Below are 288358 nucleotides of genomic sequence, written 5' to 3'. Positions count from 1 at the left end.
GATGGGATGGAACAGTGTCTTCTGAAGAACGAAAAAATGTTTAATAGACTGTTCTATATATTTAACGTGGATTTGCCCTTTACTTAAACTTGACCAGCAAACTCCACAAAAGCCCTAAGCAATAGTATTGCAATTGCTGGGTTGCAAAAAGGAAGGCAGATCACCATCAATGAGTACATATCTAGTGACTATAGCAGGAGAGCAAGTCTGTTCTGTGTTCAGACAGACACCACATAAAGCAAAATAGGGATTTGGACATAAAGTGAAATAGGGATTTAGTAATTATCCGGTCCAGTCAGTCAAAGCAGGAGGCAAATTGGAAAATAGAGAAACTGGATTAGGCTCTGTTTCTGTCTCTCTTTCTTATGTAAACTCTGTGCTCTATTATGCCTAGACATTGACAGACTTTCATGTTTCAATGTCTTTTACCCTTTTTTTTTTTTAAGATTTTATTTATTTATTTGAGAGAAAGAGAGTGAACGAGGGAGAATGAGAGGGAAGAAAGTCAGAGGGAGAAGCAGACTCCCTATGGAGCTGGGAGCCCTATGCAGGACTCAATCCCAGCACTCCGGGATCATGACCTGAGCTGAAGGCAGTTGCTTAACCAACTGAGCCACCCAGGCACCCTGTCTTTTACCTTTTATTGGGATCTAAAAATCAAAAATGACATAGACATCCTCCCCAGAGCATGTTAACTAGTAGAGCCTGTTATACGTTCTCCATGTAAATATGAGACAGAATGCTCAGTTTCAGAGGTGTGCCATTCCAATTGTATCATTTAATAACCCAGGGTGCTTGTGAACCCCTAGGTGGCAGAACCTCCCCTCCAGAGTTCCTGAATCAGCAGGTTGTGGGGTTGGAATTTGCATCTCCAATAAGAGCCCAGGCATTGTCACTGCTGTTGTACACTTTGAGAACCACTGTTTTAGAGGGCAGTGGAAAGTACTCTCAGCTGGGGCTCTCAGAGATAGCTTTACTAGGACAATTAACCATGAGTTGGATGTTGAGGGGTTGAAGAGTACAGCATGAGAAATGAAAGAAAGGGGTATTAAAAACAAAAGCAGTGTACTAATTCATACAGTAAAATTACAAGGACGTTTCCCCACCCCAACACTTCTGTGGTCCTTGAAGATCTAGGAATAAAAGACAATTGAGATACTTCCATTTTTATAATGCTTAAAAAATTCAAAACAAGCACAGTTTCAAAGGAGTTCCGCCGAATCCTAATTTTGCAATATCTTCTCTAATATTCATTCCTATTTCTTTTGCTGCTTCACCACAATGAAAACCAAGATGCGGAAAAGAAATAAGGCATCATTAATTAAAATACTAGAGCAGATTTGGGGCTCTTCTTGGCCAGGGCCTGGTTTTCTTCTTAGACACCCATAGTCACTATTTCTATTGCAGTTGTCTTCTGACTACATATTAATTGAAGTTTTTGTCTTTTTTTTTTTTTTTTTTTTTTGCTATTGTCCAGGATACTTACATTTAAGAAGAAAAAGAGAGATAAAAAATACTTTTTTAAATGAAGTATGAAAAAATTTAATTAAAGGGCTATAAAACAATGTTGATGAGGACTATACAGAATGTAATGAAGTGGTTCTTAAGTCAAGCACTAGAACAGCAATGAAAGAACCAGGACAAAAAAAAAAAAAAAGATATTAGTCAAATGTCATTCAGGGCATTGCATCGTAAAGAAAAAAAACAAACCTGGTCCTTAGGTCAACTTTGGAAAAAAGAGAAAAATAAATTTTAAAATATGCTACTTTTTAATTTGTGAAAGCATTGTTTACCCCAATTCTGATGACCAAGGGTCCTCCTACAAAACCCTGGAGAAGAACATATTTGGAGAATAGTGAGTGGTCATGTCTCCCTGGAGCCTAGATAGGACTCTGGGAACAATAGAAAATAAAGCTGAAAATGTCAGTTGAGATCAGATTATTTATAGGACCTAAAATGCCTAAAAAGAAGAATCAAACTATATTCCTACCAGGAGAAAATTATCTTCTCCCAGAATTGTAGCCACCTGAAAGAGAAAGAACCAGGACAATACCATAGTAGTTATCTGATATATTTGTCTACCCAGCACCCCTCTTTCTTTTTGGAAATGTCCCTTTCCTACTCCATGTTGTCCAGCAGAATTGTTAGCCACAATGCCTCACCTACCCATAGAAGCTATACAAATGGACACAGGACCTGACCTACGACTGCCTCCCATTCTTTAAACCACACCAGCACAGAGACTACCAATTTTCCCTCCAAGAAGATGTTATATAAAAATTGAGAATGGAGAACTTCTTTTTGACTCTGATGCTGTAGGCAATGAGCTTAGGGCCATCATCAGCCCATCCCCATGAAGGACACAAGGACAGGCAGAGTCTAGAGGTGGGAGCAGAGGTAGGGGGCTGACACCTTTGAGATCCTGAATCTAACAGAGGTAACCTCGAAGCTACCCTTGAACTTCCTGTTTCTACAAGACAAAACTTCCTCCTTTATCTTTCTTAAATCAGTTTGAGTTGGTTTGTGTTATTGACGGTTACAGGAAGCATTCGTCAATAATAAATGTATGTCTGTTTTGCAAAAAGAAAAAAAGTTACACTCCTTTGAATCTGTGGGAGTCTGTTTTTCAGGAAAGTCATTTCTCAGCCTGAGTTGTGGGAAGGGCATTAGGGTACCCTTAGAAAGCATCATTCCCTCTATCTCTGTAGGAAGATGCTGCTGAAGTCATAAGAGAATAAGGATAAAAGAGAGAAGGAAGGACTGAGGGAGAAAAGGAAAGAAAGAGGGAAGGCATATTAAATTGAAATCAAAATCCAAAGGATAATTTCAGGCAGCGTTTGCAGAAATAGCTTTTGTCTAAGGAGACTGAATTTCTTCAGAGATTAACAGTTACACTCAAAGAATATTAGATTAAGTGATACCAAATCTGTTCGCACATTTACCAACCTGTATTTCCATTTGAAAGTCTGCTATACCCATTATAATCAAACTAGACCCACCAGGCCCACAAATTAACCCCTTGTTCACAAATTACACTTCTTTCAACAAAGGGTCCCAGCGCCAACTTTGGAGCAGTATTGCCTTCCCTATCCAAAACCCATCTCACAACTCTGCTCCCTCCCACTATTCTGTGACTGACCTGATATCAATTACAGTTCGGATTAATGTCCCTTTCAACTGGTCTCCCAGTTCCCTTGCAAGTCCAGTAAACACCAGGTCCCCTCAGTCACAAAACATTTCAGCAAGAGAGTGTGGTTCCGTCAAGCCCTGAGAACCTTTCTTGCTGCAAAAATAATAGAACGGTGGCCTTCTTGGGTGGCTTCCATCAGTTACTATTAAACATATCCTTCTAAGCTGTCAAACCACTAATTCTTCCTTCCTCCAATAGAGATGCCAGTGGATTGGGAGCAGCGGGGAAGAGGTGAAAAGCACAGGGTAGAGGAGAGTTTGAAAGGGACTGCTGGTGTAGGCTGACTGGGGGGGAGGGCATCAAACCCTATGTGACCTGTGTGTAAGGACCACAATCACAGAAACTTCACTTAATCTCACCAAGGCTATTAGGAGCTACATTTCCTGGTTGCATCTAGCTGCTTGGAAAGATAAGTGCTTTGCGGACTTCAATATACCTTGAGAGAATTAGATTTCTCTAAGCCAGAGATTGAATTCCTTCCTGCTTCCCGCCTTCTTTGCTGTAACCAGGGCCTCATGCAAGCAATTTTATTTTCCTTGTGCACCAGGCAGATGACATCCTGCTAGGTATGCCTAGCAGATGCAGGGAAGACTGAAATACAAGATCTGTGATGTTACTTGCTAGCTTGTTTGCTTTGCTTACCTGTTCTACTGAAGGAGATGTTGCAGAAAGCCTCAATCAGGGAAAAAAAAAAAAAAAATTAACTGCTCTCTGTAGCTGTCAGGAGTCAACCCATGTCAGCAAAGAGTGGCTTTTATTTTGAACCCTACCCCATTTGCCTTGAGGCATTTCAGGTGATTGCAATTGTTCCCTGGGTTAAAGAGGGACAACAGATAAGGGAAAAGATTTGTTGTTGCTGAGCCCTTAAACAATCAAAGGTCATCTCAAGGTTGGAGATACAATGTGGAAATTAAGTATTACAACTTTACCATCTGCAGATAGCATGTTTTCCATAAAACCAGCTAATTTCCCAAGCAGAGCCTGCCCCTCCCTGCTTCTTGTTCCCATAATACTCTATTGCCACCCCTGCTATATCATTTGTGACATTGTATTACGATTACCTGTTTGCATACGTACCTCCTCTTCACTTTACTAGGAATTTCTTAAAACCAGAGGCTGCATTTTGTTTCTTTTTCTCCAACTCCTGCACAAAGCCTGCATGTGGCTGATGTTCCACGTACCTGGGGTGAATGAATGAAGAAACTTAAATCAATTTCTCATCTATTCCCAGCTGAAGGACAATAAATTTGTTCACAAAGATGTTTTTCCACCCTAGAAACTAAATCAAACATGCACACACAGAGACACACACATATAATCAATGAACGCATATGGGGTAAGAACTCTTTTTAATATATTAATCATTTACCAAATAAAAATAGTGAAATAGTGGATGACATTCAGATCGCTATTGGCAGCTCAGAGGTTTGAAAAGTTTCCTTTGGAAAATCCGGAAACATGCTTTAGGCTAGGTGTGCCTATGGCTTCCCCATCGGGCAGGGGGTCGTCTGTGTTGGGAACTTGCCTAAGTGCAGAGCCTTTGAAGGTCTGAGGACCCGCTGGGACAGTGGAGCTGCATCTCATGCAGGGGGCTAGTCCCCAAAGTCAAGAGCACCACTGACCAGAATGAAGGGCCCAGGCCAGGGAGGAGACCACAGGTGAAACAGTCCAGGCAGATAGGAGCTGTACTCTCCTTCCTTGGCCCTTTTGAACCTGTCTGCACAGAGCCTGGCTTGTCACTTTCCCAATTCAGATTCCCTTTTCTTAAACCTCCCAAACAAAAAGAAATAAATACCTAAATACCCTGACTGCATTGCTTTATAACTGAGGAAATGAGACCCAGAGGAGTGTGACTCTCATCTCCTTGTACCAGATCAGAACAAGGGTTCAGTTCCTCTGCCCTGCAACGGCCCCACCGTCCTTGACGTTGTCAGAGCCAGAGCTGCTTTAAAGTGGGTAAATTCTCCCAGAATGACCTCTCAGATGGATCAGCCTCCATTTTTCCTCACTCATCATCCCTCTTAGTCCCATGCATTCAGTGTCCTTATAGTTTTCTTTACTCCTCGGGGACAGGTTCTTGATCTTTCACTGACACAATGTACAAAAGCCTAATAGCATAGAATTGTAACCTAAAACTTGGTCTTGCGGCTCACCAATTCCCTAGAAACAGCAGAGGATTAAGGGTTAATGGGACTTTCTTGGAATCCCTGAAATAGCAGCTCAAGGCCTCCCAGGATGTCACTAGATTTGGCCTCAGTCCCCTAGGCAGACTACTGTTAAGACAAGAGGACAAGAATAAAAACTGAAAATGCAGAAAAACCACAAGGCATTTGCAATAATACACAGAGCAAAGAAAGGTACAGAAAAGCAGAAAGAATGTAGAGGTTTTAGGGACCCCCAAGGAAGCATCAGCTGCCTGAAAATGAGAGATATTCCTTCCACTGGACATCTCCCCTTTCTCTTGGTGTTGCAGAGAGATGCCTGCTTTCTTATCAGGGAAACGGGAGCCCTTTCATTCATCCATTTATACGCATATTCCACCGAATCTTTCTCCAGGGCCCACCATGCACCAAGCGTTGCACTATGTTTGACTTCTGGTTTTCACTTGGTAAGATATTTTTTTTTTTTTTCCTAGAGGCAAGATGCTTGGGAGAAGGAGCAAACGAGAATTCTCATTTGCAGAATGTATGCTGGGGTTAATGCACACACCCTGAAATGAGCCAGTCTCAGCTGGAGTCCAAGCTCTGAGACATTCTATTACTCAGTCTCATTCAGCCTCAGTCTCCTGGTCCAAAAAATGGAGATTATAATCATCATATCCTAACACCATTTTTGCATTAGTTAAAAGTGATTATGGAGGCAAGATACTCTGTGCACTTTGGGGCACAGAACAGACATGCAATACATGTTGACAATTACTATTTGAATAGAGGAAAGCAAAATTGAACCGAAGGCAACACTTTCCACTAAAAGGCAAGCCTGGTCTGGAAGTGTTAAATTTCAATATCATTTTATTTTCTAGCAGCTGGAAGGGAATGGAAAATTCAGTGCAAGAGAGAAAAGAGAGATGAGAAATCAACATATATAACGAATGCTTTGGATTATCTCTGGACTCAGAATCACTACACTTCTTCATTCCAGAAAACCAGGAATTGTTAGAACAGTGTTTCTCAAGTTTAATGCATATGAATCACCTGGGGATCCTATTAGACTCCAGGCTGCGATGCAGTAGATTTCGGGTACAGCCTGAGATTCCTCACCTCTAATAAGCTCCTGGTGCTGGCCATTCTTCAGGTCCGCAGACTACATTTTGAGTCATAAGGGATTAGAAAAAATTAGAATTCAAGCTACATACACACACTCATACACACACGCACATAAATGTGAATAGTTTATTGCTAAAATGTGGGAATATATATACACAGATATTATAGGCATACAGATACATATACTGAATGTACATTGTGTTAGCAACAAACTAGCAGCTGGGATTCCTGATGTCCTGCTCTGGTTCAGCCACAAATTAGTGGTACGACTTAGTTTCCTCTTCTGGCTTCGTCTCATGTTTGAAAATGAAGGGACTGAATTATATGTTTTTTAAGTTTCCTTCCAGCTTAAGTTTCTAGATGAACATCTTTTCCATGGGGTGGTGGAAAAGAAATTTATTTACAATTGTATGGGATTTAACTGACATAGAGAAAGTAACCTTTTATCCTCAGACATTTTGTCCACCTAGTCCTCGGGAAAATCTCATGGAGACCACTGATGCGGACTCATTTGAAACTGCGAAAATGTAGCAAATTGTTTCTCATAACCAAAATGTGAATGTTGGGGGCACCTGGGTGGCTCAGTGGGTTGGGCTGCTGCCTTCGGCTCAGGTCATGGTCTCGGGGTCCCGGGATCGAGTCCCGCATCGTGCTCTCTGCTCAGAAGGGAGCCTGCTTCCTCCTCTCTCTCTCTCTGCCTGCCTCTCTGCCTACTTGTGATCTCTCTCTGTGAAATAAATAAATAAAATCTTAAAAAAAAATGTGAATGTCAATGAAGGGACCATACATAGATATTATTTAGAAAAACAGCATTAGATTTTCATTTAAAAGAACTCAGTGTGACTCGCTGTCGTAAACAAAGCCTAGTATTCAGCCTCACATCTTTAACAATTCCGACTTTGGCGGGGGGGGGGGGGGGGGGGGGGGTAGGTGGAGGGAAAGGCAGCGAGAACCTTTAAAAGCACCCCTAGAGAAAAGTCACCTTAGCAAATACTCCATCTAGAAGCACCTCTTCAGTGAGCATAAACACTTAGACACACTTGTTCCTACAACACAAGCTATGCAAATTGTTCCCATTTTCTTCTTACAAACCCTGTCAAGTTTTTATTATTTATGAGCGAACCAACTTCATAGCTAGCCTTTCACCTTGTCATATTTTCCTACATTCTAAGAGTTAATCCAGTCTGCCTCGTGCCTTTCCTGGCAGCATTGTATAATATAAAAATGGACACATTAAAAGCATCGCCTCTGATAAGAAGGGAAACCATAACTAAGCAAGGGGATTAGACCAATGATGAGGGAATCAAGACCATTCTTAAATCCACTGACCCTTCCATTTTCTTCTTAAAAAAAAAATTATATATATATATATATATATATATATATAGCCACCAGAGAACCAAGGCTAGAACCACCATATATATATATATATATAAATCCACTGACCCTTCCATTTTCTTCTTAAAAACAAAATTTTATATATATATATATATATATATATATATATATATATATTCCTTTTTCAGATATTGTGCCAAGTATAGAAGCATCTAAAAAATTAAAAAAAAAATGGTTGAAGAATTAACCAGGTAAAAAAGACACCCTAGGTGACCTTGCCCAAGTGCCCAAGTTGTCTGTATAATCCTTTCTTTTAACTCTTAAGTACTCCACTTGGGCACACTGCTGGAACTGACCTAAGTTGTGAATGGCCAGCCAGGTGCATGGTGCTGGATAATTTTGCATAAAGACTATATATTTATCCATTTTAGAGGGTGTGTTAAGAGTCAATATTTTCTTAGTTGTGTTACAAGTCAGAGTGAGTAGACAAGGAAAAGATTTGATTTTTTTTTCTTTTCTACCCAAGAGCAGTGCCACATTAATGGTAGATACTTTTTATAAAATTTAGATGAGCTCCTCTTTAAGAAGATAATGCACCTCACACTACATCAACACTTGAGATTTGAGTCGTTGAAAGTCTAATGATAAATGGGACCAAATGTAAGGTATGGCTAAATTAGGCATCTATGCATGTGCTCATAATCACACAGAATATGTATGTATAATTTTCCTGTAAGGGTATTTCTGTCTATACCTGAAATTCCCAGGTGTCCTCAAACAAGGACAGCTTTGTGATGTCATGCCTTTAATGGAGCCCTGTTACCATGGGAATATCAGAGCTCCCTCTCAGAATAGCATTTAGTTCTGACAATTGATGAAGCTAGAGAATTTCAATTAGACCATAGTCTTAGCACCTTCCAGCACCTACAGATTTGAAAGTTACCGAGTTCTGAGGTATTGCCAGTGCCTGAGAAGATGCTGACTTTGGCCATGTTTCAAAGCAGTGCATGTATACAAGTAATTATTTTTCCAGTCCTTTATCTTCCAATAATCTATTACATGGAAGTATATATTGCAACTGAGTATAATACATTAATTCATTTACTGGTTCATTCATTCAGCATTGAGAGAGTGTGTGTGTCTGGTAGATATCTCCAGTGGCCAGTCTAACATGGAGTCTGTGAGGTCCCATGCATACAAGGCTAACCCTCAATGACATTGAAGTACAATGGAGAATTATTGTTAAGTGTTAAGTGATGGAAACACAGGGCATAATATGGGAGAAACAGGAATTGAAGGACCAAGTGGGTACAGAGAAAGGATCTTGGAAGGTCAAATGAGTTAGAAAATGTCTCCAGTAAGACTTTAGAAGCAAAAGGGAGAATATGGTCCATCATCAGGCAAAGCAATTAAACTCCCCTCCCTCTGGCCACACTACAGAGGACTTAGCATGCATGAGGGTCTCTGGTGAGGAAGATACTAAATATTCAACAGCTATGTGGCCTGTAGCCTCCCTCAAAGTGGGGCAGCTGCAGTCACAGCTTCAGCCACCAGAGAACCAAGGCTAGAACCACCAGAAGTGCAACCACGGAAGGCAGAGAATAACGGTTCACCAGGGACAAAGCTAACGAAGCTTCCTGCTTGTTTCCAATATTCAGTTTTACCGCAGAGGCCACGAAGCTGCACAGAAACCACTATCCCTCGACATACCACAACCCAGCTAACTGCCCTATGGAAGAAATGGAATGAATTTAGTGCACTGAAATCACCTTGGAATTCTCAGAGCCCATGTGCCCACTGACTGTTTCTTACGTGACATTTTCTGAGCCAAATTTCCCCATGTGCTTGGTGGTAAGGGTGTATTCCTCCTGCATTTTGGACATTTCCTAGGACTGCTGAAACAAACGAAAGCAAGTCAGGACAGTGTTGAGAAGGAAGAGAAATAATAAAAGACCCCTTCTCAGCCAAACATTCAAACTCTGGCAGTTTCAGCAAAATAAAGGGGTGTAGAAAAAGTCCCACCATAGCCCTGGCCCTGCCATGTAAGAAGGCAAGTCGCAAAATTGTTCTACTTAGAAAAAAGTTTTAACTGAATTTCTTGCTTGATGTCCTTTACTAGTGCCAGTGTAGTGTAAAGGTTAAGGACCTGGTTTCTGCACGTAATTTGATTCCAATAAGGATACATCCGCATTTAATAGCAGGGTGATCTGGAGAGAATTCATCTCCCCAGCTTGTGTCTTCATCCGAGAATTGAGGTAATAGAAATAGCTTATATATATTGTTTTCTCTGTGCTTGGCACTATACGACTTTTCAATACACTAATGCGTTTAACCCTCATCAATCCCAGTGGGGAAGATATGATTATTACCACCACCTTGTGGATGGAAAAGCATCACCCACAGAAAAATTGAGAACTTGCTCAGGATTATTTAAGTGATAAGTGGCAGATCTAGGACTTGAAATCACATGGTTGGGCTCTAAACATTTCATCACTATATTGGATTCCCAAAGTAATACCATTTGCCTGATTAAGAAGCTTATTTGAGCTAATTTTATGTATTAGTCAGCTATAGCTGCCATAACAAAATAGCACAGACTGAGTGGCTTAAACAACAGAAATTTATTTTCTCACAGTCCTAACGAACAGAAGTCCAAGATCCAGGTGCCATCAGAGTTGGTTTCTGGTGAGGTCTCTCATCCTGGGTTGCAAATGGCCATTTTCTCACTGTGTCCTAACATTACTTTCTTCCGTATGCATGCATAGGGAGAGATTGTTAGGGCCTCTTCCTTTAGAACACCAGTCCTTAAAGGACCCTCACACTTAAGACTTCACTGAACTTGACCTCCATGAAGGCCCTGTCTCAAAATACAGTCACCTTGGAGGTTAGGTCTTCACCATTTTAGGATACAATTCAGGCCACACAAAACTTTACATAGTAATTGATACAAATGCTCAGCATTTGTATTGGAAGCACACAATAAAATAATACTAATTCATATTCCATGGACTTATTTGTCCAATCTTAGGAATTATCAGGTTTAGTAGAAAGATAGAACTGGAAATTTTAAGATTGTTCATGCCATTCGAGCAAGTCTGTTTGCCTCCTTTTCCTCATCTGTGAATTAAAATACACCCATTATCAAACATTAGTGTGACCATATGTTAACATTTTTATTCTTACCAAAATGAAGAATGCCCAAGAGAGAACTTCTGTAGGAACCAGTCCCCTTTGTAGGAACTAGTTATATCCTGGGCACTCTAGAGCTTCCTTCAATCTTCATGGCCTATAGATCCCTGAAGTCCTGATTCAGGCCAATTGAAGGCTCTCTTCTCTGAACAGCTGTCTGAAGATTGGCCAGGTTGTATATCTACATCCCAGCACTTCCCTGTGATGTCCTCCACTTCCAATGGAGAGCTCATTATAAATGGGCCTTTCGTGAAGCTTGTTAAATCCACAAGCTCATAATCTAAGCAGTCCTGATTGTTGCTATTCTTTTCAGAGAGACCACTGCCCACCATGCAGTGCATTTCATTTGAGACCAAAGAGCTCTGCTCAAGTTCTACTTTTCGTGTATTTAATGTCTTTTAATCTATTTTCCCATCTGTTTTACGGTTGATCACACTAATTCAGATCCCACCTAAAAGTTACTAATAAAGGCAAGGCAGACAAATGATCCCACCACTTAGAAGGATGAATGTACAAGAAGGCCCTACTATAATTCAGGTTTTCCCATGATCTCTCTGACCTTTCTGTGCCAAGAGCTGCATAGTACCTAGGACTGACGTCCTAATGAATTATGCATAGATGTCAGTTCTTTCTGTGACCAATCACTGAGGATGTCACCCTTCGTATGCAGATGATTCTTATCCTAACCTCAAGGACTCCAGAATATTATTATGAGTAACTGATGGGGTTGTGAAAATAGCTTTCCAAGAGATCTTCAAAACGGACTCGTTTCTATTGTAGGATAGGAATAATGTTATACTTCTTAAATTGGGGGAAGTGGGCCAGATGACTCTGAAGGGTGTTGTTCTATCCCAAGATTGCCACAAAGAGCATTCAGGTGAGGGGATAGGTAAGTGAGGCTGAAATTAAGCCAGGGTTCTGCTCACCAAGCTATACACCCTGTCTTAGGGCTGTGTCCACCTGGAAGAAAGGTACTTTCCTAATTTGCACAAAGTAACACAGGAGTTAAAATACCCTGCTCCAACCTGTAAGTCTGTAAGTGAATCTAGATCCACTTTTCAAACTGTTAAAACTATTCTAGTCTACAACAATTTAATAAGCATCAATTATGTGCATAGCCAATGTCCCCTGTTCTTCCTGAAATATATGAAATCATTAGTGCTATTTAGGAACTCTGATTTCAGGGCATTATTCCAAACTAAATACAGAATAATGATTCCTATGCCTGTGATTTAAAGGAGTGAGAACAGTTCACATCATTAAATATTGTCAAGTCATTGGGAGCAATTTTTTTTAAGTCTGAACTAAGAAACATTACTAGATCTGAACCTTGATATAACATGACATGTGTGTCTTTATCATATATTTTGAATTTTCCCAGCTATTTCTTCCCCAAAATACTGTCCTCTTAAAGCAGTCCCTAGCTGAGAATTCAGAACACCTGATTTCAAACATTGGCTTTACAATTTGACTCACTTTTTGACTTTGAATACAAATCACTTAAATTCTCAGGGCATTACTTTCTCTCTGGACAGTAAAAGAAAAACTAGCGTCTGACTCCACAGGGATGTTGTGGAAATAAATGAGATGTAAGTCTACAGAGTCACTTTAAGCTCTTAGGAATGAAAGAGCTTAAAGAGATACAAGGTTTCAGTAGTTATTTTTTATTTTTTTGGCTTACAAGTTGAGAGAAAAAGGTTCCACCTTGGTAAGTCTAGAAGAATACAGCCTAGCTGACTACTTCCCCCAAAATGTAGCTTTTTCTCTTCTACATTCACAAAGTCTATTATAATTCTGGCTGTTGCCTCAGTGAAATTAATAAGGATCTGCCATACCCTCAGGCAACAAACAAGAGTGGTCACGCTCTGTGTGGGGTGAATTATCTGCTACGAGATGGGCATCATACAATGCATGCCCCTGCAGTGGCTGTGAGAAAAACTCTCTAATGAAACAAAGAAAGTGTTACATTAAGGAAAAGAAGTTGCTGAGACTGAGTTCCCAGCTAGGATATTGATCTGACAGAGTCTAGAAGTCCAGAGGTAGAAAACTTCCAGCACTTCCTTTTAAGATAACTAAAACCACATTTTGCCAGTGTCAGAGATACTCTCTCCTAATGCCAACAGAGGAGCCCTGAAGAGGATCACAAATAACCAGCTGAAACTCCTGATCTTCTCCTCTGCCCCAGGAATGAAGAGTCCCTGACAGGTGATCCAGATAAGTGCTGTAAAACCTGTCACTTTATCTTCCTTAAGAGAGCAGCATAATCCATGGAGCTCACAAAACCTCTTCTGTGACTTCGATCCCATTCTGACAGTCAAGAGAAAAGTTGACAGCCATAGATTAAAGGAAAACACTATAGTGAAGAGATACTTATGATAGGCGGCTATGACTAAAGATGTGTTTTGGCAAGAATTAGCTAGAAAGACATATTGGCATACTGACACGGGTCTGTAAGCTTGTGGATTAAGCTAACAACTTTGTCTTGGTCTCATTGGGGCCCATGTTTACTTATAGGCTTTGATTTTCTTCATTTGCTCATTCAATAGGTGTTCATTGAGCACTGTAACGGAAATTGATGGTAGTGTCCCCAAATCTATTCCTCTCTCCTTCCTGAGCAAGAAGCTGTCCAACAAGAACATTAATTTTCCAGCCCATCTTACAGAGAGATGTGGAGACCTGTTTGCGCTGATGGAAAGTGAATGGGAGTGATGGGGCAACTTTGACACTACCTGCTTTAAAGAAAATCCTTGACCTGGACGTCTGCTTTGTCCTGCCTACTTACTGAAAATGGTTGTCAAGCTTACCTTTCTGCCAGCGACTGTCATGTGAGAAAAAAACAACATCTGTGTTTTGAATCTTTTTGTTACATCGGCTTAGCCTTTGCTTTTACAAATATAAGTGCCTTCTGGGTATTAAATCCTGTGCAACATGTTGGGTATTCAGCTTAGCAAAATTAAATGCCACATGTCCCTGGGGAATGTATCATCTAATATCTAACCTACTCTTCTGTCTGGAAACCCAAATCCATGGGACAAATGTCTACCGTACTCAACAACCTCAACTCAACCTAGTAGGGCAGAGAGCAAGAGTGTAGGAGTGGATAAAACCAGGGCTTCAGTGCTCTGCAGATCTGAGTTCAAACACTTGCTCTGTGTCTTCACTAACCACATCCTAGGGGCAAAACAGTTAACTCCTCTAAACTCCCGTATTCTTCCTTGTGAATCAGGGATACTAGAAATAATAAGATATACTTAATATGATTGTGGTGACAATCAAAAGGATTAAGCATGTAAATAGCTTAGATAAGGATTTGTGTATCACCAAGTGTGATCATCAGAATTTGGTCCTTCCCCTGCTCTTGTTCTCTCTAAACTTCGTGGGGAGAGGCTTAAAGAAAAGGTACGAGCATTGTTATCTGACTCAACCACATTATGTGAGGCAAGAGTCATTACACCCGCTGTGTAGATGAAAAAACTGATTCTCAAAGGGAATACCACTTAGAAGGTGGCTCAGCCAGAATTTGTTTCCAGATCTGCCTGACTCCAAAGCCATTCTACTGCACCAAATGTATCATAAACATGGCCAGTAACTGCTGATCAGCTATTGGGGCAATTCTTCAAGGTCATATCCTAAGGTTTCCAGCTCTGGACCCAGTGGATAAATTGTTTCCCTTTCCCATACCTCCATGGTGCTTTGTACCCCATCATAAATCAGTTAACACTATCTCCTAATTATGTCTGTTCATCTGACATTGGGTACTAGAGCATGAATACTTGAAATAGGGACTATTTCTTAAACATCTCTGTCCCAGGATTTAGTGTAATGCCCAGTATGGACTAGGCACTCTATTAATATTGTCATGAATGATTGTCATGTGAATAAATGAGTAGATATTAAAAATGGAGTGTGAATAAAGAAAAACCTACTAAGGTGGTTATTGGTTTGATGCAAAGGAAATGGAGGCATTTAGTGTTGAAAATAAATGGATGGTGATGAACTATTTAATAAAATCCACCAAGCATAAGCAATTCATACAGAGATGCCCCCATGATGGAAATGAATATTTTCCAAAGGTTATATGCTGATTGCTTTGACATCAAAGACAAAATGAAATGATACACATCATTTATAAGGTCCAGTTCACAAAAACTTTTAAATTTCAGTGGAAACTGAAACATTGTACAATTGCTTTAGAAAAACATATATATGTTATATATAACATATATATATAACAAACTATAGTTGGAACACAAAAATTAAAAATAAAGAAAGAGGAAAAAACTGAAAAGACAGAGATTTTTTTCTTTGGTGAAAGTAAGTTTAGCTAGAGAAAGATAAGGAAGTAAATGTTGACTTTTAGAAACCCTGAATGCATTTACAGTGCATTTTTCAGTGAGTTTAGAGGTCCAATGCATTGGTTCTTTACTCTCCCTAATTCCACTTCAAAACTTTCTGCTTTCATTCCCTTTACTATAGAGATATTGCCATCAAAACTCATATACTGAATAGTCTGGATTAGCCTCTTTTTCTCACAAATGGGACAAAGAGATGGAAATAAATATTTCTAAGAAAGCTGGAGAAAAAATTGTGGAAAAAAAATGAGTTGCATAAGAAAAGTTAAATGGGAAATAAATAAGTAACCTGAAAGAAAGTGGCTGATGTGAATTTACTGACCTATGAGAAGTAAAATGTTAAGAAAAATGGAGAAATGAGGCAAAATCTTTATAATACTTAAAAAAATAAAAAACAGAAGGCAATGACTCATGATATTCTTCCATGCTGACCAATAAATAATATCATCGGCCTAAGGACTTTGGGTTGTTAGTAAGAATAGACAGGAGATCAGATACATTGTTGTAGAGGAAGAAATGAGGTATAACAGAATTTCAATTACATAAATAGATTAATTTCAACTTGATTTATTTTTAAATTCAGAGAAACTGAACTGATGTTCTCCTTATCTGTGAAAGGTGAACACAAAGAAATAATGTAAAATGGGTATTTAAATTTGCTGAAATACAATGGAGAAATTCCCCGACATGATATGCAAACAAAAGCTAAAATGGTAAACCAAGAAATCAATGTGGAAAATAAAACACTAACCGGGAATTACTTTGAATCTTTTATGTAACTTTTATGTAATCTTTTATGTTACTGTTAAAAAATATAAATTTCATTAATAAATGAAAAATCCCAGAAAAACGTTGAAGTTACATGAGCTTGGTAGAGTAAAAGTGATTTTACCAGTAAAAGGCGTGAGAATTTTTTTCTTCCTGTGTCAAAGATAATACTCAAACTACCTCTCCCCCACCTCAGTTCACTCTCACTCAAAAGAGCATCAACATAAACATCACTGTCAGCACCAAGGACAGCAGCCCTGCTTGCCATAGGCGTCAGAAACCATTAGAAACTGCATCTATTGATGATACCCATTTCAGGACCTCATTTGAATTCAGGTTAGAAATCCTTGGAGCCTAGCTCAAAGTTGTAATCATCTGCTATACAATACTACTTTTCCTATTCAGACTACGATTTTTTTTTAAAGATTTATTTATTTATTTGACAGAGAGAGATTACAAGTAGGCAGAGAGGCAGGCAGAGAGAGAGAGGAGGAAGCAGGTTCCCTGCCAAGCAGAGAGCCCGATGTGGGACTCGAGCCCAGGACCCTGAGATCATGACCCCAGCCGAAGGCAGCGGCTTAACCCACTGAGCCACTCAGGCGCTCCAGACTACGATTTTTAAAACAGTGAATATTTTACTATATTCTCAGCGGAAATCATTGGCAAAACTGGGGATCAGAGACTGCCAGGTCTGGAAAGACCCTTCATGAGCCTTCAACCTACCCTATTCTGGAAGACTTAGAGCTTTTAGTCAATCAGATTCCCAATAATCATTTGCCATATGAAAATGCTAAAATTAAAATTTTATAATCTAGTCCTTGACCTCAATATGTTATCATGTTTAATAATAATTTGGGCTACCCTATGACCTGGCAATTGCACTAGTGGGCATTTACCCCAAAGATACAGATGTAGTAAAAGGAAGGGCCACATGCACCCCAATGTTCATAGCAGCAATGTCCACAATAGCCAAACTGTGGAAAGAGCCGAGATGCCCTTCCACAGATGAATGGATAAAGAAGATGTGGTCCATATATACAATAGAATATTACTCAGCCATCAGAAATGATGAATACCCAACTTTTGCATCAACATGGTTGGGACTGGATGAGATAATGCTGAGTGAAGTAGAGAAAGTCAATTGTCATATGGTTTCACTTATTTGCAGAACATAAGGAATAGCATGGAGGATATTAGGAGAAGGAAGGGAACAATAAAGGTGGGGGAATCAGAGAGGGAGATGAACCATGAGAGACTGTGGACTCGAGAAAACAAACTGAGGGTTTTGGGGGGGGGGGGCAGGGTTGGCCCAGTGATGGGTATTTAAGAGGGCACATATTGCATGGAGCACTGGGTGTTATACATAGACAATGAAACTTGGAACACTTCATCAAAAACTAATGATGTACTATATGGTGATTAACATAACATAATAAAATAATAATTAAAAAACCAATAACTTGGCAATGTTACATCAGCTCATTGAACTGTTTGGGTTTTTTTTTTTTTTTAAGATTTTATTTATTTGACAGAGATCACCAGTAGGCAGAGAGGCAGGCAGAGAGAGAGGAGGAAGCAGGCTCCCTGCTGAGCAGAGAGCCCAATGTGGGGCTCGATCCCAGGACCCTGGGATCATGACCTGAGCCGAAGGCAGAGGCTTTAAACCACTGAGCCACCCAGGCACCCGGAACTGTTTGTTTGTTTGTTTGTTTGTTTTTAAACAAAAAATATGACTAATAGATTCACAGTCCATATGCCACATGACAAATATTTCAAAAATATGACTGGAGTTTATCCTTAATTTTTTGTCATGGAGAGAATTATATTACTTGAATTTCCCCTAGATACAATTTTAGTGGAAATAAGTTAGTTCATATTCAATCCAGGCATCACCTCTTTTAAGAAGACAAGAACTTGAAGTCTGGGCTATGAGCCCTTCTTCTTCACTCTCACAGCAACACATGCTTACCTATAATAGTGCATTTACCTCATTATACCAAAGCTACATTTTTAGATGTCTACTCTCTAGTTCCATGAGCAACTTAAGAGTGGAGCAAAGGCCTCCCCCTTCGGTGTTCTCAAAATGTGTTGCATGAAAGACATTGTACTTTGCATGGAGATGTAACTGTGATGAAAACATTACTCCTTGTCTCAAAAATCTTAAAGTTGAATAAGTGAGAGATTGGAAGAAGGAACTTATTATACTATATCATTAAAAAAGAGCAAAACAGGCTCTGATGTCTTACAAATGAGCATTTAAATCTTAATTCTGCCATTCCTAAAATGTCTAGGAAAATTAATTAAATGTAGGTAAAATTAATTAAGTGTAGGTAAAAATGAGAAGATGGCAATAATATCTACTACTTAAAGTTTTTTAAAGGATGAAATGACAAGTGGAAAATAATTCCTGGCCACAGTAAGTGCTAAGTGTTAGGATATGCGCACAGCTATAATATTGATGGTGAGAGCCCAAGATAACAAGAAAACAAAGAGAAAGTGCATAAGTTTGTTATATTCCCATCCAAGACTTAAGGCTTCAGAGAGATGTAAAGGTTGCAGTAGTACATAAGGAGCATTATGGAAATCTTCCCAAAGGAAGTGGCATTTCCATTAAGTCAGGAAAGATGAATAGGCACTGACCACATGAAGAGGGGTAGGAAGTAATCTGTGTTGAGGAAGCACCTTTTACAAAGAACTTGGGATAATAAAGCACATGGTACTTCTCAAGTAATTATAAGAAGTCCTGTTTAACTGTGACATCAAATCAGAGGCATGTCAAGGGGTGGTCAAAGATGAGGCTGGAAGGCAAGCAGTAGCAGGCTCATGAGAATCTCAGGTATTCTGCCAAGAAGCTAACACTGTAGCCTGAAAGCAACTGATAATCACTAAAGAATTTCATTCATGGAATAATGGCATAGAATTTGCATTTTAGAAAGATAACTCAATCCGTAATTTGAAGAACAAGTTGGGAGAAGATGTGATGGTGAAGTGGTGAGATCAGAGGCAAGATCTTAGGCTAAAAGACTGGAGCAGTAATCTGGGAAACAACTAAATGTAGCCTAAGTATTTTGTATCCCAAGGGTTTAGCACATAGTGCCTATACCAAATGAGTGTATAACAAACTTCTTGAACTGACTGAATAGTAAGAAAATGAATTAATATACCATAGTGTAAAAGCAACATGATTCCTGGCTACATGGAATCATCTATATATATTCCTCATTTCTGCATCTTACGAAGACCTATATAATTCAAAGTTTCAGGATATGTTGGTAACATATCCTCTATGAGAGGAAGGTAAACAGATAGGTAAGTATGATCACATGCTAGATGAATGGATAAAGAAGGTGTGGTATATATACACAAGGGAACATTACTCAGCCATCAAAAAATGAAATCCCACCATTTACAGTGACATGGATAGAACTAGAGGGAATTATGCTAAGCAAAATAAGTTAACCAGAGAAAGACAATTATCATATGATTTTACTCATGTGGAATTTAAGAAACAAAGCATAGGATCATAGGATAGGGGAAGGAAAAATAAAATAAGACAATCAGGGAGACAAAACATAAGAGACTCAACAATAGGAAACAAAATGAGGGTTGCTGGAGGGAAAGTGGGTAGGGTGATGGGGTAACTGGGTGATGAGCAGTAAGGAAGGCACTTAAAGTAATGAACACTGGGTGTTACATAAGACTGATGAATCACTAAACTCTACCTAACCTCTGAAACCAATAATATACTACATATTACACTACATGTTAATCAATTGAATTTAAATTTAAAAAAAGAAGTATGATCATAAAGTATAATCACTTCACATTACTGGTATTTCACAGTTAGAATTAATACTCACTTTTATCCTATTTGTGATGTCAGGTTTTATATGTGCATATAACTTATGTTTCTTGGTCCATTATTTGACTCACAGTCTGCCCAAATCCACGAAATAGTTGAAGATACTCATATCCATAAGCCTATTTATTTATATCAGTGCAAACATATATACACATTTCTATCTCCATATTTGTACATCACACCTAATTTGAAAAGAATAAGCTACCCTCTCTATATATAAAGAGAGAGTATATATATAATATATATAAACAACTTGTTGGTAACATATCCTCTATCCTTTTCCTAGTTTCTATTTTTGGCTCCTTAAATTTCTTTCTTTGCTGTTCAGTTTGTTCAAATTGGTGCTTGATGTGGGATTCTCAAACCTCGTGACCATGACCACAGCCAAATACATCTACATAGGGCATCCCCTCCCTGTCCAACCTATTACAATTTCAAAGGACTTTCAAAGGGCCCTGTGACTTCTGGTGGCTTCCCAGAGGCTCTGTGTGTCTAATTTCCTCCTGACCCCCCATATCTTGGCATCCGTGTTGGAACAGGTGTGAGCAGACACAGGCAGGTCCATGGAGTCCACGGTTCAGTGCTGGCACAAGATAAGGGTTATTTTTTTTTCGCAAGAGATGATTCCGACAATGTTTTCCAGGATGCCAGCTCCCAATTAGTGTCATCTTTTGCTCCATGTCCTAGGGCAAATGTCCAGTTTGTAATGAGTAGTCACAGGCGGTTCTGAGAGATGGGCATTAGTGCCAGAAAAGAGAAGCATTTCAGCTTCTTTCCCATGGTCAAGGAAGGCTGGTCTGTCAACCAAAGACACAGTCATTGCTGTCCAGTGCAAGGTCAGTCCCTCGTTTGTGAACAGGGATGCTAATTTATTTTCCAACAATGAAGCCAAATGTGCTTCCAGATGTTGAGCTATGAAGCAATTGCTATTGTTGAAAGCACATGAAGAAAAAGAAAGAAAGCAAATCCCACAGCTAAGACCTACAAATTGTCCTTGGGAGACTATTTGTACTGGAGGAGTGTGTTGATCTAGACAGCAAGGCAAAACCTTCTGTCACCCAGACTCAGAATGGTCTTTCAACAGTTACCCCATTATTAACAACAACAACAAAAAATATTCTTATAGTGAACTCCTGAAGACCATACATTTATCTATAGCTATTGTGTGAAAAAGAGCAGGGGGTGGGAAGTGGATTCTTTTCATAAGACTGTGTTCATGAGGTGCCATAATACTGTTGGTGGGGGCAAGTCAATGCCAAATATGTTAAAAGATAATTGGATAAAGTCAACCATTTTTCATTTTGCTTTTTGTTTTCATTGAAGAACGGGATAAGCAATTATCAAGGGGTGACTGGCAATCTGGAGTGCATGCCTGACACCGTTTGGTAGAAGAACTTTATCCAGGGACAAGCAAAGACACTGTTGACTGCTCCATTCTCTTGAATGGGCCTGGTCCTTACACGCAGAAGCTGTATGTTAGGCAACACTTCCTTGACTCCTTTTTAGTCCAGACAACTGGCCATCTTTGATCTACTCTTCTTTTCTGACTCAGAGGACACTTTGTTTATTATTAACCCTTAATGAACTCTCTCATGTATAAGTCTATGCTCACATTTTGGCCCAATATACTATCAGCTATAAATCAGACACATGTTTCAGTGTTCTTCCTCATTCCTAATTGACCAATAATAGCCGGGCTATCACTCTGCTTCACAGACTCCAATGTGGGGGCAGAAGGGTGGGGGTGGGGAAGGATAACAATCCACTCATATGCAAAAATTCATTTAGATATGGAGTCATTTCAGGTATTAAACTATTTGGCAACTTTCCTTTAAGTCCCACTTAAAAATATCATCTGAATTATACCCTCTTCCAGCCAAAAACAAACAAACAAAACAAAACAGAAACAAAGCTAAGACATGAGAACAAGAGTTTTATGAGTGAGACAGTGTCGGGAAACAGAAGAGGGACAGGATTTGGAACTAGACAGCCTTGATTCTGAAGTCCAACTTTCCACTGCACACTTGCCTGCTATAGGAGCTTATGTAAGTCACTTGAAGTCTCCTGCCTCAGTTTCCTCATCTGTAAAAATGAAGATTAAACGAGAAAATGCATATATTAAGCATAGACTTTGGGATGTAGAATCACACCAGGTTTTTTTTTTCTTTTTAAATTATTGATGATGGAGCTGAGTTCTCAATGATATCAGCACTTCTATAGACGTTCTATTCAAATGTAAATATTTGTCATAACCTGAATGTGGCAGATTATATTTCCCCAAAACAGCTACAGCAATATCTATGGTCCCATTTGCTCTTCCAGCATCTTCCCACACCACTACCAGAAGATGAAATCTAATTCCTACCACCTTGAACTGGGCAGGCTATTGTGACTTCCTTGGCAAACAGAACGTGGTAGATGGGATTCTGTATGACTTCCAAGATTAGCTCATAAAAGCAATACAGTTTCTCACTAGTTCTATCTAGATACTTGTCCTTGAAACCAAGCCATCATACTGTAAGGAAGCTTAGGACACATGGAAATGTCATATATAGATGTTCCAACGAGTAGTCTCAGCTAAGTTTCCAACCAACATTTAAACACCAACTGTCAAGTGTATGAGTGAACAAGCCTTCAGATGATTCCAGATTTTGGCCTTTGAGGTGCCTTAGCCAATGCTGAGATGACTATCCTCGCAGAATTTTGCCCAGTTTGTAGGTTTGTGAACAAAATATATGCTGCTGGGTTTTTTTAAGCCATAAAATTTCAGGGTGGTTTGTTACACAATAAATAACTAGAACACTGAAACCTAGTAAATTAAATGCACCTCTATTAAGTTTAAAGTCAAAAGAATTTTTAAATGCTGTCATCTGAGAATCTTGGAATATTAACCTGTAACACATCCTCAAAAATTCTCCAGTCCATCTTTCTCATTTTGTGAAGAACTGAGGACCTGAGAATTTTGTGACTTACTTGAGATCCTATACATAACTACTCTTAAGGGCATGGCCTCATCCAAGTCTGGTTCAATACTTCCCTTTTCCCTAATACTAGGAGTACCAAACCAGATTGTTGGGTTCAGGGTTCAAATGATTGATTTGGGACAAATATTCTCTAAGTCTTCTAGAGTTCCTGCAATGTTTCTGTGCCCTTTGGTGTTTCTTTCTTCTTTCCTGCTTAGCAGAGAAACTGATCTGAACTTGGCTGATTTAGTGTGTAATATTGGAAGGCAGAATGGGAATCAACAGGCTAAACCATGCTAACAAGAATAAAAAAAAAAGTGTCAGACCATGAAATCAGCAGATATGACTTGAAGCAAGGGAGAAAGAGGGAAACTGTGCTGAGTGTGAGGCTGCTGTTTTTCTACAGTCACTTTTCTGAGTGTAAATCCCTAGGAATTCTATACCATTGATCAAATGGTTTGACAGAAGTCTGCTTTTGGCGGGCAAAGGGTTTTCCACGTGATAGTTTATCTCAATAGAAGCTAATCTATTATAATGGACTCACATACACTTATAGCCCATCAATTAGACAATGCTATATCATGTAATTGATTGCAGACTCCTCAGTCATTGAAGGGACAGCAGGAAAGAGTGTTGACATGAAGATCTGTCTTTCTTCATTCTGCTAGACATGCAAACTGTTTAAATTGGCTAACAGACTTTGTTTCTTGAGGCTAAAGTGTTCTTTCACTCTCATCTTAATGAAAAACAAGCCAAGATTAAATGATAACTATCTATCAAAAGAGCCCAAGCATTCTTTTGGAATGGGTTTATGAATGGGACTTGTACACAGGCCTAAAAAATATGAGAAACAATAAAAGGTAAAATTGGGATGAGAAGGAAAAAGAAGAAAGGCTAAGAAGAGAAAAGAACAGAAGAAAAGACTAGAGAATTATGTTAACTGCATTCATTATAATTGTGATTCAGTGTCTTGCTTTTAATCCAAAAGACACTTCAGTTAGACACTAGAGCTATAGATTCTGTTGATTAGAATATTCACCATTTGAGGGGTGCCTGGGTGGCTGTCAGTTAAGCGTCTGCCTTCAGCTCAGGTCATGATCTCAGGGTCCTAGGACCGAGCCCCATGTCAGGCTTCCTGCTCGGTGGGGAGCCTGCTTCTCCTTCTCCCTCCACCTGCCGCTTGCCCTGTTTGTGTTCCCTCTCTCTCTTAAACAAATAAGTAAATAACCTAAAAAAATAAAAAAAAAATTAAAAGATGTCAACCATTTTCTCCTGGAGTTTTAAGTCAACACAGTAATTCTAAGATCTTTTCTCTCTATTCTCCCCAAATGCTTTATATTAAATCAGAAGTCAGCCTTCAAGTTATTTCTGTTTTGTAAATAAATTTTTATTGGAATACAGCCAAACTCATTTATTTAGTATGTCTATGGCTGCTTCTACACTACAATGGCAGAGTTGCAGCAGAAAACTTACCACCACAAAGCTGAGAAGATGTACTTAAGGAAACTTCAGTACTACCAAGTCTGTGGTAATCATTCTAGCTTCTAAAAGCTCTGTGGAATTTCTATGCTCAGTGTGGTTCTCTTTTTCTAATTACTGGTGGAGGGATCTGATTTTAAAGGCACAACTGAAAGAAGCACAACTGAAAGGACCAGTAATTCTACTATTTCAAATACCATTGAGAACTTTCTCTATGAAAACTCCACCAAAATTGACTTGAGAAACTGCTTATAGAGAACAGTTAATGTTTTTCCTAACTCTACTTGGTTGGTTTTGAAATATTTGCAACACTTTGTAAAGATGTTGTTGAACAAAAAATGGTGGGAATACCTTCTGTGAACCTATCTTCAGCCATTAGTCACAGACAACACAACTGCTTCTTAAATTCTGTTTCAGTAAGAAAGTCAGATCTCTTTCTCATTTAGCTACAAACCACTGATTTTCTTGTTCTAGGGAGAGATAAGTGAGAAAGGTGAAAGTCAAAACAGCATGTCTCTTCTGTAGTTTGGTGCTAGATCGTTTGAGCTATAAAGAGCCTAGGGAGAAACTTAGACCTACTTCACCCCCAAAAAAGTAAAAAGAGAAAAAGAATGGAGTATAAAAATCACAGAAGAGAGTAAAGCTGTTAATCATTTTTATTGTTCTTTCCTGAGTTCTTCTAAAGAGTTACATTAAATGGTTATCTAAGCAAAGTGGCTTATTTTTGATATTTAAAATGGAATGAAATGTAGAAACTGGCTAGTGTGATGGGACATCTGAAATTGCCCGAAGGGCAATAAAACACTTCTGAAGAAAGAACCAGGAGAAGTAGCACTAATGTTGGTATTTTACTCTTAGACCGACACACACACCAATGGCTTGAAAATGAAAATGAAGCCAGAAAATGAAAATAACAAGTTAAAACATGAAGGATAAAGAATGAGGAAGCTTAGGGAAGCTGACCTTTTTATTTGCTTTGTCTGAATTTATAGTGTGGATTTATATATTGCTCTGAAAGAAAAACAAATTGGAAAAACTTTGAAAAGCACCTCCATACATACCTCAGTGTTCTGATGCCTTTCCAACGCACACAAGCTGGGTGCTAATGGCTCATTACCACACGCAAGGCACATGTATGCTCTCACGATCCACAGGCAGTTACTCTGCACTTGTCTGCAGATAGTGAACTTCCACCACATTTAATCGCCAGTTTTGTCAACCCCAGCTGGTTACATTCCCAGATGTTGACTAACTGCGAAGATTGATTGTCTTCCAGATGTGTTAGGTTTTCACACATCTCTCTCAACTCCAAGAGTTGTGCAAATGCTTGTTTGCATCAGTGACCACTGATAGATCTCTCCCAGAGGTCTCCTTGGCAGAAGTGCCCCCTTTTCTGAGAAATCAAGTTGAGTAGTGGCTTCTATAAACATTAAAACACACTCACTACCATTCTCCCCAATGTCACCAGTTGGTTTTAGAAAAATGAAAAACAGATGCAAATTAGCATACCTGATATGAATGATGGCTTGGTGATGTTATAAACTAAAAAAAAATACATAGGCCTCAAACTTAAACCCAAAGGAAGTAATATCAGCAACACAAAGAGCTAAAGGGGAATACAATGTTTCCCAAAACTGTGCAACTACTGTAGTTTGAACCTGGAGATTTCATGAAATGTTGATCGTTTTTTGTTTAAAAATCACTTTTTGATTCCTATTTGCCTTTGATTTTTTTTTTTTTAACTTTAGTTTAAAGTACCAAATACCTTCATAGATGAGGCTTGCAACATCCCCAACCAGAGAAAAAGTCTGGACAAGTTTCAGTTAAGCATCCAAGTTTAACCATTCTGAACCTGGTTAAAACTCTGGGCTATTATAAATCCTCCTTTGTTGATAAATCTGAAAATGTCCCCACTGCGATAATATAAACAAAGGATAAACCAAAACTTGGAATAATTCCAAAGTAAGATTTCAAGTTTTTCTTTTCCAAAGCAGGAAGGCTTTTCTTTTATTCCCTCTGCCATACAGTCTTCATTTCAATCAATGATAAAAATGAAGACACCAAAATGTTATTTGATAATTATTATTACAGATCATTAACATGGAATCAATTATACTACAACCAGTTTGCCACTATAACAACTGAACTAATCTACTCTGTGATGCAGAATATCTAGATGGACAATGAACATCTCAATCAATTCTAAGACTTTCCTACCATTCTGGATATCTAGATAATTCATCATTTTCCCCATTTTTATTAGGGCATTAACCATCAAATACATACTACCTTACTGTGAACTAGTTTCAGGAAGCCATCAAAAAAGAGTTCCCAAACTCTATGTGTTTGACCCAAAGTATTTTTCTCACCCAGATATTAACACAGAGTTAAAACAGAGTTTTATTAACAAAGAATTATTAACAGAGTTTTTAACTCAGAGTCTACATTTACACAGAGTTAACACAGAGTCTTCAGAATAATTTATGATGGGATCTCATATAGAAATGCCATAACTTGACTGAATAAAACATCAAAAACCAAAGTTTTAAAGAAAGATGTCCAAGAACAGACTTAATCATCATACCACATTACAGGGTGGGGGTGAGGCAGAAATCAAAACACAAGTCTATGTATTCTTGGCCAAAACTTTTGCCCACCAATTTATATGTTCTTCTAAAATCACTTGACTGGCTTCTTCATCAAACAATTTAATTCAAGGCAAAGAGAGATAGAAAGAAAGGCACCCATAAAGAAAACTATAAAATTTTAGAACCAGATTTTCCTCTAGATTCATGATTTCCATGAAGATGTTTCAGGAGCAACCACTGAAAATGTCCAGTGGGGGGAGAGTACAGTACCTTAGAGCCATCTCCATTTTTGTCTGTTTTATATGTGAATTTTGTAGATAAGCCATCACATAAGAAAGGGGTGATGCTGCCTGCAACTAAAACCATTTTGAAAGTAGTCTTCAAATTATGGTCCCGGACCAAGAGCAGAGCATTACCTGGGAACTTGTTAGAAATGCAAATGCTCAGTCCCCATCTCAAATCAACAGAATCATAAACTCAGTAGGTAGGGCCCAGTAATCTGTGTTTTAACAAGTGCTCCAGACAACTGGATGCATGCTAAAGTTTGAGAGCCATTGTATCATATGATTCTCGGGTATCATCTCCCAGAAGGCTTTTGTAACTAAACACTTTACTTGCTTCTTCTGCCATATCCCACATGCACTCACTCTACATACTCACACAAATGCTAGGTTAGGGGTATATTTCAGTCTGTTTGAGCTGCTATAAAATACCATAGACTGGGTGGCTTACACAACAAACATTTGTCTTACAGTCCTATTGCCTGGGAAGTCCAAGTTCAAGGCACTGACAGATGTGGTGCCTGGTGAGAGACTGCTTCCAGGTTCATAGATGGCCATTTTTCTCTTGTACCCTCACATGGCAGAAAGAGAGTTCTCTGGGGTCCCTTCTGTAAGATCACGAATTGCATTCATGAGGGCTCCACTCTCATGACCTCTTCACTTCCCCAGGTCCCCATCTCCTTATACCATTATTTGGGGATTAGGCATCAATTTATGAATTTGAGGGGGACATAAATATGCAGTCCATGTTGATGCAGTACCCTTCTAGATTTATATTAATCAAAGTAGGCATAAAGTTTTCTAGTGCTATTATGATTTTTTATGTATCTACCTCTCCTACAACCATATGAACTCATGAAAAACAATAATCATAGAGTACCCTCTTCCCCCACCCCACCATTTCTAGCCTTCTGTATAGTGGCTGGCACAAAATAGGTGCTCAATAACCATTTGTTAAATAAATGATAGATATATAGATATCTGTGTCTTTGATTTACTTATTTACATGATACTTTCTTCAAATGAATAACCTGAGGTCTTACACAAGCACACTCACACAAATACAAGAGGGCTGAACTCAAACCAAGTAACTAAGACAAAGACAATGAAGATCAGAGGGTTTGATCAATCATCCTAGGAGTCATGTTTCTCCCTCTATTAATGATTGTGGCCCCCAACAGCCTCTGCTCATGACTGTTTGTCCTTCCAAAAAATTCTCTGACCCTCGGCCTTCTTGTGAGGGCAGACTATGCTGCAGGCTCCTGTGCTAGGTAACATATAGGGGTATAACTGTTTCATTAACCATGGTAACTCTAAGTAGAGAGGACTGGGATATGTATTCTAAAAATGGATAGATGGGAGTCAGCAATACTAAGGAAACCCCTGTATGGTTTTCACACTCTTTTCACCATAACCCATAATAAAATATTACATTTTCCCTTTTGTCAGCATACACACATACGTGGATATACACCCATGTTTCTTGAAGCCATTCATCCTTACTCTATATGTTGCCTTCTGGTATTTTCATTATTATTTTATTTTATTCTATTTCACTAAAATTAAAATGTTTGAGATGTAATAAAGAAATTTCATGACTCACTGTTGGGTTGCAAACTACAGTTTAAAAAGTCCTGTACTTTATTATATAATGTACTGGATGATTTTAATGTAATTGAGCGAGTTTTGGTTTGTTTTCATTGTCTTTTAAGTAGATCATTGTTTTTCAAACTATCTCTTCTCTTCTCATACTAAATCTCTTCTTCATCTTTCAAATATAGAGAACAGTAATGGGTCCCCCAATAGGGCCAACTCTGCAGGTGAATTTTCCAGAACGCCCAGGGATAGTTTAGTAAGTATGTGACTTTGGGTGTGCATCCTGAGTGTTGCTTTCCTGAGTTGTAAAGAGAATGTCCTAATATCCCTCATGTAGGATTGTGATTAGGATCAGAAAAAAAAAAAAAAAAATACACAAAGAGTTTCTGACCAATGATAACTGTTCTTAATATCCCAGATCCCTGAGCGAACCACCAGTTAACTACATTTAAGGCATTCTCAGATTTCCATGTTAAGAGGCACATCAAAATTCTATGCTTCAGATCAAACAGTATAGAAGCAAAAGGTCCTACCCAAACTGTGATTCCATCCCTCAGGAACAATCTTTACAACTCCAAAACTAGTCACACCTGTTGGGAGCTGGCAAGGTCTCTTTTGTGATGAATAGTACTTGGATCTCTTAGGCCTTTCCCATTAGCACCTTGCATCTTCAATAAAAGTACATGCCCTCTCTTCTGAGAGATTCCTTGGAATTTAAAGAGCGATGAGCCACCCAATCATTTGCTATAGCTACTGGTGCAAATACTAGGTCCTCATTGGGCTCACCAAACCTGGTACTTAAAGATTACTGTTATATTTCATTTTCAGAAAGATAGCACTGAAAAAAAAATAATAAAAATTTGGAGGATATATCTGCTCGTGTGATCCCAAGAAATTGGATATTTAAGAACTGAGCAGAATTTAAAATGTCTCCTGTTAAAGTAGATGAAAACAAACAGGAAGCAAATTGTAATAGAGGTTGGTCCTTAACTTAAAAACCCAGGTCTTACGTTATCAAGTAGATGCCTACCAGCACTCTACCCTAGGTGCTAACTACCCCGTTCTTCCCAACTTTCCCAAAGCTTTAGACCCCTTTTGAGAATATTTAAAGAGATAAAATGTGTGTTCAGAAATTGAGGGAATGGAAAAATCTATAAAGCAAGAACAGTTTAGGCAACCAACTGCTGGGGCCATGCCCTTAGTTAAAAACAAACAAACAAACAAACAAACAAAAACAACACCTAATAACCAAGCAAATGTATTGCCCAAATATGTTTTCCAGTAGGTCTCCAGATTATGTTAATCCGTTTTGTCACTCTTCTTGAAATTTCACCATTCAGAGGTTTCATTGGCTTAATGAGCAGCATTTATTAAAAAAAAAAAAAAAAAAAAAAAAGTTGTTGAGCTATCAGACAATTACACATCAGGGCAAGTAAATTAAATGAGATGATTTTCCTCATAATTCTAGGCTAAAATCAGAAGATGAGTTTAGAAAATTATAGAGCATAATGCTTCCAAAGAGCTTCTAGAATTAAAATTCCACAAAACTGAAAGCCTAAAAGTGACTCTCCCTTTCCTAGAGCCCTAAAGCAGGACTTGGGGACATACTGATGGGGTGATGTCAGTTGGAACAAGTTGATTTCCTAGACCTAGAGAGTTGTGGAGAGTCAGCTAATGGAAACTGTATTTCATGAAAACCAAGAACCTCCCAAACCAAAACTGAACTGAGTTCTCAGCACAGCTCAGGTTTTTTTTGTTTGTTTGTTTTTGTTTTTGTTTTGTTTTTCAAAGATTTTATTTATTTATTTGACAGAGAAAAAGATCACAAGTAGGCAGAGAGACAGGCTGTGGGGGCGGGGAGGAGAAGCAGGCTCCCTGCCGAGCAGAGAGCCCCATGTGGAACTCGATCCCAGGACCCTGAGATCATGACCTGAGCCTAAGGCAGCGGCTTAATCCACTGAGCCACCCAGGTGCCCCACAGCTCAAGTTTTTGGAGACCTTTTTTCTTCTCCGCCTGCGTGCCTTGCCAGCTTCCTACTCATAATTAGAAGGGTAGCAGAAATAATAGCCAACATGAATTGAGCATATTCTATGTGCAAGATTCTCCCATAGTAAATTTATACATGATATCTCATTAAATTTTCACTACCTGCCCATGAATAATTGTTTTTATCATCTCTACTATACAAATATGGAAATAGGCTTTGAAAGGTTAAATAACTTGTCCATCATTACACTGCAGTTTTAGTCCAGAACTCGTTGAGCTATACTGCTTCCATTCTGCATTCCCTGTGGAAGGATCTGGGACAAATAACATAATGGAAAGATCTGGAAGAAGAGAGAGAAGCAGAAGGGCCAACTCTCAGGAGAACACTTGGATACCATTGTAGGTTGAATGGAACCTCCTCTACTATTAGGAATGCCTCCTGACAATGTCCATGTTCACGTCTTAATCCTCAGAACCTGTGAATATATTACCATATATGACAAAAGGAGCTCTGCAGGCATAATTAAATTAAAAATATTGTGATTAGATTATCCTGTTATTGGGTGTTATCAGGGTGGGTTCAATGGAATCACAAGGGTCTTTTCAGAAGAAGGTGGGAGGGTTAAAGACAGAGAGAGAAAGAGAGAGAGATGTTACACTGCTTTGAAAACAGAAGAAAGGATCTATGAGTCAAGAAATGCAGGCAGCCTCTACAAAGTAGGAAAGACAAGGAACAGATTCCTTCTGCAAGCCTTTAATAGGAGCTCAGCCCTGTTCCCAACTTGATTTGGTTTCTTCTGGCCTCCAGAATTATATAATGAATACGTGGTGTTTAAAGCCACTAATTTTATGATAATTTGTTTCAAGAACAACAGGAAATTAATACAGGTGCCTTTACAAAGAAAGTGAGTGGTCTTTTTTTTTTTTTTTTTTTTTTTCATGAAAATAGCTTTCAGGTTTGTTTGCCTTCCAGCCCCTGGAGGAAACAACTCAAAGCCGCCTACTTCGTACACCAGGTGGGAATAACCTACCTAGCCTGCTTCACGTGGCAATCGCACCTCGGCCTCCCCCAGCATACACAGAACAAGTCTGGCACCCAAGAATTCTTTTCAAAATTGCTGAGACCTTTAGTTCCTTGGTGCCCCAAGCTTTCACAACAGTTATTTATTCATATGTTTTGTAGCCTCAAGGCCTTGTAACTTACTTGATTTCACGTCTCCCTCTTTCAGAGACCTATGCTCCTCAAGAGAAGGTATCATCATGTCTTCTTCTCCTTCCTGCTTCTTCAGCACACCACCACCCCTGGTAGTGGTATCCAAGTACAGAGAGATGGGGAGCACGGATGGCAGCATGGGAAGATGGCCCAAAGCCCATCCATATTTAATGGTGAACTCCTCAAGCCAAGTATGTGCTTTGCCCTCACAAAATCTGCCCTGAGAAACAGAGCTATCCCTACTCCATGGTGGAAAGTGTTTGCTACTTTCCCTACACCATCCTCAAACTTATATTTTCTGTCCCACTGTGACCCATTCTGTATAAAAAAAAAAAAAAAACCTAAGTCTATAGAGCCTGAATTATATTTCTTATGTAAAAAACAAACAAGATTTGTGGTATCTTTCTGTCTAAGCTTTGAAACTGATTTCTGTCTGCGGAACCTGAAATCAATTTGACACATGGATTTCAGCCATTTGAGGTAAATGTCCTTTTGTCTGGAAAATCTCCTACCATTTCTGCCCAAAGAGAGCTTCTGTCTCAGAAGTTCTCTAATAGTTATACTCTAATACTCACTGATTTGGTACCAGTTTTATATAACTTGCATTGGGGGGCATCTTTTGTTAGTGTCTTTTCTTAATGTCTAATGTCTTTCTAACTAGAGACAAAGCCAATTGATATCTCGGGAGGGACTTCTGTATGTCAGGCACTGTGGTAGACTCTGGGGATGCAGTGATCAGAAAAAGCCACAGTTCTATCTCACAAGGGATTGAAAGAAAACAAGAATCAGGTGATTTTTGGTTTTGGGGGGGTTTTTTTGTCCCTTCACACCCTTCTCATCCCCTCCACAGAGTCTAGCAAAGAGAAAATTCATGATCTATTTGTGTTTGTGGATTGGCTTCTTGACCAAAATAGATTAATAGGAGATCTAATCATGAACATATTATGCCACACATGGTTAACTAAAACCACAGGGATTACACTTCATCAAGCCCAAATCTTTGATTTTCTAGATAAAGACACTGAAGCACAGATAAAGTCATACAACAAAATACACAACTAGGGACAGGATGAAGGTTGTATCCCTGTCTTCTGTCTTCTAATTCGGTGTGCCTTTAATTGGACCCAGAGGTGACAGTTGTACTAAATTCTGGGGACAGCTCAGTTTGACTTAGCCTGAACTTGCTACAAACGTTCAGTCTCACTAAGCTGCGCACATGTCTGAGGACACCCCCAGTCCTTCCCCACGCCTGTCCGTCTCACTGTCATTCTCTCGGCAGTATGCAGCTGCAGCTGGTACTAATGACCTTCAGGGTCCCTGGGAAGCAATTTATTTCATTTTTTTAAGAAATAAAGGAAATGTTAATATCACAAGATCTATGTCTAAAATGCCCATGGGCAAGTTTCCTCTCTGACTTTATTCTCTCTCATTTTCAACTTTCCTTTTTTTTTTTTTTCTTTTTCCACGTCAAGTTGTCAGGATGACTTTGATCTTGGAGACACATGTCTTCTCCTTCCCTGACTCTGACAGAACTCTCACCTGCCACCCTGAGACAGTTCCACAGAAACCCATTAATTCTTTCAAGTCTAAGATCTGTCCCTGTGTTCTGTCCACAGGGGCAGGGAGTGTCCCCATCACAAAAGATAGATGTAACTCGAAAGAAAAGTGTAAGTGCACATGCATATCAATTGGCCTTAAAAACCTAAAGCAGTTTGTCTTCCCAGACCTGGAGATCAGTGTTTCCCACACTTGCTCTTTTAAGACAACCTTTGGAAGCCTATTTTCATATCAATCCAAAAACACAGCAAATACAGCTCTGTGTGTTATTCAGAACTGAGCTGCACATCTGAGCTGTGGCTCAATTACTGCCCATTGATAAGAACTGCATTTCAAATTAAGAGGAGGAGATGGTTTCAGGTTAGGGAAGTCCTTTGGTTACAAGCAAATGGAACAACTTGCAGGGATATTGTCCCTTTTAACCTTCCATTTTCATAAATACTATAGTTAATTCTGGGTAATAAAAATGTGAAGTTTAATCAATGGCAAACAAACATTTTGGCAGGAAATGGAAAATGGCTTACTGGTGAGGACTAAACAAAAAGGTCAATGCCTGCCAAGTTTCCTTTACACCTTGGTTCCTCCCTACCCCCCCCATCCCCCCAGACTCCACCTTCCTAACCCTCCCTACCCCTCACCAACCCCCACTCCTCCAGCCCCCTCCCCCCATTAGCTCCAGAGGACATTTGAGGACAGGAGAGAAAAGGAGAGGGATGCAGACAAGAATCAGAAGAACGTCTATTTGTAAATTACTTATTTTTTGAGAAATTTCAATTCATGTAAAATGTTTAATGGATGGGAAGAGCTCTGAATTCTATAGAAGACCAGTAACCGAGACCAAATATCTTTGAAAACTAACAAGAGAGGGGAAACATCTGTCACGTGCGTGCCCTTCCATCCTCCAAGAAGTTGCAATCTTGGGCCCTGGGAGGGGAACCGTAATTTTTATTTGAAAACCTCTCAGGACGATTCTTTTGTATTTTCCCTTTCTTTCTTCGCAGATCACAGCAGCAATTTTCTTTTATCATCAGCTATTTATAGTTTTCTTTTCTCAAAACCTTGGCCAGAAGGAAACTGGGCAGAAAGCAAAGCATTTCTTTCAAAAGCCACGCTATTTTGCAGCACTGTTCCAAACTATTAGGTATAATTGTAAGACACACACACACACACACACACACACACACACACACAAAAGAAAAAGAAAAAAGAAAACCCCCAAACTTGTTCAACTTTTTCCCCCTCCATGTGGTCTGTTCTACCTTAAGAAGTGAAAGCCAAACAAACATTCTCTTCCTGCCCCCGGAATGGTTGTAGATAGAAATGCCCCTCAAATATTATCTTTCTTATTCAGAAATGAACATGCCCAGGAAAGGAAAACACTCAGTATAATGAAGGTGGCATAAACCTCACGCCTATTTCTCATATCTCAGACATTTCACTGGAGTTTCAAAATACTCTGGAAGGATTGGGGTGTGTATGGTCAAGATTTAAAGACCCATCAACGAACAACAACCCCCTGGCATTTAGTCATTTCTTTTGGACCCACAGTAGAGCAGTTAAAAGATTATTTGTAGTCTTATATATGTGACTCCACATTCTGCCTCTAACTCTTGCTAATTTGGTGACCTTGAAGAAAAATACTTGGCCTCTCTCACACTAGGGTGCCCCATTCATTAAAGAAGGATAATTTAGGCCTTAGCAAATAGGAAAGGCTTAGCACATTGTGACCACCTGAACTACAAACAATGCTTATTCCCTGCTGTACGGCCTTGTCCTGGGCTTGCAGACAAGAAGGTGTTACTTCACAGGCTCTTATAAATTGGGACCATGTGACTGAGTTCTGGACAATGTGGTGTGGACAGAGGTCATTTTAGTCCCTTCCAGACCCAGCTATCAAAGTTCTCTTCTTCCAGATCTCTTCATGACAAGCCTCAAAGTCAGGTACAAGCCTGAGCTCCTGTCAGCTTGGGTACCCAGGAGGAGCAGAGCCCCCCCAAAACCTGCATTCATTGAAGGAAATCCCTATGATAAAGAGAAGGGTGAGCAAGAGTACACAGGGCAAGGCTTCAGACCATGATGCAGATCAGGTCTGTCCCCCAGAAAGGAAAGAGGGGAGGAAGGAAGGGAGGAAAGCTGGGTAGCAGGGGTTTCACATGGTGGGACAGCTCTGTGAAGATCTGGGGCAGGCGATAGGGGAGCTCCAAAGCAAAGGTTGCTCCCCCTCCCCCAGAGGAATCCTGCATTGGGCAGAAATATCCCTCCTCTAGCTCCCCACTGTCCTCAGTCACTGACTAAGAGCAACCCAGAAATGGAGGGGCGCGGAGAGAGGGCCCAGCAGATACAGCACAGTGAATCTCAAAGGCACAGCAGCTGGAGGTTGTCAGCTAATATATTCCTTGTCTCAGGATGCCTTTGGAAGGGGGATCTGAGTAGTATACCTACCAAACCGCCACAATCCCTCAATAAGTAATAGCTATTTTTTACCATCCCGTGACTCTTTGCCTCTCTCTGAGTCCCTTTGATGGCATTCATCCAAGATGTCTGCTTGCTAGAAAATAAGCTTCTTGAGGCTTCATCATCATCGTCATCATCATCATCACTCTATGTCAGGGTTTGTTTGGTATAATAAATGCCAAATGGGGGAGTGAGTGACTGAGTGACAGAGTATGAGTCTTTGGAAGAGTAAAGATAACTCTGAGGAGGTTAATGTTGAGGGAGCTAATCCTGACCATTGTGAGCTACTTCCTTCAGAGAGATTACCCCTCCCACCCCCCACACCTAACATTGAGATTTCAGGGTGGGGCCAATGGAAGATGTTTGCATACTCCAAAGTACCTAAGGTTATGGAGAATGGGCATGGCCCTGACATCCCCACCCCCTCACTCTGAGAAGCTCTATGCGGCTCTCTTGGGGCTTAGATTGGTTGCATTTGGTTAGGAAAGGTAGGTAGGATAAAGTGGAAGAGACAAGAAGAGGAAAGATGAAGAAGCAGATAAAATGGCAGAGTACAGACTGCAGAGTAAAGAAGGATATAGGATATTCTAAGGGTTTTGCATCCTGATCCAAAGCAGGAGAATATTTGAGTTGTGTGTAGGTACTCTATAAAATGTGGCTTTGGGGAGAGAGACTTCTGTCCAAACCTCCAACCCTGAATGTCTGTGTGACCCCAGAAAATTCACTTAACCTCTCTAGTACAAAGTAACATGTTATATGAAGGTCAAGATCATGTTCGTTCCTGCTTATGCTCTGTACCAGGTGCCCAGCATGGCTCTGGGAACATGACTGACCCTTGGGTCTCAGAACTGGAGTTGGGCTGTCTGGATTTGAACTCTGGCTCAAACATTGACTGAATATGTGGCCTGAGGCCCCATGAAACTCTTCTGCCTGGCTTCCTCACCTATAAAGCAGTTATGTTAATGACAACTCCTCCATAGGGCTGTTAGGAAGATTGAAATGAATAATCCAGGTAAGCACGAGAACAGTGACTGGCACATAGCATGCAACCAACAAATGTTAGCTATTATTATAATTATTGTTGTTTGTTGGATTAGTGAATCTTTCAGACCTTCCATTGTCTTACCTGTAGAAGGAAACTAAACATCTACCCTGTACATTTCTTCTGAGGATTCAAGGAGATAATGCAAGTAAAAAGCCTCTTCCGTTGCTTCGCACAAAGTTGGTCTCAAGAAGGATCATTATTCCCAGCCCCGTTCCCCCAAACCTTAACCCTGGCATCTCTCTGAATGGAATTCTTACCCTCAAAGATCTTGTCCAAACCTTCCATAGCCCTTCCCAGGGCCTGGGTTGCATATCTGGGTGTCTCCATAACACAGTCCTAAGCCCCGGGCCAGGATGCTCCGGAGCTTAGGGTTGAGTCCATCCCCTTCCATCCATGTTCCAGCCACCTGAGCTCCACCCAGCCATCAGAAATTCCCTCACTCTGGTCTCAGGATAGGGACTTGGGGCTGTCACTGGTGCATTTTTCCAAAAGAAGGAAAGTCTCTGTGAATACATCTTCTTCCCAGGCTTGGGTTCCTCAGTGGCTCTCTTCAGTGTCCATTGTTCACAGATGTGTCCACCAAGCTGCTTTCTGTAATGCGTTCTCCACTGTGATGGAGCTGCTGTGAAGAACATGATACAAACCTATGTTGCATTCTACTCTATTCTAAATCTCCAACCTCAGGACATCCTTCTAGAGTTGTAGCCGTCCCAAAGTCGATGGACATCACAGCAACCAAAACGAGAGTCATCTGTTTCCATTGCAGAAGATACAACCCTAGCAATGCTGTGCTTCCATTATAAATAAGTTTACGTTTAATGCTTCAGTGAATGCTAGAAAGAAAGAGCAAGGATTAGGCAAGAGCCATATGGCCCAGATCGCCAGCACCAAGGGTTGTAGAGCACTGAGACCATCAACCGTGCCTCTCGGGAAGGAAAGCTCTTCCTCTATCCTTATGGGGACTCTGTGATACAATGAAAATACCAGGACAAACAGTCTTGCAGGTTTAAAAAAAAGGAAAAAAGAAAAAAAATGTATCTCACAGAATAGTGGGCCAAATATGTGGAATTTGAGTTTGGTATTTATTGATGAACAAGCCACACAAAAGCATTCGTATCTCAGAACCTGCCCAGTAGGGAAGGACACGATGAACCAGTAAGTGGGTCTGAAAGACATTAATTCCTTCTTCTCACTTTTCATTCTTGTACTGATTAGGTCCTTGGGGGTTATTCCAGACATACATCTCTGAAGAGGAATTTGGAGGATGAAGAGTAGGGATTTCTCTTCTCTAAGTTTAATGATGAGATGAACAGTGAAAAAAAAAAAAAAAAAAAAAAAAGATAAAACTGAAAACAACCAAAAAAGAAAGACTTGTAAGTGGGCATTGCCTATATATACATGGGTATGGGGAGCAGGGGAGTGTCACTAGCTCCCCCAACAGGACACCTTCTAAGACCAGTCATTTCCTTGTTGTTAAGTCCAACGGGCATTATTACCCTTGTTTTATGAGTCTGCTCACAGCTTCAACAAGATTGCGTTGTAAAAAGGCACCCTCTTCTTTCTACTCTGACAGAATGATTTTATCCTTTTACACAACTTTAAGCATCATATGCCAATGAAAACCAAAAGTTAACGGCCCGAAGCAGGACAAGTCTGCTTCCAGACTTGACCTGTAAGCTTGGACTTACTCATGCCTCTACCTGGCTACCCTACAGGCACCTCATTCGCAGTGTGTCTGCTCCATAGCAAACTCATGGTCGTGTTTCTGCCTACCACCCCCCTCCTTCTCCTTCTGCCCTCCATCCAGCAGCATAAGCAGCAAAATTTCTCTTGTTACCATCTAGATATGTGTACATATTTATGTATGTAATACTGCAATTTATAATAAGAACTGTGTATTTGGTCTTCATCACCTGTTGCTCATCCAGACCTCCTAAAACCCTTGGAATTTCTTAAGTGCTCTGGATTGCCTTTTGTTATGTAATAAGGTAACTTTTGGACCGCACCTGGTGGCTAGTGGAAGCAAGCACGTGATTAGAAGGTTCAGTTGCACCCATCCACCTCTGAGGAAAGCAGAGGAGCTGGGGATTGAGCTCAATCATCAATGGTCAATGATATAATCAATCGTGCCTAGGTATTGAACCTTCTGTGAAAACTCAAAAGAATGGAGTTTGAAGAGCTTCTGTGTTGCTGAACACACCAATAGGGGGATGGAAGCTCTGTGCTCTTTCCCCAGACCTTAGCCTATGCCTCTCTTCCATCTGGCCATTTCTGAGTTACATCTTCTTATAATAACCCCCTAATCTAGTAACTAAAATGTTTCTCTAAGTTCTGTGAACTGCTCTAAGCAAATTAATCAAACCTAAGGAAGGGACTGTGGAAGCTTCTAATCCGTAGCTGATCAGTCAGAAGCACAGGGGCAACCTGGATTCATGATTAGCAATCCAGAGTGGAGAGCAGTCTTGGGGGACTGAGTCCTTAACCTGTGGGGTCCGAAACTATCTCCAGGCAGGTAATGTCAGAATTGAGTTGAATTATAAGACATCAGACTGGTGTGCAAGAATCACTTGGTGGCGTGAGAATACCCCTCCCCCCAAAACACCTCCACTCTAGAAATGGTACCAGAATCTTAGTCTATGCATCTTGATTTAACTAAAATTCATTTCCCTTAGTAGATCCATAAATGCATGAAATATAGACTTTGTATCATCAAAAGCCTCACTGGTGTTATAAGTTCTAGGCACACAGTAGTCCTCCATCAATATTCATTGAATAATAGAAGCAAACAAAATAATATATACAAAATATTCACCATATGGTTACCACTATCCAATAGTTCTCTCCTTCCTCTGAACCAAATAACTCACATTAAAAGATAAAAGCAGAAGCATGGGAGATATAAAATAATAAAAATTCCACAATTGCTAATATTTCATTGTGGAATATTTTCACTCTAAGAATCTTTATCGAAGTCATACACAAAGCCACCATGCTCATCTGCCTTAAACCAAGTACTGTTCCCCATGTGTTCTGGGAAAAGACAGTTCCTCACTTCCAAACCCAAGCAAACACAAGAAATGTCTCTTTCCTGATTCTAATGCAAATCCTCTTGTATCCTTCAGGTTTTCCACTGTTGTCTCATCTTGTGTGTTCCCCGCAGCACTGGGAGGCCCTGGAAGACCAAAGAAAAGGTACAGATATGCGAAAAATCTGTGTAGTTAACATCTCCCTCCCTGGTGAGAAACCAGAAACCATGTCTTCTGTGCCCTTTTTCATGTTGCCCATCAAGGTCCTAACCCAGGGATGGCTCCTCAGGCTGTAATTTGACTGTTGTCCTCCTCACTTGCCTGTGTACTACAGCATCTCTGAAGAAACTCAGAAAAGGTTCTGCTTCTGGCCACACTGGGTCACCCTCACCTGCCTATGACACAGACCATGAACTGGACTTTTCCTCAAGAGAAGAAAGAAAAAAAAATTCTTCCTTTGATTCAAGATTTCATTGTGCTTCCAAAGCAAAGTAAACAATGAAACTGAAACTTAAGATAACTTTTATTCCCAATTCCCTTAAGCCCAGGCACCTGATACCCAAGTGTGGTTCAGAGTTCATCCCACCCACAGACCTCTCGTGCTCAGAGCCCTGCTGTGCTTTTGATGATGACTGACTGCAAAATAAATCTGAGAGAAGTGGGGGTCTTGTCCTTGGGGTGGTCCAACAGCCCCTTTAGACACACTGTTCTTTCCTCCAATTGTGTGAAGCCATTGACCAATATAAGCATTGTTCACTCCTACAGGCCTCAAGTCCCTGCAGTCGGCCATTAAATATTATTTCAGGTGGTGTGAGGGTCATGCCGGAGCACCTCCGTGCTGTAAATGACACGGAAGAAACAGACACTAAACCACAAACGCCTGGTGCTCACTAAACTAAGCAATTTGGCCTCAAAAAACTCACAGATATCGTCACCCTCACGCAGTACTTTTCTCCCACTTTTTTTATGCAGAGCCTATCTCTATGTTAACCCTGCACATGCATGCCTTCTGCCTCCTTCGTCTACCTACTGGATGAAATTAACTTCTTTGGTAAATTTAATTTCATATTTTGTGAGGATTAATAAGTTTCTACTTAACGAGGATGAATGCTTTGTGGAAAGGAGTACAGGTGACAAGAAGGTTGGATTTGGATCCCAAGACCTAAATTCCAGGACTGACTCTGATAATAGCTGGGTAGGTCAATTGGGCGAGCTCCCCAAACAACTCTGAGTTTAATTAATCCCATTTTACAAGACTTGGAAACAAGACTGGAAACAAGACTTTCCCTTTCCCATCTCTCATCTGTATTCTGGGAATCAATGGGGGAGTCAGTAAGAAAATGGCACTGGTATAAAGGCAATGTATAAATTCAAGGTGATATGCCCCAATGGTCATCATTACCATCATCACCATCGTCACCACCACCACCACCATCACCACCACCATCATCTTCACGCCACGGATGGTCTTGATGCTTTTCATGTTGTACTGCTGCCACCTAATGGCAGAGCTGAATGAACGTGAAGCTTTCTTAAAGTTGTACAGTTGGGTTTTTAAATTTGTATTCACCTGGACTGAAGTCAGAAAATGTACAGGCTCAAAAAAGGAAAAAAAAGAAAAAACTAAACAGAAATGATCACACTTGTTATACTTGGCAAGTGGAATTCAACCCCAACCTTGAATAAATGGGGCAGAAATAAGCCCCAGGTCTAGATTAAAGGGAAAGCCCACCAGGTGGTCTTATTCATTTTTTATTAGTCCAAATGTGTTTTGCATGTTAGAAAGCATGCTCCTATTAACTTCCAGACATAAAGTGAAAACATTTAGGGCAAGCTGTGGACTGATTGTCAGAATTGGAGGGACCGTGGCATTTTGAGACTCTTGAGACAGAAAACTGGGTCTATTGGTGTGAGAAGTTGTTAGCAGCAACTGGTTGAAGCAGCTGTGCACATGGCCTGGCAGAACATCTTTTTGAGGAGGTTCAGACTGTACCCTCATTCCCAAAGGGGCAAGAATTTCTCCTCACACACTTTACGAAAAAACAAATGCTCTGACTCCTTTTTGGTCCCCTTCTCCAAACATTCTAGTTAAACATTCCATAGGGCAATAAAAAACTAATAACTAGCCAGTTGCACTTTTCATTTCCATGGTAACTTTCCTGTGGAGGTATTCCAACGTTCTTATGAAAACAGGGAACGCTGATCAAGCTACATCCAGGAAATGAGGCTATGGCTTTATTTCAGGTCGACAAGCAGAACTCTTCCTCTCTGCCGAAAGTCAACGAAGTTCCGGGTGCACAGACAACATGCCCCCACACTTGGATAGAAACATACCTCATTAAGATAGCTAAAAGAGATTGGTTAACTCAGGCTTCGCTCCAAAGGCATGAAAGCCCAAACCAGGTTGGTGAAAGGATTCCTCTGTCCTAGCGTAACTTCAGACTTCACGGAGATACCAGAAGATATTAGAGAATGACTGGTCTTCTTATCTTTAGAAACAAGAGCTTGGCATAATTTACTAAACCTTTAGTTAAGAATAAATTTTCAATATGATAGAAAGTGTTAGTAAAAAATGAACATTATAGTAAAAGAAAAGTAGAAGACAAAAATATAAATTGTTAAATTGGAAGAATCTACTCCCATTCATCATATTAAGCAAGAAATACATTTTCCAACTCTGTAAATGATTCAAAAGCAGCAGCTTCAACTTTTCCCAACATTCAGGGCATAATTCTGGTCTGTACAACCAATGGGTCAATAGTCCATCTTGGCTAGTCTGGAAAGGTATTGTTTTTCAAGGGAGTCTGGTAAAATTACAAGCACCGGAGAAAAATAGAGTATGTAATGCATTTATGATAAGCCTAGAAAAGTAACTCTAGGACGGACTCAAAATAAGGGTAAGAATAAGAAGAGAAAAAATAATTACAATAAAAATGGAAATAAGATTAGGAACAAAAATAAGAATAAACATGAGAATGAGAATAAGGACACGAAGAGCCACATTTTAATTCATGCTATTTGCATTATGATACTAAGTTTTATTGTAAGCATAAAAATTTGTTAATCATTGAGACATTTTATTTGTGTTCTATCTGTATCCTGGCATATTTAAGCATTTTTGAAAACTTCTGGAGATTTGTGCTTTTAATTGAATCACCAGGAGGTTTATGAAACAACTTTAACTTTGCAGTCAATATCTAAGCATTTAGAGAAATGTATTTTATTAAATCCGTAAGTTTTTATTCAACATGAATCTAATAGTATGTGACTATTTAGAAGAGTGTTTATTGTTTACTGGTAAAAAAAAATTACTTGATAAATTCATAATATCAATAATTTGGACATTAAATAAACATCAAAGAGGTAATAAAAAGGCTTTTCTGTGTATAAGAGTCATCTGGGTTTTGAGAATCTTCATGGACAGTGACACAATATCCCTAATAGAAAGTAGATTTCGTAAATGATCAGCTTTTCTTCTCAAAGGGACTGATGGGAACTTTACTTATCCCAATACCTGAGAAACTGGTCCCCAGTTTCTGGTGATCCTCTCCTGAGAGTCCTTACCACCTTTGGGGAGATGTTATTTTCTCATTTCCAGGCTCTTGTGACTATTACTGTTTTGTAAGGTGTCCACAGTTTTGTATCTGTGATTCTAACTGGGTCCCTCTTTTACTTCCTCTATCTTACCAGTTTCAGTGTTTCCTACCATGGTGACTTCATGGGAAGGTTATGTCCCTAGTGTTACTTTGGTGAGAATTGGGGTTTATGTTAGCCAAAGACTCCTCGATTTCTTGTCAGAAGTTTCTACTCTAACTACCTTAAACAAAACAGACAAACAAAAAATATTGGCTCGTGTGCTCTGCACAGGCAAGGGTATCGCTGGGATGATCAGATCAGACACTCAAGTGTTGTTGGATCTCTTGTCCTGCTTCTCTCTGAATGAACACTGACCTTATTTTCTCTTAATGTAAACAGGCGTCCTCCACACAGTTGCACATATGCTGTCTGTGTCCATGGACTCACATTCTAACAGTTTGCTAACTAAAAGACAAGAGGGTTTTCCTCTCCCAGTTGGAGTTGGAAAGATCCCGTGGAAAGTTTGTTACTGGCCAGCCTATGATCATGTCCAGCCTATGGCTAGAGAAGTTGAAGGACGATTATTGGCTCGCTGTGACTCATATATTATTGCTTACTATCTAACAAATGAGGTCTGTTCAGAAGTTCGAGTGTGGTTACTGGGGAAACTGTCACGACCTGGAAATCTCATGAGAAACCCAATTTAGGGTGTGTCGAATCCTGGCAGTGATGCAACAGGTTAAAGATCCCAACACTGATAACATCGGCTAATGGAGATGAAGACCCAAAATGTAAAAGTTAAGCACCTACAGTCTACATAAGGATATACAGACAGAAAACTAATCATAACCCAAAGACCCATGATATCTCTTTCAGTTCAATCTAATAAACAAAATAATATATCTTTGAAGTATACTTATGTGGCTCATCTAAAATGCTTTTTTGTGTGTGAATGAACAAATTTCTATTTTTGAGCTGTAATTTGTGTAGGCAAGGCAGGCTCACAAGTGTTTGAAAGACTAAGAGGTTGGAACAAATTTGTTGAGCTTCTGCCACTGCCAAGGCCTTTAGATGAATTGCAATGAATTAGATTAAGTCCCCTGGCCGTATCTGTTTCTCCCATGTCATCATAAAACCTGAAATTACGCTTAAATGTAATCATGTAAAGATAAAACTTAAGTTGCATTAAGTCTTCAGGCTCCTTTTTGGATCGAGACTGAGAAAGACAATTAAAAGAAAATATAAAGATATCTGGATGCAAATTAAAATTCTGAGTGAGTGCTAAGAAGCCCCACAAGCACCAAAGAAGCAAGTACAAAGTCTTAGTTAACCACTTGATTGGAAACTAAGTGGACGCCTTGCAGATGTTTTTACATAAGAGAACTGCAAGTCTTAGTGAAGCTAAAACAAAAACTTCGCCCTTTTTATATAAGAAAACGTTGTGACTGGTGCCCCTCGGTAAATTAGGAGCTTTGATATGTGCTTCTTGCCCTCTGAATTGTTTTTCCAACAGGAGGAATAGATTTTCACTAAGCCTGCTATATTTTACTCAATCTCTGCTTTTGATCAAGGTCACACATTTTTAAAAACACTGGCTAGTACTCCTTGATGCCTTGTCATTCTAAGCCCAACTCGGACACTGGAGGAGAAATGTTAGTTGTAAAAGTCAGCACTGACTTCTAGAAGTCCATGCCTAAAGCTAAACATTCAGCCTCACAAAGACTCAAACGCCTTTTTACTTTATTCTTGTAAGCGCCCTCATCTTCCCCACTGGAAGTCATAGGAAAGGGGACAATAAAAGATGAATTTCCATGAAAACAATAATTATTGAGGGCCATCATTTGGTGCCTGGACCAGACCCCTGCCAAGAATTTGCTTGGAGTCCGGGAAGAAGGGCTCAGGTAAAAACCACATAGCAGATGATCTAAGAAGGATATTTCCATCTAGTTTTCTAAAGCCAGGTGGAGAGGCACAAAGTTAGACACCACTGTGTGAGACTCCCATTACCTTAGCCTCTTGCCTCAGACTCCGGAGCCCACAAGAGTAGATGCGTTGGGTACTGGGCAGCTGCCAATACCGACAGCAGCAAAATGCACAGCCACCACTACAGAAACCCCTCTGTTTAAGATCTCTGCTGTTGTCTCCCCCACCACCGCGACTCGTTCCCCTCCTATTGATGGAGCATACCCTATGCCGCAGCCACTGCTCTTGTCAACGGGAACACAGCTATGAACAAACTACAGGTGTGCTCCCTGCCCCCATGGCATTCATGTCCTGGCGGGGAGCACCAGGAAATAAACATCAAAACCGAGAAATTAGGTAACTGCAGATCATTGCTATGACGGAAAGGAAACTGCTTTGTTCTTCGAAATGGAGGTGAGGGGATGGGCTACTTTCGACTGGGATGGTGATGGAAAGCCTTTCTCGTGGATGACTAAGCCAAACCCTGAACGATGAGAAAGAGCCAGCCCTTTAAGGACCACATGGATGCGCTCTGCAGACAGAGGGAACACGGGACAAAGGCAGAGACACTGAGAAGGGGAGAGGTCCGGCGGCTGAAGCTTCCTGGAGATGCTGGGGGCAGGGGCTGCAGTGTGTAGAGCAAGGAGGGGAGGATGGAGAGGTGGGTGGAAGAGAGAACATGCAGGGCCCCGGGGAGCCTGCTCCATTACCACCTACATCCTTTCATTATTATACATATAACAATATATTATAAAAGTTAATTTACTCTTCTCTCTCTTTGAGTAGATGGTGAGTTCCTTAAGTACACTATATCTTATTCATGATAATAATTATAGCTCCCATTTATTGAGGAATAGCAGGCACTAGGCTAGCTACTTTGCATACATTATCTCCAATCTTCACAACAACCCTGCAAGGTAAGTATTATTAGCATAATTTTAACAGATGAAAAAAACCCAGCTAAGTGATTTGCCCAAGGCCAAACAGCTAGCATGGGGCAAAGCAGGCATTTAAATCTCCCTCTTGTCTGGCTCTGAAATCCGGGGTCTTCTTAGTATCTAACCCACATTGTCTTCACGTCCATGTGCTTATTCATCTTTGTAGCCCTGGATCCTGGCACGTTGCCTGGCACATTCGGAAGACTCAGATAATCCAGAAACGTCTGCGGCGCTGAAGGGGAGTGAACTGAACGTAAGCCCGCAGAAGGGGAGGCCGCAGGGCTGGGGAGACGTTACGGGATGGTGCATCTTGGTAAAGGTAGTCTTCTGTCTCGGGACAAATGGGAAAAACGATAGGAAGTGGCAGAGAGGAGACTGCACTTAATAAAACTAAGTGAAAGCGAGGGGGTTTCCTGAAAGTGAAATGTATGACACACGGGCACAGCTGCATATCGTGTTCAGAAAAAAATTAATGGGATTTTAAACAGAAAGGCTGCTCAATGTGCTTGCAAAATGGAGATACAGAAGAATGCGCCCCGATGATGAGAACAGAGCAGGGAGAGAGGGGGATGGCACCATTGTAATTGCCTGTAATTCTCACCCCCTCCTCCTCCTGACTTTAATTAGGACACTTGCGAGACACACACATTTGTAAGAGTGACAGAGCTAATTGAAGAAAACCACATGTCTCATCAACAACCAAATCAGGAATAATAATCAAAGCCGCAGAAGCAAAATTGGAAGGCACGGAGCTGTCAAAAGCGGGAGGAACTCAAATACAATGAGGCATGTAATTTAGAAAAAGCGAGAGGGTTCTATGGAAGCATTAAAAATGGGACATGAAATAAAACGGTTAACTTGACTCAAACTGAAACTTTCACTCCCCCAATCTGGTCACAATTAAATCTGGTCAAAATTCATCTAGTCCTTTCAGCCTGTGTTCTGGGGATGGCTGCATTATTCCGTTTCACGGGCTAGCAAGGTCCAGGTGAGTGGAAGCACCCACTCTCTCCCTGAGCTACTCACCACTACACTCCGCTCCCCTGTGCTGTCCTGAGTGCAGATGGAAAATGACAGGTCTGTTCAGCCTTGATTTTTAACACTGCTTACACTCAGAGGTCATTATTAAGTCATTCCTCCATCTTTTATTTGCAAACCTATGGTAAAAGTTGAATTAGCAAGTTCAGTCGAGGAGGAAGCCTCCTCACTCATCCCATTTCTTAGCTGGCTGGACATCTGTTGCTTGCCTCCCCGGTATCCATACTCCCCTTTCTCGGCAGTTCGGCCCCTGGGGTTCCATCCGCAGGCATGATTCAGTACATGAGGGCAGTTCAGGGTGGGCAAGTGACCCAAGCCAGCCGATCAGAATCTCAACACATTCCTGATCCTGCTGGGACAATGATGCCTGCTCTTCCTCATGATCTCACTCTTCCAACTGTTCGAACAATTGCAGAGGAGGACACTTCTCCCATACTGTCTTAGGTTCTCCAGCCGAGTCTACAAAATAAACCAACAGCAGACAGATGAACAGAAGAAAAGGCACACACCTTTATTTGATATTAAAAATGTTGCACAGTGCAAGGGGACTTCCTAGAAAGAAGAGAAAATTCCCGAAGACACAGCTAGGCTCAGAGGCTTTTATACCATTTGGATGAAAAAAAAAAGACAGATTTAAAGAGCAGTAACAGGACAAAGGAGAGGGACGTCGAAGCTTCTAGGGGCAGAAAATTGTAGAAAGGCGAATATAAGAGAAAACTAATGGTAGATAAGGGCTAAATAGTGGGATTTGTTTGTGTGGACTCCTTCTTGGTGCCATGTCATTGTCAGGGATGAGGTTGGTATCCTCGTCCTGGCACAGGGAAGACAGAGGGAGGCAGAGACACCTTCATGAGGGGAATTTATGATCTGCTTGGGGGCAGATAGAAAGAGCGCAGAAAGGTCACCCTGCATCAGCTCTTCTTCTTATTTGTCTTCAGCTCAAAATAACCCATATGCCAGAGTAGCATATTTTGGGGTGGCATATTCTGCTTCCCTATGAAATCTTACCACCATGTGGAGATTGAGAATGAACTAATTGTATCTCAAGCAAAAGTGGGCAGGCCATCTTTGTTGCATTGTATGAACCCTGGATCAGCCATTCCTGAAGTCCGATCTATCCCTGAATTTCTCAGTTTTATACACATATAAAACCAGGTGCCTATTGGTTTTCATTGCTTGCAGACAAGAAGACTAAACCTAATTTATTTGTGTACTAGTAAACATGGCAATAAGAGTGATGGAAATAACAGCTGGTACTATCAAGTGCCCTTGAGGTGCCAGACGTGGGGTCCTCAGTTCTCCCAATACATCCAGTATATATCCTTATTCACATTTTACCAGCACAGAAATTGATGTTAGAGAGTTTATGTAATTCTCTAGGGTAAGCGATGACATTAAGACCCAGGATTTTCTTTGGAAGTAAATATTTTCAAAATCCATTGCAATGGCAATAAAAGAAGAGAGCAGGTCATAATGTCAATTCTAAAGTTCTTGTGTTATTCAATGAAAAAATAGAGAAAAGCAGCCTGCCTTTCTTTTTGCTTTTTCTCAGGATACTTCTAGATATCCCTGATAAATTCCATCAGGCTTTTCATCATACCTCTTTCCTCACACATATCACAGATTTGCTGATGTTTTCCTTAAGCACAGTTCCACACAAGAGAAGCACACTGCAGAAATTGGAATGTTTGTCACCACTCACGTTCACAACCACCCAAATGGATGTGTATAAGCAAAAGTCACACTCCCAGAGACAGAGCTGCTGAATTTAGAAGCTGCTCAGTAGAAGGAGAGAATTAACCACTGCAGTATATACGAGTTCCCTGGAACTAACCACACAGTCATAGCAGAGTGCTATTGTCTAGTTCAGGTACAATATTCTGTCACGTTCCAATTCCATTACTAGAGTCAGAAGTTACCAGGTGGCAGGGCACCTGGGTGGCTCAGTAGGTTAAAGCCTCTGCCGTCAGCTCAGGTCATGATCCCAGGATGCTGGGATGACCTGGCATAGGGCTCTCTGCTCAGCAAGGAGCCTGCTTCCTCCTCTCTCTTTCTCTGCCTGCCTCTCTGCCTACTTGTGATCTCTGCCTGTCAAATAAATAAAATCTTTACAAAACAAACAAACAAACAAATTCCCTGGTAAGGGAAGTCAGGAACTTCCCTTACCAGTATATAGCAGTCATCTGTAGATTGCTACTTATACTTCCTTCCAAATCCACCCCACTTTCTTTACATTTTGTTCCTCAGTGCAGGTGTATCAGCCCTTCTCACATCCAGCCCGCCACTTCTCAAATGTGTGGCGCCATGGAGGTCAGTCAGCACGTGAGCTAGAACAGCGAGCATGGACCTTACTTTCCTCTTTGCAGTTCTGACCAAAATGTTTGAGTTGATGTAGGAATAACAGATACTTGAAGTCATATAAGAAAATGAACAAGGATATCTTCATGGAGTTTGAGAACATTTTCACATATGCAGCACCAATGGGACATACACTGAAAAGCGTTTGACTTCCATGAACGGTAAGTGAGGAAAATAAATAGGGGAAATCCCAGAACTAACAACATTCCTGATGTGGAAGTTGCTAGAAGGAGACATGGGAACCCATGAAAAAGATGAGGAAAGCTCATGTGGCATTTCTTAAGCCACCATAGCTCAGTATCATTTAGGGTAACTGTAAGGTAGGCTTTACCCAGTTTACTGCCAACAGAAGCATGGAAGCATCATCAGTCTTGCCCTGATGTGGCACGCTCCGCACCAGGAAGGAAACAGAAACATGGACGTCCTCCTATGTAAGGGAAACTATGCAGAGAGAAAGTCCCCTCCTTCTTCCTTCGTACCGATGGATCACCAAACTGGTAGCCAACCCTACAGCTTAAAAACAAAAAAGATCTTCACAACATTCTAGTGGAAAATAAATAGTACTTCTTAAAAGAAAATGCCAGATCTGAGTAAAACTCTAGTCATTCTATGAATATAAGTATATGTATATATATATATATCAAATAAAAAGATTCTGTAAGATAAAGAAAAGGGAACATGCATTCAAGATAGAGACAAAATGTGTGTTTGAAGAAGCATAAATAAGAATTAATATTTACTTTATGCTTGCAATAAAATAAAATGACATTCTACAAAACAAAAGAAAAAGGGATGAATATCCTCAATAGAAATGAAAACAGAGCTGAATGAGGGGCAGCAGGTAGTAAAATGAGAGCCAAGTGGGATACAATAGAATATTGGTAAATTAAAAATTATAGCAGAACTTGAAAGTGGATTCGAAGTAGTAAGTTGACGTTAAGGGAAATAAAATCAGTAAAACAGAAGACAAACGTATTCCTCCAAATCCAAAGAAAAGAACAAAGAAATAAAAATGACAAGAAAGATGATGATAGCTTTGGGCACAGAATAGAGATGCAACTAGGAATTTCCCAGAGAAGAAAACAAATGCACTGAAAGAGAATCAAAAATCAAAGATACATTGGGAGAAAACTGTCCTGAGATAAAATATCTGAATCTGTAGATTTAAAAAGAAAAACCATTAGTATATGGCGTTGAGTTTAAGTAATTGCTATAAATATGGTTACAAAATATAAAGTTAATGTCGTAAAGATTAAAAAGGATATATAATTAATTTTTTAATTTAATTCTATGAAACTAAGAAGTGTTGCCACAAATCGAGGTTCAGATTCAGCAACAATTCTGTGACAGTCTCAAAATGAGTTCCAGCCACTCCTCTTTCCCAACCACAACCCAACCATAGTCTACCTCCTCTGAGAAAAATACCAACCCAGGGTGATCATGGAAAGGGGACTTATGCCTGAGGTTCTGATGCGAGTCCCAGAGGTTAGCTCAGATACAAAACATTTTCCCTCTGAGGTCAAGGGAATCATGCAAACCTGAAGTCAAGAGACCTGGAACTGAAGAAATCCACAGAATCCAAAGAGGAAAGGGGGTTCCATCTCCTGTGCATGGTCTTGGGAGAACCTGCTGATTTCCCTGTTGTATTAAGGCACCACACAGGTAGACTTGGTTCCTCCTTGACTCTGAGACTTGGAACCATAGCAACCAAAGTTATCAGAGAGCAAAGAAGCTTCTCCTGGCATTCACCAGAAGACTGACAGCTTGCTATTTCCTAAATCCTTGACCCACAGGGAAGAGGCAGGTGCTGCTGTGCCAAGCATCACTCGAGGGCTTGTCACCTCTCAAAGTACTCATTAGCTTTACCCATGCACCAAGGATAAATAGAGCACAGGCAAAGGAAATTAACAATGCACCCAAGGGAACCCCGCAATTCAAAAGTGGAAGAAAACAAAGAAATTTCCAATTGTACCTTTAAGAGAGATAAAATGACTGGAGGATAGAGCTAAATTTTTAAGAAAAATTCAGTGAAATAGTATTTAAATAAATCAATTTTAGCACAATAAAAATATTCTGCAACTAGAAAACATGGCTTCCCTATTTATAAAGTGAATATATTGAAGAGGGGAAAAGATCGTCATTGCTGAAAACTAAATTAGTGACCTAGAAAAGCAATTGGAAGAAATATCCCACGACCTAGAGGAAAAATACTTAGAGATGGAAGTAATGAAGGAAAAATAAGATTCTTAAAAGATGGACATGTAATGGGAGTTTCGAAAAGAGAGAGAGGAATAGCTAGAGGACAGCCAAAAATAGCAAAGGAAAACAATGTCCCTGGTTAGAACACTTGAGTCTGCAGATTAAAAGGGCTGAGTTCCAGAGTGATGAGGAAGGGAAAGGGGGAAAGGAAGAAAAAGAAATGGACTTCAAGGGAGGGAGGGAGGAAGGGAAGGAGGAAAAGGAAGGAAAAGAATAAAACAGTTAAGGGTTGACTTTAGTTACCCCAAATCCATACGGTGAAATTCTAACCTCCAGCACTCAGAATGGGACAATATTTGGAGATAATGTCTTTAAAGAGGGAATTAAGTTAAATGGCATCATTAGCATGGCTCCTAAACCATTATAACTGGTGTCCTTGTGAGAAGAGGAGATGAGGATAGAGGCACACATGGAGAAAAACACATCAAGACACGGGGAAAAGACAGCAATCTACAAGCCAAGGAGGGAAGCATCACACGAAATCAGAGCTGCTGACACCTTATACTGTACTTGTAGCCTCCGGGATTATGGGAAAATAAATATCTATTACGTCTGCCACCCATTCTGTGGTACTTTATGCCAGCCCTAGAAAATTAATACAAAAACTAACACTAGGGGCGCCTGGGTGGCTCAGTGGGTTAAAGCCTCTGCCTTCAGCTCACGTCATGATCCCAGGGTCCTGGGATGGAGCCCCACATCGGGCTCTCTGCTCAGCAGGGAGCCAGCCTCCCCCTCTTTCTCTGCCTGCCTCACTGCCTACTTGTGATCTCTGTCTGTCAAATAAATAAAATCTTTAAAAAAAATTAACACTAAATTTTTCATCTGTAATTTTAGATGCTAAAAAACAGGGGAATGATATCAACTGGTTAATGAGAGAAAAGGATTACAACAAAAGAATCTTATATCCAGAGAGTGGAAAGGAGTATATTTATAGATATATCAAGGATTTGGAAAGCACATCACCCACAGAACCCAATTGAGGAAAATACTTAGGAAAGGACTCTAATCAAATAAATGAACAGAACAGATGGCAAGATAAGGACGAAGACAAGGAGAGAAGACAGCAGGAGGCAATAAACTTGAATGGCTATAATGATAGAATCATTAGGAATTTGTAATATTAGAATTCTTGAACTAGCTGAAACCCTCAATAGTGTGGAACTGAAAATAATAAAATATCTCAGCAAAACTTTTGACGCGGGAGGGAGCAGATCACAATCAACATTTTTATGGCACACTAACACGCATGGCATAGGCTCTGCTCTAGACCCTTTGATTAAATCCTCACAACAACCCTCTGAGGAAAATGATATTATTATCCCCACTTTATATATGGGAACACTGAGGCAAAGATGCCCAAGCTGACACAGCTAGTCAATCACTCTAGAGTCTGCTTTTTTCACTGCTGGGCCATGATGCAGTAAAGACAGAATTAAAGGCACTCTAGTGGGTGTGTAGATTGAAAGGGAGTAGGGAGGTCACAGTGATCTAAAACATTTAATTTATTATACTAATCACACACATACGACTTATTATACAAACGGGGACAGTGTTAGATTAAAGGGGCACAAATCCTAATTATGCCAGGAAAGTAAGAACAAATCAGGATTAGCACCAGCAATCAGGATATATCGTCACCCTGTTACCTTTAATAATCGGTAGCAGTACCTAACCTTGGTTGAGGGGTATGATTAATATCTTTATTTCATATAATAGTAGAGAAATACAGGGATACCTTGGAGATACTGCAGGTTTGGTTCCAGACCCTGCAATAGAGCAACTATGATAAGAAAGCAAGTCAAATGAATTTCAGGGGTTCCCAGTGCCTACAAAGTGACGCTTATGCTGTATTGTAGTCTATCAAGTGTGCAATAGCATTATGTCTAAAAAACAATATTTGTATCTTAATTTAAAAATAAAATAAAAAATATTAATAAAAATGCTAACCATCATTGGAGATTTCAGTGAGTCATAACCAATGGTCGCAGATCACCATACAAATATAATAATGAAAAAAGTTGGAAATATTGTGAGAACTGCCAAAATGTGACACAGAGACACAAAGTGGGCAAATTCTGTTGGAAAATGATGCCTACTGACTTGCTCCACGCAGGGCTACCACAAAACTTCAACTTGTAGAAGTATCTGCAAAATGCAATAAAGAGAAGCACAATAAAATGAGGTAAGCCTATATCTATTCAATTATGTGTATCAGGAATAACAAGATTGCATTTGGTAGAAGACAAAAGTACCAAGAAACTTCTAAAACTAACACGAGTAAAAAAGGAAACACACAAAACTTGATTAAAGGCACAAAAATTAAAAATGAGAAAAAAGAAGAAACAAAGTAAGATGGAAAGAACAAAGCTAAGGATTTCAATTCTTAAATTAAATGTAAGCCACATACATTTTCTTATCAAAAGACACTGTAAGATTAGGTAAAGAACAGTGAACAAAATACATAAAACAAAGCAGAAAACAGAAATTTTAAATAAAGGTATAGCACTCACAGAGAAAGAAAAATTGATAAAATGATCTCTGTCAAGATTAAAAGCTTCTGCTCAACAAGACATCATTGAGAAAATTTTTTAAAATTTATATATTATTTTAGAGAGTCAGAGGAGGGGCAGAGGCAGAGAAGCAGACTCCCCCGCAGAGACCAACATGGGTCTTGATCCTACCACCGTGAGATCATGATCTGAGCCAAAAGTCAAGAGTCCTTTGCTTCACCAACTGCATCACTTAGGCACTCCAACATCACTGAGAAATTAATAAGCAAGCCACAAAGTGGGAGAGAATACTGACAAAGGGCTAATATCTAGAATCATAAATAATTCCTACAATTCAATAAAGACAAAAGTACAGTTTTAATCATGAGAAAAGAATAGGCCTTCCACAAAGCAAGATATCAAATTGTCAATAAGCTCATGAGAAAGTTCTCTTCATAATTAGTCACTAGGAAAAGCTGAAGGAAGTCCACAAAGAGATACTACCACACACCGATTAGAATGGCTAAGATCAGAAAGACTGACATAGTCCAATGTCAGTAAGGATACATTGGGGGTGGGGAGGATGGTAAAATCGCTGTGAGAATCATTCCAGAAGTTTCCCATAAAGTTCAACACACACCTACTCTATGAAGAAGCATTTCCATTTCCACTCTTGGGTATTTACCCAAGAAAGAAAATGAAAGCGTATGTCCAAAAAAAAAAAAAAAAAAAAAAAACTTGGACATGAATGTTCACAGGAATTTCATTTATGATAGCCAAAAGCTGGTAACACACCAAATGTCCATCAACAGAGAATTGACAAATCGTGAGTGAGTCGCACATGGGATGCTACGTGGCAAAGGAAAGCAATGAATTACTAATTTACTGATACGGGCTACATGGATGAAGCTTCTTTCTGAGAAAGAAACCAGACACATGTTCTAGTTAAGTTCTACAAACAAAACTATCTGTGATTAAGGAAATGAGAACATCAGCTGTCTTTGGAATAAGGGGTAGGGACTGACGGGAAGGGAGCACAAGGTATCTTCCTGAGATGAGGTTCTGCACTTGGTAAGAGCATGGGCACTTGCTAGCACTTTGAACCATGTACCTACGATCTGTGTGCATTGCACTGTACGTGAATGTTCAAGTTCTGTGAAATTGTACCTTATAAAGTCATAGGCAAAGGTTTCTTAGGAAAAGAAAACAAAGCAGAAGTGGTAATCACTGACATTCAAGGAAGCAAGTTTGAAAGTACTAAACAGAAAACAATTGTACAAAAGTGACTGGGCCTGTTACAGAGCAGAATACAGAGGGTTGAAGGTTGCAGCAGTGAGAGAGAGAAGAGTATGTGACTCACCTTCCCCGGAAGGCAGGAGTTTCATCATTACATTCCTAGGGAAAATATTTTTTGGCTCCATACATCTTCAGAGAAACTACTAATAGAATGAAACATACTGTTTTCTTATTTATGAAGAAAAGCAACTTAAGTCCAGAAAACAAAGAAGTATCAAGACAGTGTAAAACCACAGGAAGCATGAAATAAGGTGTTTGCACTAAGATTTAGCAGTGGGGATAGGGAATGTATATGAGTTTTGTTTGGTTTTTTTGGTTTGGTTTTTTAAAGATTTTACTTATTTATTTGACACAGAGAGATCACAAGTAGGCGGAGAGGCAGGCAGAGAGAGAAGGGGAAGCAGACTCCCCACTGAGCAGAGAGCCCAATGCGGGACTCGATCCCAGGACCCTGAGATCATGACCTGAGCAGAAGGCAGAGGCTTAACCCACTGAGCCATCCAGGTGTCCCAGTACATGGGGTTTTTGATGTGGGGGAAAAAGAGAGGATAGAGGATCAAACTGTCAAACTCTTGTCTAATTGATAAAAAGGGAACAAAGAATCAAGACAAATAAAGAAGGATCTAAAAGATAATGCTTCTCTGTAGAGCTACATGTCAGCTCCATCTTCTCCACTGTTTGGGGGGAGGGGAGCGGATAGCCAGACCCAGAGACAGGGGTGGGGAAAGAGACTGGCTAGTGAGCCAGGTTAGCAACCTCTGCCCAGACCAGGTCACTGTGAGAGGGAGAGGGAGGAATGGAGGCGAGCAAGGAGCTGGGTTTACTCCAAGGTCTCAGGTCTGCCTAGGAGGCAATGCTATTCAGCCCCAGCACCTTATTAGCAGCAGGGAGTAATTGAGAAGGGGAAGAGGCTTCAGGGAATAGAGAAGAAGCCTAATAGCCTTGTAATCAGATCATCTCAACTCAGTTCTCAATTTTGCTTGAAGAATTACAAATTTCCACATTAGAAATATGCATATTTTAAAATTAAGAAGTCTATACTATTATTCCAAATTGGCTTCTACTCTTCAAAGCCATAAGTAGGCCAACAGTCCTTGTTATTTTAAGTCTAAGCATCAAATTATTACCAAACCCAAATGCTGAATAATTAATTCATATAATTAATACATAATGGAAGGTACATTCCTGGTTGATCAAAGCTATTAAAAGTCTGGCAAAACATACATTGTTCATATATAGATATGATTTTGTTTTGTACCCAGGGTACATACTATAGAAATGGAAAGGACAGTTTAATGATATAAAATATTTTCCACTATCCTCCACCTGTGGGTCTGGTTCTGAGACATAGCTGACAGCAGTGCAGTCTGTCACTCGGTTTCCTGTTTCAAATCACCTTAAAGGTTTTTATAACTACATGTGTAGCAAACGGTTCATCACAGGACTGATCTATTTTCTGCCCCATTGCCTCTAACTGATGAACTGAATATTTTTAATGAAGCAAATTTCTTTGAAACACAAACTATGAATAAATAAAAATGTTATCCAAGAAAATAAAAGTTGGGGGAAAAAAAAATACAGTCTGACTTATAGGCCTTCAAGCCATTGTGCTAGGCCAAGATCCAGAATATAATTTGATTCTTAAAATAAGTAATAGGTCAAGGTTATGGTCACCAACTCCAGGCACTACCTCTGAAATACAGATTTTTAAATCTGGCAATGATGGGAGAAGGTGGCCAAGAGGCTTAATTTTGAGATTTAAAGATGGGATAGGGGATAGGTAAGGATGATTGCTATTCTGGGTTGGCATTATGAATATAGAGAACTAGCCTAGAAAATAAAAGCTTTATTTCATAAAGAAATTTTGCCAAAGGGGCTTTTGAAGATAACATTCATTAGAATTCCAACTAATAGAGAATGAAAGGAGAGACTATGTGAAAAAGCAAAAGAGAAATCAAACACCATCAATTAAATTTCCATAAATATAACCTATAAGGGATTATATTTTTTGTTCCCTAGAATACCAAAACCACCACACTCAGCCATCAAATAGAGATCTATCCTTGTTTGACTTGAGGTTTGCTATAACTATTAATCTTGGACAGTTGAATAACCCCACCCCATAAGGGCCCAAGATATGAGGGGAGATAAATAAGCAATTACTAAGAACTCACCAGCTCAATGCATTCTCTTCATGATGAAGAGAATCTGCCTGAGGGCAAGAAGTAACGACGTCCCCATCCAACAAAAAGGACACACAAAAAAATACAGATAAACTGGATGTGATTATTGGATGCATTTATTATTTGGCAAGAACTCTCAAATTTAATGTTCTTGCCCACATGTGAATATAGACTATCCATTCAAAGCACAGCTACTTCCCAGTTTCATCCCAAATGGAAGTCCTGGGATCCTAGAACTTGCAACTGATTCAACACCAACATAAAAGCAGGAAGACCCTTGTTAAAACTTATTACCAACACTTTGGTGTCTGGATTATTTCCAAATACTAAGATGATAGCTGAAGGTTGATTATATGTTGGTTTGTTTGTTTTTATATTCGAAAATCCAGATTAGTAACCTACAAAGGGTAACCATATCCCGGTTCCAGACTAGACATTCTAAATATGGCTTAGGTAGGAACATTAAAATCTCAATGCAGTATTTCACTGTTGTCTCAACTCTTTCAAATATAACAAAAAAAAAAAAAAAAAAAAAAGAAAGAAAGAAAAGAAAAAGAAAAAAGACGGAAAAAGAAAAAGGAAAAGAATACAAAAGAAGTTGCCAGTTACCATCTTCTTCATTTTCAAAAAGATATACATTCATCCTGAGAGGTTTCCACGCCCTATTCTACAAGCTCAACGTCTTTGATATCTCTGGAATTCTGTATCAAAAGGCGAAATGAATACAGAAATTGCATAATCTGACTAGAATGTAAATTCCAAGAAGGCAGGGAACATTTCTGTATTTCACACTAATTTCCCAAACCTCATGCATATCAAGTGCTCAATAAATTTTTGTGAATCGCATGAATAATCAACTAAAGGAAGTATGAAATCCAAATGGACCAAAGAAGAAGGTTTTCAGGTTATCACTTAGACCTCTGTCTAACTGACAAACCTTCAGTAGGTCAAAGGGAATGCTGCAACATTGGTCAATCATGAAGCATAGTCGGGAAGAAATCTACTCTAGAGAGCTCTGAACACTGGTGCTGCGAAAGCTCCTCTGATTCTCATTAAAGTCACCCTGAATATATAGAGATAAATACCCACAAAATCCTGGTACTGGGCAAACAACAAGATAACCTTTTCATGAGAGCCCCCTGAACATTGGCAGAGATGCTTTGGATTGCAAGAATAGACTACCAAACCAAGAATGGCTCAAGCAATAAAGACATTTCACTTTCTCACATGATGGAAAGTCTGGAGTTAGGTGGTCTAGGCTTGGGAGAAGTGTTTAGCAACACTGTCAAGGACCTAGGTTCTTTTCTGTCCTTCTAAAGTCTCTCCTCAGCATATTGGTTCTTCATCTCTAGTCTTTTAGTCTCATGCTTTCAAGATGGCTGCCATAGCTCTAATCATAAAACCCTTTCACACCACTTGATGGCAGAAAAAGAGAACCGGCCTCACCACCGTCTCTTGTCTTACCTGAGAGCAAAATCTTTCCCACATCGCCACAAGAGATTTTCTTCTGTGCATCATTGCCTGGATTCTGTTTTCCTGTTCACCCCTAAAGCAAGCACTAGCAAAGGGAATTAGATTATGCTTCCTGCCTTACACAAAATATGATTTATCTTCTGAGGTTGTAAAGTTGTCTAGTTTTCATGGGGGAAAAAAAGTGAAGCTTTATAAATAAAGAAGGATTGGGTGAGGATCAAGTTTAGATGAGCCACTAAGAGTAACTGCTTTGATCCTGAATTACTTTTAGAACCTTGGGTGGCCTCTATGTAAACCTTGGCTCCTTTCCTCCGTGAAAGATTTCCATCTCAGGGGTGCCTGGCTGGCTCAGTCAGTGGAGCATGAGACTCTTGATCTCAGGGTTGTAAGTTCAAGCCCCACATCAGGTAAAGAGATTACTTAAAAATAAAATCTTAAAAAAAAAAAAAAAAAAGATTTCCATCTCTCTCATTCTCACCTTGGTCCTTGAGGTAGGCTGAGTGAGCCTCAGGCTTTTATCATAACCAAATAGCCTAACCTATATTTTAGGGAAAGGGAAAGGAGCTATGTTTTTTAATGCATGTATTTATTTTCAGTGCACATTTACATATATGGTGGAGGTACCCATACACAGATATGGGGGATGTCTATGTATCTATACACACACATAAAAGTTTACATTGACATCTATCTTTATAGCTGAGCTTAGAAAATTATGGTGAACCTTCTAACAGAAAAGGTTTCTCTTGTTATATACTTACTCAAATATGTGACGGACAGTGTGATGGCTTCAGTCTATTTGCCCAGGGATTTCCCATCCATCAGAAAATAATTACAATTTCATTTAAATAAATGCTAACTACCCCAAAGCTAACAAAGGGTAGAATTAAATCCGATTTTGACATCCTCTCTTTCAGTTTGCAAAGAGCTGTTTCCACCGATGTCCACCGCCTTGGAGGCTCTCATTTGCTCCAAAAGTCATTAGACTACAGCTATCAGCTAATGAGGCAGTCAGTGTTTGGAAGCAGCCTGAACTACTTTAGCATGTCCAAGTTAAAATAAGGCAAATTAGTAGTGAAATCAAATTGGTTTAAACTGTGAAGTGAGTGTGAAAACTATTCCCTTGAAAAGTAGTATTGGGTCAAATTGCTACACTGGGACATTGAGAATGATTTCAACTTGCAAGAGAAAAAAATGTTACTTTTAATGAATTTCATTTTTTAGAAGGCAGTATATCTTAATTATCCTAGAAGTCCAAAAATTTTATTCACGGAACAAAAATGATGCCCTGAGAGGTAACAGTACATGGTTTCCCCATCAAAGAGACAAAATGTATTAACACTGGGACACACTGATGGATATTAATAATTGCACTGGGAGAGCAGGTGTAAAATCGGGTAAATGTATGGTCGCTTTTAGCAACTGACCCCTTTAGGAAGGGTGCAAATACATGATGACAGAAGAGAACTTCTACCCCTAATACTCTCAAAAATCGAGAAATTGACTTCTTTGGCACACTTTGAAGGGAGGGAAAGAATGAGGTATTACTAAAGTTACATGGTACTTGCTACAATGTAAGTGTCACATGAGTTACACGGTACTGAGGATGGGGAAACTAAGCTCCCTGCACTTTCTCCTTCCTCACCTACACACAAAACATTCAGTTCTTCTCTTAAGCAAATGGTGGACTTATGTTAACAGATATGAAATATATATATATATATATATATATATATATATATATATATACATACACACAAAATACATATATGTATATGTATGTATATATATTATATGTATTATGTGTATATATATATATATTATCAAACTTCAGGGTTGCCTGGGAGGCTCAGTCAGTTAAGCATCTATCTTTGACTCAGGTCATGGTTCCAGGACCTGGAATCAAGCCCCGCATCAGACTCCACGGAGTCAGCTTCTCCCTCCGTTCTGGTTCCCCTCCCCTCCACCCTTCTGCCCTGCTCCTGCTCTCTCTCCTCTCTGTCTCACAAATAAATAAATAAAATCTTAAAAATATATATTCAACTTATTTGAATTTTCAATAAGTTCATGAACTTAATATGTTATTATATATTAATAACTTATATAGTAATATATACCTGTCTCAAACTTGTGTCCCTTTAGCTAAACCTGGCCCAGAAATGTGTTTTGTCTCACTTCAGAGGTCACTCTTTTCTTAAAAGTGGAATTACTTGCCAATACAGAAAGAAAGATTGGAGTATTTCACTTACACACTTGCATTTCCAGCTTGTACACTGCATCTAGAGCTGGCTAGTTGCTACCCCTTGTCTTGTCTTGATTGTCTTAGCTTGAGATGGGGTGTTGTGAGCCATGTCACTGAGAAAGTAAGAAAGAAAGAATCTGGCAGAAGGAAAAGTGGCCCATAAGGCGTTTGTTTCTGAGGCCTCGGGGCAATCCTATGCAGGATCTCTGGAATGGAAACAGACCTTTCGGATTGCTGCACCCTGAGGCACAGGAGTCCACCAACTTGTGCTCCCTCATCTGCCAGAATTTGGCCACAAGCCTCCCCAGGGACAGCGCATAACCTTGGATGAGGTACTTCCCTGTGGCTGAGGGCAGTGCTCAAAGAATGCCGCTGTCAACCATTAACAGTCAACATTTCCAGGGCGCACTGTCCTTGAGGATGAGGATCTGGGTAGAGCACTACAACATCCGTTATACCCGCCTGAAACTAGCTTGCCCTCTCCAGTTCCCCGAGCCTCCGCGTGTCCCATGCCACTTGTTTCCTGGTACCTTCGGCATCGGTATTTGCAACCCCCTCTCTAAAGGGATCCACCACAGCTTCCATTCTCTGCACATACTTCCATGAGCTCCCCTCACCCCAGCTCTAGAAATGGAAGGTCTCCAAACCACCTCCCACTCACCTGCTTTGCCGTTCCTCAAGTTTAGGTGTTTTCATTCTGACTTTCTTACGCTGTCTCTAAACCTCTATTTTCAGTGTCACTTAGATCTTTGGATGGTCCACGTGATACAGTTGCTATTCCTGTTAACTGACCCTCTGGCTTCATACACCAAGACTGCGATTAAGGCGGCCAGGTGTTTTAGGACCAAATCATAGTTTTCACCTATCTTCCTCTCCCACCTGAGAGGGAAAGAAAATAAACGTTCCTCAAGTAGCTCAAAGCATATTTCTCCAATATTCTAGGTGTTTGTTCCAGAATGAGTGACTTAGAGCATAGATGAACTACAAACCTGGACTATATTTGTTATCTATTGCTATGCAACAAGTTACTCCAAAAATCAACAGCATAAAACAGCAAACATATTACCTCACAGTTTCTGTTGATCAGAAATTTCATCATGGCTTCCCTGGGCACTTCTGCTTGTAGGCCTCTCACAAGGCTGCCACCAACGTGTCAACCAGAGCTGCCTTCTCATGTGAAGGTTCACATTCTCTCTCTTCTGAGAGAGAAGCTGCTGGTAAGCTCACTCAGGCAATTACTGTTAAAACTCAGTTCCTCACAAGTGGTTAAGCTGAGGGCCCCATTTTTTTCTCTGGCTATTGACCAGAGGCTTGCCTCAGCTCCCGGCCAGAGCACAGCTCACAACATGGCGACTGACTTCCACCACGTGGAACAAGGAAGAATGAGCCAGAGAGTGCTAGCGAGACAGGAGTTAGGAACTTTTTGCAACCCAATCTTGGAAGCGACATCCTAATACTTTTGTCTTATTATATTCATTAAAAACAAGTAATAGGTAGGGAGAAGGGATGATGCAAGGACATGACTATGGGGATATGAGGCACATTGAAGGTTATCTCAAAAACTGTCCACCACCTGGACCTTAACAAGAAGTGCACAGTCTAGTTAGAGCGATAAAAACAGGCTATGTATTGGTGTTGATATATGTTATATATAACATAACATGTATATGTTAATGATAAAACTAGATGAAAATACAAGTTTCGTTGATGAGGCATTTATAGATGAATGCCAAGTGAGACGTCATGGCAATTGGTACCATCCGAGTGGTTCAGATGAACCACGTGCTGGAAGCTGGGATAGTTGGAAAAGCTGCACGCTCATGATGTGCCTAGACATGAGCCATCAGAGTGGGTGATTACAGTCACGGGTCCCATAACTAGAAAGTTAGCCATCAAGTACCCTTTAATAACATTAGGGAAGATGAGACATGAACTGTGACACAGACATAAGGTATATGGTTAAATGCCAGAAGTTAGTTTAGATATGCCTCTGATTGCAACCCCCTCTTCTTGACATAAAGCCTATTAAGACTCCGTTAGAGCCCCCCCCCCCCAATAAGCAAAGGACTGAGGAGTAATGCAAAGAGAAAATGTTATGATAGGGAGAGGATCAAGAAAATGGAATGAGAGTGATTTTCGAGGGCCTTGATTTTATGCACAAAGCACGGTAGCTTCAGAGTGGGGACTCTACAGATTTATCTCCAAAACGGCATAACCAGTCCTGAACCTGCCATAACTTAAAATCAGAATAATAAACATTGAGAGCTTGCTATGCATCAGACACTTAAGTGCTTTCTATCTCATTTCGAAAGTGAACCAACACTTTAATTTCTCTTTCTTCCCATCCAAGCAAAAGGATCTTTCTTCCCTTAACCATTAAATGCAAGCTCAAGAATCCAGACTCCAGGCACTCACACCTCAGTATTTTCTGAAGTCACACCTAAGGTACTTTCATTATGAACCTTATTACAGACTTCTAAATGAAAGGCCTTTTTCCTATAAAAGACATTTCAGGCATCAGTGGGCACACAGGAGCCATATTTCCCATTTGGAGAATCAAGGGAGTGGTATTTCATTCCCTGAAATGAAACCATATGAGGAGTTGCCTACTCATCAGGCTGGCCTTGGACTTGACCCATGTAATGGGTATTTGGTTAATAAATAGGGCCTTTCAGTCATATACACACTGACCTCCTGATCCAACCCAAAGGGGCCACTGTTTTCCATTCACTAATGAGGTAGACGTTGGCGTCTTCCTGCGCCAGTTGCAAGTGTGTGATATTTTGTTTCTCTTTAAATCCCTAAAATCTGAGAGAACAAAGTTGTCAGAAACTCCTGCTGCTAAGTATCGAAGACAATCTGAGCCATTAGAGAAAAAATTTGTTTTTTCTCTTCCCAGGGAAGCTGGTGAGGATAGTGTAACAAGCCAGCTAGAGGTCTGGCGCGGGCTGCAGCCGCCACCAGCCTCCTGCCCACGGCTTTCCCTGTCAAACGTGCAGGCTTGCAGCAGGGGCTGACATCAGCTCTTCAAAAGCCCCCACTTCTCCTCTCTAGGGAAGAGGGACCCACTCATCCGGGTCCCCACCAGGAGTGTCCACGGTGCAGCTTTTGTCTTTGAAAGAAGCTTTTCCTAGAAGAGGTTGGAAAGAAAGCCAAAAAGTCTACTTTTTATCAATAGTTATCTCTGAGGCTTTACATTTACACGTATCACCACCTTTAACAATCTTTTATGAACAAAGGATTATTATGTTGAATACTTGTTGTTGAAGCTTTTTGTTTTATCACATTCCTGTTTAAGGCTGTGTAGGTAGCGGACAGAAGTCAGAGTAGCATCTTTAAAATAAGAAACCTGTTCAACCATACACCGTCTCTCTTATTGGCACTCCCAGTGGCACGAAACTTCCATGGATAAGAGCTTCTATGCTTCTTTTAAGTTCTTAAAACCCTGCAAGAGTTGAGGAATTAAGGCCTGGTCTATGCTTTGGCCAGAGCAATGGTCATGATATGCCTGCTTAACTCACAAAATGCTCTTTTAATTGGATTGTGCATTTCCAACTTGGAAAATTTAAAGATCGCTAACTCCAGTCTACATAGAATGCGAAGAAGGAAATCACGCATTGGGTCTTGTGGGGTGGATCACACCATTTTGCCATCTAACATTTTGGATTAATTCCTTTCTGTGGGTTCTCATATCTCCCTGCCAAAATGGTTCTAGAACCTAGACATACACATTCACACCCATAAACTTACACACATGCATCAACGCCGTCATTAATCAGCAAGACTCTTCACCTTGGCTTGTCTAACATTTTCTGGGCTTCCACCCAAGAAAAAAAAAATCTTACTCCACTTTTAACAGCAGGACTTCTTCACACCTCTGCAAAAGCTAAACATCACACAGTTTATGGTATGAGCCTTAAAAAAAAAAAAAAACCTTTGTGTTTTTCTGACTAAAGGGAAAGAAAGGTCAATATAAATATTGAGAAGGAAGAAATTGGTTCTGGCAGCCAAGCAAAGTGAGAAAAAGGAGTTAGCATTTGCTTAGTACCTACTGAGTGCTGAGCTTTATTTTTGTGTCCTCATTTCAAGAGAATTTTTCATTTTGGGTTTTTTCAGTTTTGTTTTATTTTGCTTTGTTTTTGTGTACTATGCTCTGCCTCTGAACACTCAAAGGCCCTTTTCTTAGAGCAATATTGACCTACATGTCCACTCAAACTAATGTTTCCGCCTCAATTGTCTCATTCGGTGGGAAGAATGAATTCAAAATGTTAGTGCAGAATTTATCAGGCTAGGAGATTTGTAACCACATTTTAACCAGAAGGAAAAAGGGAACTGGCAGTATCTTCTCTTCTGTTAATCATAAGGTAATGAGGTCTTCTTTCAGCAGAAGTTCTCATTTCTGGTTCTGTTCTAGCATAAATTAGATTTCTAACATGGGAAACTAGGCCACAGACTAAAAAACATGAACCTGTGAGAAGACTGGATCTCTATAATAGTCTGTTTCAATTCCTCATTTATCAAGAAAGACACAATTCGGAGTGCCTGGGTAGCTCAATGGGTTAAGCCTCTGCCTTCGGCTCAGGTCATGATCCCAGGGTCCTGGGATCAAGCCTCGCATTGGGCTCTCTGCTCAGCGGGGAGCCTGCTTCCTCCTCTCTCTGCCTGACTCTCTGTCTCCTTGTGATCTCTCTCTCTGTCAAATAAATAAATAAAATATTTTTTAAAAAAAAGAAAGAAAGAAAAACACAACTCAAAGCAATTATTTGTAATCCAAAGAAGGAATCTAAGAGACACTGTAATACAGAGTAAGACTCTTTTTCTAATTTCTGTATTTATCAAACATAACATGAGGCACCTGGGTGGCTCAAATGGTTAAGCATCTGCCTTCAGCACAGGCCATGATCCCAGGGTCCAGGGATAGAGTCCCACATTGGGCTCCCTGCTCAGTGGGGAGCCTACATCTCCCTCTCCTTCTGCCGCTCCCGCTGCTTGTGGTCTCTCTCTTTACCTAAATAAGTAAAATCTTAAAAGTATTAGTAATAATATAGTGTCAGACACTGCTTGAAGCATGTCAAAAATATTCATATTTAATCCTAAGACTGGTAATAGTATTTTGTGCCTCATCTTATAGATGAGGAAACTGAGGCAGAGATTAAGTAAACTGTCCAATGTGTCACAGCTGCTCAGTGTCTGAGGTGGGATTAGAACCAGGCACTGAGGATAAAGAATCCACACTCTCAATCACTGTGTGATCTGGCCTCTGTTCTAAGATGATTCTAAGATCAAGAGCTGATTGATTAAAAGCCTTTTGTATAATGAGAACAAAGCTCTAGATGTATATAGCTCTGTGTATTTAAACATGAGGCCATGGATTGAAACAGAGACCCGCAGGCCAGGACAACTAGCCAGGACAACCAGTCGGGTGCATGAGAAAGAATCCTGGCAGTCCTGAAAACAAAGACCAAGTAAGTGTCAGATTCCCCCCATGAAATGAACAAAGCACTGTGCAAAGCCACAGAGAGCCTGACTCGAGGACATATTTGCTATTCTGGTTTTCATGCTTCATGAACAATTAACGACTTGAACAAAGCTTAGAAAGGGTTAAAGAGAATGGTGACTTTATTTCTATAGATGAGCAAGGAAAATAAGACCCCCGTAGGCTAGAGAAATGGAGGGCAGAAATCAAATTCGTGTTACCTGGATGAACACTCCAGACACGTAAATCAAGGTTGTCGTTTCACAAGAGTTCTAGTTTGTTTGACTTACTGGCTTAGAAGATGACATAATCTAAAACTCTAACAACACTTTGAAAAAAAAATCTAATGAGAGGAGCTAAATTCAAAGGTGATACATTAATGGTGAGTTACTTTCTATATCTCACTTTCATTAACCTTTTATAATTCTAGAGTTAAAGAGATCTGTCCTGTCATGAATCCATCTGCTGCCTCCTTTAGAACTTCTCTTGTGTTCCATGAGGTCCCACACTGGGCGATAAGCACCCTGAGAGCACTGACCCCATCTCTAACATCCTGGAGCTCCCCCAAGCATGCTCAGGCATATGTACACGAAGTGCTCAGAAATAATTATTTTAAAAAAAGATTGAATGAGAATTCCAACCCAAAGTTAAAGCATTGGACTTATGTTCAGAAATATTAATTTCATTTTTGGGGCACTTGAGTGGCTCAGTAGGTAAATCATTTGACTCTTGATCTCAGCTCAGGTCTTGATCTCAGGGTCATGAGTTCAAACCCTGTATTGGGCTCCATGCTGGGCATGGAGCTTGCTTTAAAAAAAAAGAAAGGAAGGAAGAAAGAAAGAAATATAAGCTTCATTTTTATTTACCTACTGACTTGCAGGCCTATAGGCCATTCCTATGATATATGATATTTGATATATTTCCCGTGAAATAAAGCTTATCCTATTTCCTACCAAATATCCAACTCATGCTTATCCATGAGCATGAGAGAGTTGGTAGATTACCCCTAAGAACAGACCAGAAAGATTTGAAATTTTAAAATTCTATAGGAAAAGTAAGCAGGATTTGAACCTGGGTCTGGCAAATCCTAAAATGTCTGCTTTTGAAGTTTCCCCATGTTGTCTTTCTTAGAATCCTTACTAAACTGTACCTCCATTTAGAGTTCAAGCCATGCCTTTCACTTCTAAAGATTTTTATTTATTTCTTTGACAGAGAGACAGAGCCCAGGTAGGGGGAGTAGGAGAGGGAGAAGCAGGCTCCCCGCTGAGCAGGGAGCTTAATGCGGGGCTCAATCCCAGGACCCCAGGATCATGACCTGAGCCAAAGGCAGACACTTAACCAACTGAGCCAACCAGGTCCCCCTACCAAACCTTTCACTTTTACCACCTATCAATCCACCTCTTGCCCCTCCCCAGGAGCACCCACAGTGTGCATCAGAGCTCCCTGCAGGTGGATGAGGTAGGAAAGAAATAAGGCTGGAAGGATCAGTCCACAACATAGTCAACTGTGCACGAGCGAGGCTGCTGCCCTTGGAAAGGCCTGCTTCAAGGCTGACCATTGACTGATATCCAGGAAGTCCAATGGGGTAGGATCCCCACAGTTTCCAAGGCTGGTAAGAATGGCTCACTGCACCTGAACAAAGGGTCGTTTCTTCTCAACACCTGTTTTTATGCTGGGAGTCTGGAACTTTAACCTGCCAAGCAGAGGATGTCTAGAGGACCTGCCCTCAATTACAAACCTTAGACATAGAGACTCTAAGAAGCTTCCCTGGAAGACAATGTTTCACACGTGTTGTTACGATTTGTTGCTGGGCGGGGGAGGGGGAGGGGGCGGGAATTAAGATCCTCCCAAATGACCCCACTGGGAGAGGCTTGCACCTGGTGTCCTCCAGACTTCGCACCACATGCCTATTCCCTTGGCTCATTTTGCTTTGTTAACCTTCCACTGCAATAAATCTTAGTCGTGAATGCCGCCATGTGCAGAGTCCTGCGAGTCCTCCTCACAAGTTATTGAAACTGGGGGGCGGGAGTGTTCTTGGGAGACCTTCAATAGTATTCGTTGCAACTCTGCGGAAAATTTTCTTGAGGGGAAGAGAGAAGAGAGAAGAATGAGTTGAAGTTTGAAGAATCTGGAGATTCCTAGGTCTGTGCTGCCCCCTTTCCAAGGGTTATTCTGGAAGTCTATTGCCTACACTCTGCTATTTAATATGTTTACGGGGGGAAATCCAATTATCCTCAAAAGCATGACACATTTTCTTAACTATAGAGTAAGCAGTTGCTGGCACTGCAACATGGCCAGAAAGCATGGGTACAGAGCAGCCCCCAGGATCTGTCCTTAAGGAAACAGGCAACCTGAATGCTCTAAAAACAGCTTCAGAGTGTTTACAAACCAGGATGTCCTCTGGGATGGAAAAGCTCTCTGTAAACAAAAGGTGACTTGCCCAGGCTTTCTTCTCAAAATAAACATATTTTTGATGAAAATATGGCCTTTCTTGTCAGAAAAAAAAAAAAAAGTTCGGGAGAGTTTCCTTTCTCTCCCTCCCCTCTGATTAAAATAAATACATATCTGGATTTCTGGTGACAAAAAAGATGCGTGGGGCCACCACCAGTATCTCAGTCCTTGGACCATTTCCTGGGGAGCGAAGCAGGGCAAACGTGACTACGTCAGAGAATGCTGTGAAGCATGAAACTATCTTCACAAGGAAGAAACTCTTCACAAACTCTAGAAACTTTTTCCCAGAGAATATTAGATTGGGAGAAGCAAACAGATAGATCAAAGAAAAGTCTATAATCTGAGTTCAATTTTCTTGATGAGTGCTGTTGAGTTAGTTGTTTCATGGAGGCAGGTTGGGTTTGTTTTTTTCTTTTCTTTTAATCGTTTTGCTGCAATGCAATAAGGTTTGCATGGATTTTATCCAAACCAGGCTAGGGAGCTAGGGCTCTCTGCATCTACTGCCAGATTAGATCCTCGCCTAATAAATGAGTTTTGTGAATCTTGACTGCAGCAGTTTACTCCAGAGAATTCCCTGCTGTCAGTTTCTCTGGCGTAGGGAGTTGGGGGAAGGGAGAGGGAGGAAGGTTGGGGGCTGGGTTTATTACTCCCAATATGCTCTGTGCTGTTGTGCCTGGCTGTGCATATGCCTAGGACTCACGGCATATGGCCCAGGGGCTGCCAGTGGCCCGCTTAGCAGCTGTCTCCAGCATATTTTGACATAAAAGCCATTATATTTTTGGCTGGCTAATTGCTTTTTATTAAACAATTGTTGGAGGTTGGCTGATAAGTTTTATGAATTTAAAATGAAAGTCTCGCTGAGAACTTTTGAACGCAAACAGTGCCCAGTCCACCTGGGAAAATCTGAAAAGGCTGGCTTTCCATCTGTCAAAGAGAACTCCTATCAGGCACAGCGACTGAGAGCTAGCGGGTCTCCAAGTACGAGGTTCCCCTGGAAGGCCACTGGATGGCTTTGGGAAAGGACACACAAAACCTTACCCTCTTCAAGGTCTGTGGGGGCAATACAATTTAAAAAATAAAATCTTCTTCCAACCCAGAAATCCTCTCCACAAAGGTAGTAGAAAAGGAAACCACTGCTAACTCTTGAATGAGCATTAAGCCAGAATGGGAAGTAGGTTACAGGCAATTCACCAAGAGATTGCAAAGACAGAAGGAAATCCAACCTTTTATAGAGCCAAGCAGACACAACCCATTGTATATGTGTTTTCAAGAGAAATCCTAACTAGACCTCAAGTAAGGGAAGTGGACAGCACACACAAGTTCATCCTGACTTTACCTGGTAATTGGGGTGACAATCTACGTGGCTCAGCGACTTTATCTAAAAGGATCAGGGTTCTTTATGACAGTCTGTAGTTTTACAACTTGGAACAAAACACTCACTGAAGTTAATCCCCTATCCTCCCAGAGACACAGGGAGACAGGGGCTCTATTTCCCTTGGTGCTTACATTTCAAGGAATGGCCATTTCCAGGTCCTTCAGAAAGATAATCCTGGGTCATAAAGTTAACAAAAGGCTTATTTCATTTCTAAAAAACAATTTGAAGTGACAGAGAAAGTACATTTACAGTTTTCTAAGGTAGATGTTCTGACAAGAAGGGAAGGGAAGGAAAGTGTTTCCCTTATTTTCTACAGAGCGAGTAAGCCTCTAGTCTTCCCTCCTGTTTGTCCTCACAGGTCTTATTTTCCCATGACATATATTGGGATTTCTCTAGGGACCTATGCTCTTCCTCAGATTTCCAAACCACTGAAGACAAAATTACATGCAATGAATAATTTTATTAGTTGTATAGCTAAGTCCTTCTTCGGAAAGAAAACAACAGAAGGCAGTGAGGGATAAAAGAAGAGTGGAGAAAATATAAAGAAGATAAAAGAGAAAGAGCCCAGTAGTTCACGATCTTTTTTCAAGTTATTTAGTTGTTATTATGTCAATATTTAACAGAGAGAAGCAAACTGGCCTTTAAAAAGAAAAAAAAAAAAAGAATGAAGAAATAAAGGTTCTGTTGCCATCGGTTTTCTTCTGTTTCCAGGCTATACACGGATTCTGTCCTTAATTGCAGTCTGAGCTCCCCCAAATGTTGAGCACAGGGGAGGCAGGAACGACTCTGGAGCAATTCATCACAAATCCAAGAAAAACTCTTCAAACCGCAGATCCTCTGGGCTCACCTCTCCAGACATGCTGAACTTTCCACTCCTACAAGACACCAAGTCTTTCTTGTTAGGGCCTCCCTCATGGACCCCTTTACCTGAAACACTCTCACCTCCTTGCCCACTCCATCCCCACCTTGACCCAGTTAACACCTTCTCATCCTTCATGTCTTAGTTTCAACACCATTTCTTCTGAAGTCCCACAGGTTCTGTCCCCCTCTTCCATGTTCCCACGGTCCCTGTGCCTCCCCTTCTGGAACACATCACACGTCTGGAACACATCACGAGTAAGGCAAATTCAAGTGCAACCAGGGGCCAGGCAGTAACGCTGTGGGGGGGGGGGGGGGGGGATCTGAGACCAGAGCAGCAAATGACCACATAGCAGCATTCAATTCACTTTCTTCTAAAACAGGCACCAGCCAAAAAAACCTACCTGCTGGTCCAATTCCACTAAGTGGTTATGGAGCTATGGCCAAGGAGGGAGAGGTCAAATGCCAGATCATGTAGCTAGAATTGAGGGATGAACTTTATTGGGGAACTTGCAAGCAGAGGCTCCTCCAAAAGAAGTTCATTGTCATTTTCTCAGCATCTCTCAGAAAGCATGCCCCAGGGAAGGGGAGGCTTGTGGACACAAATATTTCTGTTGTGGAGGGACACGTATGCTCCTGCAACTCTCTGTTCTTACAGTGCAGGCAGGAAAGCAGCCTCACCAGCCAAGAACACAGAGACAGGAAGTAGGTCCCAGGCAGCAGGGAAAGGGAGGGGGCACCTGCAAAGATTTGTCTGAGTGCCAGCTGCTGGCACCTGACCACCTTGGGAGAAGGTAGATGTCGGCTGCTGAGAGTAGGGACGCTGTCCCTCAAGAAATTGTGTTTGGGGGAACTTGCCTGGGTGGCTCAGTCAATTAAGCCTGTGACTCTTGATCTCACTCCAGTCATGATCTCAGGGTTGTGAGATCAAGACCCCTCATGGGGCTCCATGCTCAGTGGGGAGTCTGCTGGAGAGTCTCTCTCTCCCTTTGCCCCTTCCCCTGTTCATGCTCGCCCTCTCTTTCTCTCCCTCTCTCTCTAAAATGAATAAATAAATCGAAAGAAAGGAAGGAAGGAAAGAAGGAAAAAGAAATAGAAATTGTGTTTCGGTCTAGTGCCTCCCACTGGAGGAGGAGAAGCTAGGAGCTTCCGGGATCATTAAGCAGGCATCTTTACAAAGCTATCTTCTTGGAGCCCCACGCACTGCCCAGCATGCGCCAGGAACCAAAAAAAAAAAAAGGTATTTGTGGAAAAAATGAAGAATCAGCTTTATAACAGCACAGCGGCCCGGGACTGCAATCCAGATGTCCTGCTCTCTCAAAAAACGGTAACTTCGGAAGCAGGGAGGAGAGCGTGGGCTGTCAGCGGGCTGTTCTCATTCCCTCCCGCCCTCCTCCTTTTAGTCAAGGCTCCTTTATTCTCCAGGGCTGTGCTATACCTCATTAATGTTAATATCTTATCTAACCTTTCCGCGGCTCACCGCCGTGATGGCACTTCCATTCCACTGCCTAATCGCTCTTACTCTTCATCTTTCAAAATGTCCACCCTAAACTTTCTCCTTTAGCTGCAGGCCATTTCATGCCTCTTGTGAGACTTAATCATCTTTCTCTTTGCCTGGTTTAGCTCAGAGAAGTGGACTGAAAAATACAGAAGGGCTTCAGAAAATAAAGGAGAAATCCCGTAGCGGGCGCATTCCTACAAGCAGTAAAATGTTCGTCCATCACTTATCTCCCTTCCCACTGGGAGCCAAGGTCCTCCTGCAGGAGGATTGGAGGTCCAGGCACGGGCAGGGGAATGAATAGATCTGCCTGCCAACCTGATCCCGGAATAAAATCAGAGCTGAAAGCTTGCAATTTCCTCTAAGTACCTACACTGCCGGCCAAAGACCAGCACTTTCCTATCCAGGCCACCCTCTCTTCAGGTCAATAAGCAGAGGAGATCTCGGATTTTAAGGGTCCTTTTGGGCAGAGTTAAGACCACAAGGGAAGCATAAGAAGGTGAGAGACTTAAGACCTGAAGTTGGCAGGCAGTTAGATCTCAAATGTTTGTAGATAGAATGCAGGAGCATTCAGCTTCCTCGGGCTGCCCCTGGATTCTGGCTATTTGAGTCCACGGAAAACTATGAAGCAAACCATCAAAATAGGACCATGGCCATTACCACAACCCAGGTGCCACCATTACTGAGCACTTTGAGGCACCTGGGGGCGTTGGACAATGGAGCTCTGTAGGGAAAGCAATCAGCTGTGAAAATTTCAGCCTGGGAACAACTTCGGATTGCTCACCCTCTGATTAAGTGCTCAAGAATCGGAGCTCTGACTTTATATTCCATCCCTCATTCTGAGTCATGATTGCCCTGTAAAATGTCCTTATCAAGCATGAGGGGAAAAAAATTAATAAGCTCAAGGAATGACTGGGATCACTTCAGCCAAAGAAAGAAGGTAAGAAAGTAATTTCTCGGATGTAACTATTAAGGTCAAGGTGGGGATTGGAGAGCAGATAGCGACATTCTTAATGATATTCAAAATGCACAGCCTCAGGAAGAGAGGCAAGAAGTCTGGCAAGAAGCAGTAGAAGGGCAGGGAGCAGAGGGAACTGAAGTACTCAGAAAATAAACAGTGACTCTCAGTTTTGCCTAACAAGTCCATGTCAATAATCTTGATAAACTGCATAGGAGGAGATCGTGGGCATATGCTGTGACTACTACATGTATTCTTGTTTTTCCCTTTCTCAAAGAACACAAATGGCAACCCTCTGAGCTCGCCTTCGAGAAAGGCAACATCAAAAGGCAATTTCAGAACAGCAGGGCAGGGCTGCTGAAGTGTGATAGACAGCCTGAACGCATTTTACCTTATCAGTGCCTCTCATCCCGAGTTCCTCATTTTCCCGACCATCTCTTGCTCTCCCTCAACTCCCTGATTCCTGCCTCGCTCATGGAAGATTTTCACAGAAAAACATGTTTTTTTTTTATTAAAGTCTTATACAAAGCATCCCTGTGTCCCTTGACCTTCCAGCAAGTGTATATACCACTTCTCTTAGGTGAGGAAAAGAAATCAGTGGCATTTTGTTCCATATCTAGACACCAAGATAATTAAACCGAGTATCTACCTGTCATCAATAATCAGCATGGCTTGTTTTTCTTCTTCGGGCTCTTTGAATGAACACAGTTTCAAAATTGTATCCCTAGAATATTATCTTCTGTAGAAAGATATTCCAATATGAGCCAAATTCAACAGAGTTGAGAAAAGAAACGAAAACCGTGGGCAAGGAGCTTCAAAAGAAATTGAACTCAGGAAATAATGAAATTATCCAAGTAATTCTGGCCCGCCAGCAAATCAGGGTGGGCCAAGAAGCAAGATAATCCTTTGTAGGTTATCTGATTTGGCGACATACATCCATCAAACACAAGGGAGAGAGGAAGAGAGGGAAATAACTGGTAATTGTCAAATTAATAAACTGTGCCTAGAGATTCATGTATTTCCTTACTGTTTCTTCAGACTAAGGGTTAGCTTCATTAATCCCTGCTATGGCCATGACTGAAAGACAACAAAGCAAAGCAATATCTCATTCGGCATGATGAAGATAGATACCATGCTATCGCTTCCTACTTTAGTCTCAGGGATGATGGAAGACAACGGATACATATAAATGTTAAGAGCACAGGTTTTGGAGTCAGACCACTAGGACTCAAATCCCTGCTCTGCCGTTTACTACGTGTGTCAGCGTGGACTTTGTAAAGTCACCTTTCCAAGGCTTAGCGCTTCACACATGAGGTTAGATAGTAACAGTTCCCATCTCCTGAGGTGCAGTAAGAATTAAATAATAGATTAACCCATGGAAACCCTTCGCAGAGTCACTGGAGTACACACATGGCCACACACAAATCACCACTCGGGGAGGGCCAGCTGCCGCATCCATCATTATTAGGGCTTCTACTCTTAAAAGATCTTGGTGAAAATAACATAACAGCGGGCAAATTGAATAAAGAGATTGCTGTAGAGAGAGCACAAATGTCTCTCTACACCGAGTGTACACGTTTACTAAAGGTGAATGGCGTTTTTCAAATTTAAGGCATGGATATGTACGTATCACTCTGAGCAATTTTTCCCTCCATAAATGTGTCGAACAAATAATTCCTTCTAACAGATCCTCCACATACAAAAACATCATTTAAGCAACAGTATCAGGTAATGACCCATTTGTGGCATAAATGAATTTTCCAAGTGTGAAGAGGGGAAACTGTTAGGTAGAGAGGCCGGAGGTAGCAGTAGAGGTCTGGTGTGTTGGGTGGGGAGGGGGTGGGGAGAGGGAACAGCAGGGCCGGATGGAGGAGGATGGCTTTAGTGGAAATCATTTTTTAAGGCAATCAATACTCACATGGGTTCTAAACTGTAACCTTTCCTGAATGACATGTCACGAATATCAAAATGAGCTATTGCTCCGTGCTGGCTCCTATTTTCCCTAAATAGAAGTGTTCTCACTGCATGGTACAGTAGAGTATAAAGAACTCTCTTCCTCTAACTGCTACCCTTCTTTAAATCCTTATTTCAACGCCGTGCGGTTCTCCTAGGTCCCCTCAGCCTCTGAGTCTCGTAGGTTTGTTTATTTATGATGCAGTCGGGTTTTATTGACTATCTAGTGTCAGGGACTGTGCAGAGAATGCAATGATAAATAGGACCCCATTAACTGCCCTAAAGGAGATTTCAGTCTAAAGGAATATACAAACATCGGTTATTATATCTTACTCTACATAATGCGTGTGCTTCCTCCTCATTTCTCTCCCTACCACCCCCGCCTCCCTCCCCCTCCTGCTGAAGGCAAAGAAACCAATTAACCAAGCTGGTTAAAATTATATTTTTTAGGGGAAGCAAGTACATTCTGAGTCGGGGGTTCTCCTTTTTGTAAAATTCATGAAAATTATTTGTAATGACCTTGAAGCATCTAGTTCAGCTGTTTTGAAGCCATTTGTTTTACTTTATTATTTTCTCTAGTGTTCCAAATAGATGAGGTTGCCCAAGTAATGACCTCTGGATAAGTGAGAAATTCATGTATTATAGTGAATAAAAGCCTATACAGTTAGCCAACACTTCCAAATGAGACTATATCATAAAGGGCGAATAAGGAATGTTGTGGTCTTTCTGTAATAGCTTTGGCAACAAAGACTGTCCTTCAAATTCTCACTTTAAAAATTGGTATCTAAGTTTAGAACAGTCATTCAACGCAGATCATACACACATACATTTTTAAACATTAGCATTTGAGGGAAAATAAAAGGAAGTATTACTTCAAACAACAAGAATATCATATTAACTCATCACCCCAGAGACTATATGGGCTGCACATAAAAATAGGTTAATAAACAACTTGGGGATAGAAGGTAAGATGGCAACGTGTCTAAGGTTTTGGATCTCTCAAAAACAAGCACAAATGAACAAAAACGGACAATGCTAATGAAATACCAAACAAGAAAAACTCCATAAATATAAAAAAAAAATTTCCCATTTTAAGGATGTTTAAAAAAAATTGGGTCTTTAAAGCAAAAATAGTGATAATAAATTGTAAGGTTTATGAGATAGGTAGAAGTAAAACATAACACAAAAGATAGATGGGAAAATCTAGATATATACTAGCATAAGATTTGTCACATAAACTACTATAATATTTTTTGAAGGGAGATTTAATGAGTGGAATGAGTTAAAGATGTATATTGTAAATCCTAGAACAATCACTAAAAAGTAAAACTAAAAGGAATACCTAATAAGCCATTAGTAGAGATAAAATGGAAGCAGAGAAAAAGCTCAGTCAATACATCAAAGATAGGAAATGAGGTCACAGGGAACAAAGAATGGGTGGAACAAAGAGAAAACAAATAGCAAATACTAAATTAAATCCAACCAGACCACTACATGAGGTTAAAAAAAAAAATCAAGATCCAGCAATATTGCTATATACAAGATATCCACTTTAAATATAAAGATATAGATAGTTTAAAGGTAAACGGATGAAAAAATATATGCCATGCTGATGCTGGGATGGTTCTATTAATACCAGACGAAGCCAACTCCAGAACAAGCAATAAATCAGGATAAAGAGGAAATTTTTATGGGGATGAAAAGAGAACATAAAAATCCTAAATGTACCCATTTCTAATCTACTAAATAACAGAGTTTAATATATATGAAAAAAATCTTATACAACTGAAAAGAGATTCAGACAAGTAATTATACTGGATGCATACTGCTCTGTCTTTGATTCATAAAACATCAACAAAAAAAATCTGCAGGTATGCAGAAGATTTGAACAACACTATGAACCAACTTAACCTAATTACAATTTGTAGAAACTCAAGCCAAGGACAGTAAAATACACATTTGTCTCAAATGCACAAGGGAATATCACCATGAGAAACCCCATATAGAGCTGGAAACAAATCTCAATAAATTGAAAGAATGAAACCACATAGAGGAGGTTATCTGGCCCCAACAGAATTGAACTAAAATTCAATAACAAAAAGATAACCGGAAAATCCCCAAATATTTGGAAATAAATCAACACATTTCTAAAGAACCATGAGAGAGGGGCGCCTGCGTGGCTCAGTGGGTTGGGGCCTCTGCCTTTGGCTCAGGTTATGGACCCAGGGTCCTGGGATCAAGCCCCACATTGGGCTCTCTGCTCCGCAGGGAGCCTGCTTCCTCCTGCCTCTCTGCCTAGTTGTGATTTCTCTCTGTCAAATGAATAAAATACTTAAAAAAAAAAAAGAACTATGAGAGAAAGAAGAAAACACAGGGAAAATTAGAATATTTAGAACTGAATGAAAATAAAAACACAGTTTATCAAAATTTCAGGGATACAGTTAAAACAGTTCTTAGAGGAAAATTTATAGCATGAGATGCTTATATTAGAAAAGATAACTAGTATAAAGACAATGAATCAAACTTAGCCATAGGAAACTAGAAGAAGAGCAGATTAAAGCCAAATTAAGCAAAGAAGGGAAATAACAAAACATGGACATCAATGAAATAGAATGCGCACACACACACACACACACACACAAAAACAGAAAATCAATCAATCTAAAAGCTCCTTCCTTGATAAGTTCAATAAGATTGATAAATGCTTAGCATGATTGATCAAGAAAGATAAAGGAGGGTGAGGGGAAAAAAAAAACACAGGGAATATTCCCTACCCCCAGAGTAAGCATCCTCAAAATGTATATCCAGCAATGTTTTAGAATTGCTAGGAACCAATAACTGCTGGTTGCCACTTATTTTTCTCTCCAAATGAGAATGTTTATTGAAGCTATCCTGTCCCTGTTCTATCAAAATATGCTGGGGGGAGGAGGGCGTGCCTGGGTGGCTCAGTGGGTTAAAGCCTCTGCCTTCAGCTCAGGTCATGATCCCAGGATCCTGGACCCGCATTGGGCTCCCTGCTCAGCGGGGAGCCTGCTTCCTCCCCTCTCTCTGCCTGCTCTCTGCCTACTTGTGATCTCTGTCTGTCAAATAAATAAATAAATAAATATGCTTGGGGAAGAGGAATAAGCAGATAAATCATCTTTCCATTGTGGTGGTTTAGAGTTATTTATTTCTTTTTTTTTTTTTTAAAGATTTTATTTATTTATTTGACAGAGAGAGATCACAAGCAGGCAGAGAGGCAGGCAGAGAGAGAGGAGGAAGCAGGCTCCCTGCTGAGCAGAAAGCCCGATGTGGGACTCGATCCCAGGACTCTGAGATCATGACCTGAGCCGAAGGCAGCGGCTTAACCCACTGAGCCACCCAGGTGCCCCTAGAGTTATTTATTTCTTATTTGGTATTTGGTTTTGATTATAATTTTCCCAGTGAAGACTCACATCTAGAACTGATAAAACATGATCATGAAATCCTGGACTTTGAGCCAATGACATGATTGAATGTGACTTTGGGGTTATCTATTTTTGGAAAGGTGAATGCATTTCCATATATGAAGAAAGTGTGGGGCAACTACATAGATTGTATTATCTTCCCCAAATATTTACTATTGGCTGTCTCAGTATATATGATCCTCTGCAGGGAAGTATGCCCATAAGTGATATATAACTTCTTGCCATGACTTGCAGACCCCTGAAGGAAGGAGGTGTATTTCCCACCAGAACTCAACTTATAATTGACTGGTTCATTACTCAAAGTCACTAAATATGTATGACTCCAACAACTATGGGCATAGCACAGTTCTGCATGGCCCCAAGCCTAAACAATTTGGGAGTCATATCTAAGACAAGAATGTGAAATTATAAAGTCAGAAATAAGTCTTTAAATATTTAAAACTAAAAGACAAGTGAAAAAGTCACAAATGCTAAAGAAGCTAACAAATTCATCAAACATCACAAAATCCAGAAAAAATTATATTAAAAATTTTATTAAAATACCTGATATATAGCCATGACAATCTTTCCTATATTATTTTGGCTTCAATCTCTGACTGCTTCTTCATGTGACAATGATTTTGTTAAAAAGAAGAAGGAGAAGGAGAAGAAAAGTTTCTTCCTAAAGAAGAAGACGAAAAAGGGGAAAAGTTTATTTCTAAAGAGAGAAAAAAATGACTTCATCTTTCCTTAAACACATGGTTGATCAAAATTTGTGTTTTAACTATGGATAGTTTGGAAAAGTTTCTTCCTACCTAACAACTCCTTATGACTTATTTTTTACAGTGACTAGTCATTAAAACTTCGGATTTATGACACAAATTTTTCATAATTTGTCATTGATATCTTTGTTGTAACAACCTAGTAAAGGTATTATGTTGGATCCTGAAACCTGGGATCATGGTGATGGTGAATTGGCACATTGGGTAGAAGGAACCCTCCAGAAGAGCATTTCTACACTGAGACATCTAGCTGAAATTTAACTATGCTCAGAATGATGGGAAACTACATTAATATATCCTACTGAACTCAAACTAAATGCATATTAAATTCAGTCTCCCCTTGACTAAAGTGTTCTTACTGATAATATCTTTGAAACAACAATTCTATTTCTAGACATCTATCCAGAATATATAGAGGAAAAATTGTTAAATAGTTTCTGTACAGATAATAGTCTTTTTAATAAAAAAAGACTGCAAACAATTCAATTGTCATTAACAGGAGATAGGTTTAATAACATATGGTACATCCACAAATGGAATACTAAGTAACTACAATGAGGAATAAAGAAATCTCTAATATACTGCCATGCAGTGGTCTCCCAGATATGTTAAGAGAAGAATGCAAGCTGTAGAAGAGTGCGAAGGGGGGCACCTGGGTGGCTCAGTGGGTTAAGGCCTCTGCCTTCGACTCGGGTCATGATTCCGGGGTCCTGGGATCAAGCCCCAAGTAGGGCTCTCTTCACAGCAGGGAAGAGATAAATAAATAAATAAATAAATAAATAAATAAATAAATAAATAAATCTTTAAAAAAAAAGAAGAAGAAGAGTGTGAATGGCATACTCTATTTTATGTAGTAAAGGAGTTGTATCAAAAGAGAGAGAGATTCCATAAACTTACATACACATATCAAAGTCTTTACGGATGTGGGCATCTGGGTGGCTTAGTTGGTTAAGTGACTGCCTTTGGCTTGGGTCATGATCCTGGAGTCCCAGGATAGAGTCCCACATCGGGCTCCCAGCTCCATGGGGAGTCTGCTTCTCCCTCTGACCTTCTCCCCTCTCATGCTCTCTCTCTCTCTCAAATAAATAAATAAAATCTTTAAAAAATAAAAAAAATTAAAATATATAAAGTCTTTACGGATGAAATGATACCAGATCTGCTGTTGGCTTTACAACAATCTTGCATGTGTCCATGGGAGAAGGCCAAGGGAGGGGAAAAAAGAATAACATGGTTGAAAATATAGATGAACATAAACTTTGACCTAGTATTGCCTTAATCCTAGAGATAAGCAAATGTATAAATATATATCAACAAAGATGTACAATGCAACATTGTTTGTAACAACAAAACAAAACTGAAAACAGCCTAAATCTCTCTTAATAGAGGATGAGTTCAATTAATTATGTTACATATACACAGGGTAATTCATTCCCTTATCAGGCATGATGCTCTGGGGCCCGGATGAGTTCTCTGATGAGTTTCATGGGTCATTGCACACAGCAGATATATTCTCAGCTAAAAAACGTCTTCACTTCATACCCTAGAGAGTCACATAGTCTACATGACATTCTCCAGATGGTCATGTCTCATATATTCATGGATTAATAATTTGTTTACCATAAGCAACCCCAATTCAGGGATATCCTACACAAACATTCCGCAGATACTCTCTAGCTAACAAATATTATTAGCCTGTTGCCTGGAGGTCTAGTTTTCCTGCTTATAAGGAGATACAGTTAGATCATCTGCTTTAACTTTCTTTTTCCTGGGCATGTCCTTCCCAGTAATGAAGACATAAGTGATCACAGGTCCCTATATATATTCACATACTTAGATATATGTGAAACCATTCTGGCATATGCACAGAAAATTATTATTAACAATGGTTGTATCTGAGAAGTAGCCCTAGGGAGTAACATGGGAATAAAAGGAAATTTTTACTTTCTTTCTATCCTCATCTGCACTGTTTGACTTTTTTCAATAGCACCAATATTGCCTTTAATATCTTTCCAATTTATTAATCTTTTAGAGAAATAATTTGGATAAATTAATGGATGAATAAATCCATGATGGGTAGTTTAGAGAAGTTGGAATATATCCAAAGAGAATTCCTAATATTTTAAGGAAAACCAACATCCCTGTCATGATGCGTCTTTGGTACCACCCTCAAGAATACGGCCCTAACCTGTATGACCTCAGGCTGGATCCACTCCAGCATCTCATGCTCTTGAAAATTTCTGAGCCCCACTTTCCTTATATAGAAAAATGTGAAAAAGGTCACCTACCTCATAAAACTGTTGTGAAAATTCAGAGAAATGATATTTGAAACAGAGTAGGTACTCAATAAGTAGTGTTTATATCATTAACTAATATTCCAGCTAACGCCAGGCAAATTGCTCAGCAGTCATTTTCACATTGCTGTCCTAATGAACATTCTTTCCGCAAACACCGGCAGGCAGGGGAGCCAGCTCTGGCCTCCTCACCTCTGGAATTCAGTAGTGGAATTCCATCTGCAGTCTGGAATAAAATTAAACTTGATGAGTTGTCTCGATTCCCTCTCCTTTAGATCAACTACAGCCAATAGCCCTCATGACAAGCCCTTCCAAAACACCTCAGAACTGAGCAAGCAAACTCCTGCAGCTAATTGGATGAGGGTGGTACAGACCTGGAGTTCAACCACAGGACTTGTTCCGGGCTGGAGGGGTGGGGGGACCCCTAGGCAGAATCACAATCACTGCCCAAAGGCAGGCAAAACCATCACTGAGGGAACAGACAAGGTTTCTGTCTTCAAGTGCTTCTCTTTTCACTGAGAAAAGATCCATTTTGCCAATCAAGCGGAACTTTTGCTCAACAGAACACTTCAACATGTCTGCCTACAAGTCTCTCTCAGTGCTCTGCACAACCAGAGCAGAAATATTCAGGTGGTGTGGCTGGGCAAGAAGAAAGGAGTGGTGGGGGGAGGGAGGGTGAGCGGGGATTAAGTGCTTTAGCTTACAGTATTTTATTCCTTTGATGAGAATAAATACAAGACTGAGCTGCCTTCAGAGCTGTTGATCCAAAGCCCCTTAACACTTGATTCTTCTCCATTGATAAACAAGGTATTTTAAAACAAAATTCACTTAACGAGCCCTTGGAAGTAAGAATGGAAAGGACTGTTTGGGTGGTTTTCCTTTCAAGTGGAACCTTGTCTTTTCTCAACGTTACAGACTCACCAGTAATAACGGTCTAAGGCATAAATTGAATAAATTCATGTCTTCCATGTTTTTCTCTAAAGAACCTTCTGGAATCTTACACTCCAGCTGGCCAGGGCATCTCCTCTTTTGCGCTGCAAACCCTTAACATGCACACACCACCAGGAGTGCAGGACCAGCTTTCTCATCAGAAATAAATTCTTCCCAATAGGTGATTTTCTGCTAAAAACTTTAATGCTACATACTTTAAATCATACATGAAGCAGAGATTTGAGTTCCAGGGGTTTGGGAGAGGTTATGTGGGGGAGGATGCAGGGAAGGAAGCTGCTGATGGTATAATAAAGTCTAGAAAACAGACCTTCAGTTCACAAAACCATGTGTTCAAGTCTAGGTTCTTCCAATTACTGCCTCTTTGACAGAAACATAAATAAGTTATTGAACCTCAGTAACCTCCATTTCTTCATCTGTAAAATGGACCTTAGAAACGTGCTTAATAAAGACAACTTGTAATGGGGCACCTGGGTGGCTGAGTTGGTTAAGCATCCACCTCTTGGTTTCAGCTTAGGTCATGATCTCAGGGTCGTGAGATGGAGCTCCCATCTGAGCTCTGTGCTCAGCCCCGGGAGTCTGCATGAGATTCTCTCCCTCTGCCCCTCCCCCCAAGTCATGTGTGTTCTCTTTCTCTCAAATAAATAAATAAATAAATAAATAAAATCTCTTTCAAAAGGTAACTAGTATTAATAGTTAATATTATTAAAATTTCAAATGAAATATTTAAAATAAAAGGGCTCAGAAACATTAAAAACATATGCTCAGCAATCTTAGAGCTTAAGAGATTCTTCTTTCTTTCTAAAGAAGGAAGCAAAAGAAAGAGGGAGGGTGGGAAGGGTAGAAGGCACAGGCGTGGGCAGAAGGGAGCCTCTGGGTATGGGTTCCACTGAGGCTCTGTATGCTCTGCGTCTTGGGGAAAAAAGAAAACAGCAACACATACACACACACTCAGGGTAAAAAGGGCATATTTCCTCCAATAAAACCTAAAATGCTGGACTCCTGCCTCTGTCTCTGGATTTATACGTGACAACTAACACCACTTCCCGCCCTTCCTCCAGTCTGACCACTCAACTTTAGTTTCTTCAATTTGGCAGGCTCAAGTTTTCCCTATTTGGGAGAAAATTTAAGCCCCAAATAATATTTCCATTCCTCCCCACTCCTGCTCCATGACCCTAACCCACAATGGGTTTTTGGTTTTTTGTTTTTTTTCTCAACCACTATCCCTACTTTGAAGGAAGTTGTGGGGAAAATGACCGACACCACATTTCCCAGACTGGCTGTGAAGAAAAGGGTGCAGTGAGGAAATATGGGTGGGGAGGAGGGGGATGGAGAGGAATTAGAAGTCCTTGCGGAGCTGAGCTGTGCAGGGGACCTTGCCAGGAAGAAGTGATCGAGCAACTCGGAAATAGCTGCAAGGTACTATGTCCTTTTTGAAGATTAGAGTTCTTTAAATTTAGCATCATTGTTACAGGGATAGAGCAAAGAGTCTGTGTTGTTTTGTAAGAAATTTCCACTTCCCAAATCATATTTTCTAAACCTGGGAAGAGGAAAGGCAACGTTTTAAGTGGAAAAACACTGAGTCCTTTCCAATCCCGGTTTCCTTTGTTAATGACATTGCATTTCTTTGTCCTGGAATCTCCCAGAATGACACAGGCAATCAGGTTAGCTTTGACAATCATTCCCTCCGTTTCTGTCAAACCCCTTTCCTTAAAGGTTGTATGCCTTGAAACAAACTTTCTCGTTAGATAGACTTCCACCATAAGCAAGAAGCTGGGAAGCTGTTTTATTCTTCAGCAGTTTTATTCTTCCCCAATTGCCCCCTTATTATTCCTACCGAGAATTTTAGTGTTCCCTCTATTAAAACTCAATCTGCCACTTTAGAGGTTAATGATTAACTTTAATACATCTGTGCCTTTAATTATAATCTAGATTCTGGAAATAAATCAAATGTAATAGAAAGAATAGAATTAAGACAACTGGGCTCTAGTCCCAGTACTCCCAATAACTAGTTGTCTGACCTTGGGAAAGCCTTCGACTTCTTTGGAACTCTGTATAAAACAAGGTGTTTCAAAGAGATGATATCTAAGTATCTTGGGGCTCTGACATTCTATGCTCACATGAATAAGGAGCCCTGAGGCTCAAAAGCAAACTGGTTACTGGTAGTAATTTTCCCAGCTCGTTAATTCAGTTCTAACTGACGAGAACCTTCACACACACATATGTCCTCTGGAAGAGTGACAACACAGGGGACAGAAGCCCACTCTTGTAGTGAGCCATCACCCTCTGAAGAGCCAACAGCCAGGCTTAGGAAAATGGGTCAAAAATGGTGAAGAAGACTGAAATTGCTTTCCCCATCCTCTTTCCTCCATAAGAAACATTTCATTGAGAAGGAAATGGATCACATAAGGAGGCCATGTGGAACCGAGCTGCACAGAAAAAGCCTTGGGTTGGAAGGATCTGACAACTTGATGGGTTAATCTATCTCCTTTCACCTGTTCTGTCCTTCCTTTAAGAATAGGGTTTCAGGGGCGCCTGGGTGGCTCAGTGGATTAAAGCCTCTGCCTTCGGCTCAGGTCATGATCCCAATGTCCTGGGATTTGAGCCCCGCATCGGGCTCTCTGCTCAGCAGGGAGCCTGCTTCCTCCTCTCTCTCTGCCTGCCTCTTCACCTACTTGTGATCTCTGTCTGCCAAATAAATAAATAAAATATTTAAAAAAAAATTTTTTTTAAAAAAAGAATAGGGTTTTGGATGGGAGGGAGTTGGGGGGTTAGGTGAACCTGGTGGTGGGTATTAAGGAGATCACATGTTGCATGGAGCACTGGGTGTGGTGCATAAACAACAAATTCTGGAACACTGAAAAGAAATAAAATAAAGTAAAATAAAATAAAATGGAAAAAAAGGAATAGTTTACTAAACTCTCTTTGTCTCTGCCTCATTGCGAAGCAAAAGAGTATTGGCCCTTTCCTTTTCTTCTTTATCAACTCAAAGCAAATGATTCTTCTGCAAAAAAAAAAAAAAAAAAAAAGGAACTCTAACAGAAAATAAGTTTCCATTGGGGGAAAAGAAATAATTAGTGTGGGTGACTTATCTAAAAGTGACTACAGGGACGGTCCACTTATTAAGCCAGACAGCTTCCAAATCTTCAAATCTAAAAAAAGAACTACTTTAATCTTCAGAGCAGCCAAAAGGTGGTAAGGAGCTGAGCCATAGAATGAGCCTGGGGTTTGTTTTGGTTTGGGTTTTGGTTTTGAGTCCCCTAATGAAGTCTGTAAGAGAAACTGGAAAAAAATGAGAACCCAACTTTCCGACCCAAAAGCTCACACAGCCTTTAGCCAAAAAGTCTTTGCCAGATATTTTTATGGAGGCATAGGTGACAATAAAAGGCTGGTTAAGAAATTGACTCATCTAAGAGCTTGAGTAGAAGTGATTATTTAAGAGCCAATCAGGTGATTTTTATTTGGGGAAAAAAAATGTGTAAAATGAAATGGGCTTGAGAATGTGGATTGGTTTTCTACAGGAAGATCAGAATGAATAATTTTCCTGGTCTCAAAACTCACATGTATAGCCCAGATGTGAGCTAGAGTCTCTTGCCCCTCAGGAAGAGGAAGGGTTGATGTGAATACTCTGTATGGATTATGAAAGACCAACCTCCTCCATGTACAAGATTTCTGCCAATTATAGGGTAGATATGGGGAAATTACCATATTCATGTACCCAGCTTTGAGTCCTTTTCATACTTAATGATCTCTGCTAAGGATCTCCCAGTGTTGGGGTACCTGGATGGCTCAGTTGTTAAGTGGCTGCCTTCAGCTCAGGTCATGATTCTAAGATCCAGGGATCAAGTCCTGCATTGGGCTCCCTGCTCAGTGGGGAGCCTGCTTTTCCCTCTGCCTGCTGCTCTCCCTGCTTGTGCTCTCCTTCTCTGACAAATAAATTTAAAAACAAAACAAAACTAAAAAAGGCTAATGGATCTCCCAGTGTTGTGTCATCCTGATTTACACTGTGATTGTGGCAACCCGATTTACAATTCATGTCTTCCCTTTATTTTATTAACAAACCTCACCTCAAAACAGTACATATGTGTGGTATCCATGCACAAAGATGACTTTCCTGAAGGTTAAAAGTTGCTGGCCCCCAAAATGAAAGCTTTAGGAGTAGACCTGAATTTGACCCACAGCCAGGAGCACAGCTACTGCAGCCAACCCCACAGACCCATGAACAAAAAATAAATGTTTGCTTTTGTAAGCCACTGAGATTTGCCTGGGTTTTTGTTTTGTTTTGTTTTGTTATGGTTTGGTTTGGGTTTTTTTGTACAACGTTGTTTCAGCCAAAGCTGACCTATACAAAGAATTCTCTAGAAAAGGGGGGTTATATCACAACAAACAACTTCAAACTTAGCATTAGATATCCTCATTTTTCAAGACCTTTGGATAACTGACTACCAAGGATTTGTCAATGTCCACTTCAGCCTATAGAATTCCCCTAGCCTGTATCATCACAAGAACTTGTGTTGTTTTCCATCCAATTCCACTCTCTTCCACACTTTGTCTTTGAAAGATTCTCACTTCACACCCTCCAACCCCCAAATCTCCTCAATCTATTATGGAAACAAGTCATAGTTCTTCAACATGTGCCCTCAGACTCAGTGCTCGGCCACTTTTCCGTATTCAAATGAACCAAGGAGTCCAGCAGAACAGGGGGGGGTTCTCTTATAAGGAAGAGATGGTTTTTTTACAATGATTTTTCTCCCTCTTATATATTTATACATGGAAGAGGTAAGTACTGTTAAGCCCTAACTAAAACTAGGCTTCCAGACTTGCAGTCAGCTTATACCCTCCCCTCCTTTACCCCTCCCTTGCTTCTTTCCATACTCTGATTTCTCTTTTCTGCCAAGCCAGTGTCTTTGTCCATGGATGTGGAGAAGGCAATGTGTATTACCAATGAACAAATAACAATTCCCTCTTGTTTCCCTTTAAATATCAATTTCTATTAGGTAATGAGAACTTAGCCACCAATAATTAAGAATATCCCTGGGAAATGCTCCCATAGAAACTAACTGCACTGCTTTCTGAATTGTAAGGCAGAATAAGATTTTCTCAACTATAATAATTTTCTTCTTATATTTTCACAATCCCCAAGGAAAGACAAGCAGCCATTTTACCAAGATCCAGTAGCAATTCTGGTGCCCCAGGTAGCATGATTATCACAAAATACTTCAGTGGGTGACTCAATTTAGGCTAAGTACTACATAACACGTCAATCTTGAAATAAATGACAAAGTATCTTTGGAAATGTAAAAGGCAAATTGATTTTTATTCTAAAATTAGAAGATTGAGTTTGACCTTCATTTTCTCATCAGTAGGGTAGTTCCGCTTCAGCTACAAATCACCAACCTACTCTCCTCACCAAACAGGGAAATGGCTAGCAGGCAGAGGAAGTAAAGCTTTGACTTCCCTTTTGCATAATAAAAACACAAGAACATAAGAGGAAAGAGTTCTTCCTCCTTCTGATAGGAAGAGGAAACTTCAGTCTATTTGTTTGTCAGATCTCCAAATACCACTTAATTCCTAGGAACACAAGAGAATGTTTCAGATTTAAAAATCACAGTGTAGACAATCATCTCAAACGTTGAAATAGAGCTGCAAAGAAGGGCAACTAGTCCAAGCTAGGAAAACATGTATTAGAAAGCTGAAATGCTTCAGAGTCCCTATGGCAACCAACAAAAAAAGTCACATGAGTAGGAAAAGGTTGAGGGTGGGACAGTGGGAAGAGAAAGAATCTCAGAGAAGACAAAGAAGTTCAGAATCTTTCAGGAACCTGGAAAAATTAGCTTTCTTTTAGTATGTTTTAGTAGGTTACAGTGGTGAGTGACTAGATCCAAAGTATGTGCATGTGCTGGCTGAGCCACCTTAATCATAAACCAGGTCTATGACTCTAAACTACTCAACAGCCTTTTTCTTCCGAAGAAACATAGAAACATAAACCAAACTGTGGAAAGAACCAAGATGCCCTTCAACGGATGAATGGATAAGGAAGATGTGGTCCATATACACTATGGAGTATGATGCCTCCATCAGAAAGGACGAATACCCAACTTTTGTAGCAACATGGATGGGACTGGAAGAGATTATGCTGAGTGAAATAAGTCAAGCAGAGAGAGTCAATTATCATATGGTTTCACTTATTTGTGGAGCATAACAAAAAGCATGGAGGACATGGGGAGTTAGAGAGAAAGGGGTTAGGGTAAATTGGAAGGGGAGGTGAATCATGAGAGACTATGGACTCTGAAAAACAATCTGAGGGGTTTGAAGTGGCGGGGGAGTGGAAGGTTGGGGTACCAGGTGGTGGGTATTATAGAGGGCACGGATTGCATGGAGCACTGGGTGTGGTGAAAAAATAATGATACTGTTATGCTGAAAATAAATAAATTTTAAAAAAAGATGTATTGAATAGATCTTATACTTTCATGATCTGACAGCTTAGAAGATTAGAGTGTAGTAGAGACAATCATCATAATTTCTCTCCAGAACTGTTAAAATTGAAGCGAGAAAGAAGGAAAAGTAAAGGCTTTTCCATTAAGGGTATAGAAAATTGGAACCATGCTTTGGGAAACTCTGTCATGCTGTGGAAATAAGCTCTATAGGAATCTGGATAACTGATTCTCTGAAGTTGAATTAAATTCTCTCCTTCTGGAACTCCCATCCAAACAAATAATCAAACCAGAACAGAAGGGCCATTGGGAGGTGACAATGTCATGAAGGCAGAGCTCTCCTGAATGGGATTAGAGCACTTATAAATGAGACCCAGAAGTTCCGTCCATCCTTCTGCCACATAAGGACATATAGAGAGAAGACAACCACCATTTATGGACCAGGAAGCAGGCTCTCACCAGAATCTGTCAGCACCTTGGTCTTAGAACTTTCCAACCTTCAGAACTGTAAGAAGTAAATGTTTGTTGTTTAAGCTACCAAGCCTATGCCCTATTTGGTTTAAACAGACTAAGGTACCCATTAATCTCCAGCCACTGCATATGAAATAATTTCCATCTTTTAGAATTGGAATGTCTCTGAATTCTTAAGTTGGAATACAGTTCCTGTCCTGGCAACTCCCTCAGTACCTTCCACTTCCTGTTCTTGTAAATAAAGCTGAAAATAATGGACAAACCAAAGAGATATAAAAGATGCCAAATTGATATAATTGGGGAATAACTAGATGTCAGTCTCACAGGGAGATGAATCAAGAATAATTCCCAAATTTTTGGCATGGGCAGCAACAGGGTAGATGGTGTTGTTCACCAAGTAAGAATGAGGAGAGAACTCAGAAATCAAGTCACCATGTAGGTTTGGGACAGGCTGTGTCTCAGATGTCTGTGGCCCAGATGGGTCCAGTAAAGAGCTGATTGTGTGGGTCTAAAACAGAGGATAAAGATCTGGCTACAAGTATAGATTTGGGTGTCATCAATTTATAGTTGGCAACTGAAATCACGGAATCACCTCATCCACCTGCATTTCCTATTTCAGTGAATGAGACTGGAAGAACCCAACATCTCCCACTCAGCCCAAGGTTCTTCTTCCTTCACAAAATACACCCAACCACCACGAACCAATCATACAAGTCACTAACAGCTACCACCTCAAAACCTGTCCCTCTCCATCTCCATCTCTGCTGCCTGCATTCATCTCTCACCATCCTTCACCTGGAATTAGTCTCTGAACTAATTTCTGACCTGCCCACCATCACAAACAGGTGCATGCGCATGCGCACACACACACACACACACACACATATTGCTATGGCCAGAGTGGCTTTCCTCAAACACAAATATGACTATGGTAATCCTCTGATTAAAAAACTGTAAGAAGCTCCCCATTACCTAACAGATAAATTCCCATCCTCATTTAAGACATATAGGGCTTTCTAGAATCCTATCACTCTCTAAATATTCAGCCTCATTTCCCACCTCTTAACGCTTTCAAAATATGCTAACTTTCATGGAGAGTATGCCTGTCGGAGTCCTGGTTGCATCTTATATATATTTTCTTAATAAGGACACTGAATTTTAATTAACAAACAATATATTACATAACAGAGAGAATCTCTTCCCAAACCTAGACAATGAAAATGTTGGACCCAGAATGCAAAATTACCATTTGCCCTCGTATTAACAAAGCATTTAGGCAATTTGGAAGGAAGTAGTATGTTTTTTCAAAATGTGCAAATGTGCTCAAAACCATTTAGGAAAAAACACAGTGGTTCTAATAATGAGATCCTTCACCACACCCTCAGATGCCTCTTGTTTATTATCTATTTCCAAGGCCAAGAATAAGCCCAAACACAATCGCTTCTTTTCATTCCTGTTTGTACAACTCTTCCTTTGCTCAGCAAGGATTCTATATGGTTGGTTCATAAGCTCAGAGATCTATAAAGAACCTTTCTTCAAGATTAGGAGCCAGCGGTCAGCCTGAACCAACTCATCCTCAGAGTGACAATGGGAGGTGGGAAGCTAAGTGCTTGAGCTAGAGGCTATGAGAAAGGAATGCAAAGGTTAAGCCCCTTGAATCTGAGACTTGGGTCCCCTATTACCAAAGGCAGCTTGTTTTGATATGCTAGAGAAATACCTACCAACCCCAGAGTTATTTTGTACATTGTATTGAAACCTCTTGCTGCCCTATAAGATAAAATAAATACAACAAATATTGATCAAAAATTGTGCTGCCTGGTATGAAACATGAGATTGTCTCTGTCCTCAAAAATCTGAATCATAACATTATTCTTTTATTTAATTGTTAATGTGTATTAACCACTTGCCATTGGACAAGTTAAATTATTTAATTCTTGCAGCAATCTTATAAGAAAGATTCTATCACAACCCTCATTTGCAGATAAGGAAATCAAGGCTAGGTTTAATAACTTGCCCAACATCACAAGAATGGTAAATGGCAGCATTAAAATGTCCTTTAGGAAAGCAATCAAAAATTAGAAAGAATCTAAAATAGTTTAATAACAAATGTCTTTGAATGAACACATGAATGAGTAAAAACCCTAAAGTATAAAATTTACTGTAGAAAGTAAAAGAAGGAAGACTTTGGTCCTGGGTCATAAGAAGGTGTGTTTAGTAATGAGATCATACTTAATTTCTGTGAATGCAAACACTGGGAACTCTTAGACCATGATACTTAAGATGGCACCAGATCCAGTGGACCACAGTTCACCCCATATCTAAGATGGAGGTTCTAAACAGAAGTTGTCTTTCCCATGAACAAAAAGCACTGAATAAAAAGTCTCTGTCTACCATTAAGAGTGTAGCAGTGAGGGCAAAAAGTTGGGATGCAAAACTTCAGATTTTTTTTAAACTGACTATAGTGATAAACTATGTTGAATGGAGAAATTCATTCATTCATTCACCAACTCTGTATCAGGTCCTGGTACATAGTAGAGCCTATGACAGGTATAGGGGAAATAGGGAAACAGGATCTTTGTTCATATAATTTTCTCCATGTATATAACTGTGGCTTTTTACATTTATGGGTAATTTTGAGATTTATCCATATTATTAACCCAGAGAGCAGTATCAAAACAAAACAAAAACAAAAACAAAAAACCTACAGAGAAAAGAGATACCAAAACCTGGCAGGCATCTTCCCCAAAAACCCCCAGATTCCCTCAAACCGGAGCTTGAGAAATATTACCATAGGCAGAGAAACAGAACATTCCTCTTGCTAAGACCACAGGCTGATTTCATCTCAGATATGATACACTGGTGGCTTCTACCACTGTTATTTTCTTCCTCAAATGAGAAAGCTCTCAGAACCAGACAAAACGAGATCTCTCCCTCTAGCTTGAATAAATTCTGGAAAGCCTAGCTGTTCTCAGTGTGCCAGTAAAAGTGGTCGCTGCATTTCTAATTAGCATCTCTGAATTTGCCTCTTATATTTTTCCAAACCATTCCGGGTCTTAAAAGACAAGACCTCTGCGAACAGCGTGTGAGGCCATCTTTCATATTATATTCCTAATCACACGCCTACCAAAGGTTAAGAAAAGTATTTTGTTTTCCTATAAAGTATTATATTGATCTTTCATTATGAGGGAAGACTCGAGGCAAAAATTAGTGCCTACAACAAAAAGCCGCTCAATATTGAGAGCTATTATTTTTTCTTAATTGTGGGGTTTGTTTTATGTGCACGTGTGTGTGTGTGTGTGTGTGTGTGTGTGTGTGTGTATAACCAGTTTTCCTTGTATTTTTATACTCTCCCTCTGTGAGGCATTTCTGGAAGATAATGATTGGGTAAGGTCAGAGGTCCCCAACTTCTCCAGCTGTTAAGTATTTGCCAGAAGCAGCTCTTCTGTGCAATTGTCACTGTTATTATTGCTTATTGTTTAGGTCCATTTCCTTTGAAATATGTGCCTCACTCACCTCAGGAGAGTGGAACCCCTTAGGACAGAAGAGGGGCGTGGCACACAACTTCCTTTAGGAACCTTGTTGGCCTCAAGAAGTCAACTGAAATGGTGGCATGCCACTTAGAAACAAAGGCAAAACCACAGTGGAAAATTTAACTCTACAATGAGATGTGGACCATTTTCTGCCAAGGAATAGCCATAGCACTCAGCCCTCAGGTAATTCCCCTCTCACGAATCCTCACATGTTCCACAAGTGGAGGTCCTGGCCACTGACCACTGTTGACTCTGCATAGTGAGCCAACCAGCCATGTGCTCTCCTCTCCCTGAATCCACAGAGGGCAACTTTTCATGAGCACCCATTTTGGAAGATGTTGTGATGCCTTCCAGAGAAGTGGGCATTACGTCGACCTTTAGCACATTTGGAGCAAAGTAGCAGGCACATTGGAGAGGCACAATAATGATCTGAGGTGGGGGTCTGAAATAGTTACTATTCTGGCCTATGAATAGTAACTATAGGCCAGAATAGTAACTATTTCAGGCTAGCAGACCATGAAGTCTTGGTCGCTATGACTCACCTTTTCTATTAGTCTGTCTTAGAGCCATACGCAATGTATAACCAAGCAAGTATGGCCTGATTTAGCCCAGACTTTGCTCCCCACCCTCACGACTCCCCCATTTGTGTATTTCCACTTATTGAAAAAAAATCAGATAAATGAATATTCCGGGTAAATGTAACTCTCTGCTCTAAACCCCCAGAGATTTTGTTTTATTTTTGTTTTCACTAGTTTAATTGAACTCTTTCATAAGGTAAATTTATATATAGGCTAACCTCCTCAAAAAGCATATTCAAAACATAACTTTCTTGTCCATGTGACCCAGGGTCATCATTAGAATAATTATTTTACAATGCTGCAATTCACTAATGTCCTCTGAGCGGTTTCGGCAGCATTGGGCTGTTTAACCCAAACCCAGAAAACCCCAGACCTCTTTGTTTTTAGACATTGCATCCACCTGTGATTTTTCTGTCTCCCCGCTGTCTAGTGATCACAGAGTACTTTCTTTTCCATTCTGCCAGTATGCCCTGCGGGGGGACTCCATTGGCTTTTTACAACGTAAGTCTAAGGACTATCCAGGACCCAACTCATACTCCTATTTTATTTCTTCTTTCCACAGAGCCCTGGGACTCAACTGGCTCCTTACTCCTTATCTTGCCTTACTGACCTTATTCACCCATTTATGGTATTTCCCTTCTCCTGATCTCAGCGTTGGCCAAAGAGTACATCACAGTTCCCCAGCACCACTCCTCCTTCTGAAAGTGCTCCAGGAACCTGGGCACTTTAAAGACTCTTATTGCAATTTAAAAGAGATATGGAATGGTAAAAGTAATAAACATAAGGATGCTACAAACAGAATTCTTATAATCATGATCCCAAATGTAGTATTTTATTCTGTTGCTGAAATGTCACTTGCAAGTCCATGTTGGACTTTTGAGTTCTATTTTAATTTAAAAATTTCATATTTATAGAAATTTTAAAATATACTTATTAAACCTCACAGGTCAAAGAACAAATCATTTTTGAAATTCACTTAGAAGTGAAGGCTAATAAAAAAGTGTGAAATGCCACTAAAAAAGTAATTACAGGGATGTGTACAGCTTTATACACTATAATTAAGAAAAAAGAAGTCTCAAGACTACTGGATCTACAACCTTAGCAAATTAGAAATAGGATAACAGAACAATCCAAAAGTAAATAGAAGGAAGAAAATAAAAATGATACAGTGGAAATCAATAAAGTAGAAAATAATGATGACATAGAGACAGAACACAAAAGGGATTCTGAGGGTGCCTGGGTGGCTCAGTCAGTTAAGTGTCCAATTCTTGGTTTTGGCTCAGGTCTTGATCTCAGGGTCCTGAGATGGAGCCCAAAACAGGCTCTGAAATCAGCCCAGAGTCTGTCCCTCTGCATTACCCTCTATCTTTCCCCCAGCTCGTGCTCTCTCTCTCTCCAAAACAAATAAATAATTCTCTCTTTCTTTTTTTTTTTTTTAAGACAAAAAGGGGATTCTGAAAACTAAAAAAAAAAAGGAAAAATTCCTGACAAAGTGAACCAAAAGAAAATAGAAGTGTGGCTGGAGGTACGGAAGGGAGTGAGGGTGAGAGAGAGAAGACATAAATAAGTAATCTTAGACATTATAGTGGCAGAATAATGGTCTCCCAAAGTGCCCAGATCCTAGTACCCACAACCAGTGGCTCTGTGACTTCACACGGCAAAAAGGACTTCATAGATGTGATTAAAGCAAGGTCCTTGAGATGGAGACACTATCCTGGATTATTCAAGTGTCCCAATATATCCTCGAATGCCTTTAAAAATGGAAGGGTGAGGAGAAGCATTCAGAGTTAGGTGGTGTGATGAGGACCCTGCCCACGGTCATTGGCTTTAAAGATGGAGGAAGGGGCATCACATCACGGAATGTCAAGGATGACCTCTAAAGCTGCAGAATACAAGGAGGAGATTCTCCCAAAGTTCGACTTTACTCTTGAAATTACAGATTACCAAATTCGACCACTTCTGCAGTTCAAAGGTAAGGAGTATGTTGAACTCACCTCCTAAAAGGTCCTTTCTTCATACTTTGCAATTTTGCTTAGCCAGAATCTCAGTGTTTTTCACAATTGTGAGGGCAACAATAACGATGGTGATTTTGATAATGAAAGTAACTAACATTTATTACACTAACATTTATTCCTTTTTACCAGACAGTATGCCAGTTTACATGCATGTCTTCATATAATGCTCATAATCTTTTTTTTTTAAAGATTTTATTCATTTGACAGAGAGAGATCACAAGTAGGCAGAGAGCAGGCAGAGAGAGAGAGAAAGAGGGAGGAGGAAGTACGCTCCCTGCCTAGCAGAGAGCCCAACACGGGACTTGATCCCAGGATCCTGAGATCATGACCTGAGCCGAAGGCAAAGGCTTAACCCACTGAGCCACACAGGCACCCCAATAATGCTCATAATCTTGTGAAATAGGAACTATGCAAAAATTTGAACCTAGAAAAATAAAGTAATTTGCTCATAGTCACAGAGTAAGAGCCAATACTTAACTCCAAACCATCCAGTTATATTATATATTAGCCAGGGTTGTGTGTTATCCTGTAATAACAAAAGCAACAAGACATCAATAGTTTAATACAAAAAAAGTTTCTCATCGTACAAAGTGTGCTATGAGCTAAGGTGGTACTTCAGGACATCTGTCCTTCACATGGTGGCCCAGCCACTGGGCACCTCCATCTCAACAGATACCTACATGAGCACATGCTAGAAGAAAATGCTGGAATGTACCACACCTGCAGTTAAATGCTTTAGCTCATTTACAACCCACCTCAATTCAGCTTCAATCCATTGGTCAGAACAAACCCCATGCTCTTGCATATTGGCTATGGAGTTGTAGAAATTTAATTCCCTCGTATGCCCAGAAGTAGAAGAGAAGTAGAAGAGAAGATATGGATGAACACAAAACATTACTATCACAGTCCAGTCCTCTGGTCATCAAATATTTGGTTCATTCTTCAATACCTTGAAAACACTAAATCCAACCCCACAGAGAATCCCCGAAGTTCCAGCCAATCACAGCATTGAGCTTAAAGTCCAGGACACTGGCAGACATCAGTAGTGTCTTCACCAGCAAGGAGGGAGGGATGATATTAATCTATACATCAAGTGCTGTTACACAGCCCACTTTGGACCAGATACATGGGGATCAAAAAATTTAAGCTGAATGAACCACTTCTCCATCTTCCCATTACAACCATTACCACAGACATACACTCGACACACAATGGTGGAACAAAGACCAGATAACCTCAGTAATCATTGCCATTCAGAAAAGAGAATAATGGTCAACTCAGATTTAAGGCAAGGAGAAGTAGCCTCCACCTTTTGACAGAAGAATCTATAATGTCATCAAGTAAAGATATGGATGTAATAGGCTGTGGGACCATTTATACAATCTACCACACCCAATGTATTCATTTCCTATTGCTGCTATAACAAATTACCACAAATGTAATGGTTTAAGTTAGCATGAATTTATTATCTCATTGTTCTGTAGTTCAAAAGTCTGCTATTGGTCTCACACGGTTAAAATCAAGATGTAAATAAGGTTGCATTCCTTTCTGGAAGCTCTAGGGAAGTTATTTTCTAGCCTTTTCCCACTTCTAAAGGCTGCCTGCCTCCATTAGTTTATGGCCCCCTTTCTCTATCTTCAAAGCATCTATCCAACCATTCTTTCATTGTCACATCACTGTCAGACCCAGAGCTATGAAGTTCTCCACCTTTAAGGACTCATGGTTAGATTGCACCCACCCAGATCATCCAAGATAATGTCCACATCTCAAGGTCCATGATCTTAATCACATCTACAAAGTCCTTTTTGCCCCATAAAGGAACATATGCCCAGGTTCCAGGAAATATGCCATGGACATTGTTAGTGGGTGGCTGTTTTGTCAGCCACACTCAGAAACTCAGCTTATTAATGTTCTATCACACTGGAATGATATCCTGTCAAGACACGTCTTCAGAGTTCATCAGATCCAAAGGCTGTATTAGTCAGCCTTTGCTACCAGGAAGAAATACTGGGTGTCTTAAGTAGCAGAAATCTATTTTCTCACAGCTCTGAAGACTAGAAATCTGAAATTAGGGTGACAATATTGTCGAATGTGAGGAGAGCTCTCTTTCTAACTTGCAGATGGCCACCTTCTCACTGTGTCCTTACATGGCAGACTGAGAGAAACATCTTCCTCTTTTTAGAAAGCCACAATCCTATTGGATTAGGGCCCCAGCCTCATAACCTCATTTAATCTTAATTACATCTTAAAGACCATGTTTCTAGATACAGTCTCATTAGGGGTTAGGATTTCAACATCTGTATGAATTTTAGGAGGACATAATTTAGTCCACAGTGAGAGCTTTCATCAGAAAGTGACTCGTGCTCACATTTTGAAGGGTAAATGAAATCCCATGGCCATGCCTGAACTCAAGGAAAAAGGAAAAGATATTTCTCCCATAGTCATAGAAGGAGAGGAGAATTAAAAATACTGGTAAGTAATATCTACCCAGAGCCATGCACAGGTTTTAAGCAAGATCCTGACATAATCAGATATGTATAATAGAAAGATCTGCCTGGCATTGTTGTAAAGGATGACTAGAGGGATCCTTGTAATCATGAAACCTGTCTAGGAGATTCCTGATATAGTCTAGGGGAAGAAAAGATGAAAATAAGGCTGTGGCATTAAGAATGGAAGGAAATGGAATATAGGAACTTATACAGAACATGTCAGCAATGATTTTCTCCAGCAAAATTAGTATGTAAGAAACACAAGTAATATGTGGTTATTCAAAATTATTAGGGAAATATGCTTTCAGTTACAGATGAGTTTCAGATCACCAGAACTTAACTCTTTGGGTTGCAAGCATGTTTATTTCAACTGTTTGGGGATAAAAATCTTTCTAATCTCCTACATACAGATTATACTGAAATGATTTTGTATGTTATCAGGCTACCATTGTATCAGTTTATATAGTGAACTTTAAACATGAAGGTACTCAAGTGGGCAGATGTGATTTCCCCTACATTTTTTCTCCTTTTTCTGTATATTCCATATTCTCACTTTACCAAAATAAGGCAGGGAAGGGAGGTAAGTTGTCAACAGCACAAGGCAGTTCAATAAAGTGAGTCCCTGAGAACTTTAAATTCAAAATGCAGCCAATAAGACTAAAAGCAGATTTAAATACCAAATTGAACCTTTTCTGTATCCAAGGAAGGAATGTCTTAGTGGAATAGAAGTTATTCACATGAATGTTAGAAAAAGAGGAGTCAAAGAGCAAGAATCTCAGTCTATCATCAACTCTGCCCAGCAGCAAATTGTGCTCTGTCCAGCATATGAGTATTCTGGTCCACTTGGTGGTACAAGCATCTCCATAAATTAATATTTGTCATTTTGGTTTATACATTAACCTCATGTGAGTTTGGTTAGAGTGAGTTGCTAAGAGATTGATTCCCTTTAGTTGTGCTGAAAATTCTGCTTGCAACCTATGTTAGGTATCTTAATTTGGGTTTAGCCCAAAAGCAAAGCCTGAGGCAAGGATTTGGTGTAAGTAACTTATTGAGATGGTAATTCCAAGAATCAGAAATGGGAAAATGGGAAAAGTGGGATAAGGTTAGATTTGAACCCAACGTAAGGGTGCATTGTTGAGGTCACTGCTCTTAAGTACACATGGACCTTCTGAGAACCATATAGAAAGCCTCCTAAAATTGCTTGCCAGAAGGACAGGTGGCTGGAACATGTATCTATTGGCTCTCAGCCCCCATGGATTGGAGGTTGCCCCAAGAGTGTCAGACCACATACTTCCCAGCTGTGCTTGTGCATGCTGAGTGGGCTCGTACCCACTAGGACAGAAAGTGAAAACACATGACTGATATTTCAAGCAAAACAAGCACTGTTTGCACAAAGGAAGCTGAGCTCACATAAAGCTACCCACTGCAACTACAGCTGAAAGCAAAGGTGGTCTGTCGAATGGGATATGATCCAGGGCACCAGGGGTATCAGCTGTGCTGGGCAAAGAACAAACCGTGAACTTTACCCAGCACAGCCCTGCCTTCGCGACCACCTGCTAACATCTCTATCTCATCGCACACTAACTAAATCATTAAGGTATGCCTTGCTCCCCAGTTACAACTTCATCCAAAGCCATGAGGTCATTTTGTCTTGTTTCTCAAAGGGTCGTATTTAATCTTGAGTCTAGAAGTTTCCTTTTCCATCATAAAAATTGGCACTGGACTTATCAAGTTGTCAAGCTGACATTAAGCTGCTTTTGTGCTACAGAAGCAAGTCTGCCAAAGGGGCTGAGCACCACCAAACAAGCCAAGCCTTGGATCTAATTAAGTGGGGGGGAAAAAAAGATCCTTGAAACTACTTTCTCTTTGGATGGGAACAAAACTAACAAGATGGGGGCATGAAAGTAAAAAATGAATTAAAATAAGATTATCAGAAAAGAATATGCAAAAACACAGAGGACCTGTGTGAGAGGCAGGATTTGGTTCCTAGCTAAGGGCTAGGGCAGGTCATTGCTGAAGACTCCTGGTTCCAGAGGGATCTCGGCAGCTGAACTCTGTCCTTTCATCAGTGCCTCCAGGGAACTCTTCTGTGCTCTTATTAACATGGACTTAGAAGTAAAGCAAATCAGAGTTCAGATCCCACCTTCACCCCCTGTCCCCTGTGTGATCTTGGGCAAGGGAATTTAACTTAAACCTCAGGAGTCCTCATTGGTCAACTGTCGGTAGTAATTTCTAATCTGCAGGACTCTTATGAGAATTAAATTAATAACAGAGGTAAGACACTTTGGACAGTACCAGAGAGACTATAAGTGCTTAATAAATGATAGACAGGGCTGTTCTAATGTTGAAAATGCCGAACCATCGATGCACTTGGAAATACCTGATGTGAGATCTTACACAGGGTCAGTGGTTCATAAAGAGTGGTTCCTCTTTCAGTTGTGTTCACAAGAGCTCAGAGCATTACCAAAACTGCAAGTTAAGGCTTGGTTCACTATTCTGAAATAAATGTAGGCAATGGATAACTCAAGGGGTGTTAGAAATTCTCTGGAAAATGTACAGTAAATGAGACAAATTACTTCCATGATGAGGTCTTGTTAAAGACCAGAGACATAATGTTGGCATTCACACAATCTGTCCTGTCCATCTGAGGCCAACTGACTCCACCATGCACCAGCACCACTGCCACCCCAACACCATACTCCAGCTCCCCATGTAAATATGCCTCCTTTCTGTGGTTCCCCACCCCTCCTTATGAGCATTTGACCCTCTAGACCTGATTTCATTTCTCTGATCTGAGATTTCCCGATCCCTACCCCAGCTCTAGTTCCATTTCTCACTCTTTTCAATACAGCAACTCTAGATTCCTCTTTGAACTTCTTTGGTTCATTTGTTCTTCATTTGCTCATTCCATGAGTATTTATGGAAAGCCTCTATGGACCCACAATGTTCTGGGTATTGGGATACAATGGAAAACAAAATAGACAAGTCCTCTACCCTCATTACTTTCTAGTCTAGTGCATGATAGCCAAGAACAAATTAATACATATCATCAAGTGCCCCACATTTTCTCAGTGGAGAAACTCATTCCTGGCTATCATCCTGCATAACATACAGAAACAGGACTCTCCCTTGAACTCCAGGATGCAGACCCATATTTATGCTGTTCTTGTCATTCCCATCATGGACTACTTTTTAAGAAGATCCACGAAAGTCAAGGTTCAAGCGTGCAGAAATTTTACACATCAATGGAAAAAAATGAGAGGAAGGGGGTATGGAATTTTATTTCCAAGGTCTATAGCAAGTGTGAGAATTGTTCCTTTTTCCCTAAAGAGAAATTATCGGCAATTAGAATAGTCCATTCAAGATTCAACAGCTGGCTACTAACAATCCAAAATGATGTCCACTGGGGATGTTTTATCTATGACACCGGATGATTTTCTTCTTGCTGTGCTCAGAGGGAAGCACCTGGGATACAGAAAACCTTGCTGTGAGAAATTAGAAAAGAGATCCAGTCCTTGAAATCATGGTTCCTGGCATCCCCCATAACACACCGTTTAGTCAAGCTGAGGTTTCCTTTTTGGGTTATGCCCACACTTTTTCAGATTTGTTATATCTCCCTGCTGTCTTCATTGCCAAGGTTTCGCTACAGCAGTCAACCCCCACACTGTCCACTATTCTACAAACTATTAACCAATTGGATGAGCCCCTCCCTGCCGGCTCTCTCCAGGTAAAGGAGCGACAACGCCTTCCCAACCTGCAGCCATTTTAAATAACAGCTCCCAAACTCAACAGCTGCTTTAGAATGTATTTGGCATGGTTCAGTTGGAGGACCACATGGGCACCTGACCTCTGCTCCCTTCTCTGATGGCATTCTGGGAGGACAGACAGACCATACCTGTCAGCCAAATGGTGACGAAACAGAACACTAGGCAGGAAGACTGCCTCGGCTACAGCTGACCGTACATACTCCTCGCCTCTCAGACCGAATACCTGCATTTGTTTCTTTAAGACAGAGAGGTTAGGACTGTTACTTTAATTTTAAACAACTGCAAGGTAGAACGGCTCACATGAACTAGTGATAAACTAGACCACAGAACTTGGACTTCATTCCTTGGCACAGAACCAGCTCCCAAACCATAAATCTGAAGGTCAACCTCAACTCTTCTTTTCATTTTCTACATCCAGTTAGTGCCCAAATCCTCTTGACTTTAATTCTCAACATCCTCCGTCTGTCCCTCCCCTTCCTTCCCATTTATGTCCCTTACCTCATGGCCTTTTCACCTTCCACCTGGACCATTGCTTTTTCTCCAAAATGATCCTCTTACCACGAGGCTCCTTCTCAGCCCCTAACTTGCCAATATTTCCTCCACCTTATCACCAGAGGAAGAGCTACCTTATGCAAAGTTTATCTTATTACTTCTCCTCTTGAAGGAGTTTGGTGACTCTTCAATCCTTACAGAATAAAGCCTAAATTTAATCTGAAACAAGCCCATGATCCCACCCCTAACCAGTTATCTGAACCTTCCAGAAGACCATGCACATGAACTACTTGAGATTTTAAATACACTGCCATGTGTCTACCCTTCCAGCCTGAACTGGCCTCCTTCCAAAGCCCCATCTCTTACCTGTAGGGCAAATATCTTCCTCATAACTTACTACTAGACAATAATCTTTAAGACAAGGGTATTGTGTAATTTTTCTCTATCTCAGCACTTTATTTGGCATATGGTAACCACTATGTAAGTAGTATGTGTTGAAAAAAATAACAGTCATGTAAAAAAATAAATTAAATGTCTTGTGGCACTAGAGAGATGTGTTAGCTAAAATGCCTTCCTTCCTCTTACTACTATCACATATTATTTAGACTCCTATGACTACAACCAAATCGTAACCATGGCCACAGAGTCTCATCGCCTTCAGTTCCACATGGGACGTTGGTCTACCCTACACTCTGTGGCCAGGTTGCTAATGCAGGGACAACTCTGACCATAACATTTCACATTTCAAAACCTGTTTCGAGCTCCCTGCTTTCAACCCCATCGCCTGGCATCCAACAGCCTCCATGCTCTGGTTCTAACCCATCTGTTCAACCGTATTACCTCCACTGTGCTGTAAGCCCTCTCCTAAACAACCTACTGAAGTCAATATAGTTTTCCAGTAAGCATACTTTGGTCATGCTGTGACTTTTACTAAGAATTCCTTACTGGTTAAGTATAACCCATCTCCCTACATCTACCTCAAAAATCCTCTCTTTCCAAAACCTTCTATTATCACTCCTGTCAAAAAGAACTCCCCACTTCTGAACTTCTGTAGTGGTTTTTTCTATAACTTCTTCCTGGCACCTTTCAAATTGTATCCATCTTACAGTTATTGATGAATATGCTTCTGTTCAAATACAATGTTGCTAAGTCCTTGAAAGCCATAACTCCACCTTATCCACCATATCACCAACAGCAGAGTCCAACACACTCCTTGCATATGGTAAGCTAGCAATAAAAAATTGCTTAATTATTCAATCATCCAGTCCACTAAGGGCAAGGGTCATTCCGGATAATACTATTTCTGATTCTCTATATGCGTGTATCAACCGGCCAAGTGTTTTCTCAGCTGTTCCCCTTCCCACTTCACTACAACCCTATCTGATCAATTAGATAAATTGTCTCTTTATTTCATAGATAAATCATAGTTCTTTTGCAGTAACTGAACTCTTCAGGGTTATTTAGTTAGCAAAGGGAGGAGCTAGAACTTGAATTCAAGGCCGTAGCTTTATATTCCATGACTTTTCCCCACTATTGGTACCCTGTGCCAAAGTTTGTTACTGCCTAAAAAGATGTTCCTCGTTCGGATGGATCCAATAAAAGCAACACTCCCTCACCCCAATCATGTTTCTTTCCTGGGCTTTCTCCAGGGCTTGATTTGCTTTGAAGCAGAAAACAATGTCAACCTCAGTGTTCCTGGCTTTTCCCCAGCCACCCTCTGCCTGGGTTCTGGCCTATTGCTCTGAGCTTATGCCTTACCTAATATTTAAATCATTCCTTTAGGGGAATTGGTCAGCTTGGTAGAATGATGCTATTTACTATACTAGGGGGACCCATTCAGAATCCCACAGTCGGTATGAAGATGATTGTAAGCTGCAAACTTTTGAGATACAACAGATGCAGAAAAAAGGCTTTCTCAGAGTTTCCCTTATCTGACCAAAAACATCAGATTCTGAGAAATGAGGCTGCCATACATTTCCTCTTAGTGGTGGGTGTACTTTCAGGAAGAAGACAGAGAATAAACCTGCCATAAATCCCCTTCCAGAGGAGTTCTGTGACCATGAAGAAGATGGAAAGACCACTCACACCTGCGTAAACAAACATCATCACAAACTTTCTTATCTTCTATTTGTCCTCCTAAAACCCCATCTGTCTTTCCTAAAGAAACCTATTTGTTTTTTTCCCATAAAAGCCTTGTTCATTTCCTCTTCACCCCTACTAAGTTAGTTATATAAGCTTCCAACTTTAATCATTTAGAAAGCTAGCTACTTTTTTTGTTAGTTCCCATATGTATAAATGTTTTTCCTGTTAATCTGTCTTTGTCCATTCTAATTCACAGGACCCTAGTCATTAAACCAAAAAGGATACAGGATAAGTTGTCCTCCCCAACAATATCACAATGAGGGGCATCTGGGTGGCTCAGTGGGTTAAAACCTCAGGTCATGATCTCAGGGTCCTGGGATCGAGCCCCGCATAGGGCTTTCTGCTCAGCAGGGAGCCTGCTTCCTCCTCTCTCTCTGCCTGCCTCTCTGCCTACTTGTGATCTCTGTCTGTCAAATAAATAAATAAAATCTTTAAAAAAAAAAAAAAACCCAATACCAAAATGAGGACCCAGGGGCCAAAAAGTAAGCAAGTATATATCCAAAGTTGCCAGGAGTCTGAAAGCAGGGTGAAATTTAAGCAAAATTCTCAAGCCAGAAAGAATATTAAGGTAATAGGTAAACTCAACAGGTTCTGGACTCAGACTGTCAGGTTCATTTCTTAGCTAGCCGCATAACCCTGAGCAGTTAACACAACTTCGGTGCGCCTCAGTTTCCTCATCTGTAAAAAATGGGTAATAATTTCTTTCTCAGGGGATCACTGTGAGCTTAAACAAACTCGGCAGTGCATGGTCCAGGACAGTGCCTAGCATATATGTAGCAAGAAGTTTAGCTAAAGTAATAGAACACTGAGTGGTAATTTTTCTGTGTTCCCCAAATCGGCAACAGAGGCCCAAAGCTATGGACAGAGAGGCTCCCCAAACCTCACATTCTAAACAAAACTGTCAACACCAAGGGCCAGATGCCTTCCTCGGGGTTTACTAAGCCTGAGCCTCTCTGCCATCTTCACCACCACTACCCGTACAAATCTCTGCCCCTTCCCAGTCCATAAAAGACAGCCCTGGAAGGGCCAGAGTGGGTGGAGGCGGAACCATCAAGGTCATGGGCCTTATCAAGACATGCAGGGTCTATAATGGGATGCCACTTCCCTATCTTCAAGAAAAGAAATGAAAAGCTTCAAGAGAATCCCTCTGAGAGATTGAGAATGCCTACCAAATAAGAACAAAGGCATCTGACACCCTGGACGGAGCTTGCAGAACTATACAACCCCTCTTCGGCAGCAGTCACAGAGAGCTATCAGGTGATAATGGTGATATTCCTGAACAAGGAGACTAGTGCCCATTTAAAGGTGCAAAGACTGCCAGAAGAGACTGTGTTAACAAGGGTCTATGGCAGACCCTTGAGCAGGGACTGTGGCACAGGGTACCTAAGGGGGTGAGCCCCACCCTCCTCTCCTGCAGCAAAGATCTCAGCGTCTCCTTTTGGAAGAGCATGGAGGCAAGGCAGAAGCCCTGGGGTCATTCTGGTAGCCACCGAGAGAGAGGAGCTGCCGCCCTAAAAGGTGATTAGGGCATGGACCAATTTCAGGCCCTGGGGAGACCTGGCTGCCCTCTCTGGGGAAAACCTCAGTAACAGAGAGGACTGGTAGAAACTTACCACTAAAGCATTGGTCATGAAGAGGTCACCAGGAGACACACACAGGTTCCCAGGAAAACCAGGGTCACCTCCCCAACGTGCCATGCAGTTGGTTTCTATGACATGCCCCCACTCTCTCCTCCGAAACTCCCAAATCCCACCAATGCAAGCAAAGTTAACCCCAAAAGAGAGGGAAGGAAGAGATGGCATCTTAAGGCTGTCCCCACTCACGCTGAGTCACATGGAAACGCTGGAGAGAAGTGGAAAAACAGATAGAAGAGCCTCGGACCTCAGGCAATGAGGCCAAACCTGTGCCAAGGCAGGGCAGGGAGGGGAGTTGGAGATAAGATTTAAGTCAAAATAAAGACAAAAATTTAAACTGATCTCAACTTTTAACATCTAAAACTGGCCAGGAAATGATAGAATCTGTCATCAAGATTTAAGAAAGAGAATTTTGTCACAGCATAGTTGAAGGTTTAATAAAAAAAAAAAATAAATAAAACTGTTTCATGCTGATGTCCCAATAGAGCAATTACATTATCAGCATCAGCATCCTAGAGAAGCCAAATCTGCCTGAGCTCAAGGCTACACAAGAGACCAGAGAAGAAAGATGGAGGCTTGAATGTCTGCATATGTGTAGAGCTGTTTGTGTGGCAATTTAGGGAAGATCAAAGGCAGGAACCAACACTGGAAATCCAAGGAAATTACCAAGAATGGAGTTTGGGGCTGATGGTTTTAATTCACCCACACCAGTGAGAGACATTATGGGTTGGCTGAGTTTAAAGGCACCGTGTCAACCCGGAGCCACTGGGGGTTCTGCTGGGTTTTATGTAAATGGGAATAATGGGACAAATGGTATTGCTTCCCAGCGGCTTTCTACTTGCCTGGTCACCCCTGTCTTTCAGAAGAAAAATGGTAAGCGGTACCTTTTTTCCTTTCCCTTTGATGGACTCTCATCCCTATGCTGACATTTATGTCGCAGCCAGATTGGCATTTATGAGAAGACTTCAATGCCCCGGAAGGTTGAGGCTGGTCAGACCCCCTGCCCAACACTGCACTGTCTATTCGAAGCGAAGCCAACTCTGTAATTGCCTCTAATCACTCCATAAGTGGTGAGGTTTCTAAAGGAAAAGAAATACAGTGTGCGGATTTTAAACAAACAAGTATGTTACTCTCATCCCTAAGGCAGCTTCTCTCCAGGATCTACCAAATGTGATCTGGGGGGGGGGCGTGTCTTCTGGGTGGTCCCACGCCCTAGCCCAAACTTCCCAGCAAGCTGTGCTGATGTGTGCGACAGTCCAGGCTCGTGGAGAAAGAAGGACAGGAGCTGGGGCAGCTGCAGCCCTGACCAGGCTGCTAGAAAAATCCTCACACATCCCTAAGGAGCCGCGCCGGAGGGCAGGTCTTCACTGACCTCCCGGGACGGAAGTCTGCAAAGCAACCATCAGTTCCACCTCCCCTGGGGAAGAGTGCCATGAGGAGGAGTGTATAGCTGAACACAGACTGCCCAAGGCTGCCCTCCGAAAAACATCCCTGCAATAGCAAGTGAGACCCAAAAAACAAAAGTTGATTCAGAGAGATTCTAGAATCCCACCAAAAAGTCGGGAACGCGCTGGGTAAGCTGTCATGTGATTCAATGTGCATTCAGCTAGAGAGCAGCAATTTAGCACATCCATGAAGACATCGGTGCCCAGGGTGCTCGACTTGCCACCTTGTCCCCTAGAATACACTCCTTCAGGGCGGATTCAGCTTCTAAAATATCCTCTTAGCTCACTCTTCCTCTTCCCATCACCTTTGCCATATACATATTTTAAGCACTTCTATATAACTTTCAATAAAAAATAATACTTCATATAGAAAAGTTGAAAAATATTAAAAAGTTTAAAGCAGACCCTCCCCCCACCCAAGAAAAAATCCACCCCTAAGGCAGCCACCCAGAGAGAGACTGTTAATATTTTGGTATGTCTGCTTCCAGACTTTTATGTTATGTTAGTTATGAACAATACGTGTGTATGCAATTTAATAGAGTTAAAATAGAATTTGGAAAATTGAGTCCACATTGCCTGGACACAGTGTAAACTCCGGAATCAATTGCTGGGGGGTGATCCTAATTCCACCCCTCCTCCTCTGCACCTCAGCCGCAACACGTCAATAATACAGTACCTGTGTCAGAACGGTGTTACAAAGAATAAAGAAAATGAGACAAGTAACGCTTTTAAAACAGGACATAGGGCATGTGGGATGAATATACGTGTTGTTATGAGCATTGGTTGTGATTTGCTTTTTTATACGACATAAATACTTGTTTTCTGTGTCTTAGAGGCAGCTTACAGGAACAAACATGGCTACATCCCCTCTTGGCAGTGTCACACCTCAGACACCGTCTGGATTGGTACCATTCTCAGCAAACCCCTTGACCTTGCCGGCATCTTCCTGTGAGAGGCTGATGTGACAAGATAGTTGGGACCAGCTGAAATGCCTGGAGGGGCAGGGAAAGGTTGCAGAGGCTTCAGCCAAGCCAGCATCACAGCTGTCCTCAATTACCACAAACAGATGTTGGCAGCTCGACTCATTAGAAATGCAATCTGATCACCTTGGCAGTCTAATCCTCTTACTGGAAACTCCAGAGATGAAAAGACTCTGCACTCCTGATTCCTGTGGCCAGGTCAATGAAGGGTACTCTTCCCATCCTTGGGGAAAGCGTCCCCAAGCACAGGCTCCATATGGCAAATCTCCATGAAGATTAGAGCAGTGGTTTCCACCTGGGAGATCTTACTCCCCACCAGATAGATGGTAATGACTGGGATTTTTTGGCTGTCACAGCTCGGAGGAGAGGGCTGCTACAGGCATGCAGTGGTTTGAGTCCAGAGGTGCTACTAAACTTCTATAAGGCACAAGACAGCCCCCCAAAACAGAAGATTCTCAAATCAAGCCCTCCAAAATTTCTATAGTGCCAAGGCTGAGAACCCCTGATGAAAGACCTTGAATACATGAATTAAACAAAGATCTTTAAGTTAAAAGTGGGAAAAGGCTGGCCATAGTGAAATAGGCAGTCTTGAGTATCTCTAACATAGATCACAGAGGCCAGCAGATGGGATGTATTTATGACATAAGGTAACTACATTTTCTGTACCTTTTCTCTAGGATGGGTGGAATGCAATAGGGAGTCAGAGCATATATTCTTTCCTAAACAAGGGATGCCATCCATAAAGCAAACAGCTAACAGTGAGACTCCTGGGAACGTTCGTGTTAGAAAATCTAAGGTCCAATCTCAGGGGGAAAAAAACCACTTCCTTCATGATGGTTAATTTTATGTGTCATCTTGGCTGGGCCATGGGGTGTTACACATTATTTGTTGGTGTGGTTGTGAGGGCCTTTCTGAATGAGACGAACATTTGAATCAGCAGCCTGAGAAAAGCAGATTGTTCTCCCACTGTGGATAGTCTCCTCCAACCTACTGAGGGCCTGACTAGACTACAAAGGTGGAATAAGAGAATTCTCTTTCTCTACCTGCGGTGGCTGCGCCATTGGTGTTCCATTATCTTCAGACTTGGGTTCCAACGGGAACTTACACCACTGGCTCTCCTGAGACTTGCCAAAGGCAAATCTTGGGATCTCTCAGCCTCTGTATTCATACAAGCCAGTTCCTCTTGACAACTCTCCTGGTATATGTATGCGTGCATGTACAGATGCACCTAGCCCGTTTCTCTGGACAACCAAGACTAATACACTCCTCTTGCTACATGGATGCTTTGTTCTCATTCTTCACAACTCAATTCAAACACAGCTTCCTCAGCCAGACTTTTCCCGAGTCCTGACCTCACCTCTGTGTTCTCCTCTGTCTCAGCTCCCCTTTTGTTCCCTCTCCAGCCACTGTGTCAACTTGTAATGAGGGCAGGGATCTTGACTCTCTTATTCACTCTTCTATCCCCAAAGCCTAGCACAATGCCTCATACGTAGCAGATGGCTGATAAAAATTTGTTTAATGCATGGCTGAATGCCTGAACAGAGTATGCGTTCAGTTCAGGGTTCAGAGACTCTATCAATTTCAGTAGATAAGCTCATGAGGAGCTTGAGATATTAATTTATTTTGATTTATTTAGCTTTCACTATGCTAACGGCAGTCAGCTGAAGGTCTCTAACGTGTAATGAGATTCAACCACTTGCCAAGTACTTTTATATCTCACCATATAGCTCTGAGTTAGGTACCACTAGACCCATTTCATAGATAAGCAAACTAAGTTTCAAGGAAGCTAAAGCAACTCCTGCATCACCATGCCGGTCAGAAACAGAGAGGAAATTCAACTTCAGTCTTGACCATTCTCTGCTTTTATCGTGACACATAGTAGATAAACATTTAGAAAACACACGAAACCCTGTTCCCTGGGAGCTCACCATGAAGAATCGGAAAATACATCATTTAAACCAACAAGACATATTTCCGATCCAACTTGTAAGCAAGTGCTCTGCAGAGTCTCTCAAATACAGCTGACCCTTGAACAGTACAGGGGTTGGGGCGCCAACCCTCTACGTGGTGGAAAATCCATGTATAACTTTGACTCCTCCAAAAGTTAACTGCTAACAACTTACTGTTGACTGAAAGCCTTACCAATAACATAAACCACTGATTAACACATATTTTATACATTATATGTATTAATACTGTACTCTTAACAATAAAGGAAGCTAGAGGAATGAAAATATCACTAAGAAAATTTAAGAAAGAGAAAATACATTTACAGTACTATATTTATTTTAAAAAATCCATGAATTAAGGGACTTGCACGGTTCAAACCTATATTGCTCAAAGTTGACTATGTATCAAAATGCTGAGGGAACATAGACAGGACAGTGGAAAGAGAAGTGAGGCTCCTTGGGAAGATGTGCTTAGGCAGCTGGGTGAGGTCATGGGCACTGGCATCAGATGGACAGGAGTTTGAATCCCAGCTGCACCACTGAGCTGTGTGAACCAGTCAAGTCTAGGATGTCATCAATTTAAGACATGTTCCTGTTTACTATAGAACTCACAAAGAAACAACAATGTGGAGTAAACACCGTGCAGAGGTCATGGCTTATAAGACACATCCGGATTTCAGAAACATTAAAATGTAGGGAATATGGGCATATTCAAATCATGAAACATGCTTAATCTCTAACCTCAGTTTCCCCTATAGAGTAGGGAGAGTAACCTTCAAGCCGCAGGATTCTTACAGGTAAGCCCACCATGCAGGAGAGGGAGAGCAGGCCCTGCTTCTCATAGGACCCCAGTTTCGTCTTTCACTGACCAGGGCCACACACACCTGCTAAGGGCGCTCCTCCAGGCCAAGCCCAGTCCGCTTATGTCTCCCAGCTACAAAAAACTGCCCCTCGGGCTCCCTTGGGCCAGCAGGCAGCACAGTCTCACCTCAACAGGAAAGACCTCGAGAAGATGCCCATACAGGATCTGAGAGCAGACTCAGGAAGGATTGAGCAAGGAATTCTAGAGTCCCGATGACAGGGGGTGGAAACAGACTCAGGATGGGGAGGAACACTTAGCCCAAGGACTCTTCAACCTACGGGGAGGGGTGTAGTCAAGAGGAAGCAAGACCCGGACCCCTTCACTAGGTTACAAGGGTAGACAATGATCAGAGACCATAGTTGATGCAACATCCCTTGTTCCTCAACTGGTATCTAGGGGAGGCTCTACAAATGAGTGTTTGGCCACCCTAGCAGAGAGAGTCCTAGACAGTGTCCATGATGGTGCCACAGGTAGCTCTTACTTGGTACCTACTACGTGCAATATTGTGGGTTATGTGTTTTTTATTCTTTTTTTTTTGAAATTTAATTAGGAGAACTGAAGATGAACCTGAAAAGCAAATTGTGATCAGATTGGGGAAGGCCCTAGATGCCAGGCCAAGCCATCGTGTTCACATGAGCACCAGAGTCACGTTCTGAAGCGTGTTCCCATCCCAGACTACAGGGAACTCAGGGGACAGATGATTATGAAATGGAGGTCAATGAGAAGGACCCCCAACTATCATTCTCATGGTGGGAACAGAAAGCAAGCAATGGCAGGGAGGGAGACTAGAGAATAAACAATTTGGGAAACTAATAAAGGACAGAGGCAAAGAATCTCGTAGGAACGATGTTTTCCAGAGGATTGGGGGCAGAATAGCATCACTGGCAGGAATGGAGAAGTTTCAAGGGAATCTAGCTTCCAAGGGAGGAGAGAGATTCAGCTAACTTAAAATGACAATTCACCCTCCAGGTTGTTTGGAGAATCTACTGTGTCCTTGGGCTTGTTTATTCTGCCTCTGTCTCTAGCGTATGTCAGAAATTGTCGCCATTGGTGCTGCTACCGAGTTCTCATAACCTGGTGAGGCCATTATTTTGGTCTCATAATACCCATCGAGAGACATTGTTTTTCAGTATGTCCATGGACCCAGCTGTTGCTGTGTTGCGACAAAAAAACTACAATTTTGCTACAGCCCTAAAGTCTAAATAGGGATTTAGGATCCATACTAATGAAACATATACGAACTATTTGCTTGTCTACCCTGACCTTCTACCCATATCTAAAAACTCTGGAGAGCCCAGCAGCTCTGGTATCACAGTAAATACACTTCTTAAAGTTGTTAACGCAGGACAAGAAAATAGATAAAGTTAATACAACAGTGCCATCTAGTGAGTGACAAGTATTTCAAAAGGGTACGGATCCGTCTTAAATTTAGGATTCATATATTTTACCCAAACAGATCTAACGCAGAAGAGGAAAAGCATGAAATGAAGGTGCTTTGTGTCGGAAAAATCCCTCCATGTGACCTGATATTGCCAAATTTACAGGGAATCTTCCTGGAGGCCATATAAATAGAATGAAGAAATCAGTAGAAATCCATGGTTTCCTCTGGAATCCAATGTTAAATAACAAGAATCTAACACTAATCGGTGACAAGAGCTTCAGTAGATTCCCATCCCCGGACACTGAGCTCAGCACCCTCTCAGTGACCCCAAGCTAATAGAAACCATGCAGCCTCAGAACCACCAGGAGCCCCTCCTGCTCTGTGTGCTTCATACCCAGGGGACCTAGGGCAAGTGAAACCTCCCTGGGCTCTGGTTTCTTCATCCACAAATGGCAGTGATGATATAGTAATGGCCATTCATGGAGAGTACTAGGAGTCTGAAACGAGGTATTTTAGGAAAAGCCTACAACACAATGGTTTAGCCTTGAAATTCAAAGTGAATTGTTGTCCAGTGTGCCCTTTCTCCTGTATCTGCTCATTTACCAAATGAAAATCAGATATCTATGTGTCTGCTTTTAAAAAAAAAAAAAAAGATGGCATTCACATTTTTACTCAATAAATACTGAGGCCCTACTATGTGCCGTTCTAGGCTCCTAGGACAGACAATTTTCCTCCCTGGTGGAACTAGTCTATAACATGAGAGGATCTTAGAAGAAAATACAGAATCACAGCATAATGAGAGATGTAGTCTGTTTTAAGGAAGGTGGGGAAGGAGAAAGCCTCTCGGAACAGATTGTGAATGAGTTGACAAGGGGAAGGAGAGGAGACAAACAAAGCTGAAATGAAGTGAACATACCCTATGGTCTCCTAGAACACAGTGGGGGAGCAACAAAGGTTATCCAACCAAGTCTCCCCTAAAAGGAGAGGGTCTGAGAGCATTACCTGAAAGGAAGAGGAGATGTTCATCCCCTAAGATGAGTAGCCTCTGCCCTTGATCAAGCCCTCCATTGTATTTTCTCCCAGCAACTTCTCCGTCACCATTCTAGGGACATGATTCCATCTGAAGGCTGGCCCTGAGTTAACCTTGCTGCCAGGTGGAAGAAATAAAAATCAGGACACCCCTCTGGTTTTCTTCCTCCTCTCCCTTTTCCTTCTGGGACAGCTCACCATTTTAGATAAGACAGCAACCAGCAACATATTTGGTGTTCCACTTTATCATCTGGTTAGGGCATTTTGCCATTCAGGAGGGCCAGTCTCCACTGATCTTCAGCTTTGCACACAGCATGGCCAGATCTGCAAGCCAGTAAATCAAAGTTAGCACTTTCCAAGTTATACATTACACTACCAAACATTTTAATTTTTCTCAGAAAACATTCTTTAGAGCTCTAGAATCCCACACGTTGGCTGGAAGATACAAAGTTAAACAGGTTTCTTTTGGAAGGGCTTCTTAGTCCTCAATATCCTAATAAGAATTGTGAATTTCCGATAGAGTGCGTGCTATAGTTCACAAAATTACTTGGCAGTAGAACCCTTTCTGCAGAGTCTCTCTTGGAAATACACTCTGCAAAAGACTAATTTCAGGTCTGTCTGGTTCCCGCTCATACTGCAGACTTTGCTAGAACCTTGCTGTCTCATGAAGCGTTGTCCCAAGTGCATCACAGTCCCAAATCCAAATGACAAATGACACTACTCCTCTTCCCCCATGACTCTCCGTAAATATTAATACCACAGCCTCTCTAACCCTTGAGTGTCCTTAATGTATTTTCCATGTGTCTCTTTTTACTTTATTGTAGGTCTCTTTGGGTCAGGAGCTTGTTTTATGTGCAAGGTTCCAAGGAAGCTCATGAAAATCCCTGCTTCCTGCACAATGTATGGCACAAAGAAGTTTCACACAAGCACGGAGGGAAAGAGGAAGGGAGAAGAAGGCAGACCTGACTCTGATTAAAAAGAGAGTAGACCCAGGACCACAATTTGACTCCTGATCAATCACAACTTTTCTCCGTCTCATTTCCTCCTCAGCCAAACAAGTCTGAAAGCATGTGCCCTCACTTCCTCCTAGGACTGATGGAGAGCTCTCATGAGATCATCAATGCAAACTCAGCTTGGAACTGGAAAGTACTAGGCTGGTGTAAAATAGCAACATAATTAGCACACGACCAAAGCATTCCTTCCGTGTCTTCCCCCAAAGAAGAAAGGGTGTTGTGGCCGCAGTGCAATGGGCTACTTCAGCCTGCACACACGTGTACCTAGAAAGTACCTCCCAGTTCCCAAAATAATGCCTCTTTCTAAGTCCTAATCTTAGAATTTCTATGACACAAGGTATATGTTCCCATTTGCATTAAATACAATTTTAAATATTTAAAATGTGCAGATTATGGAAATCAGTTCCCTTCCTGGAAAAAATTTCAAAAGGGGAGAATTCTGCGCCTTGAAAATGAGGCTCAAAGAACTATAGGCACAGTTGTTTTGTCTTTTTTTTTTTTTTTTTTAAACAACTAAGTTGGGAGCCACAATGGGGAATGATACTGTCTTCAGAATTTTATTTCGGGTAATAGTCAGATTAACTTTTGCCAAATACCTACTCAATAGAAAGTATGCCAAACATTTTCAAACAAACGACTAGCATACTTGTTCCTCCCCAGTAACTGAAGGAATCCACGCTATCGCATTAGAAAACCAGATACTGGGTCTAAGCCTGAATTCAACTAAAAAAACTAAATGAAATCCCTAATAAGTGAGGAAATTTTTATGGGAACAGGACTAGGGTCTCCACTTTGTAAAGCCTCTCCAGAAACACGACGGTGGCTTGTTACCTGATTATCTAAACGCAAGCCATTTTTGTAGTTATCTTTATTGTTTATAAATTCTACCCAGTTTGGATGAGGCCATCAACATGTTAATGTGAATTTCGATTTTGAAAGAGAAAACCAGACAGCAGTCACAATCAAGGTGCCCGGATTTCTCCCAATTACTGCCCCCAATTATTTCCACACCTATCGCTGACATGTTTAATCTCCTTCTTGTGGCCTAACGGACAGTTTGTGCGGAAGAAGAATGCTAGCTAAGGCATTGCTCAGCGGAGAGTGTAGGTCCAATTTAAATAATTAAAAGCCTATTTCATTTCTTCTCTCCTTCTTGTAAGTGCACTTGAAAGGAATGTTCATGCCAAGCTTCATGCCTTCAACTTGTCCGGGGATGACTTATTGACTTTTCCTTAAGCTCCTTTCTTTACCAGTCCTTCCCTGTGTGTCTCCTAGGACACTGAGGATAATTTAAAGCTATTGGATGATAATCAATAAGAGAGGGTCATCTCTATTGCCTGGCTTAAAGATCTTTGATCTAGTAAATCATCAATTATGGCCGCCTGTGTTACCCTTCCCGTTAACCGCGTGACCTGGACTGGTCCACTTATTCCTCAAGTAAGATGAGCACAGAGTTTTCTGCTGATGAAGTAGGTCTGCAGTTCACTTGGGCAGGGGGCCTGTCTCCACTTTCTGCAAAGTGCCTGCCCGCCTCTCCGCAAGTGGTTAGAAATCTCTTTTCCCATGGCAAAGGCCATCATTTTGTTGCTTGACTTAGAGACATAATTTTGTTGCTTGACTCAGAGACATTCGTATTTGTCCCCTTCATTGATTACAGGGCCTCTGAGTGCCAGACTTTATGAGGTTATGGAGACTCAACGTGCTTATCACTGTCCCTGTATCGCTCCAAGTGCGATTCAAAGATCCTCACTGCAGATGAAGATCCTCCGGTCAGAAGTCCTCGTTCCATATGCTTGAAATGGGTCCTGGACATTCTCCTTGTTAACCCCTGAATTCCATTTGGAGCAACACTGTTAGGGTGACAAGCACGGGGGACTGTGTTCCAGGAATCTGCATTGTTAACCAATTGAGTAATTCTTTCGCACAGTGGAGTCTGAGTACCTGAGTCTAGAAGGGATATAAACAAATAAACAGTGTAATTGTTATTAAGTAAAAATGAAACAGAGGCTGGATAAAGCTACTCGCAGTTTCCTGCAGGAAAACAGGAGAGGGTAAGAAGGGATAGAGATTTGCTGAGACGTCTTGCCTATAAAGGTAACTAGAAAATAATGGTTGAGAATGGGAAGGCTGATGTTCCAGACAGAAAGAACAGCAGGCCTGAAAAGCTCATGGTAAGAAGACTGTAGAGTTTATTTGGGTATTTGGAAATAGTCTAATAAATAAGAACCTGAGGGGGCGCCTGGGTGGCTCAGTCATTAAGTATCCGCCTTTGGCTCAGGTCATGATCCCAGGGTCCTGGGATCGAGCCCCGCATTGGGCTCTCTGCTCATCTGGAAGCCTGCTTCCCTCTCTCCCACTACCCCCTGCTTGTGTTCCCTCTCTTGTTCTCTCTCTCTTTTAAAATCTAATCTTTAAAAAAAAATACAAAAATTAAAAAATAAATAAGAACCGGAAATGCACACTAAGATTGGAAGTATGATAGGAATTTAAATAGACAAGGAAGTAGAAGTCAACCATAAAACTACTTTAATGTAGCTCTTCAGATAGTAAGAGCAGAGAGCTGGTACAATATTTAAAAACGGACTTAAATAATCAGAAATTACAGAAGGATGGAAAGGTAGCCAAAATTATTCAACATTAAAATACCTTTGCCTGCCTACTTCGTATTTATCCAATCTTATAGTTACTGACTACCCACCATCTGCTGGACACAAGAGTAAGCTCAGGAGAAACAATGCTAAACAACATAAACATGGTCTCCTTTCCATCACAGGGTTTACAGTTTAGCATTTCCTGTGTGGCAGCCACTGGACTAGCAGGTAAGAAACCAAAATGGCACATCAAGAAATTTATAGTATAAAAGAGGATTGAGTCTAACACACACACACAAATACACACATATACACAAATTTACACATCATAATAAACCACAAGAAAGACAGGAATAAAATATTAGAGGACTAAGTGAAGAAAGACTACTTGAGAGGAACCAAAAAGCATAGACAACATTTTTGACCAAGGGAAGATGGGAAAATAATGCATTTTAATTAGAAGTAAAGAAAACAATAGAAGAGAAATAGAGTGAAGACAATGAGAGTGTAAGAACTACGGTCATGGCATGGCACCAGACCCTGCACACACCTCTTATCCGTCAAACTCAGAATAACCCCTCAAAGCAGGAGTATCGCCCCCATTTTATATGTATGAAGACAATTCTTCAAGAAGTTGAATAACTTCCGAAGATAACAAAGTGAGTAAGTCAAAGAGTCAAGACTCATTCATATTCATTCATTCAATTTACTCAACAAATATTTATTAAGCAGCTACTATGTAACAGGCTGATCTGTCTTACACCAAAGTTCCTATCATTTTTCTCTACAACACTTTAAAAATTAATAACATAAATAAAATTAACACTGACAGGTAATAGCATGAACAAGAAGAAAATGAGGGCAATAGAAGAAGGACAGTAATTTATATAGTATGTTTTATGCTTTGCAAAGAATTTTTACATACATACGTTATATCACTTGATCTCCACAAATGCCTAAATACAAGGAAGAAAAAGAGTCTAATGCCTGGTAAATACTATGTATGAAAATGTCTAACCTTTCATCTTGATCCTGAATTCTTAAAATCTTTAATTTTTAAGGGCTTTTTGTTTTTGTTGCCAAGGGTTTTGTTTTGTTTTGTTTTTTTAATCAAAAACTACTTTTAATCTTTCTAAGAGAAAAAAATAAAATACAAAAATGACCCATACTCTCACTGCCCAAATTTATCTCATTGATTTTTGATTTTTTATTTTAAAATAATTTTAGGCAGAATAAAATAGCAAAAATAAAACAGAGGTCCCATATTACCTTCACTAAGCTTTCCCTAATTTTAACAAATGACACAACCATAGTACAATTATTAAACCAGGAAATTACCAGTGCTTCAAGACTAATAACTGAACTACAGATCTTACTCAAATTTTTCTCCTACTGTCTGTTTTCTATTACTCGTACCTCACACTGAATTCAGTTGTTATTGTGTCTTTATTTTTTTTTAAGATTTTTACTTATTCATTTGACAGAAAGAGAGACAGCAAGAGGGGGAACTCAAGGAGGGGGAGTGGAAGAGGGAGAAGCAGTCTTCCCGCTGAGCAGGGAGCCCAATGTGAGGCTCGATTCCAGGACCCTGGGATCATGACCTGAGCCAAAGGCAGATGCTTAATGAATGAGCCACCCAAGCACCCCTGTTGTTGTGTTTTTAGCTCCCAATCATAGACCGTTCCTCAGTCTACCCTTGTTTTTCACTATTGTTACTTTGAATGGATACTAGTTAGTTATTCGGTAAAATGTCTATCAGTTTGGGTTTGTTTGTTATGTCCAGTTGATTAGTTTGAGGTTATATATTTTAGGAATATTACAGAATACCACAAAAGCAATGCTGTGCCCTCCTCTGGACATCCTATCAGGAGGAACATAACGTCATAATAATAATCAAATATCATAATAATAATCAAATACTATAATAATATCAACCATAATATCACATAATATCAACCAACATATCTTACAATTTGGGATACTAACGTTGATCACATGGTAAAGGCAATGTCTCTTGGGTTTCTCCACTGTAAAGTTTCTATTTCTCCCTTTGTAATTGATTAGGATCTTGGGACAGACACTATTACACTATTTCTCCTCAAACGTTTGCCTCTGACTTTAGCATCAACCCATGCATCTTCCTTGCAACAATTACTGCTGTGATGTTGCTTGCTGGAGACCTACTATTTCCAACATTCCTTCTCCATATATAGGTTGGAATTCTGTAAAGAAGAGCTGTCTCTTCTCCCATTTATTGATTTCTTTAATTATTCACATCAGGATGAACACATAGATATTTATTTTTAATATTACCGTTAGCTATAATGTTTCTCACATTGACCACTTTAGCCATTCGGTGTCCCATTAGCCGTGCCTCTGTTTTCTTTCAGTATAGTGTCATCACTTTATTTATTTATTTATTTTTTTAGAACTTCTTTACTTTCTGATTTGTAAGATGCTCCAGGCTCATTTTGTACTTCCTCGCCCCAGCCCTAGCATCAGTGATTTCTCCCCAAAGGAGCCCTGATTTTTTCTTTTTCTCATCAAAAAATGAGATTTAGAAACAGGATCTAGGCTCCATATGTGCTCATTGCTACTGGAATGTCATAGTTCCTTGGCCCTGTAAGCAGACACAGTTTGGAAATACTAGTTTGTATACAAACCCATACTTATACTGTCATTTCTATATATCTCATTATCAGTTTATCTGTGTACATATTTTAAAAACACGAGTTTATACACACACTTCTAATTCCAATCCAACACCACCAGCCTAACTCCAGTCATTCCCCCTTTCTTACTTATAACCTCTTTCTTCAACACTGAGGAGCCTGGCTCTCATTTTTAACAATGCCACTCACTTACTTGTTCCACCACAGTGTAACCAGAAAATGTTTAGCCATACAACTGCTAAGCCATTCATACTCCTGACAAAAAGATAGACTAACTAAAGTATAACATTTGTGTCCAACTCTTTTCACCTTTAGTCTTACAGCATCTAACCAAAATACTGTTTTCCAAAGTTACCTAGATTAGTTCTTATTCCCCCTAACCCATCAGTATTTTCATTTGTAAGACAATTAATTGGGTTTATTTACTACTACTTGTTTCTTATCTGGGCCCTCACTCCAACATCTTGGTTGATTGTAATCATGTATTTATTTTGAGAGGTATTTTAAATATTATCCAAGGTTTTGAAGTTTTTTTGTTTTGTTTTGTTTCGTTTTTTCAATCATTTCAGAGACAGACCTCTTTGCTGAGCACCTACCATATGCCAGGAACAATTTTTATTGTATATGACTATAAAAACATAATATGTCACTTTAATGAGGAACACCTAGGTTATAAAACATTATGCTAAGATAAAAAACTAATTTACTTTATCTACCAAAAGGTGGTGTCCCTTTTCTCTCACCCTCTTCTTAATTGTTTGCCAACTTTATGGATCTATAGGTTCTCTTGGTCTAATTATTTCCATAGCCTAAAAATGTATCTGAGCTAATGAGGCAACTATTTCAGTTTCTCACAAAACACTTATGCAATGCTCCTATTTGGGTTTTTTAACTAGCCATCACTACTGATAATTCACCCTATGAGATGAGAATACTGGCACTAGATGCATGAATACCAAGACCCACCAGGCACCCTTGAGGACTCTGAGTAATCTAGATTTGGGCCTTTAGAAGACAGGACTATCCCCCAATGTTTACAAGAACTTTTTGAAAGATGCCCATGGGTAAGTCATCAGTCCCACCTGACACAGGTCTCTGTCCTCACATAGTTGACACGTGAGTTGGAGAACTACATAGTGGATAATAATGCAGTTTTTGCAGTCAAAATTGCTGTGTGCCTTTGGATGAATTTCTTCCTGTCTCCGAGCTGCAATTTCCTCATTTGTAAGGAGGAAATAAACGACACATATAATTTATATATGTGTGTATTTACAATTTATATATCTTTTGTATATTATGTATCTACTATTTATCCCTCTTTACAAATGAGAAAATGGAATTGTGAAACTGTGTGTGCAAAACTCTTTAAAGTTTTCCGCATATATACAGCACTCAGAAAATGCCAGCTATTAGAAAAAAAGGAGAGAGGGAAACAAGCTATAAGTCATTTTTTTAAATTTTATTTATTTATTTGACAGAGAGAGATCACAAGTAGGCAGAGAGGCAGGCTCCCTGCTAAGCAGAGAGCCCGACGCATGGCTCGATCTCAGGACCCCAAGACCATGACCTGAGCCAAAGGCAGAGGCTTAAACCACTGAGCTACCAGGTACCCTACTATAAGTGATTTTTAATGACAGAGAACAAACTGAGGGTTGGTGGAGGGAGGTGTGTGGGGGACAGGCCAGACGGGTGATGAGGATTAAAGAGGGCACTTGTAAGATGAGCACTGGGCACTGTAAGTAAGAGATGAATCACTGAATTCTACTCCAGAAACCAATATTGTACTATATCATAACTAACAAAACTTAAATAAATAAATATTTAAAAAAGAAAGTCAGCTATTAAAAGATTGCTATTTAAAAGATAAATAATGGTAGTACATATTGTCCAATAACTGATAGTGTTTATTTTGTAAAAAAAAAAAAAAAAAAAAAAAAAAGGTAATAATCTGAGAAGGACAAGAAGCAGAGAAAGAGACTAACATGTTTTAGACCTTGTAATAATCTAATCCTAACAATAATTTGGTAAGGTCAATATTAATAAATTCATCTGTAAAACAAACATAAGCAACCTTGGATATGTAATCAAGGTCATATAACTACTAGGTGACAAGGCTGGGCACAGATCCAGATTTCACCATTACAAAGGAATACTGGGAAGTGAGTTAGATCTTTTAGAGAGAGACACTTGAGCTTCAGAAAAGTGTCCTGAATCATTGCCAAGTGGACCCATAACAGAACTCTCGAAAACAATCACTCCAAAGTCTAGGGCATGGAAAAGAGGGCAAAGGAGATCTAAGATACAATAGAAGAGTTTCTAAGAGTTTGTATTGGCAGCCTTTCAAGGCCTGCAAACCCATTTTGTTTGGGAAAAATTGCCAAATCAAATCTGAATGCTTCACAATGCAGCATGGAAGCTCCCTAACCCCCAGATTCCCCATTCCTCCCTCTTACTTTAGATCAACCCTCTTCATCCATGTATCTTACGTGCCCAGCCCCTAAGTCAGATTTTTTTACATTGATCAGGCTCCACTCTAGATGGAGTTACTCAGAATATCAGGGTTGCTAGTAAACAAGCAATGTTAAGAATCACTGGTCTAAGCCCCATTCTCAACCTGTCCATCAATCTTATTTCTTATGTTTCTCTCATTCCTTTGTAATGGTTGAATAGTGGTCCCCCAAAATTAGTTCTCACTTGGAACCTCCAGACATGATCTCATCTTTGTAGATTAAATTAGTCGAGAATCTCAAGATGAAATCATCCTGTATTTAGGCTGGACCTTAAACCCAATGACCAGTGTCATTATAGAAGAGAAGACACAGGAAACACACATGGATGAAAGATGTGATGACAGAGTTAGACATCGAAGTGACACAACCACATGCCAAGGAATGGCAAGATTCCCAGGAGTTACCAGTAACTAAGAGTCAAGGAAAGAGTCTTTCCTAGAGCCTTCAAGGGGAGTGTGGCTGTACTAACACCTTGATTTCAGACTTCTAGCCTCCAGAACTGTGAGAGAATAAATTTCTGTGTTTAACCCACCCAGATTATGGCAGCCCTGGGAAAGTAAAACACCCTCCCATTAACTCACCTAATCTCTGTTGAGAATTACTCAAATACCCTAAATGTCTATGGATGTCCATGTGCCTCCAGAAATAAACAGAAACTATCCTAACAATTAGAGGCACCAAAAGGACCATAGAAAGGAAGTGACTGCTCAAAGGAGACACATTCAAATAACGATGAAAATCTAGAACTTTCCAAGGACCTATCGAACCAGTTAGCAGGAAGAAATCCAGGCTTCCTTAATGCATTTTCTCATCACTTCATTTACTCCCTGATTGTGGCAGTGGAGGAAATGACTTTTAACTTTAACACTAAAAAAACAGATTCACCATTAAGCTGGTAAAGTCTTACTGCCTTTTCTCAGGTTGTCTCCCCTGTTTCTTGTGGTCTCTCTGTATTTCTCATGCTTCACAGTTGTTTTGCCTTTCTTTTACTCCCACTTCTTTTCAGCCAGATGGGGAGGCACCTCAACATCTGGAAAGCTAGTCTTACTTTCCCCTCAGGCAAAAGCCATGTTCATAAAACAACCCTGCGAGTGGCAGAATCGATCAGATTGATACACCTTTGAGCAAAATGGGTTCCACGCCGGAAGACATGGCTGAGTCACAGGCATTGATGCAGGGACCCAAGATACACTGGCTGCCCCTTGGCTTTTCCAACCCTTAGTATAACCTGAGCATCTTTGTGACAGGAAAGGAATTGGAGTAGAATTTATGACAGGGGCGCCTGGGTGGCTCAGTGGGGTAAGCCTCTGCCTTCGGCTCAGGTCATGATCTCAGGGTCCTGGGATCGAGCCCCACATTGGGCTCCATGCTCAGCAGGGAGCCTGCTTCCACCCCCTCTCTCTGCCTGACTCTCTGCCTACTTGTGAGCTCTCTGGCTCTCTCTCAAAAAATAAATAAATAAATAAATAAATAAACCTTAAAAAAAAAAATCCAGTCCACTGATGGGAAAATGATATCTACCAAATTTTCTACAAATTCAAAGCCATATATAGAATTCCCAAGGGATAAATTTGTTGTTGTTGTCTCCTTTTCAAACTACAGTTATACATTGATTTGTCTTCTCTCTGAATACTCCACCAAAATATAATTCCTGCAGGAGGTTGGTGATCTGAGCTACCCTAATAGTGGTTGGAGACAGGGTAGGGGTCAACCCAAGAATTCTGGAACTGGGCTATATTTCAAATGGCTCTCCTCCTTATTATCAGGGTTGGTCAGGAGTCAAAAACAGAAATAAAGAAGGAAAAGTCAGTGGGGAAGAATAATTCTAACATCTGAAATGCTTTCTACCATTACTACTTCACAGAACAAACACCTCTATGCTTGGGGTCTCCAAGGTTCTCTGCACAATTCCAATAACCAGAGAACTTTTAAATATCCTGTTGCCCAGCGAGTCAGTTACCAGAGTTGTTAAAGATCTCTGAATAATGGGGTAAGCGTCCAACTCTTTTTTTTTTTAAGATTTTATTTATTTATTTGACAGAGAGAGAGAGATCACAAGTAGGCAGAGAGGCAGGCAGACAGAGAGAGGAGTTGAGTAAAATCTTTGACATGTATGATTTTGAATGAGAGTCATGATTTTACCTTTTTGAAAACTGCTTTAAAATGTTGGAACACTTACATAGAAATTGAATCCCAGGACCCTGGGATCATGACCTGAGCAGAAGGCAGAGGCTTTAACCCACTGAGCCACCCAGGTGCCCCTAAGTATCTACCTCTTGACCTGAGCTCAGGTCTTAATCTCAGGGTTGTGAGTTGAAGCTCTGCATTGCATTGGGCTCCACACTGGGCATGGAGCCTATTTAAAAAAACAAAACAAAACAAAACAAAAACAAAAAAACTCCAGGTGATATCAATATGCAGTGAAGTTTGGCATACCATATGGCTGCCAAAATGACCAGACATTTAGGTCCTTTCCACAGCTCTAAGACCGTGCAAAATGGAAATAAGATTATCTCTCTCTCCCCATCAAAAAATAGACTTTCAAAGACAAGGGGCTCTGAGAGTCTTAGAGGAAAACATTATGTAAATACAGGCCATTATTATTGCAGGTTGGCAGGTGTCTGGGATATATATTTCATTCTCCTTAATCATCCAGATGAGGCCAAATGTCCCAGGGATGTGGAGTCAGCCCATCATTATGCTTAATGGGTACTGAGGATACAAACACAGGTGTTGCGAGCAGCGGCAGGAGCAATCACTGAGTTCTCGTCTACCACTGGGACAACCTTCAGCTGCAGGTTTATTGGAGGCAAACCCCCACTAAGGTCTAAGATCTGTCGCTTTTCGCTTCTGGTTCAGTATTGTGTACTGCAGAGTGAGTGGTCTTTACCTTGTTGATTACTGGGTATAAAGAGGAATAGACCTTACTGTTTTATCAGAGACCCATCTAGCCTCATGCAAAATGAGAGTTTAATACTAACCCAGTCATCTGAGTCTACTTCAACATAAAACATACCCCGATCTAACAGAAAGTCTGGAACTGCTGATATGCCACACAGGGACCTCCTGAGTCTTGTTTTTTCCTTAGCAGTAACTATAGCAATAAAAGGTTGGAGGAAAGTATAAATATTTAAGAGCCAAAATAAATCTTTAAATGTTCAACAACCGGGTTCTGTGATGGGTAAACTGGAGACTGGTCCCGAGATGGCAGCTCATCGAATAATGATAGAGAGAGCCAAACCTTGGCCATTCCCTCCGTATCAGGACAGCATTCGTGTATGTCAGCTTTGTAAGAGCTTAACTGGCTAGAGCCAGCAGATGGTGTTTTTATGACCCCATATAAACAGTATTCAGTCATTTTAACTCTTTCTCCAAACTCGGGTTTCCAAACCAGGAGGCAGTGGTCCACTGCTGTCGTCCTCTGAGATGCTCATGAGGAACAGAGCATTTATTAAGCACCCAGTATGCACTAGGCGCTTCTCATAGGGATTTATTAAACCCTATTTACAGAGAACAGCTATGAGGGGCAGAACCAAGATGTGAACTATGTGTGTGATTTCCCAGCTGTGACTCCTCCCACTACTGCCTCACGGTCTTCAACCTTTATTTGCATTGATTAAATGCACAGGGAGGGGAAAATCAGCTGAAAACTGTGGGCTGAATGGCTGTCCTCCACAACTGAGTGTGCAAATCAGTATGGCCTGTTCCTATTTGAAATTATTGCTACTTAGAGTTTCTCATGTGTTATTTGATATATTGATTACTCCATTTTACACTTGCAAGAAGTATTGTCTCTTCAGATATGAAATTTTATGGCTTGCCTCTTCAATCGAATTAATTTCTCCATGCATTGATTCAACTTCTATGTAAGTGTTCCAACATTTTAAAGCAGTCTTCAAAAAGGTAAAATCATGACTCTCATTCAAAATCATACATGTCAAAGATTTTACTCAACTCATTAATTAATGAGGGAACCAGTGAGATATATATAGCCAATTTCGTAAATGAATGTTAAGGTTGCCAGGTCACATACAAAATTGACGAACGTCTTATGGGAGCAGTAACCCATGACCTCTCAGGTTATCACTTCCAATAAACAGGTATTATTTGCATCTCTACTGGACAAAAATTGACAGGTTAACCTATGCACTTCTAGCATTGTAAAATAGACCAGTCAATAGAAAAATCAAGCCCAGATCTGAGCTTAAGCACACAATGATACCTTTTGCTTATTTCCAAGTTTTGGATAATTTTTCTGACAGTGTTTAAGGCACTGAGTGGAAGAGGTATGTGTAGACAGTGCCCAGGAAGATCTAATCACAGTCTGCAAAGCCCTATAGTAAAGTTTCAGGGAACAAAACTTGGATACATTCATAACTTGAAAGGCGTCTGTAAGTAATCAGGTGATACAGTAGTATACATGTGTGCTAAAATAAACCAAAGGAAGATTATTATAAACTGAGTTACTTAAGGAAGGAAGGAAGGTATCTTGGAAAAGGAAGTCAGTTTTTGAGCAGAGCTTGACAAATTATAGGATGTGGTTTAATGAAGATGAAAAAGAATAGTGATCCACATCTGTGGGAGAGTAAAGGTAGACCAAGAGATGAATCTGGTCAATAGTGGTTCACCAACTTGGCAGCACACCGCTTTCCCGTGGGGAGTTTTTTTTTTTTTTTTTTTAAGATTTTGTGTATTTATTTGTCAGAGAGAGATAGGACAAGCACGCAAAGCAGCAGGCAGAGGCAGAGGGAGAAGCAGGCTTCCCCCTGAGCAAGGAGCCCAATGTGGGACTCGATCCCAGGACTCTGGGATCCTGACCTGAGCCGAAGGCAGCGGATTAACTGATTGAACCACCCAGGTGTCCCCTGTGGGGAGCTTTTTAAAATCCCGGTGCTCAAGCTGCACCCAGGCTAATTAAAATCATCATCTCTAAGGGTGAATTGTAAGCATCAGTAGTTCCTGAAGCTCCTCCAGTGATTTCAATGGGGAGTCATGGCTACTCAAGTGTGGCAGAACAAACAGCACTGGGACTTTGTTAGACCTCGAGGCTCTCAGTGACCCCTTCCAAATCTTCATATAAACAATATCCCCCAAGTGATTCACTGCACATCAAAACTTGAGATGCTGCAAGATATTCTTCTGCAGATTCCCACGATCCCTGATATAGAAAACTTTGAGGACATTTAATTTATTTCAACATCCCAGGTCCCTCTCTTAGAGAGTTGGTAATTCAGAGACAAAATCAATAGAACACAGGAATTAGCAAGTATCCTTATTATTATCAAGGAGTTTGTGAAGAACTGAAAGTATATCCACATATGTAGGATCATTTTCTTAATAGCCTTCACTACCAGATGGAAATAGTTTGGCTTGATCTGTTGATCTGACAGTGGTTCTCAATCCGAGTTACACATAATATCACCTGGAGTTGCTTTTCAAAAATACAGCTATCTTCATCTCAACCTGAGTCTATTTGGCCTGGTATGAGGCTTAAGTATCAGTGCTCTTGTTTGGTTGTTTGGCTGGTTGTTTTTTAGTACCTTGGCTGATTCATTCTAATGTATAGGTGGGGTTGAAAACTCACTATGTTAGGTAGCTAGCTCCTCTTGAGGAAGGACCAAATGTGATTTTTTTTTAAAGGCATTTTAGGAAGTGCTGTCTTACAATAAAATATAAAATTTAGTTTGGTGTTTTAAAAAAATATCTAAGGGACGCCTGGGTGGCTCAGTTGGTTATGCAGCTGCCTTCAGCTCAGGTCATGATCCCAGCGTCCTGGGATCGAGTCCCACATCGGGCTCCTTGCTCAGCAGGAAGCCTGCTTATCCCTCTGCCTCTGCCTGCCATTCTGTCTGCCTGTGCTCAATCTCTCCCCCTTTCTCTCTCTGATAAATAAATAAAAATCTTTTAAAAATATCTAACAATATCTACTAGCTAAGTGGTGGCAATCAAATGCTGGGGGTAGTTGTTGAAATGAAGAGGGAAAAAAAAGTCTCTAAGAGCAAGGATCAGAGAGGAAGAAAATATGAAGAATTAGTAAAATATGCTGCAAGATTATGGGGAGGGGAAGGAGTTAGAGTACAATCAGCCCCAAACTGGAAATTTGGAAAAAGGAATTAATTTGGTGGGTATAATGGTTAATTTTATGCATCAACCTAACTTGAGCCATGGGGTATCCAGATATTTGGCCAAACATTATTCTGGATGTTTCTGTGAGGGTTTTCAGACATTTAAATTGGTAGACTGAATAAAGCAATTTGCCTTCCCCAATGTGGGTGGGTCTCATCCAATCAGTTGAAAGCCCAAAGAACACCTAAAGCTCACCCTCCCCTGAGAGAGAGGAAATTCTTCTCACCTGACTGCCTTTAAACTGGGACAAGGGGTTTTTATTTCCCTTCTTAACCAAACTGAAGCATCAGATCTTCCTGAGTCTCACGCCTTCTGGCCTTCAGGCTGGAACACCATCGGCTCTCCTGGGTCTCCAGTTGGCTGAGTACAGATCTTAGGACTTGTCAGACTCCATAGTCACATGAGCCCAGTTCTTACAATAAATCATACTCACACATACACACACACACACACACACACAACATGTATGTATACATATAAAATATATACATATGCTATACCAAGGGAATCAGCCACCATCAGTTGGATTTAATGGAGATTTAAAGACAGGGGAACCAAAGAGAAAAGGGAGGCTTAAGGTATGCCCTCTCTGGAGACTGTCAGCATTGGGAAGTTGAGGGTCCACTAATTAGAATTAGGGCACCCTCCATGATTGATTTAGGGAACATATTTGTCTTTCTCTCATGGCTCTGAGTTGGGACAGAGGTAAAAATTAGGGAAGCTAGCAGTCATTGACCAAGTCCTGACTCTTCCAGGCCAGCTGCCACAGAGGATGAGCTCTATTATTATATATGGCCTGGCACCCATCTGTTTGTCTATTCACTCTATCATGCTAAATGAATGCCCAACAATATCAGGTTCCCACTTTTCAGATTTTTTTAATGATTTTTTTTATCTAGTTTAATTTATTCAATACTATTTGGCCACCTCCACATTTACACTTATACATTTAGATCTTTCTAGACCTTAACCTCATCTGGATTCTGCTTTAGAACAGGGGAAGATTTGACAATTAGGTTCTATTATTATCTTTGACAAGTTCATCAGACCAGGAGACTCTAAACAATGAACGCCAATTTATTATACTCACAGATCCCAAGAAAAGGGATCATGCCACTCTATGAGGAGACTACACAGGAAAACAAGGGAATTGGTCAGGAGGTGGGGGTTGAGGGGGACCTGGACAAGAGCCTTTACCCTGTTTCCCACAGGAAGAAACAGACATATGAGGGTAAATGGTTTTGGCTAGTTTGCTTGTCTAGTTTGAGCCAAGTCATGGAGAGCTAACATACGGAGTGGTTCTGGGACACCTGGGTGGCTCAGTTGGTTAAGTGTCTGCCTTAGGCTCAGGTCCTCATCCCAGGGTCCTGGGATCAAGTCCTGTGTCAAGCTCCTTGCCCAGCAGGGGACCTGTTCCTCCCTCTGCCTGATGCTCCCCCTACTTGTGTGCGATCTCTCTGGCAAATAAATAAACAAAATCCTTAAAAAAAAAAAAAAAAAAAAAAGTAGTTCTTGAGACGCTGGGGAAGATTCAGGAAGGGTATGTATGGAAGACTCCAGAATCTGTAATGGTGTCAGGATTCTTAGCTGCACGTAGCAGAAGCCAACTCTGGCTAGTGGAAGCAAAAAGGACATTTATTAGAAGGATATCAACATTTCTCAGGATCAAGAGGAGACTCAAGAAGTGGACTTGGAAAATAGGAGGAAAAGAGTGAGCTCCTGGTCTGGCGGGAAGAACAATCTAGTCTGCTTCCTGCTGCTACTTTTGCCATAAAAAATGACTTCTACTGTTCTGACATCTTTATGAACACTTCCTCCAAGAGTCTACATTTTGGGAGATAGCCCCCAGTTGGTGTAGCCCAAGGCATTCGTCCATGTCAGCTTGTGCAGGCATAGAAAGGAGGAGAATCTGGCTCCTCGGCTTCCCTAGTTGGGGGGGAGGGGTAGTACCTACGACAGACTGTGACCTTCTGTGAACTTCCTTCAGGTATACTAGACAGTGAAGACCCTGGAATGTGGACAGCCAGAAATTTTTAAAATGTCCACAAGAGTCCCCCCTCTGCACTTGTCTCATTCGAACTTGGCACTGAAACCCAGACATTTAAAGCATATGGTGCGTCAGGTGTGTAATGCGTGTGGGTACACACACACACTGCTCTGGCAGAGGGACAAATGGATCACTTCCGTCCTGGTACCAGCAGAGGATCCGTCGTGGCACAGGTTTGTGCTTGTACCATGGTTCTTTCCCCACGCTCCCCACCCTCTCCTACGGTCATTACTAAACACCCACCATGGCGGGTCACTTTAACCGGGCAAGGTGCACATAGATGTCACCTCTGGCCTTTCCATTTTTCTTTCATAGGACAACGGTGCCCTTGCACAGGGAACAGAACTGAACATATGCCACTTTATTATTTGTACTGATAGAAACATTGGTTAATCTGAAAACTGGACGTCAATTTACAAACATCCTACTCTCCTGTCATTCCCGGATCTACAATACCTACCTGTCCTCTCTTCTTCTAAAATCACTATGGCCCAAATATTCCCTATCAGACAACTGAGGATGTTGCTTTCTCCTATTGCTTTGTGAATGTGAGTCTTATTCATTTCTTCTTTCCAGCATTTGAAGAGATCCTGAAACATATTCTTTGAAAAACTGATTTTTGAAGTGACATACAGGAATAAAAACCAAGCAAGTCAGTTACCCAGGTATTTTGATGCCACTATTCTGAGTATGTGGCAATACCGGGTCATTGACTGTAAGTTTCGATGTCCATTTCTTCTTCACATTTGGTGCTGTGAACCATTATTAGTCTGAAAATGGAATTTCTTGATTCTGTCTTCACTCTCCACCACTCAATTCCTTTGATCCTAGATTTGTACCCTTGCAACTGCTTATGCTAGTCCAAGTTTTTCTGCCTGATGTATTTTTAAGTCTACTGGTGTCAGTGTAGCCAAGCTGAGATAGTATGATCCCTCAAAATTGGGATCCAGACTCTGTTCAGTGTCCAGCACGGCATGCAGATGACTTCTGGGTATGAGATGGTGTTAAAGATGGTGATGATGATTTGCAAATAAACAGAGAAAGTCTGTAGCTCTAGTTGGATCCAAATTAAACAGCTTTTATTGCCTCAGAGAGAATGTGGACCACTTAAGTCTCTTGTCAAAAATCAGTTTTCCAATATCTGTCACCCCTTTCCCAAACACTATGTTTCACACCAGCTAAATCTCTAGGTATTGGGAATACGATTGACTGCTTCATGCTGGGCTCTGTCTAAAGGCTACTATTTGCTTCTGCTGACTGAGTTTTTGTATTAGGTTAAAGGATTTTTGTATGTGAGGTTTATTGAACACTGTGGCTGTATGGGGAATTCAGGGGCAAATTTTCAGCTATTAACCTAGTTACTTCTTGTGCCACTGAAATATTCTATTGAGAGTGCCAGCTGGGGTTAGCCATGACACCAGGAGAGGCAGCAAGGGCATCCAGAGACATGAGAATATCTGTCACATTAAATACTTCATACCATGCACCCATTAACCTCCTGATACAGCAGGACTGACGGCATAGGATTTGTAATGGGCTGGATATTTAATGAATCTCACCCCGTGGCACCGACCGAGAAGTAAAGGTGGATACTGGGCTGGAAAGTTTGCATGAGGATTGCATCAGTGTGCAAAGGGACAAATACGAGCCCCTTCCTTCAGATTTAGATTGCACTGTATTCAATACTAAATCTGTGCTTTCCATATTAGGGAGGTTCAAACCCGCTGTAAGACTCCCAGGGCCTGGTTTCTACCTCAGGCACTCAGGCTTAGCCAAAGGCCTTGGCAGAATCATGAGGCTGCCACGAGCTGCTCTGTTTTCCATCTCATTGAGTGGAAAGGACAATTCTATACACTTAACTTTATGATGCTGCCGTAAGGCTGAACCAGGCATAGTCTGCTAAGAACTTTCCTGTTCAGAGCAACGCACTAGAGAGCAGAGCCCTCTACTTCACACTGGCATTGTACTCTTAAATAAGATTGTTTTCCCCCTACCTTGCTATTGTCCAGTTTAGGAATGGAAATAGCATTGATATAGATAATCAGAAGAGCAATGCTGGTTGCTAGTCTAATTGTTGTGATGTTAGCAGTTTACAGAAGACCTTGAATTTCGATTTCTGATTATGCTTCCTGCAGTGACCATACTTTCATTTTTTACATTTGGATGCTTTGATATCTGGAAGGATATGACCCTGGAGGAACTGCCCCTTCCAGAGCCAGCCAGTTGCTAGACACAGTACACTTTTCTCCCTCAACTGTGCATTTTAAATGCAAACCAACCAACCCAAAGCGCACACCCCAACCTCCTCCAACAGGCTTTTGCAGTGAGAGCTACTACTCCCCTGCCCCCATTATCTCAGGGCCACGTACACATAACTATGGAGAGCCCCTATGACCAAGAGCCCACTGAAATTAACCATTTCCTTTAACTAAGTTTCCAGTATGGGGCTGATTCTACCCTAGCTCCTTCCCTCTCCCCTTCTAATAAATGTCCTTTTTGCTCCCACTAGCCAGAGTTGGTTTCTGCAGCTAAGAATCCTGACACCATTACGGATTCTGGAGTCTCCCACACACACCCTTCTTGAACCTTCCCCAGCCCCTCAAGAACCGTTCCTGATAGGAGCTCTCCATGGCCCCCTCCCAGTTACCCACTGGGAGCTACTACACACAAACAACTTGCTCCTAATTTCTTCCTCTGTATTCCTTTGCCTTCGATTCCTTTTCTGATATGCTTAATGCCTGAGAAATTTCTCTGAAACCCTACAACTGGCTCCAAATGTTCCAGCAACACAGAAGTCTCAGCAGAATGATCTGGATACTACAGGAGACACTACAGAATTTGCAAGTGGACAAAATGCAAACTTTTTGATACTTTAAATGCAAAGCATTCTTACCATGTACTCAGAGCTATTTTGTTTAGTTAGGTTTTCAGGGGATCTAACTTCTCTTTGTCAGGTTTATGGTGTGGCTGCTTCCCTCTCTCACTGAGGTGTTCAGAGTCTTAATTAAATAGTGAGTGCGAAGGGCTTTGACAGCATCAGATGAAAAGTGCTAGGAAAAAATCCCTAGGGAGCTTCCTCATTTTGGCTCCAAAGACACAAGAAAATTAGAAAGCTTTAACAAATGAGCTAAGGTTTACCAGTAAACTTCTTGGTTTTTCTTGTGTGTCTGTGTGTGGTATGGTACAAAGGTTGAATTTTTTTTCTTTTTTAATTCACCTAACTGTAAATGAAAGAGCCATGTCGAAACTCCCTGCAGGACATGTTAAATTTAAGTTCTCCATGATGGGTTTGCAGGATATACATAATCAAATTATTGTCTATGGACCTTGAATCTTTTCAACAAAGAGGAAACCTGCCTGGACTCACATACTTAGTTAATACTTCCAAGGGGAAATCTGGGATCCAAATTTTAGTAGACTATGAAAGGAAACACTCCCCCCTCCTTAAAATACACATCTCCTGAGTGGGGTGTCCCTTCCCTGAGATTGAGACACAATATTCATTTGTTTCTTAGGGTTTGGATTTGGGGTTAATTTCATGGTGCCTCAGGAAGCCAAGTCCTCTGCTTTGAGGCAGAAAAATGATGGTGAACAGCAATACACATGGCTCAAAAGCCTTTTCATTTAGAATGAAAGGATGTGGGTCGAGTGAGGGACTCTCCACTGAGCCAAACTCCACACACAGGGACTCATGCACCACGCCGGGGAGGGAGGCGGATCGTATGCCAATAGCAGACTTGTGTGTTTCACTGACTGAGGGTGAGACTGGACGAGAGTGAGGAGAAACTCAGCAGTCCTACAGCTCTACCCACACATCTGAGCCTGTTCAATCACCTTTCCACGGAAGCTTTTTTTAAATGCAAAACTCACCTAGTCTCTCTTTACTGCTCAAACAGTTCACAATGTACCCTGTTTCCATTTTAGATCTCATAGAAAGTCTGGCTTTAAACAACAAAAAAATCTTTGTTTCGTATTTGAGAACAATTCCAAAGAACTCACCTAGGGAAACGGGAAACACCTATGTGTAGTGTATTTCCAGAAAAGGACATGTCGGTTTCCTTTAAATATCACCATGTATTTTCTTTTCTTTTTTTTTTTCTGAAGTTATTTTTTTATTATGTTCATTTTGCCAACATATAGGATATCAATAGCTTTTGATGTAGTATTCGACAATTCATTAGTTGTGTGTTAACACCTAGCACTCATCACCACACGTGCCCTCCTTAATACCCATCACCCCGTTACCCGACCCCCTCCTTCCTTCTGTAACCCTCAGTGTGTTTTCTGGAGTCTAGAGTCTCTCATGGTTTGTCTCCCTCTCTGATTTCTTCCCATTCAGTCTTCCCTCCCTTCCCCTGTGGTCTTCTGTGCTATTCTTTATGTTCCACATATGAGTGAAACCATGATAATTGTCTTTCTCTGCTTGACTTATTTCACTTAACATAATCCCCTCCAGTTCCATTGACACCCATGCAAATGGTAGGTTTTCATCCTTTCTGATGGCTGAGTAATATTCTATTGTGTGTATGAACCACATCTTCTTTATCCATTCATCTGTTGAAGGGCATCTTGGCTCCTTCCACAGTTTTTGCCATGTATTTTCACAAGAAAAACAAATGTTTATTGTTAATATATAACAAAGCATTATTTCAAATAAGTAAGGGAAGGATAGAGCTAGGACAACAGGCTATCCTTTTGGGTAAAATCAATCTGGATCCCTATAGGAGTCTGTACCAAAATAAATTCCAGATGGATCAAGTATTTAAATATAATAAATAATATATATTGTAAAAAATAAAGCAATAACTTTTTTTTATAATCTTAAATGGCAAAATCCTTTCTAGACATGACATAAAATTCACAAGTATAAAGGAAATGATTGATAAATTTAGCTACATAAAATGTTAAAAATTTTTATGACAAATATGTCATAATCAAAGTCAAAAGAAAAGTGACAGACTTTGACAATTTTTTAACAAATGTGACAAAGAGTTAATGCCATGAATAAGTCAAGATTTTTTTTATAAATCTGTTTTAAAGAGAAAGAGGAAAAACCCAATAAGAAAATCAGTAAAGGATCTGAATAAGCAGTTCACACAAAATAAAATAAAATAGCCCATAAATGCATGAAAGGTTGAAACTTACTCAAAATTACAGAAATAGAAATTTGAGAAAAAAATTGAGTTAGTTTCTCTTATTATCTGGACTGAGAAAAAAGCATTTGCTAATTTTAGGTGTTACCAAGGCATGAAGAAATGGGCACTCACTATTGGCAAGTGTGGACTGGTGCAACTTTTAAAAGCAAACTGGCAATATCCAATAAACTTACACCTCTATAAATTTATTACATATATAAATATGAACATAAATAAATATTTACTAAGCATTATTTATAGTCAGTAAGATTCTGGCAATATCCTGTACATCCATCAATAGGGAATTGGTTAAATAAATAATAGAAAATCTATACAAAACTGTAGCCATTATAAACATTAGGGTAGCTCTGTATGCACTACTATTAAAAAAAATATTCAAGAGAGTTAACCATGCAAAGGCTAGTTACAGAAAAGTGGGTGAAGTATGGTTTCATTTGTTAAAAAATATATACATGCTTGAGATGCAGATTCATTGTACATTTCTGGAAAGAGATACAGAAAACTTCTAAGAGTGATTTTTCTCAGCTGGGAATTTCATTTTTATTTTTACCCTTTTGTACTTTTTAAATTTTTACCATAGACCTGCTTTACCTTTACAGTGAAGATCTAGTTTAAAAATAGAGGTGCATCTATCACTTATAATTATGAAATCAAAAGTTTTACTCAACAAATATAAAAAAAGGATAGACTAGCAGAGTCTGAAGATATAAAGTTGTCTACTATGCAAGCGCTGCCCTCCAGGAGCTTACCCTATATCTTGAGAGGTGAGGAGAGCCAGAAATATAAATAAGTAATTGCCCCCTGAGTTAAGTGCTGCAGGAAAGACCCCATCTTTCAAGATACCCAACACTTTCCTAAGCAGGACTCCAAACTGGACTCACTCACACAAACCACAGCCTTTCTTGTGATCTCAGACACCAGAATAAAAACCCCACCAGGAGACAGGGTCTTCACAGCTCCCCCTGGAACTGCAATACAGCCATCTTTTGAAAGGCTTTTGTCAGTCACTCAATGAAACATTAACCTTTGGAACTCCTCTCTCAGACAGCCTGGGTCAAGGGATCGGGCTCTCAAACATGAGCCCACTCTCCACAGGAACTGCAGGTCTATTAAGCCTTACACACAGAGCAATTACGAGGAAGAGGGAGAGTGAAAGCTTGAGGCTTTCATGATGGGCAGAAGGGTCCCAGCTATAGCTGTGTAACAAGTACTGTCGGCAAAGCTTCATCGCCCCTCCCTCCAACGCCCCGCTTTAATGCTAACATCGGCTTGTCAAAAGAGCTTGTTTGATAGCTGTAAGGAGAACTCAGAGGTAGAGTGATTTCCCTCCTCTCATACCTCCAAATGGTGGGACTCCAAAGTCTGCATTCTTCCCACACAGTCCTGCTGTCAGAAGCAAAAATCGAGGTCAAGAAACAAGCCAGCATATAAAGATTAACTGGGGCCCTTCAGAGCTCTGGGCCCCACGTGGTCCTTCCACCTGCAGCTCCTGGTGAGCTCACACGTCGCTGTGAAGATCAGCGAATGGGACTAATGAGGTAGTACAGTGGGATCCCGCTGGGAATAATGGCCTTGTGCAGAGATCCTAATCAAAAGATTTCACAAGCATGGGCAGAAATTAAAGATGAAGAAAGTTCTGCTAGGTTGGGCAGGGGAGAATGTCAGCACCCCTCATCAGTAGCCCCAAGTGAACACAACTTTCATGAACAACTTTGGCCTCTTTTTCTTCATACTATGCGTTCTCTCAACAGGCCTCCAGAGGGGCCCCCTGTATGTGAACAGCATGAAACAGCTCCTCCGTCTTCACAACCACATCACAGAAATATTGTGAATGTTACAAATGTGGAAAGGGATGATGGAGAAGTTCTTACCACTTTCCATTGGCAGCAAAAGCTCCTTGACAGGTCAGGGTAAGGGACTGGAGAGAAAGAGTCAGAGACCCGATCTTCTGGACCAACATGGCCAGACCTTGGACAAATCACAATCTCCCTCAGACATAGCCATCTCGTGTAGAAAACACTTCCTGACTCGCAAGCTATCAGGGTAAATGGGGACAACCCGAGTGTATGAGCTTCATAAGTGTAATGTTGTTGCATTAGTAGGGAACCCCTCCCTCACTCCCAGGTAGCTGGGAAAGAGGAACAAACATCTCTGGGATATTATCCCTTCACAGTGAAGATGAAGAGAAATGCAGAATATCTGGGCAATTGGTGCTCACCTTAATTACCTTTTCAGCTTTGGCCAGAGTGGGGAGGGTACACAGCAGATAATTTTAAAAAAGAGACTTATTTCACATTTATCCTCCAAAAGAGATTAAATAAATTTCACAATTATTGTTTTATTCTATCACAGAAAATACCAAGGAAAGAGGAAAGAGGAGTGTTAGTGTGGTAGAACACTTTAATAGTGTATTGGTAAGAGCCTCAGGAAGCTATTCTTACTGTTTGGGGCCTCACTTTCCTCATTGGTAATAATCCCTACTTCATAGGCCACTGGAAGCGTGTCCTTCATACTGAGTACCTAGGAAGCCCTAGGTAACTGTTCCGTTGTCAACAACCCCATCCTGTGCTGGAGACAATGAGGCAGAGATGATGACTTCTTTCAGGCACCAAAAAGTGGAGCACATTCCAGAAAAAGACTGATCCCCAGACTGTGGCTTTCTCAAACCTACCCCTTTCTTTTATTTCCTACAACACAGGGACAAAACCTCCCTGCCGGGTCTTCCGGCCTCCTTGTCCTGCTCCAATCCTTCATTATCAATTTTTTCTCATGTCTCCCTACTTCCCAAGGGTCAGGTCAAGCCTTACATTTGTACTTCACTTGCACTCAGCATTTCTAAACTCAGTTTGGGCCCCTCCCCAGGGCCTATTCTACTCTCAGGCTCCACCTGTTCGGAAAGCCCACCGGACCCGTTCTTTGGGTACTTCCGCTCATGGGTCCCTCCCACTGTAGGGCTCTATGTGAATAGCTATTCTTCTTTTACCATTGTGAACCAAGATGACTACAAATTTTACCTTAATTTTCCACAACATTTTGGAGACCAGATTGCAATCTTGAACATGATTGTATTCTAGGTTCAGGATAACAGAAAAAGATTAGATTCAGGGAAGGACTTGTAACTTCTAGATCTGGCTATCTCAAGGACTCTAAGACTGACCCATTCTCAGAAATCCCCCATAGAGGGCACTGTCTCCCCAGGCGGGCCATCTTCCAAATACCATCTATCAAAGGTATTTCTCAAACCTACCCCTTTCTTGGATTTTCTACAACACAGGGACAAAACCTCCTTGAAGGTCTCCTGGCCTCCTTGCCCTGCTCTAATCCTTCATTATCACTTTCTTATCATGCCTCCCTACTTCCCAAGCGTCAGGTTCCCAGGGTGAACTCCCCCCACCTTGGTCCCACTCTCTTCTAACAGCCTCCCTCCGGTGCAAGGTGAAGATCACTCTTGCTATCCTTCCCACCCTCCTCCAGGCTTCATACCAAAACAAAAACAAGTAACACTCTTCAGCCACAGCCCACTCTAAATCAATAGAAGATGGCAATCATGTTAAATAAATCAATACACAGGACGGGGGGACATTTCTCTAAAAGAAATAGAATCTTGAGAGATGCAAGAAGCCAACAATATAAACATTCACCGTCTAGTTCCTCAGAGTCATAGCCTTTCAAACACATCCTCTGAGTACGGGGTGCATTACATTTACCTAATAAGATTGTATGTTTAGGTTCTTTCGAGAACAAAGAAACAGGATGTTTGCAAAAGTATACTCTAGTCTTTATTTCATGAAAGAGAGAAAATTTGCTTAGAGCTTTGAAATGCAGGTTTGAAATGAGCTTTTGTCACACCCCTCCAGGTTTTGACAATCACAGGATCAGGCTTAAGCCAAAATTCAGACTCCCTGCACTTGGTGCCTGTGGTCTTACTAGTCTTCTCTGATAAAAGGAAGGAAGCACAGAGCTCAGGAATGGCAATGCAGACCCCACATTACTGCAGCAGAATATCTTATTTCTTTGCCCATACCTTTCCCTTTCCGTCGTCTTTTTCCTCCGCAGTGATAACTGAACTTGGTCACAAACCCACACCCCTCTTCTTCAGCCGGGACTTCCTATCTTATCCTCCTTTGAAGCCCAAGAAGGATGTGATGCTACACGGCCTCTGAAGTGTCTAGACAGTGGGAAGGGCAGAGTCTCCCTAGCTCTGAAAGCAAAAGTCTTAAAGAAATGTCCAAACTCTCTGTAAGGGTAGTCCTTATTTTGACACAAATTACAGAGAAGGAGGAGGGGAAGGCCCTGAAAAACAAATGAGCAACTTTTTAAAAAGCTTTCAGAATCAAATGTAAAATTCATTAAGAAAAGTAATGGAAATTTTATGGCTGGTGCACAGATAAATTCATTGCTGCCTCTTAATTCATCAAGCCCACATACAAGAGTGTATACCAAATTAATTGGAACTAACAGCCTCTCAGAAACTCTAACCAGCTGCACACTCAGGGTAAACTAGTCGGAACAAAATAAAGAACCCCTCCTCCTCCTTCTCCCAGGCCTTGATTGAATTAAAGGCTAAGTTTTCTCAACTCTCAAAATATTAAACAACTTTGTTCTTCCATGACTGCCAAGCCATCATCTACTATTCAGGCCCAAGCTGGGTCACAACTAGATACAAATGGGGTTTCTTTGGCTATTAAGAAGCCCAATTCTAGGGGTGCCTGAGTGGCTCAGTGGGTTGAAGCCTCTGCCTTCGGCTCAGGTCATGATCGCAAGGTCCTAGGATCAAGCCTCACGTCAGGCTCTCTGCTTGGCAGGGAGCCTGCTTCCCCCTCTTGCTCTCTCTGCCTGCCTCTCTGCCTCCTTGTGATCTCTGTCAAATAAATAAATAAATAAAATCTTATTTTAAAAAAGGAGGGGGAGGGGGAAAGTCCAATTCTATTTCACCATAGCTATAAAGACAAGATAAAAAAAATTCTTAAAAAGAAAGATGTTCTAAAGCTGACATTAAATGTTGTCTCACCCAGGTGCATAGATCGGGGGAGGGGGGGTGAATTTAAGTTATTTACTTCCCATTGCTTTCTAGGATAACTTAGAGAGAAGGCTCTTAGTCCTTTATTCAAGTTAATGCTCTGGTTCTTAGACATGGTTTCCAAGCAGGCTATGCAGTAAATCCAACAAGAGAACCAAAGAAACTCTGTAAGTCACTACAACTATTTGTTTAAAAAAGAACATGGAGGACATGTCCTCTTGAAGACAAATCAGCACTACCCACCTTAATCTAAAATAGATTCTTATCAGACGGTTGTAAATATTATTTTATTAGTAAATATTAATTATTCACTTTGACAATTTAATAACATTAATTTCATGAATAACAAGTAACATTTATCGAGGGCTTCATCTATGTAAGGCACTGTGCTAAGCCTTATACATGCATTATCTAAGAGAACTTTACAACAACCCAATGAGATCCATACTATTATTAATTCCCTTTTTTTAAGATTTTATTTTTTTAAGTAACCCCAACACCCAACATGCGGCTTAAACTTATAATCCTGAAATCAAGAGTCTCGTGCCCTACCAAGTGATATTCAGAGAAGTTAGTTAACTTAATCAAGGTCAGATAACTAGAATATCTGGTCCAACCTTAAGTTAAGTTGTAAAAGCTCAACCATCAGTTGATATCCTGATAGGTAAACGGTAAAGGTAGAAGCCTGTAGGGTTTTGTCCTCAAAGACACCACAGAGAATTTGGGTGGGCCAATGGAAAGGCTTTAAAACCTCCACATATAGAAGGGGATTTTAGTCAGAAAGCATGAAGACTGGATTTTGATCCCTGTTTGGGATGCCAAATCTGAACTCAGAGGCTTTCATCCTTCTACAGCGGAGCCTTGAGGTTCACCCACATCGGAGAGGGGAGAAAAGTTCCACATGATTCTACAAAGTACTCATTTGGAGTTACATGTCTAAGAAAGAAGAGATAATATGGAAATTAACCACTGCTCACGTATGGTTAGTAGATGTGCTAGCCAGTTACTGAAGGAAGGAAAGTCTTCTGAGAAAAACAACTCCCTAATTTGAGTTGCCTATTCCTTTTGTCCTTCCCACTATGGGAAGGTCTCAGGCAACTTCTAGAAGGCATCTTTAGGGTAGCAACAGCCTGGGTCAGTATTATCCATGGACTGGGACAGCATGATAAGAGTCTGAGGAGTCTTTCTCATAAAGGGACAAAAATGAACAAACCCTAAATGGAAGTTATGTTTACTTGCATGGTGCTATCACAGTTTATCAATATGATAAACATTGCCTGGTTGTCTTCAAACACCAGGCTCGAGATAAGATCTGGAGACCCAAAGATGAGTAATCATGTTGTTTTCCCCACTTTAAATGAAGGGAATGGTGATTCAAATAAAAAATTACAGTCATTTTAAATAGGGGCCTTTGGGGCTGGAACACAAAGGTGAATGCTTTGATCCGTCTACACCTTTTCGACGATATAACATATCTAATTAGGCCCCTGGAGAACTGATCACTTCAGACTTGCCACATTTTGTGTATTCAGTTGTTTTCATCGTGTTTGGGGATGACTGCTTAATGAGCCACTTGTAGGGGGCAGCAAGAAGGCGAATGCATTTTAAGTTTGTTTCAGTGGTAATTTTGGCAGAATCTCTATATCAAATAGGAACTTTTTTTCTCAAGTACAAGAAAATCTAATTAATAGCGGCTTAAACACATAAAGTATTTGTCTCACATAACAAGAGTCTGTAAGTACTTCCAGGGCTGGGGAGGCGGGGGAGCCCAAAATCACTTCCAGATACCAAATCCTCTATTTTTTTCTCTGGCGCCCTCAGCATATTGGCCTTCATTGTCATGTTAATTGCCTCCTGGTTGCTAATGGCTGCCATGTTGCCAGCCATCATGACTGAGTTCCAGAGAGGAATAAAGAGACAAGAAGAGACAACAGATTTTGGCTTATATCTCATTGGCCAACACTATCACTGCTGACTTCAAGGAAGACTAGAAAATCAACTTTTGTTTGTTCATTGTTGTTTTAAAGACCTAATAGACAGAAAAGAAAAGAGGTTGGACGTGCAATGTTAGTCAATGAAGAGTATCTGTTACTCCTCTCTCCTATACAGAGAGGCATAGACCAGTTTTTACAGTTCCTAGATTTTTTTAAAGGAAGAAATACTAGAAAAAAAAAAAAAAAGAAAGAGGCAGTTTCAAGAATGTAGTATAATTTCAAAGTATATAGTGTGCATAGCTACCAAATGGGTTGGTTTTGTTTTTTGTTTTTTGTTTTTTAATGTAGTAAGTATAGGTAGAGTCTCATTTGCCAATACCAGCCTTTGAAAGAACAGGCCAAATGGTGCTCCTGCTTTTTCATTGCTCCCCCACACCACCGTGGTAAGCCTTGCTTAAGGGACCCATAAGAAATGAGGATAGGAAAGACCTGAAGGCCTTCTCTCATCGGTGCTCTCAAGAGAAATTTATGTGGAAAAGACTAGGACAGTCTTTGGCGCATAAACCAGAAGAAGGGAATCTGGAATCAAAAGGACAGAGAAAGTTCCTGAAAAAAATCCATAAATCATAAAGGGATATCATTGAATCATGTTCACAAAATAAGAAAAGACAACCCAAAAATATTTGCAAAAATTATAACTTAGGTGTTATCTTGAAGGAAATCACAGATTTTTGCTTTATGCCATTTCCAAATGAGTGTCCTTCTTATATGCATCTAAAACTGCCTGCCCAGGTATATGGTGGCCATGAACCACATGTGGCTATCGGGCACTCAAAATGTGGCTGGTCCAAACTGACGTGTGCTATGAGTATTAAATGCACACTAGATCTCACAGATTTAGTAAGAAAAAAGAATTTATGAAATCTCCTGAGTAATTTTTTATATTGAATACACATTGAAATGACAATATTTAGGACATAGGGAATTAAATAAAACATATTATTAAAGTTAAATTCACCTGTTTCTTCTTTATTTTTTTAATGTAGCTACTAGAAAAGTAAAATTGCCTCTGTGGCTCGTTATATTTCACTGTATGTGTGGCTTACATTATATTTCTCTTGTACTGAGCTGGTCTAGAAGGACGATTACTTTACAAGAGCCCATCTGTAATAGGGGCTGTGGTGCCCCACCCCATGTCCCACTGGCCCATTTCTGAGTTCACCAGCAGCCTCCAAGGACAGTTACACAGTTACATGCATGTCAACAGCTTCCCCATTCCCTCCTCAGGGAAATATCTCTCCACTTCTCAGCCTGAAGGCCTTTTCTAGCGCCCTAGGAGTCTGCTCAGGGCAGCCCAGGATTTAATGCTCCCAGGAGCAACCTTCAATTAGTAGGGGATGGTGAATCAATGCCCTGTCTTAGCAGTCCCTTGGCAGGACAATTTTCTTAATTTATTACTGAAGTATAGTTGACATACAATGTTATATTAGTTTCAGGTGTACAACATAGTGGTTTGACAATTTTACACATTACTCAGTGCTCACCACGGTAAGTGTAGTCTCTGTTTGTCACCATACAACATTACTGCAATATTATTGATTATATTCCCTATGCCGTACTTTTTATCCCCATGACTTATTTAATTTGTAACTGGAAGCTGGTACCTCTTAGTCTTCTTCACCTGCCCTTTTGCAACCACTGGTTTATTCTCTGTATTTAAGGATCTGTTTGGTTTTTTGTTTGTTTTGTTTTTTAGATTCCACATGTAAGTGAAATTGTATAGTATTTGTCTTTGACTATTTTACTCAGTAGAATACCTTCTAGGTCCATCCATGTTGTCACAAAAGGCAAGATTTTTTTCTTTTTTTATAGGTGAATGATACTCTATCATATTTATATGCCACATCTTCTTTATCCCTTCTTCTATCAGAGGACACTTAGGTTGCTTCCATATCTTGGCTACTATAAATAATACCACAATAAACATAGGGGTACATATCATTTTTTTTTTTTAAGATTTCATTTATTTATTTGACAGACAGAGAGAGATCACAGGTAGGCAGAGAGGCAGGCAGAAGCGGGGGGGAGGGGGAATAGGCTCCTTGCTGAGCAGAGAGCCTGACGTGGGACTCCATCCCAGGACCCTGAGATCATGACCTGAGCTGAAGGCAGAGGCCCAACCCACTGAGCCACCCAGGCACCCGGGTACATATCTTTTTTAATCGGTGCTTTCATTTTCAATTTTGAAGTGTGTTCTACACAGTTTCTCAGAGGGTCCCCAGCAGGGCTGAGCCCCAGTTGCCCACAGCAACAGGTTTCTCATTAACACAGATGTTTATTGACCCTTGACCCTTCCCTATCTTATCCTCCTCGTGCTTTCTGGGGTCACCTCGCAAATAAACTCCCTGTTCCCCAGTGTTTTCCTCACCTCTGCTTCATGTGACTCAGACTAAAAGAACAGCACAAACATTTCCACAGTCCCTCTTTATAGACCCATGCCAAGTATCCTTTGACTTTACAACTCATGCCCAGGTTTTTTTCTTTGGCTATTATCAGAGAAGATGTCTTTAATTATTATTGTTTTTCATCAATTCATGTGGGACTCCATTGTCAGTGGCCTTAAAAAAGGACAAAAAAGAGATTCTGCTCTAATTAAACAAGTAGTGTATCATGTGAAAGGATTTGTGTATTTTTTTCCTTTCCAAGTAATTTGCTTACATTTAAACTGTGCTTATGTAGTGTTGTCTTAATTATTGAGTCATTAAAGACATTGATGTGGCCCTTTAAATCTTTTTTTTTTTTTTCTTTTCCCGCTTTGGGGTGGTGGCAGATTCTTTTAGACAGAATCCAACTCCACAAGATTATTAAACCCATTTCTCATCGGATCTGCACAAAGGGGCACAACCAGCAGGATAGCAGTGTTGGTGGGAGACAGCCACCATTCCCTGGACTCTGAACAAGGATCAGAGAGTAAGTACAGCTATGGGGTATGGGTGTTCAAGATGCCCTGACCTAGAACACAGCCCTCGCTCTCTGATCCCGGTTCCTGCCTTAACAGTAATGGTTCAGGGGCGCCTGGGTGGCTTGGTTGGTTGGGCACCTGCCTTCCACGCAGGTCACGATCTCAGGATCCTGGGATAAGCCGGTAGGTGCAAGCATTCTACCAGAAGGCCAAATGGGCCTTTGCCATCTTCTTAAGCCCACACCGAAATCTTGGGATCCCCCCACCCTCTGGCTAGAAGCATTGTCCAGGGTAGGCACACACCCAGCACGCACAGGCAAGCTGGAAGAGAGAGTGAAGGCACCCAGACCCACCAAGGGCTGCCTATCCAATTGCTGGTTTCATTTCTAAGGTCACTAAAGGGAGGCAGTACCGATACGTGAAGCTTTTCCTGCGCAGCTGCCCTGGAGACTACTAGTGAACATGGCCCAAGTTTTTGCCCCTCTTCTTCCTATGCTGATATGAAGCCATGTCTAATTAAGTGACGAGAAAATGGCAGGCAGAAAATGCTATAAAACCCAAGGAGAAGCCAATTCACTTCAGGCCAGAATAATAAAAGAGGTAACAGGAGATTATTTGGCAGACTTGTCTTTGCCTTAAACATAGTGGAGTGTGTCCCTACTAAGGGAGGCCAGAAATAAATCTGTTCCTCCCTATCCTTCCCCTGAACCTCCTAGGTATTCTTACAAGGGAGCTTGCTATGTATTACTTCTTCCCTCTACAATCTCAATAAATGCTTGTTCTGGGAACAACCCAATTCTGTAGTCAATTACCAACAACCTGATCCCTCTTCCAAGCATACATAAGACAGGAAAGCTGCTTGGTTGTCTAATGATATTCTTTTCACAACTTCTTTCTGGGTATTTTCCATAATTGAATTGTCTGCAAACAAAATAAAGATTGCTGCTTCTAATAGTATGTGGCACTTCGTAGACACCTTTGAATGAAACATAACAAAGCCCTTGAAACAAATGTTCATTAACTGCCTAGTTCTGTTTGAGGACAGGACACTCCACATTTCCTAAATGAAAGAGTTCAAGAAATCTAAACATGTCTAAGAAGTAAGGAGTAACTTTTGTTCACAAAGTATTATGGAAAATAGCATCTTTTTTTTTTTTTAAAGATTTTATTTATTTATTTGACAGACAGAGATCACAAGTAGGCTGAGAGGCAGGCAGAGAGAGAGAGAGAGAGAGAGAAAGAGGGAAGCAGGCTTCCTGCAGAGCAGGGAGCCCGATGCGGGGCTCGATCCCAGGACCCGAGATCATGACCCGAGCCGAAGGCAGCAGCCCAAACCACTGAGCCATCCAGGCGCCCCGGAAAATAGCATCTTTTGACAAGAATTAATTTTGAAATGGTCTCTTTATTTCACGTAGTTAATATGTGATAGAGAGAGAAATGTCACATTTTCCAATAGCTGGGGGAAATGTCTTAAATATTCTGGGACCCCCAACTTCCTTTATCTATTCTATCCCATTCTTTGACCTGAATATCTCTCTAAGTATCTGTCTACAGCCCGAATGGGCTTTGCTCCCTCCTCTCTGTCTTTATGGACCTGGTAACAGTGATAAACGTAATGCAAGTTGTAAATTTATTTTTTCCTCAGTCATTCAGCTTTTTCTTATGTCCTGGGTCACACAGTAAAGAGCCATTCATCTTAAAAATTGGGCCGAAATAGCAAAAACAAATCCATGAAATTAAAGATGCTGCATCTGGCATGCATTTGTTCCTGTCAATATTTTTGCTATCCCATTACACTGTCCCCTGATTTCAAAAGAAATAGGGCATATAGGAAATGGGTAGAAGGGTCGTTGGGCGACAGGAAAAAGATGTTCCAAACTGTTCCAGGTTTCCATTCCTACCTTTGGAATTTGGAAATATACCCAAAGCATATTTATATATTTTTGATATTCAAAAGGATCTTAAAGAGTTTGGGAATTTGGATATCTAAAGCATCACATTCTGATGTCCCCCAAGGCTGATAGGAATAGTATACAAACTTCTGCCAGAGATATACTGAAGAGGACTCTAGTCCTCTTAGGTATGCCCATTGGGCTAATAATTGACAAATTGGGGTCTGGGGACGTCTATATGTTTGCTTCAATATTTGACTTTTTGGCTGGTACATTGTACCCCACAGTAGACATTTAAACAGGAGTCCACATGATTTAAGGAAAATAACACTATGCCACAGAATGGAGGGGGCAAGCGTTGAGGGGAAGAAAATAAATTCAGTGGACTAATCCAGACCATCTAAAGAGAGGAAATCCACTAGATGGTTACTGATCACTTGGCTCGGTTGTTGCCATGATATGCCAAATGGACAAAAGCAACAGCAGGCATGCTGCTAGATTCTAGGATTCAAAGACAAATGAGCTAAGGCACCTGTTTTCCACAAGACCGGAAACAAATGGAGATAGCCATAAAAGAAAGGAAAAGGGGGGAAAAGGGGAAAGGAGGAAAAAAGAAAGAGAAATAAGAGAGAAGGGGAGAGGAAGAGATATAGAGTCTCCTCGAGGAGTTAAGGCAAGAGGGGATGATTATTTAAACAGGCTCTAGGAAGATGTGTCAGCCTTCATTCACTCTAAGGACTAGACGATTAAGGCATCCGGGCCATGGAATGTGATATTTGCATTTTCTCTTCTATAGAATAGTGCTTGCAGCCTGAATTCGAGGAATATGAGGAAGGATGACTGCCCAATTAGTATCACAGTCCTTGAAAACAGAAAATACATTTTGATAACCTAGAATATTTGTTCCCCAAGTGTGAGCTCTAGACCAGCTACACGAATATCACCAACTTGGTAGAAATACACATTCTACCAAGAGTCCTCACCCGCTGATTCAGAAACTCCAGGGCTGGGGCACCTGGGTGGCTTAGTCAGTTAAGCATCTGACTCTTGATTTGGCTCAAGTTATGATCTCAGGGACTTGAGATCAGGCCCCTCATTAGGCTCCTCACTCAGTGGGGAGTCTACTTAGGATTCTCTCTTTCCTCCTTCTGCCCCTCCACACACTTGCACAATTTCTCTCTCTCTCCCTCTAAAATAAATAAATAAATCTTTAAAAAGAAAATAAAGTTCTTTTTTGTGAGATTATATTCTTCCTACCTTTTGACTGTTAAATATTCATTCTTTTTAGGGACTAATGATATTAAAAGAACAATGACATTTTTTTCAAATAAACTTAATTCACAAAATAGACTGCCACCCATGTTGGTCCTCAAAAAATTTTTTTTTAATTTATCAGTCCAAAAATCCAAACATCTGGGAACCACTGAAATTAAAAAGGTATGTATAGCTTATAAGAAAAAAATGCCACATGAATGTATTTTTCTACCTGAAGTCAATAATGCTTTACTTTAAAAAAATAAAAATTAAAAAAAAAAAATAATGCTCTACTTTTTATCTACTTGTATTCCAAAAATGTCTTAATTAAGTTTCAGGTTCATAAAACCAAGTTTCAGTACTACATAAATTTAATAAATGTCCACCATCTTTAATGATTTTTATTCTAGAATTACCATTTTTTTATGAACTGTCATTTGGAGGATTTCTTATTTGTGAAATACATATGTAGCAATATCTCCTCCAGATAGATGTATGTGGTAGCTTTTTGAGATCCCCAAGCACCTTGCTGAGAGACTAGGAAGGGTGAGTAGAGACAGTATCATAAATAAACTATTATTATTTATAATGTACATTCTTCATTCACATGCACTAATGCACAATGTTATTTATTAGGGTAATCACTGTTGCAAGAATTGTTATTATTATTTCATGACATAAAACTGAAAATGGAAATTGGAAAATAGGAAAGAGAAAAATACATTCTATCTTGAGGACATGTGAGATTTACTATACCTAATCTCACATAGACAAAACATATTTATTTCTATTACAACACCTTATTTATCAATGTATCAAATCGCCTCCTTTCCATCATCTCCCACACTCTTCCCCTCATTTCTAGTCTTATTATAAACTTCCTAGTCCCAGATTTCAACCCCTGAAGCCTCAGATTACTGCAGGGCAGAGTCAGACCCAGATGGTTCAGGGGTTTCTGGGGATTAAAAAAATTCTGAGTGCATCAGCTCCAATGTCCCCATGCCAAATTTCAGAGTCCTGTTTCCTCCCAGTCAGGGTCTTGACCTGGTGCAGTAAACCTGCTGGGCTGTGAATTCAACCTTCTTGGGAGATCTACAGTTCTTATAATTAAATACAGAGCCTTCTCTTCAGTTTTTTCTGCCCTCCAGCTGCAAGAATAAAGAGTATTTATATCTATCAAGAAGGACCTCTAGCCTTCAATAGTCAGTGACTTCAACTGGTCATTGATCAGCCTCAGTCCTTCACCAGGGCATCAATAGCCCCCCAGCAAGAGCTATTCAATTAGAAGTCCTTATCATTACCACTTCCCCCAAACCTTCCCTGTGCCTGAGCTGCTGAACTACCAGTGTTCTCCCTCCGTCCTGTCCCTTCCCAGCTCACCCGTGGCAGAGTTCTAATGATGACACAATGACAGCAGGCCAACAGCTAGCATGACTCCGCCTGCCACCAGCAATGAGGTTTTCATTGTGCAATCAGTTTTCTTAGAGGCTGCTTTCTAGAAACACGTGTGTGCCAACTGGGTTAAGTCAGGTCCCCTAAGAAACAGATGCTAAGACAGTAGATTTCCACGCAGGAAGCTTATGGGAAGTGCTCTGCTGAACCATGCCTGCAAAGGGGTGAGGAGCAGAACTGGGCAGAGGGAGACCTTGAACAGGGACAGAGACCTCAGCCCATCACACAGGAGCCCTGAAGCTGAGATGGCTAAGAGTAGGCCCACTGTGGAGCACCTGGGTGGCTCTGCTGGTTGAGCATCCCGCTCTCCATTTCAGCTCAGGTCACAATCACAGGGTCGTGAGATCAAGCCTAGGGTCAGGCTCCACGCTCAGTGGGGAGTCTGCTTGAGATTCTCTCTCTCTCTCTCCCTCTGCCCTCCCCTTGCTCTCTCTCTCTCTCTCAAATAAAGAAATATATTTTGCCCACCTTGGAGCAAGGGGACTCGGCCTTTGTACCCCCATGTCAACTAGTCATGAACAGAGGGAGCACAACATTGAATGAGGCGGTTCCTTTTCAGGGAGGGACTAAGCTATGGGCACTCAGCCACAGCATTCCGGGCACTGGACACCTGGTCCTGAAGGGGACATGTGAGCAGTGCGTGCACCCAAGCGCCCACTTCATCCGGGGAATCAACACCCAGGAAGACGCCAACGACAAAGATGGCCAGTGCTTCCCAGCCTGGCCTCTGCTCCCTCCTCCAGCCTCATCGGCCACAGCGCCTCTACTCAGACTTCTTCAGCCAAACTGGTCTCCCAAGCGTTGCCTAAATAATCCATAAACCTTGCTGTCCCTCAGCCTTGGCCCAAAGCTTCCCTCCTGCCTGAGACAGCCTGCGCCTCTCCCCCCACGTTTTCACTGTTTCATTTTCAACCCAAGCCCCGTCTTTTCCGGGAAGTCTGACTGATGGCTTCAGGCCACGTTGCCTGCCCAGTGAGTTGACAACTAACACCCTAGACTAATCACGTGACACAGACAATACTCCGCATCCACTAGTTCACTATTTTTATGTGCATTTACCTGACTTCAGCTACTTGTTAGGAGGCAACTTTGGACAGTGAATGAGCAGGTCTCTGAGCCTCAGTCTCACCTAAAACTTATTTACTTATTACTTTAATGACTATCTGAGCACCTACTGTGTGTTGAGCCTAAGAACAGACTGTTTCCTCAAGAGCTAAGAGGTGATCTTGTTTATGGAATCTTCAGCTCAGCATGTAAGAGACGGACAGGCCAGTGGACATAGCACAGCCACAGGAGGAGGACAAAACAGGAATAAGGTAAGAGGGGCGCCTGGGTGGCTCAGTGGGTTAAAGCCTCTGCTTTCAGCTCCGGTCATGATCCCAGGGTCCTGGGATTGAGCCCCACATCAGGCTCTCTGCCTGTCAGGGAGCCTGCTTCCTCCTCTCTCTCTGCCTGCCTCTCTGCCTACTTGTGATCTCTGTCAAATAAATGGGTAAAATCTTAAAAAACAAAAAAAAAAAAAAGAAGAAGAAGAAGAAGAAAGGAATAAGGTAAGAGAAGCGTGGAATCTGGGGGAAATGGTCTTGAAGGTCAGCAAGATCCCCAACGCCTACTGTGACTCTCTCTGATTCACTACTAACACCCGACATCCACGGACCCCAGGTCCCCCAACTCCCCAAGAACATTCTCCTCCCTCTCTCCAAATACAAAATGTTCAGGGGGGGAAAAAAACAGCAAAAATGAAAAAAATTAAAGTCAATGGAGAGGAAAAAGTAACTTTGAGAGTTTGTCTTTAAATCTGGGCTAGCTCCTTCAGACTTTAGAGCCCCGAGGCAAGGACCAAACTTGAGTCCTAATTTATTTTAAGCATCCAGCTTCCCCACAGGTATTTGTCTCATTGGCATTAAAATGGTGCCCTTAGAATGAACTTCTCTGGGGCTGGGGTAAATAAACATCCCTCTTCTATGAGATCATGTCTCTTTTTCATAAAGTATCTTTGTTCTGTTCTCCTGGAGTTGCTAAATGTGTGCTTTCTCAATATTGCAAATGGGAAGACCCTGGAGAAAGGAAGAGTGAGCAGAGAGGAGGCAGGTAGGGGGCTGAACAAAAAATTCAGCAAACCACAGCCCAGCCCAGTCCAAGCGTCTGCCTGGGGCTCATCTTGGAAGAAGCACATACTTCCAAGATACAAACTTTCAATCCCCACAGGAGGAATAAGGTCGGCCAAATCTACTGACTTCGGGCTAAAGACCTATGTCTCAGGAGGAGAATAGGCAATAACCGCAAAGCCCGACCTGTTCCCAGGTCTCTGTGGACCTGTGTCTTCTGTGCACTACTTCATCACCAAGCTGTTCCTTCCCAGGATCTGCAAGAAAACCCCTCCAGGTTAGACCACAACAACCAGGAGCAGTGACCTCCCTCATCCCTGACCGCACTGCCCCCAGCTCCTTCACTTCCTACCAGTGCCCAGCCCGTGGCCCTTCACTTCTGGATCCAGAAGCACTCCTGGGTCCAGACCTGACTTTGTCCCTCAACACAGTCTTCTTTGCAATCCAAGAATGTCCAGGTGTCTTCTGTGAACACATCACAGGTAACAGCTATTGACTAGTGAGGCTTCTAGAATTAGACAGTGTGCTCACCCAGAGAGGAACCAAGGAGAGGCGAGAAGACAGCAAGGCTTCCCTAGTGACAAGGAGGGACCATGTTCTCCCAATGGCACACATGCAGTTGGAATCAAAGCACCCCAATAAATGGCCCATGGGCTCTGCCAGGGGTGTTTCAGAGTCAACTCTTTTGCCCCAGTCTATTTTCTGACCTCGTGTACTTCTCCCTAACCTAGTCCTTTCACTCAAACTCCTGCAAGCGGAGGTATGAGCCTCAGCCAGCCTTCACCCCTCCGGATCTCAGTGTATTTACCCGGAAAAATGGGAATACTGGACCAGCTCCTCTCTGTGGTCCCTCCAGCTCTCTGAGCACGAGAGTAACACACAGGCCTCACACACAGGCTCTTCTCTTACGGTTTCAGAGCCATCAGCGACAATGTCCCCTCTCTCCCTCTGAATCAAGTTCAATTCATGTTTCATTTGCAGCGGACTCCCGGTACAGGTTGATAGCTGGTCAAGTTGGAAATAAAGGCAGCACCTTTCAGGGAGCCGCTAGTTGATGGTCACTCCAGAGAAGAGGTTTGCCCTGCTCACCCACACGCTCCAGGAGTAAATACCTCCACTCCACCATTCATCGTGCTTTACACATACATCATCTGAACCAAACCCAACAACGTCCATCTTAGGCTCTCCACCTCCTGGAGAAGGAATCTACTTCCTGGAGAAGGAAATTGAAGATGGAGGAGCAGGAACTTGACATTAAACTTCATGCTCTTTTGCCTTTGCCATACCTGCGGTCTAGAGCGCCATGAAAGCATCGGGCCAGCCTGGTTAGGACACCATGCAGCCACCTCTTAGCCATGCCTCTTTCATGTTTTACCTATTGTTTAGATATCATATCCTCTTCCTATTACTGTAGCAGAACCTGCTCTTATTTTTGGTATAAAACTTTCATTGTCTCACTGGCTCTCACGAATGTATTTCTCTCTGTGTCAAATGCTTCATAAGTAAAATAAAATTCCATTACAAAGTCAATGAAAAAATTAACACCTATAAGTGTTCCCAGACTTTACTAGGTGTTATGCTTCAGGGGGAAAATTGAGTCATGGCACATTTAAGTATATGCCATGATGAATAGGTCTGACTGTTCTCTTGAAACTTCTGCAATTTTCCTAGTCCCTCAAAAGAGACTCCCAGTACCCAGACTCTGTCACTTTTCTCCGAGACCACCCAAGAGTGGCTGTGTGCCACACCAGCTTGTCATCCTGCAGCTTATTTTGACAGATCCTACAACCCATTCTGGCCAGCCAGTCCTTCTATCAACCTGTCCCTGAATTTCTTAGGCAGACCATAAATGAGGCCAGCAGATTGCTATTGAGTTGACATGACGCAGATCTTCTCGACTTCTCCTTCTTTTCATTTTCCTCTCTACAAACTTTTTGAAAACTAAAAAATTAAAAATCCAGAAAAGTACAAATCAAAAATGATACAATCACCCAATTTCCACCCCCCTAGAGTTGACCACTATTAATAGGTCCTGTTGACCTCCCCTTTTCCTTTGGTTTTTAAATTTAAGAATCACTCCATTTGGTCAAAATGCTACATGTCTATTATAAAAATGTAAAGAATATAGAAAACATGAAGCCAAAGGTTAGAAAAAAAATCAAAATCCCACAGCCAGGAATAACTGTTCATATTAAGTTAAAATGATCACACATGTCTTTCGATGCCTAAATGTACAAAGAAGAAAAGACAGATAAATAGAGAGAGGAAAACTGCATTTATTAAAATGGGGCTATTCTTATATGTGCATTTTTTATTAAAAAGTATTAATTTGAAATTTACTTTGAGTTTACAAAAGTAAAAAAAAAAACTACAGTGAAACAGCAGAAACTGTTGAATAGCAAATAAATGTTTCTTTGCTTTTAAAAAAAAAAATGTTTTTTAAAAAGCTATCTCCAGGGGTGCCTGAGTGGCTCAGTCGGTTAAGCGTCCAACACTTAGTTTCAGCTCAGGTCATAACCTCAGGGTCATGGGATTGAGCTCCACATCAGGTAATCTGCACCCATCAGGGAAACCGCTTGAGATTCTCTCTCCCTTTGCCCCTCCCCCACTCTCTCTCTCTCCCCTTCTCTCCCTAGTGCATGCACTCTTAAAAAAAAAAAAAAAAAAAAAGATATCTCTCAGGTAAGAAATTAGTTCATTAAAAGACATCTGAGGATTGCAAGTCTTTTTTAAAGCTACTTATTTTGGTTCAAGTGTCTCTTCATTCCCTGCTATTTGCTATGAGAGATGAAGACTTCCGTCTTCTCACACACTTCCCACGCCCCCCCTTCCTGATGTTTGCTAGTTATAGTATCATTTTTACATTGTCCATGCTTCCGGCCTTCACTTTGTTTTTTACCCATACTTCTCCGGCGGTTTTTCCACGAATTCTACATTTATCTGAATTCAGTGCCCCACACAATATTAGCCAGGGGCTCTCCATTCCTGTATTCTGTATTCTCATTCACACAGGAAGTGGCTGGCTTTACCTGCATGTATTTTTTTCCCCCCAAGAAGTTCACACAGGTGCTGCATTCTTTAAATTCTTCTGTGCTTCAACATCCCTTTACACCTGGACATCATCTGAGACAGGTAAAAGGATCCAAGATCAAATGTTTCCCCAACAAGACTTTAGAGTTCTAGTTCCATTGTCTTCTGCCATTAAATACTGTGGGAACACCCAAGACCAGTCTGTTTTGTTGTTTTGTTTTGTTTTGTTTTCCTCCTTGTAGAGGACTTGTTCTTTCTCTCTAGATTCCTAAAGAATGGCTTCTTAACTAAAACGTGTCTTAGTGTTGAGCTTTACGCTTCTAATTTTTCTAGCACATAATATGTGCCCTTTGGATTTGCAGACTCGGTTTTGTCTTAACACAGACAACAGTTCCTTCATTATTTCTTTGACTTTATCTTCAGAGACACCCCTACATTTATGGTTATTATTGTTTTTCTGCATTTTACATCTATTAGCTTCCATTTGATTTCTTTAATTTTTGTCTTTTTAATTACACTTACCAAGACTGTCTCAAGCCTTTCTATATTAATAATTCAACTTTCAGCAAGTTTAAATGTTGTTCCTTGCTGTTCCTAAGTATTAGTTACATAGTGACCTCTTTAGTTCTTGAGTTGAATTCCACAATCCTCCATAAAACTCTTTGAGTGTACTCTGTTGTTTTATTATCTTTGAGTTATTCATTTATTCTATCTGTTCTCTTATAAGGTCAAATCGTTCTATAACATAAAGCAATTGCAAAGAATTTTCTTCTGTTCTTTATGTTTTTTTTCTAGAACAGATTCTGTGTAATATACTTCTTGCTTACTCACTTTGGTTTGTGGTTTGTTGCATCTTTTGCTGGAGCAGGTGTGCACTGCTGCCCTGCCTTTATATATTGTTCATGCTCAACAGTCCTGAATAGACTTCCTAGCTGGTCTGAAGTAGCAAGCTGACTTCTTGACTCTCTTCCCACTGTCTCCAAAAGGAGCTTAGTTTTAAGTCTAAGACACAGATGGACAGCTCACTGGAGATCGTGGTGGGTAGAACAGCTCTGGTTAAGAAACTGAATCCTGCTCTCTCTTTCACATCTCTTGGTATCTGTACTGTCCAAAGGGTCACCTTTTGGCAACACGTGTATCTCATTCACATCGCAAGACACCTTGCACTTCAATGGGTTCCTCCAATTTCCTGCCAAACCTGGAGATACCCTCCCCTTTCTTTCCCCTTTCTTTCAGGTTCCATTCCCACCATCTCTCAGTGGGATGAAATAAAACACAAGATCAGTTTACTCAGTTTCCTTTTCTTACTGGGTGATTCATAAGACTTCTCAAAAATTTACAGCCTCTGGCTTATCTTATCTTCTGGATGGTCTAGCTTCTAGAGAGTGTCCAGGCCAACCTGGAATTCTACTCTGTTCCAGTATCTTCTCGTGTGTTTCCACAGTGGCTAGGGGGTTTGTTTGTTTGTTTGTTTGTTTTTGTTTTGTTTTGTTTTAAGCTTATTGATCTACATTAGGTCTCTTTCCTCCTTCAGTGACTTTTTTGCTTGTGTTTGCTTTTACAATTTTTCCTTATTTCATTGGGTTTTGGGGAAACGATGCAATGTGAGTCTACCATGTTAACCCCAAATTTCTCCAGATGTTGTTAAATTGTACAACATATTCCCACATGCACCCAGGATTGTGAAAAGTTCCTGGCACACCAGCTGTACCTATTTCCTTTCTCTCCTACTCAAGAATGCATATAAGGGAAAGCAAGTGAGAACCACCCCTTCCTTCAGTAAGTACTGGATGAGCAATCACTCTCTGGGACACACTGTGCCAGACATTATAGTGACGAGGAGAACAGAGCACAGTCTGAACCATCATAGAGCCTAGATTCTCATGCAGCAGGCAAACATTCATCCAAGAATCACACAAATAAAGTTAAACCGATTTGGGATTTGTAAGATGAAAAGAATTCTGTGGATAGATTGGTGGTCACAGGGGCACAGTGATGTGAATGTATTTAATGCCACTGAACTGTAGCTTAAATATGGCAAATTTTGTTATTTGTACTTTACCACAATTTTTAAAAATGAGAGTAAGTGTTAGTAGAGGGAGAAAAAGAGTGCTATGAAAACATAAAAGAGGGTTAAGTCAGGAGACCCTTCCCTGAGGAAGCAATGATCAAACTGAAAATCCTAAGGAACAAGGGGATGAAAGTTATTATAGGGATAACCTTGAAACCACTCCAATTTATAAAAAAGATAAATCATTCACAAATGTTGGTACTTTATTATTGGTATGGCAGGGTAATGTATTTGAAATGTTAACCAATATGTTTTCTCTATATCCCTTTTCACCTTTCTATCCTTCTCCTCCTGCCCACCCCCGAGCAGCAAGGTTAGCCTAGATTTGTTTTGTGGGGAGAAGGGAGGCACTGAGACACAGCAAGGGGAAAATCAAACAGCCTTCAAGATTCATCCTAGATTTTGGTGTTTCCAAAAGACCAGGCATTAGGTGAAACAAAGAGAATTGGGGTTACAGCTGTTTAGAGAGAAATCGTGAAGAAAAAGCAAGGATCCCTCCCATTCCTCAATTTAAAAGAATTTCCCAAGCTCGAGAGAAAAAGCCTCAGGGGAGGCAATAAGATCATAGAAGCTGGGGACACAGAGGAAGGGCCACTTGGGGCCAATCCCAGGGAAGCACTGAAACCCCCAGGAAGGCTTCAGGTGAGGCATCAGAGAGCAGGAAATAGGCTCCCCACTCTTAGGGAAGAACCCTGAGAGGCAGCAAGGTTCAGAGAAGGAAGAGTTGCCTGGTTCTTCTGGAACAACTAGACAGGGCTACAGCAGCCTCACAGAGTGAAATAAAGCAATCTATGTGCCTGTAAAGGCACAGGAGGTAGGTGTATGAGCTAATGAATCTGAAACTTATGGGAGAGAGGATGGATGTCTCCTTGGCAACCTCATTGAACTGATAACCAGGGACGATATAAGTAATGGACTTCTCAAGAGATGCCCACAGCCCAGATGACATCCAGGACTTAAAGGATTGCCTCTGTGCTCATACTAGTGTCTTCACACCACCCTCTCTCCCCTGCTGCACCACCCATCCCAGAATTAGAGACACAAAATGACTAAATGAAGTTTCTGCCCTCCTAACAGACGGAGGGGCAAAATGAAATGAGACTGACTCACAGAAGGATAAAAGCAGGCTACAGTCTGGGCTGCCTGATTTCCATGCTGAGATCCACAGTAATAGCAAATGTCCCCTTATTTACTCCTTATAGTTCCCAGTAATACACCTGTCTGTCATGGCATGAAGATTTAGAATCACTAATGCACATGTTCACACGGCTGGGATGTCACATCGGTTCAGGGCATCAGCCATGAGCAAGGGCCAGTGCTAGGTCTCTCCGACAAAGGGATCTGCAGTCGTCAGTTACAGGCCCTGATACAAGAACCAGCAGCCCTTCCCTATTGTTTCAGCACATTGGCTGTTGCTTTCATGATACTCTCCATTTAGGAATTTGATACAATTGATATATTCCTTTACGACAGTGATAATGCCTTAACTTGTCTTTTTTCAATCTCCTTCTGAATGCTCAGCACCTAGAACATTGCCTGGTGCATAGTTTGTCCACCGTAAGTATTTGTGGAATGAAAGATGGCATCTTTGTGTCTTCTATGTGGTAGAATGTCTCATACAGGGTGTAGAATTAATCCAAATCTCAAATGGCAGCCAGGAGGCCTAAGTCTAACACTTGGCCAATTCCATAAAATACTGGATATAAGCAAAGACAGCCTGATGCTTTCATGCAACGTGGCCTAATTTTTAAGACTCAAAAATTCAGATCCAGCTGAGTCCTAATTGCAAAAATATTCTCAACATCTGGAGTGTAGAATACTTAATTGATTGTTCCTATCAATACCCAGTTGAATAGAAGCCTGGAGGTTAGAACCTGCCACTTCTAAAATATTATTCTAAGCTATTTAGGCCTGTAAGTGTTCCGTTAAACTCACAATAGGAAAGTAACACTGTGTTGAGTACTGAGAGCCATCTGTGTGGGAAGCAAAGCAGGTTCCAAATAGTGTGGTTATGCCGCCCTCTCGTGGGGAAAAGCCATAGCATCTGAAACATTCCTGGGAAAACCCTACACTGCGAATACTGCTAGTAAACTATGTGAACTGACCACTTTCAGTGACTTTGTAAATATCACAGATGTTATTTATTTTATTTAATATACCATAACAACCCAACTTTCAGTGTTACATTAATATCCCCACATTACAGATGAGAAAAGTGAGCCTAGAGTAGTTAGTAGTAAGAACGTATCCAGACCCAGGTATGTCCGATTTCAAAGCCCATACACTTTCCTATAGGATTATTATCAAGCATAATTTGTTCCAAGCTGTATCTCTAGTGTTTTATAAGTAGTGGATACTCACTAAATGTCAGTTCAATGGATGAATGAGAGAAGTAGCAGTTGCAGCTTTGCAACAATGTATGTATCGTGCGTTGAGTGCCCCCCCCCTCCGCCCCGCAAAAGTATCTTTAGATGGTGCTCAAGCAGGGCCAAGTTAAGACTTGTTCTGATACAGTTTTTAGTTCATTATTTAAAAGCACCCTCTTTTTATAGATTTATGCATTCATCACTTAAGTATTTATTAAGAACCTACTGTGTGCCAAACATGGTTCAGGCTACGGGGAAGCTTCCACAGCTTGAATGATGGGCCTAAAGCTTTGTGGCCTCTTGTTGTCTTTCCTTTCACTTCTCCAAGAGCAGGAACTACACTGCTATCCTGCATCTATGTGCCTGGTGGTGTTTTGCAGCACAGGTCTTGGTTATTAACATTCTAGATTATCTAAATTACTTAATAGCTAGTAGTATGTAATAGCTTAAAAAGGGGGGGAGGCTGTTTGTGGGTTTTTTTTAACTGTATTCCTCAAAACAGCCCTGGCAACAACATTGTCAGGATTTATGAATCTGAACCTCGGGCAGTTTTTGTAAACGTCAAGGGGCCCACTTAGGAACGGCAAGATTTAGGATTAAGGCATTAAGACCCCAAAGCTACCACTTGTTTCGCAGCTTAATGAGCTACTCCACAAGCAAACATTCAGGAAACATGAGCAGGGAATGGGCTATTTGAGGGAAGACCAGCCTGGCTATCTATCCAGTATATATTACAGTCAATTCAAAAAATGAAAATATTTGAGTATATATTATTGAACCAAGGTTAGGACAGCGAGAAATGCAAGTCTTTAAATTCCTATTTGTAAAACAACAAAGAAACCAAATAATCACTAAGATCCCTTTCGACTCCAGAATATTCTGATTGAAATTAGATGAAAATTACTTTTCTGTTTTCTTTTCCCCAAGATCAGAGAATCAATGTTAAACATACCCCACCGTGTTCTGAAATCGCAATCTTCTCTTTGTTACTGCAAATGTATTCGTTCAATCAACAAAGATCTGTTGAATAATGCTATGTGCAGTAGCTTAATATAGCTTTGGGGCTGGCTCTGAAATGGAAGGAAAGCTGACATCATCGCTTTATATTCTCCCTTCAGCCATCAGCTCTTTGACATCCCTGGATGTTACTCTCTCTCTTACAGGAGGGAAGCACCTTTCCGAAAGACCTCCAAAATATGGCAGAAAGGGACAGAGGAGGTGGCTTTGATGGTGAGTTAAAGCCTAAAGAAGATGTTCCCGCCTAAAAAGAGGCCAGGAGAAGGGGAGAGGCAGGAGATCAGTCTTGCAGACTTAGCTGATCAACGGCAGGAGGCACTGACCTCTCCTTCTCAAATCTGATGTTTGAGTATCCAAAGCTGAGTCTCCCCCCATCCCCAAATGTCAGGGGCCTATGTATCAGCTCTCTTCCTGAGAAATTTCTAAGGTAAGAAAATAGCACAAAAGCCTCTGCTGTGCTCCTAGCCCGCGGGCCACTACAGGTAGCCAGAGACCATGTGGTGGTGTTGGTGGTGGTGGTGATGGTAAGCTCGTTCATGAAGGAAACTATTCACGCAGGACTCACTGATGGTCCTGGGGCTCTTTCAAGTCAACCCCATGGCTGTCCAGAGAGCCAGAGGTTCCCCCAAGACCTATGCATGGGGACAAGTGGACTGAGGGAACCCTCAGGCACCCTCAGGAGACCTTGCTGACCAGCTTGTCAAACATACCCCTCAAACATAAATCCCCCATATCCCTGTCTTATCAGAGCACACCTCCGAGTTACCAGAATCCCGACTGACCACTAACTAGGTGTCATCATTAGCAAAAACTGTGACCTCTGTGGGTCTGTTACCTTTTCTAAAATGAGAGGGTAGGATTAGAAGATATCAAAGGACCAATCTAGCCCTAAACTTTCCTTTTTAAAAAGTCAAAGTAAAATTGCCATCCTAGGTAAGCCCCTTAGCCTTCAAAATCAATGGCTTTAGAAGCTATGGGTCTGCAAACTCAGCTCTGTCTCCCCAGCTACCTGCTCACAAAATTGCCCAAGGCAGGTAATTGGCTTGAGTGCTGCCTACATGTTTAAAGGCCGCTCTGTCCTAAGGTTGGACTTACTATGTTTCCTACTACAGTCCTAGCAAAAACTGGGATCTAAAGCAAAATGAGATAAACAATGAACAGCCGGCATGCCCCATGTGGACAGAATGGCTTACTTAGCTGCTGCCGCTGTCAGAGCTTCGGAGCTTGTACTTGCCTTATTTGTGTCATTAGGCTGTGTGTAAAGATGCTCTTTTAGAGTCAACCCCACTGAGCAATCACCGCACATAACCTTGAATTTGAACCTTTGTTTCTTTAGCTTCAAACACAAGAAATGCTCTTCTGTGCCTGGCTGCCTGGCCTTCAGGTCTAAGGGGCAGTTTTTGTTTACATGCCTTTTAGCAAGGCTTTTGCTCAACTCCCATTTGAGTATAAGCTGTTAGTTTGTTCCACTAACAGCAGCCCTTCAGGGCTGCTGCGGGATCTGAGCTTCTCCATTAGAGGTAACAGTGTTTTTATTTCCTTGCCTCAGATCTATATGCCAGGCAAGCCCTCTCACATCTTCCTACAGCTCCTCCCTCTAATTTACCTCCTGCAAGTGCACCTGGCAGGCTCACCTCCACCTGGTCACTTTCTGGGCCCAGCAAGGGCTGACATGTCCCAGCCCACAGTCTCACTGCAAACATTAATGTGGCTTTCTTTACTTAACTCTCAATGAACATACAAAGTTTCTACTCCATCTGGGGAATATTCGAGTTACCCTGACTTATTTCTCCCCACTCCGTTCTTCTCTCTCCCAGTTCATGGGCCCTGGCAAGCTCACACAATCTCTCTCTTACAAAGTATCCTTTCAAAAGGAGTGGAAAATTGGGGTTTTCCTTTTAAGCCAGAGATTCTAGGCTGCCTATAGGCTCAGGACTCTGGGATGTTGGGTGATTTTCCCCCTAAATATCCGTTTCCATCACCCCCAGCCCAACATTCTGAGAAAGACCCACCTCTGTCCTGCTGGGTGTCCAGACCCTCATGGCCTCTCTCTTGTAATTCTACTCTCCACATTCCACTTGGCAACCGCTTTCATTAAGAGAGATTGCAATTCGAGTGCCTGGGTGGCTCAGTGGGTTGATCTCAGCTCAGGTGACGATCTCGGGGTCGGGAGATTGAGCCCCGTGGGCAGGCTCCGCACTAGGTGTGGAGCCTGCTGAAGATTCTCTCTCTCCCTCTGCCCCTCCCCACCCACACCCCCAATCCGTACTCCACTCACACTCTCTAAATAAAAAATAAATATAAAGAGAGTGTGATGATTTTTTTAATCCCCAGAAATGTTTACAATATCTCCTGAAAAGAGTGGGGGAGTGGGGGGTTCTGAGTATTGTATATGTCCTCCAAGGGTCCAGGCAAACTCGCAAATACTTAAGCTACCTCCCTTTGAATGAGTCATAAACACCAGCAAGGAGCAAAGTTGTCGGAGTAGTGTCATTACCAGTAATGTGTTATTTCTGTCTGACTCCTGTCTCTTATTTCTTAATTGACTCTGAACCCAAAGAAAGAAGAAAGTGAGATTTATTATCCTCCTCAAATCTCGATAAAGGAAACAAATACTAAACAGATAATATATAAATTTAAAACTTTACTGCAAACTGCGATAAATGTCATGGAGTATAACCAAGTGAGTAAGAAACACCTCAGTCCTGCTGGGTTTCTCCTCTACTTCCTACCACACTTCCTGCACTTCTGACACAGGGAGGTCCCCACCCAAGTAATACTGTGACCAGGGCTACAGTGTTCAAAAATTTAACTCAACTCTGATACTCTCTACCTGGAGACAGCATCAGATCGCTCAGGTGAAGGACTCATTCCCACAATACCACCCCCCACACACACGCACTCTGCTTCAGATGCCTGTAGCAAGCCCAGGTTGTTCCCTGTACTTCTAACCCATCAGCTATAACCCACTAGAGCCTCCTCCGGTTCTAAGATATGTTAAAAAATATATAGTCTAAATAGATATGAAAGTGGGCAGGGAAGCTTCCCTCGGCGATGCTGAGTGCCATGCTTGTGTTCCTCCACTAATGGACACCAACGGACACATCCGCCTGGCCTGCCTCTAGTATTTCAGGGTTCAGGGCACGAGGACGAATGGAGGCCCATAAATCATGTCTCTAACAAACTAAAAGTTATAAATTAAGCAAAATATGTTCTATTCTCCTGTCAAAACAAATACATCTTCACAAGAAGTGTGCAAAGCTATAATCATCTAAATGCAAGTGGGCAAATATCAGACAGCTGAATTTAATTATTATTGCAAATGCCTGGGTGTTCTGTTGTGGTCACGTATGGGTGAGTCATAAAGACATACGTAATTTACAAATTACACATTAATTCCAAAATATTTATTTTTCTTGCCTTAATTTCAGCAATATCTCTAATTATGTTGTTTAATCAGATTTTCCACAAAATTTCTTTTCTATTGACAGTAGTGCCCAATTATGTGATTTTTTTTTTTCTTGAGTCATTGAAGTTCTTAGATGGTTTTTTAATTCCAGTTTTGGGAAGCTACTGTGCTGGGGCTATAACAATTTGAATTGCCAGGAAGTTCTTAACGCATTTTTGATTAATATTTTCTAATTTTTAATGTGTCTCATACCACAAATAATAAATTGCTTATGGACTGGCTTTGAGAAAGACAGCAACTGCTGGAGACATGGGCTCTCTCTCACTGGGATTCAAAAGTGATAGAACAGGGCTGTATAAGAGAATAGCATGGAAGGGGTGGAGAGAACTTTATTGCAGAGAAACCTGATAAACGCTACCTTAGCCAAGTGATCAAGGTCAACATCAACAGTGATGAGTCATATCAGTCATATATACCCTTGATATGACACAATGGAGAGGGCCCTTCCCTTCTGTGGTCTTCCTCACAAAACCCATCACCTCCATCAAGCTGAGTCCCAATTGAGGGGCATTCAGCAAAATACCCCCGCAGTATCCCTCAAAATTGTCAATCTTATCAAGAGCAAGAAAGACCTGAGAAGGTGTCACAGACCAGAGGTGCCTAAGGAGATAGATTAAATGCAATGTGGTACCTTGGGTGGGATCCTGGAACAGAAAAAGGAAGGTGAAAAGGGAAGGCTGGATAAAGTATGGACTTTAATTAACAAAAGTGTATCAATACTGGCTCATCCATTGTGACAAATGTCCCTTAGGAACATAATATGTTGGGGCACCTGGGTGGCTCAGTCGGTTGGGTGTCTGCCTTCCGCTCAGGTCATGATCCCAGGGTCCTGGGTCAGCACTGGACTTCCTACTAAGCCCAGAGTCTCCTCTACCCCTCCTCTCCCCAGCCCCGCTTCATCTCTCCTTTTCTCAATTTCACTCTCTCTCTCTCAGATAAATAAAATCTTAAAAAAAAAAAAAAAAGAATTGTAAGATGTTATCAACAGGGGAAAGTGGGTACAGAATATACAGGAATGCAGCTATCATCACAAACTTTTCTGTAAATCTAAAACTGTTCTAAGATTAAAAGTTTATACATTTTTTAGTGTAATGGAATATGTCAGAAGGACAACATGGCCTCAGATGAGGCCTCCCAGCAGGATAGGAGAAGCTAAGAAGACACCATAGAGAAGGAAAAGGTGGTTTTGTGATACAATCATACCAGGGCTGAGACTGTCCTAGGAGAGACCTGTCTGGGCACAGTAGGCGCTGATTCATCTTGCCTCAGCCGTCCTAATGCTATGGACATACTTTTCAGGAAATAGCCACGTGTATGTCGCCAAGAGCCATCCATAAACTTGGGAACCTCAGGCCATTTTTCCTCTAAGCCACCAGAACGGAATCAGACTGGGTGAAGGAGCAGGGAACCCTATCAAGCAATGGCCACCAGGGGGCGAACGAGGCCATCAAGAGCACCAGGCCGAGCTCCGCGCAGTCTGGGACAGGGACCTAGAAGGGTGTGTCTGAGATCCGGCTCCCCGGGAAAGTGGCAGGCAACAAGAGAACGATGCTTTTCATTTTCAGGTCATGGTAACGATCGTCAGGCCGACTGAGGGAATAGCAGGTGTGCACGTCCATCGTCACAGCCCCGAATAATCTGCAATACGGCTCATTTCGATTTCTCAGCTCCGTGCCAGCCCCTTCAATAAGAGCAGGCAATTTAATTTCATCTATTAGGGGTTACGTTCTCTTTACTCTAATAAAGCAAATGCTTCTGGTTGCTTTGGTTTTGTTTTGATCACCTCCACTGGGAAACTGAACCAGTCCAAGATCTAGACACACCTCATCCCAGGGGACATCTTAAATTCAGTGGAAGTTGACATCACAAAGCGGCAGGATTGGGGGGTGGGGGGTGGGGAGGCATTCCCGGCCCCTGATCTCCTGCACTGTTCTCTGAGCCCAGCGGTGGCTCCCCCTGCTGACCTGGCTCACAGGTTGGCCCTGTGACACACAAGATTCTGTGTCTTCAAGCCACGTATTTTATGGCTATCCACCCTCTCTGTTCCCGGCAACCAGCCGGCCGGTTCTCAGGTTCCACGTTCCCTCTCCTTGAGCACATAAGAACATTCAGATCCTCTCCACATTCCAAGCCACACTCTGGATCCTCCTGTGACTAGACGGGCCATGTCCCCATTTTCACAGCTTCCCTAGGCCTCGTGTTAGGAGAATCTATGAGTTCTATAACCTCCCAGAACTCACATATAAAGCCCTCCCCCACCGATGCGATGGCATGAGGAGGTGGGACATTAAGGACAGGATTAGTTTTGGACGAGGTCAGTATGGAGCCCTCCTAAAGGGGACTGGCACCCCACAAGGGTCCCCCGAGAGGCTTCTCCCTCTCTGTGCTCTGCCCTGCACGGATACAGTGAGAAGTCTGCAGGCTGCACCCTGGGAAAGGGCTCTCACCAGAACCCACCTGTCAGTATGCTGCGTCCTATTGACGCATCCTATTGATGCGTCTCCCAGTTTACGGTATTTTGTCAGAGCAGCTCAGACAGACTAAGACAATTTCTCAAAAGGCTCAAGCAAAAAACAAGGCACAAAAACGTCTGTATTTCAAACCCTTCGATTCAAGAAAGGAATTTTTCTCCTGTCCTGGACATCGCTCATGACTGCCAGCAACCCACCCCGCACAGGCACACATGGTACCAGGACACGTCTGGGTGGGGAGAGGCGGAGTGGGGTCCCGGGGAGCACTCTTCCTCCTCTCCTCATGGCCACTCACCAGTTCTGCTGCAGCAATTAGGGGTTCCTGTTACCTCTCTCTTCTTTCCTATTCCGGAATAGGAAAATAAATTCTTTTCTCCGTGCCACACCAAAACCCATCCTGCCTTAGAAATCATGACCTTGGCATCTTTGTCTCACCCTATAAATTGTTGCCACAGCTACGGATGCGCTTCCCTTTAGCTACCAAATGAAGAAGAAAGACAGCTGTTCTTAGCAGGTGAAAAAATACTGCATCAACTCATATTGTAAAAGACTATATCCCCCCCCCCACTCTAAGTAAAAAGCGGGGGGGGGGGCACCTTGATTTTGGTTCAAGTCATGATCTCAGGGTTGTGAGATCAAGTCCCATGTTGGGCTCCCTGCTGAGTTTGAAGCCTGCTTAAGATTCTTTCCTTCTCCCTCTGCCCCTTCCCCTGCTCTTGCTCTCTCTCTCTCTCTTTCTCTAACAATAACAACAACAAAAAATAATAATGTCTATGACCCCTCTAATTGTCAACCCTGGGGCAGTGTGTAGTTTCCCCCCATGTTCAAGAAGAAACACGAGAGGTGGCAGGCGGAGATGGATCCGCATTTAGGTCCCTTTGGCTTCCCCACCCCTCAGGTTCTTGCCCCTGGTGTTCTGTCTCTGTCTGGCTGTATCAGTCCGGGTTCAATCAGAGAAGCAGATTTCAAATTGGGTACTTACATACATTGTAGGTATTGTTACAGAGGTCTGATCTTACACAGTCGTGGGAGTTGATTAAATATTCTGTCTTTGCACCCGATATTAGAACTTGCCGTCCAAAGGGCAGAAAGGCAGGAAGAGAATATGGGGTAAAATGAGGAAAGAAGGAGGGGCTGGAGCCCACACACATGAGCTGGGGTCCACAATGACAGGCTAAACCCGCATCAGTTCTTATGGCCTCTGACTCTGATCACTGCTATGGGCTGGACTGTGTTCCCCCCAAATTCATACGTTGAAAGCCTCACTCCCAGTTGACAGTTAATTTTATGTATCAACTTGACTGGGTCACAGGTTGCCCAAATTAAACATTATTCATGGATGGGTCTGTGTGGTGGTTTCAGGACAGGGTTAGCACTTGAATGGGTCAACTCAGCAAAGTAAATGGACAACCCCCGCCCCCCGCCGCCACCAGATTGGGTGGGCACATCCAATCTGCTGAGGGCCTGAACAGAACGAAAAGTGGAAGAGAGAATTCTCTTCCTGCCTGTCTTCTTGAGCTGGAACATCAGTCTTCTCCTGCACTTGAACTGAGATTTAGCCCATGGAGCAGCTCCCCTAGTTCTCGGGCCTTTAGACTTGGACTATAATTACGCTCTTGCCTTTCCTGATCTCTAGCTTCCAGGGGTCAGATTCTGGGACTTTTCAAACTCCGTAACTGGATGAGCTGATTCCTAATAATAAATCTCCTTTTATTATATACAAATTATCCTACATAAAATATAGATAATATAATACTTTATTATAATGTAATTATATCATAACCAATATAAATAGGAAATATCTATAAGTATATATAGGTATGCATACACTTGTATCTATAAATATACACACTTATATCCTACTTATACATTATACTATATATTTTATATATGTTGTGTGTCTCTTATCATTTGTTTTTCCATTTCCAGAGAACCCCAACTAATACATCTTAGCATCTCAGCATATGACCATATTTGGAGATAATGTCTTTAACAAGATAATTAAGTTAAAATTACTCATTAGGGTGGGCCCTAATCCCATACGTCTGGTAGCTCTATGAGAAGAAGAAATTAGAATCCTTACACACACACCAAGGGAAGATGATGTGGAGACACAGAGAAAAGATGCCATGCACCAGGCAGGGAGAGGAGCTCGGAAGAAAGCAACCCCACCTTGACTCCAGACTTCTCCCTTCAGAACTATGAGAAAAATCCATCTCTGTTGCTGAAGCCACCCAGTCTGGTATTTTGCTATGGTGGCCCTGGCAAACTAATATAATGATAGTGGCATCCTCCAGAAACCAGAGCCCTTCTCCATGAAGCTCAAGGCGCCTACTGGTGGAAATGCTGAAAGATTTGAGGAGAGTCGAACCCTTGCGAGTCCAGCTGCCTCTTTGCACCGGGAGGGTGACCAGAAACACACCAGGACCAGAAACATCCAGGAAAGAGACTCAGGAGAATGCAGTTCAGCCTAGACAGAATTACCTAACACAACATATAGCCCTTTCCACCATTCCCATTACAACAGCGGCTTTTAACCGGGGCTGATTTTGCTCCCCAGGGATGGTTGGCAATGTCTAGAGATACTTTCAGTTGTCGCAGCTGAAGAGCGGGCTGCCATCCACATCCGCCAGTAGAGGTCAGGGATGCTGCTGACACTCTCCAGTGCAACAAAGGATTATCCAGCCCCACATGTCAATAGTTCCAAGGCTGCGAAACCCTGCATTGCATCAACAAATCCTTCACACTAAGAATTAAAAATTTTAGCAGTTGTAGTAAAAGCTGAGCCGGGGAAAGGGCCACTGGCAGTCACATCACAGTGTCCAGCAGCGTATAATCACCTCTCTGCCTCTCCTCCCTTCCTCCCCTGGCCCTTCGCTCCCACCTCCCGTGTCTCCTGGGAGCTCCGGATTCTGCCCTCTCCTTCAGAGCAGCTTCGTCCTTCTCTGAAATCCTGACACCATCCAATATCCTGAAACTCGGGATCTCATCTTAAGCCCCGAGGAATTATCAGAATATTTTTTCTTTTTTTTTTTTTCCAGAATATCTTTCTTAAATCATGGGACATCACCACCCACCAAAGGGGAATTTGAGTGCTGAGACATAAGGCAAAAAAATTTTCTCCATCTTAAAACATATAGGAGTATACTTATATATTCAGACCCAGACCAAAAAATCTGGAAGTATTAACATAAAAGGTTACTAAAGTTTAATTCTGAATATTATAATTTGAGTTGATTTGCTTTCCCTTTTTGCTTATCTACATTTTCCATTCCCCGCGCACCCCCCCGCCCCGCACTGAAAAGACATGGTTAGTAAAGGGAAAAAGTATGTCCATAGGGGTGATATATAACCACATGTAAAGATTCTTACAAAATAAAACTAAATGAATAAAGTATCAAATTTAGTTATATACACTGTATGGCTCTATTTTTAAAGTATGAAAAAAAAAAAAAACCCAAGGGAAGTATGGAACAGCAACAAGAACAAATGCCTAGAAAGGAATACGTCGTGGTGTTTTATTCAGAAAGCCAAACTAGAAATGACTTTGTTTTTCCTGTTTCTGCTTTTCTTAATTTTTTAAAAATTAACACAATGCACATACCCAGTATAACTATCTGACCTACAGTGTGGGTGAGAACTTCAAATATGATCTCTGTCCCTTCCATGATTAGGTTACATTATAGGACAAAAGTAAAGCGATTCTTTCAAATATAAGGTCCCTAATCAGTCTCCTCTGAGTTAACGAAAAGGGAGATTATCCCGGAAGGACCTGACCTCATCAGGTAAGCCTTTTAAAAGAAGGTTTACCATCCAGAGATTTGAAACAACATCCTCCCTCTCTCTTGTGGGCCTTGAAGAAGCAATGAGTTTGCTGCCATGAGTTTTACAGCTTCAAGGAAACGTATTCTGCCAATATTCACATGAGCTTGGAGGAGGACTCCCAGCTCTCAAACACCTTAGCTGCAGCCTTGGGAGACCCTAAGCGAGGACTCGTTTCCACCGCGCTGAGACGCCTGACACATGGAAGCTATGGGATAATAAATGTGTGTCTTAAGCTGCTACATTTGTCATAGTTTGTTAAGCAGCAACAGAAAACTAATAGATCCAACTTGGTCGCCTTTGAAAAATTACATTTGAATTCACAAACTGTAGAATGGAAACCAAGAGACCTGGGTCTATATCACCATTGCCTACCTATATGATCTTAAACAAGTCCCTTCTCAAGGCATGAGGTCTTCAAACACGTAATATGACAAATAAAAGCTTGAAAATCCTATGATTCTAAATCTTGCCACCATCAACTCTCAGTTACTGTGCTTTCTCCCCTGTCTTGCTTATAAAGGAGTCTTATAGTTGCTATAGATAGGTAGCCCACCAGTTAGACTGTCAGAATCTTTTCATTATAAAGAGATTCTCTTTATAGCAGAACTCATTCTTCAAAACATGGCACTTGCCTCACTGCAACCCAACTGTAATTTTAGAATAAAATATATAGCAAAAATGCTAAGATCAAACATATATAAACTAAAATGGCACAAAGGAATATTTTATGAAAAGGGAGAAAGTCCAACAAAAGAAGGATTAAACTAAAACTGTGCTTCTTAGAATTCAGGATTGGGTTTTGAAAAGGAAGATTATCGGACCATAAAAGCAAGCAGTCCAACTAGAGGGAATGAACCAGTGGGATTAAAGCAAATAATATGAGCATGTGAAACGGAATAAATATTTCTACAGACTGAATTGTGCCCCCCCCCCAAATTCCCATGTGGAAGCCCCATCTCCCATGGGATGGTATTTGGAGATGGTACTCTCCTCCCGAATGGGGTCATGAGGATGGAGCCCTTTGGTGGGGTTACCAGAACTCAACAGCATGCCCACTCTCTCTCTCACTGCCATGGACACAGGACCCAGCAAAAGGTAGCTGTCTGCACGAAAGCTGTCACTGGAGTCTGACCACACTGGCACCCAGATCTCAGGCTTCTAGCTTTCAGGACTGAAAGAAATAAACTCCTGTTGTCCGAGTCACCCCGTCTGTGATGCTTGGTTAAGGCAGCCTGAGTTGACTCATACGTATGTTTTAGGGGGAAAGGAAAAAATAGGATTGGAGATGGAGAGGAGAGGAGGGGAAAAGATGCTTGGTGGTCACGCAAGGGAGCTTGATTTCACCGCTCAAGGTTATAGCAAATCCTTGTGACTTCTTGAGCCAGAGAGATTGAGGGAAATGAGTCTGATGATAATCTCATCAACAAGTTTATAGGACATGGAGTTATGAGGGCTATGACCAGGACAGTGACCACAGAAATAGAATGGTAGCAGAACTTCTAGGAAACATTAAGTGACATGAATTGCCAGGACTTCAAAATAAATTCAATTGTTATTAAATAATGAACTCAGTCCTTAAGCCTGACAAATGAGAAACTCTGTTAAGAGGGAAATGGTGAGGATCCCTGGCCAATGAATGAGGAGGAACTGACAAAGGAAATCTGGCCTTCTTTAATGGAGGCACCTGTCTCTCATGCTGGCCAGATAATCTCCCAAAGTTCTATGGAGAATCAATAAAAAATGGGAAAAGTTGTTTGACCTTTAGAAGGACCGTTCAAGGACAAAATACCCAGGTTGACCTTCTTAGTTGCCAGCTAATGAGTGTTTTAAAAAAACTGCTAAAAATGCTCACTGTTGGGGCGCCTGGGTGGCTTAGTGGGTTGATCCTCTGCCTTCGGCTCAGGTCATGATCCCAGGGGCCTGGGATCAAGTCCCGCATTGGGCTCTCTGCTCAGCAGGGAGCCTGCTTCTCCTCATCTCTCTCTCTGTCTGTCTATCTGCCTATTTGCGATCTCCTTCTCTGTCAAATAAATAAGTAAAATCTTGAAAAAAAAAAAGTATACCATAACGATAATTGTAAGCAAGATATTATAATACCACAGAAAGACTAGATTAAAGGAACAGAATATATATTTAAAAAGAAAAAAAAATGCTCACTGTTTCCAGTCTTCAGCTTCTTTTTCCCTTCTCTTTCTTTGTCATAAATCCTGTTTTGCCTTTATTTCCTGACTCAGCGTAAAAATCCCTCCCTCGGGTGTATGTATGCACTTTCCCCTGCATGCACATTGTGTGAAATAATAGAAATGTCTCTGAGTTATTCTGTGATGCAAGGATGGACTTCCTCCTACATTTCTGTGCTTGGCCCTGCAGTCAGGTGCCAGGCTGAAATACTGGACCCACATTCTGAGCTGCAGACCGGGGTAACTTTCTGAACATGTCTATGCCTTGGATTCTTCACCCACAAAAACAGGAATAACTAAAACATCTCCTTTGTGTTATTACTGATCGAGGCTTACACGACAAGGACATATATGAAGTGCTGACACAGTGCTAGGTACCTTGTGAGTGCACACAGAGCTGAGTTCTTACCATTAGAACTCAGTAAATCAAAGAAAGTTCCAGAACACCAGGCAGAGTGCAATAAATAGAAAGAACTAGGCTGCCAACTCTTTGAAAAGAACGGGAACACATTTTTGCAACTTCTGAGTCTTAGACTATTTCAAAATAAAGTTATTTTTAAAACAATGAACAAGGACAATCTGATAAGCTCTGCAGATGACCTTCACCCCTCTCCTGGAGTTATCTTTCCCACGAGGGGCAGTATTCAAGCTGCCCTACCAACTCGGTCATATACGCACTGATGCTGGATAAAAGTCCAGCATCATAATGAGGTTTTACTGTGCAGTCTTTGGTTGGTAGACTGCTTTCTTACTTTATTGCTTTTAATCTTCGTGACAGTTCTGAGAGGTGAGCCAGGTTTAACGATCCTGATTTTGTAGATTAAGAAACTGAGCCTCAGGGATGTTACAAACTTGCCAACGTTTCTATGGCTGCTGAACCGCTAAATAGGCAGAGGGCACAATCCACAGTAGGGCCCAGGTCTGTTGCACCACACGGCCTTTTTTTTTTTTTTTAACATTTTTTTAATTGTTCGCTTATTTATTTTTGTAGCCCATGGGACTGCTCACTTAAGTGCATTTTTAAATACTTTTTTCAAAAATGAAGTCCAGGCATATTGCAGTTTTGGTTCCAAAACACTGCAATGAAGGGAATATCACAATAAAGCAAACACTGCAATAAAGGGAGTCAAATGAATTTTTTTGATTTCGCAGTGCCTATAAATTCTGTTTACACTGTACTGTAATCTACTAAGGGTGCAATGGCCTATGTTGTGGAAAAAAATGTACAAACCTTAATTTTAAAATCTTTTCTTGTTAAAGATGCCGGCCAGCCCTGTGGTTTGGTGAGCCGTGGTCACTGATGAGAGACCACTGTAACAAATACAAGAGGCACACTGTGATTGCACAATGAAAAAGTTTGAAATATTGGGAGAATTACTAAAATGGGACACGGAGACCCAAAGTGAGCAAATGCTGTTGGGAAAATGGTGCCAATAAACTCGATCCATGCTGGACTGCCAGAAGCCTTCACCTTGCAAAAAACACAGTACCTGTGAAATGCAATAAAATGAAGTATATTATGCTGATATATCTTAGTTTCCTATCGCTGCTTATTACAAACTTAGTGGCTTCAAACCACACAAATGTATCGTCTTATAGTTTGAATGTCAGAAGTCCAAAAATGGACCTTACAGGACTAAAATCAAGAAGTTGGCAGGGCTGTGTTCCTCCCGGAGGCTCCAGGGGAAAATCCATTCTTTGCGGTTCCTAGCTTCTAGAGGCTGTCTTCACCGGCTCATGGCCCCCTTTTAGTAACAGCATCACTCCAAGCCCTGCCTCCATCATCAAATCTTCTCTTTCTCACTTTGACCTTCGGGCCTCCCTCTTGCAAGAATGCATATGATTACATCTAGGACTCCTTTGGATAATGCCAGAGAATAATGAGATGAGAATCTTCCCACCTCAAGACCGATGTGGGGGTGGGGGTGGGGGGACATTTTTCTGCCTGCCACAAGATAGCATTTACAGACACAAAAATGCATGGATCTTGAGGGCCTGTTTCTATGAGTTTGGACAGAAATGCATCTGTCACCCATGTGATGCACATGCTAATTGGACTATAGAAGAATTCCGTTACCCAAAAGTTCCCTCCTGCCCCCTTTCCAGTCAATTTTCCCCTTCCCACTCTCACCCCCAAGCAACTGCTTGTCTGAATGCTATCACGACAGGTTAGTTGCAACTGTTCTTGAGCTCCATGGAATGGAATCATAAGAGATGTGCTCTTTGGGGTCTGGTTTCTTTCACTCAGCATAATGTTTTGGAGAATCATGCATGATATGCACATATCAGTAACTCTTTTCTTTTTGTGGCCAAGTGGTACTCCATTGTTTGTTTATCCATTCACCGTAAAGTAAACACTTCAAGTTTTTCTAAGATCTTCCCTATTTTGAATTTAGCTACTGTGAACGTTATAACTGAAGACATTGTGTGTACACGATTTCATGCCCTCTCCTGAGCAAGTACTTAAGAATGAGAACATTAGGTTAGAGGGTAGGTAAGAGTTTACATGTATAAGAACTATGGCTAAGAATTCTATTTAGCAATTATACCTTTTTATACCCTACCAACTGCTCTACATCCTCACCAACATCTGTCAAAGTTTAGCCATTATGGCGGGAGTAAGGGACATTTTGTGGTGATTTTAAATTTACAGTTTCTTGGTGACTAAAGATGTTAAACACCTTTTCATGTGCTTATTTTCTACTTACCTATATTCCTTGCAAAGGGTAGGTTCAAATCTTTTCCATTTTTTTGGTATTTTTATTATTGTGTTTCATCGTATTTGTATATTTATTATAGTTTTTTATATTTCTATTTACTATATTAATATATAGTAAATCATATTTGTTATTCATGTTACTTAATTCATCTTTATTTTATGTCTATACTGATAGCCTGCATAGTTTTAAATAACACATTATGTGTTTATTATTGAGTTCTTCATAAGTTTTGGACACAAGTTCCCTTTAAAATATATGGATTGCAAATATTTTCTCTGTGGCTCATTCATTCATTCCTTTTCTCAGCGATTTTGATATACAGAAAGAGATAATTAGATTTTGAAATGGATATAGATATGTATAGTTAAGTATATGTGTATTATAAATGTGTATGCATTTATATACATATACAAACATATGCACACATATACACACACACACACACACATTTCCTAGCTCCGTCTCCTAAGAGATTTCAGAAACATTAATACCTCAGTAGTAATGAGTACTCCTGGAAAACAAGCACCATTCTCCACTGAAAGAAAGCAGACCTACTTGGAGACATGGCTGATTCAGGATCAGATCAGGGAAAGTAGAAAAAATATACGTAGTACAAAAGTGTTAAGGATGTGCTCAAGAAGATATAGGAGTCAGTTTGAAGAGGCACCCCCTGGCTACATCTGAGATAATCTGAGCATCAAAATAATAATGATAGTAAGGATTTTTATAAGCTATCGAGTAAAGAACACCTGAGTCTATAACAATGTAAATTAATCAATTAAATACGTAAATAAATAAGAAAAAGCTCTGCCTGCATTAGAAAGCTAATTAATAAACGTAGAATGAATGATAAGAATTAGAAAATCACCAATTGGCAGCTGTCATAGTAATTACTGATTCAGGCAAGAATCATGAATATACATGGTAAAACTAGTGGGTGAATGTTTAAGGAATAATGAGATATTTACATAATCTCACAGTACCTTTTTCATATAATTATTATATTAACATATATTAATTAACATAATTAACATTTTAATTACAAAAGTCAATGCAGTGGAAACTCCTCGTTAGCCAACTGACCAACATTATCATCGCCAGGATTTGGAATAACCAATAGCATTTGGCTCCTGACATGATCCCCTTAGAAGAATTCAGCATCGTGTCTGTGATGGTCTCACCATAGGTGCAAACCCCAAAACTAATCATGACACAAACCGACATTAGGGTACATTCTATGAAATAACTTGTTGATACACTTAAAAATTATTGGTGTCAAGAAGTTGGGAAACGCAAACACACACACACCTTCAGGAACTATTCCAAATCAAAGGACACTAATGAGATGAGACAGACTGTAAGGACCCGATGGTCTTAGATTTTCTGCTGGGGAAAAGGACATCACTGTAGCAAATTGGCACGATATGAATAAAGTCTATAGATGACAGTACTGAATCAGAGTTAACTTTCTAACTTTGATAACAGTTCTGTGCCTAAGCTAGAGAATTCCTTGTTTTCAGGAAATCCTAACACATGTAGGGCTAAAGAAGCGTCGTGCCTACAAATTTTCTCAGTTGCTTTAATTCACGTGTGCCAGTATATACGCAAACTTTTCATGCATATATGAAATATGTACTTATTAATGTATATTTTAATAGATATGTAACACATATATTTCTTTTTTGTCAATGCAGCCCTTCAAGTTGGATTTATGTGAAATCAACATGGCATAGATGGGAGCCTATTCAAGAATAGGAAATGATCAACACCCCCATTTTGCATCAAAATGTTTGCATCAAACTTACTTCCAAGTGACTTGTATTCATGGTAATATTGTTTGAATATTTTGAGGATCCTTCTCTTAGGATCTTACCGACTCAACTTTGCACTTAACCATCTGAATCTCTAACCAGTGGTGTGAAATTCCACTGAATCAAACTTTTGAGTAAAATTGTTTTAACTGGTTACTTTATCATTATATCCAAACGATTAATAAAGAGGTTTATGCAATTATTTGCTCATTCTCATGCAGGTGAAGGGAAGGCTCTGGGCAATTATCTAAGCCACACTTCAAGATAGTCAGTCTCAGAGTCATAAGAAGTAGCATTCTGACTACCCCTAAATATTGACCTAAAATTCCCTAAACCATCTACCCCCAGATACTTCTCCGACATGCCCTGTGCCCTCTCTCCCGTCATACCCTCTCTCACCTGTTTCAGCATCCACAGGGCTCCTTGCTGTTCCTGGAGCATAACAGACCTGCTCTTGCCTTGGAACCTTCACTAGGGCTGCTCGTTATTCCTGGAAGGCTCTTCACACCCACATTTTTTTTATTTTTTAATTGAAGTGTAATTAACGTACAGTGTTATACTTCTTTCAGATCTTATGCAAATCAAAACCCCAAAGAGATATCACCCTACACCTGTCACAAAGACTAGATCCACTCCCACATCTTCACAGCTCATTCCTCATCACTGTAAGTCTCTGCTCAAATATGAGCTCTCCCTGCTTCAGATTGAAATGATGGTCCCCACTCACCCCCCATTACCCTATTCCCCTTCCTTGATAGTTTTTTCTCTCGAGTACTTGTCACTTTCCAATAAATTATCATTTACTTATTTATTTTATTCTCTTTCTCCCCTGGCTAGAATGAATGTGATTTTTGTCTGTTTTATTGATTGCTAAATCCCCAGCACCAAGAACCTAGTGTGCCTCCCAGTTGTTTGCGGAGACAGAAAAACAAAGAGTAGCCCCTGACAGTCGGGAGCTGGTTTGGCACTCATAACTAGGCCATGTGATTCCCCTCTTGGACTTAAATAATCTCTGAATACCAACCACATAAAGGTTACTCTGAGACAAAGCAAACCATTTCACAATTTTATTTAAGCACAAATAGAAACAAGTTCCCTGTGCCATTCACGAAATACCAAACACTTCCTCTCTTGGCTAAAATAAGTAGCTACTAGGGCGCTTGGGTGGCTCAGTGGGTTAAAGCCTCTGCCTTCAGCTTGGGTCATGATTCCAGGGTCCTGGGATCGAGCCCCACATCGGGCTCTCTGCTCATCAGGGAGCCTGCTTCCTCTTCTTTCTCTGTCTGCCTCTCTGCCTACTTGTGATCTCTGTCAAATAAATAAATAAAATCTTTTTAAAAAATAAAAAAAAAAATAAGTAGCTACTGTTTCTTCACCAATGATGGCTTTATCTTCATGGTAGTCTCCTTTCCTTTGAGGTGAGGTTTACTGACAGATTTCTATGAAAATCACAGAAATCAGGGGTACTTCTAAGAGCATCCAATCTAAAGCAAACCCAGCTTCCCTGGATCCTCCCACCAATTACCAACCAAAAGTCCAAATTCTACACTCGGTTCTTTCTAAAGCTCCCTTCCTGACACATGAAATGTGGTGTTCTTCATCCTTGCAGAAAGTACAAAACCGAATGTGTTCAACTACAGGTGTGTCCTTGGTGGCCTTTGGCTGAAGGGCATTAACAGTGCCCAGAAAATATTTGTTGAAGGAAGGAAAAAATAATGGCTAATCTATGATTATAATGTTTATTTATTTATTTATTTATTTGACCGAGAGAGAGAGAGAAAAAAAAACATACAAGTAGACAGAGCAGAGGCAGAGGGAGAGGGAGAAGCAGATTCCCCACTGAGCAGGGAACCCAATGTGGGGCTTGATCACAGACCTGGGATCTTGATCTGAGCTGAAGGCAGACACTTAACTGACTGAGCCACCCAGGCACCCCAGACTGTACTGTTCTTAACTGTTCTCAACCCAACATTCACTGATTGAATACATTGCCATCTACTCAAGAGTTAAATATTCTGAATTTAATGGGAGCTCTAAACTGTTTATCTCCAACTTACAAGGTTCACTTAAGTTCTTACTTAAATCCAGTTTTAATCCAGTCTTTCTCCAGAAGTGGCAGTTAACAAATCTATGAAAAAATTAAACCAAAATTAAACCTGTCCATTTATTCATGGTGTAAATGTATCCTGGCCTTTCCTTTTACCTGGCAAGAGTCCACCCTGTTTAGAAAGGATATACACCTCCAAAGTAAATGTCATTTCTACCACTGAAACTTGGTAGAGCCTGAACACACACACCACACCTATTCCACCAGCTTCCAAGCTTAGGTATTTTGAATCCTGTGCTCTGCAGTTGGGATCTGTACTCTGACCTTTATGACAATTATAATTATGCAAAGTTGCATGTACATTCAAAGCTTATTTGATTACTAATTATATACCTGCTCTTTACAATCCTGGAATTATACTTAATACAATGAAGTATAAAGCCATGGTCCATTTCCTTGAGGAACAGAGAATATGCATGAAGAGATGCCAGGTTCTATCTCACAATACAGTGCAAGGCTTTCAATTTTCATTTATCTGTGAGATATAAACACAAAAATAAGTACTTTAATGTACCTCATCTACATCAAAGAAAGTACATTCTTCTCTAAGTTCTAAAGGGGGAAATATCCTGCTCCTTGTCTATCCTTAATCCTGCCCTGGCAGATACATTGGTACAAGTGCTGACAGCCTGTGCACATGGCCAACCAAACAGATGCCTAACAATAGCACAGGAAAGGATATACTTGACTAGAGTTAGTGACAATCACTGCATTCTCAGGAAAAGACTCTGGGGGTTGTCTTACCATCCTTAAGCAAAAAGCAGACTGGATTTGTGTCCTCAACATGTTCGGGAGGTTCTCAATATGTGCTGGTTGCTCGATTCCAGTCAATGGAATAAGGTGACCTCAGTGTCATCTGCATGAAGAAGCGCTTATAATCTACTTCCATGGAGGCCTACGCTGTGTTGTAATGCAGAGCAAACAGGTTTTCTGCAACTTGGAAGTCTATGACAGTGACCCAGAACACTGATATGGACAAGTTAAACAGAATACAGACAGCTGAGCAAATATTAAAGAAGCCTATGAATTAATAAATAATATTAACATTTTGTACAAGTACAGTGAGTACAGAAGTTAAACTGGGAATGTTGGCAGGAAATCATGAGGAACGTACACCTGGACTAGATAAGGCCATGCAGAACTCACAACCTTTTCGCTATTTAATCATCATGCAACCTAGCAGGCTGAAAAAATAAATCTGGTTTTCCCACACCATATTCTAGACCAGCTGTGGAGACTTGGAATTTCCCTAAAAAGTCAAGGTCCTATGAATATTCTCATAAGATATCAATTACTCGTTTTTGGTTAAAGACAGTAACTCTAGCAGCTCTAAAACCTCTTCATAATAAGGAAATAAAACTAATTGTATTAGTCTCTATACAAACTACTATTTTGATTTCTGTCTTTGCTTCGACCAAGCAATCAATAATAATATTTGTAGAACATTCTATAATTAAAGAAGTACTTTTTTCTTCCTTATCTCTTCTGCGATATGAACCTCAGAACACACTTGGTAAAGAGAATATTATTAATATACTTATTTTACAGAGGCACAGAAGAGTGAAGTAAATTTCCTGTATACTAGGGATGCAAATGTTCCTTAATATTTCCCTATAAAATATCTTAAGATTAAACTTATAACTTGGGGTACCTGAGTGGCCCAGGCGGTTAAGTGTCTTTTTTTTTTTAAGATTTTATTTATTTATTGGACAGAGGGGGGCAGAGAGCAAAAGCAGGGGGAGCAACAGGCAAAGGGAGAAGCAGGCTCCCCGTGGAGCAAGGAACCCAATGCAGGGCTCAATCCCCGGACCCCAGGATCATGACCTGAGCTGAAGGCAGACACCCAAGAGACTGAGCCACCCAGGTGCCTCCAAGCATCTGACTCTTGATTTTTCCTCAGGTTGTGATCTCAGGATCATGAGATCAAGCTCCACATTGGGCTTCATGCTCAGCAGAGAGTCTGCTTGTGATTCTCCCTCTCCCTCTTTCCTCTGTTTTCACTCTCTCTCTCAATAAATAAAAAAAATTTTTTTAAAAAAAGGACTAAACTTAGATAGCAAGTGCTTTCAAAATCTTATTATTAAAATACTTCATAAGTAAGGCATATCTATCAAATGCCAAAAATTATCTAGTGCTAATAGATGGCAAGTCCAATGTTATACACCTGTATATTGAATTATATAATCGTCTCTAGCCACTGAAAGATTGCATCCCACCTAAAAGGGAAGTTTGGGGGTGCCTGGGTGGCTCAGTGGGTTAAAGCCTCTGCTTTGAGCTCAGGTCATGATCCTAGGGTCCTGGGATCGAGCCCCACATCAGGCTCTCTGCTCAGCAGGGAGCCTGCTTCCCTCCCCCCTCTTCCTGCCTCTATGCCTACTTGTGATCTCTCTCTCTCTCTCTCTCTCTCTTTATTTATAAATAAATAAATAATTTTAAAAGGCAAGTTTGCGAATGTCCTGTAAATACTTAAAGAAATAAAGAGTAATGAGAACCGGCCTAGTTAGAGAAGAGCCTGAGCCAAGATGAAACACAAGTGAAAGCGGGAATGATGCCATGGTTGTGGTTCAAAAGAAGCAAGGGCAGTAGGGAGAGGGTAAAGGAGCCTATGACAAGAGTTTGTTCATGTGGAAATCAGAAATGTGTTCATGCAGCACTTAGCATGGGGCCTTAAATTTAAGAAGCACTTAGGAAAGAAAAGGATGAAAAGGGAAGCTAAGTCCCAAGCAGTGAACATTCCCTAGTCTATCAATCAAATCATAACTGCTTCTCTTGTGGAAGGCAGAAATTTCCCCAAGAAAGTATAACTGCCAGCCCAAGTTCCTGTTTTGTCGGTAGGGGGTTCAAACATTTTTTGATTCTATGACAAAGGCAGTCATTGAAAATTTTTAAATAGGAATTTTAATTTAATTTGAATTGAATTGAAATTTACTTTTAAAAGCAAAATTAATCTGGCTCTATGTGGTTGCCTTGAAAGTGAAAAGAGAGTGATGTGGGTGAATATTGCTAGAACTCAGGTGCACCAGGCAGGTAAGGGAAAGTGAGACCCCCAGTAGGGAAGTTTTCAGTGAGAAAGACAAAAATGGTCACAATGACAAGGGCAGCTGGCTGGCTCAGCCAGTAGAGCATGTAACTCTTTTTTTGTTTGTTTGTTTTTCTTTTTCTTTGTTAAGATTTTACCTACTTATGTGACAGAGAGAGAGAATATAAGACGGAGAGGGAGAAACAGACTCCCCGCTGAGTAGAGAGCCTGACTTGAGGCTCCATCCCAGGACCCCATGATCATGATCTAAGCCCAAGGCAGACACTTAACTGATGAGCCATCCAGGTGCCCCGAACATGCAGCTCTTAATCTCGGGGTTGTGAATTTGGGCCCCATGCTGGGTGTAGAGATGGCTTAAAAAACAAAATCGTTAAAAAATAATAATAATAATAAAACAGTAATTACATAGCTCACATTGTTAGGATGTGATGATTGATAAGATGAAAAGGGGAGGAAAATATACCAGAATTTACTCTATGATTTAAAATCAGAGGAACTCTGAGGAAACATGGTTAGTAACAGAAACAGAGATTAGTACCAAGGAGGTAGCAAGAGAGTAACAGGACAATAATTTCCTTCATCTCCTCTGATGTGAATGTGGAACAGCAGTTAGTATTTTCATTTGTTTTTTTTTGGGGGGGGGGGGGTCTGGTTTAACAGTTTTTTTATCCTTATCCTGGAAAAGAGATTTTTATTAAAAAAAAAAAAAAAAAAAAAGGAAGGCCGCCTCGGTGGCTCACTAGGTTAGGGCCTCTACCTTCGGCTCAGGTCATGATCCCAGAGTCCTGGAATCAAGCCCCGCATTCGGCTCTCTGCTCAGCAGGGAGCCTGCTTCCCCCCACCCTCACCTGCCTCTCTGCCCACTTGTGATCTCTGTCTGTCAAATAAAAAAATAATAATAAAATAAAAGTAAAAAAATAAAAAATAGGGTGCCTGGGTGGCTCAGTGGGTTAAGCCGCTGACTTCGGCTCAGGTCATGATCTCTCCGGGTCCTGGGATGGAGTTCCGCATCCGGTTCTCTCCTCAGTGGGGCGCCTGCTTCCCTCTCTCTCTCTCTCTCTCTGCCTACTTGTGATCTCTACCTGCCAAATAAATAAATAAATAAAATCTTTAAAATTTTTAAAATAGGATAATAAATAAATAATTGGGAAAAAAAATGCCTGGAGGTATTAAGATATGTGGCTAGGGTGGACTTGTCCAGAAACCTGACCTCAAGGGAGCTAATGACTGAGTTCAGCTCGGTTCCAGCACCAGGCTGATGGTGGGTGGATGCTAGGGAAAACAGAATGACACAATTTGATGAATGGGCAGGAACACAAGCCACTGCCCTGCTACCCAGTGGGAACATGCCTGGAGTTGGTACTTGATACACCAGACTATTTCGTCGTCTGCAATGCGATCACCCTCACCTTTGTCTCCAAATACACCACTCCAGCCTCCGGAACTCAGGAGGAAGAAAACAGTATAACTCACAAAAAAGAGAGGGATAAGGACCAGGGTTTGAAAGGCTTTTTGCAAAGGCTGTTAGCACGTTTTCCAGATGATTATTACCCGGTGGCCCCCCTAAAAATGAATACTAACATTGACATGATCTGCACTGAATGGGGTTTCTTTCCATTTGTTTTGTCAGGGAAAGGAAGAGGGGTAGTGAGTGCCATCTATATATGGCACTGTTTTATCTAAGTTCAACAAAATATTTCGAACTCGGTCTAGCTGTTGTACTTTTCCTAAGTTAACTCTCAGATGTGTCCAATTCAAATTTTCTAAATAAAACAAAGAGGAAGAACAGCTTAACACATTACAAACGCTTAACCTTATAACGCGGGTTTCTTGTTACATATGCTGGCTCAAACAAACAAACAAACAAACAAAACACCCTGTGGGCTCGTGGCCTTGAGCTAACGTCTAGCACAGATGTTACTCAGTAAGTTCTCTTAGTTTCAACACCCACCTGCACTTTTAAATCTTGCTCCATAATGGGATACGTTTTCCGAGCGCACACTTCGAAAAAAGCCCATGAAATGTATTGTGGGAATTGTAGTCCTGGGTGACTTTCTTTTCTTCCCGGCCCTGGACTCACGCCCTGATTCCGGGATGGTTGAACTCTGGATCTACCAATTAGCTGGAGCCATGTCGTGAGGCCGTGGTCCAATCAGGAAAGCCAGTGTGGGAATCTCGCAAAATTATTGGTCAATGTATGACCCCGGGGGCGGGGCAATAGGGTGGGCGGGAAGACTGCGGCGATTGGGCACAGAGCCCGAGGCGGCGGGCGGGGATTGGCTCCGCTCTAGGGCAGGGAGGCCTGGGAAGGGGCGGAGGAAGGAGACCAGAGCAGGAAGAGCAGCGGCGAGGCGGCGGCGGTAGCTGAGTCGGTGGTGGCAGAGGCGAAAGCGACAGCTCCGGGGGGTGGCAGCGGCCGCGGGAGCAGGATGCGGGTCCGAGTTGGGCTGACGCTGCTGCTCTGTGCGGTGCTGCTGGGCTCGGCCTCGGCGTCCTCGGGTCAGTATCCGCCCCCTCGGACTGGAGGCCGGGAGCCACCGCCCCCCCCGGCCTCCATCCCGGGGCAGGGCCGTGGGGGCTCAAAGCTGGAGACTCCACTCTCTCTGGTCACACTTCGCAGGAGCCTCTTGCTGTCCTTCCTCGGGCTTTGGCTGGCCTGGGAGAGAGGGGGTGTTTAGGGAGCTAGAGAGGGGAGGAAGGGAAGGGGCGGTCCCCCTGCCCACACCTCTCCTCCCTTAACAAACTTTACGCGACTCCTCGCGAGTGAGGAATTGACTCTTGGGGAATAAATCCCGAGCGCTGGCTGAGCGCCACAGTGACACCTGAGCCTTCCTGGAACTTCCTCAACTCTCGGACAGATTATGTGCTTGGGATTTGTAAGTTAAGTAGTTGACCCACCTGGGGTTATCACTGAGCAGAGCCGGGTCCATCAGAACCAGGATGTTGACAGTGGTTTTGGTGGATTGCTGAGCACCTGAGGTGCCCCTTATCTCCTGGTCTGTTTTAAAATGAAGACTTTTGATGGAACTGTGTCCACGCTCAATCCCTTTTTAGGAGATATTCCCGAGAAAGTGGTGTTGATCTCTGTCACCGTGTTTCTGAGTTGCCCCATGTTTGTTGACAGTAACTTTGTGATTTTTTTTTTTTTAAGGAAATCTTGGTCCCTGTAAATTTAAAATGTATATAGCACCTGATTTTCATGTTTTGTGTAGATATAAAAATTCATGCGCTTTTGAGTTGATTTTCCAGTTAGCGGCTTAATACTAGGGTTCTGAGATGTATTTTTCTTTCTTAATAGTTCGGTCTGCCTACATCTGAAAACTTCTGTTTTGGGAGTGTTGATAAAGAAGCACTTAGTGTTTCTAAATGTTGGTAAAGCAACAAATTAGTACAATAAAGCTTTTGGATTTTAATCAGTTTAGTTAACAAAACAGCTGTTCTGTGGCTTTAAATTTTTTTGGAACAAGGCAGGGTATAAATGTCAACTTTTTTTTTTTTTTCCAACAGAAAATTTCCCAGATGGTTATTTGAATCCCCAAATTATCTGTCCTAGTTGTAAGTCAATGCCATAACGTCATTCTGTTTCTAAAATAAGAGGTCTAAACCTAAAATTCTATCCATATTGTGGTTTGAGATACCAATTCAAAAGCAACAAGCATATGCTAGTTACTTTACTGCCAACATCATGCCTTGAGGTCTGCCTTCCCCCTTTTTAGTAATGGTTTGTATTCATGACCAAATCTCCAAAACTACCTGACTCTTGAAGCCCTGCTAACAATTATTTGACCACAGGAAATATGAAATAAACTGTTGAGTATAATCGATAGAGTACCTGATGGGCCATAGACCACTTGGCATCAGAAGTCCTCGTAGGAGTTTGTTAAACATGCAGTTTTAGGTATGGAGCAGGTTGGGGTATCTGTAGTTAAACAAGCTTCACAAATAATTCTTCACACTAACGCGTAAGGACGACTAGTGAAAGAACACGGTGAGTATTCCTCTGAATTAAGTTTGCAGAATTTAAAGGAAATTAAAGCCCTACAAACATTTTCCTGCATATTCTGTTAACTAGATTTCATATGCGTTAAGAGCTTCACGTCAGAGGAAATGGTACTTGAAGAAATCATTTAATCAACAGTAGGGATTCTCGGGATGTTATAATAGATTACTCATACTGAAGTGTTAAATCTTTGGATTGTGTTGATGTAAGCAGAGAACTGGGTTCAAAAATGTCTGCTCGGATTTCCATCGTAGTTCACCTGTGCCAGGGCATTTCTCTGGCGGAGCCAGAATCCATACTTAGCCAGAACTAAAGCAACAGAGATGTGCTGACAGGTAATAAAGGCACTACTGCGCTCAAGTGCAATTATAGTAAAACACTTGTGTGAGGTGAAGTTTTAGAAATTGAGTACATGGATTTTCAGTTGACTTTCTTATTCATTAAATTGCTTATGTATATAGAAAGTCAGCCTCATTATTAAAGATTTGTTCCTATTTAAAAATCAAGCCTTGGGCCATAATTCTGTGTGGATTTAAAGTTTGAATGTTACTGGTTACCAAAGCAAGTTGCATATTTACCAGTATAATCAGCCAACAAAGGAAATCTTGATCCTATCACTGTTAGTAGCTGTTATTTCATATCTTGTTTTAAAGACATATAAAAATATGACATTTTTATTCAAAATACTTTTTTCCTGTGAATAAATAAAGGAGAAGGTTAAAAAGATATTTCTCCATTTTCTCAGTATTAGAAAATGCTATATGTTTTCTCACTTAGAAATACTTGTTTTCTTATTTTCAGCAGGAAAAGATAAATGGTTCGCTTTTTCTTTTTTCTCCCTTTGTGCCAGTGTTACAGAATCTTTTAAATCAGATTCACCACTAAGTATTCCAGGTAATAGTTCTATTAGATATTCAAAGAGTAAATTTCAGATTGCAGACGTTGTTTAATTTCATTATTCTTTTCTTCCCTAAAACATTATTGTGAGTCAACAGGACAGATGGTATTATTCTCTTTTGACAGGTTGAGAAAGAGACTGACCAAGCTTGCTATTTTTTTTTTTTAAAGATTTTATTTATTTATTTGACAGAGAGAAATCACAAGTAGATGGAGAGGCAGGCAGAGAGAGAGAGAGGGAAGCAGGCTTTCCGCCGAGCAGAGAGCCCGATTCAGGACTCGATCCCAGGACCCTGAGATCATGACCTGAGCCGAAGGCAGCGGCTTAACCCACTGAGCCACCCAGGTGCCCCCCAAGCTTGCTATTTTGAACCACGTGTATGAAATTAATATGTAATGAAGTGAGGTTTTGAACTTAGCTCTCCAGGCCTCTATTTTGGAGTAGTTAAAAATCAGGAGTATTGTAGGATCTGCACAGATTCAGTGGTAAAGCAGAGAGCAGATGTCTGCTCTCTTTTCACCAAACTCTTAGGACTTCTGTGTTTGAAGATCTATCAGTCTGTTTAGTTTACATGACAAGTTGGAAAATGAATTTATGATAATTACTTTTCCCTGAAAGAATATTCCCAGTACTTTTTGCAGTTTGGTTGGCGGATATAATAAAGATGAAAATTGGTCTTTTTCAAAGGAAAGTGTACAATTCTAAAGTAATGTAAACCTTTATATTCTGGATGTGATACTGTTGAATGAGAAATCTGTAACTCTTCATTGAACTCTTGCTTTTTTTTCTTGATGTTTGTGTTCTGCTAAAAGTGTTATTATTTTTGTTTATGCATAACTTAAGTGTCTTTGTTACCTTACTAATACATATCAGAAGTTTCTAGATTATAAGCAACTTCTATAAAAGTGTTATGTGAATAGATACATCACTTTGAGAGAGAAAATAGCTTATGCTTTAAGACTACCATCTGGAGTAGACTTTCCCATTTAGTAAATGAGAAAGAATTCTCTTATTTACTAGTAACCTTAGTACATATTGCTAGTTTGAAGAAAAGAGAGACAGAAGCATGATGCAATTCATGTGAAATAACCCTGATGTCACAGGTTTCAATGACTCTCAGAGTTTAAAAACACATTTTGCTACTTCAATGTGTAATAGCTTGTAGTATCTCAAATGTACATGTCTTCAAGTTTACTTATAGGTATCTGTATTATATACTTATTTGCTGCATATGTGACCTGTTGTGAGAAGGCACTAAATTTCATGATTTAGTGATTAGTAATTTAAGAGCTCTGGCTTATTTAAAGTTTGGGGATATATACATTTACACAATTAATGTCTGCTCTTGATACATTAACTAGTTAATGTTTGTGATTACTTAAACATATCCACTCATACAACTTTGATATATGGTAGAGATGAATTTTTTTTCTTTTATCCAAATGTTGCTGAGAATGGAATTTGAACCATGTGTTAGAATTCGGGCTTTGGGTAAAACCTGTGAAGAAGTTAGCATGAAGGATGATTGTTAATTAAGTACCATCACTACCTAAATGTTACAGGTACTGTGGGATAATGCATGCTATACCCTTCTCTTCCCCACCCATAAGAAATAAAACATTTGGAAAGTAGTCTAAAAGTAGTAAATGTGAAAGTAACTATAGTTTAAGTGTTCTTTGAGTTGACAGCACTTTTCTTATATGGCAAACCTCACTAGTAGACAAGTTTTCTCAAATATTCAAAAGAAACAAATACTATGAAATCGTGTTGTATATTATACACATAATGAATTGGTTATACTTCTTTTTTTAAGAGTCTATTTATTTGATAGAGATGGCAAGCAGGCAGAGAGGCAGGCAGAGAGAGAGGAGGAAGCAGGCTCCCTGCTGAGCAGAGAGCCCAATGCAAGGCTCCATCCCAGGACCCTGGGATCATGACCTGAACTGAAAGCAGAGGCTTTAACCCGCTGAGCCACCCATGCACCTCAGCTTATACTTCTTAAAGTTTGCTCACTACTTTGATAATACAAACTCCAAAGCATATTTTTGTTATGCTTGAAAGAGTTACAAGTTATAAATAATATTTAAGATATAACCATATGGGGCGCCTGGGTGGCCCAGTGAGTTATGCCTCTGCCTTCGGCTCAGGTCATGGTCTCAGGGTCCTGGGATTGAGTCCCACATCAGGCTCTCTGCTCAGCAGGGAGCCTGCTTCCTTCTCTGTCTCTCTGCCTGCCTCTCTGCCTACTTGTGATCTCTCTCTGTCAAATAAACAAATAAAATCTTAAAAAAAAAAAAGATATAACTATATGAAGTAAAGATGAATGGCAGTTGTAACACTGAACTTTCTAGTAAAAAACACTTGGTTTTATAGCATTTTATCTACTGGTCAATTTCTTATATAGCTTATGAGCTTATAACTGAGGTTGACTCCTAGATAAAATCAGATCATTTTAAGAAGAAGAAGGAAACCTAGAGACCATCTAACAGTTGTTTTTTGTAAACTGGCCAGGAATACAATGACCAAAATAAGCATATGGGCATTTGTGCTCAATGTGTTTGTATAAGATCAGGAAAAAGAGTAGCAAGTAGCCAGAATAGAAGTAATAGCACAAAAACACAGAATAATAGACAGAAAATTAACATAATTGGACAAAGCCAAAGCAGTAGATATGAATTTGGAAGAAAGATGTAACCAGGGGCTGGATTCATTGTTTATTTAATTTAAGATACTGATTTCTTAATAAATAGATCTCACATGAGTAAGTACATGATGGTATGCTGCTAGTTTTTGCTTTTATCTGGTTAACTTTTCAGTGAAGTAGAATACAAATCCTAAATATCTTAGTCTGGCAACTCTTCCGTCGCATAATAGTAATTGTTAGTGTCCATCTTTAGTAGTCTCAGTGAACAATAAAATGCTAATCAGCACCAGCACTAAAATAAGCTCTATAACTCCGGATTCTGAGCAGAGGAGAATACTAGGTGGAACCCTGAACCACAGATTCAGAGATTTATTTTTTAAGTTTAGCAACTCAGTAGTAGAATAAAATACGAACAAAAGAATTGGATGGTGTCTGAGGAAGTGTGTTTGGTGGTAAGGGTGGTGGTGGTAATTGGGCTTCTTACCTGAATAAGGCACTAGAAGAAAGCAGTGCCTTCCTGGGCAAAGAGGAAGAACTGTTCCATCTAATCCCTTGCTTTCCTTTTACCTAATCTTTTCTGCATAGTTGTTGAATACAACCGATTTTTAGATAATTCTAGGTATATTTATCAAGTGTCTGATTATTATTTGTTGTATTTATCAAGAGCTTTAACAATACCTGTAATTTCCCAACAAGAAGGATGATGAAATTGTCTTAAAATTTCTTTACAGATGAAGAAGGCAATCAAGATGAATCCTTAGATTCCAAGGTATGTACTATAATCTCCATTGACCAGTATTTGATGCCCAATTTAAAAGCATGAATTACGTGTCTTAGAAAGGATATGAAATCTGTCTTTTGAGCAACAGAATGGGATTAAGAAAAAAATTATAGCTGGTATCAATACACTAGTTCTTCTGGGGAGAAAAAATCACTGACCTGTAGGAGAGAGAATAATATTTTCATTCAGATTGTTGGTTATTAGGTTTAATTTTAATTTGAATGTGCTGTGTGTGTAGAGCCTAAAGGCAGTAATATTCTACTGCCTACTGAGAGATTGATTTTATTCCTTTTTTTTCGTTTTTAGGTTTTTTTTTTTTTTTTTGAAGACTTAACTGCAATTTGTTTCCACTTCTATCAGGTTTTATAAATCTGTAGAGTTAATACATTTAAATTGGTTGGTTGAGTGAATAAGGCTGATTATGTATCCAAGGAGACCATTCAGTTATGATCTCTAGATTTGAGGGAATATAGATGAGAAACAGAAAGTTGTACAGGGCTATCATAAGGGCAAGTATAAGCTATATTGGGAGTTTGTAGGGGTCCCTACTCCAGGCTTCAGGAGTTAAGGAATGCTTCCTGTAAGAAATAACATCTAAGTTGAAATCGGAAGAAAGAGTCAGGTTAGGCAAGTGAGAAAGGCATGTAATGAACACATACCAAAGTTTAGAGAGATGAGCATGTATGGTATGTTCACAATTGAAGGAGATGTATCTGGATTAGTAAAAGTAATGGTCAAGTTGGGTTGGAGACAGTCCTGATACTATTTGAAAACTAAAAATCTCTTATATTCCCAGACTTCTTTGTCATCAGATGAGCCTGTAAAGGACCACAACACAGCTGGCAGAGTAGTCGCTGGTCAGATATTTCTTGATTCAGAGGAATCAGAATTAGAATCACCTATTCAAGAAGAGGAAGACAGCCTCAGGAGCCAAGAAGGGGAAAGTGTCGCAGAGGAAATCCGCTTTCTAGAATCTCCAAATCCAGAAAACAAGGACTACGAAGAACCAACAAAAGTACGGAAACAAGGTAGTCTAGACATTTTTCTTGCTCTTGCCTAATTTAGGAAGGAGATAAGTGAAATTTTTAACTAGTGTAGAAAGATGCAGAAGTCTGGTTTTATTCATTATGAGCCACGTATAATGTGTAGAGTGTAGTAGTTAATGATTTTCTAGGTTTTTACATATCAGAGTTATTCACCTAACAGATTTGACCTAAGGTACATAAGCTGAATTTGATAATCAAAATTGGATTTGTATTATATTAATATCCTAACATCCTCTTTTTGTACTTCAGTATGTAATTATCTGTAATTATACTATTCTGTGTGGGACACAGAATAGAAACTCAGGAGAAATCATCTGCTCTGATTATTTTCAGAATTGTGTTAGGTTTTTTACTACAATAACCTTCCCAATCACCTAGGAAATTGATATAGGTGTTTATCTAACTGAAGCTTACGTAAACTTCGATCCCTTCTAATTTTTACCTTCTTGACACCCTCTATTTTTAAATTTAAAATTTGCTCTTTCTCATAGTAGAGTGTGCTGAATACCTGTCCTTCTAAGAATTAATTATTAATCCACTCCACCCTGTCCTGCCAACCTTTTGTCATTTTGTTTATTATTTCAAAGATAACAATGATACCCACTTATTACTTTGTTACTAGCCACTTTTGGAAATTGATCCAGATTTTATCTTTCGAAATACAACTTTTTTTCAAAACTAGAATTTTTTTATTACAAATATCCATACCCATGAATAGAAAAACCTTGTCTAAAAATATTAAAATTACTTTAATCCCATGAGCTAGACACAGCTGTTAACATCATGGAGAAAACTCTTCAAGCTCTTTTCTAAATGTATAGTTCTAAGAAGACTAAATTGGGTCAAAATGTATATACTGTTTTACAGCCTGCATTTTGTGCTTAACAGTTTGTCTTGAACGTTTTCCCCTATCATTTAGTATTCTTTTAAAATTTGATGGTTAATGGCTATAAAAAATTTTACAGGTAGGAGCACCTGGCTGACTTATTTGGAGGAGCACGTGACTCTTGATCTTGGGGTCATGAGTCCAAGCTCCATGGTGGACATAGAGATTACTTAAGTAAATAAAACTTTAAAAATTTACATTTAAATATACCATAAATTAGAAACAGATTGTTTATAAATTTTTTTTGCTGGGAGATCATTTTAGATGTATCTTTGTGCACATCTATGAAAATTTTCTGAGAATTAGTTTTTTAAAGTAAATTTGCTGGACTGAATGTAAAATTTTAAAAGATATTTGATCCCATACTGTTAAAATGTAAAAAAAAAAGTAATTCTGTTCACTTCCTTTGAAATGACTCCTTTTCATGTGCCTCAGCCAAAAATATGTATTACCATTTTTAAATTCTTGCCAAATATTATAGTTTAATTCATTCATTTTTATTTTTTTATGACGGAGGCTTCGAAATATGCACAAAAGTGGAGGGTGGTCGTGACCCCCTTGCCCATCATCTGGGGTCAGCAGCCCTCCACATTCTTATTCTTGCTTCATCTCTGCCACCGTATATGCATCTACTCTCTTCTTTCCTAGAGTATTTACAGCAGATTCCATGTTATATCACCTGTGTATGTATCTCTGAAAATATGCCTTTTTTCCCCCAGCAAACCACAGTGGTACTATAATGTCCACAAAATTAACGATTATTCTTGAATCACCCAATCCCCAGGCCCTGTGCAGTTTTCCCTGTTGGTTCAGATATCTTTTTAGAACTGGTTGGTTTGAATCAGTATCCACACCAAGATCTTAGGTTTCTCTTAATCTATAACAGGTCTTTCTCCCTTGTTTTTTATTTCATTTTGTTTGGTAAAGAAATAATGTCCTTTGTGCTATAGTTTCCCACATTCTGGATCTAGCTGGTTGTATCCTTGTAATGTCATTGAACTTACTTACTCCCGGCTATGTAGTCTGTAAATTGGACGTTAACTGTAGACGCTGAGGTAGATTTAGCTCTGGTGTTTTCCTGAGACTATCTCATAGTAGAGTATTGTGTACTTCCTAATATATTACATCCGGAGGCACAGAGTATTTGATTGTTCCACTTCTAGAAATTGATCAGTGAAGCTGGGTGATGTCAGCCTGATCCAGCCATTCAGAAGTTCCTCACTGACCTTTCACCCAGAGGCTTCCACAACCATTTTGTTTGTCTGGATCCATTATTTCACTAGGAATTGCAAAATGATGTCTTTCTGATGTATAATACCTCCTGCATTTGTTACCTGGGATTCTTTTATAAAGAAAAACTTGCCCTCACAACTCTTTGTTTACCCTGAAACACAGTCCTCACATGAAGGTTAGATGCTTGGTTCTTTCCCTTGAAATATTTTCAAATAATAATTTGGTGCTCTAGCAACCTCCAAAGGAGGCCAGTAAGTACGTTTTTGTCTGTTTGTTTCTGTTTGCTTTGCTTCTGAGCATCATTCCAGATCTGTGGGTTTCACATATGTTTGCTTCACAGGATTGCAGTCCTTTTTCATTGCTCACATTATCCTATTTTTGCATACTGAGAGTCCCTTTAAGTTCATTCTTGTGGACTAATCATAACCGACTTTTAAACTTGTTTTTATTTTTCAGGCAAGATGGGATATTTTAAATTCATCTTACACATTTCCTAACCCTGAAATGAATCAGCCATTTCCCAAGAAAAAAAAAAAAAATTCCTTTTCGTAGGAAATTGCATTTAGACACTACAATCTAGGCACCAGGAGCACGCACTGCAACTAAGTTGTCATACTGGTCACTCTGGTGAATACGGTTAGGAAATGTATCATTCATCCTGGTTCATCCAGGTTGAATTAAACACTGTAAAAAAAAAAAAAAAAAAAAAAAACCTGACAAATTTTGAACTCAAAAGAATAAAGAGATCTTACCCAGTACCAAACTTGACTAATATTTTCAGAGAGAATAATTATCACAAGACACAGGTGAAGTGTCAAGAAGTTCAGACTGCCAGGGCTACTCCTAGGTTCTGCTTGCCTTGATTAGGGTGCACCCTGGCCCAGATTTTAACATACGAGGCCTCTAAATGGTGTATATGGAATGTCACTTCCATGAAAGGGAGCTATTTCCATTATAAAACATCTCCAGTTTAGTCTCTGATAATTGCATAGCTTATGTGATATTTTCTAGGAGGTCATTCCTCAAAATATATACATCCCAGATTTATGTACAGTGAGCAGTCTAGACATACCACGTCCATCCTGCTAAAGCATTCCGTAGGTAAGGAGAACCCTCCTGGGAGTAAGTACCTTTAGTGTGCATCAGCATGTTTCTAACATGATTTGATCATGTCATCTTTCTCTCTGTTTATATATAACATAAGTTATGTGCATGGCTTTGAGTATGTGCAGTCCCAGCTACATTAGAACTGAGTAATATGACATTTATTTATAGACTTGCTTCCTTTATTGGCCTCTCATCCTTATCTCTGCCATATTGATCTTCCTAAAATTCAAATTTGATCCATAACTCCTCTATTTACAACCCTTCATTATCTCCCCATTTGCCTTTGAGATGCAGCACAAACTCCTTAACATGATTCCCAAAGCCTTCCATGTGCAGCATGGCCTCTGTGGCTTCATCTCCCACAATTCTGCCCAAGACCCTCTTACAGCAATATCAGACCCTTCACCAATCTTCAAATACACCATGCAGTTTATGCTTCTAATAAGGTCATAACTTGTACAAGTTCTTCCTACTGTTTGGAACACTTTCCTCACCCCCTTGCCCAAGTTTATCATATTTCTACTCATCCTTAAAAATGAATGTAAGTTTCTCCTTTCTGAACCACCAGGGGCCGAACTGAACCACCAAGGGCAGTTGAAGAGTCTCATGTCTTTAAGAACTTCCTGCTTAGTATCCCTGCTTTCTCTTCTTCCGCTTATGTCAGTTCTCTTAGCAGCAGCCAGAGCAGTTTTCCTTCCTGTTCAGAGCCTTCAGTGGCTTCCGATCACATTCAGAATAAAGTCCAATCAAGGCCTTACATGATCCAGTACTTCCTCTCCCTGTGACTTCATCTTCTGCCATGTCCCTTCACTCACATGACTCCAGCCATTTTTGCCTTCTTGCTATTTGTTGACTATTTCACACTTATTTCCAACTGTGTCTGGGATCCCCAGGACCATACCTTCAGCTTAGTGATTCTCCATGAGATTCACAGGACTGAGCATATAGTCATATTTAGGGCTATGATTTATTACAGCAAAAGAACACAAAGCAAAATCAATAAAGAGAAAGATACATGGGTGAAATCTGGGGAAAACAGATGCAGCTTCCAAAGGTCCTCTCCCTGGGGAGTCACACAGAATGTATTTAATTTCCCCCGTAACAAGTTGTGACAACACATGTGATATGCTGTCTGCCAGGGAAACTGATTAGAGACCTAATACCTTTTTTTTTTTTTTTTTTAAGATTTTACTTATTTATTTGACAGAGAGATAGCAAGAGAGGAGGCAAAAGCAGGGGGAGTAGGAGAGAGAGAAGCAGACTTTCTACTGAGCAAGTAGCCCAATGTGGGACTCGATCCTGGGATCCTGGGATCCTGGGATCATGACCTAAGCCAAAGGCAATTGCGTAAAGACTGAGCCACCCAGGTGCCCCGAGACCTAATACCTGGAGTCATTTTAGGGTGCTGGCCATGTAGGCAGTCTGTGCCCAGCACATACCAAAATTACAGACTTGCACAAGGAAAGCAGGTGTTCACCAGAAACCATATTGTTTGTGCACTTGGGATGAGTCACTCATAACAGGGTAGTAGGCGCTCTTCCAGAATCTTAAGTTCCTAGACACCAGCCAAGGGCTAACCTTATAAACCTTTTCAAGGACAGAAGTTTAAGCCTGGTCTATGAACTCTTCTCTACACATCCTTGGTCCCTGGTCATCTTGTCTTTATGGCAAAGTTACTCTCAGTAAGACCTGGACAGTAGAGTGAGACCAGTCTGCCATACTGATTTCAGTTATGCCCTTCATGAGTCCTACACCCAGCTAATTAACAAGCTTCATTAACCATAGAGGCCAGATGGTTTCCTCCTTAAATATCTATATTAACTTTTTTTAACCTAGTCTTAAGCCATCAATTCAGGCCCAGCAGAACTGGCCAGTAAGTTGAAGCTGAGGCAGTGTCGTGATAGGGTGCACATACAGAATTGTAGACCCAGAGGGCACGTATGGTAACCCTGGAAACAGTTTACCATCACTGAGGCAGCCCAACCCAGACATATGTTAGGCAGGATGATGTGGCCTCCTGGCATGGGCATCTTCTAGGTATCCAGTCCAAGTACTTTAGTTCCATTTTTTAGTTTCAGAGCAACTGCCAGTCAGTCCCAAACAGTTTTGTTGTCCATGACACTGTTCATCCACCTCACGAGTGTGGACAATATCTGGAGGTTTTCTGCATGGCAGGTGTAGGGACTGGGCCACCTCCTGCTGCCTCACAGTCAGCCCTGTCTGGTATGAGGGGCTCCACGGTCTGAATGCAGAGCACTCTCAACAGCTCAGAAGAGTGCACGGAGAGTCTTCCTTTAGGAAGGGGAAGAAGCTTCCAGAAATAGTTGCAGAAAACACCATTATTCTCCCTTCACTCATGCCTCTCCAGGTGCAGGGGCTTTAGTTTATTTTCCTTGGTTGTTACAAAATCAGAGTTTCCATTCAGTAAGTCATATGATTTTTTTATTTTCTCAGTCATCCCCTACTCTCATCCAGACATTTTACTTGGAGGGGTTCTGTGTAAGAAAGGCAAGACATCTTCAGAGAAAAGCATTTTTATACATCTGAACCAGAAAAACATCATGTTCAAAACTTGGCAGGACAAAAGTCCTGAATTTTCAAAAAATTTCAAAATAGGTTTACATCACGTCCCACCTCTTTCACCCTGATCACTTAACCCGTAAAGCAACCTAGGAAAGATCACCCCCTCTCTGAGGACAGCTGCACTGGAACAGTCAGATCGCACTAAGGCGTGCACCAGAGAGAAGGGGAGAGAGAGAGGCGTGAAGTGAAGAGAGAAGCAGTCAGGTAATTAGTCCCTTGTTGGAGATGGCGGCTTATCAGGAGAGCCAGGCACAAGTTAAGGCCTATTCCACAGGGGCTGGAAATCCCTCGGTAACTCGACCTGTCAGGAGCAAATAGAGGGTCCCACTCCCTGTGATGTCTCCTCCCCCAAAGGATAGCTCTGGACAACAGTCACAAGTTAGGAGTGTGGTCAGTCTCTGTATCAGAAATAACACACCAGTCAGCAGCTTGATTTCAGATGGTCCCATCAGAGAACAAACCCTTTCCTATGAACATTTGTCTGTGACCCAGACAGTCCAGCCGGGCATCCACGATTTTCATCACAATATGAGGCCCCACAGAGAGGTGGCCTAATGTCCAGTAGGCCACAGCATCTGATTTCTGTTTATTGAGCCTGTGGCTGCTCTTGGTTCTGTCCAGCTCACACCGAGGCTGGAAGCCTGTCCCAGATAGCATCAGGTTTTAGCTTTGAATCAAGTTCAAGCAAATAGGATTTGTGAATTCAGGATTTTTTAAAAGCCAGAGGCTTTTTTCAGCAGCAGAGTCAAGGTGCCACAGGGCCAAAAAGTCCAGGTGGCGTGCAAGGCTGGGCCGCAGCTTTGTCTTGTTGGTCTTTGGGCGTGCACAAGCTCTCTCTCACTTTCTGTCTCACTCTCTCTCTCTCTCTGTGTGTCCTTCTCTCCCATCTCCCTCCCCACACACAAACATACACAGGCACGCATGCATCAGGCCCTAAGGTCAGACCTCTACCTTCAGAAGCACTCACTTAGCCAACCAAAACCTGCTCTTTAGGACTCCAAAAGTGTGTTTCCACCTGCAGATCACCTCTTTCTTATTGTCTCCCTTTTAACAAGGGCTCCACTAAACGTCCATATCTTCCATAGCAAAACCCAGCAATTATAGAGACTTGTTCTGTTTCCAATACTCAAGAGTTTTAATTCCAGCCCGCCTACTGGCGGCAAAAAAGCAAGGAAGTTTGTCCCACTAACACATTTCTTTTTTGCCGCTTCTGCTGATCAGGGTGATTGGAATTATGGATGGAATTATAAGCATGGATGGAATTATAAGCATTTAACATCGTGTATCAATTTTTATCATCCATCCAGTTGTGGTAGCCACGAAATACAAAGCCACTAAAAGAATCCTTTCTTTTTTTCTTATTGCAAATTTACTTGAACTGCCAGGAAGTAAATTCATCATTTGCATGTTAACGTGATAGCTGCCAGGGAAGATCCTGACTGGAATGCAGGGGAGGAAGGGGAGTGGGGGAGGCCAGTGCAGCAGAAGCTAGACTGAAAAAAAAAACTGCTAGAGTGCAGCCTTCCCTTTTCTTTCTGCCTTATCTAAAATTTTGCTTTAGCCCTAGTGATTTGGAGAACAAAGGCAAAAGAAAAATTAAATTTCTTTACTACTTACAGCCCATTCATAAGTCCTTAAAAGGCAGAGTGACATTCCTCTAGGAACTCAGCTGCCTCAATATTAACACTTTGCTAAGGGCAAAAGGCAATCTTAATCTTAGCCCGACCCTCCAGGATCCTGTAAATCTACTTTAGTATTTTAAAATTGCTTTGGAAACTTCCTTTATCTCTGTCAAGATAGGTGTTGGCAATCATTTCCCAAGCATATGACCCACCGATATACATCTGAAGAGTCTCATGACTAAGGTTTAATGAGTCAGTAGTAAAAGATCTTTTCCCAACAATAGCTAGTCCTCTCAAGGTCCTGGAAACCATGCTTCCCAAATTCCTTAGAGACTTGGCTATCCCCAACCCTATCCCCAACTCAACTTGAAAGGTGGGAAATAATCAGCCACTCCTCATAATGCCAGCACAGCTCTTTCCTGTCATGTCCCTGTGCTTTAATAAAATGACCTTTTTGTACCAACGACGTCTCAAGAATTCTTTCTTGGCCGTCATCTCCTAATCCCAGCATCATTCCTACATCATTGGACCTAGTTTTACTCCCTCTTCCCATCCTGCCCCTCTAACCCACATGGAGGAGAGAGCACTGTAAACTTTTAACATTTTTGGCCTGTTCACTTTGGGAATTTGGGGGTCCTTTCTCCAATCTGGAGGAGAAAATAAAACCCAATGGCATTGTTTTAGCCACCATGGCCAAAAGCAACTAGCCTGCTCTCCCAGAGTTGGATCTGTCATTTTCAAGTTCCACGGGTAACTTTTACTTCTCACAACAGATAATGACTCAGCTGAGGCTGCATACCATGGCTGGCCGCCAAAGATTCATTATACCCTGTCCCCTCCCCTTCCTTTCCCTAACGGTGCTTTCACCATGTTTCAGTGGGTCAGGGTCATCCTGCTCATCTGACCTGTCTAGGTCATCCTAGCCAATCCTACTTGTGATGCCCCTGACTTCAGGGGTCCCCAGACCTCCGTGATTTGCTGGGAGGACTCAGCATGCAGTTGTACTCACAGCTTTGAGCTCTTGTAGCAAAAGGATACAAAGCAAAATCAGCCTGTGGTGAAGTGCAAAGGACACAAAACACAAGTTTCCAACTGTCCTCTTCCAGGGGAGTTACAAAGGATGTCCTTAATTCCCCTGGTACATGGGACAACATATGTGAAATATCTTCTAGGGAAGCTCATTAGAGACCCAGTGCTTAGAGTTTTTAATGGAGACTAGTCATGTAATCACTTTCGGCCTGGCATATACCAAAATTGCAGGTTCCCAGAAGGAAAACACATGTTGAGCATAAACCACATTGTACAGACAGTTTAGGCACAATAAGTCACTTCTATCAGGGTCGTGGGAACCCTCTCAAAGTAGAACTTTCCAGATTCTAGCCAAGGGCCCACTTTTTCAAAGGCAATTTGCAAAATGCCCATGGCAATTGTTTTCTGCACATCATCCCAGTAAGCTTTTTTTTGTTGTTTAAATGAATAAATAAATGGTCATCAAGAAGGGAAGTTATTACATTGTGTTATTTCTTATTGTAGAATACTCAGTTGTTGTTGTTTTTTTTTTTTTAGATTTTATTTATTTATTTGACAGAGAGAGTCACAATGAGAGAAGGAACAGAAGCAGGAGGAGTGGGAGAGGGAGAAGCAGGCTTCCTGCTGAGCAGAGAGCCCGATGTGGGGCTTGATCCCTGAACCCTGGGATCATGACCTGAGCCCAAGGCAGGTGCTCAATGCCTGAGCCACCCAGGTGCCCTCATAGTTATTTTTAAGATTTTATTTATTTATTTTGACAGAGAAGGAGAAATCACAAGTAGGCAGAGAGGCAGACAGAGAGAGGGGGAAGCAGGCTCCCTGGGCTCAATCCCAGGACCCTGAGATCATGACCTGAGCTGAAGGCAGAGGCTTAACCCACTGAGCCACCCAGGTGCCCCCCTCATAGTTATTTTAAAAGGAACATTATTATTGCAGGTAACAAAATCCATCAAATAGTGGCAAAAGCAGAGGTTTATTTTGGTTCCATAGTTAGGGCTCTTGCCATCAAGGACTCCAGCTCCTTTCTCTCCTATTCAGGCTCCTTAATAGATTAGCTTTATCTTCATGTTTGTTCCATATGGTCACACCTGGTGATGGCTGTATCTCCAGGTCCTGGGTCCTCAGGAAGAATTGATACCTGCACCAGGAGTCACTGGTAGAACTACCAAGACAGGGCACCTGGGTGGCTCAGTGGGTTAAAGCCTCTGCCTTCAGCTCAGGTCATGATCCTAGGGTTCTGGGTATGATCCCAGTGTTCTGGGATCGAGCCCTAAGCCCTGCATTGTACTCTCTGCTCAGCAGGGAGCCTGCTTACCCATCTCTCTCTGCCTGCTTATGATCTCTGTCTGTCAAATAAATAAATAAAATCTTTAAAAAAAAAAAAAAACCTACCAAGACAATCACTTGACCATCCCTAGCTCCATAGACGGTGAGGAAAGGGTTAAGAATTGACAGCCAATCTGTAGTCTGCCACCTGGAACAATGCTAGTGTTTAGTGAAATGTCACATTATAAATAATTCAATTAGTATGATCCTTGTATTGGTCAGGGTTCTCCAGAGAAAGAGAACCAAAGTCTGTCTGCTGGCAGAATTACTTTTGGTCAAGGAAGGTCAGTCTTTGTTCTGTTAGGCCTTCAACTAATTGAATGGGGCATACCCATGTTATGGAGGGTAATCTGCTTTACTCAAAAGTCCATTGATTTAAATGCTAATCTCTTCCACAAACACCTTTACAGAAACATCTGGAATAATGTTTGACCAACTATCTGGGCACAAGTTGACACACACAATTAACCATCACAGGTCCCTTTTGTAAAAGAAAGCCCCCCCCCTTTTTTTTCATATATTTGCAAGTGAGAAGAAAAATTAACAGTAACATCAGTAAGAGTCATTACCTCAGGAGAAAAAAGGGACTTCATGGTGGTAGCTAAAGATGACTTTGATTTTTCTTTAATTTTGTACACTTTCCTGTTGCTTGGATTGTCTTTGCTATAATAAACATGTTATCCAGATGGTCGTAAAAAATTAGAAGTAAAATCAAGTCAAATAATGAGCCTCTTGCTCTATTTCAAGTAGCACAAAAGGAACAGAGTTTAAACTTCACTAAATCATGCTTAAATTGGGTTCTGGAATAAGCAAGTTGGTTAAGTAATAAGATGGCATTGCTACCCCATTGTCACTCGCATGGGGGTGGCTAGGAATAAACAAACCTTAATTTAGTGATCAGATTTAACAGAAGATAAATGGCTAAGGGAACAGGCCATTCTCTACAACAGGTGCTAACTTTAATGAAAAGATTTTGTTGTTTCTTTCATTTTGTATGGTTGTACGGAAAATTATCTGTGCAAGAAAACTCCTTTAGGAGACCATCTTTGTGTTTGAAACTCTAAGAACTGTCTTTAAAGCCATTTTTCAGAGATCCTCACTCTTAAATAGTTTTCCTGAGCATCTGTATGATTTCTGATAGTGCCTGTCACTTAAGTGTCATGAACTTGTCACTTTCTTCTGGGCACAGGGGCCAGTGCTTGCTTCTGTTTCTATTTTAAAATGATTAGTTATTTCTCACAAAACTGAGCTTGTCAACTCTGATCTTAATGTTTTGTTCATTCTCCTATTACTACATTTCATTCTTTTTCTGAAAATTGGGTTTTATTCCTTAAAGCACAGCTTCCCTGCATATAGTCTGCTTGTCTTTCCTTCCTTCCTACTTCATTAACATAAGTAATTTCTCAACCGTAGTTAGTAATTCTCAGCATTGAGTGAAAGCAATCTCTTGTAGCAGATTATATAACGTTGGTATTTTCCCTCAGAGATTACTATCCCATTCTTCCGCAGTAAATACCTCCTTATTTGGCCTATACTGTTTGCTTTATCTCAGATGGTTTACTTTGAATCATCTGTTCCTATGTTTTGTTCTTAAATCTTTGGGGGTTTTTGCTGATGGTTGGTTCATTGAGTTTTTACCTTGGTGTTGACTAAAACTGATGAGCATTTTATGACAAATGTATTGAGGTTGATAGCTTTTTAACATTAAATGATTGTATTTCAACTATTTACTACTACAAATACATTCTACTAAAATGTTATTTACTGTTGTATGTTTAGAAATAAAAAATTACTTCAAACAAGCAGCATGATTAAGTAGTTTTCTTATAAACAGAACACTCATATAAACTTATAGGTACAATATCAGACTTAATTGGCAGTGTTAAAGCTCCTAAGATGAGAAATTTGCAAAGCTAAATCATTTGCCTTTGTTTTTATGGATCTAGAGGTTGACTTTTGGGGGTTTTTTGATCTTACCATTAGAAAATGAGGAAAAAATAATGTCGCAATTCCCAGGACATTTAATTTAGTTCATATGGCAACATTGTGGCCACACTTTCACTGCTCCCTCTCTCTTGGATTCTTTCCATCAGCATCAGACATGCTGTAATAGCTTATATTTTAAAAACCAAAACCACCTCCAGCGACCACCCTGCTTCCCTACTCCCCTTTATTTATTTTTAAGATTTTATTTATTTATTTGACAGAGATCATAAGTTGGCAGAGAAACAGGCAGAGAGAGAGAGGGAGGAAGCAGGTTCCCTGCTAAGCAGAGAGCTGGAAGCTGCATGACCCGACCTGAAGGCAGAGGCTTTAACCCACTGAGCCACCCAGGTGCCCCTCCTTACTCCCCTTTAATAGCATCATTCTTTGAAACAAGAGTTGTCTGTGTTCACTGATTACACTTCTCTTCCCATTCTCTCATCCAACTCTCGGGATGCTCTGGTCCCCTCGAGACTTCTAAATCCACTCTGCTCCAGTCACATTCTCTTTTCTGAATACCTGGTCAGTTCTTGGTCCTCATCTTTCTGATCTCTCACATATTTTTTCCTACTCTGAAGAAGCTTTCATCACTTAGCTGTTGGTTTTCTGGAATCTGTCAGATCTTGAAATATAAGGTTGCCCTGACCCCTAGCCTTTGACCCTCTACTTCTGTCTGTACCAGGTTTTTGTGTAATGACTACACTGTAGCTAATTTAACCAGTCTCCTGTTGACAGACCTTTGAATTCTTACTGGTTTTCTATCTTTATACACAAATACTGTCATATACATATCTCTTTGAATACTTATGGGAGCATTTCTACAAGTTAAACATTCTCGAAGTGGAAAAATGTGATCCCAAGCATGAACTTTATGAATTCTAATAGGTATTTCTGAAGGTCCCTCTTGAAGAGGTACTAACTGATAATCCCACTAGCAGTATGAAAGTCCCCATTTACCTGTAATCTGGCCAGCACTGAAAGACCCAGGTTTGGGGTTGTTGTTTGGGCTGTCCTTTTCTCTCTTTTTTTTTTTTTTAACTTTTTCTAGCTTTCTTGATTGATTTTTACTCACTTTGCAAGAGCAGTTCTTTACCAGTTTAAATATAAAGCAGTCCATTATTTATTATAAATTCTCTTATAACATAAGTTATAGAAATCTTACCATCAGGGTTTAAATAGATTGTGGTATTCTGCCATTACTGTAGAGTCAAAATATGATACCTTATCGAGAACTGTGATTTTTTTTTTTAAAGGAAGGTGCTAAATTGACTTAATGACACATTTTTCCCTCTTTCATTTTTAGAGTCAGGTTTGACTACTGGCTATCATTAACTTAAATTGCATAATCAGTCAGCTTCATTGTGCCAGAGCCATGATTACCATAGTTTTTAAAGCTAGTAGGTACCATTTTTGTGGCAGTTTTTAAAATGACAGCTTTGAAATTCTTGCAGAATTTCTTCACGGAAAGAAAATTAACTGAAATTAATGCTATTGTAAGGACTATCTACTTGAGATAATTGACTTGGAACTGGCAAGTCCCAGTCAGTAACTTTTAGAAGACTTTAAACCAAGTGTAAAAGGTAGTAAAAGTAGCAATTTCCATGTTGTCATATTGCTTGGAGAAGATACCTGAGAGATACAGATTTTCTTTCTAGTTACTTACTAATAAACACATTACTTAGATCAAGATTCACTCTCACTAAATTGGTGAAACCCAGGCACCCTGGGGATTCTTCCTACTTAAGTAAGTGCTGAATGAGCAGTAGGTTAGAACCTTTTGTTGCCAAAATCTCTTGTGTTCTTTCCAGTTTCTTTGCTGGTGTATAGTTCCATCACATGAAAGAGAATCCTTTCATACATTCGTACCACTTAGAAAGTGTTGGCAAACTGGGATTCTTAAGGCAAGCTATTTGTTTTTAAAACAAATTTCTATTATCAGAAAAATATATATTCTTTTAAACTATTGTATTTTAATTTGAAATTCACATTGACAAACTGCTATTTTACAGATACTATTTTTCTCAAGCAAATTTGAATCTAGTAGCAGTACATAGGAGTGCCTTTTTTCAAACTGTGTAGTTAAAATGGTCCCTCTGAGGTTGTTGCTAACTAAAGGGTGCTTTGCTTATACATTGTACTAAAGATCATTTCTTGTAGACACAGGTGGATCAATGTATTTGCCTTTGGTCAGTGATTACCAGGATGGTGAAAGACGTTTGCCTGATGGCAAACAGTTTGAAATTAATTTTGCCTTTCATAACTTACTGAAAATAGTTTTCAAGTAAGTATGAATTCTTCTTTGCACAGGTGAGAAGGAGCATCCATTTCATGTGCTTTCAGAGCAGGAGTGCCTATGAGAGTAGCAGTGTTATCTCTTTAAGGCTATTACCTTAAGTGGCAGGCATGTGGTGGGTCCCTTACGTGTATTATTTCAGTTCATCTTTGTGAGTAACTCTATGCAGCTAGGACTTTTATCCCTATTTGTAGATAAGGAAGTTACCTGCAGATAATTTTACAGATAAGGGGAGAGATTAGTGAATTTGCTCAAAGTGTACAACTAGTGAGTGGTAGGATTTGAGTCAGGCATTCTGACTCCAGAATCTGTACTCCTAATTACATTCTCCATGTTAAAGCAATCCGTGGAAATTGACGTGTACTCACTTAACCGTGTATGGTTCTGGGGTCAACCCTGTCCCTCTGCTCTTCTTTTTTACTTCTCACTGGTATTCTTATGTGCACTCTTAGCTTCCAGTCTGTCTGTGAACTGGAGAACTTCCTCTTTGACTATAGCTGAAAAGATGTCTACGACATCTTGTTTTTGGTTTTGTTTGTTATAGCCACTTTGAATATAGCAGGATCAAAGCTTAACTTGTTTCTGCCCTGAGCCTTTCATCCCTACCCAGTAACATACACCTCCTTTACTGTTCTAGTGAGGACAGCCATCCCCTCACTTCCTGAAGTCTAATACCTGCGAGCCTTCCATGACTCCTCCCCTCACATCTGTACATCTAGTCAATCAGGAAGTGGGGCCACATCTGCTTCTTAGCATCACTTGAGTACATCCACTCCTTTCATTCCATTATCTTCTTCAGGCTCCCATTACCTCTCAGTTAGCCTAATGTCACAACTTGTAAACTGGTTGTCTTAATCCAGTGTTGCTTTTCTCCATTCCGTTGTCCACTCTCTTAATAAAAATGTGTAAGTATGAGCATGTCACTTCTGTTTAAAGCTCTTTAAGTGAGTTTCCATTGTTCTCAGGATAAAGGCCAAACTCCTTAATCAGATTTATCAGGACCTTAGTCTAGTTCTTTGTGCTGCTCTAGCTTTAACCTCTTCTCTTGTCTACTTGGGCAGTCACACTACATGTTGTCACATACTGAATTTTGTATTTTTTCTAAAGTGCCATGCTGTCTTTCATTTGATTCTTAGTGCACATGGGCCCTTCTGTCTACAGTACTTCTACCCCACCCTAAAGCAATTCATCCACCCTCTACTCCTGCACAGCTGTGAAGTTCAGTGGTAAACCTCAGTACCTGACAGGGGAGGTTTTCCTTTCCATAACATCAGTCACACTTAGCGTTTAATGTCTCTCTTCCTTGCTAGGCAGTAAGTTGTGGAGAGCAGAGACCTCTGTTCCACCTTGTTTTCAGCACCTGACATAATTCCCAGCAACTAGAAGATAGTCCAAAGAGCTTATGAACAATAGAGATATGGTCTCTACTTTTAACAAGCTCAGGGTCTAGTGGGAGTAAGAGTATGGTAAAGAAAGAACCTCAGCTTATATCATACATGCTCTGATTAAAGTGCTGTGGGATCACAGAGGCGTGAATGATGAACTTGACCTAAGGGAGCATTTTCCCTGTATAGCTTCATACTATTAAGCTGACTTAGAAAGAAAAGAGGGGAATTGTGCTCAGCGGTGAAATTGATCTGGTTGTATTTGCCTTATTTTTTGCTTGCTAGTTAGCCAGGAATTTTACAGTAGACTTATAACATTCTGAGGTTATCAGATCTCAAGATCTTCAGAAATTCTAAGTTAGATACAGAGCTGCCATGTACACTAAGCCAGCCATGTTCACTAAGTTGACCCACCCTTAAGTCATGTTAAAGAAAATTTGATGCTGACCTTTTCATGTTCCCCATTTCAAATCATGTTCTTTTGTCTTCAAATTCTAATCATTGGAATTGACAGTATTAAATGCATGGATACCAGAATGCTATTTATATTTAGAGGTTTTTTTTTTAATCTTTTCAGCTCTGACTGCCATTGAAGGCACAGCCCATGGGGAGCCCTGCCACTTCCCTTTTCTGTTCCTGGATAAGGAATATGACGAATGTACATCAGATGGGAGAGAAGATGGCAGATTGTGGTGTGCTACAACCTATGACTACAAGGCAGATGAAAAGTGGGGCTTTTGTGAAAGTAAGTATTGCCCAGTAGGAGGCATGTCCACATTGTTTTATGTCTCAGACAACATTTTTAAGGCCTTTTTTCTAGTCTTCCTTTCCCCACCTTGGTCAAAAGTGGTCAGTGTCAGTGACACAGGTAAGTCTTAAAGAATGGACTTAAGAGCAGGAAGCATGCCGTATACTCACTTCTGGGCTCTCAGTTGGGCAGCTTATCACACTTGTGTTTTATTTAGAGATGATCTTCCGTTGCTGTGCACAGCTTGTTCTGTAAACCCTCAAGAAGGCTGCTAAATTAATTACTATAAAACGTTTTTTGGCAGTAAAGAAAAACAGCACATTATGCTGAGGTTAATTAATAGTGCTTAGAAGAAAAATAGATAATACCTTTTTTAAATACTTTGAGTGAAATGTGCTGTGCTGAGGTAGTATTTGATAGATACAGTATATTTAACTGCCCTAAATGTTAATGTCAGTATTGTCTCTAAAGGCAAGCTGTGTTTTCAGGAGGAACTTTCTGTTAAGGAACAAAGAAAACCTTGAACGTAGCTCTTTTGATACCAGATGATATTTTCAAAATGATGGCTCTGATAGAATACTTAGGCATTCCTTAGAGAAAACATCAAATATAGTCCATCTTTGGATGTGGGCCAGTATGATTAGGTACTCCTGTTTAATACATCAAGTTTTGTTTTTATATTACAAAAAGAAGTTGCTTCTATTTCTGTAAATACTCCTAATGAAATATTCAAATGTCTCTTGATAAGTTTTAGATTTCTGTTAAAATGCTTTCTTAAAGTAACAAAATAATTTTGGGGAAATCTAATGCTATAATTTTCAGTGTTGCATCAGTACATAGGAAAAAGCAGAACTTGACTATTAAATCAGAATCTGTATTTAATAAAAATCCATTTTTTTTTTTAACTAATTCTTTGTTAGGTAATTAGTCACATATTTTCTCCTTGTAAAGATACAGCCTTTCAGGTGAGGCTAAAGTATCCTTTGACTATAGTAGTATTTTTTCTAACTATTGTTTTCTTGTCCTTCAATTTTAGCTCACCTTGATTATAATCATAAGCCTCTACTAGAGTTTTAGTTGACTTTTATGAAAAGTTTTAGAATTATTAGTAGGAAAGCACTTTCCAAAACCAAGTTGATATAACTTTCTCTACAAGGAAGTGATTTTATTGAATGTTGGAGGTTTTTTTGGTTTGGTTTGGTTTGGTTTGGTTTTTTGTTTTTAAGTCTTAACTTTAGTCAGATAAAGGCCGCACATAAAAGCATATGTCCTTACAGTCAGATTGGGAAAGAGTGAAAGATCACTGTAGTGGTAACTGCCTAGAAGAAAGAACATATACTGATGTTTAATAAATAATTGGTTTAAAAGTAAAATCAGTTTAAAAGCATCTGATATTTTGTTTTTAGCTGAAGAAGAGGCCGCTAAACGGCGGCAAATGCAGGAAGCGGAAATGATGTACCAGACAGGAATGAAAATCCTCAACGGAAGCAATAAGAAAAGCCAGAAAAGAGAGTAGGTAGCATTGCCCGGTCTTTTCTTTCCCTGACATAGGCCGTTACTGAGCTAGAAAGCGCTAAGTGCTTGTTTTTTAACTGCACTGCTGAAGACAGAGGATTTCTTAGGCTGTATTTTAAGAAAACCTGATACGACCTATAGACATCAAGGGTATTACTTATATCACATTTCAGCGCTTTGGGCTAAAAAGATTATAAATGTGCATCACAAAAATGAACAATAAGCAAAATGGAAAGAATTAAAATTATAACAGTTTCCAAGAGCCAAGAATATGTATATTGTTTAGAATTCAAAATGACATAAAACAAAAGGAATTCTTGTCTGGTGTTTTTTTTTATTTTTGCTTTGTAATTATCTTGCAGACAAACACTAGAATTTAGGAATTTGGAAAGAACATAAAGTTAAGTTGGAAAGAACATAAAGTTAACATTTTATGTCTCTTAATTTCAGCTGACTTTTGTTATAGTCTGCAAAGATTTTAAAAGAAAATTACAATGATTATTTATTGGGTACTACAGTATTATAATTCTTTCTCATTCTTAGACTATTCTAAAATATTGAAATAACAGAACTGGTACCTTATGTAAAAGACAAAAGTAGCCCAGAATGTTTTCTATATATATAAGTAACATAGCTTAGTGCAAATCAAATTATCAGAGGGATTCTATAGAATAAGGAAATTATTTATTCTGCATCTGCATAGATTTTGTAAAGCAAAAAACAACAAAAATTTTTTAAAGTTTTTTTTTTTTAATTTAAGTAATCTCTACACCCAAAGTGGGGTTCAGACTCACAACCCCAAGATCAAGAGTTGTATGCTCGTCCAGCTGAGCCAGCAAGTACCCCCAGATTCTGTAAAAATTGTAATGGCAGTTCCAAAATATTGCTAATTTATTTGTCTTTTTTAATTGCTTATGTTTAAAGAGCATATCGGTATCTTCAAAAGGCAGCAGGCATGAATCATACCAAGGCCTTGGAGAGAGTGTCATATGCTCTTTTGTTCGGTGATTACCTGACACAGAATATCCAGGCAGCTAAAGAGATGTTTGAAAAACTGACTGAAGAAGGCTCTCCTAAGGGACAAACTGTAAGTACACTTTCACTGCAGAATCTCTTGGCACATAGCATTTGTTAACATTTGTTAATTTTCACAGCAGTTTATTCTTTATGCTCTGCCCTCACTGAACAAGTAAGGCTGGAAGGTAAAATACCTTTAGATACTAATCCTGTGGCGGATCATTTTACCAGTCTTGGACAATCTTCTTGTCCAAGACACTTGTGGTCACCTGAGGGATTTTGCAGCTGCATCTTACCACAATTACATTTGTAGTTTTCCAAATTAAATCTGTACAGAATGAAACATAAAAGTAATTATTTTTTTATCTGAAATCACTATCCATTACCTTTTTTCCAAAGCTCAGATGCTCCAGCTTTTGGTAATCTTCATGTTTTTTTAAAAGATATATTTTACTACAGAAGCAGTCAAAAAAAAAAATAAGAAAACATCATATCTGTACCACCCAGACCTGAACATTGGTAACATGTTAATGCATGCATACCCTTCTTGACCTTTCTCTTTGTGTATTTATACATGTGAACTTACTACGAGATGTCACTGTCTACTGTTCCCTTCCTTGCTCTTTCAGTAAGTAGCCCTCACCGTTCCCGTCCAGTAAATATAACACCCAGAGAGTCTTCATAGGGCAGTGAACCAAAGCATTTTCTTTATCCCTGTTTTTGTCCTAAGCAGTATCCAGTCCAGGACGACATCTTCTGCTCGATTGTTAATGAATGTTAGCAGAGTCCCTGCCTCTCTTTCTTGTCTGTGTTCAAGATAGGGCCAGTTGTTCTGCAGAATGGCCTTCTTCAGTTTGTCTGTTTGTTTCTTCCTTTCGGCCTTTATTTTCGTCTTCATCATCTCTATTTCCCATAGAGCTAAAGGCTGATGAACTCAAACCAAGTATTTTTGGCCAAGCCTACCTCATAGAGGGATGTTCTGTATCCCATGTCACATCACACCATTTGGTAAAAAATCTCTGCTTGATTTCTCATGGGTAATAGTAAGATTGACACCTGGATTTAGGAGGCCACCACGTTGATTTTAAGTGTTCTCAGTAATTCAGGCTTACTGGAGGTGTGGGATTTGCATAAATGTAAAGTTTCTAGTCACGGTTAGCAGAGTCTATTTTCAGACTATTTAAATAATACCAGAAATTGTGACCATTGTTTTCTTTAGGTCTGAATACCTACCCACTCTGCAACTCTCACACGGTTTTGGTTTAATTCATGAACAGGTTACATCTTCATTACTCCCCATTTGTTTTCAAAGATTTTTTCCCTTCTTTGTATAAGTCAGTTTATCTAAATTCACACATACATTCTTTATTCTACAGACATTTGGTTCTGAAGAATGATTATACTTCTGAAGCTTCTTTCCCCTCTAATAATAGCACCCCATAATGCCACAATGCTTTATATTGCGTACTGCAAAGCACTCTTCCATGGTAATTAATTTTAGATGATGTAACAGACACAGCCCCAAAATCACAGTGGCCCAACACTACAAAGAGGTATTCCTTGTTCACGTTAGGGCCAGGGTCAGTGCGGTTCCCTTGCTTTTGTCACTCTCTTCCCAATGCTGACTCAGTCAAGGGCCACTTCTGCCATATAGCTGCACCATCTGAAACATGGGCAGGCCTCCTGAAGGGAGAAGGGAGGGCTGGAGGATTTTCTGGAAAGTTTTTAATGGCCAGACCTAAAACTGTCTTGAATTTCTCTTTGCTGCATCCTAGCCACATGGCCTTACCCAAGTGCAAGGGCAATGGGGGCTGGGAAATGGAAGAGCTCATGGATTTGACGAACACTGGCACATGACACACCTGCCTTTCTGACTTTAGCTTTTACTTTCACGGTCCTCAGTGGGCAAAGGTAGAACCTTATCAATGCATTGTTGGAGTTTTTTTGTTTGGGTTTTTGTAATGAAAAATTGTGTGTGCTTCAGCATTGTAAAGTGACAAGTTTCTCTGTTACCCCTTCAACATGACCCCAGCCACCCCTTTTTATTGCTAGGATGTTTATTGTGGTAGCCTCTTACTGTTTTCATTGTGTATTCTCCTTTGATAGGTTGTGTGTCAGTGTGATGATACAGCTGTTGATCAAGATAAAGTAAAAGCCATGTTTGTGTTTACCTTTGGTTTTGAAGTATTTTTTTAAGCTGTCTTTAATCTTCAAGCTAAACTTAGTCATTTGTTTAGCTGTATTTCATTGTGTAATTTGTAAAACCTTGAATACATTTCTGAGGCTCTTTAATTAACCATAGTTGTACATACTTGGACTGTTCAAATCTTTCAGGCTCTAAAGATTCTTGCTGCTTTTCATCGTTCATAAGACTATGTGTATAAACTATTACTAGAGAAGAATTCTTACTTTAATCATTTTATTTCAGGCTCTTGGCTTTCTCTATGCCTCCGGACTTGGTGTTAATTCAAGTCAGGCAAAGGTAATGTTATTAAAGCTTTATTGTATAGTACCATTTGAATTGGGTCAGTGTGTGCGTGTGTTCAGTTAAGGATATTTTTTTTCTTTCCCAGGCCCTTGTATATTATACTTTTGGAGCTCTTGGGGGCAACCTAATAGCGCACATGGTTTTGGTAAGTAAGACTTTAGTAACATTGAGGAGCAGAATTTTTGGTTCATGAGGGGCCACAGCTTTTCTAGCTTTCATGAATGAGATGTACTTATATTCATCAAGATCAAATATTCAGTTGAACATTCTTCAAATTCTTGTTAATGGGTACAATACTTGCATCTACACATGGATGAAAATTGGCACAGTCCACAATTTTTCTTTGAAATTATGACTTTGGCTATTGCCCTTGTGATAAATGTCTCTCTTATTTTCGTAAATTGGAAAGATTTGTCAAAATCCTTTCTTCAGTTGAATTATCAGAGATTTTACATTTGAATTTATTTTACAATGAAAATTGATTTATATTTTATATTTAAATTTGCACAAGTAAGAAGATCATTACAGGAATCAGCTAGAAAAGCTCTTAACTCACACTGGTGTTGGAAAGAAAGGTAGAAGGAGATACTTCTGAGCAAGGAAGTAACTAAAGTAATTCTTGAGGGATAAATAGCAGTGAATGAATAGAAGTGGAAGGGCATTTAGACAACAGGAGCAATACATGCAGAGGGACAGTGATGAGGAAATGTGATGCTTGCACGAAAATACAGGCTGTTTAGTGTGGCTGGAAGGTAGAACGTCAGGAAATTCATCAAGAGTCATGTAAATGGGCTGTACGTCATGCAAAGGAGCTTGGATGTCATCTGTGACAGATGTAAACTGCTGAAGTAATTTAAGCCAGTGAAAAACAAGGATGTTGCTCCCAACTTTCTGAAACATTCTCACTAATTTTGAAGGGTTTTTTTTTTCCCCCATTGGCTTTTATCATTGGTGGAAACATTTATTCCTCAAACAGTAATTGAAAAGTTCCTTTTAGATGAATTTTCCAGAAATTTGAAGTATATTTTTATATGGCAAAAGTATGTTAAATATTTCTGACCTATATCTTTTTTTTTATTATTTACCAATCTTCTTAAACAGTGGCTACAGAATAAGAACATTAAATATTATACACATTATTATACAATAGTGCCCAAAGGATTGTTAAAGTTTGTAAAGTTATTTGAGTCTGTGCTGAATGATTCAAGAGAGCTCTACTTTTTTTTTTTTTCCCTGTTTTTTATAATTAGCTATCCTCCTCAGGCTGAAACCATTTTTTGCTCATGTTACTGTGCCTGCTCCTAGTAGTCTCTCATCTTCCCTATTTTACTGATTTGTTGCTTCTTTGCTGGTTTGGTAGATCAACCCATTTTCGTTAAAATCAGGTTTACAATAAGATTAGAATGTGTTCTAAGCAAGAACCTAAGTAATTTTCTCTTACACGTGAGATACACACACTTCATCCATAAAGTTCACAGCATCTGTTCTGATTTCTGTGGGAACTTCATTACTTCCTAGTTCTCAACTATATTCTGGTTTTTGGAGTTGCTGAATAAATTACCTCAGAACCTAAAAGAGGATAAATGAGGTGGTAATGTGCTGGGATCAAGGGACTGCGGAAGTACATTCTGAGCGCGGGTGGCTTTATTCATTCCATCAAGAATGCCAGTGGAGCGTGTGAGCCTGCAGTCTTCTCACTAGAGCTTATCTCACAGGGTTATCGGTACTGGGCTGGCATCGGAGTCCTCCAGAGCTGTGAATCGGCACTGACTCACTATCGTCTTGTTGCCAATCACGGTATCTATTTTTTTTTTTTTTGCCTTTCACCTTATCAAAAGAAACAAAAAACAGAATGGAATTAACTTCAAATACATCTGCTTTTGTTGTACTACTTGAAATAATCATGATAGACTCTCTTACGTGGAATGATCTTTACACTAGTTGATGAAGATCTCCTTTCCATGTGTGCGCACGCGTGCTCTGCGTACCACTTATTTAATATTATTTAATATTTTGTGAAAAAGACTTGCTATTTTATATAATCTATAGATTACTGTTAGCATAGTGTCTGTCAGTGTTGCGCAGCTGAAATTCTACTCTGTGGAACAATCCTTCTGACCTTCCTCCATGTTATTACTTCATCCCCCTGTTTCAGTTGCTAGTGATATCTCGCTGACAGGAGGCTCAGTAGTACAGAGAATACGGCTGCCTGACGAGGTGGAAAATCCAGGAATGAATAGTGGAATGCTGGAGGAAGATTTGATTCAATACTATCAGTTCCTAGCAGAAAAAGGGGATGTACAAGCACAGGTATGTGTTTAAACATCTCATGGCATATGTCACTGTATTATATATTACAGTCTTGGGGCAAACACTTGCATGCATAAAAACATTTCCATTGCTCTGAGCCATTATTAACTACATGTTAGAATCACCTGAGTAGTACCATTTTTGAAAGTACCAAGAGTCTCGGACTGTCAAGACGTTCCCACTTAGATTCATCTAGGATGTAGCCTAGGCATTGATAGTTCATAGAAGCTGTCCAGGAAGTTGCACCATGGTTGAAAGCTGCCGCTTGAACAGAACAGTGTCTTACTGATGATGAAGGCTCTTATTGGAGTCACCAAGGGTGAAAACTGCCACTCTCTAAAAGTTTCTGGAACTTTTGGAATTTCAGATGCCCTTCAGAGCCATTTACTCTTCATGTTTCTTTTGTTCATTAATTTTCTCAAGATCAAGGACAGAAGTTGTCTTTTTCAATGTAAATTGAATGTTATATCCGTCAAAGTACCATGTATAATTTGTTATTTCATGGGCTGATAATCCTGATATAAAAAGGAGGACTGTCTTTTTTTCTGTGCAGTTTAGAAGTCTTTTCTGGTTTAGATATATAGAGAGATGATACTTTCTGAGAACAATTGATTTTAAAACTTAGCAGAAGGGAATCCTATGTTAAAAAAAAATTGTAGTGAAAAATAAAAATTTTAGTTCATGGAAATTATAATATAATATAATATATAATTATAAATTATATAATTATAATATAATCTTGTCTAACCAAACATCTTTCTTTTATATCAGAAGCCAGTTAAAATTCAAAACCATCTAAATGCCCCAAAATAGGGAATTATTTAGCTCAACTATGACACTTCCATGTAGTGGAATTTTATGCAACCATTAAAAATTATGTAGAATACTACTTAACTGTGGAAAGCTGACTTCAGTGTATTCAGTGGAAACCTCAAGCTAAAAAACTCCATGTGTGGTATAGTATATAATTCTGTTCTTTTTACTACTGGAACTACAGCTTGAATACAAAAAAGTACATAAATCTGAGGCATACAGCCCCCTGCTTGATCACAAGTGAGCCTCGTATGAAGCACAGCTAGCATCCCAGCAGTCCCCTCTGACCTGACCTCTAACACTGTGGACCATTTTGGCTTGGTTTTGAATTTTATGTTTAAAAAAAAATCATACAGCATTTTTTGGTATCAGCTTCTTTTGCTCAGCATTATGTTTATGAAATTAACCCATGTGTTTTCATGTAGCTGAAATTATTAATTTACATTGCTCCATGGTATTTCATTATATAAAAATCCCACAACTTATTTACCCATTTTACTCTTCCCAGATTTGGGTGATTGCAAATAATGCCCTGTTCATATTCTCTTGCATGTCTTGTGCATCAGTACTGTCTTAAACTCCTATAACTTGATAGATCTTGATACGTGGTTGAATACATTTTCTTGCTATTGTAGTTTTCATTACATTCAGCTCAATTTTCATTGTTATTTCTTCTGATCCATGTGTAATTTTAGAAGTGAATTGCTTAGTTTTCATATAAAGGGAAGATTTATTACTTAAACCTTTCTGTTGATTTCTAGCTTAATACACTGTGGTCAGAATACACTGTACGGGGGCGCCTGGGTGACACAGTCAGTTAAGCATCTGACTCCTAGTTTTGGCTCAGGTTGTGAGATGGAGTGCCATGTCAGGCTGCACACCCATTGCGGAGTCTGCTTAAGATTCTCCCTCCCGAGAGTGCCTGGGTGGCTCAGTCAGTTAAGCGTCTGCCTTTGGCTCAGCACATGATCCCTGGGTCCTGGGACCGAGCCCCACATCAGGCTCGCTGCTCAGTGGGGAGCCTACATCTAAATTAAAAACAAAAAAAGAAGAAGAAGAAGAATATGCCATGTATGATTTTATTTGTTTTGGATTTGCTGAGACTTGCTTTATGGTCCATTGTTTGGGCAAATATTGTTTACTAAAGAGAATGTAAATTTTATAGTCTTTGGTTGTATCATTCTTTCTGTGTCAGTTGAGTTATGTTTCTTAATCCTGTTGTTCAGATCTTGTGAATCCTTACTAAATTTGCCTCCTTTTTCTATCCAGCAGTGAGACAGCATTGTCTAAATTGCCCACTTTGGTGTGAATTTGTCTCTGTCTTCTATTTCTGTCAATTTTGATTTATGCATTTTAGGCCATGTGGAGTGCATATAGACTTAATACTGTTATCTTTTTGTTAAACTAGCTTGTATATCATGAAATGTCCTCTTTTATCTCCAGAAATGTTTTTTGCTTTAAATTGTACTTTGTCTGATACTAGCTAGCTATGCCACTTTCTTTTGGTTAATATTCATATGGAGGATCTTTTCTATCTTTTGTACTCAACCTCTTATGTTTAAGGTACGTCTCTTAGAAGCATATTGGACTATTATTTTTTAATCCATTCTGACAGTCTTTTAATTAAAAGTAATGAATAATATATTTTTGTTTACATTTTCTGTGTTGCTTTCTTTCTTTCATTTTGCTTTTCCATGCTGCTTCATATCTCTTTCCTTACATTCTCTTGGTTTCATTGTTTTTGCTATTATACCTCCTCCCCTCTCCTAAGGTGATAGTTGGACTTTGTTTTACTACTCTTTTATCAAAGTCTAATATAAATGAACACTTTTGCCATTTCTTGGACTTTAGACAACTCTGTATGGTTTTAATTTTATATATTTTTGAATCATGCAAGATATTCTTACATACAGTGCATATAATTTAGATACATTCATAAGTTTGACTTTCCATTGCTCTTTATTTCTTACTGTATCTTCAGGCTTCCCGGGATAATTTGCCTTCCTCCTACAAAACATCCTTTAGTATTTCCTTCAGAGTGGGTTCACTGGTGACAAATTTAGTTTTAGTTTGCCTGAAGTCGCCTTCATTTCATCTTTATTTCAGAAAGATACCTTGTAATTAAAAGCAGGCATTTTCAGTTTTTAAAAAATGTAGGTTAAAATAGAGTAATATCTTCAGGAGTTAAGACTAAGTCTTCACTTTTTTGAATTCTAAAGAGAAACCTTTTTATGACCAAATGTTTTCTTATTGGTCTAATTTAATGACACACCAGTTGCTTCCATTTACTTTTGCTCATTTTTGTTAATTTTCAGGTTGGTCTGGGGCAACTGCACCTGCATGGAGGGCGTGGAGTAGAACAAAATCATCAGGTAACTTTCTTCTTCCCAGGGCTTTGTACTTCACAGTGTAGAAGGAAACAATGACATATATTTCTAGATATATTTCTTATCAATGACAGTATCAAGTTTGTTACTTAGACACAAGATCACAAATGATCTTTCAAGATCCAACTAACCCTTGAAAAAACTGAAGACTAAAAATGTGGCTATTGGGGCACCTGGGTGGCTCAGTGGGTTAAGCCTCTGTCTTAGACTCAGATCATGATCTCAGGGTCCTGGGATCAAGCTCCGCATCAGGCTCTCTGTTCAACAAGGAGCTGCTTCTCCCTCTCTCTTCCTGCCGCTCTGCCTACTTTGATCTCTCTCTCTCTCTGTCAAATAAATAAAATCTTAAAATTAAAAAATAAATTGATTGATTAATAAATAATAAAAATGTGATTATATCCACCTCATAATGGTGGGAAGGGTTTTTTAAATTCTGAAGTCTAGTTCTCAATATTGCCAGCAATACATACACAGTAACTTGGTTTCCTATAGGTATGTGGTAGAAGTTTGTCTTAAAATTTCTATTAGAAAATATTTCAAGGGGCGCCTGGGTGGCTCAGTGGGTTAAGCCGCTGCCTTCGGCTCGGGTCATGATCTCAGGGTCCTGGGATCGAGTCCCACATCGGGCTCTCTGCTCAGCGGGGGGCCTGCTTCCCTTCCTCTCTCTGTGATCTCTTCCCTTCCTCTCTCCTACTGTGATCTCTCTCTGTCAAATAAATAAATAAAATCTTAAAGAAAAAAAAAAAAGAAAGAAAATATTTCAAGGGTGGGATGCCTGTGTGGCTCAGTTGGTTAAGCGGCTGGCTTCAGCTCAGGTCATGATCCCAGTGTCCTGGGATCAAGTCCCACATCGGGCTCCTTGCTCGGCAGGGAGCCTGCTTCTCCCTTTGCCTCTGCCAGTGCTCGCACTCTCTCTCTCTCTCTGACAAATAAATAAATAAAATCTTTTTAAAAATAAATAAATAAAATAGAAAATATTTCAGGGGTGCCTGGGTGGCTCAGTCAGTTAAGCATCTGACTTCAGCTCAGGTCATGATCCCAAGGTCCTGGGATTGAGTACTGCCTTGGGCTGCATGCTCCGCAGGGAGCCTGCTTCTTCCTCTGCTTATCTCTCTCTCTCTTATGAATAAATAAATAAAATCGTTAAAAAAAATATTTCATAGAATTGAGGAAAATCATTGTTGAGTTTGTGAGAAATTAGGAGTATACAACTATAGCAATCAGATCTGTATCCAGCTTTTTGCACTTTATGCCCTAAATCTTGCTCATCTCTTCACTTGTATCCATCGGTACACCTTGTGTGAGTCATCTCCTGCTTGCATTTCAAAAGCAGTAGCCTGTGTTTGTAAACCTCACACCTTGTGGTTCCCTTGCTTTAAATTCTTGAGTGGTCCTGGGTGCCTGGGTGGCTCAGTCGCTAAGCGTCTGCCTTTGGCTCAGGCCAGGGTCCTGGGATCGAGTCCCACATCAGGCTTCCAGCTCCACGGGAAGCCCGTTTCTCCCTCTCCCAGTCCCCCTGCTTGTGTTCCCTCTCTCGCTGCGTCTCTGTCATTCATAAATCAATCTTTCTATAAATCTTTTAAAAAAATAAAATAAACTCTTGAATGGTCCATAATTGCCAGTCACTTGAAAACCAAAACCTTTATTTAACATGATTTCCAGGATTTGTACCAGTCTGCTTAGCTCACCAGTTCCTTGCTTTCTGAGTCACAAGCACAAGGACCTTTTCTCAGGTCTTTGAAAAGGTGAAGAAACTACCTTGGGATTTCTGGAATGCTAGTCCTTCTGTCTAGAGTGAATATTATCCTGCCTCCTTTCTTTACGTAGCTAATTCCTACTCATCCTCTAGAATTCAACTCCAGTATCTCTTCCCATAATGTTTCTCTAGACTCCTAACCCCACTCCAGAATAGGTCATGTACCACAGTTACGATTTCCGAAAATCTGTATTTGTGGCTGTTACCCATTGTAAATTTGCTAATTATGTAATTAAGGTTTTTCCTCTGCTAGAATGTAAGTTACAGAAGAGCAAGACTTTGCCACTTTATTCCCAGCACCTGACAATGCCTAGCACATAATGAGTTATTGGTAAATGTTTGTCAGACTAATAAAACTATTACTCTGCCATAACAGTTAAATATTCTAATTAAGGTTATTTCATTTCCATATCCCATCAATTTTAAGACGTAGATGATAACAAAATACACTTATCACTTAAAACTATACCAAATATCCATGCTTGGTTTGTTTGTTTTAAGTCAGGAGGCATTTTGACTACTTTCATTGTCTTTAGGTCATTCAAATATATGTCATGAGGCCAGATGAACTGGCTAATAAAAATGTCAGGTGAGAGAACAATCTGCTGCATGCCTTTTATACAAGTTTTGGGATATCCTTGGTATGTGCTGCCTACTTGCAAAACACCTACACTACAATAAATTTTTTCACCAGCTTCTCAGAAGGATAAAAGGAGTTCCCAGTACAGGACTGCATTAATTCATTAATGCACCTGCTATGTGCCTGTTCACTGCTAGGCATTCAGAATACAATGCTAGATAAAATAGCTTTGGTCTTTTTGTCTTTGCAGAGCTTCAAGTTTAATAGAACTAGAATATTAGATTTTTTTTTAAATGATCACACCAACAAACATGTAATAAATTGTGATTGTTGTTATTAAGGAGAATGAATGGGTCCAGTAAGGTTAATAAGCAGGAGGTGGCGGGTTTTGAGGCAGGAAGGCAGAGTGCAGAGAGCAAGCTGAACAGTACTGAAGAAAGCAGTGTCTGTTCATGCCAGTAGACCCCCTGCAAAATATCAAGGGACTGTAAGGACCAGCATGTTAAGTGTTTTGAACTGTCGCTTTGGGTGACTGAAGACTAAAGGCAAGGAGACCAAGGAGGGGAGTTCCAGAAGGTCAGATGTGAGATAATATAGCTTAGCCTAGGAGTGTAGTGGAAGATCATGGGTTGATTCAAGAGGAGTTGGGTGGTGAAAGTTTACAGAATTCAGTGATGGATTGGGCATGAAGAGGGGTGGGTGCCTGGAGCACCCAAGAGATGTCATAATGCAGTTTAAACTGAGATGCTGCCATATTAGAAGATTTTTTTGAATGTTCCTGAAATGATTATTTTGGTTAAAAGCGAAAGGCAGATTCTATAAAAACTAATTATTTTAATAAATTCTTTTCTTACAGAGAGCATTCGACTACTTCAATTTAGCAGCTAATGCTGGCAATTCACATGCCATGGCCTTCTTGGGAAAGGTACTGTACACCCTTTGAACTCTTACATAATAACAAGAGGTATTTACATAATAAGCAGATGTTGTAGTTACAATCTACAGTTTACCAAAAGTAAACTGGAAATAAAATTTCCAATATAAGAATATTGTGTCTTATGGTAAGGTAAGTGCGACTTCCAGGCATTTTCTTAGGTAACGTAAAGAAATAACATTTCCTCATCGGTATGTTAATTTCCTTTTGAAGTTAACTATCATTGAGGTGTGTGTATCATATGCAATAATGAGGACTTTTTTTCTTTATGCTGTGGGGGTTTGTTTGCTAAGTCTGTCATAATTGCCTGTCTTCCAAATGAGTAGAGGCAACAAACAAAGAGTTTGTTGGAATCTGTCCGTAGGCTTTAATCATCTTCAGTGTGATGGCCATCACCCAGCCGTCAATGCAGTTCTTTTCTAAGCAAGGAAAACACTCAAGTCTAGAGACCTAACAAATAGATTCCATGTAACATGCCACAGTTTCAAAACTTCCTTTTTCATTATTTTGAAAGCAAATACTATATAAATCAGTGGATATTTTCATCCATAACTAAATCCTAAGGTTAGGGTGCTCAGGTAGAATAAATCTGTCACAAAGGTTCTTACAAATAGAAAAATCTTATCAGTATTTGCCTCATAATCACAACCAGTTATTTGGGGCCTGAGAACCAGACATGTGGACGTCCCCGCTATTATTGCATCAGAATCGGGATTCCCCATCTATTTTTGTTAAGCCTTTAAGAGCTTTCCATTCTAGCCCTTTCAGTTCTTGTTCTGAATTCCTAATTAACCCCATCTCAGAAAAAGATTTTCATTGCCGTTTTCTAAATGTATACGTGGATGAAAACAGCCTCAGTCATTCTGTTCTTCTTTCTCTTGGACCTTTTATCATGTTCTGTACCTGGTATTCTAGTCATTTAGTGCTTGAAACCTTAAGATAACTTTTCAGTTATTTCTTTTCCTGAACCTAAGGCCTACCCTAGTTCTTACCCTGAGGGAAGTCGTGGTGGAAGAGAGAGGGAAGCGGGCACTGTCAGTAGCACCCTTTCTCTCGTGTGATCACTGACCCCAAGCAACTCTCCAGCCATTTGACTGCCCTGGGATAGAGTGAGAGAAAAGATTCACCTTGAATAAAAGGTTTTCTCCTCCTGAGATTGATCTGTGAACTGACTTTAATATATTCATGTTTATAGAAAAGTAACAAATTTGTTATGACAAAGAGGATATAATAATATTGTTTACTTTAAAGGTTTTACTTTTGAATTTAAAATATCTGATGGGGAATTTTAAACTGTTCCAAGATTTCATGATACTTAACAAAAACCAGAATGAGATGAGATAGAAATACATTATAGGTGAGAAGGGTATAATTTTTAATAAAATTAGGTTCTGTTTTTCAGATGTATTCAGAGGGAAGTGATATTGTTCCACAAAGTAATGAGACAGCTCTTCACTACTTTAAGAAAGCTGCTGACATGGTAAGACCTCATGACTCAGTGTATTGAAATGTGTGCCATATTATTATTATTTTAATAAGTAAGTTTATTACACTGAAGGATTAGTCATAACCAACTCATGCCTGAAATGACTGAAAGCACTTATGTAGATGAGATTAATGGGAATGGACTGGCTAGAAAAAAAATATTTCCAATAAAAAGCTATTTATTTGGGGGGTGTAAATGATTGAATATTAAACCTCTGTTTCAATTTCATTGAGAAGTTTCCTCATTGGAGAAATACTGATTTTACTAATGCAAAGAGAGATATTATGATTTTGCCCTATTTGTATGGCAACTTGAGCTTTCCTTTTGGAAAGTACTGGGTACTTTTGATAATCATAAATATACAACTTGGGCTTTCTTTGCCCCAGAGAAAACTATATATGAATTTTTTTTTATTTTTTTTTTTTATTTATTTGACAGACAGAGATCACAAGTAGGCACAGAAGCAAGAGAGAGAGAGAGAGAGAGGGAAGCAGGCTCCCGCTGAGCAGAGAGCCTGATGTGGGGCTTGATCCCAGGACCCTGAGATTGTGACCTGAGCTGAAGGCAGAGGCTTAACCCACTGAGCCACCCAGGCGCCCCTATATATGAATTTTTAAGACTGTATGCCTCCAGTGTGTACGTTTATTTCCTCACCGGCTATGTATTACTTTAGTTCCAAATGTCAGTTGAGTATTTCCCAAGGGGATGCTGTGACACTTTTTAAAAGATGCCTCTACCCGTCCGAGTTTAGTTTGAATTTTAGATTTTTCTCTTTCAGGTCTTAAAACAATTGATTATCTTTGTTTTGTGGCACTCCAGTAATCTTAAGTGTTATCTTTGCCACCTGATCCCAATATTGTTGTTTTACCTGGTGGTTGACTTTACACGATGGCATCTTCCTTCTTTATTGGGGAGGGAGGTTACCAATGAAAAACTACCCAAAAAGTAACCTACTTTTAATTTTAAGAAGAAGAAATACAGTAGTCATGTTTTCTCTCGTAAACTCGTGGAACAGGTGGTCATAAGGTAAGTCACCAAAATTTAATTTTAGATAAATGTACTATTTCCTCTTTTTCAGCAAATTACTGAAGACCCCCTCCCCCCCAAATCTCTGAAAGTCAGTATTTCATTTAGCCTGATGGGAAGGAGAATTTTGAATTGAAAAACGCAAAGACATTTCTTGAATATGCTTGTAAATTACTACTTTGGTAGTTATTTAATCTTGCCTGTTATTTGTTCTTTTTTTTGTTTTGTTTTCTAATGAATCCTTTCACTCTTGTCTCTGGTTTGCAGGGCAACCCAGTTGGACAGAGTGGACTTGGAATGGCTTACCTCTATGGAAGAGGAGTTCAAGTTGTAAGTTTTTAGTCTAACATTCTGACTTAGGCAGGCAGTCAGCTGGTGAGGTAGGGAAGTATCTACTGAAATAGGAAAAGCTGAAACTTTTACTGTTCTCTGAGTACCCAGTACCCACCATACTAACTGCCTTCTTCGAATGGCTCTGTGTCTTGCACTTTTACTGAAGATGTGAAGCTGTCTCTCATGCTGTCTATGCTCTCTACCCCACCTATGCTTCCATCTCTCTAAGACTTCTCCCTCCCGGCTTCTTCACTTGAGCCTAAGAAAATGCTTGTTTCTCCCATTTCAAGGGAGAAATCTTTCTGTTTTGTTCCTTTTCTTCTAGTTACTACTTCTCTTCTCTCCAGTCCTTCACTACAAAGCCAGGTTTCTCCAAAGAGTGAACTGTATTAGTGACTACCACTCACTTTTTAGCTCTTAGCAGTCAGACTTCTGCCCCAGGTAACCGCTCTCTGCAAGTCACCAGTAACCTCCCAAATGTCAACTCCTGTTGACTTCTTGATTCTATGTCACTTAAACTCTTTCTGCCCTGGAATTCTGCAGGTTCTCTTGGTTTTCCTAGGCCATTGCTTCTCATTCTTCTGTACTACTTCCTCATGTTGTACGCCCCGAGATTCTCCTTGCTGCCCTCTTCTCTGTATGATCTTTCCAAGTCAAATGTATTTAATGGGCCTGTAGTTAAGTTTAGGATTCTAATCTATAGGTGTTCCTTAGCAGAGAAAACAGTAGTGTGTTCTCATTTTGATTCCTTCTATCATTTTAGGACACAAAAATTCAGTACTGATCTTTGTTTTAATTTTTCTCCATGGATAGGTATAATATTTGAAATCTAATAATCATACAGTATTTGATAAGCTACACAGGGAAAGAATGAATGAGGAGAGAATAATTTTCCTTATTGAATGTTAGAAAAATTGACGTTTCAAAAAGATTTTTTGGTTAATAGGAAAGATACAAGTGTTTCACAAGTCCTAGTCTTGTGTTCCAAGGTTTTTTCAAAGAACCAGAATGAGCATTATGTAGGCTTTTTGAGAGTGAACAAATGAATTGTTCACAGTCTTAAATATATTAACTCCTCTGTGATATAGACTACTATCTGTATATTATAAAAACTATAAAAAGAAGGTAGTCTTTTTAATGGCTCTTTGAGAATATCTTGTATGTGTTTTCTTAACTCTTTTTAATGAATGACTCTTCTAACTTCTGAGTAGATCAGTCTTTTGAGTTTTCTCATCGTGTGGTCATGTGACCTGTTTTCCTGCAGAATTATGATCTCGCACTAAAGTATTTCCAGAAAGCTGCTGAGCAAGGCTGGGTGGATGGGCAACTGCAGCTCGGCTCTATGTACTATAGTAAGTAACATTGGCATCAAACGCTGGATATCCCAAGACCCGCATTACTCATTACCCACTAGATGCCACTGTGATATGGAAATGAGAGCTATCGCATTCTGGCTGATGAATATTCTCCCAATCCAGTGATTTGTGCATCTCGTTTTTCATTGTAAATTATGCTAATCTGTATTAATATACTAATCTGCATTAGTAAGATTCACATCTTTCCTGAGTAAGAATTCTGAATTTCATTTAATTTTACTCATTATGTAAGGCTTCTCTGGTGCTTCAGCTAAATCTTTTTTAAGACTATTTCTGACCTTTCGTGTGATTTTCGTTACAGATGGCATTGGAGTCAAGAGGGATTATAAACAGGCCTTGAAGTATTTTAATTTAGCTTCTCAGGGAGGCCATATCTTGGCTTTCTATAACCTAGCACAGATGCACGCCAGCGGCACAGGTGTGATGCGATCGTGTCACACTGCAGTGGAGGTAAGGGCTTTTCCACAGACTCATACACAGGACATCAGTTGTCCCCAGTGGAAAGTCTGTCATTTTAATTCTGGTTTTCTTTGCCATGATTTCGTCTCAAGTAGAAACAAACTCAACCCATTATTAGCTTTGATACACTGAGGGAAGACTCAGGGCCGGTGTGTCACTGTCATGCTTGTTGATCTCATGTGGTTCTCCTCACTAGAGTCCGTTTATAAGGACAGGGGGTGTTGTGTGCACTCTCTAGCACCTGGAAAGCATCTGAAGCAGCACCAAAAAAGTCTGTGTTGAATGATTGTGGTAGAGGGGAATGCTGTTGTCTCCCCAAAGGAACGTCTCTTTAGCTCTCTCATAAGTGGCACTTCAGGTTGGCATTTGATGAATGCTTAGTGCAATTTCCAGACCACCCTGTGCTTCAGTTTCCTTGGTTGTGAAATGGGGCCATTAATAGGACTTACCTCATGGAGTGTTCCCCATGACCTCATGGGAGCTTTAAGGCGAATTCTGTACGTACTGTACTTAAAGCGAGCACTAGAACAGTGCCTGGCGAGAGTAATGGATATAATTGTTTACTGTTATTTTTATAAGCCTCTTCTAAAGACAAACTGAAAGCTTCAAATAAAATCCCAGACTTCTGTATATATTTAATTAAGCTGCCAGAGATTCAGAGGTAGCCTAACGGTCACTGGAAGCCAAAGTGCAAAACTGATTTTCTGGCATATGTTCCTTATTTTCTTACGGGTTTTTCTTCTCCTCTTCTCACAGTTGTTCAAGAATGTATGTGAACGAGGCCGCTGGTCCGAGAGGCTTATGACGGCCTATAACAGCTATAAAGACGGCGACTATAATGCCGCCGTGATCCAGTACCTCCTGCTGGCCGAACAGGGCTACGAGGTAGCGCAGAGCAATGCAGCCTTCATTCTCGATCAGAGTAAGGCTCACCGCCGCCCCACCTTGGCTCACATCCCATCATCTGTTCATGTTTAAAGCGGAAAGCCACAAAGAAACTTCTTTATTGTTGTAAATAGACATGAATAACATACGTGCTTGAGTCATTTCCCTCAGCTCCCGAAGCCAGCCAAGTTAGTTTTATATGTTAGAGTTGACAATAGAAATCGATTTGCCATTCATCACAGAGTTAACTTCTTCTAGTAAATCCATCTTTCAAAATACAGCACATATAACAATATTGTTTTTCCAGCAATACAGAGGTCCTTAGAAGCAGCTCAGTAGTTAGTCTCCTTATTAGTTCTGTGGATACAGCGTGCTGCAGGAAATAATGCGTCCTGGATTGAGGCAGTGAGTCCTTTGAACTCCGTATTTTATTCTAATACTGGTTTGATGTCAATACAATGATTTTTTCGTTCAGTCTTTGCCATATCCCAATTCTTATTTAAGTAATGTTTACACCCTGGCTTGTAAATGAAACCTAAAAGTCCAGTGCCTGTCCTTCTTAAGTGCCTGATTTGTATTTATATCGTCTGCCCCATAGGGGAAGCCACCATTGTGGGGGAGAACGAGACTTACCCCAGAGCTCTGCTGCACTGGAACAGGGCCGCCTCGCAAGGTGAGTGGCCGCTCCGCTCTGGGTAAGAGCATCCCCCGGGGACCTTTCTCCATGGTCTCCAATTTGCTTTATCTCCCGCAAAAAACTGAGTAATGTCATTCGCCAACTTGAAGTTAAGCAGACAGACCCAATATGGCTTACCTTGTTTGTATCACGAGTTAGTTATTCTTAAAACGGAAGTTCTAGGGGCGCCTGGGTGGCTCAGTGGGTTAAACCTCTGCCTTCGGCTCAGGTCATGATCCCAGGGTTCTGGGATGGAGCCCCACATCAGGCTCTCTGCTCAGCAGAGGGCCTACTTCCCCCACCCCCGCCTGCCTCTCTGCCTACTTGTGATCTCTGTCAAAATAAAATAAATTAAATAAATAAATAAGTAAACTCTTTAAAAAAAAAATTTAAAAAAAAAAAAAACAACAGAAGTTCTAGTGCCCAGGTTCCTAAATTGAACTGTGAGGTCTTTGTACTGGACATTTATATCGTGTTATGGCTTACTCTTTGGTTTTTAGTTTGAGGCCAGTGTGCTGCGTAAAATGAGAATTGAGTAGAATATATAATAAAATACTGGTCTAAAACCCCAAAAGATTTTAACCTTTCCCCTTTTTTCTGTTTGAATATTTTTTCTGTATACTTCTTTCAACATTGCCTGGTCATCCCTTCTTCAAACCTGAACAGTGGGCCAGGTGAACTACCTTACAGTGTACATGCGTGATAGACAAGAACATGCTCATGTGAAGAGCAGGCTGATGAAACAAGGACTACCGCCCAGCTTGTTTTACCTCCTGTTGACTATTAAAAAGCCTTTTTCTAGTTTAAGTCTTTACTGAATTTATAGCTTAGCTAAAGGATTAGTTGTAAAGTTTATGTGCTAAAAATTAAAAGTCTATTTTATGTAAACATGTTAATAGGAGGAGAAATAACACTTTGTCTATTTAAAACACACTTTATTTATTGGCACTTTTGCATTTAATTTTTGTTTAAGGCTATACCGTGGCTAGAATTAAGCTTGGAGACTACCATTTCTATGGCTTTGGCACTGATGTAGACTACGAGACTGCATTTATTCATTATCGTCTAGCATCGGAGCAGCAACACAGTGCACAAGCTATGTTTAATCTGGGATATATGCATGAGAAAGGACTAGGCATTAAGCAGGTGAGTGTTGCTTCAAAACAAATGTTTGAATGGTGTGATTGTGATTTGGGGGAATCGTCTGCATTTTTATGGAAAATAGGCTTTCTTTGAAATGTGCTCAGATTTTAGGTTCTAAGTTATGAGACAGTTTTATAATATTTCAGAAGCCCATCTCTCATCATCAAACACACACTGCTATGTTTAGGACAGTGAGCCAAAAACAGACTGATTAAAACAGAAATACAGAGCTGCCTCCATCGGTAACTCATTATTTGAGTAACCATCTGTCCGTATTCAACCGTGTTCTATTGTTTCTCATTTTGAAACAAGACATTTGCTACTGATTAATGTATTTCTGAGTCTTCTGCCTTTCTAATATAGTCTAACATTCTTTAGAACCATTCTCACGTTCTTGCCTTTATGCCCTTAATGGGATTTTGAAAAACTGTGTTTTCTCCTACACATTTTTAATTTGGCATTAAAAATTTTCATCAGGGACGCCTGGGTGGCTCAGCTGGTTGAGCAGCTGCCTTCGGCTCAGGTCATGATCCCAGCGTCCTGGGATCGAGTCCCACATCGGGCTCCTTGCTCAGCAGGGAGCCTGCTTCTCCCTCTGTCTCTGCCTGCCATTCTGTCTGCCTGTGCTCGCTCTCTCTCCCTCTCTCTCCCTGACAAATAAAAATAAAATCTTTAAAAAAAAAATTTTTTTTTCATCATAAGCTCCAAAGGATCTAAATTTTAGCTATATGAAGCACCAACACTTTTTAAAAAAATGATTGAATTACTCTAAATACCAAAATTTTAATGTCTTCATTATTGATTTTTTAATACACAGCAAACTTATTAAATGAAAATGATATCTTTTCCTTTTCTTCCTGAATTTATATTTTACTGATCAGTCGATCATACTTAATCTGAAACAAAGTATGTTGAACTCAAATTTTAAATTTTATTTCCTATGATCATAGGCTTAAGTGTTAAGAAAAATTCACGAGATTGGGACGCCTGGGTGGCTCAGTTGGTTAAGCAGCTGCCTTCGGCTCAGGTCATGATCCCAGTGTCCTGGGATCGAGTCCCACATCGGGCTCCTTGCTCAGCAGGGAGTCTGCTTCTCCCTCTGACTCTGCCTGCCATTCTGTCTGCCTGTGCTCGCTCTCTCCCCCTCTCTCTCTGATAAATAAATAAAATCATAAAAAAAAAAATTCACGAGATATTATTAGTCATAGTTGGTTAGTTATCAATACAGTATTGAATAAATCAACATAATACTATAAATTTCACAAAAATTTTAATTTTGTGGTAATTACTGAACTTGTATCTTTTGATGAGATGAATGGAGACTCTTTTAAAAATTAGTTTAAAGATTATTGAGTAGATTTAGCATGAATTTCATTTTTCATTTTTATAAATATATGCCTGGAATCTTGTTCACATCAACAAGTATAAATGGGAGGAATCTTATAGCAAAGTCACTTAATTCCTTAAACTGCTTTAGAGCTACATGCTGTCTTCTTCATGGGGCTTAAATAACAGGATTTCTCACAGTTCTGGGGGCTGAGAAGTTACAGTGTGGGGTGGCAGCAGATTTGTGCCTGGGGAGGCGCTACTTCTTGGGCCAGAGACGGCTATCTTCTGGCTTTGGTCCTTACCTGAGGAGAGAGCGGTAAAGCAGCAGCAAGCACTTAAAAGACTCTTTGAAGGATGCTAATCCCATTTATGAGAGTTCTGCCCTCATTACCTCATCTAATCCTGATAACGTGCCAGAGACTCACTTCCTAATCCCAACCATCACATAAGGGAGTAGAGGTTCCACATAGAAATTTAGGTTGGACACAAACATTTAGTCTGTAACATGTGCTGGAAATCAGAGTGATCTGTCATTAAGATTATTTCCAGCGATCTATCACTGACAACTTGGTTAGGTCCCCCTTCAATCTTGTTGAAAGCAAAGAGTTAGAAACGAGAGACTTGCAAAAGATGTACTTATTCCCTGGTCACTGGAACCATTCACTTTCTCAGCTTCTAGGTGGAGTACCAAAAAGTTTTACCAAGATTTATCAAATAACTAATTATATTCCTCCCTCTATCACTTAGAGATACTTGATTGACCTAATGTGCTTAAAAGCAAGTTGTTCATTTTCATTTTGCTAATGCACTATTTTTTGATCAAGTGCCTTTTATTTTACCACATTTGAATATTCAATTTTTAAATTGCAGTATGTAAATTTTTATATTTTACATTTATATTAATGTTAGAAACTTAAATATTAGTTTTTATCAAGACTGTGGAACTGCAGGCCGAGTGCATTCAGCTTGAGGAAGAGTCTGCCATGTTACCAAGTTACTGAAGCCTCTCTTAGTTGACAGACCAGTCAGCCAGACCAGACTTTGCTTCTGTCAGCAAGTCTGACTTCGTTTTTTCATTTTTTTAATTCTATTTTCTTGACTTCATTTTTAAAATTCAAATAAAATTAATATGTGCTTGGCGACTAATATAAAGATTGCACATAAGTTACGGTTTTATGGAATACAGTCCATAATAATTTACGTAAAGCAATCAGACTTAAAATAATGAAACTCTAACAGTCTGTTTTTGTAATAGAATAGAAGCCAAGAAAATTAATCAATGTGTATTCTCATAATTTAATTTGTAATATAATGTATAGCTTATATAAATTCTTGTGAATAAAGACTATGATATGATAATAAGCACAGAATTTCATAGATAAGAATTGGGGGAGGGAACTCTGGGATGCAGCTTTAAAGAGTAATTAATCATAAATAAAAATTAAAATGATTCCATTAATTTTTGTAAGACATTATGGTCACCTTTTTTTAGAGAAAGAAGCACTCACTCATACTACTAAAAACTATTCAGTCCAGCATCTAGTACAGCTAGAAAAATATTGAGGGTTAAATGAAGATTGGTTACATGGAGTAAACCAGAATGTAATTGATAAGATTTAATTACTAAATCACCCACACAGAAGTCGATGTTACCACATAAAGTTTGGTCCATGATCTTGAAAAATGTGGCAGTCCAAAAAAAACTTGTTATATTTTTTTTAAAAAATCAAGTTGTACTATTACTGTTAGTAACAGAAGAGAACCTTCTTTTTAACTAATGACACACCCTAGTGACAGTTTAGGGAACAGCTGAATGTAAATGCTTATATTGAACTTTGTGGAAAAAGTCCTTTTTAATGTTTAGCCTCTCTTTCCCATGCCTCATGGAATTCTTTCCTTGGAGTTTGGTCTTTGACAATAGTCAGGGCATGGAAAAGGTGAGGTTGTAAAACGAAAATTTCACAGCATCCCACTGTGTAGTTTGGCTTTTATCTGCATGCAGAACACTCCAGTCTGGACCAGAATTCATAATGACTTGTTTCACCTTTTACAGAAATATGTCTAAGGCAGGGAAATGCAGAATGGGAATCCCTTATTAACACTATATATGCAAGCAAGCTCTGAAAAATCGTGAGCATGTTACCAGGTTTGAAGATCACCGCTCCAAACTGAAACCAGAAACTGATTATACTGACTGAAGTTTTAAGTAAGAAAAATTAACTTGAGACTTACAGGTGACCCCTGGAAATCTTGAGCCTGACCTGTGTTATGCATAGGAAAGCAGCTGTAGACAGCACATCTGCACGGAAGTAGGACATGAGGCAGGAGGAACATGAGCTAAATCTTAAAATTTTTCAGTTAAATTTTTTTAAATGAAGCAGATAATTAAATATTATCCAGTTACAGGTTGGGTTTTTCCTTTAGGTACGGGAAATCTTAAAATGAAAATTTGAAAGGTAAAATAAATGCTCTAAGTATATAAACTGATTTCCAAATATATAAACTAAATAATATTTTTATTTACTTTGACAAGAGATGAATTCTGATTTATTGCCTATATTCTAGGACATTCACCTTGCAAAACGTTTTTATGACATGGCAGCTGAAGCCAGCCCAGATGCACAAGTACCAGTCTTCTTAGCACTCTGCAAATTGGGTGTGGTGTATTTCTTGCAGTACATACGGGAAACAAATGTAAGTGTTCCATGTCTCTCTCTCTTTTTTTTAAGATTTATTTATTTTAGGGCACCTGGGTGGCTCAGTGGATTAAAGCCTCTGCCTTCAGGTCAGGTCATGATCCCAGGGTCCTGGGATTGGGTCCCACATCAGGCTCTCTGCTCAGCAGGGAGTCTGCTTCCTCCTCTCTCTCTGCCTGCCTCTGACTACTTATGATCGCTGTCTGTCAAATAAATAAATAAAATCTTTTTTTAGAGAGCAATAGAGTATGCATGAATGGGGGGAGGAACAGAGGGGAGGGAATCGTCAAGCAGACTCCCTGCTGACTGTGGGTCCTGAGCTGGGTTCCATCCCGAGACCAGAAGATCATGACCTGAGCCGAAATCAAGAGTTGGTCATTTGAGCCATTCAGGCCACCCTCCATGCCTCTTGTAATTAAAATATAAATGACGTAAGCTGCTCACTCCAGAGGTTTGTATCTAAAAAGTTCAGGGAAAGGGGAGGAGTGTCCTGCCAGTGTCTGGTGCCGTCCCTTCTAACCCGAGGCGAAGTCCAGGATATTGCATCAGGCATGGGGTGACGGCAACCACAGAGCAGTCCATTCTCAGGTAGCATTGGACAGTGGCTCTGGGTGCTGAAGCAGTTTTCATTGATGCAGGTGTCTTCTGGTCTAGAGAAAACTGAGACCAACCCTTGGCGATCTGAAAGAGTAGTTAACTAAATTCAGTAAATAGTAAGTCAGACAACTGCCCCGCAGTGACTCAGAGCAGTCCCTTAAAAGAAAAGTTTTAAAAAGGGAAGAAGTAGAACCTGAGAACCTGCCCAGGCTGCTGTACTTCAGGTTCTGCTCCTAGTGTGAAATATGTTCAAAACACCACTAGAACTTTGTTCTGTAAAATTACTTTGAACTACTTAAATAAGCTACTGGTAGAACCCAGATCAGAGGCGGGTTCCCCATTCCTTTCAAAACCACTAACTTCAGTTACCTGTATTTCTGGGTAGGTGCTCCAGGGTTCTCCTCTTTTACATATGGTTTATCTTGCTCCCTCATAATGGTACAGGATTTAACTCTGAAAGTCCTAAGATGTATGCTGAATCAAGAGCTATTTAACTTCAGTTCATTCCAGACCAGGATAGGAGGATATTTTAACCTTTTGTAAATCTTTCAGGACAGCTTGATAGAGCATCAGTATTCAATTCCAGAATGGGCTTCTCCTCCTGTGACACAGATATAATTGGAATCCATGATGCCCCTTCCTTAACCCTATCCTGTGCCGCCAAGGGCCTCTGTGCTTGGTGCTCCGGGGCCAGAGGTGTCAGACTCCATCCTCCGGATTGCTTGTACATTTGTCACAGCAAATTCATAACCAGGCGTGCTGTACCCTCCAGTAATGGAAACAGTCTTTGTTCCTTTAATTGAAAAGCTAACGGTGGGGCGGCCTGCTCTTTCTCTCAGGTCTATTTCAGACACTTTTCTTTCACAGTTTATAGGACTAAGAAACTGCTGATTATAGTCTAGGATTTGGTCATGCCTTATTCAGTCTTTGTTGTTTTTTTTAAATTCAGAAGTATAAAGAAGAGGGTAAAGTGCTCCATAATCCTACCATCCTACACTCCAACTAAAAAAAAGAGAGTAATAAGCAAGATAAGAATGAGAAAGTCAGACAATACAGAAAACACAAAATCTCCTATCACAGGTCCCACCCCAGGAAACGGTTAAGAGTTTCTTATAATCTTTTTCCAGAAAAATTTAGCACCTGCACCTACAAATATATATATGATGGGGACATTTTTAAATATAACTTCATTTCATCTAAAGGATTATACCCCATGTTTATTTCCTTTGTAGGTAGGTAGCAGTCCAAAAATACCAGTGATGATTCCTCTTAAGTGACACTTAAAACAAAGTATCTTAGACGTAGAACATAACTTTTAAGTTCAAATTCAGGTGTTAAAGACTTAGTTAAATCCTCTCTAAAAAGTACTAGTCATTCAGCTGTTGAACACTGGGATTCCTACCATCATCAGTTACATGAGAGAAGATGTGAAGTCTCCTGCGGTCAGGAGAACAGGGTGCTCAGCTGGGTGACGGGCGTGTCGGGATACTGATCATTCCCCCCTTGGCTCTCCCTATCCCCAGTATTCCTTGCAAATATTTTCCGTGAAAAATGGTAGGAAACGAATAGGTTGGATTACTGATGGAAAGGAACCCTGTTAGATACTTGTATTACCTACTATTAAAAAATAATAACTCCGTTCCTGAGACAGCATTATTTTTTGTTTCAGTTGAAGGCTTTTAAAGCCATTTTTTTAAAACTGCATTGCAAAGTGTTCCTAAAACCAATGATTTTAATAAGTTCTGTATTCATCTCTAATTTGTGATGTAACTTTTTTCCTAGTTCCTTCTCTGCCATCTTAGTGATCATAATGATTTTTATATTATTCTCATTAAGATTCGAGATATGTTCACCCAGCTTGACATGGACCAGCTTTTGGGACCTGAGTGGGACCTTTACCTCATGACCATCATCGCGTTACTCTTGGGAACAGTTATAGCGTACAGGCAGAGGCAGCACCAAGACATGCCTCTGCCCAGGCCCCCGGGGCCCCGGCCGGTGCCAGCACAGCAGGAGGGGCCGCCAGAGCAGCAGCCGCCTCAGTAACAGCCGCTATGTCCAGCCATGAGCAGTGACAACCAAGGAAGTTGTTTACTGAGAACACTTGCATTTGATACCGGACTTCGGATCAGCGGTCACCTCCTGGAAGAGGCACAAGGAAGCATTGAATTCCTAAAGCTGCTTAGAATCTGATGCCTTTATTTTCAGGGATAAGTAACTCTCACCTAAACTGAGTTGAATGTTTGTTTCAGTGCCGTTCAGAATAACAGCTCTCAGTGGGCCCCCCATTTTTTTCTGGAAACATATGAGACACTCAATGTCTGCTGTACCCAGCTGTCTTTCTTGGGTCCTTTCGGTCATTCTTTCAATGTGCATAAGTTCTTCTGTCAACCACCTTTAAGGTCTTATGCATCAACACTAAAAACTGATCACTGTAAAAAGGACAAACCAGTTAGTCGCAAGTTTAACCTTAACATGTTTGAAAGTCTAAAAACAGAACTTGGCCTTTTAAGTAAAAAAACAAAAACAAAAACAAAGTCTTCAGATCGTTTCAGAACTGCAATAACTGAGAAACTTTTACCAATCCACATGCAAATATACATACTCAACATATTGGTTATTTTAAAAGGGAAGGCTGGGGAGGTTTCTTATTATTGGTGATTGTCCTACTTTCTACCATACTGCTATCCTTCAGAGACTGAAAGGCGTGTTAAAGAGTTTTATGTGAACTCCCTTCTCTGGAATGGAATATATAAAACATTGTGAACTGACTCCTTAAGCTAACATGTGAATTTGCCCCCACTTACTCAGTGTAATTTGCTTGTTTGTTTTGAGTATACAGAGCCTTGATCCAGAAGCCAGAGGATGGACTAAGTGGGAGAAATTAGAAAACCGTATGAAAGTACTCTGGGTGGGGTACCAAGAAGATAGACACACTTGCCCGAAAGATGAAGCATTTGTTCCATTTTCCTTTGCATTTTTTACTGCAAAAGAACAGATCTCACCCTCCTGAATTCTCTAGATTTGAAACACGATTGCCAGGATGTGGCCTACAGTGACTACCATTATCAAACTGAAACTCAGAGAATCTAAGATGCATTAAACTCAGTGGTTGAGGAAAGCCAAAGCCTGTTTATACTGTTCAGGTCGATTTTTACTTCTGCAGTTTTCTATTTTAGTAGAAAGTCAGCCACTTCCTTAGCTATCCTATGCACCACCCGCCCACCGGTAACTGTAGGAAAATCAAGGCTATGACACTTGAAAATTGCCTGGACAAATAGTGTGGAGCACAGCAACAACAACGAAAATCGAAGACCTCCCATATCCTCCAAATGAAGAAATTTAAACTTACACCGAATTTGTATTTCTTTTTATTGTCAGATGGTGGTATTCACCAGCCTATGTCTAGTCTGAGACTACATTAGTACCTGAGCAGGCTTTCTCTGCCTCCTGACCTCAGTCTGTTTATAGTAACCTTTCTACTCTTTTTTTCCATAATCCCTCATCTGCCAGAAAACTTGAAGAGTTTACCTGTAGAGTTGTAAGACTTTGGTTTTTGAAGTTGGGGTTGCACTTGGAACTAGATTTAATGAGTCTGTAATGAACATGAAGGCTTTCAATGTGAAGTCATACACTCTTTGTGTGTGTTTAGAGTATTATGAGAAACCTGGTAAGCAAACTTGACTCCCACATAATTGCTTCCAAATTTGAAGAGGTGGCCACAGAACCATGTGTCTAGGAGCATATCCGAGAGGTAGGAGGTTTGACCCTCCAGAGGGTCCTGTTGCTCTGGGCAGCTCTTTAAATAGGAAGACAGGTTTGACCTCTTAGGCTGAGAGAGAATGAGGGCAGTTGGTGCAGTGTGTTGGTGTCTTCACCACTGCCTCTTCCCACCCTTCAAAGATGAGTAGAGTTCACAGGAGCAGCCACGTTTCATTTCAAAGGAACTGTTTTAATGTATTTAACTGTTTGCAAAGCCTCCGAGACCACCGAGCTTCCCTTTCTCCCCCTCCACCGTCCATCCACCGGATTTCTTTAGCCACATTTTTTATCTCTAGCTTTACCTCCTTCCACTCGTGCTTTGAAGAGACATTTCCAAAAGCAGCGCGCGCTACCTAATGGAAGGCACGGTCATGTTCTTCATGCAATAACAAACCTCCTGCTAGTTGACCACTACCTGCCCTGTCCTTTGTATACTCTACCTAGCCTCTTCCTGGCTTGTTTCCTTGCTCCCTGGGTCATTTGCTCCGGGAAATTTGAACAGTATGTTTAGAATAACTTCATTCTGTGGCTTTATGACTCCAGTCCTTACAACTGTCTCAAAATACTTTGCTCCCTTTTTCTTCTCTGTTCGTGGGACATAATACCTAGGCAAGTAGGAACTGGGTTTGGTGTTTCTCCTAAAATAATGCTCAATACTTACCTAATCAAATGGCATCCATTTGAATAAAATGACAGTAACTAAAGCTAGTTAATGTCAGTGACATTAAACTAACTCCGGGATTCAGGAGTTTTAATGTTAGAATTTAGAGTTAGCAGATTGAGTGCAGTTTCATTTCTCTGTGGCGGCCTGTCTCCTGACCCCTTTAGCCTGTCTTCCTGCCTTGGAAGGTGACTACAGTAGTACTTAGCTTATATTCTCCTCTGCGTTTGGTTTGTGGTTAGTCAACTGTTTCAGAGACTTGAGACCATCCATTTGCTTCTGTTTTATGTTACAAAGGTAGCATTGGTGTTTGGGTTTTTTGTTTTTCTTTCTGTAGTTGAAATTTTTGTTTCTGTTTTCAGAGTAAGGCTTATCTTATTTTTGGTTAATATTCAGTGGCACAGAAAAAGTAAATGCCCTTTTTTCCCCAAGATTCATTATTTTAGCACGTGAATGAGATTAACTTTGGAATCATTTACCTTAATACACTTGAGGTTTTGTTACCCTTGTGCATATAAGGTTAATTTGTGAAAGTTTTACTGCTAAGCTGTTCTAGCTCCGTACCATTGGGAAGCTGTAGAAACTTCTACCCTGATCTGACCATGATCTGATGCTTTATTTAATTAAAGAGCTGCTGTTGCCTCAAGAAACTTAAGTATTTTGCATAGGATTTTTGTTTGTTTGTTTCATTTTCCCCTCCTTTCTTTGCTCCTTCTATTTGTTCTTCAAACCAGCATTTTGGATGTATGCATGCAAGCCTGTGAATGGAAACCACAACCCTTCGTGTGTGGAGCATGTGTATTAGCGTCTAGCTCCATCACAGAACACTTCCTATACAGAGGTTTGGACTAATGTTTCACATGCACATTTCAAAACAAACAGCGTCCGATAAACAGCCCCTTTACCTGCCAAGAAAAGCAATGCAGGCTACTTTTGCCCCGATGACAGCTAGTATTTGTTCTGGAAGTGAATTTAATATGTATTGCACAATATTATGACTAGAAGAATGCAAGAAATAAAGCAAAAGAAACTTCTGTTTTCATGAAAATCTTTTTCCTCAGTCATTGCTCTCCAGTATAAAAGAAGATAGAAAGTTTCTGAACACCGTATTGTCTGAGCCACTACCTGATTTTTGAATATGTAGTAGTCCTTGAAGCTAAAATTCTCCTTTCACTTGGTATTTCAAGAAGATCTAAAATATCCCCAAGTAAAAATGATTTGTGTTTTCAAATGACTGTTTGCAAAAGCAAAACTCCCAATTCTGTGTGCATGAGAAGGATATCCTGGCCATGTGCAGGAAGTCATCTCACATGCACGGTTTTTCCTGTCTGGAATGACAACAAGGTGACACTAGTCTCTGATTAAAAAAAAGAAATCATAATATCGATATGATCAAGGTATAACCACTATCAATATTTAGGAGAAGTTTAAAAAGACCATAAGCTGGCAGTGGAAGGAACACCATGGTAGACTTTTTTGTAAATTTTTTTTGTATTTAATTAAATACGGTATAAAGGCTGGTGAAGTGTAATATAATTGTGTAAACAAATCCTGTTAATAGAGAGATGTACAGATTCGTTTTGTACTGTATCTTGAAACTTGTGAAATAAAGAATCCACCTCTGGTTATCCTGTATGCCATAATGTGCCATGACCAAGCACCCTTCCAGTCAGACTCTTTTTTTAAATCCGAGTGACTCCATTTTTGATGAACCTTTCCGAAATTTTAGAAGCTTCTGGGAACATTCATTTGGGGCAGATTGAATCCATCTTTCATTTACTTTTCACTCTCCAAATTGATTTTTGTAAGTTGAATTTTGCCCTGGGGACAACATGAATTTGCTAAAAAATGCTACTTCTTTTCAACATTATAAAATCCCCACAATGTCTAGTTACCGTATGTCATTATACAAAGTTATTGGCTATATTCCCTATGCTGTACATTATATCCTCGTGACTTACTTATTTTATCACTGGAAGTTTGTACCTCTTAATTCCCTTACCTGTTTGACTGTATTGCCACTTTTTAAGTAATCTCGACACACACATGGGTCTCAAACTCATGACCCTGCGATCAAGGGTCTACTGGCAAAGCCAATCAGATGTCCCTCTATTACCACTTCTTAAATCTCTGAGGTCTTTGACTTGAATTAGCCTGTGATATATAGTGAAATGTATCTAAAGTGTGCTTTATTCATTGCCTCATCCCAAAAAGTTCTTCTTTTTTTTTTAAAAGATTTTATTTATTAATTTGACAGAGAGAAATCACAAGTAGACGGAGAGGCAGCCAGAGAGAGAGAGAGAGGGAAGCAGGCTTTCTGCCGAGCAGAGAGCCCGATGCGGGACTCGATCCCACGACTCTGAGATCATGACCTGAGCCGAAGGCAGCGGCTTAACCCACTGAGCCACCCAGGCGCCCCCCAAAAAGTTCTTAAGAGAGGGCTTAAAGAGCCACACACAATGATAAAGTTTACATGGGTTAAGTAAGACGACCTAGGTAAAGTGGAAGTGAAAAACAACATTAAACCAAGAGTGAGTTTGGCGCACAAGATGCATGTTAGAAATGGGCTACAAATCTGGCCCAACTTCCTAGCAGCCAACTCAAAAAGTAAATTGAGCTAAAATGTTCCAGCTTTGAAGCATCAGATCCTTGGATAAAATGTCTGGATGATGCAAATTGAGGCAAGTGAGAAACTGGATCTCAAATTTTGCTTCTGGGAGTACAATCAGCCACCCCACTTGACCTTGACTGACCTTGGTTGTAATTAATGTGGGGAAATTGGACATCAGGGCTGCAACGGTTTGACCATTCAGCTTGGGGTTGATATGATGCCCATTTATCACTTAGCCTCTTTCGGAGAAGTCATTAAAAGGAGTCCTCGGGGGACACCTGGGTGGTTCAGTTGGTTAAGCAGCTGCCTTCGGCTCAGGTCATGATCCCAGCGTCCTGGGATCGAGTCCCACATCGGGCTCCTTGCTCAGCGGGGAGCCTGCTTCTCCCTCTGCCTCTGCCTCCCATTCTGTCTGCCTGTGCTCGCTCTCTCCCCCTCTCTCTCTCTGATAAATAAATAAAATCTTAAAAAAAAAAAAGAAAAAAAAGGAGTCCTCGGTCTGCAACCGGTTGAGAAACAGCCTCTCTCCTATAACTTCTTTATGATAATAATTTTGATTAGTTATACTAACCCGGACATTGCTAATACTATGGAACACACAGTAATACTATGTAGCATTCATATATGTGAATACATGCAAGGAAATAATTGGAAGTAATTCTGTACTAGAAACAAATTTAACAATTTAAAACAATTTAACAATTTAAAACAAAAAAAAACCTTTTTTTAGGCAAGGAAAAATGAGCTTTAGAATCTGCCAGTTCAAAAGAAGGTGCTGTTGTGTTATGGGTCTTACATATTTCTTCCCATGTCATGTCTGCCACCACTTAGAAAGTCATCGGCTTACTCTTAGGACTGGATCTTGAAAATTCTACCAACTTTGTTAGTATTACATTTTGAGCCAGACTCTTGATTTTCCTAGTGCCCAAATATTTTTGGTCTGAATTACTTTCTTTTAAAGATGACCTAGTGTTAATGCTGAATTGTGTATTAAACTCTTAAAACTCCACAATTTTTTTTTTCTTGTAGAATGTGGTCAGCTAGTTGACTTCAGAGCATTCATACAATTATATTCTGTTGCTGCTCAGTGCAGTTTCCCTTTGATTTCTCCCTATAGAAATAGCCTGTCAGGATTAAAAAGGATATCTCATAAGTCTTGTAAGTGCTAGGTGTGAGTTTCAAGTATCCTAAAGAGGAATTGAACTTGGAACATAAAGATGTCATTTATGCTTTGCATGATTGAAAATTTAAATATGAACAACAGAAACCTCAATTTTTGGAAACAGATTTATTTCAAGATCTGCAAGCACAGCTGTGGGTTTCAGAGTTGGCACATCTGGGCTTCTCTACTCATTCCCCAGGCCTTTTGGGGTTTTGTTTTTGTTTTTTGTTTTTTGTTTTTAGAAATATTTCATTAATTGAATTTTCTTTTTGTTCTAAATGAAATTTTTTACAACAAATAGAAACTAATCCTGATTGTGCAAGAGAGGAGGACGGAGGAGGTAGAAGAATCACCCAGCTGGTCTTATTACCCTTATGTCCTAGTAAAGAATTTACTGGAATTTTTTCAACCAACACAAATATATTATTTTCTTTTCCATACTATTTGGACAGTGTTCTCTGGCTAGTGACATCTTATACAATGCGCAGAAATTCGCTCCCAGAACACGAAGATGAAAACAGTGCAAGGTTTCCCTACAGTCCCTATTTTGACTCTAAATTTTTAAAAAGTGCCGTAAGTGGGACTGTCCACACTGGAGCTGTCTCTATGAATTCAAAGTCAAGAAAAAAAAGCAATTGAAGAAGGATTAAGTTTATTTAGTTGGTTTCTGCATTTTCTTGCTCACTTGAAACCTAAAAGCAATTAAACTACGTAACTACTTGACTGATACTTTGTGTCCTCGGGTTGGCTAAACCAAAGAAGGATCTATTAGGTCTCACCAGACACAGTAAAAGAAGTTAGGAACAAGGCTTTTTATGCCTGAAAGCACTGAAATAGAAGAAAGCCCCAAGAAACAGGATGAAACCCCAACCATAACTAAAGAAAAATTAAATTGCATCCCAGCAGACTTATCACTACAAATAAAAGGGGCTTTTTACTGATGAGTCATTGTTCTGGTCTAAGAGTCATGATGACAAGTGGGACAGATGCAGAAAGGAAGGGTTCCCACACCGTCTGCCTGGCCTGAAGATGGTTCTTGCTTTCCCATTGTCTCTCCAAAGGTGCGCCATCCCTTCGTAGAAGAAATTAGTGATCAGTCCTGACCACACCAAATGGCCCTGCAGTGCAAAGGAAGAGGGTAAGGACTCTGTCACCTCCACCATCAGGAGGGGAGAGGAGTTCTGCCCTGGGCTCTTGTCCCCGCAGCAGGTGGGTGGCATATGCAAATATACTTTACATATGCACTGTGAGACCCCTTCCAAGGGATTGTCATTAAGGTTTTGTGCAACCATTGGAGGTCACGAATGCCAAAAGCAATGGAATTGAGTTATTTTTCCACTGACACCCAGTTCTTAAAGGACTTCGTGGTAGAAATGACATATTCCATTGACCAAAAGTGCTTAGCTCCAAAGAATTTACAGGCAGAGTTATTTTATGTTTAAAAAAAAAAAAAAAAGTCAGTCTTAAAGCTTATAACACAGGGTTTCACTTGCTTTAGAAGTTATCTAAATACACGTCCTGCTATTAATGATGGGGAAAGAGGGTGACGCGGCGAATCAGACACGGCCCTCAAGAGCTCACAACCAAAGCTAATTTCAATTTTTAAGAGCTTCTAATGTAACTGTAGATGCTTCTACCTGATTTGTCTCCAGGTTTTGCACGAGACCTCCCACATCCGCTTTCCTGAAACAGCTGAGCTGGCAAAAAAGAGGAGTGACTCCAGCAGGGAGTGTGTGCCTGCGCGGTGTTCGCCCCTGGCTTTGTTGGATTCCTTGCCCATCCCCACATTAAGACTGGCTCACCTGTTGTGCCTCCCCCTGTGTTTCCCTTTACAGCACTTCTTAATCATTGATGACTCACAGCAGGTGTTTCGGGCTTAGTCTCCCTGTCGGTAAATCCACGTTAGACAGACACCATCTCCGTCGGACTCACCCAGAGCTTGGCATGATGCCTGACACACAAGTCAATTCGGTTAGTGTTTGAATTTGTGGACGGACTTACCCCAAGTCCCTTCTGCTGTTGTTTGGTATTCTGTGGCTCTCAGAGTGGATCATTTAAAATCTGAATCTTTTCCTTGGAAAATTGAAGCTGTGTAGTTACCACAAGATCCACGAGAGGGCACCAAAGGGCTACACCTGAGGAAGAGGACGGAAGAGGAAAAATGAGGCCTTTTTTGGGGTTGGGGGAAATCTGAAGGTCCTGTCCTCCCTGGCTTCCCCCAACAAAATCCTTATAACTGCTAGCAGCCCCGTAGGACCTGAATGACCACACCGGACCAGCACTGTGAGCTGTGAAACGTTCCTAGAGCTTTTTTGCTTATCTCACTGACACAAGGCTAGAGTCCCCTAAAAATATTTTAGCCACTGTGGCAGGTTCGATGGTGGCTGGCTCCAAGAAGACATTTATTTTTTTTTTAAGCTTGTATTTATTTATTTGACAGAGAGAGATCACAAGTAGGCAGAGAGGCAGGCAGAGAGGGGCGGGGGGAGCAGGCTCCCCGCTGAGCAGAGAGCCTGATGTGGGGCTCGATCCCAGGACCCCAGGACCATGACCTGAGCCAAAGGCAGAGACTTCAACCCACTGAGCCACCCAGGCACCCCTCCCAGAAGACATTTTCATGTCTTAATCCTGGCAACTGTGAATGTGACCTCTTTCTAGAAAAGATTAAGAATCTCCACATGATATATTCTAGGTCATCTGGGCAGGCCCTAAATCCCATGACAGGTTGTCCTTCTGAGAGAAAGACAGGAGACTTGGCATTGATAGAAAAGGAGAAGACAGAGAAAAGAGTCCATGTGAAGACGGACAGAGATTGGAGTGACACAGACACAAGCCAGCACGTACCCAGAGTCACCAGAAGCTAGAAGAGGTCAAGGAACAATTCCCTCCTAGGGCCTGGGGAAAGCCCTCCCAAGCTGACACCTTGATTTTGGACCTCCAGGCTCCAGAACTGTCAAACGATAAACTTCGGCTGTTTTAAGCCACCGTGTTTGTCGTTACAACAGTCTGTTGTTCCAAAGAAACAAATACAGTCACCTCACACCATGTATTCTCAATAGGGGAGACTTGGTCCCCAAAGGGGGGAAATTTCTGTTGTTGTGGGGGGAGGGAGTATGTAAAAAGTCTTCGATATTACAATGGGCTGTCACCTTCCAGAGGACCCCAGCACAGACACAGATACACAGTGAATGTGTAGCATTAAGATTTTATTCATGGGGAGCTGGGGAAAATCTTCCAATCCTACCATTTAGCATCTCTGTGTGATCTCTGCTGCCCTCCCCTTCGGTCTCCCCTGTAGACCAGACTCATCTTCCTCAAACAGTTTGCAAGAGACACACATTTGCTCTGCTCAAGAGCTCTCCGTAGCTCACCACGATAGGCTAAAGCCCTCCCTGAGCTTGCTGCCAAAATCCCAACGACCTGGCCCTTCTTACTCCACGGTCTCCTCTCTAACCAAACCTGGGTTCTCACAGATCCTGTCGCCCCCGAGGGAAAAAGATCATCACACGGGACTCTGATTTCTTTGGCTCCGGGCACCACCCTCTGTGTGCGAATGTTGCTCCATCTCAAACTCCTTCCATTTAGTTGCTGAGAGTCTCCGAGCAGACTCAGACCCGGTCTTGGGACCTCCTGTTAACTCGCGTAGTGTCTCCTGTCTTCTCCGGTGGGTGATATTCCTCGGGGATGATGTGGGCCCCTGCCCCAAAGTGCACAGAGTTACTCCCCACGGGGGGATGTGTCCCTCAGCCCCATTCCATTCATTGGCTCCAAATCAGCAACACGGTGGGCTCCTGCCCTGAAGAGACACATTCGTGAAGCAGTTCCTTCAGTGTTGTAGCTGCCCCTCAGGCTCTCACAGGAAGCTGGCACCCAGGGACAGACTTAGGTCCAGACCCCAGGCTATACTTAAATGTGTTCCCTCATCCATCTCTAGTCCATTGTCCCACCTTGATGCTTTGACTGCTCTCAGTGAGCTCTTCCCTCTGAAGATGCTGAGACAAAGCTGGATGCTCCTCAAATACAGCTTGGATTGTCAAATGAAGGTGCCCCTGCCTCTTGTACAGGGCCCTCGAGATGCGCTGAACGTGTCCCTTCACCCCCAACCGCACTCCTCTGCCCACCCTCCCACTTCACTGTTTATCATCTGGGCCTCGACTTGGCATCATCGATGCAGTCTCTTTGCTCCCTTGTGCTCTTTTGTTTTTTAAAACACTGAGGTAGGGGCACCTGGGTGGCTCAGTGGGTTAAAGCCTCTGCCTTCGGCTCAGGTCATGATCTCAGGGTCCTGGGATCGAGCCCCACATCGGGCTCTCTGCTCGGCAGGGAGCCTGCTTCCTCCTCTCTCTCTGCCTGTCTCTCTGCCTACTTGTGATCTCCGTCTGTCAAATAAATAAATAAAATCTTTTTGAAAAAATAAAACACTGAGGTAGAAGGCAGAGGCTGTCTGACGACAACCCCATGTGCCGTCCCGTCTGCCCTGCTGTTGGACACGAGGACATGGGAAGCAAAGACGCGCTCCCAGGGGTCCATCCGCAGGCACGCTGCCTCCCGAGGCCTCCTCGCCCTCCGTCTTCCCGTCTTCTTCCTTCCACACCCACAAGAAGCTGAGAAACAGACCGAAGCAGCCCTCGTTGTGGGTGTGAAGCAATTTCAATCGGGAATAGAACTGGAAGAAACAACATGGAAAATCTCACGCAAGTGCCCTCAGGAAGACCAGACTTGAGGACTAAGAGACAAATTTCCCAGAAGTGTCTGATTTACGGAAAAGTGATAATGTTGGAATTTTCTTGGTTGAGAAGTTGACCCGATTTTGCCTCCTATCAACCCTGGGAAGTTTTACCAGAGGCGTGAGCGGGAGATGACTAGGTTGGGTTGGTCCCACAAAGGGGGCTGACTTAAGCTTTGTTTGTGTGACTGACTAGTTTTGTCTGCTCGGGAAGCTTTCAAAGCTGGTCTCCATTTTTTTTTTTTTTTTTAATTTTAATGGTCTTTAACTGACACCCCCCCCCCTTTCCATTCCCTGCCCACACACAGAGCTACCCCAAACCCTCCGCAGACTCAGCTGCAGCTTGCTACAGTTCACTTGTCCTGATTTCCAAATCCTCTGCTATCTGCAAATGAACTCATCTTTTTAAGCTTACCTCAGTTTACCTCTTTGTGCACAGGAAGTGTCTCTCACTACAGTTAACTCAGAATGGGCAGGAAGAATGTCTGCCATATAAGGTGATCTCATTTTCCCAGTAGGCTCTCCAGGGCTGGGGTACCTGGGTGGCTCAGTGGGTTAAAGCTTCTGCCTTCGGCTCAGGTCATGATCTCAGGGTCCTGGGATCTAGCCCCACATCGGGCTCTCTGCTTTGCGGAGAGCCTGCTTCCTCCTCTCTCTCTGCCTGCCTCTCTGCCTACTTGTGATCTCTCTCTCTGTCAAATAAGTAAATAAAATCTTTAAAAAAAAAAAATCTCCAGAGCCTCTCACTGTGGTTAGCTTGCATTTCTTTTGTGCGCAGATGACCATCTCGAACACCAGAAGTCACGCGATTCTTTCCCTGTGGACCATTCATCGGGTCCCTTGCTCACCTTTCCAGTTGGGATTGTTGAACCTTATTGATCTTTTATGAGTGTTCTATATATGAAAGAAATTAGCCTCTTGCTGTAAAATGAATCACAGTCTATTCCCACTTTGAAACTTGTCGACTGTGGCTGTGGTGGTTTTGGTCATCACACTTTTGGTTGTGGAGTCAAATGTATCAACCTTTTCCTTTATGGCTTCGGGGGCTTGAGTGATTATGAGAAAACTTCTTTTTCTTTTTAAATGTATGTTTCCAACAAACAGAGAAAGGCTGTCTTCGAAAATACGAACACTGATTGGGACTCGACCGAGCCCCCTGGGGTCCCCAGATTGGTTAATCATGGACACAGATCAAACTCACAGTCTTTAAATGTTTGCTCACATTCATTTAGGGAACAGGGTGGAAAGTGGAGAGGGCAAAGGTGGGAAACAGCCGGGAAGCCCCCACCGCCGTGAGGTGTCCAGTTCACCCTGAATGTGCATAATTCATGCAGGAAAGGCGCTCTAGTCAAAGAGCCTTCTTCCCTGGAAGGCAGATGGTGGCCACCAGGATTCCCAGAGCAGGTGCCGTGGGTGGCTGAGGAGTCCTGCCCCTCCCTCCAGACACTCCCTGATGCAGCCCCAGGGTGCGCCTCCCTGTGAGGAATTCTTGGAAACACAGTGTTCTTCATCTGGTTGCGTTTCATGGGTGGGTTTTGGCATTCTGGTGACATTTTCTTGTCCCTTGTGACTTGAGGGATCCCACTGGCCAACCCTCCATCCTGGCTCTGCTCCTGACGAACAAAAAGAATAGACGCGGGTCAGAAGCAGGAAGCGATGCAGCCCCAGGAAGGCCGGGCAAGGGTTGGCAATCGTTTGTGAGGAGGAAAACAAGTCTGACAGACTGAGAAAGGAAACAGCCGGGTGTGGTGAGGGAAATGGCTCCCTCATCTCTGCGTGTGCCTCCGAAAGGGGATCCAAGAGAAACAAGGAGGCTCGCCTGTGTGTGAGCCCCATATGTCTTCAGGGCATAAATGCTCTCCTGTGTTAACCAGCCCTGAAATGGAGAAGGACCCACAATGGTTTGGTTTGGTTTGGTTTCTTTTTTTTTTTTTTTTTCAATTTCAGCTTTGTTGACATGTAATTGCCATATAAAATTCTAAGATACATCAAGTGTACACGGTGGTGGTTTGATATTCATATTTGTTGGAAATGGATCCCCCCACCGAGTTAATTAATACATTCATCGCCTCACAAATGGATCTTTCTCTCTCTCTTGTGCGAGAGAACATTTAAGTTCTACTCTCTTAGCAAATTCCTTACCCCTTCTTGCCTCTTTTCCTCAAAGAACATCAAAGGGAGATTAAGAGTTATCCTAAACTGGGGCGCCTGGGTGGCTCAGTGAGTTAAAGCCTCTGCCCTCGGCTCAGGTCATGATCTCAGGGTCCTGGGATCGAGCCCCGCATCGGGCTCTCTGCTCAGCAGGGAGCCTGCTTCCGCCTCTCTCTCTCTGCCTGCCTCTCTGCCTACTTGTGATCTCTGTCTGTCAAATAAATAAATAAAATCTTAAAAAAAAAAAAAAGAGTTATCCTAAACTGTTACTGGTGCTGAATGAGTAAATCAGCAGGGAGGAATAAACAGACTTTGAGAGACAACATTTGTGAGAGAAACTATGTTAATATTTCAAATATTTGAATAAGTCAAGAAAGAGGCAAGATTGTCACGGGAAAGCTGTGTTCATTCATTCGTCCCATGTCTTAGGCGACACATGGATGGTAGAGCCAAAGGGAGCCTCCCCGGGGTCCTCGTGCTCTGAGTAGGATGTGCCTGGTCCAGATGCCAGCAGCCTCAAGACTAAAGTCAGACAGTCACCCTCGTCCTCCTGCCGCTGGCATCCCAACTTTGCTCCGACATCAACGTGCTCAGTTCCAGAAGATGTGCTGTGCAAGGTCCAAGCCCGTCGAGGTAATCCTGTGTCCGGCTGACAGCAGGGACTGGACGAAGACAGTGTTAGTGTTTCTCCCTTTGTTTCACTGTTGGTATCCTAAGGAACCATTGTAGATTTGTTCTTCCCCCCATCACCTGCCTCCGCCCACATAAAATTTTAATACCACACATATACTGAATAGGTGTTTATGTATGCTATGCATAGCTGTGCTTTATGAATACAGAAAGGTTTTTTTGCTCCTGTCAAGAACACACTAGCACCCCTTTAGGGGTGATATGGTCCCGGTTGAAAATGTGTGATGTAAGGGATTGCACCCCTGAAAACAAGAAATCATTTAAATGACCATCAGTAAGAACTGGTTGGTCAAATTATGCCACACCCAAGGAATAAGATACTATGGAGCCACAAAAAAATTAGAAGCCCTTCTGCATATTAATGTCAAGATCTCCAGAATATATTAAGTGAGAAATGCAAGGAGCAGAATGTTTACAAAATGGGACTATTCTTGTAAAAACGGAGAGGAAGAATGCATAGGTATGCCTCAGTTACCACAGAAAAAAATACATGTGGTGCTGGTGACATTGGTGTGCTTAGGGGAAGAAAACTGAGTGTTGACAGGACAGAGATGGGAGATAAACTTTGGACTGTATACCCCGAACCATGTGATTATGTTGCCTATACAAGCAATTCCATTAAAAGTAAAACAAAACAAAACAAAACAAAACAGGGGGCACCTGGATGGTTTCGTTGGTGAAGCGTCAGGCTCTTGCTTTCTGCTTGGATTATGATCTCATGGGTCCTGGGATGAATGCCCTGGGCAGGGACTCTGCCTGAGATTCTCTCCTCTGCCCCTCCCCCAACTCATGCTCCCAGGCACATGCACCCACACTCTCCCTCCCACTCTCAAATAAACAAATAAACCTTTTTTTAAAAATCAAAGAATCTGGGCACCTGGGTGGCTCAGTAGGTTGAGCCTCTGCCTTCGGCTCCAGTCATGATCTCAGGGTCCTGGGATCGAGCCCCGCTTAGGGTTCTCTGCTCAGTGGGAAGTCTGTTTCCCCCCCCTCTCTCTGCCTGCCTCTCTGCCTACTTGTGATCTCTGTCTGTCAAATAAATAAAGAAAAATCTTAGTAAATAAATAAATAAATAAATAGCAAAAAATCTGAATGTAACAGCAGTTACACTTTTGGTACATCTTCTTTAAACAGTGCTAGCGAAGCTAGTAGTGTCCCCCTTTTACACCACCAATCGAGGGACCGTGGCAGTAGCGGGGTTTAAGGACCTGCTAGAACCGCAGGTGACTTTTGTCTCCAGGTTCTGCGTCTACAACACAGGAGTCAGATTTTATCCCCGTGGGGTTTTCCCTAACACCTCCCCATCTGGAAGAAAACCCTGGGAGCAGCTGGAAAATGGAGCTTCCTGGACTTCCCAATTTCATCTCTCTGCTCAGGCACGCAGGTAACTGCTGCCTGGCCAGATGTGAATCCCCCTGTGGTTTTACACAATGACTTTTCACACATGCCACACTAACTTCTATTCTTGGTCAAAAAGACCCTGCCTGATTTGGGGAATACTCTGCAGCTAAAATTTCCCCCAACATTCTTGCCTTCAATGACTCATTTCCTAGGCATGGAATAGCATAAACCAGTGAGTGCTCAGTGTTCTGGATCCTTCCCCCTTCTGCCATTAAGGTTGCCACCCAATTGGATGAAGCCTCAGTAAGCGCTTGTCTAAATTTAGCCAGCAGGTTGCCATCAACAGGTATTAAGGCAGTGTTAAGCATGGATTCATGCACTCAGCGGTGATTCCACTCTTGATAACACCTATCGGCTGGGTCCAAAAGCCACTGCTTGGGCATTTTGTTGATAATTAACTTGTATAAAGTCATGACCAAAATCCTAAAAACCATGGAGGTCACTGACATTCTTTTCATAGGCTGTGGAATCATTGTCAATATGGTAGCATGTCTACAGTCAACATCATTGTGTTGGTATTTTTGTCATATCACTTTGAATTTGTCAAATTTGATTTTTTAAAGATTTCTAAAAAATTTTTTAGAGAGAGAAGGCTTGAGGTGGAGGGTGGAGGCAGAAGGAGAGGGAGAGAGAGAAGCTCCAGCAGACTCCCTGCTAATGGAGGAACCCAATCCGAGGCTTGATCCCATGACCCTGAGATCACGACCTGAGCTGAAATCAATAGTCAAACAGTTAACCGACTGAGCCACCCAAGTGCCCCAATATTTGATTTTTTAGTGCTTGCAAATATGGTGTTCAAAAATAACTCAGTGCTGCCACCTTAGCTTTGGTGGAAGGACCCAAATCTTTCTCTAGTCAGTGTAGCCTGGCTAAGAGTGGAGACACAGTGTGAGGATCTGTGGGTGACAGTCAGTATGCGGCCCCTCCTGTTGAGGTGTTGGGGTCAGGGAAGGGTTGTGATGGCTCAGAACCGTGGGTCTGGTAGGGAGGGAGAGGTCATAAGGGGTAAGGACCCGTAGGTTTAGTGGGGCAGCTGACCTCATCTGGTCTCTCTGAGTGACAGAGGACCACATTCTTCATGTCAGGCTGCTGCAGTCATGGTTGATGACTAAAGGGGGTGCAGTGTGGTTCCAGCACAGGAGCCTGAAGTTCTAGTCTTCCAGCTTCAATAAGCACCAGTCTGAAGACAACCCACTTTCTTCACAAAAGGTTTCTCTTTGTCCTCACCCAGCAGCTCTTGCTGGGTCCAAAACCCTTGGGGATTACCAAATTTATTTATATATATATAGTATAATACTATATATATATAGTATAACATTTTTTAAAAAGACAATTCTTATCAATTTAGTTGTTAGTCGTCATTTTGACCTCTGGAGGAAAATAGCTAGTTGTACATTTGACAGCTAGAAGCCTCCCATTCCTTTGATGCTTATGAAACTTGTTCAAATTCTCAAATGGAAGCAGAATTAAATAGGAAATATAATATAGTATATTTTAGACTTATTCTGGAAATAATGGAAAAGGAATTTATCATTAGGCTGGGTGGGGGAAGGGAGGTCTCAGAATCATACTAGAAAAAGCTGAAGCATTAGAGATCCTGAAGGTCTAGCTAATTGAAATTGTTAGCCCCGCTGTTAAAGATGAAGCAAGGTACTTGACTGGCAGCCTCACTGGGGCTGTATGGTTTGAGGGGAAAAGAAAAGGATTCAAAGCAGGCAAAATCAATAGATTCCATTACAAACACCCTATTTATTTTGTGCTCTTAACCCATTTTTCCCCCCGCAATCAATAATATTTATTCAAGTGACCAGAATGTTGAGAGCCTTAAATTAGGGGTTCAAGTGTTTCCCCCTTGAGGGCCTGACAACCTAGCGGGATAATATACACACGAACACACCCACAAGTAAACTTAGAAACTGAGATATGACCAAGTACAATCATACACACTTTAAAAATCAAAGAAAAAAACAAACCACATCTGAAGCAGAACCTGCAAATATTGTTTGTGACCGCCCCTCTGACAGCCTGAGTCAAAGACATATACCTCAGTGATTCCCAACCTTTCCCAGTATGAGGAATCCATTTTTCTATTTCAGTGACCTTTATGTAATAATTGTTATATTTCTGCATATTCAGTTCATGAACTACCAAGGCCCAGACGCCATTTACCAGTGGCTTGCAATAACTCTGATCTCCACCAGAGGGCGTCAGCATACATGTTTTTAACTACCAGTTAAAAGGGCACACGACTTAGACTGATGATACTTCTAAATCTCTTCATTTGTTGCCAGGTCTCTCTTCACCATTAACGTAAGAACGGACTTTGAACAACTGTCGTGGAGAGGTCTGTGGGATTTAAAAAAAAAAAAAAAAAAAGGCATAGGCTCTGAAATCTAAAGGCATGATTCTTGTTCTTCCTCTGTGTTTGTGGCTCCGGGATGCCCACAAATTATCAACCTCGAGTTGAAACAAAGGGCATCAGAATAACCCATGGCTCGCCTTTTTCATAGGGTTTCTCTGAAGAGACAATTCTTTACCTGAAATATTCTTCAGCTTAATCCTCTGCAAAAATCTCACCCCTCAGTTAACAATAATGAATGTTTAAATGCCCCTTCAGGGACAAGTACATCGTAGACGCTCCATAACTGTTTCCTGTCCCCTCTAATTATATCCCAGGAAAATGAAAGATCTAGATCTGCACTGTTCAGTACAATAGCCTTTTGCCCCATGTGACTGCTGAACACTTGAAATGTGGTGAGTTTGAGGTGAGGTGTGCTGTCAAGGGAAAAATCCACACCAATTTTCAGATTTTACATGGAAAATAGATGTAAAATGTTTTATTAATAATTTTCATTTGAGGGGCGCCTGGGTGGCTCAGTGGATTAAACCTCTGCCTTCGGCTCAGGTCATGATCCCAGGGTCCTGGGATAGAGCCCCACATGGAGCTCTCTACTTGGCAGGGAGCCTGCTTCCCCCTCTCTCTCTGCCTGTCTCTCTGCCTACTTGTGATCTCTCTGTGTTACATAAATAAAATCTTTGAAAATTTTTTTCATTTGATTATATGTTGAGATGATATCTTTGATGTGTCAGCTTAAATAAAATATATGATTAAAATGAATGTGGTTACTGCAAATTTTAAGTGATGTAGGTGACTCACATTGTATACACATTGGGAGGTACTGGTCTTTTTTTTTTTTTTTTTTAAAGATTTTATTTGTTTATTTGACAGACAGAGATCACAAGTAGACAGAGAGGCAGGCAGAGAGAGAGAGGGAAGCAGGCTCCCTGCTGAGCAGAGAGCCCGATGTGGGACTCGATTCCAGGACCCTGGGATCATGACCTGAGCCGAAGGCAGCGGCCCAACCCACTGAGCCACCCAGGCGCCCGGGAGGTACTGATCTTGACTGTGCAGGTTTTCAGCTTCTGTCCTGCTATGAGGTTCCATGTTTCAGATGTAAACACTCTAAGATGGGAAAATAGTTTACGGAAGCTTGGGATTTAGCTATTCTTCTCCTTGAAAACTATCCTTGAGAAACACACTCCTGGGTACCTGTACAGTGCATGTTATTGGGGATAGTTTGAAGGAAATATTGGAAACAGCCTAAATGTTCAACAACTGGGGACTGATAACAATGGTACGTCCTCACATTGGATGTGTACAACTATTAAAAAGGCAAGACATTTTCCTTAAGAACCACCTGAAATGTTGTAGCTAAAACTAATACAATGATATGTCAATTATATCTCAACTTTTAAAAAAAATTTTCTATGATGCTTTTTTTTTTTTTAAGATTTTATTTATTTGACAGAGATCACAAGTAGGCAGAGAGGCAGGCAGAGAGAGAAGAGGAAGCAGTCTCCCTGAGGAGCAGAGAGCCCGAGGTGGGGCTCAATCCCAGGACCCTGAGATCATGACCTGAGTGGAAGGCAGAGGCTTTAACTCACTGAGCCACCCAGGCGCCCCTATATCTCAGCTTTTAAAAATTTAAAAATCAAGTATTCTGCATACCCAACATGGGGCTCAAACTCATGTCCCTGAGATCAAGAGTTTCATGCTCTTCCAACTGAGCCAGCAACGTGCCCCTAAAGTTTAAAAATTAAAAGACGGAGGAGGAGAACTACCAAAGACACTTATTAAAATACAAATACAAATCCCCAAAAACTTCTCAGGCCTCTCGCTGAGAAATTCTGACTCAGAGGGTCTGGGGTGAGACCAGTCTCTTTAAAAAGTGCCCTCAGGAGATTCAGATTCCCAGACAAGTTTGAGACACACGAAGATAATGTGTGTGTGTGTGTGTGTGTGTGTGTGTGTGTGTGTGTGTATGGAAAAGCTATCCAAGATAGTGTCTGGGAAAATATTACATGGTGACTTTTGTTTACAAAACAGTAATTACGGATGTGTGTAAATACAGATACGTATGCGCAGCAGAAGGCTTGGACCGCTACGAGCCCCACCGAAACCTGTGGCTGCCTCTGGAAAGCGTTAAGGGGAAGAGGAGACCTCCTTTCCGTGTTTGCTTGTGCATCCAACGTTTGTTTATACGTCCCTGAAAGGGAGGAGAACGCGTGACTTCATCAGTTCCCAAGTGTTGGGGAGGGAGGCGGAGGGGGCGGGGCTGCCAGCGCGCTCTCGGCCCCGCCGCCCTGGGTCCCCGCGTGCGGGTGCGGGTGCGGTGCGGCCCCGTCCTCCGCGGCAGCTCCGGCCTCGCCGGGGGCTCTACTCCCCGCGCTGCCCGGCCGCGCGGGGGAGCCCGAAGCGGACTTGAACTAAGGAGGGGGGAAGAGGGCCTTCCAGATCTCAGCTTGGCGCGAGGCAGAGCCAGGGCGGTGAGGTCACCAGCACAGCTGCGGACTATTTCAAGGAAACAGGTGGCGCCTCTGGCCTGTCCTAGGCTGGGAGTTTGCTGAGAGAGGCCATTGCAAGGGCGACCTCAGAGCCCAGTCCTAGAGCCTCTGTGCCTGGGAAAGGGGAGTGTAGGGTGACCCGGGAGCCTCAGGAGCCTACAGATGCCTACAGATAGTCCCCATCCCGCCCCCATCCCCCCCCCCCCAAGGGCGGTCTCAACCCCGCAGGCCTGAGCAGTTACCCGGGAGTTTCCGCAATCCAGTGCAGAGCTGTCCTCTATCGGATCGGAATCTCTTGGATGAGGCCCAGGTGTCAGCATTTCGAAAGCTCCCAGTTGATTCCAGGGTGCGGCCAAGGTGGGAGACCTCTGGTCTTAGCCTTGCAGTTAAAGTCCCCGGATCTGTAGCATCTCCTAGAAGACTGTTAGAGATGCGGCATCTCGGGCCTTCTCCTGGACCTAGTGGTTCAGAACTTGGTTTCCCTAAGATCCCAGGAGAGTCCCGTGTCCTTTAGGGTTTAGTGGGGCCAGGAGACAACGCACAGGGCCTTGTAAAAGGTGTGGAACGCTAGCCAAGCTCCGGATCCTTGCGTGCTCCTCAGAGGCACTTAAGGAAGATAAGGACCCACTCTTTTTAGAGTGTTGTGATGATTAAATTTGACACCACCTGTAAAGTGCCTGGTCCTCCGCACTCAGGAAATAGGAGCTCCTCGTTAGAATTGAAAACTGTTTTTGATCCTGAGGCAGAACCTGTTCAGTCGGCCAGCCTGATATGAACCTGTGCTGCCCGAGCTTCTTGTCCAGCTCATCCCCGGTCCCCACCAGCCTCCGATGGCTTTTCTCTCCAGGGACTCAGACATGGAGACCAGAAAGTCTGTGGCTCAAGCCAGACAGTCTCTGATTCCAGAGACTGTTTTGTCTGTTCTGTCCAGAGACTGTTTTTCCCGCTGAAATCACGTGATTGCTCCATCACTGAGAAAAGGAAAACAATAACAGGGAGTGGGTTCTTGTAATTGCCAAGAGAGCTGCAGGTGGGAAGCTCTCCTGAGCCAGCTGGAGAGAAGGGTTTGGGGAAGGGGTCTGCCGATCTCTGCCCACCTGGGCTTCTTGATTGCAGATTAAACCCAGATTATGGGTCTGAGAAGCTGTGCGAAGGTGCACCTGGACAATGTGGGGAACAATATGCTGAGAAGGACAAGTTCTGGATAGCGTTAAGCATCACTGTGCTGTTAAGGGTCCTGCAGCTTCAGCCAACAACGGTACAGTTTTGCTTTGTTTTTGTTTTAAAGCACTGTTCATTCACTTAACAATTTATTAAGCATTTTCTATGTGCCAGGCATTGCGTTATCTCATTTCATCATCAAAGTTACGCCTTGAGGCTGGTATTACCCTTATTTTATATGTAAGAAAATAGGCTCAGGGGCTTGGTTCAAAAGCCCACCAGCCACTGAAATTTGGATGAAAACTTGGCCAGACCTACCACCCACTCTGGTTCAACTCACCTGACTGTTGCAGCTGTGCGAGCCGGAGCTCTTGCTAGTTGAAGGTCAGAGGAAAGAGGGATTGCTTTATCATTCTTTGTGTGTTTTCCTCCTGGGGTTTAGAGGCATCATCTCCTGAAGGCCTCTGACAGTCCCTTCATCCTCTGAGAGGAAGGATGTCTGTTCCACGATGATACACCATTCTGTATTCATCTGCAAAATACAAGAGTTCAAAATGATGCACCTTACTCTCAGCTTTCTGTTGAAAAAATACTTATCGGGAATGTCAGGAAATACACAGATGACTAAAAAGGAGACATCAGCCCCGTTTGAGAGGCATAAGCAGAAAAGAATGAGCTCTGGCCCCAGGCTAGTGGCGAATATGGAGTGACTTTATGGGTCAAAAGGAGGGAATTCAGGCAAAGGGGACAGCATAGACAACAGCACAAAGAACGTGGAGTGTATCTATCTCTGTGTTTTCTTTTTTCCAGTTGCTAAAAGGCAGGTCCCTTGAAATAAAAGTCAATTGGGATTTTTAAGAACAAATTTTATTTTGAATTTTAAATGAATTAAAAATTATATTAATAGTATTGAATAATTTCTGGGGATTTTTAGAGAGGGAGCAAGGCGGGGGGAGGTGCAGAGAGAGAAGGAGACAGAGAATCTGAAGCAGGCTCCTCACCCAGCACGAGCCCCCACACAGAGCTCAGTCTCATGACCCTGGGATCGTGACATGAGCCAAAATCGAGAGTTAGATGTGCCAACCAGGCACCCGAGTATTGAATAATTTCTAACACCATGTGCCAGCCGCCATCCTAAACACCTACTGTAACTTAACTTATTCACTCTTCGCAAGGACCCATTTTACAGGTGAAGGAATTGAGACACAGAGGGGCTAAGGAACTTGCCAAGGGTCTTAAAACTCTCACATGACTGAGCCAGAATTCAAACCCAAGCCTCCTGGCTATCAAGTCTGTGGTCCTACCTACCTGCTATATTGTCTCTGAGATGCCAGATACCCTAACATATCCGTGCAGCCTCTGTCGATCTCATTTTTTAAAATATTTTTTTAAAAGATTTTATTTATTTATTTGACAAACAGAGATCACAAGTAGGCAGAGAGGCAGGCAGAGAGAGAGAGAGAGAGAGAGAGAGAAGCAGGCTTCCTGCGGAGCAGAGAGCCCGATGCGGGGCTCGATCCCAGGACCCTGAGATCATGACCCGAGCCGAAGGCAGCAGCCCAAACCACTGAGCCACCCAGGCGCCCCTGTCGATCTCATTTTTTAAAAAGACTTTATTTATTTGAGAGAGTACATGTGCACATGTGCAAGTGCAGGGAGGGACAGGGGGAGAGAATCTTAAGACCGCCTCTGCTGAGCACGAACCCCTCGGTGCTCAATCTCATGACCCCGAGATCCATGACCTGAGCCCAAACCAAGAGGTGGACATTTAACTGAGAGTCACCCAGGTGCCCCTCTGTCAGTCTCATTTTGGAAATTCTTTCTTATAATTTATTTCTGGTGCAGAACAGGACTATATCCTAGGAGATCTGCAGTCTGCTACAGACATCTGTGTAGTAAAATAAGGATAATATCTAAAATTTATCGAGTATCTATTATGTGTCAGAAATAGTGCTAAATTCTTTATAAGTATCTCCTCATTCAACACTCATGCGTATCCTCCGATATATGTATATTATTATTCCCACTTTATAAAATGGAACCAGGGCTCAGAAACCAAGCTTGCATCCCACTACTGGGAGGAGGCAAAGCTGGGCATCTAAAATCAGAGTTCTCCCTCTCAAAAATACTCCCAAGATGCTTCTATCTTGGGGGGGGGGGTGGTATTTAACTTTCCTCCTTTTTAATTTTTTTATATTTCAAGTAAAACTAATAAACATAACTATTATTTGTGTGCAGTTTTGCATATCACAAGGACTGTCAGGGGTTCAATCTCTTTTGACTCTCCCAGCAACCTTATCAAGGTAGAAAACACATCTCCCAGCCCTAGGTCTTCTCTTGAGCTCCCAGTCTAATCCCAGCATTCCAAGAATGCTGTCTCTTTCATTGTTGACCACACCCCTGCCTGCTCACCACTGCCCCTAGTGGGGAGGAGAGGATGAATGAGAAGAGCACAAGGAACATCCGTCCTGGTCTACATGGCTGAAGACTGACCAGGGAGGGCAAGAGGTCACTGCATAGGTCAGAGGCAAGAAAGGATCCCAAGCAAAAGGCCTGCTGGCATTGTGGAGCTGGAAATCCCTGGGAGGGATTCACCACCCCTAAAAACCTGCTGAGGAACCCATGGAGAGCTTGGGTTAACAGCCCTGGGTGCCAGCACAGAGCGAAGAATGCCTGGCCCCCACCCCAGCTGCCTTCAGGTAGACCGGAACAGCACTGCGGTTGGAATATGGCCAGTCAAGGTCAATGTGTGGGCTACCCATGAAGCTAGAGCCAAAATTTGGCAGAGAACTGTCAATAACCCAGAGCCCTAAGCTCATCCTGTGTGTGACGTGAGAGTCACTCCAAATCAGCATGCCGGCACCATCCAGGTGGCCCAGTCATGGGTAGTCTTGCAAAGGAAGTAACGCAGAGACCAGTGAGGCAATCTGTGCTCCAGGTCACTCTCCTGGATGAAAAATCCAGCCACGAACAACTAAAGAGACCCCCTAGGTATGAATCTAAGAGCTTTACAGGGCCTCTCATCAATCCCATGTGCAGAATAAAGGGTCCAAGAGTGTACGAAGCAAGAAATGTAATGAATGAATGAAGAAATACATTTGGATCCTTACCTAGGCTCAAGATACCCCACCTAGATACCATGTTAATCCTAGCCAGTCTCCAGCACTAAGAGGAAAATTGTAGGGAAAGCCTGTGACCCATGTGCCCGTCAAAAGCAATACTGCAAGCAATACAAGTACTTTTCATAGTTACGGACAAGTCCCAGACTACGCTGGTGTTGCCAGCCTCTCTTGTAGCTAAGAATGGCCATGTGGCTCAGTTCTAGCCAATGGGATATGAAGGGAAGTTTACCAGAGGAGGAGGAAGGGATGTTTGAGAATGATTTTCCTCCCTGATAAAGGAAAAGTTTCTCAGCTCAGTCCACTTTCTTCCTTTCTTGTATATGCTTTTCTCAAGATGAGATACCTGGAAATGTGGCAACCATCTTTCATTCACAAGACAAGCAGCTTAAGATAAAGCCAAAAAGCCAAGGGTGGGAGAGCCGAAACAGCTTACGTCCTTTAGATGTCATGGAGCGTTGTAGCTTGGAGCTGCCAGCATCCAGACTGTTCATGTCAGGTAATTACATGTCTTGACTGCTTGAACCATTATGACTGGTTCTTCTGATACTTGCTGCAGGAAAGCATTCCTACCTAAACATAGGCTTAAGCATCAAAGTCCAACTCAAGCATGTGCTAGACACTGATGCCCAACATGCCAAGACCGAAAGAATCTGGAAAAGGAGCTTCTAGTCTAGAATGAGATACATACACAAACATATATGACCCTGTGATGCCTAGTAACTTTTGAAAAAGTGCATAGGTTCAATCAGTTAGCTAAGAGAATTCAATCTTGTTTGGCCAAGTACGACTGCCAACAGACATTCATGGGTGGTAGAAAACATTCATTATGGACCTGCCTCTCATTCACAGAGATCCAAGGACAGATAGGACTACTACAGTCCCTTCTCTCTCAGACCTCCCTTTTTCCCTCCGATTCTCCCCTCCCTGTGTTCCTCAGACTTTCTGCTGCACATCTAGGTTCCACCTGCCCCTTGGTGGTTGCTGTTTATGGGGTGCATTTCTAATTCCATCCTGGTTGGGTAGCAGAGGAGAGTTCTTGTAATTGGCACTTTTTTTTTAAGGTTCTTCTTAGGATTCAACTTGGTTCAAAAAAATTCTTCATAGTAGAAGAGCTGAAACTTTTTTCACTCAATATCAACTTTAACTAGGGCATACAGTCAATAGATTGCTATATTCTAAGTTTCCCTTCTCATCAGGTGGTAAATGGAATAATCAAACAGGCAAAGAGGACAGAACACTATTTCTCACAAAAAATGTCAAGATGACAAAAATACTTGTTGGAAAGGGGATCCAATGTTACAAGACGCAGGAGGCATAGACAAGGGGTACCTTTGTTGGGTTGGAAGAGTCAGGGAAGTATTCACAAAAGAGTAGCTTTTGTGTTGGGACTTCAAGGATGATTAGAAATGTATTAGGATACTTTGGTGTAAATAACAAACTCAACTTGAAGTAGTTTAGGAAAAAGACTTAATTGGAAAGATACTGGGTCTCTTTCACAGCGTAAAAGGAAAGAAAAGGGGAAAGAAGGAGGGGCAAGGAAGTAGCTGGTCTGCAGCACAATGGAGTGGAGAATCTCTCTTTGCTTTGTTTGCCTGTTTCTCTCCAATCTTAAAGCAGAGGAAAAAGTGATGCCGATTTTTTCTCCTCATAGGAAATTTTGAGGAACTCTAGCTGATTCACCTTGGTTCATGTGATCACCTGTCGACCAATCAGCTGTGATAAGAACTGTGGAGTCTTGTGAGAACTTGCCCGTGCCTCCCAGAGACAAACGGGTGAGGCAGTGGAGGAAAAAAGAAGCAGGTGTTTTGGAAGGAATCCTGTTGTCATTTGGAGCTGGCATGTCTTGCGTGTGCGTGCATGTGTGGATGTGTGTGGGTTTGTAGGGTATTGGGCAGATAAATAGAAATGAGCACAGAAGGGACATGAAAGATGATAAGGTGGGTGTACTTGGTGAACAGCCTGCCACGTAGAGGGAATACTACAGAGACATGAGAGTCTATGGTGCATTCTGAGAACTGCAAATAGTTCAGTATCGGTGGAATAAAGTTGGAGAGGGTAACAGAAGCTGAAATCGGAGAGGTGGGTTAAGTCTGATCCAGGAGGATCTTGTAACCCATGGTAAGGCACTAAGACTTCTTCCTTTAGGTAATGAAGAGCTATTGAAGGATTTTGAATAGGGGAGAGAGATAATAACATTGAGTTAGATCATTCTGATAGCTGTGAGAGGGAAGGATCATAGCGCTGTTTACAGATATGTGGTACCCAGCATGAGCAGACTTTAATGGTACAGAAGCTGGTTGTAAGCGGAATGGAAAAGGGACATTAAATTTCATTAGCTCATGTAGCGAGACAGTTATTCTTTTTGCAAAATTCTTTTTTCAGTCTGTTTGATTTAGCCAAGGAGAAATGATCAGTTTGGTGCTGGTATGTCTTTAATACCTCTTTAAGTCTTGATAATCTTTCTCCTTATGAAAGAAAGAGTGGGGCCTCAGAACTTTTGGCAGCCAACAATAGTCAGCTAAGATTAGATAATGTGGTTTTACTTTCATTGTACTATTTTTGTGGTTAACGTTATATTTATGGCAAGTAATACTTGTTTATCATAGATGACAATGAGATAAAAATTGCTTTTCAGTGAAGTTGAGCAAGAGGAGAGCCAATGTAAAGAAAGAAGTACATGATAGTGCAGACAGTACATGGATATGGAATGACTGGTGACAGTGGGACACCGATTACTGAGGTTTGGGATACCCTAGGAAAGAAGAAAAGAAGATTAAATACAAAAGGCCGATAAGAAGGATATTGCAATAGTAGAGGTGAGAGATTTTAAATTCTTGAGATCAGAGAGACTTATCTTATATTTATTTTGTTTTGTCCTCAGGAATAAGCCCTGAGGGCCCCCAGAATGACTGTCTAGTCAGTTCCTTTGTCAACAATCCAAAACATTGTCACATATGGTGAGTTGGATCCTGATATTAATTCATTCTTTCAAACTTCCAATACAAAGTTCTCAAAACTTCCAGTACACCACCTCAAATCCCATTTTGGAAGGTGAGCAGTATAAATGAATTATGTTTTTAAAAACACTTTAAAAGCTCCTACTCACCCTTTAAGTTCCTTTAGCTTAAATGTCACCTCCTCTGAGAAACCTTCCCTGATTTCTCTGTGTACACCCAGTTGCTCCTTGCCCTGAGCTTTCAGTGAACCTTCTTACACATTTAGGCCAAACTTTGCAGAACATTTTCTTTGTGGCCCTCTTCATTAGGCTCTAACCTTCCCAGTGACCCTGTCTTTCTTTTTACCCATAGCTCCAAGGACTGTTCTGGCACAAAAATAAGCAGGAGCTCAACGAACATTTGTACAACAAATGAATCTTGCTGTGGGGACATAACATTAAGGAAGAACATTTAGAACGTCATTACATTCTATTGATTTTAAATTCAATGAAAGTTCAAAGAAGAGAAAAATGAACATGAACTGGAACGTGTATTGAAGGAGTTATGGATGTTAGAAGGCTTGGGTTGGAAACAGAAAATATAAAGATTCTTTAGCATCGCTTCAGCTTCCTAATAACAAGATTTCTCACTCAATAGTGTGTGTGTGTGTGTGTGTGTGTGTGTGTGTGTGTGTGTGTGTAACACTGGAGGGAGGGAAGTAAGGAGCTGGGTCCTTGGGAAGGGTTTCTCTTGCGTCTTCTCCTTGCCTGCCTTCTTGAGAACTACCTTTTGGAATTTGGCTGACATTGTCTACTATCCCTCTTCCCATAATTCCACAGAATGCTTGTCCATAAATATTTGTGGAATGGAAGCATCCTACCATAAAGATAAAACTAAATTCTATATTATTGACTGAAGTTCATTAAGAGTTCATAGAAGGAAGAAGGGTAGGAGCAGTGAGATCTTATTGAAGGATTTCTAGCAGATACAGGCTGGAGTCAGGCTATAGAACCATAAAGACATTGACTCTCCCACTCTGATACCCTCCATTATTTTTCTATATTGCCAGTTACGACGACTTCAGCAAAAACTTTAAACCAGCAAAAACTACACTGACAATAGAGTAGCCACCAGCCACGTGTGGCTATATTTGTATATTATATTCAGTGGTACTAACCACATTTCACATGTCCAATAGCCACATGTGCATGGTGGCTTCCATATCAAATAGCTCAGATAAAGAACATTTCCATTAACATAGAATGTTTGATGGGACAGTGCAGATCTAAGGAGTAAATCCCCTCTAGGTTGCTGAAGGTGGGAGCTTGAGGGCAAGACACACCAACTTATAACTGTATTTTACAGGCTTTTCTGTTCCTCTACACTATTACACCGTTAGCTACTAACACTCTAAGATTTAACTAACATTTCCTCCATTGATGGTTTCCAAACTCTCTGAATGCCCGCTGCACATATGTTTCATTTTGCTTTTTACAAATCAGTGGTTTTTAGTATATTCACAAAGTTGTGCACTCATAACCACTATTTAAATTCAGAACATTTTCATCAACCCAAAAGGAAACCCCATATCCACTCAGCAGTTGTTCTCCATTTCTCCTTCCCCTGACTTCTTGGCAACCACAGATCTGCTTTCAGTCTCTACAGATTTGCTTACTCTGGATGTTTCATCTAAATGGAAACATTCAGTATGTGGTCCTTTGTGTCTGGCTTCTCTCACTAAGCATAATGTTTCCCAGGTTCATCCATTTTGTAACATGTATCAGTCTTCATTCCTTTTTATGGCTGAATAATATTCCATTGTATGGATGTACCACATTTTGTTTACCTATTCATCAGTTAGTGGAATTTGTGTTGTTTCAAGTTCATAGCTGTTATAAATAATGTTGCTAAGAATATTCATGTTCAAGTTTCTATCGGGGCATATGTTTTAAATTCCCTTGAGTATGTACCAAGGAGTAGAATTACTGGGTCTTGTGGTAACTCTGTGTTTAACTCTTTGAGGAAACACCAAAGCTGATTTTCTAAATCAGCTGTGTCATTTCATCTTGTGTATATTTCAGACCTCATTCTTCTCTGTAGCTGACAGTGCCTAACATACAGAAACTACCTAGTCACTATTAGACTGGGCAGAGGATCACTTTGGCTCATATCAAACATCCAGGAAGCCTGGAACTACAGGATGCCTTGTTGAACAGCACTGGGATATGGTTCCAGTCTCCTTAATGCCTATTACCTATAAGTAATTTCATTCAGTCAGTTCAAGTTTATTGAATACTTAGTACTGAGTTCCTTGTACTAGGCCAGGCATTAGTGATAATTAGTTGGAGGGATGGTCATGTAAATGGATCACTAGAATATTGTTGCTTCGTACTGGAATAAGAATATAACAGGGACAAGGGGATCACTACCTGGACATTTTCAATGAGTCTTGAGTGCTAAATAGAAGAAATGCAATGCAGGAGGCACAGCTGAGCAAAGTGTTTTGTGAGATGAGATAGGGGACAGACAGATGCATAAGCAGTTCCCACAAGAAGGTTCCAGGGTGGCCATAGTGGAATCCAGATTCTTCTTTCTCTTCTCATCCTTCAGAAGGTCGAGTTTAGTGCAATGCAACCAGGGCTATCGATTTAAGAAATTATCTTGGGTCAACCTAGTTCTCTACCTTAAATAGCCTTTCTTCTTCGGAGTGATAGTGTGACCAATCCAAATGGAACTTATGCTATGGCAAAAGCCACAGCTTTGGAAAGTGAGCAACTGGAATGATGGGCAGATGTCTCCACCTGCGTTTGAAGCTTGGACAGGGATACTGGTATAAGAACCTTCTTTACACAGTCTGTTTTGCTCTGGTTTTCTTATCAGGTGAGGCTCCACCCAGCCCAGTCCATCTTTTCAATATAGAGTCAACGGATCACTCGTCCCTTGATATAACTTGGAAAACGGAGCTAATTCCTTGTAGGGTCCTGGGCTTTTCAAAGTAAATGACGTTAGACTCAACTAGGGTACAAATTAAGCTGTTCAGAGTAGGTCAAGCTGGTTTTCACTCCAGCCTTTCTCTACCAACCCAAACTTCTCCTTCTAGAGTTCTATCAACATAGGAGAATATATAGAGAGGAAATACTTGTAGGAAGATGGCTACATATTTGCTTTCAAGGTATTTCTGCAACTAAAGTTAAAGGTGCTAAAATAGAAACGGTGCTACTTTTTTCTACTCACTGTTACCTGGTTGCTAAAATGGGGCTCCTTTTATGAGTGGTAAAACAAAGTTTTGGCAGCATCCTGAATTTATAGTGGTTGTTCTTATTCTTTAGAAAGGCCCAGCTCAGGTGAGACAAAATGTTGGGAGGGCTAAAGAACTGTGGGAGAAGATATGGAAGACAGGAACAATTTTAATTCCCTACGCTCTCTCTCCCTTCTAACTTGTGCCCCTTAACTGCAACGTGGTGACTGCTGGTGTGTCTTCCAGATGAAAATCTCTCACACTGCCAACTGATGTCACTTGGCCACACGTTTCACAGGACATGTGGACATCCTGAGGCCAGCTGTTTTCTGTACTTCTGTATTACTATATCCAAAGCACTTAGAAAAGTGCCTGGCAAACAATGTGTGCCATAGAGACGTCAGGGTTATTATTATTGTTACTATTACCATTATTATTCAGCCTTAGACACCTATCTAGGTACTGAGGTCCTTGTAAGTGAAGATCTATCTCACCATCTTCCTCGTTCTTACTAATTTGTAAACGTGTCGGACCTCACACACGTCGCTTCCCTTTTGCGAACTCTGGTTGGACCACATAGAGATAGATAGTGCGTCAAGTCCAAGCCAAGTTCAAAAACACAATTTGGCAACCGCTGTTTACAACCCACCGTCCTGCTCATAAAAACAGGAAATCAAAACCCTGTAGGTTTTTGCAGGAGTGAGGCCGCAGAAGCAAGGATCCCCCCGGTCCAGCCTTGGTATGAGGAGTGGGAGAGACTGCAAGGCGATCCCCACTCCTCGCCACCCCATGCTTCTCGTCCTACTTTCCACTTCATCCCGTTTCTCCACAACCGAGCGCAGAGGGGCAAGATCCCGGTTTCGTGTCTGGATCTCCGCCCGGAGGTGCAGCGGGGACGAGAGGCAGCGGCGCCGGGGACACCGGGAGCAGGTCCAGGCGGCGCCCCGCCCGTCCCACCGCCCCGGCTCCCGGCCACCCAATCAGCGCGCGTCTCGGGAGCGCGCTGCGGCCAATCAGGAGCGGCGGGAGCGGCGCCAGGAGCCCGCGGGCGCGGAGCGAGCCTGGAGAGTCGGGAGCAGGCGGCGGCGCTGCGGCCGCGAGGGAGGGCAGCGGAGCAGCAGGGCCGGTCGAAGATCCCCGCGCCAGCGCAGCCGGCTCTGCCGCGGCGGCGTTCCGGCCGACGCTCGGGACCCTGCAGCCGGTGTCGCAGGTAACAGCGCCCGCGTCCCGCGGTGGAGGGCGAGCATGCCCCGCCGGTGGGGCTCCGCAGGTGGAGCGGGCGTGGGGTGGGGGTGGGGGTGGGGGCGGGCCGCCCGCGAGGTCCTAGCGCCGCGGGTGCTGCCCCTCGCCCAGCGGGCCCCTGAACCTCCGCGCGTGCCTCGGTCGGAGCCCCGGGCAGGCGCGACATTTCCACCAGCCGCAGGCGTCCGGGGGTGGGAGGGGGGGGCGAGGTGGAGGGGGGTCGGGAAGACACCTGCGACTCCCTCACCCTACGCGGACACTATTTGCCGACGGGTGTCTTCCCCGAGATGTGAGTCCCCGCGACATCTTTGTTGGCCCGTATAGGGAGGCGACAACAGGTGTCCCTGGGGACGGTGCTTCCCCCGCCACCCCGCTCCGCCCCGAGTGAAACTGGGTCTTGGCGTTCCACTCCACCTCCGGGGTGTCCGGAGACGGGACCCTTGCCTGGCCTCTCAGGCGCGCGGCCCGCTGGACAGCGCCCAGAGGCGGCCTGGACCCGGCAGACCCTGGCTTTGGATGGAGTTTCCTCCGCGCGTTGCCAAGCAATTTGCTGGACACCCGCCTCTTACTGGGTGAAGAAGAGTTGAAGATGAGAGAGATAGAGACAGAGAGAGAATGAGAATGAGAATGTGTAAGTGCATGTGTTGCCCCTACTGGAAGGAGCTCCCTGAGGGCTGTGGGTAAATCATTAACTGTCTCGGGCAGCTACTTGGCCTCTGAAGGGGAGAGACACCCTTTCTCTCAGGCAGGTCATTTGTGCCCTCTGTGCCTCACTGCCCTCATCTGTAAGGTGGCCATAAATAATTGCTCCTGCTCCAAGGACCTGCTCCATAGCGTCCTTTCCAGGATTAAATAAACCAATGCCCGCAAAACACCAAGCATAAGGCTGTACGGAGTGGATGGCCTTTTAAAGAGTAAATCAGATGTGTCCTGCCTGGCCCACTGACCATTTGCAGCTCTGAACAGCTTTCTAAACTCAAAGGGGGAAAATGCTATTATTAATGTTACTGAACGTATTGTTTAAAGGTAATACATCCTTTGAGGAATTAAAAAAAAAAAAAACTCCATTGGACTGGTGAAAGAGATAAATGGATTCCAATTAGTAACTTAGAAAAGCTTTGTAAACCTTGAAGAAATTGTTAGGAATGTTGTGTGAGAAGAATATCTTGGTTTTTGTTGAATGCTCATCTTTGACTGGTATGGCTTAAGGGGAAGGACTTGCAGGTTCTTATACTTTACAGTCCTCCCTTGGACAAGTTGAAAGAGAGGGAAAGGAAGAGAGAAAAACAAATAAAAAGCCCAACCTCACAACAAAATGCCAGCAGCTCACAGAAACCTAAAATTGCCGTTCTTACTTTCGGCGGTTATTGCTGTGTCTGACCTGGGTGGTCTGGTTTAGTTCTTTGCCACTGTGTCGCTTTTCTGTCCTTGTTTTCTTTCCCTTGTTCACTTACCGAAAATATCAATATGTAGCTGATTTACTTGGAATTCTGAACCTTCTGCTCCTTCACATCCTACCCTGAGACAGACCCAAAAGGTCCTGAGGGCATCGTCAGTGAGAATCTGCCTGTCTTAGCTCGCTGCCACACTACCTGGGAAAGGTACAGGCGGAGGGCTACAGTTCTCCAGGCGCCCCAGTGCTCTTGCCAGGAACCTTTAAATAAATCCATCCACTTAGAGAAAGTGATTATCTTCTCAGGGGGTAAGAAGCCCACTTCCAGATGCAAGTCTTTCAAGTGTCAAATTAATTCCACAACCTTTTAACTTATTGATAAGAAGACTTTTACTCTCTCCACCAGAATGGGAATGGGAGGGTCAGAAAGCTTGGTGATGGAGGAGGGAGGGAGATGTGTGGGGCAGGGAAAGATTGCTGAGCTCAGAGCCAGCCCCACACTTGGTGAAAACTGTTTCTGTGGCTGATGGCTGGGAAACCTGCCTTGCTTTTCTGAGACAAAGTCTCCCACTCTGTCAAATGAGGGTTTAATTTTCTTTCTTTCTTTTTTTTTTTTTTTTTAAGAGAAGTTGTTCTAGGGATGGTGCTAATGAATAGGAAGTTCCCAGCAAAGTTCCAAGGACACAGTTACAGGTCTGTAGCATCCAAATGGGATCCTACAGGAGTCTATCAGTTATACCTAGGAACGAGAAAAGACTTGATTGAGGAAATAACACCTGAACTGAGTGTAGAGGGATGAGCCAGTCTCCTATGCAGATAGGACTGAGATGGGATTGGAAGGAAAGGTAGAGCAGAGGCGAAAGACATTCCAGACAGAGGGGTCTGGGGGATCAGATGTGCCATAATGGTCAGCGTAGGCAAAATAACAAATAACCCCCAAATTTCAGTGGCTTACAAGGTTTCTTTCTCACTTATCTTGGGTGTTCAGGGTAGGTCAGTTATGGTTCTGTTCCTTATCTGTTTTCATTCTGAGACCCTTCAGAGGCTTAAGAAACAGCCTCTTTCTGGGATAATACTGATCTCATGTAGGGGAACGGGAAAAAAAAGAACATGGTAAAACAAAAATATGGCACTTAGTATCTGCTCAGAAGTCACAGACATCACTTCAATTCTTATGCTCTTGGCTAAGGTAAGTCATAGCCAAACTCCATGTCAGCGGGATGGGGAAGTATGAGCCCCCTGCAGGCAGTGAGGTATGGCTGAGTAGGAGGGAAAGTGCAGAAGGATACAGGACCAGGGAGGTGGCCCAGATCCGGATGATGAAGGGCCCCGGGTTGTGTGCAGGTGTTTGGAACTTTGTCTTATGGGCAAGAAGCAGCCACTGACGCGTTTTTAAGTTGGGGTTTGACCTGGTCAGATTTTTCAGGCAAAGCAGATGTCTCTAGTGGCAATGTGGGGAGAAGACCAAACTAGATGAGATTAAAAGTGAGAAATGATGAGGGCCCAAATGAAGTCAGCAGCCTCAAATCTCCCTCACTATCTGTCACATGACTTGAGGTTCCATTGCTGGAAAATTGTTCCCCTTTTTTTTTAAAGTCCTCTCCTAACATGCACATGCTCTCTCATCTTCATGTCACCTACAGCAGCGGTTCTCAAACTTCAGTGTGCCTCAGAATTACCCGGAGCCCTTGAGAGAACACAGATTTGTGGGTCCCACTCCTAGATGCTCTAAGTCAGTAGGTCTGGGGCGGCACCTGGGAATTAGCATTCCTGACAAGAGCTCCAGTGATGCTGATGCTGCCAGTCCAAAGTCTACACTTCAAAAACCATGGAGCTAAAAGGAGAAATTAAGATGTGGTTGAGGGAAAGGCCTGAATAGAAGGGCCTAATGGAAGGACGAAAAGTCTGGAAGGTCCCGGCATTCTCCATCTGGTGGATTTGCTGAAGGCTGGCAGTGGCAGTGGGGTCTCTGAGAGTGACTGATTCTCTAGGTTTATATTACACTACAGATGCAATTCTCACCCCGAGGAAACGAAAGAAGTTTGGATTCACAGAAGACGCACATAAGTGCTACTTTATCCCTCCCTTTGTAATTCTGCCCCGATTATCTGCCCCCACCCCCATCAGTGAGCACACACCCTTTTGTCTGGCTCGAGACCTCTCACTCAAGTCTGTCAGCATACATCAGTTCTGATCCATCACAGCTTTAATTCTGGAACTGGGGTTTGCCCATTGGGTGGACATTTGGCTGAATTTTTAAATAGTCAGACCAAGACATTTCTTACTTCACTTGAGGTCATGTTCATGAATAAACATCTGTACCATATGATCATGCAAAGTGTGATCAACTCTCCCAAGATAAATACCCCCCTGAGAACTCAAGATGTCCACAGTTTAGCTTATACTGACGGGCAGGGCAGGTCGCAGCAATTCCTTTAATGGTGACTCACCGCTCCTGTAATGAGAGAGCATTCCAAGAGTGGACGTGAAGGAGAAAATATGTTGGCATGTACAACATGACACAAGAAATAAAACACAGCAGGGGTTAGTTTTCTCCTTATTCTATTTTTCTCAATTCTGGATGTTGGAAAAAGCGTTAACTCTGCCAGGGTCCTGATAATCAGCGATATGCCTGCCCACACCATGTGAATACATGAAATACTTTCAGAGTCAGCATTCTGAGTGCTGGCCAGCAGGTTACAGTATTTGTTTCAAGATGGTATGAGAGTATAACAGTCCATTGGGGGTGTGTATAGACTGTACTAGAAATTATATGCATATGAACCTCGTATAAAATAAGAGAGGTCATGGTGGGTCCAGACTATAAAATGAAGTGTGAATAATATGTGAAGAGATCCTTTTCCTAACAGATTTGACAAACCATACCTACAAGGTGTGCTTTCTATAACAGCAGAATTCCTGTGGATTCTGCATACTTCCAGAGGTGGATGAGAAAGTTTGGAGTCATAACCTCTCGCCAGGAGGCCTGAGGCCATCTCTGCTGGTCTGTTTCCCTCTCCAGGTAATTTTGGAAAGCCAGCTGTTTCACTTCCTTCTTTAGCCTTGGCCTTCCCTTGGTCAGCTCTACGATGAAACCCTGTAGCTCCCTCGATCTCAGGTCTGCAGGAAGCTTGGTCTGAAGTTGCAAAAGATTAGCAGACAAAACTCTAGGCCTGAGTGAGAGTCAGTGAGGGAAGGGACACTTAAACTAGCCAGGAGGGATCTAAAAATGCTGAACATGTTCATTAGAAAGTGATACTTTTCCCCACTGGATAGCATTTATCTGGCAATGTGGTATTTAAGAAAAATACACATTAAACACTACACAAATAGTATCCTCTCTATGTGTTTATGTTGAATAAATGTTAAATGTGTCATATATATTTTTTTAACATTTCTAGCAGTTTCAAGAGGTAGGGTTCTTGTGCTATAGCTGGTTTTCTGAAATGCAATTAATGAGAAACAGTTGGCCCAAAATCCACAGACAGATAATAGAAGGGCAGGACTGAAAACCCAGTCTCTTGAATTTTTTGTTCATTGTGCACACCTCCACCATTCCAGCTGGCTTCCGACGAACCCTGACCTGTGCTCTGAGGTGTCTTCACTGACAGCTAAGAGAAGGTTAATGTTCTTTGTGCAGTGTTTTCATAATGAGTGTGAAGCTGCTTTGCAGATTGCTAATCAGCCAGTAAAATCTCTGGAAGGCGGTTTCATGGGAATGGCACTGGGCATCTTCTGGGTACAAGGCGCTGGGGAAGTTGTGAGGAATTCAAAGAAGTATAATGCTTATTCTTTTGACACAGCCTCTAATCTTAGGGAGAAAGGGCATAATGTTCATACAGAATTAGTAGTAGTCAGATAACAGTGAGATCAATAGTATAATCAAAGGGGACACCTCAGCTGTGAATTCAGAGACAGGGAGTCTTTCTGAGGTTATGCTGCTGGGAAGGCTCATAGAGGAGCAACCATGCTGGCCTGGAGGTAGAAATAGGGTTTAGGTAGGCACAGTGGGTGTTAGGGAACGGGCTCCTGTGAGCTGCGGCTCTGATGGTCTGCACAAGCTTGTTGAGGTCTGTGGCTAGACTTCTGTGTCTGAAGTGAAGGAGTCAAGTAGACCACTTCTTAAAGTCTTCCTTTCTTGACTGCCTTGTGATAGTCTAATTCTAATATTCTAATGGCTCGTATCACATCCTGAAAAATGAAGCCATTTGGTGATTTGTGAGCAGATGGGTAATCTGGCCTCTACTTTGAGCTCTTACCATATTCATTTTATTAATAGGAGAGCACTATGGGGCTAAGGATGTCAACCCTCTTTATAAATAAAATCTCATCCTGTCATAAACTCTGTCAGACTGGCAGGCGGTTGGTCTCTCACTCTGCTTGCAGAACGACCTGGGAAGGTCAAGCAGCTTGTTTCAAGTCACGCAGGAATCCCCTGGCACGTCTGTGTGCGCTGGTCCCACCTCCCTGGACATTTGGTGGTGTCCCACTTAAGTTGCTTTACAGATATTCATAGGGCTGGGGTCACGAAGCACTCGGGGCTCTGTCCATCTAATTAGGACTTCCTCCGTCTATTCTTATGTCCTGTGGAGGCTCTTGCGGCTGGACCCCCAAAGACCCTCGTTAATTTTAATTTGGGGCTGGGGTACTTACACCCTTCTCTTTCAGGCTGAATCCTGGCTCTCCCTGAAAGAGGTGCCGCTGTCGTGCTGCGGTCTGCGCACATTCACCATCTGAACGAACCGGCATTCTCAGCACTTTCTCTGCCAAATACCAGCCGGTGTAGTAGGACTATCAGCAGCTTTCAATCTGCCTGAACTTTGAAGTGAGACACCAGCCCCTTGCCAGCTTGATAAAAATCACTCCATTGGTTGCCCTTTGAAGTGAGCTAATTGCTTAAAAAAAAAAAAAAAAAAAGTGAGATGCTTTAAATGAAAACAGATTTTATTCCTCTGTTTGTTTTAGAAACTGAATATATTTGTCTTTCTTGACTTGAGTTTTTAAAGGAGAAAGATTGTAATACCAGAGTTAAGTGGATAAGGCTGGGGTGAGCCGTAGCCGGTGAGCTTTTTCATTTGTCCGTTATTTAAATGTGTGAACCAGAGCTGTCAGAAATACAGTTTTATTTGTATATTTTCCCACCCTTGGCCACACATAAAGTATTAATTTTTTCTACGTCCTTCCTTGTCCCTCCATTTCCCTTTATTTTTATTTTTATTTTTTTTAAAGATTTTATTTATTTATTTGACAGAGAGAAATCACACGTAGATGGAGAGGCAGGCAGAAAGAGAGAGGGAAGCAGGCTTCCTGCTGAGCAGAGAGCCCGATGCGGGACTCGATCCCAGGACCCTGAGATCATGACCTGAGCCGAAGGCAGCGGCTTAACCCACTGAGCCACCCAGGCGCCCCTCCATTTCCCTTTACTTAAGACTCTAAACAGTTGAAGGGTATGAACAACTTTTATTAGTGAAATTATCAAAATCTCCATCAGTAGCCACCATTCATCGAGTTTTGCTGTGACCCAGGTCTTCTGCTACCATTTTACTCCACATGATCTCACTTAATTTCCACCTCCACTCTGTGAGGTCAGAAATTAGTACTGGGGGTTCAGTAACCTGTCCGAGGTTGTCATGAAGAGAGGGCTTTGACCTTACCTCAGCCTCTTAGTTCTAGAAGCTGTGCCCTTTGACCCTGCTGTATCTGGAAACCAAAGGAAAAATGCTCTAAAGGGTTAACGGGGGCCGTCTGTGCACTCTGGGCACACCCACAGAGATCCTGCTAGAAGGACAACTGTCCTTGTTTGTGCTGTCAGTTCACATGGTCAGCAGGGCTGTGGAAGCACACTTGCTTCTCTTCTTCTACCTTTTTCTTTCTCCTTAACATTTTTGGTATTACAGTCACATCTAAAAGGGGTGTGTGTATGTGTTGGGAGGATCTATCTGAGTAAATTCAACACATCCCAGGCACTCCCCAGCAGCCTCATTGGCCCAGTATTCTCCACAGCAGCAGCCACCCCACCCCCCCCCCGCCAGCTGCGCCACCCATCACACTCAGGGGCCTGGGAGCCCTCGTGCTGTGCTGCTGGCCAGAGCCAACTGTGTTCAGTTCCGGATCCCTGAGCAGGCCTTGGGGAGGTAGTTCCAAGGAGACAGAGTCATTTGCTGTCACATATTAGACTCCGCTGGGTGACCTGGCTGGTCACAGCACAGTGCCCAGGGGACAAGGGACTTTGGTCCCTTGTCATTTGGTTACCAGTTTCCAGTGAAGAGGACAATGTGCAGTCCATCTTGGCCAGGAACTTGGCGGAGGTGGGTCCCAGCCCTAAGAAAGCAAAGTAAAAAACACGTTCATTTCTGTACCTTCAGGGGGAAAAGTGTGTTTCATGCATGAAGCCTGATAGACTCGAGAGCCAGACTGTCCTGACTGGAGCTGTGTGGTCTCGGGCAAGCTGTTGAACTTCCCCGGGTCTTAGTTTCCTTATCTGTGGAAAGGAGATAATGGCGGTGCTTACTTCAGAGAGTTCTTTGGAGGATTCGATGAACTTGTTAGCTGTAAGGCACTTTTGAAATCAATGTCGGGGTGATAGGAAGTATTACTCAAGTGTTTTACAAGTAGCCCATTTAAAGTAGTAGGTGAACATCACTGTACATTGGTAGACAGTGCTGCGGTGGCTACAGCTCACCTAACGGCTGTGGGAGACATGCTCCCAACAGGTCGTAGCAAATGATGTCTTATTACGTGTATTAGTGGAGCTTGCTGTTTTAAAGAAGCACGGGAGAAATCTGTTTGTACACTTTTTGTAAAATGAACATGAGAGAAATCACGTAAAAGGAGGGGGTGGGCCAGGATGACTTGATACTTTTGTCCAGGGCCACGGCAAGATGGAGCCGCCATCATGCTGTATGGGAAGGCTTCTTGCAGCACAGCTTTGGAGGGAAAGTAGCTATTCTGTCATGGATATGTGGCTTTTGAGAGGCCTGTTAAACATGGAAGCGAAGGCCCTCCGTGGGCACGAGAGTCAGAGAAGAAGTCAGCCCTGGAGACATCTGTGTGGGGGTCCCTGATTGTACATGCAGCTAAAGCCACAGAGGGTTATTAAAGCCGACCTAAGAAGAGATGGGGCCGTGTGGCTGAACCTGAGAACATTCCAGCTCCAGTGGAAAAGTCAAGCCAGCTCCCCTTTTCCAGATTGTTCTTTTTTTTTTCCTTTTCAAGTGTGAAATGAACTGTGATGCTGGCCTTTTCCTTTGGAGAGTTTATCTCCTGAGCTCTGTCATGCTTGGACTTCAGAGTCCATAGACAATGGTCAGATACAACTTGACCTCTTCCTCCCCTTGTGCCCTTGGGCAAGTGACTTATGGCCTGAATCTCAGTTTTGTATCTGGAGATGGGACTTGGTAGTAAAAATGCCCATCTCAGAGGTTTGAGGGCACAGTAGTGTAGCTGTATCAGTGTGATGAAGCTGTTCATTGCTTTATCGCTGTAAAATTCTCACTGTTGGTGCCGACGTGTTGGAAGTGAGGAGTGGTGACAGCTCACACATTTTTAAAGCCCTTTGCATTTCCCCGGAACGGAAAACCACATTTCAATTTAATCCATACTTTTTTTTGTTGTTGTTCTTATTAAAAGTAAAAGAGGTTAAGAAGATACTGCAATAAATTCTGCACACACATGTCAGCTGTGTATGCTTTTTCTGTAATTGAAACACTGCCCCCAGAAATCAAGTCTGGCCCATGGATGCGGCGGTTGGTATCTGACTCACAGCTACCCAAGCATTCAGAGACCCGACAGCTGAAACACAGGAAAAAATGGATATACTGGCAATGACCGTTTTTCAGGATTGTGTACACTAATGCGTGTATACTCATGTGTGCTCTTTGCCACTGCGAGCCACGTAAGAAGGCTCTTGCTTTTCTCTACTACACTTACTGACCCTCCCTTATTGTTTTAAATTCCAGTTTTACACTGGGTTGGAAAATGCATCCAAGACCCTTGATTTCCCTCAGCATATTATAATATGATTCTGGATCTGCTTTTTCAAAAGTCTCCCTCTCAGAGCTGAGTAAGAACCCAGAGGCAGGGAGAATCAAATTCTGAAGGCTTTCTCTGGAGTCTCTAATTAGCATATCTGCTGTGTTTGCATTTATGGTTTACATGCTCTGAACTTGTGTGGCTTTTCTGTTTTGTAAGAGTTAGCGTCAGTGAAGAACTATAACTGTTAGTGGCGGCGGGACCAAATACACATAGTGGTGTGGTTGGTTTCTAGATCCCTCCTAGAATCTTTGAGAAAACTTCTCCAGATGGAGATAGGTGGTGTGAGAACTGAAGCAGAAAAAATAATAGGAAAGAGCTTCGAGGGATTACATTTTTCTTTCTGGTCTTTCAGGTTGAGGAAGTAAAGAGAATGGGCATACGCAGTGGGAAATTTCCATCAACTTGGAAAAAACAATAGAATAAATAATTCTTGGCCATGAGGTGAGAGCCCAGAGAGTCACAAGGTCAAAGGATCCTGTCCCATTTGTCTGTGGTGACAGCACCCCCCCCCCCAAAGGAACGCCTCACCCTGAAACAATGAAGTGTCCCTGGGAAGCTGAAAAAGGTACACACAAAGGGAATTTTTATAAATCCCATCATTTCAGAGCTTCAGCGGTGGTTATCCTTTTTAAAAAATATTTCCCAAGTTTTCTTTAGTGAAAGTGTATTCCTTTTATAATAAAATATATATGTTAGAAAAAGAGATGCACAAAAGGGAAATTCACCAGGAGCGTGGAGGTGGGTGAGTTGTCACCGTTGAAAGGGTTTGAGTTGGTTGCATTTTTATAATGAGGATTATTTTATCCTAGAAGTTGTAACACTTCCTAACTTATCTGCTCTCTACATTTACAGACTTCAAAAAAGGGGTGTTGACAGTGTCTGTCACCCATCGAAACGCAAGACCCTGCCCTAGGAAAGCAGAGTCAGCCCTCAGTCAACAGAGAGTTACTCGACTCTTGCTCTGTGCCAAGCCCACCCAGCGTGGCTGCATTCCTGGCCACTGTCCCCAGCAGTTGGGAGACACCCTTGTGCCCCTGCCTCCGTCAACAGTCATGAACTCTAGGGATGCTTCTTGTTTGTAAGAGGCCCACTGCCTGAGGATAATGTCACAGTCAGCCTGGGGCCCTGGCGGAGCGGCTCCCAGAGAGGCCTGAGTTTTAGTGTTGGGCTGGGTTGTTTTGGTTTTATATGTCTATGGTCTGTTTTGTTGGGAGAGCGGGGAGGGGAGGGATTCGTAGAAAAGGGAAGGAGATATCCTCTGCATTACTGAAAACGGAAATAAGGAATTATCAGTTCAGGGTCAGTGGAAGCCACAGTGCTTGGCTTCCTTCTGCTGTGCTCTTCTGGTATGATTTGGTTTTGTTTTGAACAGTTTTGAGAGTGACACAAGCTAGATAAATTGTTCTAGGGTGGAGCTTTCCACAGAGAGTCGAGGGAACCCTAGGGGATTCATGGGGGAAACTTTGGCTAAGGTGTCTGTGAAGCACCCGAAGTTGTAAATATGTTGGATGTGTGTTTATTTACTTGGAGATGAGGGTCTCTGGCTTAAATGATATGTCAAACAGACCCAGAGATCTGTACATTTTTTTTTTTCTTTAAAGTAAGAACCAGTTCTAGGGGAAGGTGTTCAAGTTTGATTTGTACATCTTGGCCTTGACCCAAACTAGAGAACTGTTTCTAATGGGTGACATGTGTATGTAGTGCAAGTATTGGTGTCAGTGTGAAAACATCTTAGGCACACCCAAAGAAGCCCATGCTGCAGAAAGGTGAGGAAGGTTTCACTTCTTCAAGTGCTGGAGACCTGAAAGTTCAGAAATACATACTCCCTGCAGTTCTGTCTAATGCTTCCCCTTCTCCTTTTCCCAATGTCCTTGAGCTCACAGAGAGCTGCCCTAACTCTGTGTCACCTGAAGAGTTTGATTGTTGAAGCGAGCACCAGTATCTCTTTTGCACGGTCTTCCTCTGGGTTCGAAGCCAACCAGATTGATTTTGCAATAGAAGATTGGATTGGTGCAGACCTTCATGATGGAGACAAGAGCAGGCATGGACGGTGATCTCCTGAGTGGCTGGTTATCTGGTGCCCTCCACATGAATGGTGACCTTCCCACCTTTCTTGTTTCTCCTCCCATTGTGCATTCTCTCTAGGTGACCTACTCCAGACCCATGGCTACCCAATGACCTTTCAGTCTGTGTTATTAATACTTATTTTTCTTCTTCTGAGTTCTTGATCTATTTAAGAGGCCCTGAGACCTCAGTGTGGTTGTCCCACGGGTCTATCAAACTCACTGGGTTTAAAACTGAACTCATCTCCCTACAACCCCTCAATCGTTCCTCCCCAAGAAGTCCTTCTGAAGGACAGTGAATGGCCAGAAATGTGTCCAGTTTTCTAATAATCTTTTTCATCCACCTACCACATCACTACTCCCTCAACATAAGCGAGCTCCATCTAGACTTTATTCCCATGTCTTGGTCTTTCATTTTAAATGGCTCATAAAAAAAAAATCTTCCTTTTTATCCCTCATCTTGCCATGCCTCATCACTGTGATTACAAGCTGGTCTTCCCATCCTCCAGTCTGTCTTCCTCATTGGTTCCAGAATGATCTTTCTACAATATGATTGAATCATATCATTTCCTTGTTTAAAATTGTTTAATTGATCATCGTGGCCTTTATGTGAAAACCCGGTCTTCTTGGGATGGCCCACAAGGCCCTGTCTGACCTGATTTCCTCAGCTTTCCAGCCTCTTGTCTTACTATTCTCCTGGCTCATTTCTTCAGTCAAATGGAGCTGCTTGCAGTTCAGAAAACACAACATGCTTCATTCATCTCCTAGACTTTGTATGAACATACCATATTTTATTATAACTGTTTTAAGTGGGGGAACATACTAGAAACTATTACACTCCAAGTTTCTAAGTTATGTACAAAAGACTCTAGCTCTGCATCACCCTCATCTTTGCCTCCTGCCCCATTGCTAACATCAACCCTGAATCTCGGGCCATCCCTGAACTTAAAACTCATTTCCTAGCCTCATCTTTTCCTCGCTTAACTCCAGATCCTACCGCATTTCTGATACATACATACTCCAGGGATAGGGGTCAGTGATGAGTCAAGAATGTTCAAGAATGGGGCTAGCGGGGAGGTCTGGGGATGGAGGTAAGAGACAAGGGTGTCTCTGGCACATACTTTTTGGTGCCAGACTGCTTTTGCATAGTAATGTAGCCGTTTAAACATGGCTAAGTAAAATGGCACCCTCTAATTAACCACATTGCATTGTCCTCTTTTGTTGTTACAGAAGCCATACTGCCAGCTTGGAATCTCCTTTTTCTTTGTCCAACTAATTTCTGTTCATCTTTTAAGCTCTTGCCCAGGTATCACCTTCCCTAAGTTTTCACTGACCCCAAGACTGGGGAAGGAGCCATTCCTCTATGTGCTCATGGCTCTATTGGGTTCTCCTGGGGTACCCTGACTACACTGTATTGTGATTATCTGTTTATTTGCCTGTCTCTCTCTCCAAGGCAAGGTCCTCTATCACTAGAATTTTACTAGAACATGCCTAACAATAGGAGATGCTACAGAAATCTTATTGAATGAATGAAGAATGTATGAATGGATGATGTCCTGTGGCAGTCAGAATTCAAAGAACCTGCAGAAACTCAATGAGCACAAATAACTCACATTCCAAGAAGATTTATTAGATCATCTCTTCCATTTTCTGTCTGTGTGGGATTGCATACCAGTACTGGTTCCTAGGGAGGTTTAACCTTCCTCTGTTGGCTAACTCTTAGGCACCACCTGAAAGGCTCTTAGCCCCACCTGTCTCTGGGTTTTCTTGGTGACCAGCTCTGGTGGACTATACCATTCTACCATCCACGTCTACGTTGGGCTTGCTCCCACCCTTTTGGACCCAGACGAGGCATCACTCTGTAGGGTATGGGATCTGGCTTTCCCATCTGCTGCCGAGGGAGCCAGACAGTACACCCTGAAAGTATTGGGGATATTGGGTTACCATGGAATGAACTTTGGCCCAGTGGGGAACAAGAAACAGGCAGGAGCTGGCAGATAGTTTCCCTGTCAGAGCACTGCTCCCTTGGATGGAAACTTTTGGGAGGCTGAAGTCTCTACTAGCCTCTCTGGGGATGTCCAGTATGACCAAATGAGAAGTTTTGTGTGACTGATCTTGCTCCATTTTATGTTTGATTTCATTGTCTCGTTTCTTTTTCTGACTCTGTCTTCCCTGGGATTGCCATAAAGTGCTGGCCTAGAAGCTTGGGCTCAGGCTTTGATGTCTAAGGAACCCAGCCCAAGACACATTCAAACCCACCATTATTTCCCTAGAGAAATAGGGGCCAGTGAAAGGAGAAGAAGAGGGAGGAGCATTGTAGGTGAGGCGGTCTCTAGTATAGGATCTGACAGGGCTTAGCTGGGAGTCTGGGCCTTCAGCCACGCATGCCTGCCCTCTCTTCCCATGCAGCTTTGGCTTAAACTTCTTCAGGGGAACTGGGCAGATGGGTCCATCAGTAGTAAAAGATCCATCATTTGGAACCTGTAGATCTGGTCCCTGTGTAGGCTGGCCATCTGTTTCATGATTTCCTATTTTTAAAAATCTTTCTAATTAAAAAAAATATATATCTTTGGATGTAAGGGATGCAGCAGAAAATTATACAGCGGAGAAAATTAATCCTTTGAGGATTCTGGGTTTAAAGCTGAGCTTCACCACTTACCGCTTGTGTAGCTTTGAGAACATTAGCAGATCCAAGCTTCAGTTTCCTCGTCTGGAAGTAGGCATTCACAATAGCACTCTCATGGAGCACTTGCAAAGATCAGATGAGAAAATGCACATAAGGCGTTCGGCATAATGCCACACAGAGCAAGCTGGCAGAAGCTATTTGCTGGGGTTATTATTCTCTCTTTAAGTTACAACTTGAGAGTGAGACAGAGTTGATCTTGGTATAGGAAACAAATATAATGTGACATTTTTAGCCCTTAAAGGTTTTATTGGGTTCCTAAGAGGTGCTCTTTTGGTAAATGTCAGGCCAGCTTTAATCTTGCTAAACCAGGTGGGCAGGCACGCTAAATCCTTCCATGGAGGCCATGTTTACCTGCTATGTATTTAATTTTGTTGGACGTGTGAGAGTCACATACGGTTTGAGACTAGTTAAATATAATTCCCACCTTTCAAGTACTTTTGAGGTTGCAAATCAATTCATATGAATCCCAACTTAATAAATTTGTGGAAACAAGAGCAGAAAGGCTTTACAACCTTGCTGTGGTCATTTGGAGAATTTGGGGGCAGGGAAGATCCCAGGAAATAACCTCTTGTTCCTTCTCTGAGGTGGGTTTCAGTTCATGCCAGGTGAAAAGAAAAGTGCTTCCTCCATGGAAGCTTGTAATGGGGATTAACAATGTGTGCACTGGTGATTTTTTTGCCTTCCTGTACCAGGTTATTAAGAGACATTAAACTTTAAACTGTAATCACAGTATATTATTAACTCTTTACAATGGAGCTATGAGTCTAGCTACTTTAACTCTGTTCCACAAATGCTTGTTGCTTTTCTTCTGTGAGGTCAGTCCTGAGCTTTGGGAATATGGTGGCAAAGGGCATAGACCATCCCTCAAGGAGCTAACATTCCAGTTACCATTCTTAAGGGTCAGCAGTAACCCCGCAAGCCCCTGTAATGTCTGTCCACAACATTGGACACCAGAGAAACGAACCTTCTTGGGAAGTCTCTTGCTTTCATGATCACGGAGGCCTCTGGTTTTCCTCTCAATTCTCTCACCATCTGGCTCTGTCACTTGGGGTGTCCCCATTTTTCCTTCTTGCTTCCCTGTTTGCCATAGGTAGGCATGCTGTGGGACTCCGCCATCTTCTTTTGTCTGTCTTTTTCTTCCTCTGTTGATAACCTGTTCCTTCCCTTGGCTTCATATATCATCGTGTGTGTGTGTGTGTGTGTGTGTGTGTGTGAGAAATCTAACTTTCTTTCCTTTTTTTTTTTTAAAAAAAGATTTTATTTATTTATTTGACAGAGAGAGGTCACAAATAGGCAGAGAGGCAGGCAGAGAGGGGGGGGGGAAAGCAGGCTCCCCACTGAGCAGAGAGCCCGATATGAGGCTCGATCCCAGGACCCTGAGATCATGACATGAGCTGAAGGCAGAGGCTTTAACCCACTGAGTCACCCAGGCGCCCCTGAAATCTAACTTTCTACCCCTGATTTTTCTCGAGGCCCAAGATCTCCATTTTCTATATCTGCCCTTTTGTTTCACAGTCCTTGAATGTCAGCATACCCCCAATTAAAACTCACTGCCCACCTCCACTCTCAATTAACTCCACGATCCTCCTTTGCTTAGGATGTTTTTTGGGTTCATCTCTGCCCTCTGTTGGGCTGCCATACTCCCGCTCACCCAGGTGTCATTGTATTTCCTTTCACTGTGGTTTCTTTTGTTCTGTTGAATGAAGAATAAGCTCAAGGATTCCTACGGCTGTAGGCATGTACTTCCACCTTCTTTCCCAGTCAAGGTTCTCTCCTGCTTTCTCTGAAGTGTGGATGAGTGGTAGAAAGACATGTGTGGGGCTGCTGGACGGGCACAGCTCCAGGGGCAGCATTCCCATAAAGAGGCACTGTTCCCTTTGCCTCGTGTGTACGTGAATGGTGCCTCCCACAGTTGTGCAGTGCAGTGCTGTGGGGGGTGTCAGAGTGCCAGGGGATGGCGTGCTGGTGAGGACGTCTGGGGAGGGGGAGATGCTGAAAAGTGGAGTGGTTGGGAAAGAGTTAAGGGGAGTTGGCAGTGCAGCTCGGGAGGAAAGTTCTGTTTCTATGAAAGAGGGAAATATGAGGAAATTATTTTTCTCTCTGTCCTCTACCTGAGAGAATAAAGCTGTATGTTTTTCTTGGCAAATCTGCACTGAGCTGACTTCATTTGGAGCCACCCACCAAGCTTGAGGTCGGTGGCCTAGACCTGGATTGTCCTCTAATTCTTGTTATTGTTGATATTGGGAGCATTGGCAGGAATTTCTAAAATGAGGGTTGCATGTTGCTACCACTGTACCAATACATTGGGATAATCCCAGATTCTCTAGTAACAACTGGGCTCTTAGATCTGGTTTCCATATGGTCCACAGGGATTGGTAACAGTGCTGGTCCCACTGCTGCCTCCTATTTGCTGAAACAGCCCACATGATTGGGCCACACCAGCAGTGGGAGAACTGTGGACGCTGTTCGGGGACCCTTGGTGCACCCGTTCAGGCAACATGCAGTCTTCAGCTGCATTGGTTGTGCCACGCACCCTCCACGGATGCTGCTTACGTAGATGGTCATGCACATGGAGTCCCAGAGTTGTCCGGTGTGACGTCCCTGCCTCCTGCACCTTTTCTTGTTAGGCATTTCCAGGCCAGCTAATGCCTCGTGTCCAGCTAGCCAGGCCATTTCCTGTGTCAGACTGAAGCTCACACCACTACTTCCTTTTTTCCCCAAATTTCTCCCCCCTTCCTTCCACTTTCACTTCCTGAATGCCATGACCACAGGAAAGAAATCAGCAAGTCCTTACCTTGTCTCTGTGCCAGGCTAACTCCTGTTCAACCTTAATAGAAATAATCATGGTAATAGATAACATTAATGGGATGCTTATTTTTTTTAAAGATTTATTTATTTATTTTAGAGAGAGTGCATGCACTTGTGTGAGCTGAAGTTAGGCGCAAAGGGGAGAGGGAGAGAGAGAATCTTCTGCAGACTCCCTGCTGAGCATGGAGCCCTACTCGGGGCTCGATCTCATGACCCCGAGATCATGACCCAAGCTGAAATAGTTGGATTCCCAATCAACTAGGCCACCCAGGAACCCCATTGAGATGCTTATCATTCATACACTGGAAATCTCATGTCCTTCATCTTCATAGGACTCTCTAAAACTATTAGGTAAAATTCAGGTATAGAGAATTTGAAACATACTCATGATTATTTAACAATGAGGGACTTGGCCTGCCTGACTGCAGACAGAGCTTATGTTCTGAATCGGTGTGCAAGGGGCACCTGGGTGGCTCAGTGGGTTAAAGCCTCTGCCTTCGGCTCAGGTCGTGGTCCCAGGGTCCTGGGATCGAGCCCCACATTGGGCTCTCTGCTCAGCAGGGAACCTGCTTCCTCCTCTCTCTCTGCCTGACTCTCTGCCTACTTGTGATCTCTATCTGTTAAACAAATAAATTTAAAAAAATCTTTGAATCAGTGTGCAATTCATCTTTCTAAGACCTACCTTGGATGTAGGCTCTTCTAGGAAGTCCCTAGGCTCTTCCACACCTGTGGCCCCTGGTCATCCTCCATAGTAACCCATGCTGTCATTCAAGTTCAGGGGCTTTTAGGGGTGGTGGAGAGAGACCTATGTTCCTTCCTTTTTCTGTCCTTCCCAATAATTTAAAGACTGAGGAAGTTCCTGACCTCAGGGTCAGAAAATATTATGACTCTACTTGTATATTTGCCTTTAGCTAAGTTAAAGCTTTTAATGCATAGTCATACAGAGAAACCCACAATGAAGTATACTTTTGCTATACACAGGATAACTATAGGCAGGATAACATCATAAATGATGTTCATTGAACTCTCTAGACAAAGTGGTTGGTAATGGGACAGGAATTGAAGGTTATAGGAGGTACCTCTTCAACTCATTTCAGTATATTCCTGTGACTAAATATGTATTTCCATTGTTAAAAATATTGGAATCCTGGGGGGCCCCCGGGTGGCTCAGTTAAGCATCCAATCCTTGATTTCAGTTCAGGTCTTGATCTCAGGGTTGTGAGTTCAAGCCCTGTATTGGGCTCCACTTAAAATAATTATAATATTAAAGACGTTCATGGGTCTAAGTTGGCTGATTGGCCTCTCTGGCTTCTGTAATGTCTATTTCTCTCTCCCTAAAACTAGCACAGGGTCAGGGGCTGATACATTGTAGGGTCTCAGTTGTCGCTGGTTGACTGAGTGAATGAGCCAGTGATTGTTAGAGAACAGTCTGAGAATTTAGAATGATTTGGGTTGGAATCCCAGGACTACAATTTACAAGTGCTGTGACCTTGAGCAAGTTACTTAATCTCTTTGTACTTAACTTTTGTCCTTTTTAAAGTGTTGATATTACTAATAGTACCTACTTCAGGAGGTTAGTAGGAGGAACAAAGGAGATGATGTACCACATTTGTGGGATGACAAAAGTGAGCTTGCACATGAAGAGTGCTTGGGGACAGGGTTGGGGAGGTAGGAGCAAGGTCTGGGCATCATTGTTAAGAAAGGGAGAGCCAGAGGCCCCTGGGTGGCTCAGTGGGTTAAAGCCTCTGCCTTAGGCTCAGGTCATGATCCCGGGGTCCTGGGATCGAGCCCTGCATCAGGCTCTCTGCTCAGCGGGGAGCCTGCTCCCCACCCCCACCCCCCCGCCCCTCTGCCTGCCTCTCTGCCTGCTTGTGATCTCTGTCTGTCAAATAAATTAATAAAATCTTATAAAAAAAAAAAAGGAAAGATAAGTCAAGGATGATTCTGTGTATTAAAAAAAAAAAGAAAGAAAAGAAAAGAAAGGGAGAGCGACTCCAGCTGCTGCTCTGTGCTGTGTCTAATCCTCCCTGACCTCCTGGCTCTGCAGAAGAATGATTGGTGGCCCCAGGGCAGTTGCCAAAGCACCTGACTTTGTTTTTAAGGCCCTTACCCTTTCTTCATTTTGCTGCTTGATTGATAACAATGTACAGACCTTACTTGAGGAAAAATGCTACAGTCTTTTGACTACTCTCACCCACATTGTCTCAATAATTATTCAGAATTGTAAAATTGCCTGTGGTTTTGGGAAATTCCTGCCTTTGTTATAACATG

At 41.3% G+C, this 288358-nt stretch overlaps 2 protein-coding genes and 3 long non-coding RNA genes across 6 annotated transcripts in view; 4 read left to right on the top strand and 1 right to left on the bottom strand.

The window, feature by feature from the left end:
- Positions 1–47755: 47755 nt before the first annotated feature.
- LOC309867489 lies at positions 47756–181808 on the bottom strand. Its single transcript, XR_014313196.1, has 10 exons — positions 181730–181808; positions 181319–181460; positions 179278–179378; positions 178376–178450; positions 175579–175837; positions 116841–118141; positions 115380–115505; positions 115155–115299; positions 50358–50539; positions 47756–48127 (listed from the first exon to the last, which is right to left on the bottom strand). It is a non-coding gene; the product is annotated as an uncharacterized lncRNA (long non-coding RNA).
- LOC309867516 lies at positions 152755–167632 on the top strand. The gene is made up of 3 exons (XR_014313218.1): positions 152755–153126; positions 162549–162615; positions 167437–167632. It is a non-coding gene; the product is annotated as an uncharacterized lncRNA (long non-coding RNA).
- A 4525-nt stretch (positions 181809–186333) lies between the features above and the next one.
- On the top strand, positions 186334–241446 carry SEL1L (SEL1L adaptor subunit of SYVN1 ubiquitin ligase). The gene is made up of 21 exons (XM_082734895.1): positions 186334–186524; positions 192299–192336; positions 193145–193376; positions 209419–209586; positions 210996–211101; positions 212029–212191; positions 214550–214603; positions 214695–214754; positions 216325–216406; positions 216765–216919; positions 220048–220104; positions 223312–223380; positions 224792–224869; positions 226169–226231; positions 227499–227586; positions 227912–228060; positions 228826–228991; positions 229553–229627; positions 230604–230776; positions 234668–234796; positions 237232–241446. The coding sequence occupies exons 1-21, from the start codon at positions 186455–186457 to the stop codon at positions 237439–237441; spliced, it is 2385 nt and encodes a 794-aa protein (XP_082591021.1). The 5' UTR covers positions 186334–186454; the 3' UTR covers positions 237442–241446.
- Positions 241447–260997: 19551 nt separating this feature from the next.
- LOC309866854 lies at positions 260998–265210 on the top strand. The gene is made up of 5 exons (XR_014312833.1): positions 260998–261264; positions 262022–262183; positions 263339–263459; positions 264569–264644; positions 264996–265210. It is a non-coding gene; the product is annotated as an uncharacterized lncRNA (long non-coding RNA).
- A 3636-nt stretch (positions 265211–268846) lies between these two features.
- STON2 (stonin 2) overlaps positions 268847–288358 on the top strand; it is a 156240-nt gene continuing 136728 nt past the window's right edge. The window contains exon 1 of one of the 2 annotated variants that reach the window (XM_082736397.1): positions 268847–269071. The gene's annotated coding sequence lies outside the window, so the exon portion shown is untranslated. The remainder of the gene's footprint in view (positions 269072–288358) is intronic. The other variant, XM_082736398.1, reaches the window with a different exon arrangement.

The sequence above is a fragment of the Mustela nivalis genome (assembly GCF_964662115.1).
Source record: "Mustela nivalis genome assembly, chromosome: 6".
NCBI classification, from domain to species: Eukaryota; Metazoa; Chordata; class Mammalia; order Carnivora; family Mustelidae; genus Mustela; species Mustela nivalis.
This window is presented reverse-complemented; position numbering and strand designations above follow the sequence as displayed.

Excerpts from the sequence above, each read along its gene's own strand:
- SEL1L (XM_082734895.1), top strand. The coding sequence starts at position 186,455 with ATGCGGGTCCGAGTTGGGCTGACGCTGCTGCTCTGTGCGGTGCTGCTG. Across the intron at positions 216,920-220,047 it reads AAGGGGATGTACAAGCACAG|GTTGGTCTGGGGCAACTGCA; the intron begins GTATGTGTTTAA and ends GTTAATTTTCAG. Across the intron at positions 224,870-226,168 it reads TTAAGAAAGCTGCTGACATG|GGCAACCCAGTTGGACAGAG; the intron begins GTAAGACCTCAT and ends TCTGGTTTGCAG.